The sequence below is a fragment of the Candoia aspera genome, chromosome 1 (assembly GCF_035149785.1).
Source record: "Candoia aspera isolate rCanAsp1 chromosome 1, rCanAsp1.hap2, whole genome shotgun sequence".
NCBI classification, from domain to species: domain Eukaryota; kingdom Metazoa; phylum Chordata; class Lepidosauria; order Squamata; family Boidae; genus Candoia; species Candoia aspera.
Window position 1 is genome coordinate 90,816,457 of NC_086153.1, and position 213,008 is coordinate 91,029,464.

Consider the following 213,008-nt stretch of genomic DNA (forward strand, 5'->3'; position numbering starts at 1 on the left):
AAGTAGCCCAAGAAAGAAGGAAAGCAAAAGGCAACAGTGATAGGGGGAGATATGCCCAATTAAATGCAAAATTCCAGAGGTTAGCCAGAAGAGATAAGGAATTATTTTTAAACAAGCAATGCGCGGAAGTGGAAGAAGACAATAGAATAGGAAGGACAAGAGACCTCTTCCAGAAAATTAGAAACATTGGAGGTAAATTCCAGGCAAAAATGGGTATGATCAAAAACAAAGATGGCAAGGACCTAACAGAAGAAGAAGAGATCAAGAAAAGGTGGCAAGAATATACAGAAAACCTGTATAGGAAGGATAACAATATCGGGGATAGCTTTGACAGTGTGGTCGGTGAGCTAGAGCCAGACATCCTGAAGAGTGAGGTTGAGTGGGCCTTAAGAAGCATTGCTAATAACAAGGCAACAGGAGATGACGGCATCCCAGCTGAACTGTTCAAAATCTTGCAAGATGATGCTGTCAAGGTAATGCATGCTATATGCCAGCAAATTTGGAAAACACAAGAATGGCCATCAGACTGGAAAAAATCAACTTATATCCCCATACCAAAAAAGGGAAACACTAAAGAATGTTCAAACTATCGAACAGTGGCACTCATTTCACATGCCAGTAAGGTAATGCTCAAGATCCTGCAAGGTAGACTTCAGCAGTTCATGGAGCGAGAATTGCCAGACGTACAAGCTGGGTTTAGAAAAGGCAGAGGAACTAGAGACCAAATTGCCAATATCCGCTGGATAATGGAAAAAGCCAGGGAGTTTCAGAAAAACATCTATTTCTGTTTTATTGACTATTCTAAAGCCTTTGACTGTGTGGACCATAACAAATTGTGGCAAGTTCTTAGTGGTATGGGGATACCAAGTCATCTTGTATGCCTCCTGAAGAATCTGTATAACGACCAAGTAGCAACAGTAAGAACAGACCACGGAACAACAGACTGGTTTAAGATTGGGAAAGGAGTACGGCAAGGCTGTATACTCTCACCCTACCTATTCAACTTGTATGCAGAACACATCATGCGACAAGCTGGGCTTGAGGAATCCAAGGCTGGAGTTAAAATCTCTGGAAGAAACATTAACAATCTCAGATATGCAGATGATACCACTTTGATGGCTGAAAGTGAAGAGGAACTGAGGAGCCTTATGATGAAGGTGAAAGAAGAAAGTGCAAAAGCTGGTTTGCAGCTAAACCTCAAAAAAACCAAGATTATGGCAACCAGCTTGATTGATAACTGGCAAATAGAGGGAGAAAATGTAGAAGCAGTGAAAGACTTTGTATTCCTAGGTGCAAAGATTACTGCAGATGCTGACTGCAGTCAGGAAATAAGAAGACGCTTAATCCTTGGAAGAAGAGCAATGACAAATCTCGATAAAATAGTGAAGAGCAGAGACATCACACTGACAACAAAGGCCCGCATAGTTAAAGCAATGGTGTTCCCTGTAGTAACATATGGCTGCGAGAGCTGGACCATAAGGAAGGCTGAGCAAAGGAAGATCGATGCTTTTGAACTGTGGTGTTGGAGGAAAATTCTGAGAGTGCCTTGGACTGCAAGAAGATCCAACCAGTCCATCCTCCAGGAAATAAACCAGACTGCTCACTTGAGGGAATGATATTAAAGGCAAAACTGAAATACTTTGGCCACATAATGAGAAGACAGGACACCCTGGAGAAGATGCTGATGCTAGGGAGAGTGGAAGGCAAAAGGAAGAGGGGCCGACCAAGGGCAAGGTGGATGGATGATATTCTAGAGGTGACGGACTCGTCCCTGGGGGAGCTGGGGGTGTTGACGACCGACAGGAAGCTCTGGCATGGGCTGGTCCATGAAGTCACGAAGAGTCGGAAGCGACTAAACGAATAAACAACAAAATCCTATGCCAAAAGGAAAGTTTTTACATGTTTTCTGAAGCACAGGAGGGATGAAGCAGACTGAAACTTGGGAGGGAGTTCCAGAGAATGGAGGTAGCAATGGAAAAAGCCTCCTCCTGACCCCCCCCCCCGCCCCTGGAAATCCCACAGGGATGAAAGCTGGAGATTATTGATCCTATGAGATCTATTTGGATAAGGAAGTACTGTAAATGGCAGAGGAGGTAGCCCCTGAGATAACCAGGACCAGAGCCAAGTAGGACCTTTAAGGTGACAACCAGCACTTTGAATCACATTCAAGAGGCCCAATGGCAGCCAATGGAGCTTCTAAAGCAGGGGGATCACCCAAATATATCAGGCACACCCAGGCTGATGCATTCTGGCTGTACCTTTTGAATGTTCTTCAAGGGCAGCCCATGTAGAATGCATTAGAGTAATCCAACTGAGAAGTGATTTAAGTATGAGTGACTGTGAACAGGGCTTTCTGTAGTTATAATTGGTGCACCAGATGGAGCTGGGCAGAACTTCTAGCCACAACTGCCACTTGTTCTCATAGCTGTGAGTCTAGGAGGACTCCCAAATTGTGGACCATCTCCAAGTGGGGCAGTACAATCCCATTCAGAGAGAAAGGTGCCATTTTTCTGGAATTGTTAGACCTGCAAATCCAGAGCTGTTCCATCTTAGAGGGATCCATTCTGAGTCTATTCCTCCTGACCCTGACAGCCCCCAGGCACTGTGTCAGCACTTCCATCACATCATAGATAATGTTGAGTGCCATTTGGCGCTTTTATGGGGGCTCAGAATAAGCATTTTTCAGGCCTTCTAAAGTAATTTGTATGACACTGTAACAGTTCAGTGATAATTTGCCAACCACATAGTCGTATGACATATATGGGAAGCAGCAAGCAGCCAATTTTATCCACCTTTTAAAAAATGAGCCTGTGCTCTAGATCAGACGAGGGAGGGAATCTTTTCAGTTGTGCTGTTGCAAAACTTTGGTACCTCAGTGCTGGAAATTGGTGGCAGTTTGATGTTGCTACTCTAAATTTCCAGCAGTGTCAGAGTGAAGTCTGAGGCTGTGAAAGGGTTTTGAGTTGCCTATCCCCACTCTAGTAATTTACCTACGGCCCCCTAGGCCCAAATATAATGCTGGTGTATGCCAGATCATCTAACCCAACTATAATCACCATCTGAGCCATAATCTAGGAAGAACATGTTTATCTGGCATATGTAGTTGAAATTTGGTTGGATAAAATGATAGGTGTAATTTTTTCCCATATGTACTCACTGGATTATTAAGTGCAGCACCAAAAGCTTGACTTGAGGGTGTTGAGAGCTAAATGTCTTTTATAAATGTCTTTTTGTTTGTTTATGTATTTATCTAATTTATCCCTGCCCGTCTCCTCCCGTCGGAGGCCTCTGGGCGGTTTACAACAATGGATTAAAACCATCACAATAATACAAAAAGTAAAATACAGTAAAAATACTATAAATAGAAATAAAAAATAAAAAATCCAAGCGGTGAAGCATCTAAAACAGTCCAAGTGTGGGAGGAGTGGTCTATAACAACTATCCCCATGTAGCTCTATTCCCCTCTCCACCCCAAGCGAGGCGGCAGAACCAGGTCTTCAGACTCCACCAGGAGCGATGGGGCCAATCTCACCTCTGGGGGCAGCATGTTCCACAGGGCAGGAACTACTGTGGAGAAGGCCCGCTTCCTGGACCCTGCCAGATGAAATTCTTTTACAGACGGGCTCTGTAGCATGCCCTCTCTGCACGATTGGGTGGGACTGGTTGATGTAATAGGGAAGAGGTGGTTCCTCAGGTAACCTGGCCCCATGCCATGTAGGGCTTTAAAGGTGATAACCAACACCTTGAATTGGACCCGGAAGCAAACTGGTACCCAATGCAGCTCGCGCAGCAGTGGTATTACATGTGCCCTTCTGGGGGCACCAAAAACAGCTTGTGCAGCTGCATTCTGGACCAGCTGAAGCTTCTGGATACTTTTCAAGGGTAGCCCCATGTAGAGCGCATTGCAATAGTCTGTCTGAGAGATAACAAGGGCATGAATGACTGTTCGAAGGGCCTCCTGGTCCAGAAAGGGGTGTAACTGGTGCACAGCACGTAGCTGCACAAAGGCTCTCCTGGCCATGGCTGCCACCTGCTCTTTGAGCAGGAGCTGTGAGTCCAGGAAGACCCCCAAGTTACACACCGGGTCTGTCTGGGGCAGTGCAACCCCATCCAGAGCCAGAGATGTTAATGTCCTGGATACAGGAGAACCATTAACCCACAGCCACTCAGTCTTACCAGGGTTCAGTTGAAGCCTGTTGTTCCCCATCGAGCCCCCCACAGCCCCCAGACACTCAGAGAGGGTGGTCACGGCATCACTTACTTCACCCGGGATGGAGATATACAATTGAGTATCATCAGCATACTGATGATTCCTCATCCCACGGTGACGGATGATCTCGCCCAGTGGTTTCATGTAGATGTTAAAAAGGAGAGGGGAGAGTACTGATCCCTGCGGCACCCCACAAAGAAGGAGCCGCGGGGCCGATCTCTCCTCCCCTATCAACACCGACTGGGATGAGCCCTGGAGGAAGGAGGTGAACCAGCGTAAGACTACGCCGCCTACCCCCAACTCCCTGAGCCACCCCAAGAGGATACCATGGTCGATGGTATGGTATATGGTATAAATGATTCCCTCTCCATGGTTAGATGCCCTATGAAACAAACACCTGGTTTTGAACATCTAAAGCTGTTCATTCAGTAGCCCAACAGTTTCCCTGCCTGAAGTATGGGAGGTAGACATGCAAAGGCATGTTTGAAGAAATGCCTACAGTACGAATAGAGCTTTTTAGCAATTACAGCTAAAATACACCAGTGCACTTTTCTTTTGTGTGTTTCTTATTGCTTATAATTGAATTTCATGACACTGAGAAACTTATCCAGAGTGACAGAAAATCCTTGTAATTTAATAACTAACATGGAACACAAGAAAAATAGGAATAGAAAATATTATTATGGCTATTTTAGCTTTGTCACTATTAAAATATTGACCCCTTCATGATCTGTTAAGAAATTGGTTTCCTATGTTTTATTCTACAGACTTTGGTGAATGTACCACTGTTAATCACTTAGGAGTTAGGTGGTGAGATAACTTTTGTAAGCAGGAGAAAAATTTATATTTGTGATCAGAATGTAAAGAAGCCTAGATTATACTATGTTTTTTCCTGATTTATCAGCTGCAAAAAGGTTCATTTGGAACTGCACACTTCATGTCAGTTTACATAGTTTAAGAAAGCCTTGATGAATAGCCATAATGCCTCATGCCTCTGTATCAAGTCTACCATGACAGGAAATCCTGCCTGAAAATTATTTAGCATGTCTTTAACTCTTCTCAGTGGGCAAAACTGGTCTTTTACCAATCTTCTACCGGTTGCTGAAATTCTCAATCATTTTTTTAGTTCTCTTCATTCTGTAAAAACTCTTAAGCAAGCATGGTTTATATGAGGAGTGAGCCGACACAATTCTAGGCCACACAAGAGGTTCAAGTATTTTTATCAACAGGCTCTTTACTGCCAGAAGATATGAGCAAACTAACTTTTCAGTAGCCACAGCTTCATTTCTAATGGGTCTCTCCTATGTAGATACTTGTTTTCCTTCTAAATATATCTGCCAGATAGTCTGACAAGATTCAAAGAGGTTTTGCTCAAAATGCCCTTGTTTTCAGCAAGCTGAGCAGCTACAAGAAATATATGATTGGTATGGATCCAACTCCTTAGAGATACCCCAAAAACTTCAAGGATCTATGAAAAAACATTATCAACAAGACTATAAGAAGTTCTGCCTATATAGTTTTCCATATATGGCCATCAGTCCAAATGAGCACTGTGTGGCATGGATGGCAAATATTAGAATGCCCTCTGAATAAGAGATTAAAACAGACATTGATATTGACTGTTCTGGGCACACAATCTACCAGAATTTAGCTCCCAGGGCTCTAGTGCTATGGAAAGAACACTTATCAAATAGTTGCTTTTGACTAGAAATGTAGATAAATGAAAGAGCCAGTGTGGTATAGTGGTTAAGGTGTTGGACCAGGAGGGGGGCACCAGGGTTCTAGTCTACTGTCAACCATGGAAGTTCACTGTGTGGCTTTGGGCCAGTCATTCTCTCTAAACTCAAACTACCTTACAGGGTTGTTGTTGCAGGGAATAACAGGAGGGAATCCTAGGTGCTCTGCCTTCCACTCCTGACTGATAAATGGGGTATAAAAATGGGATTATTGTATGCTGCCCAGAGTCACTTCTTGTGAGATGGGCTGCTATATAACGCTGATTTATATAAATAAATAAATAAATAAATAAATGCTGCAAGGAAAAAAGATCAGGGAAGGCATCTTTAAACTGCCACAGCAACACCAGAGGCCCAGCCCATTTTGCCAAATAGTCCTAGAAAAGATACAGTCCACATTTATACTCTTTTCTCCTACCCCTAGCGTGAGAGCAGCTTCTGTGAAAAAGAAGGGGAATTTGAGATCTAAATACCAAGGCCACGGATTTCCTGGGCCCTTAAAGTAGTTGAAAAGGTGGCAGCTGTAAAGCGATGGCTCCCCTGGGCAGCTCCGACTGACAGAGGAGGCAGTACATTTGCGGGGTGGGGGGGCAACCAGTCCATGAAGATTCCTCGGGAGGGAGAATGAACGGAGCGAAGGGTGAGATTCGCTGACCTCCAGCGGCAGAAAGAGTTAAAGCGAAGGCGGAGAGAGAGGCGCTCCACCTTCGGCTGGCTGGCGGGCAAGGAGTAACTCGGGCGGGCAGGGAGAGCCACAGGTAGGCGGCGGCCTTGATTGTTGTTATTGGGATTGCTTAAAGAAAGCTCTCTCGCCAGGTTTCTGATGAGTCGGATCGTCCTGCGCTCCCCTCCCCTTCTTTTCGTTTTCCGGGTGGGGAAGGGGAGTTGTTTCGGAAAAGCGAAGGGATCCCAGGTGACCGGGCGAGGGGTGCCCTTGGGGTCCGCCGAGCAGAGATCCTTTCTTCCGAGCCTGCTTCCTCGCTGACTTCCAAGATCATCTGCTCTCCCTCTGGTCCTTCCGATCGGAGCAGCCCGGCAGCCGCGCAACCCCTGGATTTCACTCCCCACCAAGCTTCGCTCTTGCAGCGCCTTTTCGGCTAAGCGGCGGGCAGGCGAGCCAACTCTTCCCTCCGCTTGCTTGGGCGCAATGTACCTGTGGCGACTCCCCTGCGGGCCCTCTGCCAACGGGGCTTACGGCCGCAGCTCCCCATACGCGAGCTCTTTGCTCCGTTCTTTTTAATAACAAGAAGAAGAAGAAAGCAAAAAAAAAAAGATTGGTTGCAACGGTCGGCCTTCTTTTGGAAGGGAACCCAACCCGAAGCGTCTACTTGGGTTGGATGCGGGTTGCTTTCCGCTCAGAGAAGCGGAAGCCCAACGATGCCTTTCCCTCTGAGGACCGTGTCTCCCCTCAAGCTGTGCCGCTTGGAAGAGGGCGCTGCCGCCGTTCAGAGGGACAAAGAAGGGCACGCCAGGCGAAGCGGCGCGGGGCCCCTCTTCGGCTCCCTGGAAGATGTCTGCTCCCGCTCGCTGGTATCCCTCCTCTGGCAGCTCTCGGACCTTTCCCGCTGTGCCAGCGACGTCTTCGGCGGGATCCAGAGCGAAGCGGAGAGCCTAGGACGCCGGAGCGCCCGGCTCCAGCGCCGGGTGGACTCCCTTAAGGCTCTCGCCGGTTGCCTGGACCACCGCAAAGTCAAAGTCCGTAAGTCTCTAGCTGCTGCTGCTGCTGCTGCGTTTGGTGGGCGAGCTAGACGGACTGGTCGGCTGGAGGTCCGCTCGCAGCGGGCGGCGGGGGGGGGGGTCGTGCAGCGAGGGAGAGAAGGAAGGGAGATTTGGGCGGCCTAAACTTTGATGTTTTCAAGGGAGCAAAGGTCCCTCGTTATCCGTTGGACCAACGGAAGACCCAACCCCCACTTTCGAGTCAAAACGGCGGCGTGTCCTCTTCCCGTCCAAGCCGAGGCTCGGTCTGGACAAGAGTTTCTTGCCCACTTGATGGTTCTGAGCGGGTTGCAGGGAAGAGTTTAGTGGTTATTGCAATAGGTACAGGCACCACGGGTTGGGTCGCATTGTTGAAATGCTGCTTTGCCTCCCTCAAACAGGGATCCTAGAGTCAGATGTTCAAAATAGAGCCTCAGGTCTCTTCCTTCTCTAGGTAGGGGTTGGCCAAACTGTTGCCCACTTAGAAACCTCCATGACAATGCACGGCACATGCATTGGGCGTGCATATGGTGATGTACTGTGTGTTTAATATCTGTTTATGTTTAAGATATGTGTTCATCAGATGGGATTATTTCCTTCTGGATTGCATGCTTAAGATTCCAGGAGGGTGTGAAGCAGATCTGAGACTAAGTCTCAGGCTCTAAGTTTCCTTAGGATAAGGGAGATCCCTTATCTGTATTTCTTTGTGCATGATTTTATAAATAGGACAGTAAAGGAAAAAAAAAACAAGGGAACACCAACAACTTAGGTTGTAAATTTATTTCTGGTACACGCTGAAGGATTTATTTGCAATGTTATTAGTAACTTCTCTTACAGCAGTGGAAACATGGAATTGTCTGACCAGATTTGTTCAGATGAAAGCAATTTCAGTAATATTAAACTTTGGGAATTGTTTCTTCCATAGACCCCTTGATTAATCAAAGCCTGAATATTACACATTTTTTTGGAAAATAATGCATATATATATATATATATGAATTGTTTCTTCCATAGACCCCTTGATTAATCAAAGCCTGAATACTACACATTTTTTTGGAAAATAATGCATATATATATATATATATATATATATGCATTATTTATATAAAATCTGTTCAGTCATGTCCAATCCTCAGAGACTGCCTGGACAAGTCCCTGCAGTTTTCTTGGCAAGGTTTTTCAGAAGTGATTTTGCCATTGCCTCCTTCCTAGGGCTGAGAGAGAGTGACTGGCCCAGGGTCACCCAGTTGGCTTTGTGCCTAAGGAGGGATTAGAACCCACGGTCTTCCGGTTTCTAGCCTTGTGCCTTAATCACTACACCAAACTGGCTCACATATAAGTTTATAGAAACCCTAATGAAAGGGATTTGTTGTTATTATAAAAATCTATTGATATCCTGCATAAATGTCATTCAAACAGAGAATGGCACTGGATGACACTGATGGACATTTGAATCATCAAAGCCTCATTGGAATCATTGAGGAGGTCAGGGTATTGACTCTTGGTATTTTCAAAAGCAAGTTTAAATTCAGTATTTTTTCTTGTGAAGAACATTGTTCTTATGTCCAGACTGTTCAGTTCAATTTTATTACAGTCACTGACCAATACAAGATACAATTCTATAAAGATATACACATTAGCCTTAGCCTTAAAATATGAGCCATCTGATTTAAAATAATTTTAAATTTGAATTTACAAGTTCCAGTTAAATGTTAAAATATGTTTAGATTACAATGTAAATGAGCCCCTTAATCAAATTTGAAAATGATCTTATTAATTTGCATTATCATGACTAATATTCTATCAAATATGTGTCTATAAAAATATGATATGTAAAATATTAAAAAGTAATAACAATAGTAAAATATCATATATAAAATGTGATATATAGACCACAGAGTTATTACAAGGGGTACATTACTACATTTTTCCAATCATAATCTGACGTATCTTCATAGCAGCTGCGCAGAATCTGGCTACTTGCGCCGTGACAGTTGGATGTTCGTCTATAACTAACATTTGCATATAATCTATATCTTTCCGTCTAGGGTATTTATTGATCAAAGGTAATAAGGTGTGTATCCAGACTGTTTTTATAGATTTGCACAAATGATACCTTCAGGGCGAAGAAGCTTTTACCAACTTCATTTCATTTGGAAAGTAAAGGACAGTCTTGTTATAGATGTTTATTAGAGCCATGTTGATCCATAAGGATATAAATCCAACACCCATGATTTGGTAATAGTTTTTTTTTAATCTGTTCAATCATGTCTAATTTTCAGAGATTGCCTGGACAAGTCCCTCCAGTTTTCTTGGCAAGATTTTTCAGAAGTGGTTTGCCATTGCCTCCTTCCTAGGGCTTAGAGAAAGTGACTGGCCCAGGGTCACTCAGCTGGCTTTGTGCCTAAGGCAGGACTAGAACTCATGGTTTCCCGGTTTCTAGCCTGATGCCTTAACCACTACACCAATGGCACAGAAGTGTCTCCTACAAGAGAAAGCTATAGAATATCCTTTAAATGCAGAGTATATGAAGTCCTAGTTGGATCTAGGGGATGTTTTTACTTAGGAGCATATATTGAGATCTGCAATTGACACTTTGGGGGGAACTCTCTCCTTCACTGATGAGATAGTGGTTGGTAAAGATAGTATCTTCTATGGTGGCAGTGATATCTGCTGCTGGCAAATTAGCTCAGCATCTGCCCTTATCTTTTAGAGAGCAGCTGAAGTGTGGTCTCCTGAGCATCTAACGCTAATTAAAGCAAAATTTGCTCTTACTGATTTCACCAGGACTGGATGTCATTGGTTATTTACATTACATAATAATCTACTGTTTCTGTTGTTTTATTTATTTTATTTATTTATCAAATTTGTCACCGCCCATCTCCTTCCCCCAGAGGGACTTTTATCCTTTTAAAATTGGAATTGTAATCCGCTTTGACAACTGGTCAAAGGGGGATAAGAATATTTTGAAATGAATGAAATACATTTTTCTTTAAAATGTCTTTGCCTGAAAAATGTGAAGATTCTATAACTGTTGCTGAGTTACGTCACAGTATGCCCTTCCTTAATTTTCCCATGCAAAAGATAATTCTAGTCTGGTATCTTTGTCTAACCTTAAAGCTCTGTAAAGTTAGACAAAGTTATCTAATCCTTCAGGGTTATCTTTCAGGGAGACCACTGAATCAACAGTGCACAAAAGTGATTTGACTTCAGCTTTAAAAACATACTTTCACTGCAGTTCTATCCCAATTCCTGGGAGTAAGTTCTAGTGAGTACAGTGTGTTTAATTTCTGGTTATGCTTATGAAAGCATTGCTTTAACACTTCCCATTTTATTATATTTCATCAATCTAGGCATGTAACTGCTTTAATTTTTGTACAATATGTTCCTTTTTATTCACCCCCACTATCCAATTAGATTTTACTTACAATCTGTTCTAATAAAGTAACTTGTTTTTATTTATACCGCTTATCCAGAGATCCCAGGCTAAAAAGACATTTGCTGTCACATGATCTGTTCATTCTGAATTAAAAGGCTTCCATGTACATAGTATACAAATAATACTGGATTTGAACTTTAGGCATTGGGATCCTAAGTTTGACTATTTAAGGTGTGTGGAAGCAAAGCCAGGAGGGGCATGCTTCCTTCCTTCTATCTTTTCCTTATCACAGGCCCTGTCATCCAGGGTTCAGAACCGTGACATGATTTTCCCTCTGTAAACTACATCCTTTTCCCAGAAACTTTGTTAACTCTTGTTAACAAAGTGTTTGGAATTTCCTGCTGGCTCTCTGCAATGAAATGTTCTTCCAACTTCTCTTTTTCAGTTTTGCTGTTTGTCCCACTCTGCACAAAACAAGGCTTACAATGTATGAAGTACAGACAACTCAGCAGAGTAGAGAAGCTTGTTTGTCAGCATTTCTGATGGGTATCAGTTTTCAGCTTTAATTTGGCACATTAGCCTTAGGAGAGTAATTGGGCTTTTTGTTTGCTTACACTAACCTTTTTGTTTCAATTCATACTTTTTTCTTAAAAATGAAACCCCTTTTTAAATTCTGTTTACAGTAGATTGTTCTATTGATTTGATTTTTTTTTATAATAAATCAGTTTACAGTATCTTAAGCTTATTCTTCCAACACTACATACTGTTTAGGATTGGATCGTAAATAATTTTCTTAGAATTCAGTAGAAATTTCCATTGAAGAAGTAGGGAGCTCTGCTGTATTTTTCCCCAGCTTTGTTAAAAATTGCACAGATTTATACAGCAGCTTTTCAGATGGTGCATTAGCCCAAGAGTTTCCAAACTTTTTCGGGCCACGGAACCAGTTAGTTAAAAATATTTCCCTAGAAGCAAAATTTTGGTGGTAGAAGGCTGGCTGGATTCAAATAAACTTTTGGGGGGGGGTTGCCCTTAGTCTCCCATGGAACATCATCAAATTCTCACAGAACCCAAGGGTTTTCCGGAACAGAGTTCAAATAATCCTGCATTAGGTAACGAAAGTCTTTAACAGGGTTGTGCTGATCGTTGCATTTTAAGTTTCTTGATAAAGTACAAGAAATAATAAGCAACCACCTTAGGATATTAAGATGAGCTAATAATTTATGCATATAGTTTAAGATAAGTAAATAGTTTGTGCATATAATTCCAAGACCAAAATAGAATTTTTTACTATGCTGAGTTGTTTAATTTTACTTTATTTGCCCTCTTGATTTCTTAGCAAAAATGTATAAAGCTCTTCTCTATTATATTGTCAATTTGTGCTTGCTAGTTTTTTCTTTCACCGTTGTAGTATAAGTCCTATACTGTAAAGGATATCTAGAGATGTAATATTTCTGGAAATTATGAAGCCACAGAGAATTTTTTCCCAGTTTTTCAGAAGAAATGTTGGGAACAATGGAAATGTATGCAGAGTTTCTTTTAACATTATTCTTAGTGATCTGAGTTCTCTTTGCTGTTTTCAGAACATTCAATGCAATATGCATAACTTTGCTCATACTATTACAGTGTTTGGCATGCTTATTACATGCAAAATGTAATTTAGTCACACAATAATTATGTTTACTAATTGAATTTACTTTAATATCTTTTGGAGACTTTCATTTGGCGTTCCTTGATGCTGCTTCTGGCCTTTGAAGCCAGGTCAAGGCAGCCTCTAAATGAAAAATCAGCAACAGACAGGCCCATATTCAGGTACTGAAGCAACCAACCTGTCTACCTACCTATTTAACTCCCTCCCTCCCTTCCTCCCTCCCTTCCTGAAAAAGGCAGTGCCACCTGGGGCAGAAGTGCATCTTACCTTTGCATTTAAGAGTCATACTGCACCACTTGTCCTCTGCATACAGGAATTGTATTGCTCTGGTACTCTAAATAAAAGTCTTCCTAGTACAAATTAATAGAAAACGGGGCTGTGCAGTGTTGTGAATGTAAAGGCAAAAATATGCTTCAGAGTCTGGGGGTTGCTTACATTGCATTGCTGTGTTCTTAAGCACAAGTGGCTTTTCCCAGGATCACTGCCCTCCACAATTGCACTATGGGTCCAGGAAAAAAACACTTTGCTTTATAGAGTCCCAGAAAGATGTTTTATGCCTACCATTACATACTCCGAAGCATCTTTTTGTTTTTTTAATCTCAGGCCCTGCACAGCCCTAACAAAATATGTTTGGAATATAAAGGATAGCAATATACGAGCACCCTGTTTTACTGCATTCATTATTTCAAACAAAACATCTCACTGGAGTTTTTTCATCTTTCCAAAATTTTTCAATTTTTGAAATTTTCAGACTTAATTTTTTCATTCTTTTCCACAAGCCATCATATCTCCATACATATCTAATTTATAGTTTTGAACTGCTCTGCTGTACAAGGTCATTCTGAATCATAAAGTTAGAACTTAGTTTTACAGATTTTTGCAAAATTTGATTTACAGCATGTACCATCAGTGAAGGAATTGTATGTATCTTATTTAATAAAAGGTCTTGGAAATCCCCTTAGAAATAAAAATGAATACATTCATATAAATTATGATTTGACCTTGGGTATTTTTTTTAACAGTTGAGAGATGGAAGGTGAAATTGTAGACATCACCGAAAGCCAGTTATCACCATATAAAATATAGCAGTTATGGCTAGAACAATTTATGGTTAGAACAGTTATAGATATGCTAGGACTTAGAATCCTATTCAGAGGACTTGTTAGCCATTAAAAGAAAATATTGTTTGTATTTTTTCCTTAAGAATACTGAAGTATGTTTGAGTTCCTTTTCAGAAATTGGAAGTAATTTTGGAATGGAATCTACAAAAGATATCACATGATCTGAGAATTTATAAAGATTTTTTAGATCTATCTCTCTTTCCTGGAAAGCTGTGCAAGCCACTTAGAGGTTGTTTGACTGAAGCAGCATAAAAATTATAGTAATAAACAAAAATAAAATCAAAATGAATTTTTTAGATCTATCTCTCTTTCCTGGAAAGCTGTGCAAGCCACTTAGAGGTTGTTTGACTGAAGCAGCATAAAAATTATAGTAATAAACAAAAATAAAATCAAAATGAATTTTTTAGATCTATCTCTCTTTCCTGGAAAGCTGTGCAAGCCACTTAGAGGTTGTTTGACTGAAGCAGCATAAAAATTATAGTAATAAACAAAAATAAAATCAAAATGAATTTTCTCCTTGTATTTGAAACCTGAAAACTAGCATTTTGCAGGACACTAGGTAGGATAGTATGCTTCTTCTGGACTTGTACAACGACCATATGGCTATGGTAAAAGTTAATGGTTCTACTTTTTGGTTCCCATGAGACATAATTTTGTAAAAACATTGGAGGCAATGTGGAAGAGATTCTTTGTAGGAATTGATAATTCCTTTCCCATTTATTCTGGTGACTCATACAGTTGGATGACTACAGCTCATGTCTCGTCCACAGCCATCCAGTGTTAGGAAGGAAATACTGTGCAATGCAACTTGTGACTGTTTTTGTTTTGTTTGGGGTCAGCTGTTTCCGTGGGGGAACGTCTCATTTGGCTCACTCACCTCCTGCTGCAACAAAGAAAAATACTGTGAAAGGGCTTTCCTGTATATTAAAAAAAGAAACATTTGAATGGAAGAATCTCCTCTTCCATGACCATCCTTCACAGCACTTCCTGTCTTGAAAGAATTTGTTTATAAAACATTTATTCAATATTGTAGTCACTTCTATGGTATCTACAACAGAGCAGGATTGTTCTAGCAGTTTTATTTTTCTTTTGTACCTGTGCTGTTCCTCAAGTGAATATCATAGATGTCTTGCCCAGTTTTCTGAAGAAACATTATCTTTCTTGTTAAGATGATGTCTGAGCCATTGAGCTTTTTAGATGCTATATAAGAAAGGGAAAACAGCCTAATCTGATTCTCAGGACAGTTTCACCTGTTTTATTCTTAAATCTTTACTAAAAACCTAAGATCCTATCTCTCGAAATCTATAGCTTTCTCCCCCTTCACTTTATCACAAAAGTACCTCTAAAACAGTCACATTGCATTCAAATACTTTATTGCAAACTCTAGAAACAAAGGTTCCCTGGAATTAATAAGTTGCAGCTATCATTCTCTGTAATTTAACAGAGAATGATAAATAGCAAGACTCTGTTTTAGAAGTTTAGCCTTTATAGTATTAATGACAGACTTTCTAAGAAGCAAGAATGCAGAAGGATTCATTAAAACAAGAACCCTTTCCAACCAGAAACTGCACAAGTCTTTGGTGTGCTGAAGCAAAATCTATTTAAATAAGTGAAAAAATATTTTTTGTCTGAAATCTGAATTTTTTTGTGTATGATACAGACCAAACTTCAGTTTTAATATTGATCCTGTTATTACCAAAGCTTCTAATATTCTTCAAAAGAGTAGCTACATTGAAAGAACAATTAGCAATGACCAGATATACCTACAAGACATCTGCCTTATTTTTGGCTAACAATCTGTGATTTTTGTGCAAATACATCTGGCATGACTTTAGAAGAACCCTTTGAATTTTTTTTAATAAAGCAAATCATATCAACTGGGAGAGAGGAAAAATAACAGTAATTAACATCCTTCCTCTTCTGCAGTCCTTGAAAAAATACTATTCTAAAGCTTGTCTGTTTTGGTGTGTGGAAGTCCCCTATTGCAGCCATCTATTAAACTGTGTGCCTATTGTAGTAATCACAATAATTTAACCTTCTCGCAAAGCTAGTTGCAGTTTTAGAAACCTGTTTGTTATATACAAAAATACATTTAAAGTCCCTTGCAGTATAGGATTTATTATTTATTTAAAACATTTTGTTTTCTTGTTATTAAAAGCAATCCCTTTTAGAGGTCACACTATTAGGTGTTTGGCATTTTATACCACTGGTGCCCCTCTTTTCCATTCCATTTAGCAGCTGTATCTTGGACACTGTGATGTATTGTAACCTATGTACTTACTCAGTTGCATCAGTTTTTCATTTCCCATAACTAATACTGTATATAAAGTTTAGAGAGGAGAAAATCTAAATATTGTGATATTGAAACCAAAGTTACTATTAAAAATAATTCCTTTATAAAGTGTGTTACATTTTTAGTTGCTGTTGGCAAACCAGATTATTAATTATATCATAAATTAATGGGTGTAGAACTGTGGACTTGCAAGTCAGGCAAAACAGGAATGGCTTTACTTTCTGCCATGTCTTACATGGAGAGGGGATTAATTTCAAATGAAAATGCTGTGTTTCTTAGAAATTAATACTATTATACAATAGTATAGTACTTAAATGTAATCTGATGCATGAAGAAATTGGCTACATTGACAAGTACCATTATTCCATTCTCTTTTACTTTTACACTCAGTTTTCATTTTTGGCCATGGAGAGAAGTTAATATATTTTGCTTTCTGAAATTCCAGAATGGCATGGAATCCCAGTATGTGGTCATCTTACTTACTTACTTACTTACTTACTTATTTACTTACTTACTTACTTACTTACTTACTTACTTACTTACATTTCTATCACTGCCCATCTCCCCCCAAAAGGGGGACTCTTATGCTATATTCCTGGTCTCATTTAAAAGAAGGAAAATGGAAATGATATGGCAATATGAAGTTATAGTGTATTGGAAAAAAAAGTAACTCCTAATTTAATATCCCTTCACCTACCTAAAGTTTAAACAGTAAAAATTTATCTGCCTCTCATTTAAAGGTAAATTACATGGATAAAAAGACCTAGTCCTCAGTGTTCCTCCTGTTTTAAAATATGCTATCACCTTAGATCCTTGGATTACTGACTTGCTATCTACTGTAAGTGTATCAACCAGTAATAAAAGAAAAATTGCATGTAGCTGTGTAAGTATTTTTCTTTGAGTAGTTGAAGAAATGTCACCTGTGTTTAAGTATATCATAAACTGTCCTGAGTTGCTGGGAGTCGGGCAGCCCATAAATTTAATAATAATAATAATAATAATAATAATAATAATAATAATAATAATATCAAAAATGTGTATGAAGTAGATTCAGACCTAATCATATATAGAATGTTCACTGAATGCATTTGACTAAAGTTAATCATGACAAACTTAAGCTTTGTTGAGTTCAATGCTTCTGTTCCATATATAAAAAAAACTGGATCCAACCAATGAATGTAAAAAAGAAATTGTATTCAGTGGGGGAAAAAAAAGATTCCTCTTCATTTGCATTAGTTATAAATAAATATAAATACAACATATTGTTTTATTGAGCTACTATGAGTTACAATTTTGCACCCCTCCCATTTTCAGCATGGATTGACAGTGGCTTTGGTAACAGATAGGTGTTGTTTATTCATTTTTAATTTCTTCAGTTTATATAGCCGCCCATCTCACAATAGTGACTCAGGGCAGCTTACAGTACAACATTTGTTTAGAGAAAGTTCATGAGGATTTGAGAAAATGATTTTTTGCTGGTTTTTTAGTTTACTGATATATAGTGAAGAAAACGCTCAGATCAAGTCTTTTTGTTGTTGTTTATTCGTTCAGTCGCTTCTGACTCTTCGTGACTTCATGGACCAGCCCACGCCAGAGCTTCCTGTCGGTTGTCAACACCCCCAGCTCCCCCAGGGACGAGTCCGTCACCTCTAGAATGTCATCCATCCACCTTGCCCTTGGTCGGCCCCTCTTCCTTTTGCCCTCCACTCTCCGTAGCGTCAGCATCTTCTCCAGGGTGTCCTGTCTTCTCATTATATGCCCAAAGTATTTCAGTTTTGCCTTTAATATCATTCCCTCAAGTGAGCAGTCTGGCTTTATTTCCTGGAGGATGGACTGGTTTGATCTTCTTGCAGACCAAGGCACTCTCAGAATTTTCCTCCAACACCACAGTTCAAAAGCATCGATCTTCCTTCTCTCAGCTTTCCTTATGGTCCAGCTCTCGCAGCCATATGTTACTACTGCTTGTATCCTTTTCATTTATTGAAAAATCATACTACAGTGTGATGAAGGAAACTTTAAAACAGACAGGTGATGATAACTTGAATATAGTGTAGAAAACTCAGTTCTTGTCTTAATTTTTACATAGATACCCATCATTCTGTTCCATTTCAGAGTAAGCAATATTATATAAAGTGCAGAAAGGGTTAAGATAGTAAGCCAAAGAAATTACAGGAATGAAATACAAAGAGAAAAGGAAATTTAGCTAAATCTTTTTTACACCAGCACCATTCACTGTGCTTTTCCATGCATTTCTGTCATTGCAAATGATCCTCTTCCACCATACAGATGTTGCTTCATACATTGCCCTTTGTTGTTTAAAATTCTCACCTTTTTTTTTAATGATCCCAGCAACTCCAGCAATGACTGGTGGTCTTCAGCTTCCTCTTGACCCATTCACTCTTTATTTATTTATTTGTTTGTTTGTTTTTCTCTGTGTGTGATTTGATCCTCAGCCATTCTTTCCAGAAGACCAAGCCAACTCAATATAACTTTTTGTACTGGTCACCACTTTTGTATTCAAATCACATTCATTCACCACTCATGCCACTCCGTTTAGCTTACTTACTGGATATGTTTCTCCTGACAGTCACACCTCTCACTTCCTTGCAACAATGTGGGCAAAATATGTCATTTTATACTGCTACTTTGTCTTTTAACAAACATTCATTAATCTTAATCAAGCGCATGCTATCCATTACTTTTCTGTCTGCATCTGTGCATCTCATTCCCATTAATTCTTTAGTCCCGAGATGGCCCAGTCATTTTCTCTGTACTCCCTTCTGATTCTCACCCATCCATTCACATTACCTAATAGAATAATATTTTCCTCCTGGATTGTATTCATTCAGAATATTATACAGTTTTTCCCCGAAGTTCATCTCAGGTTCTTTTATTATCACCATTCACTTGAGGATAGCATCCAGCTATCACCAGCTTGTGGAATCTTAACTTTTTCATGCGCCCACACAGTGCAGATGACACAACTCATACACTTTGGCCCTTTTGTTCGTAGTTAAGTCTGCACCTTCACTTTACTCAACTCAACTGCAAGGATTAAACCACCTTAATTCAGACTGAATACATCCTTCCCGTTTTTCTTAGTTTCACAGAGGCACAACATAGCTATTTTTCCTTTTCCTTTTTCATTTCATTTCTTAATTTATGCTTTTTAGCATTTAGTCCTTTTACATTCCCAGTTGCAGTCTTCCATATGGCATGATCATGACCAGATGGACCCATGGCCTCTGTCACCCATCATTGTTTTGGTCAGTTGAAGCATTCAGATAGTACTTTTTAGTAATGTATTTGTTTGATGTATATTCCATCTTTATACATCTCAACTTGACATTTATAATGCTCCCTCCTCCCATTTTCCCCATAACAGCTGTGAAATGGGATGGGCTGAGAGTTGGTGACTGGCCCAAAGTCACCCAATTGCTTCCATGCCTAAGAGAGGACTGTGGTCTCCTGCAGGTTAACCTACCTGCCTTAGCTTACTTGTGTCACATTCCCTGCTAGTGGTAAGGATAGTGGTGGTCAGTTTTGGCACATTTTGGCTAATATGCCTAATTTAACTCCAAGCATATTCATACTGTTTTATTTAAGCTAGGATCTCTAGCCTAGAAAACACCTTTCAAATGAGTAAACTTGTATTGTACCAGCTTGGAAGTTCATGCAATGTTCTGACACTCTTTATTCTTCATATTGCTCATATTCTTTATTCTTCATATTCTGCATTTTTTCATACACTTCATTTGATGGCAGTATTTTTTATGAGAATGATTTCCAGACTTGAAAAATTGTTGTATGCAAAATTCACTAAAACTCATACAGAATTAATTTGATCTATGATTGAAAACTTGTACTGTAAACAGTTAACAAACTGCTCTAAAACGTATCCATTAGGCTTGTTCTAGTTAAGTATGGCACATTGCCAGTTTGTGGAGGAGTGGCTCAATTGAGCCTTGGTTTTTTTTTTTTTTGCTCCTCCTGTTAAGATGAGCACACCAGTGAATATGAAGGCAGGTGCAGCTGGGTATGTAGCAAGAATGGAAGAACAATGCAAATATTCCATGTTCTCATTCAGATTTCTCTACATGTGAATGGCTTGTGATTCATATCACAAGAACCACCAAAGGAGAGAGAGGAGAGATGTGCCAGTCTCCTGTTCTTTGCATTACCAGTTTAAACACTCATATTGGGAAGTTGGTGAAGGGCCTTTATTGTTGCCTCATGGGACTCATCTGCACAGAAGCACTACAGTATGGCTAAATTTAGATGGATTAAGATTATTCTATGGTACCGCACTGGAATTAAAATTGCTTTGTTCTTTGGCTTAACACAGGAACAAAATATAGTTCTTATTTTCAAAAGATTTAAAGACCATTGCTCAGCAACACAATTTTAAAGATATTGCACAGTATATTCTTCATATAAATTCTTTTTCCTATAAGCTTGGTTGCTGTTGTTGTATTTAATTTAAGCAGTGGGGAAAAACATATATCAAATTATCATATATGCAGTATACTAATGATGGGCTTGGGAAACATGAAAGATGTGATGGGGAAAAAAGTAGCTAGAGCAACAGCTTTGAGAATATAATAGGACCAGCACCCCACCCACTTTTCCCAGGTCTTCACTTTAGAATAATTAGTGCATGTACTGTACAACACAACCTGTCAGGCAGGCTTTGTTAAAATAATGCTAATCAGGGAAAGTTAGAGTGAAACTTCTATCCTTCCAATTGTGATTTCATCCCTTTGCCATGTTCTTGTGATAAAGGTTACAAATAACACATTTTTTTCTGATTTTTAACTAGGGTTTAAATACATGCTGCATCTTCTTTACTAATTCGATTTCACATTAAATGACTTGTATAAATCATGCAATATATCTTCATAGCCTTTTATAACAGGTTAACATCCAAGTTCATTGACTGGATATTTAAATGCAGTAAGCAAAGTTAGTAGTCTAGTTTATAGTGGGAAGGTTTTTATTTTAAAACATTTATACGCCACCTTTCACCGGTGTTCATAAATCAAATTTAGTTAAGCAGTCAGTTAATAAGGCAAACATTTTGTTTTCATTCAGGTAAAAAGAGTTAGCCACTCTAGGTAGGCTGACCATACGTCCTGTTTTGAATGGGACAGTCCCGGGTTTTTTTTAACATTTCCCGACTGTCCCGTCGTTTTAATATAAATGTCAATTTTGTCCCATTTTTTAAAAACGTTGGAGCCGTTATTGGGAAAAGTGGGAAAAAATTGAAATTGAAAAGGAGGCTGATTTACCCATTGGCAGTAGTTCTCAATCCGGTGGGAAACCTAGAGCGGGAACCGCAGGAACAGCTGATTGGCGGTGAGCAAGAGGGAGACTCACTGCCGCCAATCAGTGCAGTGGAAGACGGTCAGAAAAGCACGCCCAGCAGAAAAGAAGCTAATTGGCTCTCAGGCCAAAACTGTGGGAAGAAAATAAAATAAAAGGGTGCACCAGAGAGCAACAGGTTGTCGGGGATAACTGTTCACTAGACTCCTCCGTTCCTGTCCTCCTGTCCAAGCTCGCCGCCGTCCTCAGCCCTCCGGCATTTCTCCAGCCTCCCGCTGCCTCATTCCTGTCCTCCCATCCCAGCTCGCCGCCAGCCTCAGCCTTCTGCTTCTCCAGCCTCCTGCTGCCTTGTTCCTGTCCTCCTGTCCCAGCTCGCCTCAGCCCTCCTGCAACCTCTCTGCCCAACCCCACCCCTGCACCAGCCTCTCCAGACCCAACCATTGCCAAACTTCCCCCTCCTGCACCTTCCCAGCTTACTGTCAATAATGTTTTTTATTGTGTTTTTCGTGAATACGGAATATTACATAAGGTTAACCCCATCCCGTTTTGCCATCCCAATGTCCCTTTTTTTGTCTCAAGGAAATATGGTCAGCCTAATTCTAGGGAAAACATAGAAATTTTAATGGTTTCTTTGTTCAAAAGAGTATCAGCAGAAAACTAAAAAAAGAAAAAGAAAAACACATTTGAGCTTACCGAACTACTTGGAAAAATTTCTAACATCTGTGCATAGAGAAGCTGGTATGATGTATTCACTTGAGTGATGTTTATTGCTGAAAAGCAACTTAGAAATTTTGTAAATAAAGACTACAGTTAACACTACTGTAACCACCAACCCTAATAGACTGAGTTATTTATTATGATACCAGAAGTTTCAGTGACTCAACTGCCTGAGCATTTACAATCTTGGTAATATGTGACAGGAAAACTTGTCAAGTGAAGGATTTTGCAATCACTTGAGATAGGCTGCAAATTTTAAATAAATTTAATTAGGCCACATTCCAAATTTTGGGGAGGTATCTAAGATGGATTGCCCTTAATACTTGTTCCCCTTTAGTCTCTTCTACCATCTGAGGCTTTCATAGGTTTATATGAGTTGGACTGGATATTAATTATAAGTAGAATATTCCCATCAATATAAGTCAGATGAAAATTAGTTAAATCTTTCTTATATCTTGATTTATACTATACTGTCAGTCAACAAAAGCCACCAAGGAAGAATATAGCAGCTGTAAAACAATACCATGCAAAAAAAAATAAGCTTAAAACATTAAAAACAGGAATTAATTAAAACTATTAAATGAATCCAGTAGATTGTAGTGAATTTGTTACAATATATTTTTTGTATCCAACTCTAGCCAAATGCTTTTGACATTTTAAATCTAGTCTAGATATGATTATTTGTTATTCCAGCATTAATTGAAAGTACAGTTGAGGTGACTGGAAATGTTTGGCCTGGGAAACATTTAAAGGTTTTGTTTTTGTTTTTGTTTTATTCTGACAAAGTTATATCAGTGGCAGATTTTTTATTTTTATTCCTCCCATAGGACTGGTAAATGTTTGTTACTAGGTGTAGATTATTATTTATTTAGTAGATTTCTTATTATTTACACAAATAATAAGAAATCTACTAAATATAAACCCATCTTTAAGATCAAATTTTAAACATAGATGTAGCCCAGTATTATTCCTTTATGTAAAATATTGGGTAGTCTGTGACATTTCATTGCTAGGTATTAATTAATAGTGAAGAAATTTCAGTGAGGAAAGCTGCACCTGGTAATTCTCAGTCACAGGCTCCAAATATTTATCTAGTTTATTATCCTTATCCTAGCTATGGCTAAACTAGCATATTTTTACCACCTAATGTAAAGTGGAGATATTTTTCAATCTATTCTTGACAGAGTTCGCGTGTTCAATGGGTTTTCTTGCAGACATGCTTCAGAATGATATCTTACAAAATGCTGCATGAGAAGGGCCTGGTGTGGAGAGAGATAAGTCGCTTGGGAACGAAGGATTGAACTTTAATACAATCCCATCTGGCAATCAGCAAACAACCAGGCAACATAAAACAAATTGAAAAGTCCAAGGGTTCACTGAGCCTTTTAGAAATGGTTGATCCGTTTAACGTGACTGAGTATAAATCCTGATTTGACAAGTCAACTGTAGGATCTCTTTTGCAAAAATGTTAATATCTAGAAATAAGACTAAGAGTACGCATTTACCAGTTGTAATTTCAAAGGCATTAGCGAATACTTTGGGTACTAAACATGATATTTTACTTAGTCATATAGATGACAGACTAAATAATATTGCTTTCAAGGAAGGAGGCATATATTTGAGTGAAAACATCTACTACATGCATATACTGGTGTATATGATTCGTTCAAGGGAGTTTTATCACTATATGAGAACTTACAAGTACTGTAACAGTAATTTGTACCTTACTGTTAAAGTGCAGAAAAGATAACATAAGGAAAAGTCATAACGATGTTTCTGACTCCAGTTGCATGGTCTGAGCTTGCCAGATCATTCAAAAATTAATATCATATCTAGTTAGAGATGTACAATTGTACACAGTTTTAGGTAATGATTATTTATACATATTAACTATGCTTATTTTTACAGTTCTAATACTATTATTATTATTAATTCAAATTTTTGCCACTGCCCATCTCCCCCCACAAGAGGGACTCTGGGTGGTTTACAATAAAAACAATCAATTGAAACAGCAATCATAAAATATAAATACAATTGTATAAAATATAAATACAGTCATCACATATAAATAAAAAATAAAAATAAAATCCAAGTGGCAGATGATCTAACACAGTCCATGTGTTTGAGGAGCACGCTAAGGCGCCAACCATCCCCAGAAGTAACTACTCTCTCCCTGCCCCAAGCAAGGCGGCAGAATCAAGTCTTCAGGTTCTTCCGGAAGGTCAGGAGTGATGGGGCTAACCTCACCTCCGGGAGCAGAATGTTCTAGAGGGTGGGAGCTACTGCAGAGAAGGCCCATTTCCTGGACCCCCCAAACAAAACTCCCTTACCGATGGGGTCCGCAACATGCTCTCTCTGCATGATCGGGTGGGACGGGCTGATGTAATGGGGATGAGGCGGTCCCTCAGGTAACCTGGCCCCATGCCATGTAGGGCTTTAAAGGTGATAACCAACACCTTGAATTGGACCTGGAAGCAAACTGGGACTCAATGCAGCTCGTGTAGTAGAGGTGTTATATGCGCCCTTCTTGGGGTGCCAAAGATAGCCCGCGTGGCTGCATTCTGGACCAGCTGTAGCTTCCAGATGCTTTTCAAGGGTAGCCCCATGTAGAGCACATTGCAATAGTCTAATAACAAGATAACATACATTACCTATGTATTTGACATAATATGTAATAAGATTGTGCAAAGCATTCATAAAGTACACTTTGTGAAGCACATTGGCATGAGCAAAGCACTCTTCCTTGAAGTCTTGATGTGGCTGCTTCAAAGATTTTCCTCAGTATCTGGATTTATGTGCACAGAAAACTCTTCTGCTGGGACTGCCCACAGGCAGACAGTGAAGGAAAGCCATGGAAGGAGCTGTATCGAATCTTTCATAGGACATGGCTGCTTTAATGCTTTGAGAAGGGGGCTTCGTTTGTACAAATATGACTTAAGAAGTATTCCTTTCAAATACTTGGCACAGCCCTAATGTAATAGAATTCCTGTGTAGTCCCTTTAAAAAATATATAGTTATTATTGTCAGTCTTTAATGTATGATTTTACCTATAGGACATTCAAGTGGCTAGTAGTCAAAAACAGAATAAATTATAGTTATAATCCCCCAAACCAACAGCTGAAATAATTATTGATGCCTTACAGAAAGCCGGCTTGGTGAGAATCAGTATGGTATAATGGTTAAGGTGCTGGATTAGGATCAGGAGGACCCAGGTTCTATTACCCCTTTTGCACAAAGGCTAGCTAGGTGACCCCGAACCAGTCATTCCTTCTCAGCCCTAGTTAGTGTCAAGCTCTGCTAGAAGTAGACTGAAAAAAACAAAACACTGTGATCATGCATTGATAGCTTTGGTACTTGAACTGAAAGGAGCACAGTACAGAACAAGTGGATCCTGCAACTAAGTGGGACAAACTCTAGGAACAGTAACAACAACAGAAGGACAGTTTGAAGAGGGTTGGATGTAGACTTAGTCATGCTTAGATGACTCATGGAAATAATTTAGGTTTATACCATTGCCTTCAGTGGGTCTGATCTAACCATGACTAACTTGGATTCAATTCAAAGCTTTAATTTCTTTAATCTGGGAAAGAACATGTCTTGTGATGTTGTGCGTATGTATGTATGTATGTATTATTCAAATTTTATTACTGCCCATCTCCCCCAAAAGAGGGACTCTGGGCGGCTTACAATAAATGAAAGGGCAGCACTTGCATCATGAAGGCTCAGAACTACCTTAATAATCATTTTGTTTTATTTTAATCCTTCAGATCCTGTGGATAATGCTGACAGGTAGTTAGCTAGATGCCATTAAGTTGGGCCCATCTCCTGGGGACTGAATGGATAAATGCCCTCCATTGTGACCTGTCCCTGCAGTTTTTGTAGGGATACTCAAATGATATCCCTGCTTTACTCAATCCTCCTTATCAGCTGCCTCTCATTTCTGTTTCTGTTAATCTTGCTCAGTATATTATTTTTTTTAATCTATCAACTGCTTGCACCACATGCCAAGATATGCAAGTTTCTGCTTGCTGATCATGACTTCATGGGAACAGTCAGTTTTAGTTTCTTCTGGGATCAGTTGATTGGTTCTTTTTGCAGTCCCTGGGACTCTAAGCAACTACTCCCCAAACCTTTACTTATCTATTTATTTGTTCCTTTATTTATATCTATTTATATGGCCACCCGTCTCACTGATGCAACTCTGGGCGGCAAACAAGAATATAACACAACGTATGTTTAAAAAAAAATTAAAAATACAATTTTTTATATGAAGATGTCTGTCTTCTCTCTTACACTACCTCTTCAAAACAGGGTCCTTCATTCTTTATTCTTAAACCTATACAACAAAGCTCCACTTTATTGTGGTCAACTGTGAATTCAAGTGGAGCTGGAAAATTTCTGCCTGAAACCTTAGAAAGGAATTGCTCTACTGAGCTTGATAGGCCAGTGATCTGATTCAGAGTAAAGCATCTTCCACCCAGAAGCTTTCACCTATATAAACTAAATAGTTGTACAATATTTTAAGATACTTTTAAATATAAGTAGAAAACATTTAAATAAACTTTCTCTGCAGTTTTTCAGAATCTAAATGACAGGGGTTTTTTTAAGGGCATAGAGCCAGATTAGTTCCCTAATTTACCCATATGTTCTTTCATATTTAGCAATCCACAGATCCAGTTGGTATTCCACTAGGGGCCAGTGGTTTTCCTTGTTAGACAATATGATCACCTTTCCTGAATTATAATGGTTTTGTTGTTTGAAGAATAAATACAGAAACCTATTATTTGGCACAGAATTTATAATGTATAACTTTTCAAACTTGGATCCACAAATCCTAGGGTTCTGTGAGAACTTGACGGGGTTCTATGAGAGACTAAGGAATAATAATAATAATATCTTTAATAGATTAATTTGCATAAATAAATCACAACAAACACTTCATTTTATTGTCATTTTTCTACCACTAGAGCTTTGCCTCTCAATCAGGGATTCCAAGAAATTATTATTTTTTGACTAAGAGGTTCTGCATCCTGGAAAAGTTTGAAAACCCCTACTCTAACACTGTGATTGTCAGGATAAATTAGATGAGGCCTGTGTCTCCAAAGCTCTTGTTCTACTTGATTGTTTAGAAAAGGGGTATGACCTTTTAATTTGTGCTGAGTTATGGGGAAAATAGAAATGGCTACAATAATTTCTATGATTTCTTTTACTTTTAATAACAGCACTTTTTTAAAAGAGCAAACTGTTGATAGCAATCCTAACCTGAGCCAAAGGAAGATATAAACTTCTTTGTATCAGTTATTTAAGATCTTTAAAATATGAATTTTTAACTGAAAACCCTCTGCTGCCTGTGCTATGCCAAACTTTCTCCCTTGAGCTGGGTTTCAGAGTAGCTCCCCCAATGACGTCATTATGGATCTATTCAAATTAATTTTAGGTACAGATAGTTGCCCAAAATTAATTTTGTATGTATTGGGAATATTTGGTGATTTAGATAGGAAAAACTCTAACCCTTAGGCATAAAAGCCGGCTGGGTAACCTTGGGCCAGTCACTCTCTCTCAGCCCAACTCACCTCACAGGATTGTTGTTGTGGGGAAAATAGGAGGAGGAAGGAGTATTAGGTATGTTCCCCACCTTGAGTTATTTATAAAAATAATAGAGGCGGGATAAAAATTCTAAAAAAAAAACCCACAACAGTACAATATAGTTAATACAGATATTAATTTTCACTTCCTTTTTTCATATCAGGATATCTCTGGTGTCTGTATTTTAAAAAATTGCACAAGTAGAACTTCCAAAATTGTGTTTAAACATTAAAAACTTCCATTGTCTAGTACCCTATAAAGGGAGAAAAAAATCAGAAAGCAGACAATTAATACACGTTGTGGAACTGGGAGCTCCAGTAAAAAATGAATCCAGTCAACGGAATATTCAGTGAAACCAAAATCGTTTCAAAGTCACTAACAGGAACTGCCAATTGCTATGACTGAAAGGATTTTTTAGCATAGAAAAATAGGACTGCTTAATATAAGATACATATTTAAAAACAGAAATATATTTTTCCTGTGTTTAGAATGCATGCAGTTTAGAAAGCTTCAGTAATAGAACTGACATTTATTAAAATGGCCAGATAAAATGGCAATAATTATCTTACAATCAATGTTCAAACATGAAATAGATACCTACATAATAGACGATTTTTATTTTACTTTACTATGAATTTAATTAATGTTCAAGAACTGATGATGAAAATATTTCTCTAAATCTGTAAACTTACAATCAATTAAAAATTGTAAGATCTCCATTAAAGGTCTTATGCCAGTTAGAAAGCAAACTGTTTTCTTAGCTTTTTAAAAAACCCAGTATATATTAAGTTTTCTTGTCTTAAGTCCTGTTTATGGGCAGATGACTTTGAAGACAGGATGCTGCTCATAATGTTAGGTGCTATTCAAATCATGGAAGAGCTTTTTTATAACATGGCTTTATGATCTTTCTAATGCCATAAATTTAGCATAGGCCAGATTACTGTGTGTACAAAAATATGCATGGGGAAAAATAGGTCTGTGACAGTAAATTACCATCTCCACATTATGCAGGTGCAACACACTCCATACATGTTTTTGTATATGTAAGAGTCTTACTTGGGGATCTTAAACCACTTTTTGGTTCATATGCATGTAGGAATGTCGCATAGTATATATATGTGTGACTTTGAGACTTACATATGCACAGTGTCTGAACTTCTATGTATTAAAATTAAGGGAAAGAGGAAAAAAATTACTGTAGAGGGCATTGAATACTATTGCATTTTAAAACATAAAACAGTGCTGTCAGCGGGGAAAACCTCCCAAAAGAATTCCAATCCACAAGGTTCGATGATTCAGAGAAAAGGATTTATTTACGCGTTTGCAAAGGCGGGTCCCTCCGTGCAAGAAGGAACCCCGAATAATACTTGGCTACTTTCTTTTATACCCTAACTGTCCTCCTCCTCCTTCGAGGGCTTGGCTCACAATCTTCCTCTTATTATTTGACGCATCAGCGTTTTAGCATCAGCAGATGAAAGCCAGTTATGGCCAGCTTCTACCACTTCCCGATTTCCATGAGTTTGAGACACGTGTATACTTTTGAACTTTTTACCTTTCCCTTTTTGAACTTTCTAACTTCCCCTTCTGAAACTTTTCACTGACTCTACTTCTCACAGTGCTGATATTATTATTTTGCATTATCATCATTGTGATATGTCCCCATGTTCAAACTGATTCCTAAAAAAGTCTTCATGACCAATCTCAGTAATCAAAACTGATTTTACTACTCATGAATAATAATAATTTATATGAAAAATATGCATAAAGTTTTAAAAACAACATGCATTACTAGTTTAAATCACATAAACCCCTGATTCACGCATCATGCTAAGCATAATGTAATTGTAACAGGAGAGAGGAGAAACTGAATTCACAACACAACTTTGAGCTCACATGAATGCCTTTGTGTGTACAGCTGTACATACAAAGGTTTCCTCACAGCAGTTATAATTGCTGAATGTGCCATTGAAGATTAGGTTCACTGGTATGACTTCAGAGGAGTAGGTCTTATTGTAGGATGAGTTTCTTCCCTTTTGAGGATGATTGCACAAGGAAATAGTGCACTTTCGTTTTGCCTTAGCATAATACACAAATTTATCCCTAGAAAGAAACTATGGTTTACAAGCACAGTGGTGGCATTTACACATCATACTAAGTCAAAAGCAAACCACACTATGGCTTAGTTTGATGTAAAACAAGACATAGAAGTAAAACTGTGACTAATAATAGTAATCCTTTATGATGCATGTGTATAATAAAAGTTGATTGTGCAGCACTTCTGTTTCTACCCCCTTCCTTTTCTATTTTTTTAGCTATTTCTCCATGACTTTTTCGGTGTGAATGTTTAATTTCCTAGTTCCAGGTGTACTGCCCTCCAGTTAGCTGCAGTTTAGCCTGCCCTGGAGGTATGTGAGTGGAACTTATTCTCCTCAATTCCAGTGAGATTTCTCTTCTTAGTGACATTCTTTCACATGTGATATTATGGTATATAAAAAATAAGCTTGATGGGTTTCATCTTACTAATGAAAATGTAAACTGTTTCTCAAAAAATTGGCTTATTTGAAATCCTACTTTAGCTGATACTTTAAGCTTTTTTGGCTAAATTTTTCTTCTGGGTCATGATTAAGCTTGCATGAGCTTCATTTATATTAAAATATATCCTTGTAGGAAATGATGGAAGAATCCTTTCTGAGTAACTGAATCATGAAAGACCTGTTCCTAGAGTTTCACAAAACTATATTAAAGATTTCATTTCTGCCCAGCTTAAAGAATATTAAGATGTTTAATCTTGAATGTCCACATAAGTTAACATGAAGATCTATTTTTGTGAAGAACTCACTATTAGAAAGAAAGCCTCGGAACTGTACTAAAGCAGAAATTTGCAAGTCATTCCTGTGTTTGGGTTCTAATGAATAAAAGGTGATATTTAATAAAAACTGCTTTGTCTGAAACATGTGTCTCTTGGCCATGATGGCTATGCTCATAGAACTACTGAGCAATGAAACACAATGAGTGTGAAAAGCAGCACAGGAATACACTTCTTTTCATCAGTCTGAAGCAGTGTTCCCTGTGCTGGCTCGGGAATTCTGGGAGTTGACGTCCACGCATTTTCAAGTTGCCAAGGTTGAAAAACGCTGGTCTGAAGATTGAAAGTTTGGTATAGCTGCATAATTGGTATGGGAAAGTGCTGTCTTAGTAGCATTTATTAAAGGGGGAGAAGGAGAGTAACATACGGTAACTTAAAGCTTATTATATACATTTGCATTTCTCATTGTCTTTATTTGTGTATTGTATGAAAATATAGGCAGTGTTGCAAGCATCTATAAATGCATTTAAATGCATTTGGATCCATGAACAAATAACAACATAAGCATAATAGATAAGCATTCTATTACTTCAGAATAATTGAAATGTAGGGATGCATTCCTGCACTAAGTATACTTTAGTATTAAATGAAGTAAATAGATTTGTAATTGACTTTTAAAGTCATGTATCATCATATCATTTCCACTCAGAGATGGAATGTTTGTTTGTTTGTTTACTTATTTATCAACTTATATACCACTGCAATCACCAAAGTAACTAGGCTATGTATTAAGGCTTATTTAAAGAAAAAAAAATCTCATTTTTATAGTTGTCTCTGTGATACTGCAGTGATAACACCTTATTTGTTTCATTCAGAACTGTCTGTTATTTGTTTCTGTATTTTTTGTTAACTTTATAAACTGTATTATCCCAAGCTTTCCCAGCACAAAGAACAATACGTCTGTTACAACTAGTTTCCAAGATGAGATGAATAGGCTAATCCATAAATTCTAGGATCTTAATGAGATACTTTCTTTTAAACTACTAATCAGAGTTAACATTGTAAAGAAGCTAATTATTTAAATGTGGTCGGTCCTGAGAGGTAATAAATTATTTCTTTGTTTTGGTGCTAACTGGCTATTGGTCTTTTATTTCAAGACAGATTTTACCACCTTTTAAAAGAATATATAGTATCAGATCTTTGTGAGTTTCTTAGGATCTGTTTTGTCTGTTGCTACAATGAGCAAAAGTGTCTTAAATTTTTAAAAGTGTGATTTGTAATCTTGAAGTACACATGACTACATAGGAATAAATTCAGCTGAACTCACTGCTTTTGAACATGACTCTTTAAAATTGAGATGTAAGAGCCCTTAGGCAGGCAGGCAACTTTTAGCCATGTTGGTGAAATAATCTTTCCCTTAGTAGTTATTACAGGCAGAAAGGTTTTATATCTCCCCTCCCGCAAGTTATCTTGATCACTGCCAAATGGTAGTTGTTGACTGAGATAAGAAAAGGACGAATTGAGCAGGATTTTCCAAGATTCTGCAGGCGGAAAGCCTGAGTTTTATATAAAAATACAACAAAGAAGATATTGACCTCTGAAAGTTCTTTCTGTAGAATGAAACAGATTCTTCGCAAGCCAACTGCTTTGTGTCTGGAGCAGGGATAGGAAACATGAAGACCTGGATTGTTATGGATTGACATGAGCGTTGCCTGCCAGTCATAATAAATTTCAGTTGTGCTTGAACTGGGATTCAGAATGTTTAGGTGAAATGTATTTAAATAAATCCATAAGGATTTTTAGGTGTTAAATGGCAGTAATAGGTATCCTCAATATAAAGGGGACTGATTATGAGTTCATTTGGGATTTATTAGAATTGATATTGTAGTAAGGATTTTTTTTCCTCTTATGTTCTTAAGATTCCAAGGGGCAGATCATTACTGATACTAAAAATATTAATTAAAAATTGCTGATTTTTAAAAAAAAGATTGATATGCTGCACTTTATAGAAAAGGTTAACAGATAGTTTGATAGGTAAAACCTACAAACATTATCTTTAACAGATGTAGAATATCTTGATTCCTCTTTTTCAGAATCAGAAATATTAAAAATGATAAGTGGCCTGGGTCCAATGGCTTAACAGGGGAATTTTGTGAGGAGTGTAAAGAAATTCTGATCCTGGAATTTTTGTTAATTAGGAATTTCTTGCACCAAGGACATTCTCTCCATCAACTTGGGAAATATTCAAAAGAACTTTAATCCTCAAACCAGGTAAAGATTTACGAAAAGTGTCCTCTTATGACCTATATCTCTACTTAATATAGATTGTAAATTATACACTAAGATTTTAGCTATTAATTTCAAATTAATTTTAGGAAAAAATATCCTGTTCAAACAGGATTTATACCCAAAAAGAATATATCAGGCCCCATTAGGAAATTGTTGAATATCATTAAGCATTGTAAAATTAATACATTTATCATTATGCTAACTAGACATTTTCAAAACTTTTGTTTGTGTTGAAGGGATCTTTTTAAAAAAAGCATTGCAGAAAATTGAATTTGTTGATTATTTCTCCAGCCTGATAGACCAAATTTATAATCATACTTTTGCTCAGATTAATAGCTATAATTCAGAGCAATTTGTACTTTCTAGAGGCACAAAACAGATAAGTTGCCTTTTATCACCACTGTTATTTGATCTTGTTATAGAAGCAAGGTAGCGTTTTGTGATAAGAAAGAAAGGAAGGAAATAACAATAGGAGAAAAAAGGTATTTGCTGAACTTGTTTGCTGATGGCTGGTGACTCTTTCAAATCCTAAGCATTCTGCGAAAGTGTAGAGGGAATGGCCCTGAAGGACAGGAGAAAGGGCTGCTACCAAGGCAACAGTCAGATAAGCAGGGGTGGAGCCCATTCTAAGAAACTAGCTTGAGTAAATGGCTCCTTCTTAGTTCACATAAAGATAAAGTGAGGGAGTGGGGAAGCACATTCAGATTTGCAAGGCTCTGTTACTAGAGCTGTCACAATAAAAGTAGCCCCATGCTGTATGGCATTGGTTTCTTAGTCTGGTCTATGTTATAGGATTGACGGGAATTTGCAGAGGTATCAGGCTTAGTAGTGAATTTTCAGAAGTCTCAGCTAATGTGCAGAAAGAGGTATCTAGTAAATTAAATATACTAGTGGCATATAAACCCTTCAAATATTTAGGGATTAATGTTACTAAAATATTAATACATTATTCAGAAATAACCCTCCTATTTAGAAAAAATGAAAAAAAGAAATGAAAAGATGGCACAAGTAATATTTGAACATACTGGGTCAAATTGCAGCCATTAAAATGATTAGTGCTTTCAAAACTAAATGTCTTATTCCAAGTCTTACCAGCTAAAATTCCCAAAACAAAAGTTATCAGTATGGCAGGGAATTTGTTTTTTGTTTTAATGCTGAAAGCTCAAGGGTTTGTAGGAAAATTCTTTATAGGTTAAAGAGACAGGGAGGTTTGTTTAAAATTATATTATTAAGCAGTTCAGTTGGGACATGTGATTTCATTCACATTGGAAGACAGAGCAAAACAATAGATTCAGATAGATGATGTAGAAGAGTTAGATACATGAGTAAAATATTCTTTTTTCCAAAGGATCTTATAAAGGTAAGCAACATAAAGAACATATGTTTCCGGTTTGGAAGAAGAGAAATCCAGAACTGATAAAGAGCATCTCCCCATTAACCTCCTGATGGTGCATCCTGATTTTTATGATACTTCTGGGACAATTCCATTCAAGCTATTGAGACAATGCAGTTTATATAGAATAAGAGATTTTTATAACAATTTGTTATTCAGTAAGGAAGAGATAGAATCTAAAGTAGGCCATCAGGCATCTTGGTTAACATTGCTTCAACTTAAATCTTTTTTGAATGATAAAGTGGTGAGGACTTTGACCAATTTTGAGAAATTAATAATTAATTATCACTCCCAACTGAAAAGAACAATTTCCAGAATCTACAAGATGCTATTGGAGACAGGCGATCCTCTTACTGGATTGTGGGAGGTGTGGTATATACTGTAGATTGGGGTAAACAAATAAAAGATAAGGACTGGCAAAATCTATAGAAATCAGATGGATACCAATCAGATGGATACCAATCTATCATGCCAGAATTGCAGATGAAGGTAATATGTAGATGACACTTAACCCCAACATGAATAATGCACATATCTAGTAATTAGTCAATAAAATGTTGCAGGGGATGTAGAAAGAATTTTTTCATATATGGTGGACCTGTGAAAAAGTTGCATCATTGTGGCAGAAAATTTTCTAGGCCAGAATGCTTATATATTATATAGCAATAAGGTGTAACAACATTATGGTAATGAAATATTCCAAATGTTGTGAATTCATAATGTTACTTATTTATTTATTCAATTTATTAAAGTAATACTGTATATAAATAAAGCAAATAAAACTTTTTTAAAAAGTTTTCTGAGAGGAAATATTGGCTGAATACAATGTAATCTTTCAGTTTTATGTCAATCACCATAAGTGTCATGTTCCCATTCTAATGTCTGGTTAACATTGTAACGTTTCACATGTCATTCTCTGTTCCGTATCCCTTCACCCGGGATTTTTCCATTCTGTTGCACTCCCTTGTTTTGAGAACTTGGAATGCATGTTTGGGTTTGCGCTCCTGTTCAAGGTTACGTTCCCAGGCGCGTCTAACGGCATTCAGCACCTGGGAGGGGGAGCGCCCTGACGGGCAAAGGGGCGGGACCTGCCCACAAGCAAGGCTTTTAAGTTTGTATTTGGCGCGCTTTTGCTCATTCTCAGCTTTCTCTGTATTTGCATACTATTCCTTTAATAAATCAGTTATCTTTAAGCCCGAGCTTGTGAGACTGAGTATTTGGGTTTAGGCAATCATTACATAAAGCTGAGAATCATTTTTCCATTTTCCGCTGGCCCCATCCAATCCTTGGATAAGAGGGAACGCCAGCGATGACCGAACCTCAACTTCGCGTATGTGAGGGAGGCGAAGAGGAGCGGGAGGTGGCCAAAAGCCGGCCAGCGCTAACCTCGAGAGCGCAAAGAGCAGCACGTCGGGAGTTGCGAGATACCCAATTGGACGAGCTGCTGACATCCATACAGGAGAGTCTCAGGAGTGAACAGAGATCTGTTATGGAAAGAACCACGGGGAGGGGGTCTCCCCAATTGGCCTGGGAGCACGAAGTCCCCTTGTCACCGAAGGTGGTGATAACCAACCAACCCCCGGAGGAGCCGGTCACTCCGGCCCGTATGAGGGCATTGGAAGATAAAATGGATTTAATAGTGACGATCCTCAAGGATCTACCCAGAGAGGATCAGCCCAGAGTGGCAGAGCCCACCCCGGAGGATTGGGAGGAAGAGCCGTCACAGTACCCCAGGCACAGCACCCTGTCGACCCGGGGGAGAAGTAAGACTCGATCAGCCCATCAAAGGGGAGAGCGAGAGGCAAGACCCCCTAGGGATCGACCACTTGTGGGGGCTCGGCGTACGCTGTCATTCGCGGCACCGCCACAGCCAGCTGAGCCGGTAAGAACCTTCCCACCATTTGGAGTGAAGTTTGATGGGGATCCCGCAACGCTCTCCTTCTTTATTACGAATGCCAAGCATTATATAGAAGATTGGGGTCGGAACTTTCAGTCTGAACATGGCAAGGTCAATTTCATTGCCAACAAGCTGAGAGGAAGGGCAGCGGATTGGTATGTGCAACTATGCCAAGCTGAGGCAACTGAGTTAGAGGACTTCGATGAATTCTTGTGGGCACTCAAGGAGCATTTCGAAGACCCCCTAGCCCAAGAAACGGCCAAAAATGACCTGCGCAAACTCTACCAAGGGTCCCTCTCAGTTGCTAAATATGCGTTGGAGTTTAAAGCTTTAGCAGGAAAAGTGGAAGACTGGTCTGAGCCAACAATCATCGAATTGTTCAAGCAGGGGCTAGAACCCGAAATCCTTCGATGGGCGCTAGGCAGAGACGATCCCAAAACGTTATATGGGTGGATTCAGTTGGCGGGAAGCGCAGAAAATGCCCTACGAACCTACGCCCATACCAAAGAGCTTAGACAAACACGTCTTGCTAGAGGAGCGCGCACATCTGGACTTGCCAGCCGCCCCAAACCGAAAACCTGGGAAGAGGAGAGGGAGCAACGGTTCTCCAAGGGTCAGTGCCTCAGATGTGGGAAAGACGGGCATCGAGCCACGTCGTGCCCGAGACGCCGTCCTGAGGAACGACAGACGAAACCCACGGTAAAGATGCCTGCTCCTGCTCCACCGCGAAAACTGAAGGCGGCCCTCGCAGAACTGGACCCCCCCGACCTATCCTTCGGAGAAGAGGAGGAAGAGTTGCAATTCGAGCAGCCGGCGGGAAAAGCCTACCACCTGCCCTGAAGGGCGCCCTAGGGCAGGTGGAAGAAACCGGGCGTAACCATGATTCGGTGAGTGGAAACTTCCCCACACTGACTGTTAAAGTTAAACTGAGCTCAAAAACCAAAACTGTGGAAGTATGGGCTATGCTAGACTCGGGTTGCTCCCGTTCCCTAATGCACCCTGACGTGGTAGCAGCTCTCGAACTGCCCACGTTCCCTTTGGCAAGACCCATGATTTTCACCCAGTTGGATGGAACTATGGCGGGAGGGAAACCAGTCAATCTTTCCACGGGACTGGTCGCTTTGCAGATGGGCTCCCATCAAGAAAAGCTGCCATTTGTGGTAGCTCCAGTGGGGGGCCCTCTGGTAATCCTGGGAATGCCTTGGTTTGTGCAACAAAACCCTTTCATCAACTGGCTCCATAGAACTGTAACGTTTGCAGATGGATTTTACAAAGTACCCGAAAAGGACTTACTGGAAGACATGGAGGGTGGGGGGGTAGCGTATACCACTGTGCAAACGCTTCACCCTCTTGAAGGACTACCCAATCAGTATCAGGATTTTGCTGAAGTATTTGGGGAAAAAGAAGCGGATCGCTTGCCACCCCACCGAAAAACGGACTGTGCCATTGAATTTTTACCAAATGTAAAATTGCCTCACCCAAAAATATACCCCATGTCTCCCAAAGAGCTTACCACGCTAAGGGAGTTCATTGACAAAAACCTGGCTAGGGGTTTCATTGAGCCGGCAAATTCCCCGGTAGGAGCTCCTGTCCTATTTCGGCCAAAAAAGGATGGGTCCTTAAGACTCTGTACCGATTTCCGCGGGCTCAATGCGGTCTCAATATTAAATAAATATCCTTTGCCCCTGATCAAAGATATGTTATCACATCTAGCCAGAGGCAAAATCTTCTCAAAACTGGATTTGAGAGAAGCTTATTTTCGCATCCGCATAAGGAAAGGGGATGAGTGGAAAACAGCATTTAACTGTCCTCTTGGGGCTTTCCAATATAAAGTCTTACCTTTTGGTTTATCTGGGGCACCCGGGGTTTTTATGCAGTTAATCAATGAGGTCTTGCATGACCACCTATTTAAAGGGGTACTGGTATATTTGGATGATGTATTGATTTATACTGAAACCATGTCAGAACATATCCACTTGGTGCGTCAAGTATTGGCTAAATTGGAAAAAGCACAGTTGTACGCAAAACTGTCAAAATGTGCGTTTCATCAATCGCAAATTGATTACCTAGGTTACCGAATTTCAGCTCAGGGCATTGAAATGGACCCTGCAAAAGTAGAAGCTATAGTGGCATGGGAACCTCCTCGTACCAGGAGACAATTACAAAGTTTCCTTGGATTCTCTAATTTCTATCGGGCATTCGCCCAAAATTTTGCAGAAATCGCCCTCCCCCTTACGGAACTGTTAAAAACCAAAGGACAGGGGGATACGCGACGTTCGAAGAACCCAGGCGCGCTCCTTAAATGGACTCCAGCCTGTCAGCAAGCGTTTGAAACGCTCAAACAACTTTTTACCACAGAACCAATTTTACAGCATCCAAACCCCTCTAAACCCTTCGTGGTACAGGTTGATGCTTCTGATTTTTCCATCGGCGCAATCTTGTTACAATCTGACCAATCTGGCGAATTAAAACCCTGTGCCTACCTCTCTCGCAAATTCACCGAAACAGAGAGACGATGGCACGTTTGGGAAAAGGAGGCTTTTGCGGTAAAAACGGCTTTAGAGACATGGCGACACCTATTGGAAGGTACTTCCAACCCTTTTGAGGTCTGGACTGACCATAAAAACCTGGAAGCTCTAAGCACCAGCCGAAAACTCAGTCCAAAACAGCTGCGCTGGGCTGAGTTCTTCAGCCGCTTTGACTTCACTCTTAAATTTATACCAGGCAAGAAAAACTTTTTGGCTGATGCACTCTCACGTAGACCCCAAGATGCTGGCCCAGGGCCAACGGTCCAAGGCACCGTCTGGACCGACAAACAATTAAGTCTGGCAGCGGTGACTCGCAGCCAGACCCGAGCACAATCGACTCCGCCTCCAGCCGCTCCGCCGTCCAGCGGCTCGCCTCCCTTGTCAATTCCCTCCGGTTTGCAACAACAGTTGCTCTCCCACCTTAAAACTGATACTTGGTTACAAACCAACAGACACATGTTAACTTTCACCGATGATCTTGCCTGGCGCAACGATCGTCTCTATGTACCCGAAGCAATGCGAAAAACCATACTCCAGCGCTGCCACGATGACAAACTAGCGGGGCATTTCGGCTACGTAAAAACTTTGCACCTCGTTCGCCGCCAATTCTGGTGGCCCACTTTACTCAAGGACTTAAAGGAATATGTCACTGCGTGCCCTGTATGTGCGGCGATCAAGCGCAAACCGGGCAAGCCCCAGGGTCTCCTTCAACCCGTGGCCACTCCGTCTGTCCCTTGGCAAGATATCTCCATGGATTTTATCGTTGATCTACCCCCTAGTCAACGCAAAACTGTCATTTGGGTCGTCAAAGACTTTTTCTCCAAACAAGCCCACTTTATCCCATGCGCTTCTATCCCCACCGCACAACAGCTGGCACGCCTCTTCCTCATCCACGTGTACCGCCTCCACGGTATCCCCGCCCGTTTGGTGAGTGACAGAGGCACACAATTTACGTCACAATTTTGGCGGGCATTTTTAAAACTTTTGGGTACGAAACAATCACTTTCTACTGCTTGGCATCCGGAAACGGACGGATCTACAGAGGCGGTTAATTCTACATTAGAACAATACCTCAGAGCTTTTGTTAACTACCAACAAGACAACTGGGTCGATCTACTCCCATTTGCTGAGGTCGCTTACAACAATTCCATTCATCAAACCACTGGTCAGGTTCCCTTTAAAACAGTTTTTGGACGTGACTTTGTTCCTATTCCTGAACTTCCTCATCCTCAACCACTCCCAGCCACCCTCGCTGGCTGGGCAGACTCTCTCAAAGACTCATGGTCTAATATTCTACTCGCTCTCCACCATGCCCAAGCTACCTATAAACGCCATGCTGATGCCAAGCGTTCCCCAGAACCATCCTTTGCAGTCGGGGATAAAGTCTACTTATCAACTAAATTTATCAAGTCCCCACAACCCTCTAAAAAATTTGGTCCTAAATTTGTCGGTCCTTTTCCAATTGTTGCTCAGCTCAACCCTGTTACGTTTAAACTTGACTTACCTCACAACCTTAAACGTTTACATCCTGTTTTCCATTGTAGCTTACTCAAACCCTGCCTGTCATCGGACCGTTGGCATCCGCAACCCACTCCTCCACCTCCCCTCATGATAGACAACCAGCAGCACTTCGAGGTGGCATCTATTCTCGATTCCAGACGCCAGCGCTCTACTCTACAATACCTCGTTCGCTGGAAACATTTCCCTCATCCTGAATGGGTTGCTGCTCCGGACGTGCATTCTCCTCGTCTCGTAGCCCAATTTCACTCTGCCTATCCTGACAAGCCAGCTCCCTGATTTCTTTTGGAGGGGCAATATGTCATGTTCCCATTCTAATGTCTGGTTAACATTGTAACGTTTCACATGTCATTCTCTGTTCCGTATCCCTTCACCCGGGATTTTTCCATTCTGTTGCACTCCCTTGTTTTGAGAACTTGGAATGCATGTTTGGGTTTGCGCTCCTGTTCAAGGTTACGTTCCCAGGCGCGTCTAACGGCATTCAGCACCTGGGAGGGGGAGCGCCCTGACGGGCAAAGGGGCGGGACCTGCCCACAAGCAAGGCTTTTAAGTTTGTATTTGGCGCGCTTTTGCTCATTCTCAGCTTTCTCTGTATTTGCATACTATTCCTTTAATAAATCAGTTATCTTTAAGCCCGAGCTTGTGAGACTGAGTATTTGGGTTTAGGCAATCATTACAATAAGTGACATTATGCTGAGGACAGAATGACTAGAGGTCATTCTAGAGGTGTGTTTCTGTTGATCATTCTATGAACATGTTTAAAATTAAAAACTTGACATTTTAAGTCAATGAAAGCATTTCCCAGACAATCAGGGCTGTGAAATAGCTGGATTAAGAGTCATTTCAACAGCTGAATCTCAAAATTGTGTTACTAACCATTTGAGAGATGATTAGAGGTAAGTTGAATAAAACAATAAAACAGAGAGTAGAGAGACCACCAAGGATAGATCAGCAAAAGACATGGTAGAGAAAAAGCATATTAGACAAGTCAAGTCCCAAAGAAAAGAATTTGCAAATTCATTATCAATTTCAGAAGGCCAATAGGATGCAGCTTAATTTGAGAACAAATCACACTGTTTTCCAGTCCTCAGAAAGAGATGCTGACCTGAAAGAGAAGTTCTTTAAGAAACTTCAGTTAGGTATCTTCTGGATCTGGAGACTAATTACACCTATAGCTTCATCTCTTCTTACCCCTTTGTCTCATTCCACTGATTACCTTACTTAAAAATCAGTTCAGGCACTGCCATCTGTATTATACCCTTAGCTATGGAAACTGAAGCAAAGAATTCTTTCAGTTTTCCTTAATTTTGCTTTCCCTTTTTATAACACCTTTAATGCTGACTCAACAGCTTCCCTGGTGGGTTAATTATATTTTCTGTCTTGATGGGATTTACTATATAATATTTGCAGGAGACATTGTTATGAGTAACTTCTTTTCCTCAATTCTAAGTGCTTTTTATTCTCCTTTTTCTAAGCAAGACTTCTGTTTTTTGAAAGAAGCTTTCCTGCTGCAATAGTGGTATTCGCTTGGGCTTCATAGCATTTTTCCTAGCCTGAAGTATATACAATATTCCTAAAGTAATTGTGTTTTTTTCTTTCCCAAATGAAAAACTTTATTACACTTAGTAACCAAACTACATAGCTAGGGATTCAATCTTTATTGATCTGGCAATATGTTCAGATTATTGGTAGGAGAAATTAAGGCAGCACAGCTGAGCTCTGTGGAATCCATAGTTGTTATATTTTCTTCCATTTTTCTTTCCTAGCTGCCATTTGCAATTATGCTAGGAGTCACTAGTCACATTTTAGTGGGTTTACACATTTTATCAAGTCATAGTTTGGTTTAACCAGGCTGTGTTGAGCAAACCGTAGTGGTCTGGATCATGCCTACTGCTAACCCATAAACTAGAATGATCAGGTTCATAGCTCATCTAAGTCTAAACTAAACAAACCACATCAGGGTTTACAATAGTAAGTGAATGCAGCCATTGTGAAACTGTATTCTGTTAAATATTAACAGGGTATTGGTTTGGCATAGCACGGGGAGAAGAATTATGAACGTTTACTTCTTAAATGAAGTTTGTTTCTTTGTTGTATTTTTTTTCCTGCCTGTTAAACTCTGGAAGAGCATGCTATCTAATTGCATAACTGCAAAAGCAGGAAACTGACAGAGAAACAATAACAGTATTTTTGCAAATGCCAGTAGATATCTGCCTCTGTTGAATTCTCCTCTCTTATTCAATTGGTATTTCAAGATTACTGCCTGAAAATTGCTGCGGGTTGACTGGTTCCGAATGTTTTAAGACAAGAACATTAGCCTTTAAATCGGTACAGAAACTGCCTTTTAAAAAGAAATGAATGAGCTTGTGAAATAGCGTATTGGAAGCTTAAAATAGGTTCTTGTCTATTAGAGGCCCATCTAATTCAGAAGGAGCATCAACATAATTGTCACGATTTTCATTTTACAAAGAGCACGAAATCTTGGCAAAAATATAAAAACTTTCTGTGGCTTGCCTGGCTTGTAGCCTAGTACTAAATCTTTGCTTCACAGATTCTCTACTAAAGACAGGAAACTTGAGTAATAAATAAAATGTTATTCAGGTTGACCGTCATGACGATGAGGCACACCTTCAAGTCCACATGATTTAGATGAAGAATGTATGTGGAACAACATATTCTAAAACAGTGGTTGCGTTTTAAATTTAGTATAGACAAGCTAGGTAGTTACTTAAATTTTATTATAATCTAGTATTTTTATTTGTTTGCCACTTTCTTTCATCATGTAACCACTATTACAGTTTATCTGTCAGAATAAGAGTCTACTAAATTATTCAGCAATATAAAAAATATGAACTGGAAGAATTCTAGAAATTTTTTTTATACAAATTAGGCTAATTTACAACAGGTAATTTGTATTAAAATCAGTTTCCGTTGGAACATTTCTGAAAAATTGCATATTTTGCTCATATTTGCTGGGGATAATTGCCTACAAAAATTAATTAAATGTTGAAACTGCCAAACCTGACTAATATTTTATACATTATTTGTCCCATTGAGGTGGAAAGTTCTTTGGAATTTGCATTGGTAAAGAGACAAACTGCAGTTCAGGTTTAAAAGTTCAAAAGTTCAAACTCTGACAATTTAATAAAGCTTTCATCAGAGAAATATATGGAAAACCAGAGGAGTTTGCTTTCTGTAAAGAGAACATAGTTTCAATTGGAATCTAAAATTTAAAAAAGGAATTAAAAGTAGATCCTATGTAGGAAATTCAAGAAATGGAAAAATAATGAGTTTCCAATCAAGGAACAGTTTGCATAAGGAATCAGAAAATAGGCACTTCCTTTCTTACAGGAGTATGAAGGCTGCATGCATGAACCAAGTGGATAAAATTGCGTTAAAAATATGTTGACCAACAATATTGTTAGAATTAAAACCCAATCCAACTGATCAAGCATCTGACTGGGAAAAGATTGATTTAAATCACTTCCAGCAGGCAGGATCCTCTCCTTTGCTAGACAGCACTGAATGGCATTTGCAGTCATAGTAACCTCTTAATGCAGATTTGTTGTTGTTGTACATCTCTGTAAGATTAAATTAATTCCTACTGATCAAGCCCAGCTGTGATTTACAATTAGTTTAATGAGTGCTACAAAATAGAAATCCTTGTGCTTCAACCAGCCAAAGCTTGGACAACTACACCAATTGTCTGGCAGGGCTGAGAGCTAATTTCAGGGATCCTGTCAAGCAAATTATAGCCATCTGAAAAATCTAACACCTATGATAGAGTAAACTTTGGATGCCAGAGTATGCTGCTGAGTTCCAGGTATTAGGTAAGAATGTGGGTTGGAATGAAAGAGGTGTGATTGACCAGTTCAAAGAAGAACTGTCAGATGCAATGGGGGTGAGTTCATTTATCAAGGGATCCTGGACACTGTGACAGCACTAATCCAGATTTGCTTGGATGTCAATCAAAGACTTGACTTGCATCAGAGAATAGGTGGGGAGGGAAGATGCCACTTTCATCCCTGCCACCTCCCTTCCATTCTCAAGACAAAGACTTTGAAAGTTGAATCCATACAGCTGGGAGCCAGCATAGCTCCTCTGTCTCCCCAAGAATGATTGCATCATACCCAAGGTCTATGTCTGCATTATAGAAACCTGGACATTTTGAATGTGGCTGCCCAACTAAATCCCTCCCCCATTTTTTTGAGTACAGTAATGCAAAAGCTTCTGCAAGCTGATGCCTTAAATGCTCTAAATCATAGTTTCTCAGGAATTAAGATGGTTTCAGACCCCATCCTAGGTGCTAGGTGTTGGAACAGTAGGGCAGGGTAGAGCATGTGGGTTGGGAAGGGCTATAAGGAAATACATATTTTGGCATACACAGCAAAATATCATACTGCTTGTTTTCTAAGCTTGGAATGTAAAAGATTTTGAATGTATAGACTGGCCAGTGTGGAACAAAATGGAACACTTACTTATTTTATGTGATTGGAAAATAGATTTCTGTGAATGCAGCCTAAAATTGTATGTTCCTTTTCTGCAGCAATCTTGCAGACTCACATTCAGTTTGAATTAAATAGCATTCCAATATTTTTTTCATACTAACTGTTGACAAGCTTTATTGATGCATTATGTGCAATCAAATCAGGGTTGACTCTTCGTGACTGCATAGACAGATTTCTCAAGTATGATCTGTCCCCAGTCTGGCTCTTAAGGTGTTCATCACCACTGTAATCGTCCATCTACATTCATTCATTCATTCATTCATTCATTCATTCATTCATTCATTCATTCATCTCTTTTCTTCCACTATTCCCAGCACTATGGACTTCCCAAGGGAGCTGGGTCTTCCCATAATGTGTCTAAAATATAATTTAAGCATGGTTATTTGTGTCTTGAGAACTCTGGATTGATTTACTCTATGATCCATGTCATACCAAATGCCCCTCAAATATTCTCAAGTCATGGGATATACAGTAAACAATTACAATTGAATACAGATGAATAGCTAGCTGACAGACTTGTCACTGATTATACATCATGTTTGTAAGGTACCAAAGATTCTCAGCAGCAAAAAATGTTTCACCTAAGGTTGGACAAGAAGTCAACTTGGTCTTTATGGAACTTATTGGAAGTTTTGTGTGTGTGTGTGTGTGTGTGTGTGTGTCAGTTGTTCTGCTTAGGTGCATTTTTGTGTCAGTTGTTCTGCTTAGGTGCATTTGAACACAGTTCCCTTTTAGGGGAGAACACTTAGTTGAGGATCTCTGTCTTGTCTCTGTCACCTGTTAGTATCCTACCAACTTTTCCTAGCAGCAGGCCAGCCCTTTTCTTTCCCTTTTACTACTGTCATATTCCTTTCTATTGCTTTTAATGTCCTTGCAAGGCTAAGTTGGCAATTTAATATCCAAAGTGAAAATGTTTTCTACAAGTATGCAATTTATTACAGTTTAGCAGTTTAACTTTTTAAAAATAATGTTTGATTTTGATTTTGTTTATCTCTTGTTACCTCCCAAGGAATGAGGTGTCCTTCTATGTGAGTGTGTGTAATAGTTTGGTGTTGCATGGCTTAGGTTGATGTACTTGTCCAGAAACCATTTGGCCTTGGGGCAAAATATGTGCCCTGTTAGTATTTTGTAGGAGTAAATGGCAGCCACTAATAGTTCAGATTTACCAGATGTATGCCAAGAGTCTAGGAAATTACAAAGCCCCTTTGGAATCACTAAGAGATACTTTACAGAGAAAAGGAGCTTCTGATTTTTTTTAATGAAGCAATCAAACTCCATTGGACATAGATTTTTCCCATTAGCTATGTGAAAAATACTTGTTAACACTGAATAATTTTTCACAGGGTAAATATGGCACATTAATGCAATAGATAGAATCTAGGCAAGAAAATTCTGAAATATATATTGCAGGTATTTTTAGTTTTTTGCTGTTATTCAGTATAGACTAATTTGGAAAGGCTTATACATTTGGAAAAGCATAATTTTTTAATATGCACGAGAGAACTTCATTTTTAAATTACATTACGTTCTATGACTACAACATCCCTGTTGTATACAATTTCACATGCATTAGTATGTGTACAGATAGATTCTGTAGTTTGAAAAGCTAATGTCTGTTTCTTGGAAAGCTAATAATTGCTACATTCTGTTGTGGTTATTATTTTATGTATTATTATTTTATCTAAGTACATATTCGTCCTAATACTGAATTAAATCCATCCTCTGTGGTGATAATTTTGTAATAAAAATGGGATCAATGCAAAACAAAAGCTATACCAAAAAATCAGAAATGTATCATATTGTTAACATGGTAAAATATACTCCTTAAAAAAGGTGTCTTTCACAATTTATACAGTTATTTATGGACCACCCACTCCCAGGGACTTGAAGAGGTTTACAGGGTAAATAATAATAAATCAATTAACAGTCTAAACTAATCTAATAAACTAGACACCTATCATCAGCACACAAACGTTCATTGGAACAAAAATGTTTTCAAGACCTTGAAAGCAAGGAGATTGTGCACATTCCTTATTTCAGGAGGTGAGGTGTTCCAAACATGGGCAGCCAATGAGAAGGTGCATCATCATCAAGCCCTTACCCTCTTGTGAGGATCCTTTCACTCAAAATCATATGGGTCAGTCCAGGCACAAAAAGTAGTCTTATTGGTATCCAGGTGCCAAGCCATGCAGGGCTTTAAAGATGATAACTAGCACCTTTTAATTAGATCTGGAAGCAGCTGGTAACCAGTACAATGATGGCTGCATAGGAATAGTGCTGCTGAATGATGCTACAATCCCAGTAAGCAAATGAGCCATGGAAGTTTGGACCAACTGAAGTTTCCAAGTCATGTTCAAAGACAACCCGCCTAAATTGTGTTAGTCTGTGTACAAGAGAATGAGAGCATGAGTCACTTTTGCCAGGACATCCTGTTCCCAAAAGCCTCATAACTGGCAACCATCTAGAGCTGGGTGAAGGTTTCCTAGCCATGACTGCAACTTAGTTTACCTGGAGTCTCCCAAATCATGATCCTGCTCCTTAGGTGAGAGTGCCAACTTCTCCAGGCAAAGTTGGAGCCAGGATCAGGCCAGTTGGACCTTTGACAAACAGTGGGACCATCTTGTGTAGGTTTAATCTGAGTTTGTTTTGATCTATCCAGGTCCTTAAAGACACCAGGTATTGGGCCATGTCTTTGACAGCGTCTATTCTCTGGCTTGAGTTGATGATGTACAACTTGGTATCATCAGCATGCTGATGATACTGCATCCCAAACTGGTAGATGTTCTCCTCAGGTGGCTTCATGTAGATATTAAACAGCAGGGGAGAGAGGAAGCCCTGCAGAATTCCACACTGGATCAGCTGTAACTGTTCTTTTCCCACAGACACCAATGGGAACAGCCTGCCTAGGAAGGAGCAAAACCCCTGCAACACAGTGCCTCCAAGCTCCAGCCCTTGCAAGCAGTCCAGAAGGATATCATAATTAATGGTATCAAGAATTCTAAAAGGATCACGAGAGGCACGCTTTGTCCCTGTCAGCCCTTCAAGGCAGTCCAGACAGGAAACCTAAACCATGAGTACTAATACTACCTTTATTGTAAGATCTTGCAGGTCTGAAATTACTTTCCCCCTCCCTGTCTTTACTTTCTGTGATGGAATGTGAGGGTGACCTTGGTAGATGGGAGGGTGGGGGGAAGAGATGCTGCCTAGGAAATGAGCAGATAAAAGACAGGAGCCCGCAACAGAGTAACATCCAGAGAAAGAAACTTAGGAAGGACCCGCCCTAACTGCACAGGCGGTAAATAGGGAGGGCAGGAGGCTTGTACTTTCAGACTTGCTAGATTCTGTTTCTGTGACCTTATAATAAAGTAGAATTAGCTCATCTAGTCATGTTTCCTGTCTGGTTTACCTGGGAGGGCTGATACTTTCCAGAGAACTGGGGAGGGTCCCTTCTGAGATGCTTTCTCCACCCCCACCCCTCCTTTGGACTCAGGTTTTGTTTATCAGATGGTTGCCTAGGCTGTGGCTCTTCCTCCTGTCTCCCAACAAAGCCCATTACGCTCCCCATTACACTCCCCGCCCAATACATTCCCAACAAAGATCATCCACTAGTGTGATTCAGGCTGTCTATTTCCCATGCCCAGGTCTACATTCAGACTGCAAGGAGTCCAGAGAAACCATTTCCTCTAGAATTCTCTACAGCTGAGTCCTCACCACCTTCACTCTGATGTTCCCTAAAAAGGGAAGGCCAGTGGTTGTTTAAAGTGGCAGGATCAAGAGATGGCTTCTTTAGGAGAAGGTGCACTACTGTCTTCTGTGAGATGGCCAGCACCCCCTCCCCAGTTAATAAAGCATATATTACCTTCTGAACCCAGTCATACATGTCCCTCCCGGCTGCACAGATGAACCAATGGGACATGAATCAAGCTCATCAGGCTTACTTTTTTAACTGAAATTGAATGATAAAATGAACATAATCAGAACAGTTAGAGGCACTCATCATTCAATAGCAACACAAGGAGGTTTAGTAGCCTCCTTAAGTCCTTGATGCTTTGGTAAGGAGAGAATTTAGAATTGGGCTGAGGGTCTCACAATAATAGATTTAGCCCAAAGCTAAATGAGTTGCTGGATTCTTATATTTAATTTATTCCAAATGCTTTTAAGTCCGACAATTTTTGCCACAAAAATCCTGTTTTATTTAATGTCTTGGAATTTTATTTGCATCATATTTAAGGGTTGAAAAAAATTACAGGAAAGTTCACAAGCATTTTGCAATTATCTGTTGTAAAAATCTGATACAGAACACTTTATTCAGGATAAATTCAGGATAAACTAGTCTTCATTTTTATAAGTTATAAGATGGGACGTATTTGAGAAAAAGTAAACTCAAGACTTTTAAGAAATCTTGGACACTTTGTTTTTGATAAAGTTCCCCATCTGTCCACCTTGTACTTTTATTGAACTTTTTTGTTAAGTTGTTTGTCTTTCTGGCATGATAACTTTTGCTTGCTGTTGCAAAAAAGATCCTTATTTTTCATGGCGTCTTTTTAAGTGTAGATAGTTGTGCTCTTTATCTTGATAACTGAAAAATATTATCCAAGTAGCTTGGTGGGAATGGAAATTTATTTGGTCTAGTGGTTAAGGTGCTGGGCTAGAAACCAGGAGACTGAGAGTTCTAGTCCCGCCTTAGGCATGAAAGCCGGCTGGGTGACTTTGGGCCAGTCACTCTCTCTCAGCCCAACTCACCTCATAGGGTTGCTGTTGTGGGGAAAATAGGAGGAGGAAGGAGTGTTAGGTATGTTCGCTGCCTTGAGGTATTTATAAAAAATAATAAAGGCGGGATAGAAAATTAAATAAATAAAACAAACTAGAGTTATGCTGTAATATAAATGTCATTCAGGAATCTTATTCACCCATGTAGTTTAATGACAGTAAGTTGTTTAAGGTGCTTTCATAATATGTTGCATATATTGGTATGTTTGTTTATAGCTAATCAGTATTAAGTTTGAGACGTTCAGTTTTTTCAGTATGAATTTGGGCTACTGATTCTGCATCCTGAGGTACATTTTGAGTAACACTTGTGTTATCATATTTATCCTATAGAATAGGAGGGTAAATATGTGACTATGCCTGTTATTCATCTACATTTGTAATTAATATTTCAAGCAGCTGAGCAATTCAGTGTTGAATATGGTGAGTGCATGTTACCTGGGTTACATTAGGAACACACACACACACACACACACACAAACCTTGTTTTTCTAGTTTTGTAGAAAGCCAGTCACCCCAATTACTTTGTATGATCTGAAACTGTCTGTCAAAAATAGATTAATCCTAATACCACAGAAATATTTGAATAGTTCTTAATGGCTTTTTTAAATGAACATTCATACTTGGAGCAGAAATTCCTAGCACATGGAGGTTATATATCTATCTTCTGTGATTCCCATGATTTGGAACAGGACAACTTTGCTAAATTAATGCAGCACATTCCATCGTTTCTGTTTTCATTGTATCAGTTACAAATAGTTTCCTGGCTATACTAAACTTTAGCAAATGTAATACTGTTCTAAGCTTTTAAAAAATGATTTTTCAGCATGAGTGAATAATCCCAACAAGCAGATTTATTTTCCTTAAACCCTTCATTCTCCAAGATGCATTATTCTCCATGAACTTATAATATTCCAGCTCATATTTTTAGACTGCAAACTTTAGCCTATGTGGTGATAACTCAAGAATACCATCATTCAGATTAAACATTGATAATGGGGAAAATGTAGAGAACCAGTTTGGTGTAGTGTTTAAGGCACCAGGCTAGAAACTGGGAGACCGTGAGTTCTAGTCCTGCCTGAGGCATGAAGCCGGCTGGGTGACCATGGGCCAGTCACTCTCTCACAGCCCTAGGAAGGAGGCAATGGCAAACCACTTCAGAAAAACCTTGCTATGAAAACTGCAGGGACTAGTCCAGACAGTTCCCAGGAGTCAAAAACTGACTTGAAGGCACCCAAAATTAAGAAAAAGAAAGCGGGGGGTGGGATGCTCTATGTAAGTTATAGCGCTTGAAAAAGTAGGTAGTTAAAGAAACCTAAGAGATGTGTGTATTCCTTCCCATGGTATCGTCACAGCAATCTTTTGAGGTAGGATAGGAGAAAGAGCCCAAAGTTACCCAATGAAATTGATTGTTGAGTAGAGCTTTGAATATATAAATCTTTCTAATCCGAAACTGATATTCTAATCATGATATTTTACTGCCTCTCATAATTAAAGTGTACACAGAGAATGGCACTGAGAGGTTTAAAAGAGCTTCAGATAAATCCTCCAATATGGCCAAAAACGATTATGCGTAACTAAATAGAATCTCCAGAAAGGATATGCCAAGGATATCCATTCCTGTCTTTGTTGATGGACTTTTCAGAAGCTTCAGACAAGTCTGCTTGTTTGTTTCCTTCAGTCTCATGTGCGTGCTAATCCAGAGCATCTTAATCTGGTTAATAGTGTGTTTAATGAGAGTTTACTGATTGCTAAGGGACTGTCATATTATTGCCACTCTTCTTCTGTAAGTTTATGTTGGCTGAGTTCATATAAAACAATAAGCACAAACGGCTGAGAATTCCTGCTTACTAGGAATGATGAAGATATGATAGGCCATGGCTTACAGTTGTGAGTGAATACAGGTTTTAGAGCCTGGAGATTCCTGCAACATTGCCAACAAGATCTGGAGTTAAAAATTTATAAAGGAAATAGTTTCTAGGAACTGGAAAGGAAATGGTTTCTCCCTGAATTTCAAGAAACCCTCCCAGCAAAGCACAGTATTTTATTGGTTGCCTTACAATTCTTTTTTCCGTATTAGTCTTGGCTTCCTTATGCTCTATAGTGGGAAGGCCTCTAGTTCTGTTTGTTTCTTTGCATTCATTTCTTGCCATGTATTTGGATAAATAAAAGCGGTCAGTGTAGGAGAAAGAATGTTCCCCAGCATAATAGAGCTAACTGCCTCGGAGTTTCTCAAAAAAAAAAAAAAAATCAAGGTTGGCTCTCTATTTTTAAAGAAAATTGTGGAGAGAAACATAGATCAGAATATTATTAGGCATTTAAACATTGTGGTGGTGATGATATGAAACTAGAAATATTAATGCTGTCTTCCTGTATATATATTACTGTTTGGTGAATTAGTTTGTTATTAAACTTTCAAAATACGTTAGCATATGAAAAAGGAAGCTTTTCAATTCATGATTGTAAAATGGGAAACTAGACCTGAATATATAATTTATATTGGCCTATATTTACCTTTTTCAGCCTTTCCTCATTTTTTCCTCATTTTTTAAATTTTATTTCTTTTTTCCTCATTTTAAAAATTTTATTTATTTTCTATCCTGCCTTTATTATTGTTACAAGTAACTCAAGGCGGTGAACATACCTAATATTCCTTCCTCTCCTATTTTCCCCACAACAACAACCCTGTGAGGTGAGCTGGGCTGAGAGAGAGTGACTGGCCCGAGGTCACCCAGCTGGTTTTCATGCCTAAGGCGGGACTAGAACTCAGGGTCTCCTGGTTTCTAGCTGGTTGCCTTAACCACTAGACCATACTGGCTCTCTATTATATAAATTCTGTTCTATATTTATTCTCAAATAAATATAGAATAGAATAAATGAACTTACCTGTAATTGGACAGAGCTATTCTGGTTCTGGTTCTGGTTCTAAGCAATACTCCAACCCTACTTAAGAACTGCTTAAGAAAAGATTGCTTGAGATGGACTGTTTGCACTGCTGCAGAAACACAGGCTAAAGGCAGCTGGTGTCTTCAAGAACAGAGATGTATGGTGTAGTTGATTGGATTCACAAATACATGCCACATGCCTGGCTGCAGCATCAGGAGTTGTGAATATGTGTCAGTGTTATCGTCGCACCTGACTTAGGACATGGTGTTTCTCAGTGGAGTTGATTCAGCCATGTCATTGTAGATCAGATATACCTACTGTAATCAGATGAGGCATGGATGTTTTCATGTGTTTGTGCACGTCTGAACCATAGTTTCGCCATATTGAGTAGATGTGGGGAGGGGGGCTGTATTTTGCTTTCAGGAAAGCATAATAATTGATAAATGGTTTGTTAAAACTTATTTGTGCTTAATATTATGTAACCCCCCGTACATTGTACTTCTATTTTTTAAATTTCTGTTTTGTTCAATTGTTGTAAGAAGTTTTCTAATTCTCTCAGATGTACCTATTTTTTAATTGGATACCCCTAATCCTCCAGACTGAATCAATGTGATGTCTTGATCTCAGACTAATTGGAAAGCTGCAATTTTATAAACTCATGGCTAATTGGGGAGAAAAGGATAAGAAATTCCATGGCTTAGTTTAAAGTATAATATGAGGAGATTATATTGTTTTCTTTACTGTTCTCCAAAGAATGGTTTTATTTATTTATTTATATTTATGTATTTATCCATCCTGGCTTTATTATTGGTAGGACCTCTGGAGTCCGTGAATTGAACAAGAGCTTTTGATTACTAAACTCTCCATTCATGTTTATAAGCAGGCAAAAACATTGAAGGACTTTTAATGTGTAAAGGTCAAATGCTATTTTTATATGATAATGTGTAAAGGTCAGTGCTATTTTACATGAGGATTTAGTCTTTCTATGAAGTAATGTGTCTGATTGTGAAGAAATAATTCTTGGTAGTAAGTGAGAAAAAATAACTGAAAGTGTTAATTTCTTTCTCTAGTCATCTTCCCTCCCCCCTTTGCATTTGTACCTTATTTGAATTAATGGTCATTTATTTATGTCTGTCTCTGCCACCATACCAGTGTCTTCCACCTTGGTATCTATTTTTATTGGTTTTGCTACTTGCTGTCATCACACAACAACATACTAGTACATGTAGTACATCATACTACAAATGAAGACTCAGAATTTTGTGTGAACAAAACCAGGTATTGACTTGTATGATCATATAAAACACTATTGAATTAAGAATCATTTCTTAATTATATCCTTATTGCTAATATACTGAAATATAAAGAAGAGGTAGAGATATGCTGCTTGGCTTTTCCTTCAATACTGCATCTAAATCTAGATGCATTGGGGCAAACTTGTAGAAATCCTGATTGGTGCTAATCCCACACAGCAGCCTTTCCTAGTTTAGTACCTTCGTGATACTGTACAACACTGCCATGTCCTTATGAGTCAAATATATCTGGGGATCAAGTTGGGAAAGCTACCATGGAGAATGCCAATACTTCTACCATGCTTTCACATTCCACCAGTGAACAGAAATCCTAAGAATAGGTGATACAGAGCAGAAGGGCTACTAGCCCTCGCATGGGGCCAAGAGGGAAAAGAGGGAGCATGCTTTCAGTTGGTTGCATCCTAATATTCTTGACTATGTCATGTTCCCTTCCTCTTGCTTCTGCAGTTTCACAGACCTTGTGAGAATCCTTGGAAATCATGTTGGCTGTGTGATATCAGGAACTTATCCACTAACAGGATATTTTGCTGGAGGTATTTAATAGACTCTGGACAATAAACAAAACTTGAATTTTCACCAACATTTATTAGGACCTTCTCAATAACTGGCATAATAATTTGACTTATTCAAAATTATTATACTGTATACCTGAAGTATTTATGATACAAGTGTACCATTCCTACAAATTTAGATAAAGATTTCTTATATTTTTATTTAATTATTTATTTAGAAAACATATGGAAAACTTACAAGATTTGCATATTTTGTACTAAAATTCAGCTAAATAGTTTTTATGAATTTCACCAGTTGGTCTTATTAGACATGCCAAGGATTCCAACACGAAATGAAAAAATTAGGGGTTCCACATTGCATTTTAATTATCAGTGTTATGTGAGGAGGATAAAGATAATAAATCGCAATCCCAGAAATAAAATTTGAAATGCTTGAACCCAAAACTTAATTTGAACCATATCAAAACCCTTTTTATACCTCCAACAAAGCTAATATGTTTGTCAACATACAGTATGCAAATGCTGTATTATGTCTTCTGTCAGACTGAAAATTAGAGGGGGGGAAAAGAGAACATAACATGGATGCAAAAGGAAAATATAGAATCTAAAAGTCATAAGAAAGTTCATGAAAAAAGATGCAAACATCTAGTTATAAAGAAGTTTCTTAAGATGGTGTTGCATTATGTAACTTAAACAGCAGGTTCAAAATATAATACCTAATGTCACATAGAGAATATTTCTGGGGCACTCAGATATGTGTGTTCTCTTTCATTGGTATGTTTCTTTCAATTATTAACTTAATATTGTTATATTTGTAATATTTGTTGCCATTTGTAGCTTTGTTCTTGTGCTGTTACTATGTGCATTTGGGTTTGGTTTGGTTTAGTTTGGTTGTAACTGCTGTTGAACATAAACATGAAAAAGAATTAAAAGTAAATTCAACTACTGAAGAAGCAGTATCATTCGCACGTGAAATGGAAAGACAGCTGACTGAAGGGCAGATGGAAAGCAACTTTTGGGATCTATTGACTGATCAAAGGCCAATCATTTATTTTTATTCATTTATTTAGGCCAGAATGGAGGTATCTAAAGAAGTTGGCAGTTGTGAGTGGAAAACTTTGACACTCTGGATATAGTAACAAAGTTGAAAAAGATGTTAGCTAGGATTGGAGAGGGAAGATCTAAAATCAGCTTGAATAGAATAATCATATAATATAATCATATAATACAGTAATGCTGAACATATGCTTTAACAGGATGTAAAGATTCTTAACAATTAGTATTTATTTATTTATTTATTTATTTTCTATCCTGCCTTTATTCTTTTTATAAATAACTCAAGGCGGCGAACATACCTCATACTCCTTCCTCCTCCTATTTTCCCCACAACGACCACCCTGTGAGGCGAGCTGGGCTGAGAGAGAGTGACTGGCCCAAGGTCACCCATGCCTAAGGTGGACCTAGAACTCTCCTGTTGTTGTTTATTCGTTCAGTCGCTTCTGACTCTTCATCAGGTGGGGGTGTTGACGACCGACAGGAAGCTCTGGCGTGGGCTGGTCCATGAAGTCACGAAGAGTTGGAAGTGACTAAACAAATAAACAACAGACATATCTAGCTGATCTGTGGGTCTTCCCTAATCCCTAATCCCTAGTCTGATCCTAAATTGTGCAATAAGAAGTTCATGATCTGAACTACAGTCAGCTCCAGGTCTTGTTTTTACCGACTGTATAGATGTCCGCCACCTTTGGCTGCAAAGGATGTAGTCGATCTGATTTCGGTGTTGTCCATCTGGTGAAGTCCATGTATAAAGCCGTCTCTTAGGTTGTTGGAAGAGAGTGTTTGTTATGCAGAGTAAGTTGTCTCGGCAAAATTCTATCAGCCTATGTCCTGCTTCATTTTGTTCTCCCAGGCCATGCTTACCTGTAATTCCAGGTGTCAATTGACTGCCCACCTTAGCATTCCAGTCTCCTGTAATGAAAATAACATCTCTTTTAGGCGTGTTGTCCAGTAGGTGCTGCAGATCCTCATAGAACTGCTCTACTTCAGCTTCTTCAGCATCTGTGGTTGGGGCGTATATTTGGATCACTGTGATGTTAGATGGCTTGCCCTGAATTCGAATTGAGATCATTCTGTCGTTTTTTGGATTGTATCCAAGCACTGCTTTAGCCACTTTACTATTAATTATGAAGGCTACTCCATTTCTTCTGTGGTCCTCTTGTCCACAGTAGTAGATCTGGTGGTCATTTGATGTGAAGTGGCCCATTCGAGTCCATTTCAGTTCACTGACACCCAAAATGTCTATCTTTAATCTTGACATCTCACCAATAACCACATCCAATTTGCCCTGGCTCATAGATCTTACATTCCAGGTTCCAATGGCGTGTTGATCCTTAGAACATCGGATTCACCATTCACCACCAGCACCGTCGGCTGCTAGCCGTCCTTTCAGCTTTGAGCTAGCTGTGTCATCATGTCTGGGGCTAGTTGAACCCATCCTCTGTTCCTCCCCAGTAGCATTTTGACCATCTTCCGACCTGGGGGTCTCATCTTCTGATGGTATACCAACATATCTCTGGTTGTACTGATTCATTTAGTTTTCATGGCAAGAATACTGGGGTGGGTTGCCATTACCTTCCCCAGGGATCGCATTTAGTCTGACCTCTCTGTCACGACCTTCCCGTCTTGGGTGGCCCTTCACGGTTTAGCTCATGGGATCACTGAGGTGCCCATGCTTCAGCACCACGACAAGGTAACGATCCTTTGCTGAAGTGAACTCTCCTACTATGCCTGATTGGCTCTTGGGCTGAGAGAGTGTGACTGGCGCAAGGTCACCCAGCCGGCTTTTATGCCTAAGGCGGGACTAGAACTCTCGGTCTCCTGGTTTCTACCCTGTTGCCTTAACCACTTGACCAAACTGGCTCTTCCGTATTAACAAGAAGCTAGGCCTTCTTGACTGAGTAGTATATTTTTAAGTTGCTAATTACTTACATCTTATGAGAAAGCTTATAAAGAAGACAAAGAGAATCTCTGGCTATCACTTTATTCTTTTGAGTATAAATGACACAGAGACTAGCATTAAAGAAAGGCCAAAATAAGACTTGCTTGTTTTTTCCCTGTAATTATATTGTTGGCAAGATCTAGATTAATTTCTCAAAACTGTAATACTCCTTGCAAGAAAACAGGATGCTTTAAGTCAAGGATTCCATTTTTTAAAAAAATTTGATGCTTCCCCCCATCCAAATGTCCATTAAATTTGTCTCCTATTCTGTATATATGTAAAGGGATGTACCAGGCTTCCATCTTTCCTTTCCCTAATGATCTGCCATAGTTGTTCTCATCAGCCCAGCCATGGTCTTCTCATACAAGTGGTCCTCGCTTAATGATTGTATTACTTAATGACCTAAATTTTGGTTCCAATTCTGGTCGTTAAGCGAGGACTACCTGTAGTACATTCATCAATCTTTGCAGTGTTTCCTTTCTTTCTTTCCCATTAGCCCACCCAGTCCCCAATCTTCCCACTGCACATCCGCCAATCTATCAGCCTGCCCACCCCATCAATCACCCAAGTCCCTTGGATGTTAATTTGAAAAATACTATATTTTTAAAGCTAATGTTTTTTCTAAACCTTTCACATTCTTATGCACCCTTTGGAAATTTTTTATACATCCTAGGAGGTAGGTAAAGGTAAAGGTTTCCCTTGACGTAAAGTCCAGTCGTGTCCGACTCTAGGGGGCGGTGCTCATCTCCGTTTCTAAGCCTTAGAGCCGGCGTTGTCATAGACACTTCCGGGTCATGTGGCCAGCATGACTCACGGAACGCCGTTACCTTCCCGCCGAAGCGGTACCAATTAATCTACTCACATTTGCATGTTTTCGAACTGCTTGGTGTGCAGGAGCTGGGACTAGCAACGGGAGCTCACCCCGCCGCGCGGTTTCGAACCGCCGACCTTCCGATCGACAGCTCAGCGGTTTAACCCGCAGCGCCACTGCGTCCCCTTTACATCCTAGGAGGACATGGTCCCAATTTTGGGAACCCTTGGTTTAACCGCTTCTATCTAATAAAATATGTTATCTTTTTAAAGAAACACATTGTCAGCATTGTTGTTGTTGTTTATTCGTTTAGTCGCTTCCGACTCTTCGTGACTTCATGGACCAGCCCACGCCAGAGCTTCCTGTCGGTCGCCAACACCCCCAGCTCCCTCAGGGACGAGTCCGTCACCTCTAGAATATCATCCATCCACCTTGCCCTTGGTCGGCCCCTCTTCCTTTTGCCCTCCACTCTCCCTAGCATCAGCATCTTCTCCAGGGTGTCCTGTCTTCTCATTATGTGGCCAAAGTATTTCAGTTTGGCCTTTAATATCATTCCCTCAAGTGAGCAGTCTGGCTTTATTTCCTGGAGGATGGACTGGTTTGATCTTCGTGCAGTCCAAGGCACTCTCAGAATTTTCCTCCAACACCACAGTTCAAAAGCATCGATCTTCCTTCGCTCAGCCTTCCTTATGGTCCAGCTCTCGCAGCCATATGTTACTACGGGGAACACCATTGCTTTAACTATGCGGGCCTTTGTTGTCAGTGTGATGTCTCTGCTCTTAACTATTTTATCGAGATTTGTCATTGCTCTTCTTCCAAGGATTAAGCGTCTTCTGATTTCCTGACTGCAGTCAGCATCTGCAGTAATCTTCGCACCTAGGAATACAAAGTCTTTCACTGCTTCTACATTGTCAGCATATTTTCATTAAATCCTCAGAAGGCTTCCTTTAAATGTTCCATTCTAGCAGTTAATTCCAGCACAGATTCTTTAAAGCTGAATCTTAAACAGTGAAAAATGAAAAAAAAAAAATCTCCTCCCATTTCAAAATTATTCTATATGTTTTCATTGCATTTTGTATAATATCTAATTAAAATATCTTGTTTCTGTATAGATATGTAATTGTGTCTTGCTTATTCTAAGGTACATGAATATTTGCAACATTCTTTTAAAAAAACACCTTCCCTCTTAAGAAAACAAAATTAAAATTTTGCTAGACACTGTGGCTATATTCGTTGTCCATGTGAGTGCATTAACTTAACATAGTGGGGTTTTCCCTTGTTCTCCTTTCTGTATCTCAAAGTAAACCTTTCAAAACCTTTTCTGAGGACTCCTAGGAGGTGGCTATATAGAAAATGAAATGGTTGGCTAGGTGACATAGTTGGGATTCAATAATTTACCTGTTTTCCTTTTCACACAGAAGATGAAAAATGGCAGATCAACTGAATTAATTTATTTTCTTTGAGAACAAGTTTTTCCATTTTTTAGAAAAGAAATTTCCCCATGCTAAAACTTTCCTCCAAAAGAAGGGAATAGTTATTTGTGGTTAAGACACTGCAGACTAGCTTGCCACGAAAGATTTCTTTTCTATGAAGCCACAACCTCATCCATACCCAAGCTTGAAAAAGACATGGGGACATAATATACTAACTCATCAGAGTTTTCAATGTGGCACTTTCTTTTTGGAATATTGCTGAACAAAATCTATACTGGAATGAAAAAAATCCCCAAGAGAAATCAGATCAAATGTAATTACTAGGCTGGTTTGGTTGAAGTGGTTTGGAATCAACTTCTTGCTGAGGACAAGGTCACTGGGAGGAAATATTTTTTAAACATAATATACAGTACATCTCTATATTACTACTACAAATACATGCTTCCAAATATGCCTCCACTGAATTTACAGAAATAGAGGAAAGATTCTGACTTGCTTGTTGATGCTCTTCTGCAGATGCCTTCTTAATCCCAGTTATTCCACTCAGCCCCACCAGCCGGACTTGCTTCTACATTTACAGCCTAATCAGGTATGGAAGGGGTGGGAGGAGTAAGATTGCCTAGGCTGCCAATATAGGTCTGTCTGCCATAAACTCAACTATTTTATTTAGTAGAGGAAACAAATATTGCAAACACTTCATTAGTAAAGCTTTGGGAAGGGTGTTGTTTATTTGTTTAGTCGCTTCTGACTCTTCGTGACTTCATGGACCAGCCCACGCCAGAGCTTCCTGTCGGTCGTCAACACCCCCAGCTCCCCCAGGGACGGGTCCGTCACCTCTAGAATGTCATCCATCCACCTTGCCTTGGTCGGCCCCTCTTCCTTTTGCCCTCCACTCTCCCTAGCATCAGCATCTTCTCCAGGGTGTCCTGTCTTCTCATTGTGTGGCCAAAGTATTTCAGTTTTGCCTTTAATATTGTTCCCTCAAGCGAGCAGTCTGGCTTTATTTCCTGGAGGATGGACTGGTTTGGTCTTCTGGCAGACCAAGGCACTCTCAGAATTTTCCTCCAACACCACAGTTCAAAAGCATCGATCTTCCTTCTCTCAGCCTTCCTTATGGTCCAGCTCTCGCAGCCATATGTTACTACGGGGAACACCATTGCTTTAACAATGCGGACCTCTGTTGTCAGTGTGATGTCTCTGCTCTTAACTATTTTATCGAGATTTGTCATTGCTCTTCTCCCAAGGATTAAGCGTCTTCTGATTTCCTGACTGCAGTCAGCATCTGCAGTAATCTTTGCACCCAAAAATACAAAGTCTTTCACTGCTTCTACATTTTCTCCCTCTATTTGCCAGTTATCAATCAAGCTGGTTGCCATAATCTTGGTTTTTTTGAGGTTTAGCTGCAAGCCAGCTTTTGCACTTTCTTCTTTCACCTTCATCATAAGGCTCCTCAGTTCCTCTTGGCTTTCAGCCATCAAAGTGGTATCATCTGCATATCTGAGATTGTTAAATGTTTCTTCCAGCGATTTTAACTCCAGCCTTGGATTCCTCAAGCCCAGCATGTTGCATGATGTGTTCTGTGTACAAGTTGAATAGGTAGGGTGAGAGGATACAGCCCTGCCGTACTCCTTTCCCAATCTTAAACCAGTCCGTTGTTCCGTGGTGTGTTCTTACTGTTGCTACTTGGTCGTTATACAGATTCTTCAGGAGGCAGACAAGATGACTTGGTATCCCCATACCACTAAGAACATGCCACAATTTGTCATGGTCCACACAGTCAAAGGCTTTAGAATAGTCAATAAAACAGAAGTAGATGTTTTTCTGAAACTCCCTGGCTTTTTCCATTATCCAGCGGATATTGGCAATTTGGTCCCTAGTTCCTCTGCCTTTTCTAAACCCAGCTTGTACATCTGGCAATTCTCGCTCCATGAATTGCTGAAGTCTACCTTGCAGGATCTTGAGCATTAGCTTACTGGCATGTGAAATGAGTGCCACTGTTCAATAGTTTGAACATTCTTTAATGTTTCCCTTTTTTGGTATGGGGATATAAATTGATATTTTCCAGTCTGATGGCCATTCTTGTGTTTTCCAAATTTGCTGGCATATAGCATGCATTACCTTGACAGCATCATCTTGCAAGATTTTGAACAGTTCAGCTGGAATGCCGTCGTCTCCTGCTGCCTTGTTATTAGCAATGCTTCTTAAGGCCCATTTAATCTCACTCTTCAGGATGTCTGGCTCTAGCTCACTGACCACACCGTCAAAGCTATCCCCGATATTGTTATCCTTCCTATACAGGTTTTCTGTATATTCTTGCCACCTTTTCTTGATCTCTTCTTCTTCTGTTAGGTCCTTGCCATCTTTGTTTTTGATCATACCCATTTTGGCCTGGAATTTACCTCCGATGTTTCTAATTTTCTGGAAGAGGTCTCTTGTCCTTCCTATTCTATTGTCTTCTTCCACTTCCACGCATTGCTTGTTTAAAAATAATTCCTTATCTCTTCTGGCTAACCTCTGGAAGTTTGCATTTAATTGGGCATATCTCCCCCTATCACTGTTGCCTTTCGCTTTCCTTCTTTCTTGGGCTACTTCTAGTGTCTTAGCAGATAGCCATTTTGCCTTCTTGGTTTTCTCTTTCTTTGGGATGTATTTTGTTGCCACCTCCTGAACAATGTTGCAAACTTCTGTCCATAGTTCTTCCGGGACCCTATCTACTAAGTCCAGTCCCTTAAATCGGTTCTTCACCTCCACTGCATATTCCTTAGGAATATTAGTGAGCTCATATCTAGCTGATCTGTGGGTCTTCCCTAATCTCTTTAGTCTGATCCTAAATTGTGCAAGAAGAAGTTCGTGATCGGAACTACAGTCAGCTCCGGGTCTTGTTTTTACCAACTGTATAGATGTCCACCACCTTTGGCTGCAAAGGATGTAGTCAATCTGATTTCGGTGTTGTCCATCTGGTGAAGTCCATGTATAAAGCCGTCTCTTAGGTTGTTGGAAGAGAGTGTTTGTTATGCAGAGTGAGTTGTCTTGGCAAAATTCTATCAGCCTATGTCCTGCTTCGTTTTGTTCTCCCAGGCCATGCTTACCTGTAATTCCAGGTGTCGTTTGACTGCCCACCTTAGCATTCCAGTCTCCTGTGATGAAAATAACATCTCTTTTAGGCATGTTGTCCAGTAGGTGCTGCAGATCCTCATAGAACTGCTCTACTTCAGCTTCTTCAGCATCTGTGGTTGGGGCGTATATTTGCATCACTGTGATGTTAGATGGCTTGCCCTGAATTCGAATTGGGATCATTCTGTCATTTTTTGGATTGTATCCAAGCACTGCTTTAGCCACTTTACTATTCGTTATGAAGGCTACTCCATTTCTTCTGTGGTCCTCTTGTCCACAGTAGTAGATCTGGTGGTCATTTGATGTGAAGTGGCCCATTCGAGTCCATTTCAGTTCACTGACACCCAAAATGTCTATCTTTAATCTTGACATCTCACCAATAACCACATCCAATTTGCCCTGGCTCATAGATCTTACATTCCAGGTTCCAATGGTGTGTTGATCCTTAGAACATCGGATTCGCTGTTCACCACCAGCACCGTCGGCCACTAGCCATCCTTTCGGCTTTGAGCTAGCTGCATCATCCCATCTGGGGCTAGTTGAACTCATCCTCTGTTCCTCCCCAGTAGCATTTTGACCATCTTCCGACCTGGGGGTCTCATCTTCTGATGGTACCGACATATCTCTGGTTGTACTGATCCATTTAGTTTTCACGGCAAGAATACTGGGGTGGGTTGCCATTACCTTCCCCAGGGATCGCATTTAGTCTGACCTCTCTGTCACGACCTTCCCGTCTTGGGTGGCCCTTCACGGTTTAGCTCATGGGATCACTGAGGTGCCCATGCTTCAGCACCACGACAAGGTAACGATCCTTTGCTGAAGTTGGGAAGGGTAAGCATTTATTATTACAACCTTAGTTCCACTTTGCAAATGGTGTATGTTATGGCCACATGTGGGCTACAAAAATTCAAATGACCAGTAGATACAAACTGTGGGTTCACGATTGGTTAGCAGAGTCAAAAGTATCCTACACACAACTGAAGAAGAATTGCCTATGGCTGTGTTTCATGGTTGTGCTATTTGGAGGCAACAGTTATGCTTGTTCAATGATAATTCATATGGCTTATGTCATATTAAAGTTTCCCTGTATTCAAGACAGAATCTGTAAAAAAGCTAACAATGAATGGAGGATTCTTTCTGAGAAAATGTTTAGTAGTACAGAAGTGTGATGCGAGTGATCATGTTCATGCATGACAGATTTTTTTCATTGACACTGATAGGTCAGACCCACAGTTAAGTATTCACATTGTGAAGTGAGCTACAAAGGCAAAAAGAGAGAAATTAAAAAGTTGAACAAATGAAGGGAAATCCTGCAGAGATTCCTTGCCTGCAGTATCATTTGTTCCTGCTGACCTTGTGAACATAAGAACAGAGAAACACACCTTTCTCACAAATTCAGTTTTGCAATTCCCTCTTCATCCTGCAGGATTGTTTCAGTGCTGAGTCCAGTTCTATCTTCCAGAAGGTTTTAGAAAAATGCAGTGCTAGTTTTTAAACAATGGGTATTTGGATAATTGGAATGTTGTGAGTGAAGGCAGAACTTGTTCAGTGCTTAGGAAATGCTCTTTTAAAATGGGCTATTATAGCAAAAGAAACTCCTACCCATGTTAATTAAGTTGTTGATTATGTTCCTGGAGCTAGCATTTAACCTTCTGTGTGTTCCATTGAACCTTGTTCATATAGTAATATAATATAATATAATATAATATAATATAATATAATATAATATAATATAATATAATATAATATGATATAGATATAGATATTTAACGATCTGTACTGGCATTGATCTGGAAAAGATTTGATTAATATATTGGTCTTTCAGAATAAGACATTGGAGAAAGATAGCATTGTCTAGATTAAGGAGACAATCTAAAAGAAAAAGAAAAAAGAATAATGGCCAGTGTTTTGATACTCCGTTTTAACTAAATTATTCCTTTCCAGACCAATGGTGTACAATACAGATTTGGAACATTCTTTTTATATTTTCCACTGTTATTATGCTTATGGTCTTATTTACTGCTCATGTTATTAAAGTTGCTTAGTTTACAACCTTTAGACACTTGGAGTAGTAAGGCAGTATTAATTATTTTACACTGCCATCTTGTGGCTGTATCTAATGTTTGTAATATAGGGCTCTATACATGTCACTTCTCATATTAGTATAGCTTTAAAATATTTATAATGATAGTTTTAATACAAGGATCTGGTTAAGATAACTTTAACAAGCTAGCACTCTGATCTTGATTATATTTGTTTTATGCCATTTGCATTCTCATTTTGTGGATTGACCCAGTGGAAAAAGAAGAGAAGTCTGTCTTCTTTCCTTCCTATTCCTGTATGCAGCTATAGTCTACTAATTGGAGTTTGTAATAAATGACATTGTGAATAATTGTTCATATTCTCAACAATTGCATGGAATAGCTATTATTCCAATTTTACAGAGAATAAATAGAAGTTAAGAAATGGTTGCACATGGCTGTCTAATTACAGAGGTGGACCCACTGGAAGATCAAAATTTTCCCAGGGCTTTGATGTGAACTCTCAAATTTCTAGTTGATCTCTACATTTTTTTCATAAAACAGTGTCTGAAGAAGCATGAGTGTTGGTAATGTTGGTTAAGGATTCAGTATTTACAGATTATTACAGCATTTGAATGACACAGTAAGCCGTAAGAATTGCTTATTAATTTAATGGCTGGGTGATTTAATGGGAAACAGCTATCAGCAGTTTCTTTCCAGCCTACACTACTGATTTTTCTGCAGGATTCCTCCCGATACAACTAACTAGAATATGTCTGCATGGTTTGTTTTAATTTACGTATGTGTATGTTTTCTGATTAGCAGGGGCAAAAGTATCCTACACAACTCAGAATGAATTACATACGGCTGTTCATATTTGTGTTGTTTGAAGCCAACAATTAAGCTTGTTTTAACTTCTGTATGCTGCTTATTCTTTTTAATTATGTATTTTCATGTATTTTGAAGGCCATTTCCATGCAGAAAAATGTTAATAAATAAATACTATTTTTAAAACTCCCTTAGTATATAATAGTTGTGAATGTTTGAAAAGTTCACCAGTTGCTACACTGAGTCATTAAAAATTAAATCATAAGAATTGCAAAGATTAAATTATGATGGAGACAGTTCCAAAGGCACAGAGTAGTCAAGTATATATGGGGTTCTGCCATTTTTGGCTCTCCTTACTTTGTTAAACGCAGAATTAGGGTTCCAGCGTCACTTACTTGGCCAGTTGGCTGAAGGCAATTGCTTCTACCTATGAGGAAAGGAAGTTCTTCCCCCAGCCAAGAAAAAAGTTTCAAAGGGCAATTGACAGAGAAGTTTATAACTGTTCTGCCAAGCAACAGCTTAAAACACTGCTTCCTACCTTTTTCTTTACGCAGATCACTAACATCATCTAGATCTTGTGGGGATCACCAGGACCTGGCAACTAGGTACCTGTAGTCATCATGGCAGATCCCCAAATATGTCTGCAGAATGACAGCATTAAATAATTTTTTAAAAAAAAATAATGATTAAAATTACATCTGAACACCACATTCACAGTATAACATTATTGTGAGAATTTGGACAAAGACATTAAAATTTTGCAAGAATTCATGCTGGAAGATCAACATCTGGCAAGATTTGGTGATCTTTTATGACAGGTCAGGAACCACTGAACTAGAGAATCCTTCCTTCCCCCTTGAATTTCTCAGAATTTGAAGGAAGTAAGAATTGTGGGACTTCAGGCACTGCTTTGAGATGAACTCACTACCTACAGAACTTCTTAACTTTGCTTGCTTCTTTCTTTGTCACTTCCGAGGAAAGAATGGGAAACATGCTTCCAAGCCTCAATTCCCTATCAATATTAGTCTCAAGCAGAAATTAAAAGATGAGATGATCTCTACTGTCTTGGAATCTTCAAAGCTGGAAGCAAAGTATTTTGCTAGTCTCTAGAGAACAAGTCATTATCATCTTGATGAGTGTGCCAAATGCATTTGCTATTCACTGTCACGTTTTACAAGGTTTTGATATAAACAAACCTTCAAAGTATGAGTGTGAGTCCATCTGTCTTGCTGCTGGTCATCCTCGTCTTCTCTTTCCTTCCATCTTTCCCAGGATTATAGACATCTTACGAGAACTAGTTCTTCACATAATGTAATGTTATAATTACCATTATAATTACCATAATTTTTGTTATGTTTAGTTCACTTTACCACTATAATATAGTTTTTTATTGTGTTACCTGTCCTATATTGGATCGAAGAACCATGCTGTGAAGGTTGGTTAAGTCTCTAGAGTTTATTGTTGTACTTGACTAGACAGAAAATCCTGCTAAACCGAAAGACCGAGGGAAAACCCTCACAGATAAAACCCAGAATCTCAGGCGGGCCTGCTCTGAGTTTCTTTGAAGAAAGACTCAAAACTTCTAAACTATGCATGCGTTTTTCCCCCTGGACAGGGGCCCCCTCCTGTTCACCATCAGTACTCATGACATTACCACTATTCAGTGTAGACTATTTTCTCTTGTATTTTAGTATCATACAAAAAAGTTGTATGAATTCTAGTCATGTGCTAAGCCAGTCGAGAGTGGGTTTCTCAGTAATGGGTCAATTCTAGAAGGATGAAGTCAACATGGAAGAAGCTGAAAAAGAATACTTTTGAAAAATATTCTTTTTCAGCTTCTTCCATGTTGACTTCATCCTTCTAGAATGCCTCTTTGCTTAGCTTTGTCTAAAGCTAATCAGAATGTGCTCTATCCTTTGCTTCCTTTATTGTTATTTTATAACTGTAGTCTTTGGAGACCAGCAATTGGTTATTCACCCGCCTTCTCTGTTGGGCAGTGTTACTTTCCTAACCAGGCAATAAAGCTTGATTCATTTCTCTTCCCAGAATTTCTATAGAAAATAGAATTGACTCCCAGAGGAAAGAAGCTCCATATTGCTGCTGTTGTGAACGCCTTGATGACCTCAGCAAGACCAAATTCCTGTAAACCAAAGAGGATTTTCCCTGCTTTTTTCCAGATGGAGCCAAACCTGCCTCTTGTGCCAAAAGACCAAGCCTCTAAGAAGGGCAGGAAAATATAGTTTGGAGCTTTGCCACGTTGTGGTCATTCTGTTTTGAGTTCTTTTCAGGGATGTCCACGAGATACGGTTTCATCTGAATGTTAATTTTTAAAACTCTCTGTATCACCATGTATATTCGTATGCACTATCTTTTCACTTTTTCACAAGTCCACCATGCATGATGAAATGTCCCTTCATGTTTTTCACATTTCCAACAATGCTTAGAAGTACATTTATTTCTATATCTTAGCCAGTGGAGTCCTTGGTGCTCTCTGAGCCTTGTTGTTTTCTTGCAGATGTTTCATTGCCAGAGTAGGCAACCTCTTCAGTGAGAAGAGGGAGTGGGCCTTGCTTTCAGTTTGTATACCATGGTTTGTCCAGCTTGTGTTGGTCGAGGTGTTGTTCTTTCCTTGGGAGTTCCTTGATTGGGCTGTTGTTTGCTGCTTGGTTGATTGACTGAGTTACTAGTTCCTTGATTAGGGTATATTGTGCTGTTTGATTGTTCATCTGGTGTTAATGGGACTCCACAGTTCAACCCTGAGCTACAAATATTTGCTTCAACATCTTAGACAATTTCTCTGGTTCCATATACCAACAATACATCATTTTAAAAAAGTTTTCTTTTAAGTTATAAATTATAAACTATAAATAAATAAATAAATAAATAAATTTTAAATAAATTTTAAATTATAAGGCAGTGTGAATTTCAGACCTTTTAACCACATTCTCTCCCACTGATCCCTTTTAATATTATAACCAAAAGTCTTGGACTATTTTACCATACATTCTTTAACTTGCTCTTCCCGTTTCAAATCTCAACTAAAGTTTATACATTTTAGTAATCACATGTTCATCATTTGTATATAATTGATTTTCAAATTATTTTATCACATTTTATTCCTGGTACTTTTATATCTATATTAAATCTTTCTCTTAATTGTGCATATGAAAACCATTGAAAACTAAATCCCTCTGCAGTCAGCTGTTCTCTTCATTTCATCTTAAGCTCCCCATTTTCCCTTGCTAGCAAGTCTTTATATGTTAACCATTTGTCTTTGCCCACTGTTTCTTTTCCATAAAGTGCTTCTTGAGCTGAGGCCAGCAAAGGTATTTTGGGGCATAGCCTGGGTTTGTATCTATTCCATATTCGTAGTATGGCATTCCTAATATAATGATTTTCAAAATCTACATTTACTTTGGCTTTATCATACCATAAGTAACCATGCCACACAAACCTCAGAGCATGACCTTCTAAATCTAAAATTTTCTTATTTCTTAACAACAGCCATTCCTTCATCCAAGCCAAATAGCAGGCAGCAAAATACAATTTAAAATCAGATAATCCCAGTCCTCCTCTTTCCTTTGCATCTTGGAGGATCTTCTATTTAACCCTTGGTTTTTTTTCCTGTCATATAAATCTGGATATATCTTTTTGCCTCTGTTTAAATGGCGCATCAGTTCTCAAAACAGGTATTGTTTGAATTAGAAATAACATTCTAAGTAACACATTCATTTTAACCACAGAAATTCTTCCCAACAAGCACAATTGTAATTTTCCCCATGTTAATAAATCCTTCTTAATTTCATTCCATACTTTAACTTAATTATTTTGAAATAACATACAATTCGTGTTAGTTAAAATGATACCCAAATATTTCACTTTTTTCTCAATCTGAAAACCAGTTTTCACAGACAATTCTTTTTGGTCTTTCATCTTCATATTCTTTGTCAGTATCTTTGTTTTTTTCCTTATTAATTTTAAATCCAGCCAATGAACTTGCATATTTAGTTTTAATATTTAAAAAGAAAAGTACATAATGGAGCTGACCACTCCTTATATAATGTAATATGTAGTTTGATCTTATTTGAATTCTAGTCTTGTTCTCCTTTGCAAGATAAGGCATAAGACAGTTTAGGAGGCCTAAGGAAAGCTATGCCCAGGTAGATTGTCAACAGCTAGCCGATTTTACAAAGCTAAATAGAATTAGACCTGGTTAGTATTTGGATGGGAGACCATAAGAAAATATCAAGGGTGAGACAAGACTCGGAAATCAAAGAAACCATCTTGGAATAAGGGAGTGGCAAAACACTTCTGTATTGTTGCCAAGAAAACTACCTGAGTTGAGTAAAGTAACTTGAAGGAGACATTACTATAAATAAGGCCATATGGCTTATTGCTCTTACATGTTCCTAGATTTATAAATACTCAGGCCTTGAAAATGAATTGCTCAGGTAGTTCAGGACATAAAAAAAGAAATACAGATCAGCTGCATCAGTTGTGGTTGATAGTAACACCTGTGATTACAGGAACCTCAGACCTTGGGTATAGTAGCAATCTCATAACAACAACAAATAAGATGAATGGAATGTCATGTCAACTTTAGAATGTGATGCCTCAAAAATCACCATTTTGCATTTTATTTCAACATGCATGGTAATCTAGGAGTATAAAAACAGATTTTTGCATCTTCAATTAAAAAATTATATTTAAAAATAAAGACTATATTAATTGAAAATTAAAAATATCTGCTTATTACTACTTCATAAATAATTGGGTTGTGCCCAGGCCTGCTGTTCTACAAATGGAAGTGCTTCTATTTGCTTCCCGAACTGGACCTCTTTTCAGACTGGATACTCCTGCTAATGAAAGGAAAAATAAGACACTTCCCCTTTTTCTGCAGACTCTTAATTCTTTCTGGAATATGCTGGAGGTTCCCCAAAATATCAGAGGGCATACAAAGAGGAGGAATAAGTTAAAATTACTTCTTTTCCAATCACACATATTTAGTTCACAGAAATCTGCTCTGCTCAGTTTAGCACACAGCCCATTACTTATCCTTCTTCCTTTCAGCTATCTACAATACTGGCAAAGAATTTGTGTTGTATATGAAGGACAATATTAGTGTATCACAGTGTCTAAATTAGAATGGAGTGCTTGACTTAGGAGAAGAATTCTAAAGTAAAATGAAGATTGTGCAATTATGAAGTATAACCTCTTTTCCCAAGGGTAACTTTTGTGCATAAAAGAATTAGAAGACTATGAAATATTTTAGAGTGTAGTGCTCTTTCCTTAAAAACTGTTTTACAGCCCTCTGTTAGTTACATTACAAAATGTCTTCCTTAAATTGCCAGTCACAAGCTAATTAAAATTACATACTTCATAGTATTCTCATTAAGAAATATAATTGTGTTTAGTTTTTTCCACTGAAATAAATATGATACTAATGTGTATTAGATTTACAAATGCACAATTCTGGCTGGTTTGGGATGGATTATACACTCAGATTGCAGTAATACCTGTTGGGAGTAGTTGTTACAACACCTCAGTGTTATTCATTTCAGTTCTGTACGTTTTATGTTACTATGTTCACCTTTCCAGAAAATGTAAATTCTCCAAATTTGCAAGCTTTTGCCCCCCTGCTGCTTCTGTTGCATTAGAAATTACTTTGTGAGATATTTTTGAAACTCTGACATACAAACACTCAAATGTAACTATTGCTTCATCTATACGAACAAATATAACAACCCTGCTTGATCAAAATAAATTGGGATGGTTTCATTCTTCTCCATTAAGTATTACAGCAAATTGCACTATGCTCTAAATAGAGCGGTATTATAGTACTATGCTCTAAAATACATGCAACCTCAATACTTGTACAGAGAATTCTCTGTACAATATACTGTTCGCTATACTGTACAATATCCTTTTGGGAAACCAACATTTATATTATTCGAAATTATTTGACTGGAAATCTAGTTTCTGGCCAGAATTCTGAAATTTAACTAGAAAGTTGAAATTCCCATTTTCCCATTTCCTTTATATTCACTTCATCTGCAACCTACTAGATATTATAATTCACACTTCCTGATGCATTATTTACTATGGTCAGTATAGTTATATGAATTGTATGGCTGAAGTTATACTAGTGGTTGCAGTTAAGTATATAATTGTCATACAGTATATTTTCTTTCATGTTGGCCTACGAGAGAGAAAAAGAAACAGTCTGATGTACATGTGCCAGTCTTCAAAGCTAATTCAATATAAATACAACCTACTCAATTATTTACTAAAGACAGTTGGCTAATCCATTGTTCAAGGAGCCAAAAGTCAGCTGATTCATAGGTAATCTGATACAATACCTAGCTGTTTGCTTCCCAGACAGGGTTGAACCTTATCTTTTCATTATGAGTCACACAACCATAACTTTTCAGGGAGAAAGGGCTATTTAAAAAGCTTTGAAAGTCCTGCTTAGCTAGTTTTTCTTTAAGAAAGTATGCTTCTGCATGCTGAAGCAATAATGTGGCTTAGGGTACATCATTTACTCGATAACTGGTGGCATGCTTTGTTCTTTATACTTTGCTAATTTTATCACATCAGAATAGTTGGCAGTTTTGCAATTCTGGAAATAATCCTATGCAAGTGGGTTTCCGAAGATTTCTGCAGAATAGACTCTTATGCTCCCAGAGTATGTAGACCTAGAAATATATCTTACATATTTAACTGTATCTTCAAGAACTGCCCCTTTGTACTACATTTCTATTAGCTGAAGTCCTTAACATGCAGATATTACCACCATGATCTTAAAAGCAGAGAGACTGAAAATGCATTGGACCTTGTTATCCTTGTTTTTGCTTTTGTACATTTGATTGTTTCTGCCTTTTTACTGTTGTTTTCCTCCCACGATATAAGAAACACCCAAGAGTGGACACTGATGTGTGGTTTTCCTGTGTTTAGTTGCCTTATTAGCAAAATCTTAATCTAATGAACCCTGAAATGGATTAAAATATAGTTTAGAGAAGCATATAGCCACGTATAAAGCTAAAAATTCATAAACTGTAAGCCAGAGGATTTCTGTGGTAATACTGATGAGTATTAAAAACTGAGCAGAAAAACAGTTGGGAGTTGAATATTGAAAACTTACTCCTTATTTACAATTCCCACCAATAAAAGTAACACTAAAATAAGCAACCATTTTATATATGTATATATGGCATAAAAAAAAAATTGTCATTCAGTTACTGAGTTTTTATTCCTCCTCGTGTAAGTCATCTGAGATGCTGTTGTTGTTACTTTTGTGTTTCCAGCTCAGAAGTTGAACTGTTGTTAGCTCTGAGCCCTGGAAGGGAGGAGTTTACTGTCTCTATAGCTGCGCCTTTAGGAGCGAAGCCTATCATATTTCACCCTAATCCTAACTGATAGCTACAGCCAAGCGTATTGTTGAAGAGAATCCTTCTGGAGATCCTTCTCTGAGATTTTTCATTAAAGGCAGAAGCTTGATGGCTGATCTGGGGAATCAGAATGCCTTTTCCGCACAGAAGAGAGCGAGCTGCTGTAATTTATATCCTCGCCTGGAAACTTGTTAACAGCGTGTATTTCTTTCTGACCGAAGGAGCCGTTGGTTTTTCTACGTGATAGGAGAGGAGACCGGATTACAAGCATATTGTTGGAGATTGATACTGGAGAGGACATGGACTTTGGATGAGAGCTGGGAAACGCCAAAATCTGTGTATCTCGGGATTGCACTTCTACACCGTCCTAATCTGCGTTCCTGAAGGTGGTTTTCAGGGTGTCAGCCTGTTTTTCTCGTCTCCATTGTGTTGTGCTTGGCAGCTTGGAAAGTACTGTGGGCAAAAGCAGAATTGTAGAGCCACTTGGTTTTATGCTCGATGGAGTTTTAAAAAGAACAAGTGTGTTACTTAGTTTAAAACACATACACATTGCTAGTAAAGAAAAAGGAACGGGAGAAGACTTAAAAGAGAGCTCTTAATTGTTGCATGCTGCAGTTGGCTTTTTGGAGAAAATGAAACAGGAGAGTTGCTCAAAATCCTTGCGGTTTAAATCTAATCCAGGATCCCTTTCACGTGCTGTAAGCTGGATAAACTTCTCAACGCTGTCCAAGCAAACAAAAAGGTTATTTCGCAGTGATGGTGAACTCACGTCCATATGTGGGCAGCAAGTGGAAGAGGATGAGAGCTGGATCTACCGACCACAACACAGAAATGGTGATGATGTTTTTTATACTTAACGCAGATCTCATCATTTTAATTATTGTTTGTGAGATTGTGCTTCATTGATCCCTTTCCCTTTTGTATTTTCTCCACACGCGTCTCTGCTGACCTTCTGGATTCTGGGGCAAGCGTTTCTTCATAGTGCGACCTGCTGTTTTGTTGTATGCTTACAAAATCATTCTTCCTAAGAGGCTAGCCTATGAAAACAGGGTTCCCATCGCTGTGCTGTTTAACATAGCAGTTTGTTATGACAAAGGATTTCTCTGACACTGCATGAGGGGAGGTGTCCTGAAATTTAATGGACCTAAAGATGGACGACAGGGAAGCGTTAATTACAGAAACATGTTCTTCTGATTTTTTTGGAGACATAATGAGTGCATATAATAGAGATACATGTACAACAGAGGTGTATGTAAAGCAAATGGTAAGGGTTTTTTTCTTGCTTCACCTGTGGAAGGGGCTTAACCTTTGCTGGAAGGTGGGGGCCTAAGGAACGTTTATTTATATATTTATTTAGTATTCTAATAAGCACATTATGCCTGTAATATGCTATACGAATGTCTTTATAATCTGATTGGAACTTTTGGCTTAGCATCAAACGTTTGATTCATGGGAGATTCACTGCCCGCTTAAATGTGTGGGATACTTATGTGGCGCTCTGGCATGGGCAGAATTACTGCTTTTAGTTGTGGTTGTTTCCAGGAGGGAGGAATGGTGATTCATCATTCTTTCTGCAAACTACCCAGACATGTCCTTGAAGTCATCAGGAGTTGACCTGAAAGAATCTTTACCTTTACTCTTCTTCCCAGCCCCTTTTTCTTAACAACGGTGGTTTTATTTTTTCCTACAAACCAAACATATTTTCTACTTGTGAGTGATTGCATGCTTCTTTGCTCATCTCTAATAACACATGATCAGGACTTGGTTTTACTGCATGTCAAAGTAATAAATACCCTTTTTTCCAATCTTGAAGGAATCTTTATCATAATAATCCAGTCAGTTAACTATTGTGGCATTAGAATTTATACATAAATACAAAAATTATAGCAAATGATAATCTTTTGGAAACTGTACAACTAGTTAGTTTATATTTTACTGAAAATGGCATAATCCATGTTCGTAGAATGATAAAATAATCATCAGTCACAAAGACATTGTGAAAGAGCACTTGTGTAAAGGAACCATGATAGCTTCAAACTCCTTAGCGTGGGAAAGATGAGGATGGATACGTATCTATTGTTTTATGGCACTTGAGTAGAAAACTTACTTGTGAGTTCTTACTTGGATGCTGAATATGTTTTGTTTCCTGCTATGGCTTCTTGCTATGGTTCTAAAGATCTTAAGTAAATAGCATTATTCAATTTCTGCTATATTCAGTTAGGTCTTTCCATGGTGTATTTTCTCCTTCTGTTTGAAGCTCTGTTTACAAGAAATGAGACTGAAAGGTAGTGGGAAGGGGTGGGGAAGAGAAAGAGACAGACAGACAGACAGACACTAGACTACCATAAGTCAGTCCTGAATTTTAAGGACTTGACTCCTGACATTAGTCAAAGCCTTGGATGTCATTTGTAGAAGTAGTAAAAAGAATTTAGTAAGAAAGCACTTCCTAGACTGCCCTCTTAAATCCAAATGGGTTCAGTCAGCCAAACTTCAAAATCATATACTGGATTGTAAACTGAATTTAAAAATGGAAAATTTAGACTTCTGGCAAACTGGAGAGAAGTTTCGTCAAATCTTTTTTAAAAAAACAACGGATCATTTAGACGGTAAATTTGTAAAAAAAAAAAAAAGTTTGGTGATTGACAGTAAAGCAATTTGGTAATTTATAAAATGGAAACTTCTGAAAGATAAGGTTAATATTAAGTTAATATTAGGTCAATACCCTAACCCTTGTATATTCTGTACAAGGAAGTTCATAATAAGAATACTCATAGCATTAGAATTGTTTATCATTTAGTCCTCTACAAGTAAACATTAATGACTGGCTAATACCATAAATGTAATAAGGTTATATTGGGAAATGGTAATCTTGGCACTATTTCTATGGTTAATTTTTTAAAGTCCATGTTTGTATCCTATATAGACATTTTAAAATTAGCATATATTGAAAAGATCCATGACCTAACCTGGATTTTGCCATGCCCTATGCACTGATTCATCTCCAGAAAACTGATATGGATGAGTAATATTAACATGTTTCCTGTGATGATTACTTTATAAGGTCTGTCCATGAGCTCAGAGTATGAGCTCTAAAGCAACTCTGCCATAGTGTTAGAAACACTCAGAAGACTTCTGTTGTGATTCCAATTGTAATCATTTCCCAGTCAAGCAGAGTAACCTTCAGGCTAGAAATGGGAGATTACAAAATAACCCCAGGTAAGAACGACAGTTCTGAGTAATGTGAATAAAGGAAATAACTAAGAAGTAAAGATTCCTTTCCCTGAATCAGGTCAGAAACAGTGTGGTAGTATAATAGACTTGGATCAGAGAACCCCTAGGCATAAAGCTCAGTTATTCATAAAATTATCCAATGAATTACTTTTCAACCTTAATCTTTGAGATTTCTTCTAAGAAACGTTACCGAGATTAGTATGATTAAGAATTTAAGTAAATTCAATTCTATAACTAGAGAAACCTATGTAAAAACAGATATATGTATGACCTTATTCCCCTTAGAATAAGGGCTGGTATGCCAAATCTTGAAATTAACCCATTAATATTTTCCAATAGTTCATTTTCCCAGTGCTGTTCATTGTAAGATCCTTATTCTTCGAATGCTTAAACTGCAAGTTGAACTTCTTCATTTACTTTATAATGTTAAGGGGCCAATACCATCCTTTGTGAAGCATCCTTTCCTATGTAATATTGCATGTGGCTAAAAAAAGCCAAGTTGTCCTTAGTAATTTGTAACCCATTTTGTTTCCAAGAGTATCTGAAAAACTAAAGTAAATTATATATTTCAGCAATCCTGTGGTTTAAACCTAACATGTAGAATAGATGCTGGAAAGATGCTGGCAAGTCAATGTTCTTTTTTGTTTTTTTCCTAGCTGTTACACTGAGTATTAAGTCATCAGGTTTACCTGAAGTTGGGTTGAAATAAATTTGGACTGTGTGTAAGGCTAAAAGTAAGAATACAAGGAGAGGACATTTAACCAAATGTGCTACAAGCTGCAGTACTACAAGTGTGTTACCCAGATGTTAGTTTATTTCCTTGAATTTTGTTGCTTCAGTATTTGAAAATGTTTAAAGCTTTTTTTGTGGGTGGCTTTTTTTAAATCTGAAAGGGATAACAAGTCTGGCAAAACAAATGAACTTATGTGATATATTATGTATCAGTATGTAATGTATTGTTCATTTAAGATTTATGTTCTCTTTTGTTAATTGCATTTTCATTAGATTTTCTTGCAAGGGCTAGTTTTCCCTTTAATGAGAGTTCACATACTCAGCCAGTGAAGGAACGGAGAAAGATGTGGGAATGAACATACTTCATTGATTTGGGGGTAGGGAGGTAGCATTATTGTATACTTGACTTAGGTAAAATAAAGAAGCCTATTGTACAGAGCACAGTAAGGGGTAGAATGAGAGGACTATCTTCCCCTGTAATTGGACAGCATCTGTAAAAACCTGAATTACTGGTAATGATAGGGATGGCAGTTCATTAATTTTTAAAAAGTTATTATTTTTATTGTGATTAAAGTTTGAGTAATGGGGTATTTGTTTCAAAATACTTGAGGTGGTCCACATGTACCCTTGATTTTAGTTACCGTGTGTTTGAATTACTGTATACAGTGTACTATTGAAGATTGGTTTAAGCACTGATGTTTGGCTTGTGGGTATCATATGTAACAATTTTTATTTTGTATACAATAGTAAACAAAATAGATAATATTCCTGTGCCATGAAGAACATAAAACATAAGAACTGACAACTTTTAATGGCTGATTTGTCTGAATGTCAAGCTTCCAGAAATTCCCTAGCATTTTTGGATTTAGCTTGGTCTAGGATGCTCACAGTATGCTCACAGTGAGCATACTAAATGTACATTGCTACTAATGTACATCTAAATGTACATTATTTTCATTTTGGGGGGACTTTCTCTGTGATTGTGCAATCTTTGAACAGCTTTGGGACTCAGTGATAAATTGAATGTCCAAAGACTTTCCACACAGATTTTGGAGATTTTTGGATGGTCAGGTTGATTTAGTGTCTGTCCATGCTAAAATCCCTCTATATCTGTGTAAATTGTTATCTTTTTCAATAAACATAATTGCTAAACGCTTGAGAAAGAAAGATTATCTTTTCGGTTTTGTTTTTCCTTTACTTAGAATTGGAATCATTTTTAGAAGGTGATTCAATCCAATAGTGTGTTTGTCACTGACCTTAATAGGTCAGCACAAGCTGCTATGAAATTTGGGTTCCTCTGAAATAGTGGGTGGTAATCATGTACGATAAAGCAGGACGTTCTGACAAATGGAAGGGGAAGATGTGGAAATACTGGCTTTGTAAAGGCATAACAATACTGCTAACTTCTTATGGCTTGGTCCTCTGGAACTGTTAGCAAAATTCTCTGTCCCTATGTTTATTCATTATTCCTTTTTATATTGAAGTATATTTTGAAATAAATAAAACTTGCTATGTAGCAGCAATGAAAATTACGTATAAAAGGAAACTAATTAATTGCAGTGTACCAGAGCTGAATTTGTGTGGAAATACAGAACAATCTTACCATATTGGTTAGAGCACCCTTGAATATGTATGTTCAAAACCTGGGTATGGAATGTCCTGCCACTCCTTGAGTTTTGTAGAAGTTAATCCTCCAAAGAGCCAATTTGGTGTAGCAGTTAAGGTTAGAAACCAGGAGACTGCGAGTTCTAGTCCCACCTTAGGCACAAAGCCAGCTGGGTGACCTTATGCCAGTCACTGTCTCTCTGCCCTAGGAAGGAGGCAATGGCAAACCACTTCCAGAATCTTGCCAAGGAGGGACTTCAGGGACTTGTTCAGGCAGTCGCCAGGAGTCAAAAAGTGACTTGAAGGCATCGAAATATATAAATATATAACCCACCAAACTAAAGTGGTTCCCTTATTATATTCCCTGTTGACCTTGGAGTTCCCTTCAGCCAGTTCTCACCACAGTGAGGAAGGACCTATTTGTTATTCCCCAAGCACCTGATGCAACCTGTTGGGCTTCAGAGGGAAATGGGGTTGTTCCTGAGATTTTGGTGCATAGTTAAATTGAGGCCTTGGTCACTGCCTGGAATGGTGGCAGCCATGGATCACATCATTCCTTTGAGGACTTTCTCCATCCCTCAATCCTGGAGAGCCCCTGGTTTTCAAAGGAATCCTATGAAGTGGCAGAAGAGATGCCTAGAATGCCGCTGAAGGAAAATGAAGAGTGAACCTGAGTAAGCAAAGGAAGATTACCTCAAATAGTTAAATGTTATAATTTTTCCACTCTTAGTGCAACTGCAGATAGTCAGCTGGTGGCCCTATTTATGAACCTCTGTAAAAGCACTATGTGAATACTCTTCTAGGCATCTCTCAGATAAAGTTGCTTGGATCCATTCTTAGCTGGACTCCAGTTCGCAAGTCCTTTGGAGTTGACTGAGACAGAGTCTAGCATGGTTATCTGGAAAGAGTTCAAGCCTGTTGGTCCTGAAGTAGTAGACAAAGACTTTGAGGCTTAAGTGCAGCCACCTTGTATTAGATCGATATTCCTCCTGTTGGTTAAGGCCTCCTGGGATAGGATGTATGGTGGTGGTAAATGGATCTTAGGGAAGGAGTGGTTTCTCCAGCTTTTAAAGAGGCAGAGTCCATCCCCTCCCCACCTTCAAGAAACCATTCCAGAATCCGTTGATATTGGATAAATTTTGTCTTGGAAGAAACTGATTATCTGGACCTTTTCAGTCAGGTTTCAGACTTGGAGTATAGTACTGAGACAGCATCGATTATGCTTACAAATGACCTTTAACAGGATTGGGGGTTATTATTTATGAATGAATGAATGAATGAATTTTATTTGACTGTGTAAAGGTATGTGGGAAAGGCCTTGGGAGAGGGGGTGAAGCCATGCTGCCTAGAGAAGGGTCAGATAAGAGCATAGCCCTCAGTTGGCTGGTGGGCCGGGCAAGAGGCTCAGAAGGGACCCTCCCTAGTTTCTCAGGCTGTAAAGGAGACAGCAGGAGAATTGTACTTTCAGACTTGCAAGATTCTGTTAATACAGCTTTACAATAAAGTAGAATTAGCTTATCTAGTCATGTGTCCTGTCTGGTCTGCCTGGTAAGGCTGACAGACTGCCTGAAACCAACCAGACTTTAAGCAGCTTATAGAATTTAAGTATTCAAAGCAAATATAAATCAAGAGAAATTAAAAATTATAAACTTGTAAAAGTGCTATACCTATGTAACAGTTAATCCCCAAGGGCTCTCCAGAAGGGTTATGTTTTCACCTGTTTCAGGAAGGCCATGAAGGTGGGGGCCATATGTGCTTTGGATAGCATGTTACTCCATGAAAGGGAAGCTGCTACAAAGAATGCCCATCATTGGACTCCCTCAGAGGTAGGCAGGAAGTCTCAGAAGGCAGTTGTCTGGGTAGGATGAACAGAAACTATCTCAGGAACCCAGGCCCTGAGCCATATAGGGAGGGGGAGATGTATCTATTCAGGCCTTTTTTGTCGTCTTAGCAGTTTTCTATGCCATTAATCATAGTATCCTCCTGAAATCAAGGGTTAGGAAAGAGAGGCATGGTGTTGAAGTGGTTCTCCTCCTTCCTCTGAGGCCAAATCCAAATAGTAGATCTAGAGCTAGACTCTCTATACTTTCTGTGTTGTTATTTAATATCTATATGAAACCTCTGAGTGAAGCATTCACTGGCATAGTCAGGTATCATCAGCTGGTGATACTTATAATATATCTCTGTCCTGGGTCAAGCAAGTGATGCCATCAAGGTTCTTTTCCAGTGTTTGGAAGCTGCTAGGGGGAGGAGGCAAATGGGAAGAACAGGGTTTATTTTAACCAAAGCAAGACCAAGTGGCTGTAGATTTTTGGGGTCCTCTGATTCTGGGGATCTTTCATCTTCAGTTCTGGATGTGGTTGTACTTTCATACAGAACTGATGTACAGTCTGGAGATTTTCTTGGACTCTTAGCTGGAAGAGCAGGTGGCAACTGTGGCCAAGAGGGTTTTTGTGCAAATCTATCTTCTATGCCAATTACGCCCTTTCCTGGGTCAGGAAGCAATATTCATAGTCACTCATGCCCTGGTCAATTCTCATTTGGACTACTGCAGCTTACTACATGGGCAGTGCTTGAAGGCCATCTAGAAGTTGCAGTTGGTCCACAGTGCAGTGGTGCAGATAGTTATGGGTACACCCTGATACACCCAAGAAACACCACTATTTTGAGATCCACATGAGCTACCCATAGGCTTCTAGGTGCAATTCAGGTTGCTGGTTACTACCTGTAAAGCCCTTCATGGCACAGGACTGGGTTATTTGTGGGACCACCTGTCTCCGATTGTCTTTGCCCATCCCACAAGTTCTAGCAGGGTAAATATGCTCTGAGTCCCTTCTATGAAACCATGTCATCTAACAGGACCCAGGAAGCATGCCTTCTCTGTTGCAGCACCTGCCTTTTGGAACAGCTTATCTCTAGAGATTCAAATGGCTCTGATCCTGTTGGCCTTCCGTAAGTCCTTCAAAATCTGTTTTTTCCTCTGGTATTCGGCCAAAGTGTTGGATGAGCTTGGCTTGTAACAGGTTCAGGTTGGAGTATGTTGTGGTTTGGCTTTGGTTGTGTAGTATTGTGGTGTGTCTTTGTGTTCCTTTGTTACTGGTTCTTTTTTTAAAATCCGTTATTAGCTACCCAGAGTTGCTATTCATGATTTGGGCACCTTATGTATCAAATCATATGAAAGAAAGAAAACGATCAGCAACTCCTGATTTTCTGGTTTAATCAAACATTATGATAGGACTTGTCCTTATCTTTCTTCTCTTAATGTACTACTAGTACAATCTTTAAATCACAGTTTACTTTATGTCTGATCTGTGATTTAAACTTTAACAACACTCCTGGCATATAAACTGAATTAAAATTACATTTTACAATATAAATAAGTTTAAGTCAGTTTCTTAGTTCAGATGTAAGAGAAATTTGTTATTTCAGAAATAACATTACAGTGCACAAGAGAACAGAGGACAGTATTTTATTAAAATACATAATTACATCTTAGTCATATTTCTAACATTAGATAGGGACAGAAATATCCATGGTTCAGCATTTTTGGCCAGGAGAGAGGATGCTGCTTTGTTAAGATGCTCCAAGAATAGGCCCCACTTCTTTGAAGCTGCAGAAATGGGCACAGTTTGTCCTAGAAGTTGTGTGGTGATTGATCTTTGCCACCTTTCTAATTCAGAGTTGGCACAGAGGACCGATGGGTGTTGGCAGCCATGTGGTTTAGGCAGATGGAAATCCTTTTGCTGTAAAATCTGCAATAGTGTAGGAAATGTTTTGCATTCCCCTCCCCCCTGCCCTCCCCTCTCTCTCACACACACACAGACTGTAATGCTAGCAATTGCTTAAAATTCCAAACTAATAACTACTTCTGGTTTGTTATGTGATGCCATAATCGCATGGATAGTTTAGATAATTATGTTGTGTAGACAACGAATGTTAACTTGGACATGCTAAAACTATAGGCTAGATTTATGGTGGTTTGCAAGAGTGTAATTTAATTTGATTTAGACTGGTATAGTGAGTTAAATTTGGAATTTGCCTGGAAAAGATAAGCAAACTGTAGAATCAATATTAGTCCTATTTTTCTATACTTTTTTTGAAATTATTAATTTCAAAATTAATACTTTTAATACTACATTAATACTGCTTTTCTATCTGTAATTTATTTAAGTATTGGATGGAATGAACTTCTAGCAGATTTCAACATCCTGGGAAAGCTACTTTTAACTTGGGTTAGCGGATGCTTTCTTTGTTTTATTCATACAGCCTTAAGAATTGTCACATTCTTGGCCAATTCTGAATCATATCTTTTTAAAGTAATAATCATACAGACATAATTTCTGATCTATACCGTACTGTAGGTATCCTACTTTTCTTTCTGAGTTCCTAGCTTAATATTTTATGAAACTCAGTGCTTGCCTATTTGGAAAAGTAATTCATCATAGAGATGGATGAGGTTTTAGACTGGAGTCAGCAGTTGTGACAAATAGCGGACAGACTTTGGATGCAGAAGTTTCTAATTATTTTTCCTCACTGAGTTCTAAATTGCTTCTAATTACTAGCCTCCCCTGTGAGTTACAAAACCTATTTATCTGGTAGCTGCTGCCTATGGTGGTTACTTCATATTTCTGTTTCTCCTTGTATGATGGCAGGGTCTAAGTAGGCCAGTTTCCCATTGTTTTACTTTTTGTCTGTTTTCCTGTTCTTCCTCCTCCTTCCCCTCTCCATGAATCAGAATCTCTTTGAATTTTCTGAACTCCAGTTTCTAGGGAAGACTGACAATGAAGAGAAAGAAAAATGAAGGGTGGGCCAAATCTTTCTCTTAATTGCTGTGGATGAAGAAGCAAGTAACTTAGAATATGTTTGGTGCAAACTATGATTTTAAAAGAAAGGGTGGCCTTTTAAAAATCTCAGACTAAAAATCCAGATCAAGGAAGAACTCAGATGTTGCAATGTTCAGGTCATTTTTAAGTGAACATTCTGTGTAACTGAAATTGGTATTACAGAGCAATGAATTATGAAACTCAGCATCATTTTTCTCCAAAAGATTGGCTTTTATTAATCCCAATTCAAAAGTGCTTGGGGAAATCATTTTTCCAGCCCAGATGAAATCCAGATGAAATTTAATATAATATGTTGCAATATGTTATCCACTTATCTTTGATGCTTTGGTTTGAAAAATGTGATGGCCATTTTTATTTTAAATTATTCCAACATGTTATGATTGGTAGGAACTCAAAAGTACCCTAGTAGAAAAAATTATTAGATTCCTGAAAGTTCATCCCTTCCCCAGGATGTTTTCCAACACACACACACACAAACACACAAATGCATGCATACATACATACACATGCACGCATGCACACACGTATGTGTGTATGGTATGTAATTGCTGAATCAGGTTTTATTGGGAACAGTTATCCCAATACATTGTTTGGGACAAGAAGGCTACGCAGAAGCTTATGGGTATGATCTGTGTACAAGAAACATGTTATTTATTATGTCAGGACAGGTAGTCCTTAACTTATGACCACAATTGGGGCTGGAATTTCCATCACTAAGCGATGCGGTAGTAAAGCAAGATGTCACATGACCACATCACTTAGCGACTGCAATCCCAGGGCTCCCCATTGCCATCTTTAACTGAGAATCGCTGTTTGTTAAGCAAGTACCCAACCCAACCCATTCCGGGCTTGGTTCTTCCCAGCCCCGAGCCTCAGTAAGGTAAGGGACTGCCTCCAATTCCCCCCACCCATGTACCCCCCATTCTACCCTTTTGGACACCCTGCACATTGCCATGTGGGGCGGGAAGCAGCCCCAGAACCAATTAGGCTCTGGGGCCGCTTGCCATGCCCCTGGAAGCCACAGCCACCTCAGCCCAGTCCCAGGTGCAGTCGCCCTTGCCACCCTGCACTCTGAGGCCCCTGCTGCCCTGTGCTCTGCTGCCCCAGCTGGCCTTCGCCGTCTCCTTGCTCCTGCTGCTGATGAGGCGTGCCCATTGGGCAGCGGGCCAAAAGGACATAGATGGGGGTGTCATGGGGGTTTCAGGCTCAGAGTCAGAGTCAGACAACGGGTGGCCAGCCTCTGACGTAGAGTTGGAGGGCAAGCAGACAGCTCTAGATGAACGGCCGGGTGCCTGAGCAGTCAGAGGAGGCGGAGCTGGTCAGCGAGCAGCAGCACAGGTGCCACTGATGAGTGAGGACGAAGGCTCCGGCTGCCACCCCCTCCCAGTGCTCGAGAAAGGAGAGCGGAAAGCAGGGAGGAACAGCGGAGGTTGGCGAGGCTGCACGTGAGAAAATAGCTCCGCCCTCCTAAATAAGCTCCACCCAGGTCTGCCTCTATAAAAAGGGAGCCGCAAGCCCAGACTGGTCTGGGAGACGACCGTCTGCTTATCGGACTCCACGTGCCTTGATTCCTGATCAGAAACCTCGTGACCTGACTCTTGGACTCGCTTGACTAATCTTGTTTGAACGTGAAAACTCCCTTAAGGCAAGCTCGCCTTAGACTTCTGAGGCTTGTTTCTCTGGAGCGCGTGCGTTTGCGCTCTCACTTCTTTGCCGCCTGTTCGTTACCTCACAACTTTACCCTACCAGTTTCTCAGTAAAGTTTTACAGCTGCTTCCCTGGGGTATTGCATGTAAATGGGCTGGAACAGGACAGGGGTGGAGGGATAGGCAGGTGAGGGGAGTTGCAGCATCCCTGTGGTTATAAATACGGTTGGGCTGCCAAGCGCCCAAATTTTGATCATGTGACCGTGGGGGCGCTGCAACGGCTGTAAGTTTTGGCACAGGTTGTAAGTCCCTTCATTCAGCACCGTTGTAACTTCAAACAGTTGCTGAACGAATGGTTGTAACCTTGGTGCCATTGTTATTTCTCTCCCTAGAAAGTCTTTGTTGCTCATCTACTTCAGTGTACATTCTGCACTTGGCAATTCAGTTCTGCACCTGGTTAGTAACACTATTCAATACATTGGTCTGTTTGGTTAATAAGATTATTTGTGCAAATGTTTGTTTTCAGGAAGAAAAGGATATTGAAAACCTTGCCACTGAGATATGAATTGAATGAATGTTATTGTGCTTGGTTAAAATAACTTTATCTATGGCAGATTTCTGTATTTCCAGCAAATTGCAAATCAGCTTTGGCTGTTTAAGTAAATATATAGTTACTTGTTCATATTCTGAATGAAAGCTTTGTACAGTGTTACTGTAATTTTATTTTATGAAATGTACACTCCATCAATTCACAATTAAAAGAATATGGTGCTTGCATCATTTAAAATATTAAAAAGTAATAAAACATTACTGCAGCAGATAGTAGCAGGCTCTGATATTAAAGCCTAACCAGAGGAATCAGTACCTTGCTGAGTAAAACATTTTAGTAGCAACAGAGGAACGGAAGCAAAGATTAATTCACAGAAGTAATTTTAGTTTGGGTGCAGCCATGGAGAAGCTTTTACACACTTGTTATAATCAGTCTAGCTTCAACTAGATTTGGCATGTAGGAGATTTCACTTTCCCCTGTCAAAGCAGAAGAAAAACTCTCCTTTAGGGCATCTGAACCCATGTTGCCCTAACAGCAATTTCACAGGGAAGGAATGTCGAAAAAAGACTTAGTAAAAATGAACTTCTAAGATTGAACAATACTGAAAGGGTTGTCAAATGCTTTACAAGTATAATGTGCAATGCAACATTTATATAAAGCCAGGTATCCAATCTATTTAAGCACAATTTTGCATGCCAAAATGCTGAGTGAAATAGGAAGTTGTATTTTTTAAACTAAGAATAGAAAAGTTATCAGTTGGAATCATGAACCATACATCCTTTGAATTATAACTGAATAACCAGCATACATAAACATGATGAATATTAAATTGTTTGTATTTTTAAAATGAACATAAACAATTTATGTTTTTTCTTCGCTATCAATTGCCACATATGGTCACTAACTTTGTGAAAACCGTGTGTGTTGGTTTTTCTAATGCACAGTTATGGTTCATTATTAAACACAGTGATGTGTGTCTCTTCACCATGGGTTAAGGAATCATACTTTCAAATTGGCAGGCCTGATCTAATGATTACCAACTTAAATCATGTTCCCCTGCTGGAACACAACTCATTCGAGCGGAGTAATAAACTTTGCCTGATTAGCTGCACCTGCTGACATCCCCAGGGCAAAGCAAATACTTGATTGTCACTGGTATAAATCTCAAATGATAGCTGCTGTCTCTTTTCTTTATTTTTCCTTGTTTGCCTGTCTTGACAGAATGAATCTTCTCCTTTTGGTTTGATGTGGGCCAACAAAGATTTTTTTAAAAAAATCTGCCTCTGAAATACAGAGAGATTAATGCTCCCTGTCTATTTTAAGTCATGCGTTTAGCAATTGCTTGAATTGCTACTTGATTTTTATTCTCAAATTTCTCTACTTTTTCCCTTTAAGAGTCATGAAAGTTTTACTTAAGAAGCTCTGTTATTGCAAAATGAAATGTTTTTTTTCTTATATGCTTTACTTGGAAAACAGCTATGTTTAAATGGCTTCATTTATCTGCAGTTAATACCCTCCCCCTCCCAATATCTTTGTTGATTTTACAAATCTGAGCAGGCAACCATGGTATGACTCAGTTTATTGTCATCTATTGCCACCACAACAAAATAACATTATCTTGAAACTCTGCAATATCAAGTATAAAAGCACTTCTAGGAAAATTGACTTGTATCATGGCCTGATTTGTGTCCGCAAAGATGTCCTCCAATGGGAACCTGTCCAGTCTGAGTAGTCTTATTTGTGAATTCACAAAGGAGGTTGGGAGGCTGACAGCCACTAGAATGCTCTATAGCAGTGTTTCTCAACCTCTGCAACTTTAAGATATGTGGACTTCAAGGGAATTCTGGTTGGCTGGGGAATTCTGGGAGTTGAAGTCGATACATCTTAAAGTTGCAAAGGTTGAGAAACACTGCTCTATAGGTATGGGTGAAGTTAAGCTAAAGTTCAAATGTAGCCATGGGCCATAAATTTCCTACTTCAGACCTGCAACAAAAGACAAGAATCAAGTTTTATATAAATATGATTCAGATATAATCCTTGGGGTAGCCAATGCCTATTTTTTAAGCTAAGTTTTGTTCTTTCTGTAAGAGTATTTTATTTTCTGGTTTAAAATAGTTTGTTAGGATTTTGGCAATATAATTTGAAAGTAAAATGCATTAAATCTTAAGACTTTTCTTTAGAATATAAGCAACTTCTGTCTAGGATATTATTGGACAATTAGAATGTACAGAAGCACATTAAATCAGAAGTAAAACTGCCATCCCAGATTGAGGTGTACAGAACACTTAACAATTTATCTCAGCCAAGTTTTGGGAATACAGATTCATATGTATCCTTAAAAGCTTGCCACTGGCTTCTTATATATCCATGTTTACACAGATGTGTATACTAAGCACTTGGTTTGGTACTGTAATGTAGTATACTTGTTGCTTTCAAGTAGCCGGAAATTCTGTACGGTAATAAATCACATGCTGCACATATGTAACATAAAAGAATAAGTAGAAGTCTATCCTGTATTGTGTATGTAGCTGGTGTGAAAGGAATCAAGTGCTTTGGGAAATTATAAAGATTTAAATAGAACTGTTATAATTTGGCAGATAACCTTCACTTAAAAAAAAGGTAAAGGTTTCCCTTGACGTAAAGTCCAGTCGTGTCCGACTCTAGGGGGCGGTGCTCATCTCCGTTTCTAAGCCTTGGAGCCGGCGTTGTCATAGACACTTCCGGGTCATGTGGCCAGCATGACGACTCGGAACGCCGTTACCTTCCCGCCGTTACCTTCACTTACTTGTAGTTTATTCTTTCTATTTATAAATTAACATACAACATTTTATTCCCTGACCCTGTTGGCCTTCTGTAAGACTGTGAAGACCTGGTTATGTGCCCAGGCCTGGAGCCTTGAGTATGTTAAGGTCCCCATTTCTTGGCTATACTAACATCTATGCATGGTTTACTTGGCGACCATATATATTTATTTTGAACTGTTTAATTGTTTTTACTTATTGTAACTGTGTTATGGTTTTTATGATTGTAAGTTGCCCAGAGTCACTTGTTGAGATGGGTGGCTATAGAATATAGACACACACAGACACACACACACACACAGTCTGTGTGTGGGTGTGGGTGTATTCCTTCCTTCCTTCCTTCCTTCCTTCCTTCCTTCCTTCCTTCCTTCCTTCCTTCCTTGAGTGTGATAATCTACTGCAGCCTCAGGGCATTAGAATAGCATTGAAATAGCCCTGCTGGAACACGCAAAGCCCCATGCTAGACCAGCATTTTGTTTCTCACAGAGACCAACCAGATGCCTCTGGATCATTCTTGCTGTTGTTCCCCTGCTTGGAGGCACACTGGCTCGTAACTGAAGTTAGTAGCCATCATTACATCTTGGGATAGTGAATTCCACAGGTAATTATGCATTGTGTGAAGAACTGCTCCCTTTTCTCTGTTCTAAATCTCCTTCTGGTTGCCTTTATTAGGTGCCATCTGGTCCTACTGATTTGTGAGACCAGGACAAAACTTCTTGTCCATTTTCTCCATGCGATGCATGATTTTATAACGTGTATTGTGTCCCCACTTCTAACACATTTTTTTTCTAAGGTGAAGAGCCACAAATGTTCTAACCTTTCCCCCCCCATTTTGGTTCCCCTATACAGTACTTCATTTTTCCCACCTCTATTATATCTTTTTTCAAATGTACTGTAGCTAAGAGAATGGTACACAGTGCTCCTAGTGCAGAGGTACTGTATATCTGTATAAAGTCATTACAGTGTCGGCAGTTTTATTTTCAGGCCCTTTCCTAATGAAGCCTATAGTGGAATTTGCCTTTTTCATTCCTGCTGCACACTGAGTCAAAATCTTTATTCAGCTGTCCACTGTGACCTTAGCATTTCTTTTTCCTGGCTGGTTGCAGTCAGCTCAGACCCCATGAGTTTGAGCCCTAAGGTGTATCACTTTACACCTACTTAAATTAAACCTCATTGGCCATGTCTTTAACTGTTCACTTGGTTTATTGAGATCCTTCTGGTATTTTTCACAAGCAATTCTCACCACCCTGAAGAGTTGGTAATATTCACAAACTTGGCCAGGTCACTACTAAGTCAAGATAATTTATGAACAAGTAAAGTGGTGAGCATTCAAATCTTCTTACTGTATTTAGTAAGGTGTTAAGTCTTCAGAAGCTGGTCTGTACTGTTTAACCCTTTGCCATAATTAGAGTTAATATGTATATTTCTTTTTTTTTTTTTTACTGCTGCTGTTCTTAATAGTTTTTGTTTGCCCACAATTTTATTATTAAAAAGGCACCTTTTTAATGCAATAACCTATTTCATCTCACATGCTTTTTAAATCCAACTAACTTTGTTTCCTGAAGACTATGCTAGTGGTTAGTAATTAGTTTTAATCTATTTTTCTTCATCTGATGCTTAAATACAGTACATTTCAGGAATGTGCATTAGCATACATTATAGCCATGCACTAAAACTTTCTTGAACTTGGCAGCAACAGAAGTACTTTTTATTTTACTTGTATAATAATATAGTTATTTTTGGTAAATAACAAAAACACAGGGCAAAAACATCCTCTCGCTGCAAAACAGAGCACAGTGAGGGATGGGAAACTATTACAAATTATTTTCATATTAATTCCCTTTCCCTTCCATTCTAAACTCTTTCATAGTTTTGTTTTCTATACATATTAGGATATTTGGGGAAATTCATTTAAAAAGAGCGCTTACAGATTCTTCTCTTGACCTGTCACAAATTTATGAGGTATTGCCCTTTGTTTGCCCTCTAGCTTTTATTTGACTTGCTCTTGAGTCTAACTTGATTCATGGCTGGGATTGGCTTCATGCAGAGTCTTACTGTGGTTTAACTGATTTTTTTTGTTTAAAAGTGATAAGGAGTCCCAGACCCAAAGGTCGCTTTGGAACATTCAGTCTGAGTTGATATTGAATTAAATTGTACTAATCTATCCATGCATATGTAGTTACACCACCTTTTTAACTGATTGCTCCCCATATTTATTCTGCCGTTGCAGAAGTTAGATTAGATCCAACATGTTCAAAACAATTCAGAAGTTCTACATATGGAATGAATTTTTAAAATTTGTAGTATTTATTTTTCATTATGAAATGTCATCTTAAAGTTATACACAGCTTCAAGAAAATATAAATACTTGCTAGGCAGCCAGGGTATGAATAAAACAAAGCACCCATCTCCTGACTGTATTGTTTTTTTCGGCTGCTAAGTATTTTGATTTTTGTATTTAATTTTTGTATCTATGATACAAGTCTTTTTATTGTATTTGTTACTGTTTGCCACCCAGAGTTACTTGTTGTGATGGATGGCTTTACAAATTGATTAAACAAATAAACGAACAGTCATACTAAGAGGATACAAGAGAATGAATATTATGGGGCCGGGGGTTAGTGGGTAGGGTTGATATACATGCAAAATGTATGAAGGAAATAAGGTTCTGTTTCCTTCATACTTGAGTTCAAGCTGACTCCTGCTGTCAGTCTTTTTCCATTTTGTCTCTCCTCACCCACCTTGTCTCTGCTTCCTTTTTTTTTCTTCTTAAGTAACTGTTAGCTGGCAACGACTATCCTCTCCTATGAAGGACAGAAACAAGACCCATTTTCTGTAGAAGTGCTCTTGTAGCCTTTTGAAGCTCTTGGTCACGTTGAAGGCCAAAGTTTTTGTGATCCATATGCATTTAGGAAAAAGCTTTGCCACTTATTAAGTGAAGTATCAGGAGCACTGATTTCTTGGATGCTTTTCTACCTAGCATCTCCACCCACCACACATCTACTTAGAACAGACAAATCGTGTTTGTTTATAATGTGTGTATACAAATGAGTGCTTGCCTATCTTAAGATTATGGTAGTAGAAGCCAGAAGTTGGTGCGATTTCAGAAGACCAGTCTTGGAGGCAGGCATGTAATCTTACTAACTTAAAAATCCCAGCTTAGTTGTCCATTTCTGCTTCCTTGCCTAGATAGGTGAGAAACAAAATAATGCATTGCGCAAATTATTTATTTATTTATTAAATTTATATTACCGCCCATCTCCCCCAGTATGAACAGATTGGTGAAAAGAGATCAGCCTTAACATTTTCTGGAGTTAGCTACCCTGTGGTTTTCTCAACCCATGATTGTCACGCTGATTATTTGTAATGTTTTGTGGGATAGGAGTCTAGGACATACGTTGAATAAAGATCTGAATAATTTAAAAGCAAAACCAGATTCAGAACTTCATTAAAAGTATGCTTAGTACTGGGAAGCATTGAGTGCTGGGAAGCATGACATGACCAAGGAGGGTGGAAAGTTTAGAATGGAAGTTTGCCAGCACTTTGAGGGGCTGCCCAGCTGCTTTCCCATTGGGATGTGTTGGGGGAAATTCTGAGGAATGATTTTCTTGGCAGCCCCTGGCCTGATCTAGCTCGTTTTCAAACTCAAACTTTCTTTTTTCCAGCTTTTCTCCTGTTCTGTTCAGGTTCTGGAGAGTTATGCTGATTAGACAGACAAGACTCTGACCCCTTTTACATAATTTCTTCCAACATCTTATTGGGTTGGAAATAAATCAAAAGTGCAGGACTGGTCAGACAGTCACCAGAAGTCAAGGCTGACTTGAAGGCAATATATACAGGTAGTCCTCAACTTACGAGCACAATTGGGACTGGAATTTCAATTTTAAGTTGTTGTGGTCATAAGTTAACACGTGAACAGACCCAATTTTATGACCATTTTTATGGTGGCCATTAAGCAAATCACAGGTCACTAAGTGAATCACCACAGTCGTTAAACAAATCCAGCTTTGGAAAATGGCAAAAAAGTCACAAAATGCAATTGCATGACTGTGGGATGCTGCAACTGGTTGTAAATGCAAGCCAGTTGCCAAGTGCCCGAAATGTGATCATATGACTGGGGGGGGGGGGGTTGCGACATTTTGCAATGCTTGGAAGTGCTTTACAGGCCATAAAGCATCCATTCTGAGGCTGTTGTAACTTTGGACTGTTGTTAAATGAATAGTCGTAAGTCAAGGACAACCTGTATAGCCATATTAGGGAATTGTTAGAAAAAAAATCATATTTAAAATTTAAATATTTAAAATGAGATAATTTTAAAAATAGGAAAAATCAACATATAGTCTGTAAGTCAAATCAGGTTTTTAATATATGAGGTATTGGTTTAATTAATATAATCTATTAAGACAATATTTTAATAATTACAGTGGTAAAAACATAACATAATATGGTTATTTGTAATAATATTCATCTGAACTATTGTTTGAAACCTAGAAGGCTTGGTTTGCTGTATCTTAATTATTATATTAGATCTGAACTTACTTTCTGACAGCTCCTTAGATAACTCTTTAAAAACCTTTATTTTGTAGATTCATATTATTTTGATAATTTGATTGTCATCCTGTTATGAAAACACAAATCTAAATAAATCCAGTGACAACCAAGGGAAAATATTTTCACATATTTGTAAGTCCCATCAAATTGAACAGCAATTAATTTTTAATAAAATGTTTGTTAGTTTAAATATCTGAATCATGGAACAGTGCTTTAGAAAGAAAAGTTTTAAACAGGAGATCAGTCTGGAAAGAAGCATCTGAATTATCTTCCTTAGGCTCCTTTTAAACTCATTAATGTAAACATGTTTCAGACCATTTTCTTTGTTTCAGATTTCGTGGTTATTCTGATATACGTTTTAGCACATACTTTTATAGATTGTGCCTTCATCCAAAAAAAAAATTTTTTTTTAGGTCAGTACACAAGTTCGTAGTGGATGGGCAAGTCTTCCCTCCACATTCATTGCCTGCCAACTCTCAAGCTAGACACAAAGACCATGGTTCAGACATCCTCAAATAGACTGAAGTTGGGAACATGTAGATGAAAAGTGATTCTCCTCCATTTTCTTCTGTTAGAAAAGTTTTTGGTTCTTCAAATACAAGCCTCGAGAGACAAAAGGAGAACTTTGGGGAAGCACAAAAAAGAGCAGCTGGAATCCTCAGGGATCATCTGAAGCTCAGATCCAGGAATAACTAAGCTAGGGAAATCTGTTCCAGGCAATGATTACGTCAGAAGAAAGGAAGAAGGGAGCTAAAATGTAAGTTTGCAATTTAGAAGAATTAGGGAACATTCAGGAGAAGCAAGCAGAAATTGATTGCTTGAAAGACCCTCCATCTGTGAGGAATAAGGAATATTTTTAATGAAGAACTTGCACCTTTGATTCACTTTAATGTGGGTGCTGATTATAATCTTTGTCTCTGATAAAATTGTCTCTGAAGTTTGTTATATTTGTGCAGGCTCAGTTATTCTGTGTCTGTATATATCTTTGGCTCTTTGAACAGCATATCCCACCCACCTTGGATCTGTCCCAAGTTTACGTTCTGCTTGCTAACTTTTTATGGTAGAATCCTCTAGGATGCTGTTGGTTTATCAGCTCTGTATTACTTATTCCATCCATCCTTCTTTTTGCATTTGACTACCTAAAGTTAAAAAGGAAGTTACATTTTTGTTTTTTCTTATTTTTTTATAAAGTTGATTTGGAACTATATTCTGTGCTGTGGATCCAATTCCCAAAAGGAGAGGAGGCTGCATTCCCTAGCTACATCCCTCAAAAACTTACAAGCATCCGGAAGTGGCCATATAGAATTTATTTCAGCTTTATCATTTTTCCCTTTTTACTCACAAGTAAGGCATAGCATGTGGGAATCCTATCTGTCTTTCATGCTGGAGTTAAGAGCTAGGATACTAGGCAAAGGCCTCTCTCCCAAGAAGAGAGGTGGTGGCAGCACTAACTACCAAGCAGCTACACCAAGGTGTGTAAAACCCAGAAGACTTCTGGGAAGGGAGGGTTGAGACCTCCTATCTTTTATGCTGCTTGAAGAGCAGGTTGCAGCTGTGGTGCGCCAGTTGTGCTCTTTCCTAGTTCGGGGAAACCCTTCAGACAGTCACTCATGCCCCAGTCACCTTATGGCTTGACTACTGCAATTATGCTCTACATGGGGCTACCTTTGAAGACCACCTGGAAGCTTCAACTGGTCCAGAACGCAGCAGTGCGAGCAGTGATGGACATGCCCTAGTAAGCCCATGTAACATCTCTGCTTCGTGAATTCCACTGGTTGCCAGTTTGCTTCTGGGTGCAATTCAAGGTGCTGGTTCTTACCTAGAAGGCCCTGCAGAGCATAAAGCCTGGTTACTTGAAGGACCACCTGTCTCCCATAGTATTGGCCCAGCCTCTCCGATCTTGCAAGGTTGGTGTACTCTGGGTTCCTTCGACTGAACAATGTCATCTATTGGGATCCCAGAAGTGTGACTTCTCTGTAGCAGCACCTGCCCTCTGGAATGAGATTCCCCCGAGATTCAAATGTGCCCCATTCTGCTGTTGTTCAGAAGAGCAGTGAAAGACTCTGGGTGTCTCACAACAATCAAACAAAAAAATTACAAAAGATAGAAGATGAAAGATGGCTAGTGCAACAGACTGGATTGAATGAAATAAGTGGGGCCTTACTCGCCCTCACCAAAGGCCTGGGTGAAGAGCCTTTCTCTTCTGAATTCGTTTCAGTGAATTGTTGTTGACTGATTTTATTTGTTTGCTTTCCTCACTGTAGCAGATGGCTAGATAAAACAAGACTCAGTGGCACTAATTACCCCCTGTTCCAAAAATTCTTTGAATACTAGACCAGCCTAACTTCTAATATTCCCAGTCCCCAGCCTTCTTTTACTGAGGACTGTAACTAGACTGAATACTCCCATTTTATGCATTATATGGTAGAATGTCACCAAAGCAAAAGGTTACAGGTAAAATTACCTCTTGCCATGATATATCTATTGTTCTATCTCAGTTCAAACTGATAGGAAAATTAGATGGAAAAGTTAGCAGTACTGTATTGCATCCATCTGCATCTATATAGCATGAAAAAGTATAAAGCAAGTATAAAAATAATCTTGATGGTATAATTGTAGGTCTTATTGGGCATTATATTATTTTATTTTTATTTATTGCTTTATACCCTACCTTTCTGCTTATTTCAACACTCAAGGCTGTTTAAAACAATAAAAATACAGCATTATTAAGCCAGCTGTTACCTGAACTTTTCAATCCAGCCCAATTTTAGGTTTATTTATTTTAGGTTTTTCTGCTCATCACTTTTATTACGTTATCTTTTTATTCTCATCCTACATATAGAGAGGCAGAAAAAGATTATCTTATATATAGTAATTTAAAGTGTTTCACACTATTAGGCTTCACACATGTTCCCAGTTATTATTTCTAGACACACTTATTAATCTGTTGTTATTTCTCTTCCAGGTAATTAATGAATGTGTTATAAAAAGATAGAACTTAGTATCAGCCCTCTGGTTCTCATTCAAACATTTATTCTAACACTGGTATGTGTGGTAGTACATGTGCAAATTATAATCATTTGAATAACTTCCAAGGGAAGCAAAACAGCAAACAATGTATACCTTTTCTTCTTCTTAGAAAGGCATTGAAACTACGAAGAATTTTATTATTGTGTTTAGATACTATTTCTTGGATAAAGCCTCACAGATACGGTCCATCCTTTCCATTATAAAAAGGGAGAGTGTTTATTTATTTATTTGTCAAATTTTTATCACTGCCCATCTCCCCCACACGGGGGACCCTGGGCGGTTCACAATAAAAACAATTTAAAATTCAATAAAATCATAAATACTACCAAATATAAAACACAATGAAATCCAAGCCACGGCAGATCTAATTCAAACCATAAGGAGATAAAAGCGGTCCCAGCAGAACTAGGGAACCAACCAGCCCCAAGAATGGCTCTTCCCCTCTCCACTCCAGGCAAGGTAGCAAAACCAGGTCTTCAGCTGTTTTCTGAAGTCCAGGAGGGAGGGGGCTAACCTCACTTCCGGGGGAAGGATGTTCCAAAGGGTGGGAGCTGCTGCAGAGAAGGCCCACCTCCTGGACCCCGCCAGATGGAATTGAGTTGAACAACATACATAAATGATGATGTGATTTTTTTTTAAAAGAAGGATGATAAAAGATTGAAGTATATCAGATATAACAGCTATGTTTGTTTGTCCAGTAAGGCAGAATTGTGATTGGCCTATCTTTTGATTAACCATGAGCTATAGTTGCTGTGTTTTCCAAATGTGGCCTAAATAAACCACTTGAAGGAGGTCCCATGGTTTGTTTAGCCGTTCTTATTGGCAAGACACCCCAACTCAAATGTGATTCAGCAGTATGCGCCAACATTATTATGTTATGTGAATGAAATCAAATTTGTTCCTCATTCTTCATATGAAACACATAACACCTGTGTATCTTTTAATCTAATCTCCACTGATATAGTACTAATCCCTACATCAAATTTCCAGTGCAACCTAAATATTTTTCTTTCTTCTGTCTTCATTGCTGCCATGGTCCCAAGGCTCACAAGAATGCAGCTCTGATATTTTTCTATCTCCCTCCCTCCCTCCCTCCCTTTCCAGAGAAAGACCAGGGAACTACATTAATTTCATACTCATGCAATCTTGGAAGGTAAGAAGGGTGTTTGCTTTGGAGTCTGCTGTGAAAAGCTAATGTTTGTGCAGATGGGTTAACAGAAAAAGAGACTGGTGTTAACAGGATTTTATTTACATATCCTGATACATATCTTTGGTTAAATTCCATTTTTAAAACCAGACTTGTGAAACAGACCTGTGAGGTACTTTTACAGTGATTTTTATTTGCTTTTCTTAGTAGTTACATGAACAGTGCTGTCTTGAAAACAGAGGACTGCATGTGTATGTGTAGCTTCATCTTTATTTAGAGACCAGAATAGTTATTCTCCTGATTAAATACGGTAATTGTCATATTCATTTAGAAGCAAGGTTAATTATGAAAATCTGTTCAAGATCCTCTTTGTAGTTATGCATAACTATAAAATATTTGCAGTCCAGTCTGTGTTCATAGCTGTGCATGCTTAACATTTAGTTACAGTTGTGCATATTTCCTGGTTTGTTGTATGTAAATGCCTGTGTGTTTTGAAAAGTTGCAAACTTTCTAGAGTGCTTCAAAATTAACAGATAGCAATCCAGATTGCTTGCCAAGAAGTTAAGGAGAGACAGAAGTTGCAGTTCAGAGACGCAGCTAAGGTCACTGAAAGGTGATTTGTTTTTTACTTAACACTGACCAGTTCATGAGTGTGAGTTGTTTTCAAAGGGAAAAAATGCTGACAAAGGAGAAAACAAATGTATGAGTTGTAGTGTGCTAGGCATGGCTGAAGAGGCACAATTCCCTTTTCCTTTCTCTTGTCTTTTTTTGTAGTAGCAGGGAGGGGAAATAGGGAGGTGTCAGCATGTTGTTGAGGAATCAGTGGGTTGGGCAGCAGCTTCCTAGAGCAGCAGAATTGGCTTGCAGCCAGCTTCTCCGGCTGAGTGCTTGGATGGGGGGAACTGGGGAACAGCTGTACCTAGCACTGGTGTGTTGCACTCTCCGCAAGCAGGACTTTTCCATTTCCTTCCATGGAACAATCCCAGAATGTTTTGTCTGAAAGGTAAGGAATTTTAGCAGTGATCTGGCTTCTTTTTGTATAGCCAGTTGGGCTGTGCTGCTGTTTTGGGGAGGGGGATCTTTCTGACCATAACTGAGCAAATTCTCAGAAGTTTATGAGAAGTTTAATCTCTTGTCTTAGGTCTTGAGTCAGAGAACAGCCCAAACCATCTCACCCTTTGTCCTTTATGACCTGAGGGAAGGCTTATTTCTGCTTGGAATGCATGTGATCTTTTCCTGTACAAAAGAACAAGCTTGTTCTGTAGGCTGTAAATTGCTGACCCTATTGAGTATTTGCAAATTCATTGTTTGGGTCATTGGAATTTTCAGAAGGGTTTATTGAATGAAGCCTGTATGCTGGCTAAGCTGCTAAAAAGAATTCATCAGACAATACCTTTATTTAACTGTTCTTAAAACAGCATGGCCTAATTTCACTGGGGAGTGGGGGTGGGGAGGAGATAAAATTTATTCAAGTTACATAAATGCAAAATGTATCGGGTGTTTTTTCAGGGTGTATCATACACCAAAAAATTGTGCTCATAAGTATGAGTATTTATGTGGGGGTGGGTAGGGGCTTATGCAAAAAAAAAAATCACCACAGTGTTGTATTTCTGTAAACTTTTTTTTTTAATTGAAAATGAACATTTCTTTTCAAAGGTAAGGAAAAGATGAATGAACTGTGTTATCCTGTTAAGCATATGTTTATATTTACTTATATTTACTATTTCTGCTCTTTGACTAATTATTGAAGCAAAGAACTGCTTAATTGTATTGTGTATTCCTTGTTGGAATAAACAGAAGTCAAACTAATACGCATACAGCATACTTAAGAATTCTACACTGATACATCAGAGTTAGAATTCATAAGATAATAAGAGATTGTTCTGTTTTAGGCTGTTCTACCAGGATTGTTTGTGTCATAGACAATGGTGAGAAATACATATTTTCAATAAGAAAATAATGGTTGCAACTTATTATGAGTGAGTTTTCAAATGCCTAATTCACCCCTGAATGTGCTGTAAACTAGAACATTGCTAACATTTCTTAAGTTCAAATCTGATTAGGATGTTAATGCTACCAATCTCCCCCTCTCCAGCTTGGATAAAGTATTTTTAACTGATTATTTTTAAGCACTGTATCGTCTCAATGGGCAGATTATTTATCTGATAACTGAATTTTGATTGTAATTTAATTTTTTAAAAAAATTGAGAGAGAAAAAAACCACCAGTGTTTTTAATTGGTCTGACCTAAAGTTCTCAGTCATATCCAAAGCATTATATGGGATTTCGCATTATAGGTGTTTATTATGGAATGTTCTTGTGAACAACTTTGGGCTTTCCAGGCCACCTCGAATATTTGAAATAAATACATTCATTTTGAGGGATAGGGGTACACAATGATTTCATTTCTGTTGGGCAGCTTAAAGAAATTATAGACAGGCCAAGAAGTTATTTGGGGGCTTCAGAGGTGGGCTGCAAAAAGAATAAGAAACAAATCTTTATATAGTTACAGTATATGAACTACTTGAAAACCAGGATGGTATCATGGTTAATGCATTACACTAGAACTGGGTAATCTTGGGACAGACTGTTTCTCAGCCGAACCTACCACATAGAGTGGCTGTAGTGGAAGAGCTACTGTATATGTCACCTTGAGATGTGGAGTAAAGATGGGATATAAATCTAACAAATATAAAAACAATTATTTTATTTTTACACAGTGACCATGGTTGTAAATATCAAATTCTGGCTTTTTAAAAAAATAAAAGGGCTCTAGTAGGTGGAATACCACTCCTCACTATCCTCCTCCTCCTCACTGTTATCTAGAAAAATGCTCTAATATATATATACGAAATTACAACGAGGTGACTTTTTCATATAGGATTGGTCTTGTGGACACTTTCATATAGCAAAAATTATGTGGAAAATAACTGATGGACAAAGTTTTGTGGGAGGATACATTTTGAAACTCTTTCAAAAATTAGTACTCAACACAGGTAAATGAAAAAGATTTATTGAATATTTTGTAAAAATAAAATGAAAAGTAAATGGAAAGGTCAACAAAAACTAATGGCAGTCTAGTTTACCTGCTGTATAAACATGTTTGCTGTTGTTGTTTTGCCTACTAGTGCAAGTGAAGAGTTAGCCAAATGGGTTCCAAAGCCCAAGAACAGCTACTAATAAAGCCCTCCACTTGGGGTGGGGCCAAGATATTTATATTGGATTTAGCTTGCTCAGAACATATTCAGAATTCTTTGCATGCACAGATGATAGAGAAAGGCGGAACCTTGTGATTTCACTTTTACTGAGTAAATTAGGCCTAATTTCGTGTTAGCATGGAATCTTTCCTGTTTCACAAGGTAAAACTTTTATATAAAGATTATTATTATTAGTAGTAGTAGTAGTAGTAGTATTATATACACAACAACATGACATCACAGCTGCTAATTCTTTAGCTGGTGTTGGCCTTCATTTGCATCGAGTTCTTCCCAAGAACCTAGGATGTCGTAAGGTATCGGCATAGTATATGTGCGGATCCAAGCAGTGTGGCCTTTTGTAAGTGACAGATGGAAATTTTGTCAAAGCACAAATTTTCTAAGTGCCGTCCAAGGTTTTTGGGTATGGCACCCAGTGTGCCGATTACCACTGGGACCACCACTGCCGGTTTATGCCATAATCTTTCAAGTTCAGTTTTCAGGTCTTGATACTTTGTGATCTTCTCCAATTCTTTGGCTTCTATTCTACTATCCCCTAGTATTGCCACATCAATTATCCACACATTCTTCTTTTCAACCACAGTTAAATCTGGTGTGTTATCTGCCAAGACTTTATCAGTTTGTATTCAGAAATCCCACCATATTTCAACCTGTTCATTTTTGACTACTTTTTCAACTATGTGTTCCCACCAATTTTTCATTAATGGCACATGATAGTTTTCACAGAGGTTCCAGTGAATCATTTTGGCAACTGTGTTATGTAATTCAATAATAATAATAATAATTTATTGTTCTATCCCTTTTTATATATATATGTATATTTGTAACTCAAAGCAGCGAACATACCTAATACTCTTGCCTCCTGTTTTTCCAACAATAACAGCCTTGTGAGGTGAGCTGTGCTGAGAGAGAGTGACTGGCCCAAGGTCACCCAGCCAGTTTTCATGCCTAAGGAGGTCACAGTAAGCCAGCACCTTAACCACTACACCAAACTGACTCTTTAGAAACAATACAGTATTTGTATTATGTTCAATAACAGCAACAGATTCTATTCTGCTTGCATGACTTTTGTTCTCTTAACTGTTGTTGGCCTCCTTTCAATGGCTTCTAGCTATTTGATTTAACGTAATTGACTTATTTATGCAGAGCGTAAGGTATAACAAGATCAGAAGGAAATGCTGGGAGGCATGAATGGGAGATGGGTTGTTTTTAGTTTCTTCAATTTCACAATATATTCTTTGGGAAATATGCTGATTCTAACCTCTCCCCCCAAGGGCTTGATTAAGTAAGTATGTATGTATGTATTTATTTTCCTATAAATACAGCATTGTGGTTTTCTGTGAGCAAAAATATGTTTCTTGAGCCTATGTTTATGATTAGTATCTAGTGCAGAAAAGTCAATTGTTACTTCTAATTTTGTTTAAATTACGATGGAAGAGGGGCTAAAAGTGTGTTTCTTAACCTTGGGAACTTTAAGATGTGTGGACTTCAACTCCCAGAATTCTCCAGCCAACCTTGCAGATCATAGACTCTTCCTCCATACTACATAGATGATTGCACTGGAGCTTTCCTTCTGTTTCCCAGTTGATCACTTTCCTACCAGATCTCCTTGATCTAGCTTCAGCTGATCTTGACAGTGGGTTGACACTTAGATGAAACCTCTGCTGTGAAGTGATGTTCTCTGTAAAAAGGAAGTGGGCTGTCTAGGAGCTGGAACAAGGAGGCTGTGAAGATGAGCCCATGGTAAATTGGCAGCATTTCTACATCAGAGAAGCTTTGAAATGAGTGTTGTGCATTCAGGTTTTAACTACTTGCATTCTATGCTCAAAGCTAAACCCAAGTAGTAGGTTATTTATTTATTTAGCATCTCCAGTGTATGGGACTGGAATGACACAAGCAGAAAGCCTCACTGCTTTAACAGCTTGAAGAAAGAAAATTGTAATAGGACAAATACAGACAAAAGAAATTCCATGCAGCAAGGCTGCTTTTCTATTTCAAGAAAAACCAAGATACATTTTTTGGGTGGGGGAGATAATGAGAGAAGAAAGGGGTAGTACTATAAGATATTCTAGAAGCTTTTCCATCCTACTGGATAGCGAGAAATTGATGGGCTAGAATATAAATAGAATAGAAATTAATAGAATATAACTAGAATATAACTAGAATAGAAATTGATTGGCAAGAATATAAAACTGCACCAGTGCACATGAGAGTTGTTCATTTGCCTTGAAGATATGAGGTCTTGGAACTGCGTAGGATGGAAACATTCTGCACATCCTTCTCCTTGTTCTTCTTGATTTCTTTGTACTAAGTGAGAAGATCTGATTTCCATCTGGTCTGTGAGTTTGCTTTCCTATGCTGTGGAGAACTATTTTTATGTTCAAATACACACGAATACACTCACATTTGGATGTTTTAAAAGCATTGAGAACAGTAAAGACTAGGTTGGGCAGGATGTGTAGACAAAGGGGTCAGAGCCAATATGTGTAGCTCTATCTTGCTTCAGGTTTTGAGAAAAACTCTTTAGAGTTCATTTTATTATGCAGTATGCACTGTGCACAGTTCCATTTTTTGATATAGCCTTATTTTCTTAAAGATGAGTCTTGATTTACATTTGGCACAGAACTTAGCAGAGAAAATTAACGGCTTTTGTCTTGTGATGGGTGGTCAAATTATTGTTTTGAGGGAAGGTTTCACCAAAACAAGATGACACATGTTTGCATAAAATATATGCATGCTAATTAATGTAAGGGTTCAAAATTAAAACTAATTAGTGTGATACAAGTACCATATACCTCTCTATAATGGAGATTCTGTGACCAGGACATTGGTATGCCTGCCTGCTTAGTCTACTTTTTAGATATTACTACTGATGGACAGTTTCAGGGTCACTTGGAGGATGTCCTTCAGGTTGTTTGATGCTCATAACATCTACACTGCAGATAAGCAGTTGAGAAACATAGTGATTGCTTTATTGTTAGCACCCTAACTGTCTCAACATTTGCTCTGATTAGCAATGTTTGATCACTCTTTGGCTATTATAGCGGTACAGTAGTTTCAAATTGCTGATGAACTGAATATATATATTTTTATCACCCAAGCACAATAATTTTTAAATACAGTTTTCAAATAAATAATACTATACATTGACTATATTATAATAAAGTGTTCCAACCTGGTGCCTTCCACTTACATTAGTTTTGCAACTCCCAGAATTCCCAGCCAGAATGGTTTTAGTGTGTTATTGTTTGAATTAAAATGCAGGGAATTTCAAGATATTGGGATTTAGGAGTGAGTTGCATTGTTGTTTTGATTAAATAAGGGTAAGAGATAGGGTTTTTTTTTTTAAGGTAAAAATATTACTGGTTTCCAAAATTACTTTCAAGCAAGATCAGATTGGCTAATATTTGGCTGAATCATTGCATTGTATCATCATATAAGGATAATGAGAACAAGAGTAAATTAGATATGTAACACTGTGGGTGAACTCTGAAAATATTTTGCATAGTCTTATTTATTGTACAGCTGTGAATTTGGTGAAGGGGGGTAGGTGAAATATTTTCTGCTAATAATAGAATCTTAAAGACCATCTCTGAAAAATCCTGGGCATGTGCTTATTGCACTCCAGAGGAAAGGTCTGTGCTAGAACTGCCAATTTATCTTCTCTCTCTTTTTTTAAAAAAAGACATCAGTGGTTTGTTCACCAGTTGTCTCTTATGTAGTGTACATATAAGGACATTCCTTGAATTCTTTTCTTGGCAATGTTCTTAGCAAATATGTAAAGTTTGGAATCAGAAACAGATTTTTGGGAAGGTGTCTAAGTGAGCTAGACACTTTGAACTGAAGGATGCATTAATCTGTTTCTCTTAGAAAATAAAATAGAAATAAATAAAATAGTTACTTTTATAATGTGCATCTACAAACATAATTTGAATTTGAGGCCACACTTTGATTAGGTTAATCTTAGTCTAGTTTTGCTTCTGTTAAACACTGACCTTGGATTTAATTGAGGAAGATCAATTTATGTCAGTAATAACAGATAATATCTTTTCGATAACTTATGGGGAAAAGTATTTGGTGTTGGCCATATATAGGGCAAAGATGTACCACCTTCTGGTGGTCAAAGACTCTTGTTGACAATTTTTGGCTGGAGAACAGTGTTTACAAACAGGATGGAGGTTGGGTTTGAGTTTGCTTTCAGGATTTTCTTTGTATTTTAACTGTGATATATCTACTTCATGGCTTGAAATAGGAAGAAATTGTAAGGTCAGTTTTCAACATTAAGATGTGTGCTTGAGGTTTTCTCTTAAATGTGATGTTATAGAAGATAGTTCTGTGAACAGTAGCAACCCTTATTCTAGACAACCAACCCAGTCTTTCAAAATAAAGGTGATGCCTACAGCACACATGAATAACCCTTAGTCTTCAGAGGTTTTATGTATGTCCCGTCATGTGTGTGCCTGATCTAGGGCATATATTTTAAGGCTGTTTGAAAGCGTCAAGAAATGCTTTGCAAAGAGTATTGTACATGTTAATCACCTGTTTCAAAGCAGCCACTTCCTTTGCAGGGCTGCTTCAAAAGCTGTCCCCATGTTTTTGGCATGAATGTACAGTAGATAACCAGAATTACCAGTGAATGTGAATGCACAGCGTTAAGAGACACCTAGGAGTAGCTTTTGAAACAGCAAGCCCTGCAAAGGATGTGGCTGCTTTAAAAGTGCTTCATTTACTCATTTCAGATACTGAATAATACTTCATTTGCACTGATACCGTTTGTCAGAAGTGCTTTGCACAGTCATAATACATTTTATATATTATCAAATGTGTCTGTATACACACACACAAACACACATTTGATAAAAACAGCTTTATAAAGTATTTATAGATTATATTTTTTTGGCAAAGAGTTGATCAGCATTATTACTAATTTTTATTGTTTTATATGTTATATGTTACCTAGAGTCATTTGGAAGATTAAGGCAGCTTATAAATTGAACAAATAACTGAATTTAAAAAAATAAATATACTGGGAGATTTATAATGTTATTTTTTATCATTATGTTTTAATTTGGGGCATTTTTGCATTTATTTTTTATTCTGATAAACAATACATGTTTAATCAAACACAATTCATAGTTTCTGTAATCTGTCCAGCCATAGACAATAAAGTTAGACAAGCCATTGGTATAACCCACTGCTGCAGCAGCTCATATTTTCAACATGGATTTCAAGTGAAAACCAAGGCCAGATGGCTGCAGTCTGCATTTTGCTGACTACATTGACTTGCCATCGTCATCAAAATGTGCAACCAGAGATCTTTCCATTATGGTGCCACTGGACTGGGGAAAGCTAATATAATACGATGTGGACTAAGCTATATAATGAATGCTATCAAAATACAAAAGGTTTCTTATAGCAACATATGATTCCTTATGGCAAACCTGTAAACATCAGTGGGGATCTCTTCTGCATAGTCATGTATAGGATTGCACTTTTAGTTACCATATGTTCCCATCAGAGGAAACGCCAGAGAGGTATGTACAACTGTTCTCAATGTAAGTATGGAAAGAATTTTTCATGCAAAATGCTATGTGAAATTGCATACACGTTACTTAATATGAAGGTCTATTATGTATGTATGTATGTATGTATGTATGTATGTATGTATTAGATATCAATAGTCTGCTTATATATTCATTGTATTAATAAATACAATGGAAAATAAAGCATTTTAAATCCACTTACATAGATAATATGTTGTATCCTGTTAGTAACCCTAATGTTATTGGTGTTTAATTCTAAAGAATACTACAATTAATAAACTGAGTTTATTGTCCCAATTGTATCTGAATTCCTAGTTCCTAATCTTGTCCCAATTGTATCTGAATTTCAAGTTACAGTATAGTGAACTGTAAAATTGGTGCTTTTCATGGATGTAAAGAATGCTTTGCTCTCCTAGTGCTAGGATGTACCAGCTATAGCAGTTTTGTCATTCTATTGTTTCTTTAGATTAGAGACATTTCTTTTTATTTATTTCTGGCAGCAACCTTTAGTCCCCTGTTTTTCAGATGCAGCAACAGCTGCATGGAAAAAGCTAAAATCCTCCAGTATTGTGCAAGATGAATGGCTTTTGTGTCAATATCAGCAGCAACCTGTTTTGAAGAATGAAAGTACTTGTTTCTTGTCAAACTTGTATTCTAAAATTTCAAGACATACAATCCCAGGTTTAACAAGTGGAGCAAGATGTAACCTTGAAAGGTGAAACTTGAATAAAACCAGTCTCCATGCCAGGCAAACCTTTATTCCATCTAATTCAAAAAGTGATATATTCCATTGTTAATAAAATTATTTGACTTTCTGTAAAAATCCTAGGGTAGAATAAAAAGCCGAAACTTTTAAAAACATGAAACAAGTTTACTTGTGTGGTAGGTTTGGTGCTTTGATCTTCGTCTATAAGTCATTGTTTTCACTATCAGTGTGTTGAATTTAATCCCAGTATCAGTTCTTGCTTGTTAAACAGAAATCTGTCTTCTTCCTCAGAAACATTGGTAAATAAGTACAGAACGTTGAGGTCTTAGGACTGTGTGTGATCCATTGAAGCCTTAAGAGATTTCCAAAAGTGATTATAAAATTGACATTTGTAATATGACAGAAGCAAAAATTATTAACTGAATGACTGGATATTAATATATTAACTATACACCCCCTCCTCATTTAGCAACTGAAATCCATTTCATTGACTTTGTTGTTAAGTGGAATGGTTGCTAAGTGAACACGTGACTGAGAGAGAGACACTGCGAAGATTGTTGGTTGCTGCTGTCTCATTTAGATAAAGTTCTCTTGTGCAGTTATGCCAATGTTACTCTTACTCGGGCATGTCAGGTGCAGAAATTTGCACTTAAGTGCATGCATTGGTCGGAAAATGATTTTTTTTACTACTATTTACTACTGTTTATTACTGTCATATTTGTGAACTGTCGCTAACCAAGATAGTAGCTAAATGAGGAGTGGTTGTATCAACTTTTACTTAGATTTTAATGAAATAAAAACAAATTTTTGTGTCCTATTACTCTTTGACCTAAAAAAAAAAAGTGCATTCCAGGTTTAGAAAAACTGATTTAAATAAGCTTTTAAGACGTGGCCATCTGTGTGTACAATTATACATTCAGAGGGTGATAAATAATCTGGGATGAAGCTTAAGTCGTGTAGCATCAGAGTTCAGCTGGAACCTAAGGTATCTTGAAATGGGCCTCTGTTGTATCTTGCAGGACTGTTGCTGGTGTTCCTTGGGCTCCAGTTTAAGACTGGTTATAGGATTACACTGGAAACAGTACTCAGTAAAAATCAGTTCAAAGGGAACCTAAAAATTTTATTGGTTATATTATGAGATATATGCACATAAAAGTGGGCTGATTGTAGCAAAACAGGAAGGCAAGAATTGTAATATTTCCTCATTTTATCTGAAAAGTATGTGGGGAGATCATCACCACATTTACCAGAGATTACTACAATATTTGCCTATAGGCACTGCCTGACTGCAGATCCAGAAGCTGGTAGCTTGGTAGAAACAAATGTCAGGCAAATTAAAATGAAGATGGACTTGTTCTACTGTAGTTCAACAGAATGGACATCAGACATATAATTATCCAAGAGAACTTGGAAATAAATGGCTTTGTAAAGTTGCAGATTACCTTGCAGCCAAGTAAAAACAGATTGTGTCCTGTACTAAAGCTGTTTTATACAAGCGAATTTAGAAGTAGATCAGTGATATTTTGGGGAAAGTATCATACAATAAACAAGTGATTTTAATATAAAAATGTGCTATAAATAATAGTGCTTCCAGTAGTATTGTGATTAGATGTCATGACCTCATAATTGTTGTAAGTTCCAATATGGATATTTATTCTTTTATAGCAAATTTTGAATGAGTGAAATAGATCCTCCTATTTGAGGATCATAATTAGATACTTTAAAAAGAAGGAATAATTAAGTTTTGTGTATCTTTATGGCTGATTCTTTTAACATCATTGTTTAAGTCATTAAACATGGGCATCCAGTTTCTCAGAGGAGTTTGTGAGGAATACCCCCCCGGCCCCGGCCCCCACAAGATCTCTAAGGCAAAGAAAGTTTTTGTTGCAAAATTCTCTGAGTTTATGCTATTGGTTTTGAATTTTACAATGAGTGAGTAGATTGTTCAGGTGGCATATTTGTTTTATATTCTTTTTTCCAATTATACTGATTTCCTGTAGTTGTCTGGGATTGTCAAGTATTTAAAATGTTCCTATAATGTAAATTCTAATGAATTAAATTATCCTTCAGCCACCTGATGACCTTTAGAAGTATTGGACTTCAGCTCCCATTATCCAGCCTTTATGGATACCAAGAAGACCTCAGATGGCAGAAGGCTGATTTTATGAGTATACCTTAGTGGTCATTTTTTCTTGTCACTGATACATTGGTCTTTTTAAAACAAACATTATTTTTTCCAAGGCTGTTTTTGAGAGGTGAGTAGATTGTACAACCCTTGATTTTATAGATCTAATGAGATACATAAAATTAAATGACAAAGGCAGAATTCTTAGGAAAAGCTGTCTAGGCCAAAGAAAAGAAAGGTAAAGATGTCCTCAGTTAATGTTCAATACCTGGTGATTATCTTGAATTCATCCATTCAGTTTTCTTGGCAATCTACAATAAATACATAAGTACGTTGAGGTACTTTGGGGGGGGGGTTGCTACAAGCATTTCAAACCCAAATTTGAATTTGGCTGTGGGTGTGGGAGGTTGAATTAAATGAGTGAAAAGATACTTAGCTTTTCCCCAGTGCCCCAAAGCAAAAATAAAAACAAAGATACTGATAAAGTGTTCGTACTTGATTTCTGATCCTGGTGGCAGGTGCAGAACTGACAGCAAATGGACACAATAGATCAATATGGAATTATGGCATGCTTTAATGCTGTGTTAATTGTTGTACTATCTGTACATCTTGACCTCAGGGCTACTGTTGGTCTGTGCGCATCTGCTTCCAGCCTTGCATAAGCTGAAGTCACATCACCATGCATATACAATTGTAATTTTTATTGGCATGGCTGAATGTTGTTTGCTTGTTTACATTGTGAAGACAGTATAGCAGTAGAAAGAAACTTGGAAACCAAATTATTCTAAAAATTGGGAGAGATTCAGTTAAGCCCACAGTGGAGTAGGCCAGTGGTCAGTCAGCTTGCTAGAAAAGCTTCCTGAGCTTGGTTGCTTATAAGGGTGTCTAGTGAGCAAACAGGCTTTAAGAGGAGGAATTTGTATGTTAACTGAAAACCTGTTTGCCGTGTATGTTGATCACTTCCTATTATATGCACTAGTATATAGCAGCATTATATTTGATTGAAATGTGGAATATTTATATCCTTGTCATATCATAAATAAAAGCTGTTCTTGGAAATAAAACAAAGTAGGGTTAGGCTTCCTGTAGCTCGTTTCCTTGTGGCTGTTACACGGTACTCTGAAAACTAAATATATAACCACACTTTTATCAGTGTAAACAACGATCTGGGTGGTTGTTGCAAATCAATATGTAAAAGGCTTCATTACTACTGTTTTGCGTTTCTATAGAGTTGTTGTATCTAAACCCTTTTGCTTCTCTATTTCATAGAATCCTTATTAACTCTTAGTTCAGCTGCTAACCCACTACCCCTGCTCTATTTTCAGCACATTTCTCTTCTATCTGCCAGGTTTAGTTTTCCATCCCATTATCAGGTTTTTTTACACTATTTTCAGGCTCTCTTTATTTATAATATTTCTTACCTTTGTTTCTTCCTATTAACAACGCACAGCTTCTCTTTCCCTTATTCTGATCTTTAATTTTATCTCACTGAGCATACTATATCTGCATTCTCTCCACATGATGAGAATGTTTCTGATGTTTCTATAACTGAATAGCTATTACATCAACTTAGAGAAATACATGCAGGTCAGTGTTTAACTTGTGTATGAATCTTATCTGAGCTAAAAAAAAAAAAAATTTTCAAGAAGCCCAGTTCCAGCATACATAAATTGTTTTGTCTTTCTGTCTTGATTACAGAATTATTGCTTGTAAATGGAAGTTTTTGATAATTGTCTGGCTCGCTGGAGAACTTTGGGAGTTGAAATCCATGCATCTGAAAGTGGCCAAGGTTGAGAAACAATGGTCTAGGCTCTAACAGGATAGAATTGTAGCCATAGTCTAGCAAAGTGTTCCTTAATATCTTTTTTGCCAGAATTTGCTTGTCCACAGTGCTATACAGACTTAACTAACTAGATTGATTGCTGGCAGATGGCTGGTTTTGGTTCATAGTCAACAGTATCTCAGTTCCTAGTTATAGATATTTATTCAGTATAGAATTGACTTGCTAGGGCCAAAGACTTTGTAATAAAATATCTATTATCAATTTGAGATTTTTTCTGATTTGGTAATAGAGTGTCAGTTGCCTTAACTAAAATAATGTAACCACTTTATGTTTGAAAGACAGAGAACTACAGTAATTAAGCAATTTAAATGTTATAAATTAAAAGCATTTATTCTTTAATTGTGACAGTTACAAATGGATACTATATGTTTGTTGTTTGGTCCTGGTCCCTCTTTTGTGGCTTTACTCATGTCTGTCTGTTTAACATCTCTGTAATGCCACCTTAATGCTTCCTTGTAGCAATTGCTGAATTATTGACTTCTGTAACATAATAGGTAGAAAAGACAGAATGAATGGCTGCTATTTGTTTCTTTAAACCATTTGTTTATGAATGCCTAGGGAAATACTTGGTGGTAGCAGTGGGAACCAATGTGTATGTAAGATGGATCCTGACACAGTTCATGCACCAGAAGAATCAGCAAGAGTTATAGAGCGTTCCTGTCCACTTTTTCTGGAGAAAGAACTGGGCTGGAAGCATTCCATTCCATTCCTTTGTGTGTTTGTGTGTATGTCTCTCTATCTGTGTCCTATTGCAGTGGCCTTTGGCTTGCCTCTTGAGAAGAACTTGCCATTGGCACATCCTAGCCTTCACTGAGTGAGTGGAAGCCCTTCTGGTGGAAGTGACATATTCTTCATTCTCTCTCTCGCTCTCTTTTTCTTGTCTCCATAGTAAATAATGGCCCATTGTAGTTCTTACGTTACCTTATTACTTTCTAGAACCATGATAGACTATCTGGACCAGTCAGTCATTTATATGAGTAATTACCTTCTGCAGTACATTTTGTGTTTGTCTTTTGTTTCCAAGAAATCTGCTACCTTATTTTATCTAATCTATTGACATAACCTATTAGAAGATTTAAGAGGATTGGATACAGTAAGCTATTAGTTCATCAAAGGACAAAAGTGGCTCATCTTAATTTGTCTAATTAGCATCTTATATGTGGACCAGCTGCCTTCTTGAACAAAACCAGATGATCAGACCATTTTATTAATTGCATATTAATTCTTGCATGCGTCTTAACCATATGGGGGGCCTCTCCGGATACACTGTAGCAAATCCATTATGAGAACAGGGTAAACTCAAGACCAATTGTATCTGCAGAGAGCAGAACATAGGAGCCATGAAAGATGCTTGTGTCATCCTAAATACAGCCCATCTGTGTTCCTTCTGCTCTTTGTTATTCATATTAACACATTTAAGAACAAAGCTAAACAATTTTAGTGTGTGCTCAATAACTGTGCTTCTGGGACTAGGGACCCCTCTCTTTAAAAACAAAGCTCATCTCTTCCATTTACCACACATTTCCTAAATTCATAAATTGGTTATATTAATTAATATGATGCTCAGAATTATGTGTTTTTCAAGTTTGTGATGCAATGAAAATAATTCTGCCTTTGCAATAGTATGATACAAACTTTATCTATGTATACATACAGGATATACCAAAAGTCAGACTCCATAGAAAGTTTATTATATAAATTATATGAAGTGTTCAAATTGGTGGCCATTTTCTTCTAAACACTTCCTTACTTGTTTGGCTCATGACCTTTGAACATTCCTAAGTACAGCAACATTTTTTCTGAAAAAAATATATTTATTAATACAATTATTAAAATATATTGTGATTGGCCCATGGGGATTGACTTTTGGTTCACCCTGTGTTTGTGTGTAGATGCACATGTGATTATTGACTCACAATGGTCTTTGGCAGACACATACAAAAAATACGATGTGGTTGAAATAGAATGTTATATTCCAGAATACTGAATAGCAAAAATAATTGATTTTTACATTTAAAAAAAGCTAAAATAGTCTGCAAAATCATAGCTTTACTAAAAAAGAATTCAGTAGTTATATAAACTGGTATCATAGAAGTCTAAAACAAACTAAGCAATTTCTCAGATTAAAATGATGGGTTAAATAAAAATGTTTTAATCTGACACTGAAAAAAAGTTTTCTTGCTTGTTTGTTTATTTATCAAACTTATACCCCATCTCAATTACAGGACTCTTGGCAGAATAAGAATATACAATAAAATATAAAAACAGAGATAAGAGAAATAAAACCCGAACATCGTGCATGTCCCCAGGCCCCCAGAGCCCTCTGGAAAAGCTCTGTCTTGAACTTTTTCTGGAAAGCAGACCGTGTTGGAGACAGACACATCTGTGACTGGAGGTCATTCAGGAGGGCCATCCCCTTCACTGAAAGATGCTTCTGGGCTCTGGCCTGTGTGACCAAAAGGGAGGACAATCACCTGCTTCTCCCGACATGATCAAAGTGGTTCTCTGGTGGGAAGATGTGGTGTGCAGGTAAGCAGGTTCAAAGCCACAACAAGCTTTATAGGTTAAAATCAGCACTTTAAATTGCACATAGAAGAAGATAGGAATCCAGTGTACACAAAACAGGTGTAATGTATGCCCACCCGTGAACACCTGGCCACTGCCTTTTGTACCAGCTGAAGCTTCTGGTTGATCTTTAAAGTTAGCCCCATGTAAAATGTGTTGCAGTAGTCTAGTCAAGTGGTGATGAGGTCATGAGCCACTGCAGTCAGGTCCTTCGTCTCATGTAAGGCTGAAACTGGCACGCCAGCCAAAGCTGGACAAAAAGGCCTGTGGGAATAGCCTCCCCTTGCTGATCTAGCAGGAGCTGTGAGCCCAGGAGGACCCCCAAATCATGGATCTGCTTTTTCAGGGGCAGCGCAACACCATCCAGAGACAACCTCTCTTGATTTAATAATAGTACAATAAGGAAAGACCAGTAAATGCTTTATACTGTATCTCTCTTCATTACTGAAAAAATAGGGCAGATGCTGTTGCCTGAACTACCTTTTTAGGAGGGAAATACAGTAAGTAGAGCAATCCTCCCATGAATTAATCATGAATGAAAAGGAAAAAAGAAGGTAAAAATAAATGGGAGTTTTCTTAATGGTGTCATCTGTAAAGTTTCCCTCAAAATAGGTGTTGGGACCAGTGCTGTCTGATGATTATAAATGACTTGGAGCTAAAGGTGGTGATGGCCAGACTTTGGTGATAGCATTGTTTGTGAAAGGTGGTACGATAAAAAGGTGATTATGTGAAGAATTTTAAAAGGATCTCTTCTAACTTGATAAAAAGACTAAAAATAGCAAATGTAGTGCATTGCTAGCATTGCAAAGTGATGCACATTCAATAATAATAATAATAATAATCAGTTTACAATCATAATAAGTAGCTCTGAGTAGTCAGGGGCTTATGGGAAGGAATCAATGTGGATAGCTTAATGAAAATACTGGTCCCTCCAAATTTGGATTTATCTGTCCATAGAATCTGTATTTCAATTTTATGAGATACCTAAATCAGAATAGAATTTTAGTAATATGGACTGAATTCATTACAGTGCACAATTCCATTCAGTGATTTATATTGTGTTGACCATGTTTTTTTATACTTAAAAATTTAATAGTGATTCTTAATTACTTAATGTGATATAATACATGTAATATTCATAACAATTACATACGTAATAGTCATAGCTATTCATAATTAACGATACTTTAGAAAGCTACGTATAACTGATGATGTGGTATTTTTAAATCTCTGGCTTATTTATCTGTTACTTTATTTTTTCATGTTCTTGTTTATATGTTTTCTTCAAACTATTCAATTTTTTTGAAAGAGAAAGAAAGAAAGAAAGAAAGAAAGAAAACACTAGTCCAGTGTACTGTTTTGACTGATCTAAAAAAAGCTAAGCAGGACTGATCTAATTAGTACTTGAATTGGAGACCAGAAATCAGTACGGACATTTTCATGTGATCAGGAGTCTCTGATGGTGTCCCATCCACATACTAATTTACCTTTCTTAAATAAAGCCTAGCTCTACCTGGAATAGTGTGTATCGGTCTAACCATTACACCTTAAAAAAGAATATTATGCATCAGAAAGCTTATATGGATGGACAGTTGTTTCCCTCTCACATGTCAGGTTGTGAGATAGACTTTAAATAGCTATGGGATTTGAAAAGAGAACAGTAAATATTGGCTTCCTACAGATGGCAGCATTTTACCTTTTTCCAGATTTTTCAAATCTCTTGTACTGTTGTAGGAAGTAGCTAATTATGCTTCCGCCATCACTACCATCTGTTCTTATTTTTTTCATTACAGAAAAATGACTATAACAGGTTACCCATATGTTAGCTTCTTTTCAGTGTCTTTAAAATCATTCTTCTTGAGCAGAACGTCTTTACGTCACATAAATGCTGCAAAGTTCTATGGCTGTCTTATCAAAAGAAGCAATATTACATTGATCACATAGCTTCAATTCTCATATGATGATATTCATGGAACATTTAATCTCATTTTATGTGGTTAATAAAACTTTAAAAACTGCCCATCAGGGACATTGCCTGCTTCCTAGAGAGAGAGTGTCTGGCCCAAGGTTACCCAGCTGGCTGTGTCCCTCAGGCAGGACTAGAACTCACAGTCTCCTGGTTTCTAGCCTTGTACCTTAACCACTACAGGTAGTCCTTGCTTAACTACCACAATTAGGACCGGAATTTTGGTTGATAAGTGAAGCGGTCATTAAGTGAATCCAACACGATTTTAACACCTTTTTACAGCGGTGGTTAAGCGAATCACCACAGTCATTAAACAAACCACGTGGTTGTTAGGCGAATCACATGGTTCCCCATTGATTTTGCTTACCAGAAGCCGGCTGGGGAGTTCAAAAATGGCAATCATGTGACCACAGGACACTGCGATGGTTATAAATGTGAACTGGGTGCCAAGCACCAAAATCATGATCATGTGACTTGGGGGGGGATGCTGGTCGTAAGTGTGAGGACTGTTTGCAAGTCAGTTTTTTTCAGCACCATCATAAGTCCGAACCATCACTAAATGAATGGTTGTTAAGCAAGGACTACCTGTACACCAAACTGGCTCTCTTCTGATTTAATTTACTGGAACAGAATGAAGGTGATGATACTCTTTTCTAGAAATACCCTATGACAGGATTCATCCTGAGTGCAATTAAGACTGATATATTAGGAATGGGGAAGGTCATTTTGTTAAATTTTAAAATGGTCAGTTTTCAGATAGCCAGTGTTTTCAAGGAAAAGACAAATCAGTTGGCCAAAAGCTGCATCTGACCTAATATACTTGTTCTCTCTGTTTTTGAAAAAATAGTTTTGATTGTCAAGGCACTTAGAATTTTTAAAATGACCAGGCTCTTTAAGAAATTTATTGAGTGCTTTAACTGAATGTTCTTGGCATTGCAGGTGGTTTGCATGCAGTCTCTTCAGTTCCAGAACCAGCTTGCTCAGGGCCATAGAAAACAGTCAATTTTCATTTTTAGTTGCCAACTCTAGGTTAATGATTGAGATAATAGTTCTGCTGCAGAAGTTGGTACCTTTTGGTCTGTGTTTTCAACTATGATAACTGTGCTTGGAAGCTTGCAAGCAGAGCACTGAGTAAATAAGAGCACTGAGCAGGTGGTAACCCATAGTGTTGTATTTAAATAATTAAGCAAATTCAGAAGTGGAATTGAGCTGTCAACGGGTAACTAGAAGCAGAACTGACTTGTTGCTGTTCAAACTCGGAGGAATCATTTATTGCATTGAAAAATAAAGGCTTTTATGCAATACTTTTTCTATCTCTTCAGAGATACAATATTTATTAACATTTTTAGTTCACAGAGTACATTCCCTGTGTCTGTGTGTTTGTAGAAGGAGCTGTGTAAGAACATTTAGTATTTTTTCAGAAATCTTGAAATTAACGTGTATTAAGATGTATATGTATGTCATATCTGTTTTGTCCTACATTTATTTTTTTTTTCAAAATAATTTTGAGTCCTACTTAAAATTCTGACATTTGTGTTTCTGTTTTATATTTTTTGCAAAAGCCATATGAATAGATTAATATTCCCTTTTATAGATACGTATTTGTGATACAGAATGAAGTTCCTGGATAGACTTTAAGTAATCGAGGACTTTGGTTCTTTATGGTTCAGATGCTCTGAATGTGGATAGAGGAGCATCAAGCTTTTTTTCATACTGATGCATGATAAGCTTACAGTCTGCGGCTTCTATTGGTTGAGCTTTCCTAAGGGGGTTGGTAATTTATTTGTATTGATTGTAACATTGACTGTTTACACTTTAATCTCATTTTTTTCTTTTAAGGTCATTTCTTCCTTGACCTTACAGTAGATTACAGTAAAAATATATGTAGCTGTTCTGCATGCTGCTGACCTGCGTATTAATTTATTGGCTATATTATGAAGTATTTCATTAATATATTTTTCTGTATATTTTATACTTCTTTTTAAATACTGCTGATTTGTGAAATTATTTGTTGTAGTGGCTACAGAACACATTGGAACCAATTTTTAGATTTAAATACACAATTGAAACTTGGAAACAGGCCATAGTGCAATGTTTTTGGAAGATAACATTTATGGCAATTCCATACTTTATTCTTTGAAGTCAAGATTAATTGATGAATGCCTACAAAATACTGTATGTTGAGTCATAGTAGAAGTACTGTATGTAACCAGACTTTGGGATTATATGTCCTAGAATTCCTGAACATGGCATGCAGGTTTGATTTATGGGAGCATAAGTTTGCATAATCAGCATCACAGAACCAAAAATAACTGTATGGAACTGTGAGTATTTTACTAAAATTTTAAATCAGATGAGATTTGGTAAGCAATACATTTAATTTTGGTATTCTCTGTGTGTCATTTAGGTTAGGATGTCTATGAGACAAACTTTGACATATCACTCCTAGGGGAGTGTGCTGTACTGCGCAGAGTTACATGGTGAATGTTGGACTAAAGAAGTTCTGGTCAAAGAAATTTCTATTTTTATTCTTCAGCGTTTTCCCCCCATACTTTCCTTTGTTTCAGCAATGCGAATTGGCCACACAGAATGAGATCCTCACAGATATTAATATCTTTTTCTCTTGTAAGGATAATATGAGAACAATGTCTTGGTCTGATGTGCTTGTGCTTGTAGTCTGTGATGGCAGAGAAAATGAATCAGAAGATACTAAATTAAAACCTCTGTTCAGTAAGTTTTATTATTTATGGTAAAATAAGATAATTATAAGACACTCTCCATTTACTTTCTTTGTCTCTCATCGTGTCCATCCTATTGTCAATCTAGCAATCTCCTTCTCAGGGTTTCTAATATCCTGAGGAAGCTGCCATAAATTTATTTTAAGCAGTAACCTGCTTTATAATCTTCTTTGCAATGATGCTTTATGTGTAGCTTTTGCTTTGGGTTATATAGTGCACAGGTTGTTGGTTTTTTGTTTCTGTTTTTAACAGCTGTTGTAAGGAAAATGTGACTTACTTTCTGATTCTTCTCTAGGTCCCCAGTTTAATTAATTATCACTTCTTAGGAGCCAAGGGAGTATTAAGATGCATGAAGTCTGAGACTGCCTAGCTGAAAGAGACTATTGTGAGTTGAGTTCAGTTCAAGATGGGAGGGCAGCTGAATTCATTGCTTCTCAGGAGTTTTTTTGTGACAGGAACTCACTTTTGTTCTCAAAGATAATGCTAGGGGATGGCTAAGTCTGGATGGCTTGAAAAGAAAAAAGAATGCCTCATAATTTATAAATTATTTATCATTAGTTCTTGTAGAAGTATTTGATAGCAACACTGCAGTAAAATGGTTGATTAGATTAATAGCCTGAATATCAGTGGGAGCGGATTTAATGACTTTTTATGTTTTGTGTGTTTCCTTCTTAGATATTTATTATGGGTTCCAGTTGGGATAGATAAGTATTGTTTCTTGACATTTCTCTTTGAGTAGGCAGTACAGTATGCTACATCAGAGAGAGGCTTCAGTGCTTTAAAATTAAGCCCTAAAATGATTTACTTTTTACTTCATCTGTTTGAATTGGAAAGCAACAAATATGTGGCAACCGTAATATATCTTTTTTGTGGCAGCTCATTTGGCAATATTTGTAGCTTATTTGTCATGATATATGGTACGTATGTTTACTTTGCCAAAACACTGGTTTAACACCTTTGTACACATAGCAAAAAGCTCTATGGTAGCACTTCATGCATCTGATGAAGTGAGCTGTAGCTCATCAAAGCTTACGCCTTTTAATAAAATGTGTTAGTTTGAAAAACTACCACCAGACCTCTTCTGATTGCAGGAGTACTGAGAAAGAGTTATCCTTTAAAGCCCTTAACATTTATGCATTACATTTTAATATGCCCAGTACATTGTTCAAGACTTCGTATAAATCTTCATTAGATTGCATTAGTTTTTATTAATTAAATTTATATTATACCCATCCTCCAAAGAATTTCAGTCATCAACATAAATTCTCTTTCCTCTTGTGAAGTAGGTTGGACTGAGAAATAGTGACTTGTCCAAGGTCATCTAGTAGACTTCCTGGTTGAGTGAAGATTGAACCTTCCCAGTCCTTCATCACACAGAATATTTCATATGTTAATAACATACATTAACCTACACACCTCATTTTGCGCTGTCCTGAATTCCAATCAAAAATATGTCTGTTTCAGCATTTTTTATAATACAGAATATTTAAACAAAGCAAGAATATACTTGAGGAACTGAGGAGCCTTATGATGAAGGTGAAAGAAGAAAGTGCAAAAGCTGGCTTGCAGCTAAACCTCAAAAAAACCAAGATTATGGTAACCGGCTTGATTGATAATTGGCAAATAGAGGGAGAAAATGTAGAAGCAGTGAAAGACTTTGTATTTCTGGGTGCGAAGATTACTGCAGATGCTGACTGCAGTCAGGAAATCAGAAGACGCTTAATCCTTGGGAGAAGAGCAATGACAAATCTCAATCAAATAGTTAAGAGCAGAGACATCACACTGACAACAAAGGTCCGCATAGTTAAAGCAATGGTGTTCTCCGTAGTAACATATGGCTGCGAGAGCTGGACCATAAGGAAGGCTGAGAGAAGGAAGATCGATGCTTTTGAACTGTGGTGTTGGAGGAAAATTCTGAGAGTGCCTTGGACTGCAAGAAGATCAAACCAGTCCATACTCCAGGAAATAAAGCCAGACTGCTCACTTGAGGGAATAGTATTAAAGGCAAAACTGAAATACTTTGGCCACATAATGAGAAGACAGGACAGCCTGGAGAAGATGCTGATGCCAGGGAGAGTAGAAGGCAAAAGGAAGAGGGGCTGACCAAGGGCAAGGTGGATGGATGATATTCTAGAGGTGACGGACTCGTCCCTGGGGGAGCTGGGGGTGTTGACGACCGACAGGAAGCTCTGGCGTGGGCTGGTCCATGAAGTCACGAAGAGTCGGAAGCGACTAAATGAATAAACAACAACAAAGAATATACTTAAAGATTATTGCTAATAATGTGGGAAAGTAGATGTTTCTAGTTCTACAGAAGATTGAAAAAAGTCACTTTAGAAATGTATGTTCAAACCGCAAAATAATGAAATGGAGCATGTAGAGATTACATCTTCAGCAAAAGATCGTTACCTTGTCATGGTGCTGGAGCTTGAGCACCTCAATGATGCCATGAGCTAAACCGTGAAGGGCCACTCAAGACGGGAAGGTCATGACAGAGAGGTCAGACTAAATGCGATCCCTGCGGAAGGTAATGGCAACCCACCCCAGTATTCTTGCCATGAAAACTAAATGAATCAGTACAACCAGAGATATGTCGGTATACCATCGGAAGATGAGACCCCCAGGTCGGAAGATGGTCAAAATGCTACTGGGGAGGAACAGAGGATGAGCTCAACTAGCCCCAGACGTGATGACGCAGCTAGCTCAAAGCCGAAAGGACGGCTAGCGGCCGACAGTGCTGGTGGTGAATGGCAAATCCAATGTTCTAAGGATCAACACACCATTGGAACCTGGAATGTAAGATCTATGAGCCAGGGCAAATTGGATGTGGTGATTGGTGAGATGTCAAGATTAAAGATAGACATTCTGGGCATCAGTGAACTGAAATGGACTGGAATGGGCCACTTCACATCAAATGACCACCAGATCTACTACTGTGGACAAGAGGACCACAGAAGAAATGGAGCAGCCTTCATAATTAATAGTAAAGTGGCTAAAGCAGTGCTTGGATACAATCCAAAAAACAATAGAATGATCTCAATTCAAATTCAGGGCAAGCCATCTAACATCACAGTGATCCAAATAGACGCCCCAACCACAGATGCTGAAGAAGCGGAAGTAGAGCAGTTCTATGAGGATCTGCAGCACCTACTGGACAACACGCCTAAAAGAGATGTTATTTTCATCACGGGAGACTGGAATACTAAGGTGGGCAGTCAAATGACACCTGAAATTACAGGTAAGCATGGCCTGGGAGAACAAAATGAAGCAGGACATAGGCTGATAGAATTTTGCCAAGACAACTCACTCTGCATAACAAACACTCTCTTCCAACAACCTAAGAGATGGCTTTATACATGGACTTCACCAGATGGACAACACCGAAATCAGATTGACTACATCCTTTGCAGCCAAAGGTGGTGGTCATCTATACAGTCGGTAAAAACAAGACCTGGAGCTGACTGTAGTTCAGATCACGAACTTCTTCTTGCACAATTTAGGATCAGACTAAAGAGATTAGGGAAGACCCACAGATCAGCTAGATATGAGCTCACTAATATTCCTAAAGAATATGCAGTGGAGGTAAAGAATCGATTTAAGGGACTGGACTTAGTAGATAGGGTCCCGGAAGAACTCTGGACAGAAGTTCGCAACATTGTTCAGGAGGCGGCAACAAAATACATCCCAAAGAAAGAGAAAACCAAGAAGGCAAAGTGGCTGTCTGCTGAGACACTAGAAGTAGCCCAAGAAAGAAGGAAAGCAAAAGGCAACAGTGATAGGGGGAGATATGCCCAATTAAATGCAAACTTCCAGAGGTTAGCCAGAAGAGATCAGGAATTATTTTTAAACAAGCAATGCGCGGAAGTGGAAGAAGACAATAGAATAGGAAGGACAAGAGACCTCTTCCAGAAAATTAGAAACATTGGAGGTAAATTCCAGGCCAAAATGGGTATGATCAAAAACAAAGATGGCAAGGACCTAACAGAAGAAGAAGAGATCAAGAAAAGGTGGCAAGTATATATGGAAGATCTGTATAGGAAGGATAACAATATCGGGGATAGCTTTGACGGTGTGGTCAGTGAGCTAGAGCCAGACATCCTGAAGAGTGAGGTTGAATGGGCCTTAAGAATCATTGCTAATAACAAGGCAGCAGGAGACGACGGCATCCCTGCTGAACTGTTCAAAATCTTGCGAGATGATGCTGTCAAGGTAATGCATGCTATATGCCAGCAAATTTGGAAAACACAGGAATGGCCATCAGATTGGAAAAAATCAACTTATATCCCCATACCAAAAAAGGGAAACACTAAAGAATGTTCAAACTATCGAACAGTGGCACTCATTTCACATGCCAGTAAGCTAATGCTCAAGGTCCTGCAAGGTAGACTTCAGCAATTCATGGAGCGAGAATTGCCAGATGTACAAGCTGGGTTTAGAAAAGGCAGAGGAACTAGGGACCAAATTGCCAATATCTGCTGGATAATGGAAAAAGCCAGGGAGTTTCAGAAAAACATCTATTTCTGTTTTATTGACTATTCTAAAGCCTTTGACTGTGTGGACCATAACAAATTGTGGCAAGTTCTTAGCGGTATGGGGATACCAAATCATCTTGTCTGCCTCCTGAAGAATCTGTAGAACGACCAAGTAGCAACAGTAAGAACAGACCACGGAACAACGGACTGGTTTAAGATTGGGAAAGGAGTACGGCAGGGCTGTATCCTCTCACCCTACCTATTCAACTTGTACGCAGAACACATCATGCGACATGCTGGGCTTGAGGAATCCAAGGCTGGAGTTAAAATCGCTGGAAGAAACATTAACAATCTCAGATATGCAGATGATACCACTTTGATGGCTGAAAGCGAAGAGGAACTGAGGAGCCTTATGATGAAGGTGAAAGAAAGTGCAAAAGCTGGCTTGCAACTAAACCTCAAAAAAACCAAGATTATGGCAACCAGCTTGATTGATAACTGGCAAATATAGGGAGAAAATGTAGAAGCAGTGAAAGACTTCATATTCCTAGGTGCAAAGATTACTGCAGATGCTGACTGCAGTCAGGAAATCAGAAGACGCTTAATCCTTGGGAGAAGAGCAATGACAAATCTCGATCAAATAGTTAAGAGCAGAGACATCACACTGACAACAAAGGTCCGCATAGTTAAAGCAATGGTGTTCCCCGTAGTAACATATGGCTGCGAGAGCTGGACCATAAGGAAGGCTGAGAGAAGGAAGATCAATGCTTTTGAACTGTGGTGTTGGAGGAAAATTCTGAGAGTGCCTTGGACTGCAAGAAGATCAAACCAGTCCATACTCCAGGAAATAAAGCCAGACTGCTCACTTGAGGGAATGATATTAAAGGCAAAACTGAAATACTTTGGCCACACAATGAGAAGACAGGACACCCTGGAGAAGATGCTGATGCTAGGAAGAGTGGAGGGCAAAAGGAAGAGGGGCTGACCAAGGGCAAGATGGATGGATGATATTCTAGAGGTGACGGACTCGTCCCTGGGGGAGCTGGGGGTGTTGACGACCGACAGGAAGCTCTGGCGTGGGCTGGTCCATGAAGTCACGAAGAGTCGGAAGCGACTAAATGAATAAACAACAACAAAAGAGATTACATGCTCCATTCCTAGTACATTTGAATTATCACTTCTGCTATTCTTGATATTCGTAATCTGTGAAAAACTTAAATATAGCAATATTGCCTCTTAAAATAATCATACTGTGTTTATTAAAATAGAGAACAGTTCAGTTTTTATTTTGGTTCAGCTCATTAGCAATTCAATAACATTGCACATTTGATTAAATGTTGATTTAACAGCCAAAGTAAGATTTGGTGGTGACAATATATATCCATCAATAATAAAATTCTTGATTGACTGCATCATTTTTGGTGAAAGAGAATAATTGGGTAATCATCTGTTCAAATTTTAGTGGTCATCTTTAATTTTTCCTAGCTTCTTGGAGTTCTTGATTTATCCTAAAATATTCAGGGTTTTAAATTGTGCAGAGTATGTGCCAAAGAAGAGAAAACTCTATTTGAGAACTTTCCGTTCCAAAACGGAAAGCTGCAGGGCTAATAACAGGATTGTGAAGGAGGCACACATGGACCTATCTTCATTTTCCTTGTAACACCATTTTAAATGTTGAGGAAGGATTTCTCAGTCCTGTATGGCTAAGAAATAACTATGTCTCTAGTGACTCTTTTGGAAAACATTTTGCTATCTTTCTTAAAAAAAATAATTTCCCCTAATATGCAGGAAAGCTAACTGTTCTGACAGTTAACCACTGAAGATTGGACATTGAGATATATGCATCGTTCTTGCACACCAGAGGAGCTGAAGTCATCAGTTTGACATTGTTTTCAACTCTTACCTGTGATTTTGTAAATATTCAAGCATCATTTAGTGCAAATATTAATTTAGTTGTTTCATGATAGCAATTTATAATAACTGTGGAAAGAAAGCTAATCACCAAGAATTCCTTCACCATGGAAAATTCAATGCAAAAAAAGTAAGCATGAAGTGTTAAGCAAATATATTTTTCTTAATTGATAAGCATTGAATATTAAAAGTCCCTTATTCATTATTCAATAATATTTTCATTGTTCTGTCAGTTTTGTACTACTTATCTCCATGTTAAGATGGCAATGTATTTAAGTCTTTGCACTGCCTACTATTTTTATTCTGGTACATGCTGAAGTGGGCAGTCAAATGACACCTGGAATTACAGGTAAGCATGGCCTGGGAGAACAAAACGAAGCAGGACATAGGCTGATAGAATTTTGCCAAGACAACTCACTCTGCATAACAAACACTCTCTTCCAACAACCTAAGAGACGGCTTTATACATGGACTTCACCAGATGGACAACACCGAAATCAGATTGATTACATCCTTTGCAGCCAAAGGTGGCGGACATCTGTACAGTCAGTAAAAACAAGGCCTGGAGCTGACTGTAGTTCAGATCACGAACTTCTTTTTGCACAATTTAGGATCAGACTAAAGAGATTAGGGAAGACCCACAGATCAGCTAGATATGAGCTCACTAATATTCCTAAGGAATATGCAGTGGAGGTGAAGAATCGATTTAAGGGACTGGACTTAGTAGATAGGGTCCCGGAAGAACTCTGGACAGAAGTTGGCAGCGTTGTTCAGGAGGCGGCAACAAAATACATCCCAAAGAAAGAGAAAACCAAGAAGGCAAAGTGGCTGTCTGCTGAGACACTAGAAATAGCCCAGGAAAGAAGGAAAGCAAAAGGCAACAGTGATAGGGGGAGATATGCCCAATTAAATGCAAACTTCCAGAGGTTAGCCAGAAGAGATCAGGAATTATTTTTAAACAAGCAATGCATGGAAGTGGAAGAAGACAATAGAATAGGAAGGACAAGAGACCTCTTCCAGAAAATTAGAAACATTGGAGGTAAATTCCAGGCCAAAATGGGTATGATCAAAAACAAAGATGGCAAGGACCTAACAGAAGAAGAAGAGATCAAGAAAGGGTGGCAAGAATATACAGAAGCCCTGTATAGGAAGGATAACAATATCGGGGATAGCTTTGACGGTGTGGTCAGTGAGCTAGAGCCAGACATCCTAAGAGTGAGGTTGAATGGGCTTTAAGAAGCATTGCTAATAACAAGGCAGCAGGAGATGACGGCATTCCGGCTGAACTGTTCAAAATCTTGTGAGATGATGCTGTCAAGGTAATGCATGCTATATGCCAGCAAATTTGGAAAACACAGGAATGGCCATCAGATTGGAAAAAATCAATTTATATCCCCATACCAAAAAAGGGAAACACTAAAGAATGTTCAAACTATCGAACAGTGGCACTCATTTCACATGCCAGTAAGCTAATGCTCAAGATCCTGCAAGGTAGACTTCAGCAATTCATGGAGTGAGAATTGCCAGATGTACAAGCTGGGTTTAGAAAAGGCAGAGGAACTAAGGGACCAAATTGCCAATATCCGCTGGATAATGGAAAAAGCCAGGGAGTTTCAGAAAAACATCTACTTCTGTTTTATTGACTATTCTAAAGCCTTTGACTGTGTGGACCATGACAAATTGTGGCAAGTTCTTAGCGGTATGGGGATACCAAGTCATCTTGTCTGCCTCCTGAAGAATCTGTATAACGACCAAGTAGCAACAGTAAGAACACACCACGGAACAACGGACTGGTTTAAGATTGGGAAAGGAGTACGGCAGGGCTGTATCCTCTCACCCTACCTATTCAACTTGTACGCAGAACACATCATGCGACATGCTGGGCTTGAGGAATCCAAGGCTGGAGTTAAAATCGCTGGAAGAAACATTAACAATCTCAGATATGCAGATGATACCACTTTGATGGCTGAAAGCGAAGAGGAACTGAGGAGCCTTATGATGAAGGTGAAAGAAGAAAGTGCAAAAGCTGGCTTGCAGCTAAACCTCAAAAAAACCAAGATTATGGCAACCAGCTTGATTGGTAACTGGCAAATAGAGGGAGAAAATGTAGAAGCAGTGAAAGACTTTGTATTCCTAGGTGCGAAGATTACTGCAGATGCTGACTGCAGTCAGGAAATCAGAAGACGCTTAATCCTTGGGAGAAGAGCAATGACAAATCTCGATAAAATAGTTAAGAGCAGGGACATCACACTGACAACAAAGGTCCGCATAGTTAAAGCAATGGTGTTCCCCGTAGTAACATATGGCTGCGAGAGCTGGAACGTAAGGAAGGCTGAGAGAAGGAATATCGATGCTTTTGAACTGTGGTGTTGGAGGAAAATTCTGAGAGTGCCTTGGACTGCAAGAAGATCAAACCAGTCCATACTCCAGGAAATAAAGCCAGACTGCTCACTTGAGGGAATGATATTAAAGGCAAAACTGAAATACTTTGGCCACATAATGAGAAGACAGGACACCCTGGAGAAGATGCTGATGCTAGGAAGAGTGGAGGGCAAAAGGAAGAGGGGCTGACCAAGGCAAGGTGGATGGATGATATTCTAGAGGTGACGGACTCGTCCCTGGGGGAACTGGGGGTCTTGACGACTGACAGGAAGCTCTGGCGTGGGCTGGTCCATGAAGTCATGAAGAGTCGGAAGCGACTAAACGAATAAACAACAACACATGCTGAAGGAACTTTTAAGAGAAGTTCTTTCCTGAAGGTAATTGGTCAGAGAACATGCACTGTCTACCCACTTAAATTGCTATCGTGAGACAAAGTTGGTTGAACCATTAAAGGGGAACATTATCTTCAACAATTAGTAAATGTTTGTATCCTTTGGAATATGTAACACATAAATGCCAAATAATACTACTAAAATTTCTTCCAGTTCCCTCCTAGAATAATTGCACGTAGGAGCCTTTACTTGCACATATGCTACCCCAAAGCTTTGTGTGTATGTGGTCTCACTTGGAAAGACTGAGATGGCCCCTGCTGTTGGTGTTTCTTTGGGGAAAATGAGAATTCCTTTCAGTGTCAAGCCAAGGCATTGCTTAGTCTTTCTTTGAAAGGGCAGTCTGACTTCTTGAGTCTCAGCATTGTGCTACAGGCATGCCCTGCTGAGCACATTAACAGCATGCTTAGCATTGTTCTCTGCAAAAATTGTGCATCGCTGCAAAGAGAGGAAAGAGATTATGCTTTCAATTCAGAAATCCTTCACTTATCACAGGGATATTATTTAAAATAGTTTAGATACAGATTAGGCCATATATGGGAACTGTAATTTTAAGTTGGTTTTAACAAATCCTGTGAGTGTGAATGAATGGAAAGATGGAGTGTACAGTGGTATTTACTTGTTGTCAGACTTGTACGTGATACAAATTGGCAGGTAAATGTAAGATTGGATGGCAGAATGATTTAAAGGAAATCCTCTGCATTTTAGAAACAGTCCAAAAGAGCAAAATACAAGGATGGAGGGAAAGGGACCTGATGATTTACACAAAAAACCAAGTCTACAGAGATTTTATTGCAGAACTGGAATCATGCCAATTATAAAGATTTGTCCTTGATAGGAAAAGGAGAAGAGTTTAGAAAACAACTGTCCCAGGCAATAAAAAATCATATTCACAACAGGCGAAGATGAGAAAAATCTTGCCCATTAAAGCATCTACCTCATATTCTGTTCTGTAAAGGAATTTGAAGATCCCATGAAGGTAATGCCAAGGGAAATGAAGTACAATTACTGTACTCATCCTTGTGAAGTACAGTCTGCAGAAGAAGGAAAAACTGTTGCTTTTGTAAAAAAAAAAAAAAAAAAAGTGGGGCGGGGGAGGAGAGGAAAGGAGAATCTATGAATGAGCATTGAAGCAGAAATCTCCATCTTGCTTCCATGCAAACATGAACAAAGATTGGCTCCTCCCACCCTCTCCTCATTGGAACTGGCTGTTGCAAGCACAGCATGGAGGCTTTCAGGTTCAAGGACTGTTAATGGTTTATAATTGGTAGGACCTTCACTGCATCGTGGATCTTGCTTTTAAAAGGAGAAACAAAGGAATGGGGGGGTGGCAGGAGGATGAACAAAGTTAGTAAGAACTGTTGAGGAAGCTCTGGAATTTAGTTTCTGCATGATACCTCTTGCTCTTTATGGAATCCTGGAATGAGCAAGGCATTTCCTACTGAAATGGGGGTGCTTATCAATACAAAGCTCAAAGCCTTAATACAATTTTTCAGGAAAAAGAGTAAGTAGGCATGGTTTTTAAAAATCTGTTTAGATTTTTTGCAAAAGCATTACAAAAATGTTAAGTAGCCTGTTCTTATTTCTCCACTGTACATAGTATTGCTTAGTTTACTGTGCTTTGATATCATGTAGAAGCAGCTTATTAAACAGTGCCCTGAGCACCTGCCATAGCTTTTGTTGTGCCTGCAAAGTTTTGAATTGCCACTTGCTCATTTTCTGTTGTGTGCCTGAATTACCACGGAAAAAGGAGAAATGCTTTTTGATGCAATCCAGCAATAGTAGTACTGAATGAAACTTGATACAGGCAAGAGTTTATTGTATAGAAGTGTTTAACCAGCTAAAGTCTTGTATAGTCCTTAGCTTCATGCTCAGAACCACTGCAGAATCCCTTTGTTTTGTTTTGTTCTGTTGCTCTACCCAAACTTGTAATAGATATTTCAAGGGTTTCAGTCTAACGTGATGCTCAAGCAGCCTTTATTTAAGACAACAAATTGTTTTGAGTTTAACTCGCTTGTAGTATGCATACATATATTTTTGACAAAGCCATTCTGCGTTTAACTCAAAAGGAAACTTGGTGGCAAGAGTAATGCTCTCAGCATTTGTGTGGCAAGCCTAATTTAATTCTGTATTCAGCGACTGTGACTTTTTCTCCGAGTTGTTTTCTCCCTCACAGTTATTTCATGCAGTCTTCATTATAGGTTAAGAATGAAAGTGATTGAAGTGTGAGGTAGATGGGTCACCTTTCTGTTCATTATTTTGGGGGGCTGTGTTTTCTTTAAAAAGGCTAGAGAAGGCAGTCATGCATTGTGTCAGCATGATCTACCTTGCTGCATGTGATGCTCCTTATAATATATAGTGCAATAAATGAAGATGACCTTAGAATTCTTCAAGCAGATCTTGCTGACTCCCATCAGTAGGATGTGCGTGAAGAACTCTAAGGGCAAACCGGTCATATTCGTATGCTTGCAAAAATACTGGAGCCATGCTGAAAGGGAGGATCTCTTCTGTGTCAATTATTACAGCTGGTTAATTTTTTGTGGAAAACACAGGACAGGTTTCCCACTAATGGTGTTATTATTCACCTGTATAACTTCTCAGCATACATTCCATTATAGTTACATCTAGTAGTTTGTGCTTTGTTCATAAAGTGCAATAAAAGACAGCTGCTCAGTTTTAAATGTGCCTCTTAAGAGGAATACCATCCAACAGTTGGTCAAGTGAATTAACCCCCTTTCTGATTTTGAAGGAATTGATAATTTTCAACAGTCAGGATTTTGAAAAATTGTATTCATTTGTTTGAGTGCATGTATACACACATGCATGCACACATACATACATAAACATACATTATGTTTAGCCACGTATTTAATAACTTCTTCACATTAAAAATTACAGTTTGATTCAACTTTTGGATCTTTGAGAGGGGCACACCTAAATTATTTTAGTACCATGTGCAGGCCTGGAGTCTCAGATTGTGCTCTTCTACTTTAGCACACCATGAAGCTAAAGAAAGCACTTCTGCAAGAAACTGTAGTGTCATCCAAGGAAACACAATTCCAGAACTCGTCTTACGTGAAGACCATATGGAGGCAGCACTGTCTACTCATTACTGTATTTAGATAAGGAAACGTAGTATTTCTAAGTCATTATACAAGCAGCATCCTTTTAGTGTCTTATTTGATCTTTATCATACTATTGCCTTCCATAAGCTCTTTATATTATCCATCTCCATTGGATAGTTAAGAAACAGAAAAGAGAATGGAAAGCTCATTTGAGCTTTGTTTTCCTGGCTCTAGCTGGTAGTCATATTGGCTAGGTTCTAGTAACTATGGGCTGTCCGGAACCTCTTTTGCGGAGAGGGGGGTTAGTGTGGAGATAAATGACCTACATCCTTTTAAAATGCTGAGATATAGAAAAGAATGGAGCTGCTTAGCCTCCCAAACCATTCCCCTGAACATTCTGTCCCCATCTCACCTACCTGTTCTAACTAGAAATTTTTTTTTTTTTTCAAATTCCACATTGGGAAAATGAATCATTGGAGTATTTCTGCCTCAGGTCCAGAGGAAGAAGACATTGGTAAGGGTCCAGCAATCTTTCACAGCACAGAAGCCCTTAGACTTATAACTGTCCCACTAGCATCTTCTAGAGGAAAGTGCAAATGTTCCTAGAACACTTGAGCAATCTGGGAACAGGTTATCTGGAGAATTTAATTATCTGTTTAATTCTCTCTCTGCTTGCTGTGTTCAATATTGGAAGTGCTGCTATGCGTCTCACACTTTTAGGTGGTGTTTGAGATGAGGCAGCCAAACTTCTGATCAAGGGCATCTTTAGCTTGGGAAACCCTCATGGAAGTTTCCCTTCATTTAGGCTTCAGACAAGCTGTTCTTTACAGACCTTTTAAGGTGGGCTAAAGTTTTTTTCTACCTGTTTTAAAGTTACATTCCTCTGCCCTTGTAATATGTTACTCCTTTGAATCATTTTGTAATTATTTATTATGTTTATAAACACTGAATCCTTAAGGACTCTGGCAGTTTACAAAATAAAATAACACAAGAAACGTCGTATAATAAAAGTATACAAAAAAAAAAGATCCATCAATAAACCAATAAAAACATAGAATAAAATGAAATTAACAAAGCCAGATTATAACCAAACCAAGATAGAATCAGCCCAAATGTCCTCTGGAAATTTTGAGCAGCTTCCAAAAGTCAGACGGAGTAGGGGGGAGCCAATAGGAGGGTGTCCTAAGTTATATACACTGTTTTGAAGTTCTTTGGTAACTGCGCAAGCATCCTCAATGCTTTTTTATAAAGAAAGGTGGAACTGAAATTTCTAATAAATAAATGGTGTTTCTTTTATACTACCCATGACTGGTTTTTAATCATAGATTTTATCTAAATGGCTTGGGTCCCAAGATATTCCTTCTGCTTTTTTGTTTCTGCGTTCTGAGGTTGACTTGTCTACTCCTTTCAGGAATTTATGTAAATGAGACTTTTTTGTAAATGAGGGTCTGGGTCAGAGCCTTCTTTCTGTCTGCAGAATTCCTTGCTCAGGCAGAACAATCTGAATATTTGCCTCTAATATTTTAGCAAGCTATTCCAGAAGTTTTTGACATCTGTCCTGGGTTATATCTTCCTTGTCCAGATACATGCACAGACAACCTGGGAAAGACCACAAAGCAGCTGTGCTAAGACTTCCAGAGGAGCTGGCCACCTCAATACTTTACTTGCACTAATACATTCTGCAACATATCCTTTAAACCACAACCCTACTCCATTAGGGTTCTACAACACTATTGTACATCCCCTGAAATCAGAATGGGCCTTACTGTACTGTTTTTGGAAGGCTGTTAAGACCTGGAAAATGATTTGAGTCTTTGTTTCATTTGAGGTGTTGTTATTGCCTGCTGCTGATTGTGCTGATGTCATGTTTTGTTGTTTATTCATTGTTGTTGTTGTTTTACTATATCTAGAAGTTGTAAAACACTCGGTCACCTTCAGTTGGAGTTGCATATTAGCTGCCACAAATAAACACACAAGCAAATAAAAAGTTAAATACTTTTTAAAACATCACATGAATGTTTTACACTGTTTTTCAGACTGTTGAACTATGTTGTAGCAAACCATATAAAAGACTTTCTACAGGGAGAATAGAGTGAGCGATTAAAATGGTTGCTATTGCTCCCTTCATTTCAACAAGTTTATCAAGTGATTTTATTCTTTTATTAACTTTTAATGTTTAACCCAATATTAAATTATCTTTGTCTTTCTGCTCTTTTATAGCTGTCTCCAATGTAGATGAAGAGAGTAGATGGACAGTTCATTACACTGCACCCTGGCATCATCAAGAGAATGTCTTTTTACCATCCACAAGGCCACCCTGTGTGGAGGAACTGCATCGTCAAGCCAAGTTGAATCTGAAGTCTGTATTGAGAGGTAGGAACTTTAGAAATATATATCCAGTCAGTAAGATCACATATATGCCAACTTGTGTATCCTTAAGGGCTGACTTATCTTTTCAAAGTCCCTAGCTTCTCCAGATTCACCACCAAAATTCATCAACAGACTCGTTTATTTTCACTAATGTGTTTGGGGGACAAAATAGGTTTGTTACACCTTTTTGAAGCCTAATGCACAAATGTTGTCTTCAGTCCCTCTCCAAAACCCAGGAAATGAGAATGCCCTGTCTTAGAACATCCAATAGAGAAAGAATTTAGAATATAGAAAAGGCAGTTTGTTCAGGAACTGTTATGAGAAATGATTAGTTCAGGCTAGTTCACTTCTAGCCTGATATTTATTAAACTGAATATATTTATGACACAGCATTAAGAAGAATGGTAGCCACTAAGGTATCCTGAGAGTGAGAAGGTGGTCTGAAATATTCATAAAAAATAATATGTATTACTTCATTACCCAGAACATAAGCTGACAGCAATTCTTTCAAGTAGCTGAAAGTGGGTGGTCCTAGAGTTTGTTAACCATAGTCAATATGGATGCAAATATAACAGTGAACCGTAGTAAAGGATAGAATTTAATTAATACATTATAATTATGCAGTATTTTAAGCATATACCTCAACTATTACAGATACATTGTGGTAGGTCTTGGTAACAAAGACAAAAATCAGACTTTCTAATTCATGACACACTCCCATCCCTTGTCGTTTTTGTTTTTTTTAATGAAAGGCAGTGAGAATCTCAAGTATTTACAAAATGATGAGGAATATTACACTATGCCATATTTTTTTTTCTGTAGTAAAAGTCCGCCTGGAGAAGTGGCTATTTAAATGGAACCACCAAACTGTCACTGCTCACTAAGTGATTTAAATGGTAAAATACAGAAAAAGTGTACATTGAATAGTGATTATACAGTGAAGGAAAAAAAAACTTAAATATGTTGTAATAGTTAAATAAACATAACAAAAAGAATAAACAGAGAAAATGGCCATATGTTACGTATAAATATCTATATGAAATTAATTCAGTTGTTAAGTTTATCATTAAATCTGGACCATAAAGTGCTGCTTGAGTTCTGTTGCATAGAAGTACTCAAAGTTTCTCTGAGTAGTAGCATTCAAATTCTCTGTGTAGCTTTTCTTATCTGAAAGAGGAATGGCTGACAGAGGAGAGGGCTTTTTCAGCTTGATTCCTTATGGCTGGTCACTTGTTACATTCCTCAATGCACTATTTTCATTTTTGCATGTTTGGATTGTATTGTGACATTCTTTTTTTTTATATCTCATTACTACTTTGAAGATCCATTTAAAAAAAAAACTCAGCTAGTATCTTGGGCAGAATTTGTTTCATACATGAATATTAAAAGCATGAAGTTAGAATATTAGGCACTACTGTTTGAAAGATTCATTGTAGGCAAAGTTGTTTGAATAGTTTAATTAATTGTTTAGTGTAAGGGGAGAAATTAGTAACCTGATATAAAATATTTAATATAAATATATTAACTGTAATGCTGACTTGCTTCCAGAAGTATTCATTGATATGTTTTTTACTTGTTCCATTGCTCAATATTAAATGACAGAAGGTCTTACAGATTTTGGCTGGAAAAACTGCTGCCCTAATCCCAGTATGGAAATGTGTTCCTAAGTGAAAATCTCTGTGCTCTGTAATTTCTCACCTCACATGATAAGAGTTGCTCTCAAAAGTGCTCGACAAGAATAGAAATGCTCAAACGTTTGTTGCTTGGAGTGAAGTGTAGCAGAATGTGAAAATAATATTTGTTCTTCAGCTGTGGTCAGAAAAATGGAATGTTTCCATATAGAGTTTTTAACACTACAGTCAAAAGGTATTGTGTAGCGGTTCCACCTTTCATCCTCCGTGGATTTTGTCTAGAAAGAAGAAGAATAAAACATTATTGGTAGGGAAGTAGGAGAGTTAAAAATGGAGGGCACAACCAGTATCTGCACCTTCATAACATGTTGTGAATGTGGCAGGACAATTATACAATAAAAGCTTTACCTGAACTAGATTGATGAGCTATTCTAAGAAATGATGTATTTTCCAGTAATGTATGTAATCTTGAAGGTAAGTGACAAGATTACATTGCCCTCTTTTGAAAGGGAAGAACAGGTGTTTATATTGTTTAAGTCTCTTCACTGCTACTTACCGAAGTTAGAGAAAATTATTACAGCTCCACATCAGTCAAAGGTGCTCTTTTAAAAGTTACAACCTTGTTATATGCTATTCCTTACTTTGTATTTGATTGTGAATTCAGTATATATAGAGGTTAGAAGGTTGTAGAGCGCATCCATATTATTTATTTTATTAATCAAATTTATCACCGCCCATCTCCAAACAGACTTCGAATCCCATATGAATACTTCCTCTTGCTCCTCTTCTGCACCTATGCCTGTGTCCCAAAGACTCCTCTGAGGGGTCCCCAGCTCTCCAGAAGTAATTGGGGGTTGCAGGTGGAAATGATAAGAAGGTTCTGTTTTGCTGCTGGATGGTATTCCATGAACAGGAAGACACTCTAAAGGTAGAGTCTGCAAACTGAGCTGAACATCTGGTGACTTCATGGACATGAATGTCAAGTTTTCTTGGCAATTATACTTTTTTAAAGTTTGTAGGTAGTTTACTACCAACAATTCTGGAATTACCTGGTGGACTTCCATCCTAGTATGATCCAGGGATCAGCCAAGATCAGCTAGAAGCTTCTGTTAATTTTTATAACTAACTCTGGAGTATGTGTGCTTATACAAGAAGTGCCAAATTACTTTTGTGTATAACAGTGTATTGCCATTTTCTATTCCTAATTCAAGAACAGCTGCAATGTGGTTTTTTAAATTTCTTTATTCAGCATTGAAGACAAGCTACTCTAATGCTGTAGACAGCAGTAGTATAGAAGAAAAAGAATGCTCTGTGCTGATAATCCAAATTGAAAGCACAATGCATGTCCACAATTAAATATTTCCTTTCTCTCGTTCTCTCTCAACCAGAGAATTTCAAGGAAGTGACTGTGAAAAAAAAACAGTTGGCATGAGTGGAAAACCCAAGAGGCATAATGGGGGCACAAAACTGAACAGCCTTTGCAAATGATATTTGTTAATAGGCTGTCACTAGGGAGTGCTCAAGGTGATCCTCTCCATTTGTCTTTAGCTAATTTAGATATCTACACCACTGTAGCCTCTGTGCATTTATGGCTAATAAGGAGTGATTGCTTCAGTCATGCCTACTTACCTCTACATTGTGAAAATAAATGTATTTAATTGCTGTTTGCATATATGCAATGTGCAACGTATGCTTCCCAACATTTGTTGCTCAGGACATAACATGAATCATCCTATACCCAGTCCTCTCTGGGTGACGTATGACAAGTCAGTACATATTAAGGAACTTAAACTATGATTAACCTTGAAACAAACTATTTTGTTCCAGCAACGTGCCCCCCATTGTAATCTAGATATTATGCCTACTAAAGAAACATACCTTGTTCCTGTACCTTCCTCTTTGGCTATCTCTACAAATCCCCACCCATCCATTGCTCTGTTTCCTTCTCTGACTTGGTGACAGAATTTATGGTGATAGTTGCATTCAGTGTCCTTTTCTTTGCCTACCCTTGTCTTAGGCCAGGAGTTGAAGAATTCAGCAGATGGCTTAGTGCTTTCTTGGAATGCTGCAAATGCAAGCACTGTCTCTACTTTATGTTAATTAGCTTGATTTATTTATTTTATTTAATTGATTTATATGGCTGTTCATCTCAAATGCATTACTCTGGGTGGCTAACGATCTTAAAAAGTAAATAAAAACAAATACATATACAAAAAATGAAACCACACAGAAGCCAGGAAAATCACAAAACAGCCATTAATGTTTAAAACAGCTGTAGCATTTATTCTTTCATCATAATTGGGTTACATCCAACATTGCAATAATAGACTTCTATTCATGCAGTGGAATGTCATATGTTTTAGTGAGGTTTCCAGATTTGCTCTACAGTATGCCCCAGTTCTCTGGAATAGATGTGAGGGGGTTGCAGATACAAAGACTATTGGTTCTGCAACACTGTATGTTCTTCTTATGATGATTATAATTGAATACAGCTCATTGTCCCAAAAATGGGAATCTTCTCAGGAATATACTTGGTCCTATGAACCGAGAAGGTGGCCAGTGGATGAATAAGATACCTTTCATGTCTAAAAGTACATATTAATTTGGGATCTATATAAAAACTTTGCTGCAGTGAATGTATATAGTGAATTCTGTATTTTGGGGGGGATTGCATCTTGTCGTGCTGATCCAAAAACTAATGATAAAACAGGTCTTGAAGGGTTCAGAGCAGGATATCTGAATGTTATGTGGGGCCTTTATTATTTATCTACTTGGAAAAAGTAGTAATGTTTGCATGCTTGGTTAGCATGTGCTGAGGTAGTGTCTTTGTAACAAGCTGTTGAGAATTAAGAACTTATAACTATTATATGTCATTGTCAAAAATGTAAAATTCAACTACCCTTTTGTTTTGGCAGTCTGCTTTGCTGGAATTTCTGACTCGGTTAAAAAAGAAAGAGGTTTTATTTTTTCAAAACTGCAGTGAAGTATACTGTGGATAAAGTTCATGAACCTGCTTTATATTCCAGGCTGGTGTTTTTTTTTTTTCAGCAACAGCCCAGTTGCTGCAGGTAGCATCTTTTTAAAACTAAGCTTGATATGAAACAGTCCTTGTGGCATCTCATTTCTGCTGCTGATAGGCTTTTTTTTAAGCCTACAGAAATGGGTCCTGTTTCACTTGATGCAAACTTCATTGGCTGAGGTTTGCCATATTTAGACTGTTAGACAGAAATAGACCCTTATCAGAATCAAAAGAGTTTGCTTTTAAAAGTCCTCTTGTGATCCAGATAGCTGTTGCAGTTATATCAGTCATCAGCTGCTTTGTGCTACTGTATCCACTGTTAATGGATTTTAAAACCATTTGTATTAATTTCCAGCCATTCATATACAACAAAAGTGTAAGCTGTGATTTGAGAGGCTTTCAGATATGCTGTTTGTATGCAGCAATGCCTTTAGCAGAGTAGTCGGATTTGTTTTCTTGTCACATAAATCTGTATTAATGTATTAATTAGAAAACATTGAAGAGATTAATGCTGACTTGGAGAACATGTGATACCGTGTCTCATCCAAAGCTGAAGACTGGAGGAAAGGTTTATGCATGGTCTAAAAATTATCTGCATATGGGGACCCAATGGTTTTCGACAACTACTGACCAGTCGCCAACCTTCCCTTTTTGGGGAAGGTTGTTGAGAAAGTGGTCAGTCTGCAGCTGATGAGAACCATGGAAGAAACAGATGATCTAGACTCCTTTCAGTCAGGTTTCAGGCTGGGATTTAGTACTGAGACAGCCTTGGTCGTGTTTGTTGATGACCTGTGGCAGAGCCGGGATGGTGGCTGTGCATCCATCCTTGTGCTCCTGGATCTCTCAGTGTCCTGTTCAGACTATGAGATGGCCAGGCAGGTTTATTATCAAAACCACTCATTACTAAATAACTATTTACAATAAATAAGTCCTTATGGTTAAAAGGTAGGCTGGTTCCGATCAAGACCAACTGGGTAGCAATGGGGAAACCAGCAAGGTTGCAGGAGGAGACTGTGGTAAAACAGTGGAGCAGGATTCACTGGCGGGAGCTAGAAAACTGAAAGAAGGTAGGGCACATGGCACCACTGGAACTGGAGACGATCGTCCACAGTCTGAAACACCACTCTAGGCTGGCACCAGAGAACAGGGGGATACCGAACTGGAACCACTGGGCAAAGCTTGGTTCTAAAGGCAGGACTGGACCAAACTAGGCAACTCAGGCTGGACTGAGTACACTGGGCTGGAGTCTTGGAACAAGGCTGATAACTCGAAGCAAGGCTGGACTTGGTTGGAGATTCTGGGCTGGGCTGGAAGCTTGGCGCACGACTAGGCTGGACTGGAGGTTCTTGACTAGGCAAAGGGCTTGAAACACAGCTGGACTGGACCACAAGTTCTAGACTAGATTGAAAACCCGATTCGCAACAAGATAGATCTGAAGTTCCTGAACAACGTTGGGCAACTGGGATGCGGCTAGGCTGGACTGGAGATATAAGGCAAGGCTGAAGGTTGAAAGCACAACGAAGCTGTACTGGAGACTCTGGGCAAGGCTGGGAGCTGGAAGCGCGGTAAGGCTGAACTGGAGATCCTGGGCAAGGCTGAGGGCTTGAAGCATGATGAAGCTGGACTGGAGACTCTGGACATGGCTGGAAACTTGAATCAAGGCTGGAAGCGTGTCTGGAACGTGCACAATGACAACAAAGAGGTCCAAAGCTGGACGCGAGGCTGAGGTTGCTGGGTTCAGCAGGGAGAAGATCCTCTGTGGTAGCGGTTGCAGGATCCAGGTCCTCTCCGATAGGAAACACTGGCACTGATTCCTCTCCAGCTACAGACGAGGTTTCCAACGCAGATAAGGACCCTTCTGCTGGAACTGTGAGCTCGAATCGGTTGTCTCCAGCAGCTTGCTCTTCGCATGTCTGCCTTTTATGCCGATACTTTGTGCGCCTATTCCCTTCTGCAGCCAATCGGGCTGCCTTCTCCCTCGTGCACCTTTTTGCCCGTTGTTCGCACGCACTGATTGGAGGATTCAAATCCTCCTCCAAACACTGGCCAATCAGCATCTGTGACTTTTCCCGTGCTGCTGAGTCATTTTTGGGATTGCTTTCCTGGTTTCTGCCTGATAAGTTTCTGTTTCCCCTTCTGATTCAGAAAGAGTTTTGTTTTCTGAGTCAGAGGTTCGCGGAAACCTCACACTCAGTGGCTTTTGATACCATCGACCATGGTATCCTTCTGAGCTGGCTCCATCGGTTGGGGATTGGGGGAACCATTTTACGGTGGTTCTCTTCCTTTCTCTGGGGCCAGTTCCAGCCAGTGTTTTTGGGAGGGAAAAATCACTCTCTAGGCCCCTATTATGTGGGGTGCCTCAGGGCTCAGGGCTCTTCTCCTTTTCAACATCTACATGAAACCGCTGAGTGAGGTCATCCACTGGTTTAGGGTTTGGTATCAGTATGCCAATTATATCTTTCAGTATTATATCTTTATATTATTATATTATATCGATATTTGTAAGGGAATGTGAGAATGATCTTGGAAGACAGGGGAAGAATTGCTGCTTAGGGAACAATTTGATAAAAGAGGGATCTGTCCGCAACTGAGTAATGGGCAGAGAAAGTAATTTAGGACCCTCCGTAACTGGTTAGGCAGTAAATAGGGACGGTGGGAGATTTGTACTTTCAGACTTTCATGAGTTCAGTTGTATTGTAATGATTAAAAAGGCATATTTGTATATAAGCAGAAATGGGAAATTTCTGTCATTAGCTACTTTTCCTTGGGGAATATCTGTAAAGTGGATTGGATGGGCCCCCAAATTATGAGGCATACCACAAGGCCATTTCTTTTCCTATTTACTCATTTTTCTGGTACTTTCCTCCCTTTTCTGCTTTGCTCAGTGGGAAAGGAAGGTTAGAGAACAGGAAACTGCTTTTAACAGAGGGCTGAACTGTTGACTTGAGGAAATGGCAGGTGGCAGCACATAAGGGACCATGGCAGATCTTGAAAAACCTAAGCAAGGTTGGACTGACTTGGGGCATAGATGGGAGATCACCAAGAACTGAAATCCCAGCACTATGAAGTCTGGAAATTTGAAAAAAATATCCTGGAAAAAGGGCATGGCAAACCACTGCCTTGTTACTATCAAGAAAACAACATGGATTTGTCCTTGTCACCAGGAGTTACTGATCTACTTGAAGAAATATTTACAAAGAACTCAAATAGTCTCTTCTACTATAAAGATTTATCTTGGTTTAATCATTCTGCATTTAAAAGGTTTATTTTTATTCTACTGTAAAAAAATAAATAAAAATGATCACACATACTTCAGCACTCATTGTTAACTTAATTGCCTGTGTTCAGAGTACTAAAAAGATGCTCTCTATAGATTTGATGGAGAATTCCTAAGAATGATGGCCATTAAAATCAATAAATAAATAATCACAGAAGGCGGGAGTAGTAATCTAGCATTGTTCCCCTGGACTATATGTGTACAGAGGAAATAATGAAATCTCTCATGCACTTTATGGTTTATGCTGTACCTGCTCTTCAGAAACATTCCATGTGTGAGAAGTGAAATAATTTCTTCCTCAAAAACATGATATTTGAATTAATATAAGTTTTTACTGACTAGTAGTTCTGCTGTTAAAATGGCAAGGAAAATAGACACCATAGTAAAAAGAAAATATTATCAGAATCCTAGTCAGTGAAAAACAGGGTAAAAATACTAGAAAGAGTCTGGGGATTGAGTTTGTGATTTGTACTGTGATTTGTGCTATTATAGCAAAACTTCTCAGTGTGGTATAAATGTAGTACCACATATACCATTTTTTTTTTCCAGTTCAGTCGTGTCTGATTCTTGGAGACTGCCTGGACTAGTCCCTCCAGTTTTCTTGGCAATATTTCAGAAGTGGTTTGCCATTGCCTGCTTCCTAGGGCGGAGAGTGAGTGGCTGGCCCAAGGTCAACCAGCTGGCTTTGTGCCTAAGGTGGGACTAGACCTCACAGTTTCCCGCGTTCTAGTCCAGTGCCTTAACCACTACACCAGACTGGCTCACATAGCTATATGTGAACACATTTTCAGGACTTGATCACATAGCCTTTTCCCATCTAGATAAAAGGAAAATAACTTTTCCACATTATTATTTATTCATTTTTATTTTTATATGGCCACCTTCTCAACATCTTGACTCTGGGTGGCTAACAGCAGTTAAAAAGCACAATGTCACAAGAGCAGCACAGTAGCACAATAAATTCTGTAGCCCATATGGACAGATACTAAACATTCCACATAGTTCCAGATACATGAGAACGGGGGAAAGCGAATACTTTGGCTAATGTGCTGCTCGTATTGTGTCATCCTAGTATGTATGCAAAACAACAGTTCATCATTTTGCCGAGTAAACAAACTTTCTTTGAAATAGGCTGAATTGGGACAAACAACAATCACACTGAAAAAAAATACAGGCAGGGTGTTTTTAAAAGCAGCTTTTACAGTTCTGTAGGTGGCTTCCAGAACTGCATAATCTTCATAATCTATGTAATAAAAGCTTCTGCCAATGTATCCTTTGCTGCTTGCAATATGCTCTTTGTTAACAAAGGCAGGCTTTGAAGGGCTTGCTAGAAGTTTTGAGTTTCCTGTATTATTTAAGTGAGATAAGTAACTATGTAACATGATGAATTCAGGAGATGATAGATACTGATGAGAAAACAATCAAGCTTGTTATTTGGCATAATCCTGCACCTTTAATTTAATTGCAAAGCTTGGCATTGTACCCTGTTCAGAACATTGCAATTAACATCTTTGTCAGATGGAATTCACCTGCTGGTCTTAGTCAAAACAGCTTTGTTTCAGTGATGTTTCAATGACTTTCAGCATATTTGAATTTGCTTTTCTTTAAATCACACTTGCTTGCCTGTTTTTGTGAAAGAATACAGAAACCAGGCGGTGGCGTTCATGAATAAACTGAGATTAGAAAAGTCCCAAATTTGATTTGGTTGAAATTTTATAGGAAATTTCTCTCTGTGTTGAAAGAGAAAAAAAGAAATTATTTTCTTGTTTTTACCATCATTGATAGGTATTACCGTGTGGGAACTAGGAACTTTTTTTGAGGGGGGGGACATATAGGCCAGAATGCACAAGTGTTCACAAGTTCTGGACATCACGCCAAAAGTTCGTCCCCCTTAGTAAGGTGTTGCAGTGTTACAATGCATGTACAAAAAGTGCAAAGCCTGCATTGTGACAAACCTTGCAGATGCTTCTGCCAGCATATTTGTTTCAATTCTGTATCGGCAAAGTAATTCTGATAATTGTAGTTATAATTGGAGAAGTTTCTACTTCATTTGAATGATCTCATTTATCTTTAAAGAACACAGTGGTTCTTCATGTTCATAGTCAAATTATATCTAAAGTCAGGCACTGTGTTTTTTGTAATAAAAATTGAAACTAGGATAAAACCATGGTTTCATATCTTGGCTTGTTAATTAACCAAACCTAGAACAAACCACAACTAGAATATCCCTGATATTCAGATATTATAAGGTTTGGCTTACTGTATTGGAAGCTTGTGGCCGTGCGATTGCCTCTGAAGGCCATCCGCTGGTAGGCCAGTAGGCTTCCTTGTGCAGTTGGCTGGCGCCTGTGATCGGATGGCCCAAAGGTCTGATCCAGCTGGGCACTACTTATGTTCTTATGATTCTTTAACAGTAAACAACAGCAATAATCATTTTCTGATATAACATTAAGTTACTGTATATATAAAAAAAGAAGGAAAATGATCTGTTCAGTACATACTAATCCAGCAAGCTCTGACCACAAATCTGTAGACTTTTTGTTTTGTCATAATTATAATAAATTATAATTTGTTACAATATATGGGGGGGGGTTGGTTAATTTTATTTTACATCAAATATAACAGACATATATTGTTTTACATACCTTGAGGTATGTTGACAGGTGAAAGGTCCCCTGTGCAAACACCAAGTCATGTCTTACCCTCTGGGGGGACACCGCTTTTGCAACGTTTTCTTGGCAGACTATAGTGGGGTGGTTTGCCATTGCCTTCCCCAGTCGTCACCTTCCCCGGCCAGCCAGGTACTCATTTTACTGACCTCGGAAGGCTGAGTTGACCTGAGCCGGCTACCCGAGAATCCAGCTTCTGCTGGGATCAAACTCGGGTCATGGGGAGAGTTTCGGTTGCAATACTGCCACCTACCACTCTGCACCACACGAGGCTTTCACCTCATTCACAACATCCTAAATGATCACTGATTGCTCTTCCTAGTAGACCTAATCTGACTTTGGGTTGAATGTAGAATCTGTTCAACATGTCCTAAATGTCAAGAGTTCTTTAAGCCTGCCACTGCTAATCCCAAGAAAAATGTGTCCCAAAGATTTATCATCATGGTGGATGCAGTGCCATTAAATAGCAAAACCACTATGCTCTATTAATTATTCTGCCTGGCTTATTCTGCAGACAAGGTGTGGTGCTTGTATATGGCAGTTCAGCAGACACTTTTTGAAGATTGACTGTTAATGTTCCAGATAATCTGCAATTCACAATTTATCACACTTTTGTATTTATGGGACTGTTAACAGTGCTAGGTATTTAATGCTTTAAAAACTGTATTCAGACTTCTCATTCTCTTACAAAGTATTAACTTTCCTGACCCTGACAACTTTTTTGCAGATGTTATTTTTAAACAGCGGGATGGGGGGTTTCAATGAAAACATTATTTTCTTCATTATGTTGTGATTGTAATACTGCAGTACACGTATTTTATTTTATTTGGGGTGGGGCCCAACATTGGATTTATAAAATATTTTTTCTTCAACAGAGGATTTAACTGTTGAATCTATATATGAACATATCAGAATACATAATGCTTCTATACAGCTTTTTTGAAAGCTGTTATAATCACTTTATGGACCATATTGTCCTGATAAAATTAGTTTTTCAGACTTTGAAAAGTAACGTTTCTCCTCAGCTGCCCCTTTCCAAAACCTGGAAAGGTAAAAGAAACAGTTGGATTAGGTAGATTAGCACGTTCATCCAGATCTTGACTGTTTTATTTTCCCTTATGTTCCAGCGTCTGTTATTCTTTCGCATTGTTTCAATCAATTAAGAAAGGAGGCAGAGTAATTACAGAAATGAGTTTTTAGCCAGTTTAAATTTAAACAAGTTGTTGATTGGAATGTATGTGGAAAGATAATCCAGTTTTACTCAGTTTCTTTATCTCAGCAGTTCTTGTGTATTCTGAAAAATACTGGATTAAATATTTGTTACAATGTATTATTATTATTATTATTATTATTATTATTATTATTATTATTGCTGCTGCTGCTTTGTTCTCTTGCATTACCACTGAGGGGAAAATGTTACAGTAGCTTTCCTTTCCCACACGTGGAGAAGTTAGTTGAATAGTCTATGCCAAAGCTGATTAGCAGGTGGTGCTTTACTAGTGAGTAGTATCCTACTCAGATTTTAAACGTATTATGAAGATCTACTAGACTTGAGAATGAAGATCCTTCCTTCTTGTACTAATAACCTTTATCTAAACCACCTGTCCATCTAGACTAAACTTTAAATTTTTGTTGATCTATTTAACCAATTCTGTTTCAGGCGTGTATGCAGGAGCCAGTTTGGTCTAGTGGTTAAGGTGCTGGGCTAGAAACCAGGAGACTGAGAGTTCTAGTCCCATGTTAGGCATGAAAGCCGGCTGGGTGACCTTGGGCCAGTCCCTCTCTCTCAGCCCAGCTCACCACACATGGTTGTTGTTGTGGGGAAAATAGGAGGAGGAAGGAGTATTAGGTATGTTCCCAGCCTTGAGTCATTTATAAAAAATATTAAAGGTGGGATAAAAAAATAAAATAAAATAAATAAATAATACTTGAAATAATTTTATCTTTTCATTATTTTTGTTTTAAACATATTTTAGTAGAAATTTGCCTATGGCCGGTAGATATTATCTAAACATCTTCATAGATTGCTACATAAATCCTGACAGTATTTCATACAGTTGGAAAAATGAGCCTGAAAATATATGCCTTGTACCCAGTCTCAGGCAGTAGGTAGAACAGGAGTGGGGAAAGTGGCCTTGCCCATCTTCAGGATTAGCAAATCTAGAACATTTAATTAGCAAAACATATGCAAATGTGCTTGACATATGGAACATATCCTTCATTCTTTGCAATAGATTTAAGTCTCCTTTATGCAAATCTTACTATTTTTAATTTGCAGGGCAGAGAAAGAATTTGCAGTAGCTGTGGATAGGGTTTTTTTAGTCTCATACCTCTGGCCTGTTATGTTGAAGTTACTAACATAGCACACATGAGCACCACAGTATTACCTGCGTAACTGACTGACTTTACAAAATTATACATCTGTATCTATAGATACAGGGAGCCAGTTTGGTGTAGTGGTTAAGGTATCAGGCTAGAAACCAGCAGACTGTGAATTCTAGTCCTGCCTTCAACATGAAGCCAGCTGGGTGACCTTGGGCCAGTCACTCTCTCTCAGCCCTAGGAAGGAGGCAATGGCAAACCACTTCTGAAAAACCTTGCCAAGAAAACTGCAAGGACTTGTCCAGGCAGTTCCCAGGAATAAAAACTGACCTGAAGGCCCACACACATGTATAGATACATAGATAGGAAAATAATGCCATTAGGCTCCTGTTCTCTGATGACCTGCTTTTTCACATGGATATTTTCCATGAAAGAGAATAAAATTAGTTACAGATGAGTCAGTCGTCCCTGGGATTATTTTCACCTCTTGTTTGGCATCTGTATAAAGCAACAGTAGTTATGGTATCTGTTTTCTCATATTTCCTCCATCACTTACAGAATGTGACAAACTTCGGAGAGATGGCTACAGAAGTTCTCAGTACTATTCTCAGGGTCCAACATTTTCATCTTCGACCAACACAGTCTATGGAAGTTACCAAGATGACTATGAAGAAATTGAACAAAAGGTGAGACAGCAGACACTTGAAAAGATAATGAAGAGTATTGCAGAGATTTTTACAAGTTAAATAAATGCACAAGATACCGATGTATTCTGTTCCATATTTGGAAATGATAACCTAACTTTTAAAATGTGCTGGTCCTAAAAACACCTTGTTTGAGTTCTGTAGAATAGTTTAATTTGCAGAAGAAAATTACAGTGCAAACACCAGGTATTGTTTCAAACAAAAGTTCTGATTAAACTGGTTAGGTTAGGTTTTTCTGCTTTTAAGAACAAGTAGAAATTTGAATCATTGTCCCCTTGTAAATACCCTGGCTTTGTAATGTTCACATAGTCCCATAGAAGATATCATAAATAAATTACAAGTCCACTCCTTTATTGGCTTTCCCTTCTTTGCACTCTGATATGCACAGTGTGGATATAATGTGATTCTCTTCTTTGTTCTATTACTTGTGTCACAATGAATTGATAACACCATCTCCTTGTAACAGCTACCCCTTGTGCAGCATTTAGTTAGTTCATTTATATGTTGTGTACTCCCAAACAACTGGATAGCCTGTGGCAGTTAATAAAAGAACAATAAGCATCAAGGCCAAAATAAATTCATCCAAGGTAATCTACAGCCATCATAAAATTATCAAAACCATAAAAAAATTACATCAAACTAATAAATAAAAAAATAGTAAACTGACAATTTAAAATACATGCAAATAGGCATGGCTTTGCTAAAGGAAAAGCTAATGAATAAAAATACATTTTTATACATAAAATGTATTTTAAATACATTTTATGTATTTCAACATCTTCAAAAAATAATAAAGAAAAGGCTGACCAAATAGACAGCGGGAAGGAATTCCAGAGTATTGGCACCATTGTGCAATATTGTATATTACTGTACATATATAAGACAATAATATCTAAACAAAATCAGAAGAATTAAAGAATATTAAAAAGACAATTTTTTTAAAAAAGATACCTTGACCACTTTTTCAAAGGTTGAACAATTTGGAATTACAAGGATGTACTCCCCATAGCTGATGAGCAGGCATCTCCTCTGAATCTGTCTTTCACATAAGGTATCCAGCCCTGTAGATACTGTATATTGATGCCAAATAAGGTTCTGAAGGGTAACATCAACACCTTGTACTGACCCTGTTAAACAATGATCAGTGCAGATCCTTCGAGATCAGAGTAATATAGTCCAATGTGATACATCAGTTAGTAGTATGGCTGCTACGTTTTGCAGCTGAGGCATGAATAGCTGTTCCCAAATCAGACTGACTTGGGAAAGCCTATAGCTTGTGCAGTAAATGTAATTGTGCCAATCCTGTACTTAAAAGTACTATCACCTGAATTTCCAGAGACAGCAATGGCTCATGAAGGAGTCCCAAGCTACAGCCAGCTTTTTCAGGTAGAATGCATTATTTTCCAGAACATGCTAAAAGCCAAACTAGTCTTCATCCTGATTGATAATACAGGTAGTCCTTGTTTGGTGACCACAGTTGGGACTAGCAACTTGGTCATTAAACGAGCAGTCGCTAAGTGAAACCACGACTGTGCTTATGATCTTACTTCAGCTTTCCTTTGCTTTAGAAACCTGTGAAGGTCATAAATGTGAGGATTGGTTGTAAAGTTACTTTTTCATCACCATTGTAACTGCAAATGGTCACTAAATGAGGCAGTTGCTAAACAAGAACTACCTGTACACCCATCTTAATTTACTCTCACATGTTTACCCTCATTCATTCCAATTAGGAACTTGGCAAAAGATGTGTTTTTGCCATTTTCCTAAATGGTGGGAAGTGGGAATCAAGGAGAATGAAAGACCCATAGGAGAAAGCCCTTTTCTACATACTAGATGGCAGTGAGTGCATCTTCAAAAGGGCCTCTCCTTCTTATCTAAGTGTCCAGTCAGGTTTGTAGTAGAAAAGTTAGTCCCTTAGATAATCAGACCTACCTTTAAAGGTAGTTTTAAACTGTGCCTGATAGACAACTGGCAGCCAGTGCAGATCTTTCAGTGCAGTCATCATAATTGCTGTACCTTGCACTGCTTAGCACTAGCAGCAATTTCTGACAGTTTTCAAAGGTAGCCTTACCTAGAGCACATTGCAGTAGTCAAGTAGGATTGTAACCAAGTGCAAATAAGAGTTGCCAAGTACAATAGGCTCAAGAAGGACCAAAGTTGGTGCATTAGCCATAATTGTGCAAATAAACCCTATGCAATAGCCACCACCTGCATATCCAGTGAAAGCTAAGGGGATCAAGGAACACTCCAAATAGGTTTCACCTCAATCACAAGTTGAGTTTTCTCCTTACCAACAGTACTTTTGTCCTATCTGAATTTCGTTTCAGTCTTTTATCAAGTCCATTATCAAAATTAGAGAACAATCAAGAGTATTGATTACTTCTGTGGAGTTAGAGAATAAGAAGTAATAGAGTTGGTGTCATCAATAAAGTGATGGCATCTCACTCCAAAGATCTGAGTGATCTTCCCCAGCAATTTCATAGAGATACCAAAGGCCAGGATCCAATCAAATCGAACATTAATTATGGTCATAGACCAGCACGAGGAGGATAGGGTACACTCATTAAAAAAAAAAGCACAGAGGACACATCAGAGTAAAAATAGAAATCTAAAATAATGAAAAGCTAGAAGATATTCTCCATTGGCTGCCTGACAACTCATAGCATCAAGTCACAATTAATAAAATCAGCAAATGAAGAAGAAATGCCTCTGCCCTTAAAGCCCCAGCTCCTTTCCAGTTTTCATACATAAAGATGAACAGATTGGCCCACCCAAGGGACTTCAGAGGATGGTTATGTGTTCTCAACCATTGATATTTGTCAAGCATTATGGCAGGGCTGTTTGATCCTGAACAGATGTTGCCTTTGGCTGAGATGTGTTGTCTTTGTTGTTGCTATGATAAGCCACTTCTCTGTAGAAGATAAGGTTACTAGTCACCCATATGTGAGAAGCACTTAGAGACCTCAGTGAAGAAAAACAGGTTGATTATCTGTAACTGTGGCTCTTCAAGAGATCATCTGTGCATTCACACAACTCTCCCACCTTCCCCTTGTGACTATTTTGGATAAATGCTGGTGGCTCTTGTAACTGCTGTATTGTCTCAGGGAACAGGGAAGTAGAAGAGAAACCTCAAGCATGAACAGTGGAAACAAGGCTGGCTGGGGAATTCTGGGAGTTGAAGTCCACACTTCTTAAAGTTGCCAAGGTTGAGAAACACTGATAGAGACTATTCCTTTGACCTGATACAAGCATATTTGTATATTCCTATGACTTTGTTCGGCATTACCAGTGCAGATATGTAATCCTTGGCATAGGTTGAGGTGTTTCATGAGGAGCCCTGATTCAAGGAAAGACCTTGTTGTTGATTGCAAATTTAAGCACAGTTCCCACTTTTGAACGCACTGAATTGGCTGGCTGAAGTTCTTTTCTTTTTTCTCTGTTCCTCTCTTGCATTTATTGTATGTTCTGTGGAAAAGGTGTGTTTGCACATAACAACTTCTCTCTATTTTTAAAATCATGTGTACAGCTGTGATGTGTATACTGTGTCTATTATGTCTTTTTTATATGTGTGTGTGTGTTCATTATTTTCTCTTTGCCACTCATTCACTTTCTTTTTCTCTCTCACTCAACAGTCTAGTCTGTTAGACTGCCTCCTTCAGTCTTGCTTAAGTGCCTGCTGTTATTTGATGCCATGGACGATCAAGGTATCAAGCCCCCTCCAGAATCATACAGCTGTATTATCTGCAGCTTGATGTTGTTGTCACGTTAGAGTATCTTCTTCTTAACGCTGCTTTTATTTTAAAATTTCTCCTGCTGCTTTATTTCATGTCATGGGGAAAAACACTTTGCAGTAACACTAAATTCTTTTTTCTTTTATATATTATCTCATTTCTTAGCAAATGCGAACCTTTTTTTTTTTTTGCTGTCCTGTTTTTTTTTCCTGTTTTCTGAATGGGCATTGTAGAGAGTTACTAACTTTCAGAAGGTGTTGTACATTTTGTCATAAAACTGAATAGCCAAACTAACTTAAATACAAAACTTTCTTAAAGTTTTTGATGTAGGAATGAACAGTGACAAACTCTTAGGGGCTTGCTAACTCTTACAGAAGGAATATGTGCAGCTCCCAGGTCTCCTTTTTGGCAGTCCCTGACTCCTCTTCTGAATGCAATTGCCAGAAATCAATGTATTTGCATCTCATTTTGAGACTCGAATGACCCACATTGTAATGTAAACTATAAAAAGGCTAAAATATATATTTTTAAAAAATCTGAAGTCCTTAGCAATCCAAAACTGTTCAGCATGGCCTCTGACCACCAAAAGGTTGTCTATCTGTACCTTATGAATTCCAGCACAAAAAGCTGTCTTCTTGCAGTGGAGGTGTCACAGGCAAAAAAGTATTTTGTGGTTGTTTTATACAATTGTACTCTGGGTGTAGATTTCACAGAAGAAAAGGTAGTGAGGAAGCTGTTGCTCAAACCTTTTCTAAATTGGTAATTTCTTTAAAAAAAAATGGCATCTGTGATAGGAACATAAGAATAGCCCTGCTGGATAAAGTCAGTGCTCATCCTGATACATCATTATGCTTCTCACAATGGTCAACTGTAGGGTGCTCATACCAGAAGATGGAGACATATCTCTCTTCTATCATTGTTGCCCTGCAGCTAGTATTTGGAAGCATGCTGCTACCTTTCAGTGGGAAACATACTGGCCTCTTTGAATCTTAAGACTAATAGTCTTTGATAGACACATCCTCCATGAATTTATTCAGTCTCCCTTAAAGACAATCATTCAATTCTGTGGCAATGAATGAAGAAGCAGCAGAAGACCAAGCAGCTGGATTCATGACTGATTAACATACAGGTTCCTCTCAAATCCTTTAAAATAGCCACACTTGTGCTGTTGTTTCAAATAGATTTTTTTTAAAAATTGAGCAGCTTTAAACTCGGAAAAAGAAGAATACAGTGGCACTTAAAAGTTTGTGAACTCTTTTGTATTTTCAGTATTTCTGCATAAATATGACCTTTTTATCTAGTTTTAGGACTTGTGTAGAGAACAGATCATGTTTTAGGTTATATTTATGCAGGAATATTGAAAATTCAAAAGGGTTCACAAAGTTTTAAGCACCTTTGTACAAATATAAATAGAACTTTGATATATGTGGTGTATAAGTGTTAGATTTATTGATACGGTTGCATTATGAATTTGGCATCAGAGAAGTTTTGATTTATAATGATCCCCAATTAGAATATAGTTCTATATGCTACAATGACATACTTTCTTTGATTAGAGTATGTAAGACAGAAGCACTTAGAAATCCCTATCAAGAAAAGAAACTACTAATATATGCAATCCTAAAGCCATCAGATTAAGAACACAATTCCATCTATCTGTAAGGGAAAGCTTCTGAGTCTAGTTTTATTCCTAGTGACTTGACAGTCCAAATAACTTTCTTGAATATGGAATTGGTTTGTTATTCCTTTCTGGGAAATTTTTCAGCTTCCCAGTCTAGCACAAAGTCCTGGGAATTCCTGGTGGTTTTCCATCCAAATATTAAGCATGTCTGACGCTGTTTACCATTTTTAGATCAGCCAAGGTTGACTAGGTACTTAAGTTAAAATGCATGTTGTTCAGTTGGGCATATTCCAATTAAATGTGCATAGTATTGCTGGGTAAGAGAATTAAATTATTAACTATGCAGTGTGAAATTAAATAAATGCAAAATACACAATTTCTTCAACGGAATGGTTCCACTTTTGCATTTTCTTTAGTTTCTGTTTTTCTATGCATTAATGTGTAGAATTTCTGTGTAATGGTTATGGGTATCTTCCTATTAAATTAGCTTAGCTGAAATATTCCCTCATTTAGTGAGCACTGGATCGATTGATTGATTACATGTCCCTGGAGATAGAAGCTAAATCTAGACTTCTTTTATGCTGTAACAATGAGGAATGAGTGGAGTGCATTGATCCTACAGAAGGATTACTGATACTGAGAAGTCCTTTGTCTAGTTTCACTTGTTCCAATAATCTCACATTGAATTTAAATTTCACTCTTCCAAAATATTAAGAATTCTAGAATTGAAGTTTTAGGATATTTAATAATAGATAACGCCAGTGCACTACTTCAGCTGCTACAAGCCATCTACGTTTACGTTTCATTCTCAGTTGAGATAGTACTGAAACTTTGTTTCTCAGCAACATTTGAATTGGAATGACCTGCAAAAAATCTTTCCTATTAGCTAATCCTAGGACCTCAGGTGGTATTTGATGCACTAAAAAAAGTGACTGTTTTGACTGAGTCAAAATACTTTACTGCACTAAAATATTGAAAAAACTTTGAGACAATTTTATTAGAAGAGATCAATTCCTGTTTAACTGATCAGTGACAAATAATCAAATGAGAAATTGATTGTTTTTTCTGCATGTCAATGTCTTGGTGTTTTGTTCTGAGGATCCATCATAGATTTCCCTCTAATTATGTCATAAATCTTACCATATTAAATATTGTAAGTGCTCTTAAACAATGTTTATAGTTGTGCAATCCCAACCCCCTCCCTCTACCCTGGCAAAAGGAACGTTCGATATTTTTTATAAGCAAATTTTGTTTCTTGTTATGTCTGAAAAAAATAGCGTGACTCTCTGAAGGCAGCTGTGTTCTTGAATACAATTCATGGTCATCATCTCATGACAGCTACTAATTTTGACATTGTTAATCAACCACATAAAAAATAGGTTATCGTGGCTTATCACACAGCAGCGCCATACCTGGAAGCATCACTCCCTTCTCAGTGAGCCTAGGAGAGAAGAAACATCCCCTTGGGTTATTATTGCAAAATAAATAAAAATCCATTCTACTATTGGATAACATTTTAGTTTATTTTTTATCTTGCACTAAAAAATGAAGGGTTTCTTATTCTTATAATTGTATCATTTATTCTTTTCTGCCAAATATACATCTTCAAAACTAGCTCTGGCCCCAGAAAATAAAAAATCAGTTTATCATAGTTCTACCCAGAAAGTAGACAGTAATTCATGATTTATTGTTAAGACCTTTGATGACTAAGATGCTCTTTTCTTTAGTGCAGCTTCATAATGTGTATCTTTTATGCCTTTAAAGCTTCCGTCATATTACAGGAAAACACATTTCTAAGAGATTAAAGAAATGGATATAGCATTTAATGTACAGGTATTCCTCACTTAATTACCATAATTGGGACTGGAATTTCTGTTGCTAAGGGATACAGTGATAAACTACAATGTCATGTGACTGCATCGCTTAGTGACAGCAATCCTGGCAGTCCCAGTTGCCATTGTTAAGTGAGGAGTGCCTGGGTCATTAAGTGAAGGCCTCAGGTGATTGCAACTTCCAACTTGCTGCTGGCTTCTCCGTTGACTTTGCTTGTGGGAAGCCAGCAGGGAAAGTCATGGATCATGTGACCACGGGACACTGTGATGGTCAGAAATCTTAACTTACTTACTGGAAGCTCATGAAAATTGCCATACATACATCAGTTTAATATTCTGTTTGAGCATCACAGTTGTGATGATTATGAGGTAATGTTCATAAATAGGCAAGACTCTAAGAGGGTATTAGTATTTACTTGCTCATTGCAGGCATTCTCAACTTTTGACAGAGTTTTAACCCAAACTGACACAAATAATAAGCTGCATTCCTTGATTCGCAGTTTGTCTATTGGCTTGTATTATAAAAATTCCCTGAAATTGTATCCACGTTAACATATTTTTGAGACAGATTTTGAATCTATTCTCACATTTCTTATATAGTAAATACTTTGATTTAGTCAAATGAATGTTACAGTGTGCATTTATGAGCTCTTAAGAATGTATCGACTGTTGGGAGTAATAAAGCTTGCACAGTACTTTCACCTTCATAGAGGAATATTTTTTGAAGTGTTCATAATTTGTGACATTCTGCAATTTCCTTTCTATCTCCCAAGATACTTTGCTGTTGTGAGAAAAATTGAGTATTTGATACCATTATAAAATCCCAAACAGTGGCTTTTCTAAAAGAATTCATATATCACTGCTGAAGTTAAAGCAAATCAAATTAAAAAAATAAGCCCCAAATTAATTTGCTTTAAAATGCCTTCCAGAAAGTGAAAATATTGCAGAAAAATTAACTCTTAACCTATTGCTTATAGATTAGTAGACTGGCAGTTGTCTGTGTCTTTAAGTGGGAATGTAGAATATGCTAATGTACTAGTGGAATGAATGCTTACATACTTGATTACTTCCTTACTAAATGGTTTTAGTAAGGAACAGAACCATGCATTGCTTAAGTTCTTGCTTTTGTTAGTAAAGATCTTCTTTTACAGAACTGTCATAAAACAATTAAGTCAGGCTTCAAAAACATTTTTGAAAAATTCTGTCACAGTGTCTTGTCCACATGAGAACTAAGTATTTTATTTAAAATAGGCTCTTATGTAGCTGGAAAAATGTCTGACCAATTTATCTTTTCCTTATTTTTTTAAAACAAATTTAGTAAGATCCCTGCAATTAATGATATACTGCTTTTTATAGTGTTCAACCCCTTCTCCTGAAGAGGAGAAGCTTATTCCTATCAAAAGACCCAAAACACCAACTCCTGATGAATTCTCTGATATCAACACTAAGACGAATTGGACCAAGTCACTTCCATTGCCAACACCAGAGGAGAAGATGCGACAACAGGCTCAGGCAGTCCCAACTGATGTTATACCTATTAATGTAACAGGTAGGCTTTTAATTTTGTTGATTTATGGTATGAAATTGTAATTTGGAACCTGTCTCTTTATGCTATTTGGAGCAAAATCATACCTCTATTGAAAGTACTGATTATATTCAATAATGATAACAGATGATAAGCATTGGCAAGAGAATACTTTCAGCATCATGCCCTTTAAACGTAACAACAGAAATCTCCCCCTCCACAGCTTGTGCTGAATGATGAAATATATACTGAGATTTTGTACTACCAAGCTTGCTGTTGAGTAATCTTTTTTCTCCAATGACTTTTTTCATAATAACGTTTTCTTAAGATGTTAGCTTTTTAAGATGTTTTATTTTTTAAGTATGTACTTAATTTCATACATTACCAAATACGTTTCGTAATATCATGGAGTAATATTTTTGGTACATAAAAGGATGAGTAAGGCTTACTGGCTTGAGATAAAATTGACTGAGGCTGCTGGCCCATAATAAAAGAATTTAAATCCAGAGTAAGATTGTTCTATAAGGAAGACAAAGCAAAATAATTAGCAAGCTTTCATTTTCTCCAGAATTATTAAGTAAAAGGGAAAGCAGGGAGAAGGAAGAAGCTGTAAAGCCCCAAAGCCTGTTCATCAAGAGTCTGAAAATAACTATAGGAGATTGCAGGCATAGCTGAATTGGGCTTTTTTTTTCTGAATATAACGATAGGTTAGGTTGTACTTCAGGAATTTGGTACAAAAAAACACCCAATCACTATTTCCCTGTTTCCAAATTTTTTAAAAAAGACCTGTAGCTATTTAGGGCTGTTTCTGATCCTTAGAAAATATGCAGGTTCCTTCTCAGAAGAAAAGAGGAATATGATTGAAAGAGAAAAGTAAATTGAATTCTTGTTCCTTTAGCAAGGGAGATTCATCAATCTTATTCCACCTGGATTTTGTTCTTTCCTGCTTAAAAAGGAGTGTCAACTCATTTGAATTGCAAACACATGCTAATCTACAATATCAGTTAAGCCAACTGACTTTTTTCATTAATAATCAATTAACAGGTGCTTCCTTTTTCCAATGTGGTGACTAATATCTACTTAACTTCATTATCAGTCTTACTTTAATAGAGATTTTTAATACAATTCAGCAATCAGAGTTCGGTAAGAAACATGTGAAAGAAAGAAAGAAAACAATGCCATGGCCTGTGAAAAAACAGGAAAGTGTTTGTGCAGATTAAACTGTTATGCAAACTAAGAAATGGGGTTTGTTTCTTTGATAGTTTCCACCTTCTTGAGAATGTATGGTTGTATTCAATGGGAGCTTCTTTGCTGATGGAGCTACATCCTCTACTGAATGGGTTTCCCCTCAGCCATGCAGTCTGTGCATGCCTTCCAAATCTGCTCTGGAAATTTCAAGATCCTTCCAGATTTGAGGAGCACATGATATCAAGAGGAAAAAAGAATTTGGGGCAATCCTGCTGTGTTAGCAGAAGTATACTCCTACCGTGATGGGTACAGGCAAGGCAAAAATAAAATACATATATTATGCTAGTCAAACATTTAGTAGGGAAGATGCCTGCTGTTTAATCCCATTTAACCCACAGAAGTACATAAAGTTGGACACGGATAGAAAAAATTGGATCAGAGATTAATGTAATAGGCTAAAACAGAAAGACTTCAGCTCTGCTGAAGTGTACAGACATGCCTCACTCTATTGCGCTTCACAGATAATTGCGTTTTTAAACAAATTGAAGGTTTGTGCCAACCCTGCGTCAAGCAAGTCTATTGGTGTCATTTTTCCAGCAGCAAAAGGTTCAGATGATAATTAGCATTTTTTAGCAATAAAACGTTTTTAATTAAGGTATGTACATTGTTTTTTTGACATGCTATTGTACACTTAATAGACTACAGTATAATGTAAACAAAGCTTTTATATGCACTGGGAAACCAAAAGAAAATTGTGTGATTCACTTTATTGTGATCTTTGCTTTATTGCGGTGGTCTGGAACCAAACCCGCAATATCTCTGAGGTATGCCTGTACGTTTTTCATGCTTTAGGGATATTTATGTCTGAGTAAGTACATATAAGATTGCACTATAAACTTGTCCTCCCTAATATTTAGTTTCTTGATAAAACAAAAGGATATAATATATGTTTCAGATCTGGGCCTTTTTTTAGATTCAGTGAGATACGAGGACTAGGTCCTAAGAGTCTATTAATTCTTCTTGCGTAGAAATACTATATTTATGTCAGTCTAGGCCAGCCACAATGTATTTTGTTACAATAAAATATTAATATTTCTGAACTAGTATGAACTTCAGATGTCCAATTTAGAAATTAAAAGCCTGTAAAATAAAATTAATTAATAATGAACATGATATTTCACTTGGCTGTGGAACATAATGCCTGCCCACCTTGGGTTTCAGCTGTCAGTGCTCTTCTAGTAAGACAAATTTTAGTACTAAAAACCTGATATGAACCCTGAAAGCACTGACATCTTGTGTTAACAGGACGAGCTGCTGACTTGTTCTCAGGTTTGGGAGTGGATTTAGTTTCTTGAATAAGCAGGAGCTCAACTTGCTTTAGACAGGATGCACTGTACTCTTCCAGAGACCAGCAGCCTATGCTTTCCTTAATACTGTGTTGTGTGTTGCTGGATGTGGTCCTACCCAAATACTTGGAAAGGTAGCAGGAGCTGGTGATGGTTGTCACAAGTAAAAGATAAAGCGCGTCATTCTGTAAACGTGCTTACGTGTCACTAGCTTCATTGGGTTGCTCCTCGATCAGCAGGTGAAATTTAAACAGCTGTGTAAATGTAAATTGCAGCAAGAAGGTGGCTCAAAAGTTCGTATTAAGAAATCATGGAATGCAAATGGATGGTGACTGTCCTAACAGCCAGGAACCACGCTGAGACAAGGAATAGGTCTCTAGTGTTTTATTACTGCTACATAACAGAGAATCCTAACAAACTGAAGAAGCGTGGGAAAAACCCAGACATATAAACCCCAAAGGCTAAGGCGGGCCTGATCTGTGTCTCTTTGAATGGCCACCTAATTCCTCAGTACTACGCATGCGCTTTACAGCCTGGATGGGAGCCCCCTGCTCACCATCCTCACTCATGACAGTAACAAACCATTTTCACCCACAATTTTCCTAAGAAGTTTAATGTGGAGCTCAAGTAGCAGCTTACCAAACAGTCTGCATGAACATTTGATAAAAGAGCTACTTACAACATCCTTCTAATTGGTGATGGGAAATTGGAGACTGAATGAGAACTCTGGTGAAAGAGGAACAGTAAAACGAGCCTTACAACTGTGGTTGTACACAGCTATTATCTAATCCTCTGAATATTCTCTCTGGGTGGCAAAGTCTGCCACTGATACAAATTGGGATGAGGCTGTAGTACTACTTTTATGAGAATAGGGAGGCTTTTGACACTTCTTCCAAGAGCTAATGCTTCAGCCTGAATTTAGTGGCTAACAACTTTGGAACATCTGAGGAATTTCTGTAGTTTTTGTAGTGTGAGATGGGGTACTGCAGTTCAAAGAGGCTCCCTGGTATGCTAAACAGAGCATGGCTGATGGTCTGAAACCCTTAAACTGCCAATGCTCTGTTACTTCTAATATTAGAGAGGTTCCACTTAACAAGAACAGAATGTCTTTGGGCTCAGATATCAGCTTCTCAAAGCCCCAAATTTTTGTCGATGCAACTGAAGATAAAACAGTTACCTTTTAGTCTGCTGCTATATTCCAGAAAATATTTATGTGCATTGTTACTGTAAATATCTTTTAAGTCAGTTGTATATCCCATGTTTTCCTTAAATCTGATCTGATGAATTGACTTTGTCTAGGGGAGATTAATAAACAGCACATTCTAGCATATGCTAAAGATACTTTTCAATGAGAAATAACTTGACTACTCAGAAATGCAAAGCATGGAACAATTCGAATACCTGTATTGTCTCCCTTGCGACATGAAGGCAAGATGGTAGAACTTTCTCTAGTTTTCTGGAACTTTTAAATCAAAACTTTTGAGGATGCAAACAAAAACCAAAAATGTGAAGTATATTTGAATGGGGGGAAAACAGTGATTTTGACTCTAAAATGTGTACTATTGAGTGGTTTGTAATCTATCTGAAAGAATAAAAACATGAGCAAATATAAATACAACAAATAACAAGCAGTCAAGTTATTAACTCACTGAAAAAAATTGAAATGTTTATAGCTATCCAGCCTGGAGCACTGCTGTTGGGTCCAGTTATGATATAGCACATAGTCAACTATAAGGCTTACTTCTGTTACATGCAACATAAATAGTCTTAAATTTCTCATTTTGATTCAAGGGGTTCAGCAAATGTAGAATCCACTGGTGGTGGATTAAACATAGTTGAGATTTCAAGTGGAGGAGTAGTTCATTAAAATCATAGTTCATTTATCCATACACAGTAAAGCTACTAACAATTGCTAAGGTTATTTATGAATGATCAGAATGAGAGAGAGTATATAATCTTTTTGATCAAAGATAGCTGTTTCGATAAAAACATTCCTAATTCCATGAATAGGCATACCCAACTAGTTATTTTTTCAAATGTAGTAGAATCATACAGATATAAATAAGTCATTTTTGGCAACATATAATTATATACGTTTTAGAGTTATATGCCTCTCTAAATGTTTTCCAAAACATCCAAAAAGTGTTTTGTGAACCCAGCAGGTTTTAACATATTCTACAAAACATGGCTAGGTGCAAGGGTCAGCAGCTTTTTTGAGTGCCAACACATGATGGCCCAGGCATCCTTCTTGCCAACCCCAGATCATTCAAAATCTCATGAGGTCAAATCTCTCAAGATTTTGGTTATCTCACCAAGATTTCATGAATATATGAATTTCATTTTCTACATTTTAAGCCTTAAAGTTACAGAATGCTGTATCTGTTCCTGCTTTGTATGACAGTGCTAACATCATATATTAATGCCTTTTCTTCATTTCTACTATAAGCAAGTGGAAGAAAGTGCATGATGTCAGCGTGCTTGAAAGTAACGGTGCTTTGCTTGTTCTACTGTACATCAGGGGAGAATTTTGACCGCCAAGCCAGCATACGGAGGTCTCTAATTTACACAGACATTGTGGTAAGGCGGCCGAAGAAAGTGAAAAGGAGAAAGACTATTACAGGAGTCCCTGACAGCATCCAAAGAGAGCTAGGTATGGCTCATCAGAACTGTATTCCATTTCAATTAATTGTTGCTTATCGTAACTAAACTCGTAACATTTACTTGCGCTCATGAAACCAATACAGTCTGATAGCCTATTAAACGTTCCAAATGAATGTATGACTGGTCACTAAGAAAGAATAGCTAATGCATCCTTCGTATTATTATTTTTCTCCTACCAAGAAATTGTAATTCCCTTTTCATGCAGGAAATGCTTATGGCTGGAATTTGCTGCAAGGAAATGCAATAAAACAGATTTAGATTTACTGTCGCTAGTAGACTAGAAATATTCAGTAATAACCCTTCTGCTAATTTTCAAGGTCACTTCACACATGGTAGTTTTCATCCAGAAAATTTCCCATTTCAAATTGTGTGATGAATGAATACATACATGTTTGTTTTATATGGTACATGGACAGGCCATCCGGGTAAGAAAACTTTAATGTGAAAATTAGAGTTATTACTGAATAGGTACTAAGTACATTAATATAATTTGCCAGTTTTACTGCTACCTAAACATTTCTCCACATTCTACCATCTCATAAGGACCATTTTGTCATAGTTATTCTACTAACTATATCTCCTTTTTAAAAGTAAAGCCATAGAAGAAACAGTGTTGACATCATAGCTATAATGTTTATTTAAGGGTAGTGTTTAAAAGCAGAACTTGACGTGACATTTGGTAAAGGAGGGCTGGCAAAAAGGTGGAGCGCTTTCTTTTTTGTTTCCTTTTTCCCAGCATCCTCTTTTTTTTTTAAACTTGGGAGTTACCCAGTTGCTTTCCTGCAAAAATCAGGCAGAAACAACATCTTTAACCACAATTTCCACAACATAAGTTCTCTTCTACTTTTTCCTTTTCTGCAATTACTTTGTTTAACTATCAGGGGAAACTTTTCAAATATATAGGCTGCTTATAGTTGAAAGAAGGAGTGTTTCACAATGCCATTGTATAAGCAGATTTCCCTTTGTATAATTTGAATAAAATCCAGCATGTGTATTACAATAAGCTAATACTGTTGAGAAATTGAAAGAAACAATTAAAAATAGCTGACCTTAGAAGAAATATTACTTAAAGTAGAATATTAGGAAATAATATATATTGGATCTACATCACATAGGCTGTAAAATAATAATGCTTTAAAAAGGGGATGAAGATCCAAGTGTAGTGAAGGCAAATAATTTGATTTCTTCTTTCTTTATTTCTTTCTTTAATTACTTTTTATTTCTTTATTTGTCTAATTTATATAGCCACCCATCTCTCAAAGCAAGTGACTCTGGATGGCATACAACAAAGCTAAAACAATTCATACATAAAAACCATATCATAATTAGCTATTGAAATTTAAAAATATAAAAACCAAGCTATATAGCCACCCATCTCAACAAGTGGCTAATACTTTTATAAGATCTGGATGACTCACTTGAGCACACTTGAAAGTAAGTTTTAAAAAGTCTGATTGGATGGAAGATGGCTTGGCTGCTTTTGAAATCTTGTTGGAAGTTATAAAGGTTATACATACTGTAAACAAGATAAGAATATGATTCAGAATTGGGATTTATGAAAATTGTAGTATGATTGCCTTCAGGAAAATAACATCATTTGAGTGATGCTAACAGTGAAGTTGGATATAACCAGAGTGCTCACACTGAAATTTAAATTAAAATCTTTGTAGACGATAAAGCATTACGTGATTTGGGCTCTCAGACTGACCTTTGCAGTGGCTTTACACTTCATGCAAAGTACAACTGCACATGTATCAGAACTGGAATTCCTAGCAATTTAAAAAGAGAGAGAGAGAAGATAGTTATGATTGTGTTTTCAGCAGAAATAGGGGCTAAATGAAGGTCAGTGAGGTGAATATGAGCAAACAACTAAAACAGGGCAATTTGAAGAGCATATGTAGCTACGTATGTCCAAATTATGCACGATAGGAATTTTACCTCTTGTCTGTCAGTCTCTTGAGCTATAGGACCTTGTGCTATATCACATTTCAGTTTTAATGTGCTACTAATTTCAACAGATAGGAGGAACTGAAGTTCAGGAAATCCAATCCTCCTTTCACGCACAGTTAGCTACAGTGATTTTATAAATGAGAGCCTGTGATCATTATGCAGAGTTCTGAATGTGAAACACTACCTTTTTATTATTCTTTTCCTCTTCCATTTAGTTTCTCTGTGCTAGCAACTGTTCAATTTCCTGATGAATACTTATTCTAACCCATCCAGAATATGCACTGCATATTGCATTGGGAAAAAGATAGCTTGTAATTGCCCTTTTCCAAAATACAGAGCCAGTGATCCATCCTGAACTTTCAAGACCTACCACAATGAAAGCAGAGTGGCCCAATCCATTTTTCTTCCTGCATAGCAAGGCTTTTTAAAGCAAATTTTTAAATTGCACAGGGTTATACAATTCTATTTTCCATGTGTGTACACATGTCTGCATCTTATTTGTAGTGCCTGTGGAGAATGATATGATCCTTAGAATTAGGAACTGAGACATGAGGATGTTATTTTCAAATTTCAAGAATTAATGTAATGAACTCTAATTAAATAGAATTTATTTGGATAAATGAATGTTAAAATTAAAGAAAAAGAAAATAAATGCACAAACAGTACAAGTATGTTGTGTTTAATCATCTGGAATCAGTACTTGTATGATATGCAAGGAAAGAACTCTTTATGTGCATATTGCCTAGAGTGGTGAACAGCAAATTACAGTGAATGCAATTTCATGTTCAGTCAAGATGACAACATACGAATGTAGAAACTGAGAGTGTGATTCAATCTTCAGATGTTGCCAGAAAAAAAAATCTAAATTTAAATTTATATAAATTTATTAGTGTATAAATTTATACACTAATCAGAAAACCAGTTAAATATAGCTAAAGCATAGTTGTAATTATTAACTTCAGAAGAGTCCTGCTGGATTAGGTCAAAGCCAATCTTAATCCAGGATTCTGTTCTTCACACTGGCCAATCAAATGCCTCTGAGATGCTCACCTTTCCCATACAAATTTATCCAACCCTCTTCTAAAGACATCTTAGTGTGGTAGCCATTACCAAGCTTTTTGGCTATGAATTCAACATGTTAATTATATGATATTCAGCAGAGGTAAACAACCTGATGTCCTCCAGATACTTTGGGGCCTAGGTTCCAACCTGTACCCGTTATTTGGACGATAGCATATTATCTCCTAAGTTATAGCAATGGTGAGTTACTATTATTTTTGCTGACCATTGTATGTTATGCAAGGTTTTCATACTGCATTCCTATGACCAGACAGCGTTTTCTATGGTGAAATTTTCACACAGTTCCTATTTGGAATTTGTATATGAAAACAGTTTCAGGAATGAGCAGAATTAGTTTACCCCTGGACATTCTGGATAGCCTCTGGGAGTTATTTGACTATGGCAAATAATCTCTCTTTGGTGTTCCCACAATGCACTAATTCCCTGCCCCCTGGCCTAGTTGTCTTGTTAAGTCTATTGCTGGAACAAGTTTATAGTATTTTATATCTCTTTTCTAATTCTGTATCACAACAGATACAGTAAATGGCACACCACTATTGTGCTCAAATGCATTTAGAACCAGGATATCACTACAGTACATACTGAATCTTAATGACATTGCTTTATTCAACTACATAGAAGATTTTAATTAATATTTTAAGTTTGTTTTATTCATTTAAATATATTATAACCTAAATATATTTTAGTTCATTTTAATTTTGATAAAATCAGTATTAGGATTTGAGCGTTCATCTGTCATGAAGCACAGAATTCCTAAATAAGTAGTGCACAATTTAAGTAGAATAATAATGAAGTAAAATGGTTTTTAGTAGTTTGAATGAATTTCATAGGATCCATTCTTGTTTGCGAGTGGGAAACAATAACAGTGAGGCTATGGTAAGAGTTTAGGAAGTACGGTGGTTGGAAAACAGTTCATTTCTGATACTTTCCTGAGCATATCATAACACAAAATGGTCCATTTCAGTTCTGCTAAATTCAACAATAGTGCCAGCTGGTATGATTGAAAATATATTCGAACTGAACCACACAAGGAACCTACTAGACTGCATTAAAGACCACCAGTGCAGTCTAGTAGGTTCCTTGTTTGCTTCAGTGCTAGTTGATAACAGCTATTTGATAACAGCTATTTTCATCTTTTTTTAAAAAATCCTAATATATCAATCAATCATGTTTATTACAGCCCTAAGGCCAGACACAATCAAAATATATACTGTATAATAGTAACCATATATATATATATATTATACTAATTGTTTATATATACTGTATGTAAGTATATATACAGTATGTATGTATATTGTATATATATACACACACACACACAATTAGTATAATACGATCTAAAATTAAGAATAAAAATACTAAAATAAATCAAAATAAAATACTACGTAAAGAAATTCTAAACCTAAGTAATGGTGTAGCATATTATGCAGATGGTAGCACAAAACTGGGCAACTTGGAGGATATTTTTGGGTCCTTGTCCAAAAGAAGTAGCATTAAGTAGAAATCACACTCCCTGCCTGGAAGTATCTTCAATATTGGATATATAAGGATATGTCTAGAGTCCTTATATAGGGAACAGTATATGTTCCCTATATAAGGAACAGTACCATATGGCTTAGGATTTCTCTTGAGCCGTCTCCACATGGACATAGCTGAAGGTGCATAGAAGTACCCTTAAAACATCCAAAAAGGACTGCTGAGGGCAGAGCGTCCAGCCTGGCTAAGGTGAAATCTTTACAAAATTTCAAAATCGTAATGGATGATAAATAAGCTGGAACAGACCCTTCTGGAAGAAAAGGACAGATATTGGGGTGTGACACCTTAGTTAAATTTGTTTGGAGATCTACATCCCAGATTTGTTGTTTAAGGGCGGTTCTAGCATTATCAAATCCTAATGAGCACAGACCTTCCATAGAGAAGCCCAGCAACTGAATTTTATCTAAGGCTTTTTTTAGCCATGATGATTTAAAACGATTTCTAAATACTAATGGGGCTAAACCTATAGGAAACAGACTTAACTTTAGCGAGAAGGTAAGAAGAAGGAACCATGCTCTGGCATCCAATGAAACTATACCTATTTCTACCCTTAGGATGGCATTTCTAATACTTTTTGGTACCATCAATATGGCTCTAATGAACTTATTCTGAATGGTTTCAATAATATTAAGCTTTGCAAGGGAGCAGATTTGGGAGCCATAGAGAAGCTGAGGGACTACCTTAGCTTGAAAGACCTTGCAAGCTGCAGGAATATAATGGGCTTCTTTTGAATGGCTAATATAATACATATATAATATATAGTGCAAATATAAACAGACTAAGATTCTTTTATTAGGAACAACTGAACATATTGGAACCTGTATGGTAAAAACTACATATGACTTTTGTACGTACTTTTCATTAATGAACTAATTTTAAATGTGATTATAGCAATGCTATAAATTCATTTTTCTAACAGTTTTGTTTTAATTTCAACAGTTGGCAATGGCAAATGTGACATCCGTGGCCATTCATTATGTGTCCCTGATCATTATTCTACACTAGGAAGACTTGAAAACTATCAGTCTTCCATGCAGCAGTGTGACACCAAAGACTCCAGCTGTCAGACAGAAGAAGTCAAAGTGGTGCCACCTTCAGTTAGGCGAATACGTGCACAGAAGGGTCATGGAATTGCAGCCCAGATGTCACAGCTGTCTAGTTCTTCTGGAAATATGTCTGTGATGAGTGACTCCGCTGGGGTAATGTTTGCTTCTCACCTAAATAATGACCTGGGCTTTCACAGTCTACCTCGGTCTGGAGCAAGAGTGTCCCTACATTTACTTGAACGTAGGCATAGCCTCTCCAAGTCAACAGAAGGTGGACCTTTGTCACATCAGATAGGTGTGTTGCAAGGGAATGAAAGGATACATGATATGAGGAACGGCTGTAGGATAGGTGTGCTACAGAGGCCAAAGTCTCAAGAAGTAAACTGTGAGAATGGAAAAGCGGAAAGCACGGCATGTACGATCTCTCCACATGTTGCATATTCCACCAGCATCATACCAAATGCTTCCCTGTCATCCTCTTCAGATGTAATTGTTATTCACACAGCACAGAGTTCCAAGATGACAGATAGTAAAATGTATCCAAAGCCTAGAGACAACCTTGTTGCCAGCAATACAATAAATACGAAAGAGCAGCGTCATTCTTCTACTGGCACCTGGAGTGACACCAGCTCAATGCATCATTCACAGTCCTCAGATACCACTATCTCATCCAGTGGTGTGATGATGCTTGGTTTTGGAGATGCAGGCATGTCTCTTTGTGATACAGGAACTATGGAAAGTAACCCCCATAACTGTAGAAACAATCACAGTTTTCCAAGCCATTCTCAGGACACTAATGGTGGAAGTGAATCAAGTTACACTGTGGACAAAGTACAGGACAAAGTTAAACAAAATGCAAAGCACTGTGGATTCAAGCATTGTGGAAATGACACCGCCTTACACATGTCAAACTGTGCCATTCCAGGTTGCTCCAGCCCTGGCAGCCTTGAAAGAGTCTTAGCCAAAGAAGACTCGCACTCTTTATACTCTTTGGACAGTGATGTCTGTTACGCTTCTATGCATATGGATTCAGATCTCCAGTCTGATCAAAGCTGCAGTGAAAATGGCTTTGGAAACCCCAGGCATAGTGTCATTAATGTGTTTGCTGGAAGCGAAAAGAAATCTCTGGGAGATTTTGCAAGTTCCAGTGACAAGTCACTCTCACGTAGCATTTCCTTAAAAAAGGCAAAAAAACCACCTCTCCCACCATCAAGAACAGATTCTCTTAGAAGAATCCCCAAGAATAAACCTCAGTCCAGTGGACAAGTATTGGATGATAAACTGATAGCTAGCCTTCAACATTCCTTGCAACTGAACCTCCAATGCAAAAACGGCAGCTCACCATCACAAAGTCCCTGCAGTGATTATGATGATCCTTGGGTGCTGCGGTCTCGTAGCCAGAGCTCTGTTAGCGCCAGTAGCAGCATGATGTCTGCCGCAGGATTGAACATGTATTCCATCTGTGCTGTCACACCATCCCAGAGTGACACAAGTAGCATCAAATCAGAATACACTGACCAGTGGTGTTACTACAGTGACTGTTCCGGGATTCCAGATGACCATTCAAAATCCACAGTAAATCATTCCTCTAATACTGCACCAAAGCTCATTGATTATGTTAGTCACCTTAGTGATGGGCCAAGGGCTTCTGTACCACATGTGCCCCCTGGAGTTGCCAAAGCAAAAGTCACTTCTCCAGAAAAATCACAGAGAGTTACGTCACCATCTAGTGGATATTCTAGCCAATCCAACACGCCCACAGCACTTACACCAGTGCCTGTCATTCTAAAATCTATGTCAACAGGAAATGCAAAGTCCAAGATGAAGCCTAAAGTGCCTGAAAGAAAATCATCTCTACTATCTTCAGTTTCAATGTCTTCCTCTTCCACATCTCTATCATCCAATACATCTGCTGAAGGGACTGTGAGTCTGAAGAAACCTGACCCTACCCTGAGCTTCCCTCTGGTTACATCATCTTCACTAATGTTTTCAGACTCCAATGACCCTCTTCTTCCTCCCCCACCGCCTCCCCTAACAGATGTTACTGATCTTCCTTGTCCACCTGGATCGCCAAGTTTTCCACCTCCTCCCCCAGATGCTGTCACAAATGCTTCATCTCCTCAGAATATTGCATGTTTTAATAATCAAGATACTTCAAGTCATTTTTCTCATTCATTACTTCCTGCTTCATCTCATCTCCTCCCACCCACTTTCCCTTCTTCAGTTGCTCCACCAGCACCACCCTTGGATCCCAAACTCATGAAAGATGTCCATAAACCAGTACCATATTCTTTCAAGAAATACAATTTGGAGGCTTCTTGCAACAATGCAATAAAACAGCCCTTAAATAAGGATGATCTCCCTAGGCCTCCAATGCCACTAATAACTACTGAAGCTCTCCAAATGGTACAACTGAGGTCTGTGAAGAAAGCTACGATGTCAGACGTTGCACAATCAGCTGAGTCTGCTTCCAAAGCAAATCCTCAGGAAAAAAAACAAGATTCTTTTTCTGCTGAGTTGCCCTTCAAATCACATTTGTCAGGAGGATACAATGACAGGCTGGATGAAGGTGAAGTTAAAGCCCAGAGAGCTTCTGTTTACAGCCCAAATAGCAGAAGGTCTGAACCTACCAATGCTAAAATGCCCAGAAGTGCAGTCAGCCTAGTTAACTCCTTTGCCAGAGATTCACAACCAGACAATGCTGAAGAAGCTTTGGTACAGAACCAAGATTCTCATTGTAATCTTGCATGTTCATCCCTTCAGGAACAATCTGGATTTCTCAGCAAGCCTCGGGATATATTGCCAAACAAGAAGCCACCACCTGTTTCAAAGAAACCCAAACTGTTCCTGATTGTGCCACCCCCACAGCCTGATGTTACAACAGAGAAAATAGCTATGGTGGGTGAAACAGTGAAAAGCATTCCAAGCACAACTACGAAGGATGCTGAAATTGCACAGTGCAGCCAGGTTAACGATTATCCTACAGATGGATTCTGTTCCTATGAAATGGACTCTAGCAATCCTGTCCCAGAAGGAGGACCTGCAAGTCCTATATCCTGTGAAGCCAGGGTCTCTATTCTGCAGCCCCGGCAGGAGGAGACAGCTTGCTTATATGAACAAAGCAGTCCAGACAGAAATGTAGACAGAATCTCTGGAGCAAAGAAGCACTTTTCTCAAGGGAATGGAAGTTGTAAGTCTTTTCCATTGTGTTCTCTCTTTTCACCTAGTCTATTAGTGACCAATCACTCCTGGAATTACGTGGTACACGGAGAGTTAAATCATAAGAATGGTAGAGAACCATCTATGTGATTTCATTCCAATCTTAAGGAAAATGAGAAACCTTGGATTACTATATGTAATGAAATTGTTACCAAATTCTTTTTTAAAAAACGCTGTTAAATAGGATTTTATGAGCTTTATCCCTGTTCAAAAAAATTCCTGAGGTAAATGTGTTTTAAGTTAAGGTAATTATGGTTGTCTTTATTGGGGGAAGGGGATCCCCAAGAACTTCAGCAGGGTCTCATTTTCCTTATAAACCAGTAAAAGCCTTTCATAGGCACGAATTACTGAGAACATTATTAAAAGATAGGTTTGATGGTTGTACAGTTTGTGGGAAAATTTACAGACTATATTTGTTCATTTGTCATTCTGTCAGCTATTGAATTGGATTACATTTTTGCTTGGATGTTTCGAAGCTCTTTTCACATTTGTATTTTAGCTGAAGCGATTGAAGCAGATGCAGCAAACAGCTTTTTGCTGCAGAGCCCCCCTAGCTATGGGGAAGGCAGTGAGATGATGCCCAGTCGACCAAGGACAACTGAGGATCTTTTTGCAGCCATTCACAGGTACTCCTTAAACTGTCTTTTTTTAAGTTACTCCATTTTGTGTCCTTTGTGGTTCCTTTAATATAGTTCTTCCATCATAATGTTTGTACTTGCTATTTTAATTAATTAATACATTCATGTCCCACACCCCTTATATGTATGGGTAATACCTTTCATTGCTTTACAATAATGTTTCATTCATTTTAAAATTTAACTTTCCTGGCAATGAAATCATGTTTTATTACATGATCAGCCATGGTCTCTTCTTGGTGGCAGGTGACTCCTTGTTTAATTGTGCTCTTGTCTCAGTCTACATGATTTAACATACACTATTGCCTTTTCTGTGTATCTTTTTGTTTTCATCCCCTCTGCCCTCCATCTATTTTTATTCCTGGTGCAGTTTGGGACAGAGGCTCAACTCTAATGCTTCATGGCAAGCTTGGCTTAAACTGGCAAGTAAACACGATATAACCATCATATGGGAAAACATACAGTATGACAATAGCCAGAGTAGAGATTGCCATAATGTAGCTGAAGATGACATGCTGCTTTATCAACTGAAATGTGCAATACCGACAAACCCTACTCTAGCCCAATTCTCCCTTGATTTAAAAAGGGAGATTGATCATAGTTATACATTTTAGTGAGCTACTTTAGCTTCCCCCAAATTATTTGAATTATGAAAATCTTGGCTTGGTTTTGAGGGTTTCTGTCTAAAACATCTGCAGGGCTTCAGGTTGAGCAAGGCTGGGTGAACTCAATGTAAACGTTCTTTTTGCAAGAAGGTTCTTCCGTGACAATTCTTTAGAATCCAACACTCTTTAAAAAAAAAAAAAGCTTCAGGAGAACTTCAGTAGAGAAAGTATTACTGATTTGTAGTATCTAACATGAAGCACTGGTTCCATCTGGTGGTCATGTGTTGCCATTTATTGAATAGATTTCAAAGTATAATTGTAAGTGGCTGCCCAACACACGCTTCCCAGAGTTGGGAAGCTGAGTTTGTTTATATGCACAGGAACTACGACACTGCAGTGATTCAAGGCACAAAGATTTTTTCACCATGTCCTAGTCTGGTGGAATGTTCTATTGACTCTCACAGAATAGTAAACAAAACCATTGTAGTGATAACTTCAAATCAAGTCCAACTTATATTTTGCAATCAACAGCGTCTACAGGGGGAAGGGCGAGTGGTGGTCAATTTGACGAAAGGAGTGTCATTTTGCAAGCCCCACTCTTTCATACACGCATCATGTCATCTCATGCAGAGCCCAAAGGGGTGAAGCTTGCAGCACAATACTGCAACACAGCTTTCATCAACCCAGTGACAGCAGCAAGATCCTGCAGACGCTGCTGTTTGCAATGTTAAAGCTGTACAGCAAGAACAATTTTGCTTCTGGGACTATATGATTTCATGATAAATAGTTATTTAGGTTAAATAATAATTGACAAAATCATCAGTTCTCTTTTTAATCATGTAACTGAGTGACTGGTGTAGAAAGAAAATTTAGGATACCTTGCAAAAAAAGAAAAGAAAACAGACTGTAATGTGATGAAGGAGTAAAAAGCAAGTAAAAAATTCTTGTTGACATTCTAAGTTTTTAGGTTATATACATTCAGGTGTGTATAACCAGAATAGCATTCAACTTCATACAGTATGATAAAAACAAAAACTACGTATGTGGGGGGATACCATATAAAAGTGAGCAGGTGTACTCTTCTATCACCATTGTATAGTATCTTCCAAGATGTTATTGTACAGGCTCCTTCCTATTACATATTATACATTCCATAGGTTGAATGGGGTGATACCATAGTATCAGTTACAAACAGTTATATTATATAGTTTCTCATTCTGTTAGTCACAGACTTTATACATGCTCCTCAGAGGAGGCTTCTGATCAGCAAGAGCGAAAGAACAATACGTAATAGAGGCATAAGGAAAAAGAACTACATTTTCATAAGTGCATTTAAATTACATTGTTTTGTATTCTTAAGCTGTTTAATTTCCTGGATGCTGCTCTCTATGGGGTCTGTATTGCACAGTTATATAAAACAGTATGTGCTTTTTAGTTAATTTGAGTAACACAGAAATAGAGAACACCCTTTTGCATTAATGTGGATTTTCATATTATAACCTAGTACTATATATTTTTTATCTGTGAATGTATCACTGCTCAATTTTTTTAACCTGCATTTCCAGTCTTTTCTGATTCTACATTAACAAATTGTTTTCCTTATCAAATTGAATATGGAAAAAGAACATCTTTTTCTGTTTCTCTTAACATTTCTTGCTGATGTGTACTTCTGCAAGTGCTTAAAAATATACAACTTAGTTTTTTTCAGGGGCAGAATATATAATCAGAAATATGCTGGTTAGAACCTGTAATTACAGTATCATGTTCCCAGAAACCACAGTAGGATTTTTGCCTTCTCCACTCTGCTACAGCTCTCCCCCTGCCACCCTCTTTTTTTTTTTTCCTGGAGGCTAAGTCACTTTGAATCTGGATTGGGAGGGAATCACGACCCTACTCTTTGGTCAGTGGGTCCTGCTTCCAGTGATGGAATCATACTGGTGGGTTCCACACACCGTGTTTAATTAAATGCAAACAGTAATCCAAGTCTAGTGCAGCAGAGACCAGAAACTATGCCATACTTATTCCAATAAATATTTCTGAGTTATTTAAAGATGTTGGTGTACTTGGATGGCATTAACACATGCTTGGTATGAGAGTTCGTATTGGAATACAACTCAGATGATCACATATTTGTTCCCTGTTTTAAACTATCAGTTCTAGGGTTTTTTCCTTCTACGCATATCCTTTTTGTTGTTTTAATGAATATCCTTTTCACTATTTGTCCATAAATGTATGAGTGGTGTGGCTAAATACTTAAATACTGTGTCCAATTTGCTAATTGCTGTTTGATAGGCAAGCGTAGTGCTTGTTGGATTGATAGTTTCCCACAGAGCATATAAATTTTATTTAGATTCCATTAATTCCCTTCCCTTTGGCAATTTCATTGGGAAATACACATTAGCGCGTGTTTTCTACGCTGTACTCAATTTGGAAGACATTACTAGATTGGAAATACGTTTCATTAAAAATAATGTTTAGCAAGATTGAAATATTTGTTTTACGAAATAACAACAACAAAAGAAACATTCTAATTGCGTGAACATTGGTTTAGTTTAGTCTTGTGCCAGAGAATTAAAAAATATTTTGTCTGAAATACAGTGTCTAATTCCTTTTTTTCCAAAAATATCTTTCCACTAAGTACTGTAGCAGCAGTTACCCATCTGTTTGCTTGTTAACAAGTACAGGCAGTCCTCATTTAGCAAGCACAATTGGGCCCAGCAACTTGGTCATTAAGCCAGGCAGTCACTAAGTGAAACTGTGACTGTGCTTATGATCTTACCTCAGCTCACCTTTGCTTTATAGACCTCTGAAGGTTGTAAATGTGAGGATTGGTGGTAAAGTTACTTTTTCATCACCGTTGTAACTTCAAATGGTCACTGTCCGAGGCAGTCGCTAAACAAGGACTATCTGTATCACCTTTTTCATATTAGGATGTAAAATAGGAAGTTCTTGTATGACGAGCTACTAACTTTTTCCTGCCTTTTTCATCTCACAGGTCCAAAAGGAAAGTCCTTGGCCGCAAAGATTCTGAAGATGATCGCACTCGAAATCATTCTCCATCACCCCCAGTTACACCTACTGGTTCTTCCCCAAACCTGCCTTCCCTTAGGCAGGCAGGATCAATTCAGAGAAATATTCGCAAGAGCAGCACCAGCAATGACAACTTCAAAGCACTGCTTCTTAAAAAAGGGAGCCGTTCAGATACCAGCTCTCGTATGTCAGCAGCAGAGATGCTGAAGAATACAGACCCAAGGTTTCAAAGAGCTAAAGTAGATTCTGCCGGGGAACTGGGTGAGACTACAATGGGTTCTCCTACCAGGAGCAGAAGGCCCCAGGAAGAATGGGCCAAGAGTGAAGGCCTGATGCCAAGGAGTCTGACCTTTTCCAACACCAGATATAGCAGATCTCGAACGCCCCCCTCTGCTGCAAGTAGCAAGTATAGTGTTCGAAACCGGATCCAGAGTAGCCCTATGACTGTTATCAGTGAGGGAGATGTGGAAGCTGCTGAATCTGCAGAAAACCGAACTCACAGGTCTTTAGAAGAGGGACTTGATGTGTTTGAGAGTGATGATATGGATATTAATGAAGATAGAGGCTCTACTGAGGATGCCAACATGCACAAGGACTTGATATCTTAATGGGTGACACAGAATGCCCTTCACTTTTTTTGTATTAGCATTTAAACTGAAAAGTTTAAATGAGGTTTAAGAGGCTAGACTTTCAGAAGGCATATGTAACAAGTAAGGCACTGAGCCTAAGTACAATTTAGGGTGTGTTTGTGTACTGAATAGATGCTGCAGCATTGATATTCTGCTCAGCTTAATTGGACTGACTTTTTTGTTTGAAAGATACTAGTAACCAGACCTCTCCATTAAAGCCTTAATAACAATAATAATAGTAATGACAATTCTTGGGTTCTAGATTGAGCATGTTTTTTTTCTTTTTTGAGGGTATAAAAAACTAAGTAAGCCTGCAAAAAAAATGGGAAGCTTCTGTGGTACAGGTGGCAGTAACTTGTTAAGTATTATATTTATGAACCCTAGTAAACTTTCAGCAGGGACCATTAGCGAGATATATGCAGCCTATTAGTTAGCAGGACTGGCATTGCTCCACTGCTGCTTCTGATGTGATCTGGTCTCCTCTTGTGATCTAACCCATGTCATAATAATATAACAAGAGTCTGGATTAAATTTTGAAAACTCCAACTGGAAAAAAACACTGTTGTGATACTGAAGTGACTGCTGTGCAGCCATATTACAACCCATCTGCTTGGTTTTCAGAGGCCATTTATTCTATGTGGTTTCTCTGAATAAAGTTTGAGGTATCCTTTTGGAGACCTAAAATAAATAGTTGCAGGTTTATAATGAGGATGTAGATAGATTCAGGTGAAACCTAATAAGCAAACAGCCATCATTGTTTCAATTTTAAAGTAAATGCAACATGTGAGAACTTAACATCATGGAACTGTGAAGAGTACTTTTTCTTTTTCAGTTAAACTGGGTATTGCATTGTTGTCAGCTGTTGTTTGTCAAAAAGGAGAAGAGCTTTGAGTAACATATCACTTGAAAGATCCAACAGTAACTAATTTTTTTGTTACCAAAGAGTGCACTACAATTACTTTTACTTTTTAGGAATAGCCAGCATTTCCTTGTTCTGAGGAAATAACATTACCCATTTAGAAGACTTTATTAAGTTTATTAAGAATTTATCATTGATTTAAAAATTAACTTTTTCTTCCTTGTAAAGAAAACTACAGATAAAATAACTGCAGTTTTGCTCACAGTTTTGTAAAGAGGCTTTTAATTTTTGAAAAAGAATTTTGCGTAAGTTGATAGTCTGTAAGGTTTTTATAATATTTGTACATAATGGAAGTTCTTAAGGTAATTTTTGTTTTCTCAGAGTTTGGAATTTCTACATTTTTAGATGTTAAGAAAAATCCTGTATGTAGATAATTTATTTTGATGAAAAACACTTGACTCCTTTTTTGCCTTCCATCTCTATATTGTTAATACTGTAAATTTCAGGGGTCTTCACTCAACTGAAGAAGGAGATGGAGTCAATGCTGTGATTCTGGTTTAATAAACAAGGCTGCCATTTGTCATCTTGTGTCTTGAGTTAATGACCATTCTGTTTCCATACAACCTCTCTTTAAATGAACATTGGCAAAGGATCATAATGGGAAATCCAGACACTATCGTTATAATGTAGTTATCGGATGGTGTTTATCTCTTGTACGTGTGTTGATTTTTCTCTTGAGAGAGATAATCCACATAATCAGAAAGATCCAAAAAAAAAAGAAGAACATTGCATGTGTTTCACTTTTGCGTTTTTGTGGGGAGAGTAGCTTTTAACATTTGCAGTACTGTAATGCTCATTTCTGTAAGCACAGCAGTTGCTATGAGGGTTCATCAGCATGGTATGTTTTTTTAAACTGCATTTTAGTTCCAGAATTTCAAAATAGATCAAATTAACCATGTTAATTTTGTAGAAATTATCTATGCACCTTGCTCTGCCTGTCTGACCGTAAACTCTATTTATTTAGAGAATAGCTTCTTGTTGTGTTCAAACTCAGCAATGTGTACTCAACTCTTAGAATGTTTAGAATTGTTTCAAACATTTGTACACATGGGCTTATGAAACACCTACCTACAGTACATGTTCTCAGTAACCAGGGAGTTTGAAGCAAGCAGTGAAGAAGAAGGGGGCAGAAGTTGAAGAAAGCAGAAAGGCATAGAAGCTTACTCCCATCACACTTCACCAACTGGTATCAAAGGGATAAGGTGCATTTGCAATAAAACACGTTAAAAGGAACCAGTTGTGTGGCTTCTTTGTCACACTATCCAAAATAGGAAAACTACAACATAATCTAAAATAAGGCTCACAGCCTCAGAAACTGCTTTACTGAAATCCAGCCTGTAGCACTGGCAGCGCTCTCTAGTAAACACAAAAGAAATAGGAGGGGATTTGGCTGTTGTAGCAGATGCAGCAGGCTGTGTGCGCATTCGTGTATGTAGGTGTGTATGTATATGTGTGTGTATATAAATGTATACACATATATATGAATAAAGTGGATGGGCTGAGGTCTTTGGTCACAATCAGAAGAGTAAGCAGTGATAATAGAAACAAGCGGTTTTTAATTCTAAATATAAATATGTATTGAAGAGACTCGGTTGTACTTGAATGTAAGTATGTGCAAAATATGTTATTCCAGGAAACTCCATTATGCTCTCCTCTCCTCCAAACCATAATGTCCCTAAGTTTGTCTGGCAGTTTTCTACAAATTAAGTTTCCAGAACTTTACAAACCATTTAACATGCTGGTAGATTTACTTCAGGAATACTGCTGGATTCCCTCCAAATATCTGGATCAGCCTGGTCTGGGGAAAAACTAACCTGGAATTCTACAGAATGTTCTGAACATTTTTTAAATGTATTTACTTGCATGTCCATGTCAGCCATACACAGGACCACAGATCTGTGTATTGCTACATTACAGGCTTGCAACACTAAGCTCTTCAAATTACCCACTAAGTTTATACATTATCTTGTCAGTCCCTAATGTCTGTTTTCATTATATTCTTTTCCTTGTGCTTCAACCAGTGCATGTGCACGAAATCTATTAAACCAAGATGTTTTTACAATATAGCATACTTGCCAAATAAGCATTTGTTTCCAACAGCATATATAGTTAATTTGAAAACATAACATATGTTCTTAGTAGTTATAAATGTTTGGTTTTAAAAGGCAGACTTGAATATGTATTTATTAGTGAACCATTTAATTGCTTACAAACAATGTCTAATTTCAGACTGGCCTCTTCTGTTTAGTACAAAAACCACCTTAAGCATTTGGTATAGTCAAGCCAGCTGTATGAGGGCATGACATTTTAAAAGCAAGACTTTTATGGTTTGCCAGTTTAGAGATTAACGTATGCAAAGGAATATTTCCTCTTTCTATTAATCCTGACACAAAATTAATATTTCATACGTTTTTCTTTCAGTTTGCTATTCCCTGTAATATACAGAAGTATACAATAGCATTCATTTAAAAGTAACAATAAGTGTTCCATATTAATTATACTGAATAAAATACAGGATAACTGGGAAATAGGTGTTAGCTTTTTAGCTGAAGTACAAGGATTGAATTCTACATTAATTTTTTTTAAAATGTACAGCACCTTATAAACTTACATAGTTTAAAATGCAATATAAGTGGTAGAAATCATACATTAATGATGCATTAATCTATGAGTCAGGAACCCCACATCATCACCTGACCAAATTGTGCTACTTTTCATTATAGTAACATGGATCAGCCATATTGCAGGTTTCCATGATAGAAAAACTCATTGTATGCTATATGGAAGACAACAGCGTTGAACTACAGTGAGCTGGAGTGCAAAATTCCCTCCACTATGGCTCTTAAGAGTTCATAAACATTTTACCAAAAAGCAAAACACAAACCAATGTCAGTTGAATCTAAGCATAAATTACTGCTTCAGGATTGAATATTTATAGTACGCAAATGATTTACATACATTGTGGTATCTAATTGGAACGATCAGCTGGAAGCTGGTTTTCCAATTAAGCATATCCCCTTCCTAGTTCTGAAATACAGGTAGTCCTCATTCAGCGACTGCCTCAGACAGCAACCATTCACAGTTATGACAGTGATGAAAAAGTAACATTGCGACCAATGCCCGCATTTATGACCTTCGCAGCATCTCTCTGTCATGCGTTCACCGTAACAGTAAGTACGGTATCTGTTGTCCTTTGTCTGACTAGTTGTTTTTCCTTTTTTTGGCCCCTTGCAGGGGGGAGAGATTGCTTAAGCTATCTTTCCTCAGCTACTTTTCTCCAGGTGCAGCACTTCCCCAAAACCTGCTAACTGCTCTGTGACCTTAATTAGTTGATTAGAACCCTCTGGCAGGCTAGCCCTGCTATCTGAAACTGACAAGACCCTAATCAATTTCACACTGAAGGCTTTTGTTTGCCTCCTAAGCTGCTGGCAGCAGCAAGCGCACTAAGCAAACAGTGGGCACTCATTCCTTTCAATGTGTATTCCCCATTGTGTGCCTGCTTATTCTCGTCATCCCTTCCTCTCCAATGAATGTAAATACAAACATTAATTCTCCTCTTGCTAATTATCCCAGTGCCGGGGTATTACAAAGGGTGGGGGAGTGGAGAAAAAGTTGAAGTAAACTCATAAGCACAGTTGGGGGTCATGTGATTTTTCACTTAGCGACCGCTTCACTTAACGACAGTCATCGGAACCAACTGCAATCGCTAAAGAGGACTACCTGTATATTCAATAATTATTTAGAACAAGCATGAGCAATGTTCAAAGAACTAAGCGCCACAACTCAGTAGTGAAGGAGGTGAAAGGGAATGGGGGGCCTCTTTGAAGCAAGCTGCTCTCATTCTCACCCTAAAAGCTGCACTCCAAACAAGCCAAAAGTGCCCCCCAAATTCAGCAACCACTGATTTAGAGGACACATCAGCAATGTTTAAAAATCTTCAGCCCAGAGCTTGACTTAGAAGGCAGCTGGAGGTTGACGCTAGCTCTCTAAGGTAACATTTTCAAAAGGGTCCAAAGGAGCTGTCCTTGGGCTAAAGAGGGAAGCAGGTAGGCCCTCCTTGATTACCTGAGGACAGGGACAGGTGACCTCTTTTTTTGGCAGTTCAAGAGTTGTGCCTTTTAACATTTTTTCCCAATGGCCAAGGACCAAAGGGGTATGTTGGGATTTGATGGTGCAGCAGGGACATAATTTTCTGCCCCTTTCCCTTCTCTTTGGAAGGAGGGAATAATGGGGTGGCTTTTTATTTAATTGGTGCATCAAGCCTACCAAAGTTCAATTTTATGTTTGATTTTGCAGCAAAGATCAGCAGCAAAATAATGCTATTTAGCAGTTTGCCTCCTAATGAAGGAATGCAATCTAGGGGACTCCAGAAAGAGCTATGGGATTCATGGAGATTCAAGGTTGCCCTACCTGCCTTTCAAACTTCCTCTCTCTCCAAACTAAGCCTCCAGTTTAGTGGAAAAGGTTTGCATAAATACTGTTTTTGTAGAAAGTTCAGTAAAGTTCATAGAAAAGATAATTCATCACACTTTCAAGGTATATGTTGGCTTCTTATTCTGTGGTTCCTATTATTAGTATTACCCTCCTATTATTAGCCCTACAGTAGCAACAAAATATCCATTTTACATTGGCATAGAAATTTAGTCAATGGTAGATGCAAAGAAATATGTTAGAAAATACACAAAAACATAGCTTTCATACATAAGAAAAACTACATTAAGTAGGCATTTAAAAGTTAATACTATAATCTGTACTGCTGTACTAAAATTTTAGCTTTTTTTGATAAGCCAAATTTCATTATGTCTGTTCAGCAGTTTAAATGGACTATCATAACCAGCACTATAATAGACTCTTTCTTGAAATGCTCTTCCATCCCGCTTCAAACTTTCAGCAAGTGCTTGTATTTCTTCTTGATTTCTTTTAGCTTTAGCAAATCCTCCAAATGATCTGTTAAGAACAGAAATATACATGTTTTGAAAAAGCAGTACCTAGGCCAACCATACAAAGTCAACACTGAGACTTAGTGTTAATGGAATACTTTTCCCAGAATAGTCAATTTAAGTATTGCTTTGTTGTTACAAAGTGTTATTCCTAGTTACCTATCATCTGTCCTTCGTTTAATTTATGTTGTTCCACCAAGGGAGTCTATCTATATGTTACAAAAGCAACAAACCAATATACCCTCATGATGCTTTCATATGAGCATGGAGCGCTGAGCAAATATAAATCAGCTCTGAACACAACCAACAATGAGATTCATGGGCCAGAGCAGTAACAGGTGGGTCAGTTCCAAAGACTGTTTTAAGAGAAAGAAGAAATGAGAAGGTGCAAATGTAGATTCCTGTAATGGCATGTAAAATACCTTTCCTAGGATACAGATTTCATCCACAGAATGCTTTTCTATGGTTTCTTTTTAGGGTTATTAGTTGTAGAACCGTTAGATCTTAAGCAAAGTTCCTCAGAAATTGAGAAACTGTGTATATTTATAATTATTAAACTATCTGAGGACATTTTCAAAGTTTTGATTTTAGCAGGGTTTTCTTTAAAAAATCTCAGAATATTTTAAAATATAGACAACATATTTTGTTCTCCACAAGGTGGCAGACAACAATTATTAACAGACAGTGTTAAATTGCTTTCATATAGTCCATCATGACCAATTAGCTGTTGCATACAAGAGTTACCTTTCACCCCAACTGATTAAACATCAGCATATTGAGATTACTAAGTAGACCGGGGGGGGGGGGGGAATCTTCTTTCTCTCACACATCCCAACTGGCCAGTTAATAACGTGCAGCAGAAAGGGAATATGTAGGCATTTGAACAGGGACTGTGTTAGATGTATAGACTTAAAAATATATATATTAAACTTCTAAAACATTGCTATCAACATTTCCTTTAAATATGAGTGATGTTCAGAGACCCAGTCTATTCCAGACAAGAAGCACCAACCATGCGCTCTAACCAGGGCCGCAACTGGGGGGCGGGAACTGCTGGTGGGGTGCCAAAATGGGCACGGAATCCATGTTTGCCCTGGGTGACAAAGACCTTAGTTGCGGGCCTGGTACTAACACTACTTTTATTGTAAGGTTACAGTAACAGAATCTTTCATCTTTACATGAACGTACATCTCTCCCTCTTCGCCTTCACAGTCCAAGAAACTTTGGAGGGTCCCTTCTGAGAGGCCATTTACCTGACAAACACCGTAATCCCTGGCTTGGTTTCGATGAAGACATCTGCTTCTGAAGGCTTGGGAGGGTTTGCCTGGTACTGAGATGGCAAATAAAAGGCAACTGTTGTGATGGACTCAGAGAATGGTCCAGCCCCTGGCTGGACATAGCATGTCACTGGAGCCGTCATAGCTATCTTTGCTCCTGCAAAAGGCAGGAATAAGAGTGTTACTGGCCCCACCAAGAAGCACACTAAACACACTGCTGAACATTAAGGGATAAGTCCTTATATTAGGATGTTAAGTTCCTGACATTTCTCTTAACTCATACATTAAATAATACCATCATTAGCCAAAAATGATGATTAAAATAGTTTCATTCTGGGCAAATGTATAGCTCAATATTAACTGCACAGGAAATAAATACAGCCAAATGACTAGCTTTAAGCTAATTCAATCAAAACAGCAAACACATCTACTATGCTTTCTGGGCAGAAATCCAATTAACCTACAAATGCGGTAACTTTATTTGGAAATATTTAAAAATGCACCTGACAACCACTGTAGAAAAGTGGTTCCAATGCAATTATTAAACATTTTTGCAATTTGTAAAAATTTAGAGGATTGAGGCAATTTGACCATACCATAGTTTGCAAAATGAATGTCCTCAGATTATTTTTCTAGCAACTGTATTTTATTTTTATACTGTATACATATACATATTTCTTTTAATGCACAGTGTACAAGTACTCATCTGGAAAAAAAATATCCAAATTCAAAGGTACATTATATTACAGAATTGTGTACCCGGCTTAATATAAACCGGTTCATTCAATTCATCAACTTACAGGGCTAGAAACTTGTTTTGCTTTAGTGAAAGCTATGATTAAGATTCTAAAGAGCTTAATAATATAAAAGTGCCCATAACAGCTGCATATAAGAACTTATTTATTCTTTATCCATGTTTTAAAATGTCTAATCAAAAATATTTGCATGTGCTTTTAGTCCAAAAAAAAAAGAAGAGAGAACAACTTCCAATAAAAGATTTAGAATATGCAGTTCTAAAGAAGTCAATACATTTTGGAAAATGATGAAATGTGTGTGCCTGGCATTTATTTTTTTCCTGTCAAAGAAAGGAACAACTGCAACAAATTACGATGCATAAATTGGCCCCAATACCCCCTGTATGTTACCTTTTTCATTCTTGCCCTTAATATAGTTAAAGAGCTTCATGAAGCCAGTATTGATGGCTACATCCCAGTCTATGGTTTTAAGAGATGTGCATACCCATTTGGCAGGTTCATACTGTCGAATTTCATAATCAGATGCCTTAAAAAAAACAAGTGACAAATCATGATATTGTTACCGAATAATACGCATACTATAAACTCTGAAGGAATTCATTAAAGTGCAGTTAGAACACAAATTAAGCTGTGGTCTGTTAGGTGGTACAATGGTTACTGTGTTGGTTTAGGATGGGGGAGACCCACGTTTAACCATAAAGCTCATTCAGTAACTCTGAGTTAGCCATACCACCTGAGTGACAGTGTTGTGAGAATAAACATATTGGAAGAAAAATGGAATGTAAATGTAGTAAACAAACAGTAAATGAATAAAGGATAGAACTCCTTCAGACAGGGGGCATTGTACTGCTAGAAGGACTATTTAAAACTCATTTTTCCAACTTTATTTTGAAGTTGTTTACTACTGCTACCCTGCAGTCTAATCTCATACTACAGCCTTGCTCAGAATATAGCCCAATTAGATATTATGGCTGTGTAGACATCAAAAATTATTTGAAAGAAGTACTTTGCATATGCTGTGAGCGTATGCACAGCACTTCTCTGCCAGTCATTAAAGCAGCCCAACATTTTCCAGGCTCCTGCCCAAGGCTGAAGAAAGCTACTTTAAGGAATTCTTAAAGCATCATGACTCTTAAGGCATCAGCTCTATTGGGAAAGAGCTCCTTTCATGAGTCAGAGGTGTTGTGCTCATGCCAAGTCTTGAAGCACTTCTTCAAACTTTTTTCAAAAGTGTGCATGGCCCTACTGGACATTACTCACAGATGCATTTAATGTTGTGATATTTAAAAATTAGAAGTAGCTATGAAAGGTTGTGATTCAAGCAAAGAAATGAATCCATTAGTCATTTCCTCAGTCAAAATCCCACCTATCTGCTTTTCCTGCTTCAAGGGGAAAACACACTCTTCTTTATGGTAGAAAGGCTTAGAAAAAATCATCTTGCATGGGGAAGAATTACTACAGGGAAAAGTATTAAAGATAGAAAGAAAGAAGAGATCTAACCTTCTCCATCCCAGTGTCAGCTGTCTGGTTTTTATTTCAGAGAGGAAGAAAAATGGGAGAATATTGCATAGATTTGCTCTTTACTTTGGCAGTAATCCCAAGTAATGCTCACAGGTTGAAGCACCTACCAAACACATAGAGGCCAGAGTCCCCAGAACTGCAGCCAGCAAGGCTACCCTGGCTGCAATTCTGGGTTTTGTCCTCCACATACTTGACAGGTGCCAGGTTAGGGCAGGCTGATCTCTCGACAGATATCAAAAAAGAGTACATAGCTGAAGCCTGAATTATTATTTCAGTTAATACCTGAAATCTAGTCTTCCTCTAATAATAACTGAATCCAGGTATGAAGACTGCTTGGCTTCCTAATTCACTATTTTTTAATCTTTCACTGTTAATTTGATTCAAGATGAATAGGCAAAATTAACTTGACTCTCATAATCACAGGGTGATGCAACTAGCAGTTGAACTTGACTTCAATACTGAGTTGAAGCATCACCCTCCATGTTCTCCAAGAACACCAGGCTGGCTTTCAGCGCCAAGAATAGGGCAGAACAAGCACACAATTCTCACCCAGCACCTGGCTCCACCTGCTCTTCATGATATGAATAGATCAACATAGATGTACTTTTATTGCCAGCTGAACCACAGACCTGGGCTGGCTATCTCTGTTTGTCAACTCAGTCACCAGGAGTCAAAATATAACAAAATAAACAACAGCAAAAAGAAAAAAAAATCCAAAAAACTATTAGGTCTCCAATTCCCCATTTTTATGCCTCTACCAGTTTGTAGTGTTTATATGCATTTAGAGAGAGAGCCAGTTTGGTCCAGAGGTTAAGGCAACGGGCTAGAAACCAGGAGGCTGTGAGTTCTAGTCCCACCTTAGGCATGAAAGCCGGCTGGGTGACCTTGGGCCAGTCCCTCTCCCTCAGCCCAACTCACCTCACAGGGTTGTGGGAAAATAGGAGGAAGGAGTATTAGGTATGTTCCCTGCCTTGAGTTATTTATAAAAAATAATAAAGGTGGGATAGAAAATAAATATAAATAAATAAATATGCCCTCTTAGAAGCATGCTAGGAAACGCTTGCCATGTAATGTTCCAAGGCACACATTATGGATTTAGCCCCTACAATCTCTTGGAAGGGTAATTTAGAAGCATCTGGATCCTTTACGTGGCCTGCAAATCTCTCAAGATGACTTTGAGAATCGTTCCCGCTACTTCTTGAATGAGGCAGGTTTCTCTGAATGGAGGCTGGATATGGAAACATCGGTCACCTGATTTGGTAATGCAGTCCACTTAGGCATCTCCAAGCCGGTGGAGAAAAGGGCTTGTTTTATAGTCTTCAACATCCTATATAAACAAAAGGAACAAAGTTATAGGAGTTCTTTCTCGGTTAAACCTGGAGGTTAATAAAGCTTTTGGCAGAGGATCTGCAAAGGATTCTAGCTCCTAAGTTTTAATAACTGCAACATAAACAAAGTATTTTATTCTCCATCTCTTCAACTTATTAAGGAATTAGGAAGGAAAGGAATTTTGAGTAACAAGACTCTAAGCTCATATGTTTGCTAAATTGGCTAAATTGACTTAAGGATAGAACTACAGTTACTTTTATAAGACTGGAAACGCGTTATGGCCTTTTTGTTAAAAATGGATAAAAATGAACTGGTGATTTTGGGATTTATTGATTAAAAAGGTTTGTTTATGGGAAGAAGTGAACCATGATATGTAATATGGATGGGTGGAGATGGTAATTACTGTGTTTGTAACTGCTGCAAAGATCAGAAGCTTCTTTAGATACTTTTATTTTTCTTTTCCTTTTGTTATCTTTCACTTTTCCTTTTATTCCTTTATATTTTCTTTCTTTTTCTTTTATGTTTCTGTAGTTTTTAAGCCTATGTAACATCTTCTTATAATAAAAATTACTTAAAAAAAAAAAAGACTGTAAGCACAGATGTGGCCTAAAAACAAATTCCTGGGTAGAAGTTTGCTCCGAGACACCCTGTTCTTTTAACTGTACTTGTGTACTGCCCACCCCAGCCCCCTTTTGATTAATTTGCACCCACCTCCCTTGGCAGAACCCTCAAGGCTGAAGTCCCACTCCTAAGTAAGTATTTACCATTCCTTAAGTTGGCAACTTTTGCATTCATCACAGGAGGTCTTGTGCTTTGCGTGGCTTCAGAATGGGCCCCAATTCAACCGGTGTAGCATTTATTCTGCATGCCACCGAAAAGCAGGGCAAAAACTGCCCCTTTCGATTCGTCGTGCCTCTATTCAAGTCCCAGTCAAGGAACGCTCAGCTCACAACCGCAGCGCATCCTGCCTAGCTCGCTTTACTCATTCAGCAGATGGGTAACCTCACCCCTTTCAGATTTTGGGGAGTTCAGTTGGGACAGCATGACCGAGGGGAAAGGCCAATGGGAGGTGTAGTTCAAAACATGGGGGGGAAGACCAGACTGCCTACCCCTGCCTTTCGCCCAAACTCACCTTTCGGCTAGCCTCTTCTCTGGTCCCCAACCAGGAACTTGCAGACGGCGACTGCGTCTGGGGGCACAATATTTCTAGCCGCGAGAGCCGTGGGGCGGGGCTGCCCGGGTCAGGATGAAGAGAAGAACAATTGCTCCCGCCCCGAAAAAACAGTAGAAAGACTCGGCTGGTCACGGGGGGGGGGGGGGCGGATACGGAGAATTTGGCTTTCTGATTGGTTGCGAATGGGCGGCAGCCACGCACGCGGGGGGCTTAAAGGACCATGGGCTGGCTGTTTGGCTGGATGGAGAAAGGGGTGGGTAAGGATTTTTTCCCCTTTCGGTGACGCTTGGTGTAGGATGTCGCTTGTTGTGGTGGCACGGTCTCTCGGGGAGAGAAAGAGTGAGCTCATGGCCTCCTGTCATATGCCCCAAGGGGGAGGGGAGGGGGAGATGAAAGGGACTCTTTGAAGCAGAAGGCACTACTGTTTCTCTCGCCCGCTCACTCCCACAGCGCTGCATTTCTTTTCGCTGAGGAAATACTGGATTTCGACGGGGCGCTGGGCTGCTCTGACGGCGGGGGTGGCCTTCGCCTCGTCCAAGGGCGGTTCTGGCGTTCGGAGATGCGGAGGAAACGTTGGTACCCGAAGCTGCGCCCTCCCCGCGTTAAAGTACAAACTAAAGTTCATTTCATCCCCTCGTTTTGGTTTGCGGAAATGCGCTTGACTCTTTGCAAGGCAAAACCAAGGAGCAAGCAAGGGTTTCTCTTAGGGTTTGATAGGGTCCCCTAATGAAATCTTACCAAGCCTTACCAGACTTCATTGTTTTTGTAAGAATGCCAAATTCTTCTTGTGCAATTTTGGGTAAGAATACAAGCAATTCACAAAAATTCAGGGTAAGAACACTGAACTACTGTAAGGTTTCAGAATAAGAACGCTGAAATCTGAGACAGTTCGGTGTGCGTGAATTCTTTTCCCCACCTGAATTATCCTGCAAAATAACGCACCTGGCATCTGAAAAGGTTGCTCATTGATGGTATACATTTTTCCACAAGTTTTGCTTGTACAAAAGCTCATTGTTAGAACAACCAGTAATTATTATAATATAATATATAATTATGCTGCAATTTTAGATTGCCTCTGCATAAATCTATATAGAAATAAGCTTCTTAGCTGTGCAACTCCATCCTCCCAAATGTTGCAAGCAGTGTGGCTAAACCCTCAGGTGGGATTAGTAGTACCATGGTATGGGTACCATTTCTTATATCAGTGACCTAGCCTGATGATGATGATGATGATGATGATGATGATGCTGTTGATGGCGGCAGCAGCTGAGTCCACCTGGTCAGCTCCACATGGACAACCAATTGTATGGAAGAGCTTACGTTCTCAATGTATTTGAGAATGACAGATAAAAACTGGCCTTTTAGATATCCTAGCAAAGTGCTATTTAGGAAGTACTGTTGACTGCATTAGAATATAAGGATTAGTGTATCACTAGTTCTCAGGCTTACCGGTGTCTCAAATACCATATTCTTATTGTGCACATCAATATATCCATATGTATTGACTTTAACATTCAGAGCCTTCTCTATAATTGCCTATGTTGTTTGGAATGTACCACTCCTGAGCTTGGAAATACTCACCTTTGAACAAGTTTTTAAATATTACTTTTAATTTATTTTTGAAGTATTTAGTTTAAACTTGGTTTTATGGGTTTATCTTTTTATTGTGAACTGCCAAATGATTTTGATAGTCACTGATATGTAAAGAAGGGATGGGATAGCAAGTAAACTTTAATTAGGCTAAGAAAGTAGAGACAGTCTGAAAACTATTGGTTTGCAATATTTATTATGTTGATGCACAGTCTATCCAACTAGAAAGGCAATGTCAGTCAGGTGACTTGAATTTAAAGAAGATTGGCCTATTAAATTCCTACTTGCTTTTTAACAATGTCTACTAAAAATAAATAAGCAACATAGCTATAGTAACAGTATTAGAGAGGTTATACTGATGCAATTATTTAATTAAAAACTTATAATGCTAATTCAGCATGATGATGTTAATTCATTACTTAGTGTAGTTTGCATTGATCTGTCCTGAAATGTTTATCTGGATGACAATTGATTTTTGAACTAAATATGAATAAAGCATCCACATCAACTACAGTAACAATTTATCAAGAAATTATTTGTCTCTGTTTCTACTAACATGTCTATGTAAAATGATAGTTATCAAATAAGCACTAAGCTTGTCCCTATTGATGGATATTACTTTAAATCATTGCTGTGTCTGTTGACTTATGAAAACTGTGCCACTAAACATTCATATAGATATGCTGTTGATTAATATAGCTTTGTTAATTGTTCTTAACTTTATTTCTTCCTTAGGTTCATATCTAAAACTATGATTTTAAAAGACAGCTAAGAAGTTAAATAAATATAGCTTCCCCCATAAGCAATTGAAACCATCAGATAAGTTATCACATGTATCTTCACAATTACTTAGGTTCTTATATATATATACATTTCCTAGTGACAGAAACGCAAAGTGGTCTACCTGAAAAGCAAAAAATGAAAATAAAAAAGGTTTTTAAAATACTTTATTGTTTTTAACTTAGCCATATTTATCTTATGTCCAGAATTAAAAGGTTACAGGATTTTATTTAAAAGTAGAAAAAACACAAAATCATTCTGTACACAGTGCAGAACACCACCCAATGGTGTGTAAGTATCTTATTGTGCCTTCCAATAATTAAATCGCTATGTGTTCCATCTTCCTGAACACTAGAAAGACTGCACATTTAATGTGTAGACATTCAGAGACCTAACTTTCCAGATGCATTTCAACAATCATATATAGTCTGTAGTATTTTCAGTATGTAAAATTGTTGATTATTTCTTGAATTCATAAAATGTCTAAGTTTTAATGCATTACAAATGTTAAAGCCCTTGCATGTGTATATGTGTAATTCCAGTCTAGTTGCTTTTCAACACAGCTGTTGCAATCCACCTTCTAAAACAACTGCATGTCATTTACTCCAGAAATGTACTCGTGGAGTACAGTGTTAATTTTATACTTTCCTTCATCTGGTGCAGTTGTCTGGTGAGCTGTTTCAATATCTGTTCCATTTAAAATTTATGCTGTTACAATTAATCACTTGAAGCTCTGTTGTGCTTGTAATGATTGCCTCGCTCTGAGTTCTTCTTGCTTTGTTTTCTAAAAACACAATAGAGGGAAAAAACCCTGACCAGAGGAATTTCTGTGTGCTTATTGTTGTTTGGTCTCTTCATAAGGGGGCACTGGCTCCTGAAAGAGCTGAACATGGTCCTCTTCCACGGATGCCTTCATGGTGGCCTCCTCATAGGACGGAGGCAAGCATACAGCAAGAAGGGCAGTTTCAGGCAGGAGAGTGGAATATTGGAAGCTCTGCTCATTGTTCCAGGGTAGCACAGAGAGAAAATCTGTCACATCATGCTCTGGAAGGGACTCTGGGAGGTCAATGCTGAAGATCTGAGCCTGAGGATTGCGGCGTTGGCAACGTCTGTAGAGGAAAAGCAACAGGAATGCCAGGAAGAGCATCACGGTAGCTGGTAATATGATGCATAGGAATGGCTCTATATCTTCTTTGGTCGAACTTACTTTATGCTGACTCTAGTAGAAACCAAGACAAGAACATGTATCAGACCTTTGCTAATTTAATTTTATGTGCATCCTGCCCGTCATAAAAACATCTCAAGGCAGATAACAGCAGTATCAGTAAAGCAAAGCAATAATAAAATCTGCTGTTTTGCAGTGTGCACAACAGAGCAATTATGCTGCCACAATGAGTCCTCCAAACAGGACCTTGCACTTGAAGCCATTAGTGGACAGCTAGGACCACTGAATGTAGCAGAGCTTAACACAGCGGAGAAGCTGCACACAGAAAAAGAATATTAAATAGCTTTAATAAGCATGTTAGAGAAACATAGGTTACTGATCTTACACACTCAGCCCTCCCAAGCATAAAGAATTACACACTTAGACAAAGTAGGTTTAAAATAAGTGGTCCTTGTGGTCCTTCCAGTGACAAGGTTTTTCCATCATTGGTCTTGGATGGGGTTGCACTGCCCCAGACGGACCCGGTGTGCAATCTGGGGGTCCTTGTAGACTCACGGCTCCTGCTTGAAGAGCAGATGGCAGCCGTGGCTAGGAGGGCCTTTGAACACCTTCGGGTTGTGCTCCAGTTGCACTCATTCCTGGACTGGGAGGCTCTACTCACTGTCACTCATGCCCACCTGTCTGGACTACTGCAACGTGCTCTACATGGGGCTGCCTTTGAAGAGCATTTGGAAGCTTCAGCTGGTGCAGAATGCAGCTGCACAGGTAGTAAGTGGAGTCGGATATTTGACACACGTAATGCCTCTGCTACAGGAGCTGCATTGGTTGCTGGTGTGCTTCCAGGTGCAATTCAAGGTGCTGGTTGTCACCTTTAAAGCCCTTCATGGCTTGGAACTGGGCTACCTAAGGGACTGCCTTCTCCCAGTTGTTTCTACCTGTCCAATTCGATCTGGTAGATTGGGCATGCTACAGATCTGTCAGCCAAAGAATGTCAGTCGGTGGGGACTAGAAGGCATGCCTTTTCAGCCATAGCGCCTGCCCTCTGGAATATTCTCCCCTCAGAGATCAGGATGTCCCTGACTCTGTTGGCCTTCCGTAAGGCCATGAAGGCCTGGTTATGTGTCTGGGTCTGGGGCCCCGAGTGTGGTAGTGGTCCCATTTCTTGGTTGTATTAACATCTTACATTGTTTACTTGGCAGCCATGTATATTTATTTTTATTGTAATTGTTTTAATTGTAATTGTTTTATTGTTTTATGGTTTTTATTGTTGTAAGCTGCCCAGAGTCACTGGTTGAGATGGGAGGCTATAGAAATTGAATAAAATAAATAAATAAATAAATAAAGTAAAAAGAGGCTTACTGACTTTATTCTCGGTTCAGTTACATCCATCTTCAGTGGAAAAATGAAGTTCCTTGTTTCTTCTGTTCTTTCCCTAAACATAATGAACTCTTAGCCTTTTGGCTGCTAAGAGCTGCATACAGATAGGGGCAAGCACATGGCTTTACGCCCAAGATGGAGAGAGAAGCAAAGATGGTGAAGAAGGAGGATGGTGAAGAAGGAGGAAGGATGGTGTAGAAGGAGGAGAGAGGAAGTAGGAGTGGGAACAAACAGCTTCCTCTCACATAGAGTCTGCATCCTAGAGCAACTCATAAATATGCTAACATGAGGCATGCTGATTTGTTAACATCTCCAACAGCACTTACAGAAAATGCCTCTACCTAAGGGTGGTCCGTCCCTCCTTCCCTCCTCTTCAAGTCTCTGAGACATAGGTTGGCATTTAGGACTGTCCGCTATCACTCAGGAAAAGCTTGTTATGGAAGTTCAGAGGCTGTTTGAAAATAGCAAGTGGAAAGACACTGTAGCTTCCCTTTCTATTGCCAATAATTCTCGCCATCAAAACCGAAAACAATGGATTGTATCTAATGTTTGCTCCTGCCAGCAGGAACAATCCTTGACTGGAGTTCTTTTAAAATAACATCTCAGACAGTAGGAAGTAAAAGGAGGAGTATCCCACAGCACCACCTCTTATCCCATTTTACAGCATCCTTGAGCATCTGTAGCAACATTTGCTACAGATGCCCCACTTTGCCCTTGTGCCATTGGAAAAGCTTCATTGAATCAGAAAGCTTCCCTGGAAGGGAAGGAAGGAAATGAGGCTCCAAACCAGTATGTTTACCTATCTTATATTGCCTCTACTGCTATTTGTCTCTATGGCTATCGGTGGGATGGTTTAATATCTCACTGCCTGGGATTTTTTTTAAGCCTGATGTCTTTGTATGTCCCCTTTCCAAAAGCAAGTACAGCATGTTTCTGGCAAGCTGCTAAAGTCTTGTGCACCCTCTTCCTCCGTACAATTTCAGTAGTAGCTGTGCAGTGGGCATTTGTGGGGAGGCCAATGCAGGATGCTCTGAGATGGGCACATGGATGCAGCTGGTGCATCGCACATCCTTGTATTAATTAAATTTGGTGAAGAGGGTTAAATTGGTCACATCCCAACATTAAATCCCAGTCCCTCCTGCCATCCTCCTAGCTGATTTTGGCCTTAGAGTTAGCAATGGTGTAAAATATGAAGAAGAACACAACTGATACTTCGCAAATCTATTTACAATTCTTACTGAGTCATATAAATGTATTATCTTATAACTTAATTTATCCTCTTCCCTGCTCTGAATAAACCATGCTAGGAATAACTACAAGAAGGTATTTTAGAAATTACAAGAAGTAATTTAGAATCATCGTTCTAAATTACTTCTTCCCTCATTTAAGTGCCCTCTAATACTTTCAAAGGCTAAAGGCACTTAAAAAACTAAAAACAGGACAGCTGGTGAATGCTGGTAAAAGCAGCTACTAGTTTTGCTCCTAAGTAAATCACAGTTTTAGTTATTTATCCACTGTGATTTTAGTAGGGTGTCTAAATTACTTTAAGAGACATCCTTTAGTATTCATTTCTTTTAACCTTATCTTCCTGTCCCACTTTAAGAAATTTATGCTAATAGCCAGAGGGATTTTTTTTTGTTAAATGATCATTTAAGCATGATAAAGGTGTCTCTGTTTGTGAAAGGTATACATGGAGATGGGAACCCTTCTGGAGAGAATTGCGGAACTTAATTGAATGGAATAGGACACCACGCTTCTGAGAATGTAAGCTGCCACATACTTTATAAATATATTATTGCATTTTGTACTGTCAAAACAATCTAAACAATTTAACAAGCAATAGTTAATTGCCTTAATAGATTTGACAAGGCCATGGATATTTTTATTTTTCATCTTGTTTTTGTTAAGTTTTTATAGTTTTGCATAGAATGCATACAGTATTTACATTTAACCTTATTTCAGACAATTGCAGAGAATAAGGCCCATGTTTGCTTTTTGAATGCTTCACTTCCTTGTATTAAAACATATAGGAATTATTATATATAATGTATATAAGCATATCAGTTTCATGACAAAGCCATGCTAGACAGCAAATAATGATTTCTAGTCATAGATATTGGGGGCAAATGACAACACAAACTCAGCCCCTTTTATGCTTGCATTACAACATTGGGCATACAGAAGGACGTACAGTACATAGACGTCATTTTGACAACTGTTAATTTGTTGATGTGATATGAATGTATTTATTTGTATGCTATGGTATATATTAATGGTGTATGTTCCCTATACTAATTGATTTTTTCTGTGGAGTGAATTCTCTATAGTTTTTCTGTGTTAAGTTTTGCACCAGAGCTTTGCAATAAATCACAGCTGTTCGAACGCTTAACCCTTTATTTAGCATTTGGCTTGACTTGGCAGAAGACTCTCAGACAGATTAGATTCTTTATTACTGATAAGAATAAAGTCATACGTGCAACAGTAGATTTGCCCACTGCCATGCAAGGATATCAGAGCCTCTTTATATATTTATGTTCCAGAGTTTAAATTCCAGACATTTTCCTTTCACTCTTCCAAGTTAATGGATACTTGGCCAATCTTTTGATGTCCTTCAAAAACATCTGAAATATGTATACATATCGCTTCTCTTTAGCCTGGGAATAAATAATTCTCATCTTACCATTTTCACCTTTTATACAAGAAGCGTATCATGTAAACAAGAACCCAGCTTATTGTGGTGTTAAGCTGGGACATTGTTTAAATGGAGAAGGTGTCACTAGGAAGGTAAGGGGAAATAAAAAATTGACATTGCTTTTTTAATGGTATACTCAATACATATTTAATGGTACATACATTGCAGATATGGTTATAGTGAATATCAAATATTGCAATTTTTTAAAAAGAGTCCTGCTTGTACTGCCATTAAATAAATGCTTTGTAACAGAAAAAGTAAACTGCAAACATTTTATATTTGATTCTATTTTAGTATCATTTGAAGCCTAATGGTATAATGTAAATAGGATGTATTCCAAATTATACTTAAGTGTATCTTGTATACTCTGGTTTTTATATCTCATTAGGGAAAGGATAAATTAATCAATATTTCCAAATGCAAGAGCAATGAAAACATTTGTTGCAGATTTTCAGTATGAATCATCAGTTATCTTTAAATATGCTGTGCTTTGTAGAAGAAGAAATGTATATTGTAGATTGCTTGTCTATTTAAAATGTTGATTTTGCATTGGAGTTTTTATCTGGAGAGTTGAAGGCAGTTTGAAAAAATGATCATACTGTAGAGTACAAACATTCTGCTTGAATCCTTTGGTAAACCAATTTTCCAAAATATCTGTCTCTTCTTCTGGTTTCATTAATCTGCAAAAAAGCATCTCTTTCAAATAAATTCTATTAAAAGATTTTGCCTGATTTGCCCTGGATTTCCTTGTATGGAACAAGCATCACCATTTTAGAGTGCTCTTTATTTACACCTGCCCCTGCTGCCTGTCTTATGTATTCTGGCTGATAAAAAATAGAAAAAGAAATCAGATAAGACTGATGTTTTCTCAGAAAGAGATAGAATTCCCTGATTCAGTAATAAGTAGGCACAGCATTATAGACCTTTGTACTGTATAATACTAAGAAAAACCTTTTGATTCGTATGATGTTCTACCATTTGCCTAACCAGTATTCCAGAGTTAATGAATGGGAATGATACATGTTCATAGCCAAATTTACAAATTCACCACAGCAGTGTCTTGAATGTTCTCCTGTGCACATTTATGAACATATGAGTGTTCCTTTGAACTTTAAACAAAAGCAGAGAAAAAAGAAAAAACAAGAGAATGGAGTTTAGCTCATTATGGTAATGATACTGAAGTCGGAAGCTATTTCAGTCGCAAACAGAAACAATTTGTGTATATGGTATATTTAAATATACTGTATGTAGATATGAATCACCATATGCAGGTTCAAAACATGTTGACTCTAGCATCAAGTAATGTTATAAAAATATAAATGAGTAATCACAGATTTTCCATCACAGACCAAACTCGCTCAGCATCAGCTCCAACACTACTTTTTTTTTTTTTAGTATAGTGACAGTTTAGACATTCAGATGAATGCAATCAGATATGGGCATAATCAAACAATGAAAAAATATATGCACATGTGAATGACCATGAAATAATGCAAATGTGAAGAACCATGCTTATGCTGAGTTGACATCAACACAATAAAACATTACAATCATTTACTGTCATGTTACTGCCATTACTCTTCTGGTCTTATAACAACAATTTATTCTGTCTAACTAGCAGTCTTAGAAACATTTAGAAGGAACAAGTTCCATTCAATATTCCAGTGAACTCAGTGGGACTTACTTCAGAGTAGACATGCAGAGAATTACAATGCCAGACTGCTATTGGTTTTATTTTTGACACAGTACAACTAGGCTCTTATTTAAAGAACCAGACTAAATTACTTTGCAGATTAAACAATATTAAGAAAAATAATTCATTCCATGTAACCCTCAAAATATCTTTTAGACTGTCTTCTTGTGTTCAGAGGAGTCTTTATTTCCCTCCCCTTCCCCCTTTGCCACTTCACAACACTACGAGAATAATATGCATGATTTAGGAAACAGACTTGCTGAATAACACTTACTCTAACATCAGTGAAAGGGTCTGCAGAGACCAGGTGAAAGAAAAATTGAGAATGAGATAAGAAATAAAATGACAGATTCAAAAGCAGCCAAAATTTGCAGTTAAGGTCAGTTTTGAAGTAAATATTTATATCACTTTCTGCAAACATTTTTCTCTGCTGGCGAAACAGAGGAACAATGGCATGGAGGACAGTACAATTTACGTAAAATAAGGCATTTCCCCCATGTCTATTCCACAAACCCTTTTTCATCCTGAAATGAGAAATCTTGAAAGAACAGAATTGCAAGGAATATGAAGAGGAGAGGTGATACAAACCTGTAGCTCTGTTTCCACCAATGGCATGCCTGGTTCACTGGTCAACCAGTCATAGTTTCCCCTATCAGCATGTCCAAATTTCTTCCAGCTACCACTGCTCAGAAGCCACCGCATGCTTTCATGGACGTGTGGATCTGTTCCTTGTTCTTCCTCTTCAGCTGTGGTCTTCTTTTGGGTTATTTTTAATAGTGTCCCCCCTCCTTTTTTTCCGATACTAGGCCTAGCTAGGAATGCCTAAGCTGAAAACCATGCTGATATTCTTTCCTGTTATTGGCAGCAAAGGAGGAAAGGGCAGAGCAGCGACCAAATGAATCTCGGACGCTATTTTGTCTTCTAACTCAATCTCTCTGGATTTGCTTCAGTGGCCTACATTACCAGGGAAGCTGGCATCAGGTATCAGGGAAGAGATAGCATTCCGATTGGATGGTTGCCTGCATTAGGATTGTTAAAGGGGAATTTCCGTGACAATCTGAGTGCACATGGTCCTAACTCTGTGGATAAATAATTGTCTACATTTATAGCTTTAAATATATTATATATATATATATAAATATAAATAAATAAATAATTCGGGTGTGGTGAGGAACAGAGCACCAATGTTAAAGACAAATAACAAAATGCTTACTTCTCCCTAAGGGTTAAGGAAATATTTCCACTCGGATGCAATGTAAATAGCAAAAGCAGGTGCTTTTAGGCAGGCCAGGGCATAGCTGAAAGCTGTTCTGAATTATTTAGAGGTATTAGAATGTAGAGGTTAATGATAAATCCGAAAAGAAGCTGCTGCTAGAAAAGGCTTTGGCCACTGAGAAGATATGATTGCTTTCAGCGACACATCTAATGCGCTTAATTCTGCCCTTTAATCTTCCATAGCTTTTTGTTAACAGATAAGTATCATTAGATTTCAATAATTTAATTATTCAAAGCAAAAAAACACAACAACCCTCCAAACTGGTTTTCATACTCTAAGACTGTGTTGAGAGAGTAGTAAGATGTTAGCATGATCACCTGATGGTTCTTATCTTTCTTCTAGTTCTCCCTTGGCTATGTTCTGTAGTTAATGTTGTTCAGGAAGGAATTGATAAAATTGTAATGACACAAAATTATGTTCTAGATCTTATTAGCAAACAGAAAGCAAAGAAAATCATCGTCCAGTTGGTATCCAGGCAAGGAATTCAAATGTGAAATTGCTAAGGTGTTAAAGATATGTGACATAGTATATATGGTATCTACTGTATAACTAAGATTAATGTCTGAACCATGAGGACCAGAAATGGCCAACATAATACATTTAAAAAGGGGCAAAAAAATAATAATTCCTTATTTTATATACCGTATGCTAGAAGTATACTACCTGAAGTATCAAAGCAGTGCCAAAGTTTTAGATACAGCCTTCATAGCTGCCATTAAACTGTAATTTTGGGATGGAAGGAAAAAATAGTAAACATACAAATAATATTTCAGCTGAAATGAATTAAATTTAGGTTTTGGCATGGCTCAAACCATTTCTTCGTTCTTCCTGTGCCTATATATAGAGTGTAGCCTTTAAATCCAAAAAATATGATGTATCTCTGCTATATATGCTGACGGGGGTCTCAGCCAGTAGTTGAGTGACCATGAAATGTCAAGTGACCTTGAGTTATTTATAAAAATAATAAAGCTGGGATTAAAAAAATAAAAAAAAATCAAGTGATTTGTACAGCTTATATACAAATTAGATGGTGAAAGCAAAAGAACATTCAAAATGTTCTTTTGAATGTCTCTGCATTTTCATTTAAAGAGGACTGTTTGAATGTTACACCAAGGAACAGGGAGACAGCTTATATTACCAAATGAATACAATTCCGCTATTTTAATATTGGATTAAACAATGTATTAGCCACCCCATCTTTCTTTTCTTTTTTTATAAAGCTTTATTAATTTTCAAGATATAAATAAAACACAAAATACAGAATATAGAACAGATAGAATACAAGTCTAAAAAAGAAACAAGGGAAACTAAAACAGCACAAGAATAGACAGAAAAACATAAAAGACAGGTGACTTCCGACCTTCTCCAACACAGGTATAAAAGCACATAAAAGTTAATCTCTTGCTATTAATTAAACATTTAGTAACATTATTTCTCTAAAATCAAACCATTTAATCATCAAAACCCAAAATCAGAACTTCATTTTTTTTTCCATTATGAGCAAATAGTCCAAAAGCAGCTTCCAAAGAGAAACAAATCCAGTTACAGTATTTTCTCTTATCAATGCTGTCAGTTTAGCCATTTGCGCCAGTTCCATTAACTTAATCATCCAATCCTCCATTGAGGGAATTTGTGCATCCTTCCATCTTTGAGCATATAAGAGTCTTGGCTGCTGTTAGCATATATAAGAACAGAGTTCCATGTTGCTTCTCAAGCTGTTGGTCCATCAAACCCAAGAGAAACAGCTCTGGTTTCAATTGTAAGTCTACTTTGAGAATCTTTTGAATAATAATATATATTTGATTCCAGAATTTCTTAGCTTTTCCACAAGTCTACCATAAACGTTAGAAAGTTGCTTCACCCTGTAAACATGTCCAACAAACATTTGATACCCATTATACATTTTGGGACAACTTATCAGGAGTTAAATACCAATAGTACCTCATTTTATAAAAATTCTCTTTCAAATTATAATTCAAAGTAAATTTCATACCTTTGTTTCACATATTCTCCCATTGTTCAAGCATAATATCATATCCAAAACTCTTAGCCCATTTAATCAACCACCCCATCTTTCTGTCCTGGTGTATGTGCATTATTTTCTTTTGTATAGTCTCCCTAAATCTACATTAGTAGCAGCAAACCTGTTTTTCCTTCACTCCATCATTTACTTGAAGTTGCTTCACAATTTACAAAGGCATGCTAATCACGCTGTTCATGCTGGGAAAACTGTCAGCATGTTACATTTATCTTCCCATTAAACCATACACTGGACCTATTAGCCCATTCTGTTTTCTTAGTCATGAGAGAGATATTACTTTCTTTAGTGCCTGGGGGAGGTCACTGTAATTCACCCATCAACCGCAAAGGTAGGTGCTCCTCTGCTTTTTCCCAGTGAATTTCAAAACATAATTTACAATTTAATATAAAGGCCATAAGCAAGTATATCATAATAAATAATTAATCAGCTGCTGAGTTGGGCATTCTGCACTCCCCAGCAGTAGAGGAAGATGCCAAAGCACCTTGTTTTCCCCCATTGCTGGGACTTCGTTATCTCTTATGCTTGCTACCATCCAACCATCTAACTAGGTGCTTGTCATGGTACCATTCTCCTGTACACTTGCAGAAGGAGCTCTCAACGGGGATGGAAATAGGCTACCTGCAGGTATCAGAAGGGCAGCAGGTTGGGGAACAGGTTAGCAGGTGATCAGAAGGGTAGCAGGTTGGGGAATAACAATGGGAGAAAGTTCTTGTCCTTTTGATATAGCCTTCTGAAAAGTCTTTGATTTGATCCATTATAGTCCTAGTATCTGGCCACCTCTATGGCGATAGAGACAGTAAAGCCCAATAACTGTTTGTCCTGGATAGAGATTCAGTGCAATTGATGATATGGAAAGTCTTTATTCCTACCTATTATTTTTTATTCTGAGAATCCTACCTCACTTGAAGCTAAGTGTGGCACAAACATACCCTCACCTCTTCTTCTTTTTTCTCATGATGACACCTTCATTTGATCCCCAGTCCATATCTGGGCAACCTTAAATTGTCCTTAGCTGCACCAATGATAAAGTATTTCCTCCTTATTCTGACACAGATCTACCATGGATACCATCTTACACACTTCACCAACCAATCTGTTGTCGACACAATCAGATGACTCTTAGGAGTAGGAAAGAACACTTCAGGGTGTTGTGCAATATCCCTTCCCTTCTGGTCTCTGAGCACTGTCTTCCAAGGCCATTCAGTCTGGGGAAGTGGAAGAGTTGATCTCTAAAATCAGGCTTTCCAGCTATACTTGCCTGCTCTATCAGCCAGTCCAGGTGGGAAACCTGCATCATCCTGAACAGCAGAAGTCCAACAATGGCAACAGGGGTGCTGTACAATGAAATAGGGGAGAAAAAGCTAACTCCCACTCTTTCTCTGCTGCCTCATGGCACAACTATCCCTGTGCCTATCAGCTGTTGTTTAGGCTCCCTTTGAATATACCAATGCAAACAACTTGTGCAAAACCAGAGTGATTTTTGACAGATGACTAAACCCCCATCTGTCCACACTTACAGCTCCCATTTATTAAGGAGAGTAAGTTTTGGTGGGGATTTTCCTGCCTACTAGTTATGCTTGGTGGGAGGAGAAGGCGACAAGGTCAGGGGAATCTATAAATCCCCCCATAAATCCCCCCATACACCTTGACATGCCCTGTACATAAATGACACCATTTGCTGTGGTCATGCCTGTGGAAGAATAGGGCTCACCAGTGGGTGTAGGTTTTGGCTGCTCAGAGACTGATGGATAACAGCGCCGAGGAAAAGTCCTGAGAACTTATTGTCAAGCATCTCTATTTCTTGTCTTTGCCAGAGAAGCAGTGAGGTACTGACCCGGGCAATATTTTCATTTCACATGGGATGAGATTACTGAGGCTGGAAACTAAATTCATATATCCTCTGATGCTTTTTGTCTAGACAGCGCCTGCCCCTTGACAGATCGTTCACAGGCCACCCACACTAGATACAGGAAGAGAGTATATGGGTACTAGCTACTGTATATAGGTACTTGCAACTGAAAATTATAAACAGACTAAGGGTCCAGATAAAATTGGAATATTGAAAGTTTTGCAATAAGATTTTAGAATTAATTATAAAGAACTAACAGCTTCTCATGGGAAATAAATTCTGTTTTGGTTTTTACAAGACATAAATAAAGTTTTAGGTAGAGGAAAGATTTACAAGCCTGTAAAATGTTGCAAAACATTATAACAATAAAAATACTGAAATAACTTTTGAAGGATGGAATCAGAAAATAGTAGCCACAATATCAATGTCAGTAATGATGTCTCTTCTATGGATAGATTATGTCTAAAAGACATTATTGGAAAAAATGACAGATGTATAACAAATTTTATCTGACAATATTTGAATGAACTAAACATTAAGACTGTTAGAAGTAAAAGGAAGTTGGTTTATTTGATCAAGGTAAAACAAGATATGTTGTTACTTCTGGCAACCCTTTATGGGCTTTCTGCTGACACCAGGACTGAAAAGATGATGTTTTATGGATTTGTTTATGGATAAGAGATGGATATGGGATGAAGAGATAAATGTTTGTAACCTTAGAGGGGGTGAAGACACTTCTCTATATATTTATTTTCTCTTTTCTTACTTGTCTCTTTCTTCTTTCTTCTCTCTTTTTTCTTTTTTCTTGCACTTTTTACTCCTTTCTATTCTCTTTTCTTTCCTTAAGTTTAGTTTGTATTAGATTTTAGTATTATAATCAAAATTCTTACTTACATTAAGTAAGAATTTTGAATATTAAATTCATACATATACATGCATGCATACATACAAATTATAGATAGATTTTTCCAGTATGCTCTTATCCAACACGTCTATCAATAATCTAAAACCTTTACGTAGCTGACAGAATAAGCAACTACTGTTATCCATAATATTCTTAAAAATCCTCTGCAACACCAAAGTTCAAATATGCCAATACTTTTTTTTATCCTACTTCTTCCAAGTCCAGCTTTCACACCATAGAGTGTTGCAGGAAAAACCACTGCCCGGAACAATTCTAATCTCTGTTGGTATAGATACATAGCATTTGAATATCCGTTCCAAGGCCTTCGTTACAGCCATACGAAGTGCTAGTTTGCAGCATATTTCTTGACTGCTGGATCAGTTCTTCATACTGAAACCAGATTTGGACCAGGAGAGCCTTTGACTTAGGATTTTTACATGGAGGACTATCTTTTTAGATAGAAGAGCTACTGCTTGTAAATCAAACATATTGTCCATTAACAAAATCGGGACTGACCCTGCTGTGTAGCAGATTGAACAACATGATGCAGCGGGTAACAGGAAGGTAGACACTGGTGTATGAATGAGGCAGCAGCATCTTCAGCCAGGAAATAGTTTAAGTTAGCAAAGAAGACTTTTTAACAAAATCTGGATTAGCCATTGCAGTAGAGCAATGTTTCTCAACCTGAGCAACTTCACCTCCCAGCATTCCCACAACTCCAGGTAGAAGCTTGTCTCAGTTGTGAATAGCCTGCCAACATTCACAATACTGCAGCCTCCCTTCCAGTCGAAGACCATGCCAATACAATTGCATTGTTGCTCCCTAACTGTCCTGGAGCCATTAGGAAATTCTGCCACCTTAACTCTTTTTTAATACTTTCTATTGAAGTGTTTAATAATACTAAAAAATAATACAAACTGAGATCACAAAGAAAAAAGAAAATGGAAATACAAAGTGCAAGAAGAAAAAGGAAAAGGAAGAGAAGAGTATTTAAAGAAGTGACTCCCGATCTTTCTTGCAACAAGTTTAATATTTCCCCACCCCCATAAGATTACATAGTTAATTCACTTCTTCCCATAACCCGCCCCCCCATCCATTCGTAAAATCCAAAAATCGTTGTTGGTTCTGTCCAACTATCAGCAAAAAGTCCTTAAAGGGTTTTTAGAATTTTATACAAATATTTCTTATTTTAACCCTGATCAAATGAGTCAACATTATATTCCTTTCTTTTGCTTCTGGCAATCTTGATCTTTAATTCATCAAGTTATTGTTGTAGGATTGATTCTCCATTCAAACTTTCTTTCTCCCATTTCAGAGATTTCTTCAAGGTCTTAGAAACCCTCTTTTATAAATCCAGTGATAAATCCTTGCCCAGATCATTTTTAATCTCTTGGCTTATCAGTTGTATTTCCACTCTGTCATCTCTGTTTTATAATCCACAATTTCTTTATTTTCCAATATTTCTACATCAGATGGAATTCATTTAATCTCTTTGTCATCGATCTATAACTTCTTCCATGTTATGCTCTTTTGAATATAGCCAAATTGTTTGTTTCTTCTTTAGTCTTCTTCAAAAAATGCATTAGTAGGTGCAGAAATTATTGCTGTCAATTTAACTATAAGTTTCTTTCCCAATTCTTCAAAAACCCTTTGAAATGTCTCAAGTACCTTTATCTTCATTTTATAAATTTCACTGCTCCTCTTTTGGTTCAAGAATAAAATACAGGTTTTTCTCTATCTTTTTTTCTTTTTCCTGCCTGGAATTTCTTTGGTTTTTTTTAATTTTTAAATTTCAACCAATTATCTCTTTCCTAATAGACTAAACAATTTATGTTCCCACAGATTATTGTTTTATTTATTTAGTTATTTCAAAAGTCTAGCGAAAGTCCTAATATTCCAAATTCATCTGGTCCCTTAATTCCTTTAAAAGTTTCTTGAATTAAATTCTTATTTAGTTTTTTGCCATTTATTTTATATTCTTTATATTCTTTAAGCTGTTAGTTAGTTTTTCCTCTATTTGGGGATGAAGTTTTACTCACCAGGTAGTTTTTCAGACTTGTTGCTTGGGAGACCTCTTTTAACTTTAAAATAATTATAAATCCAAAAGTGTTTAGAAAGTGAGGTTAGACAAGCCCAGTGTCCTGGAAGGCTCCACCACAGTTGGGAGCTTGATGGCTTCCCTCATTTCCGGTGCTCAAACCCACAGGTCAACCACTGTTCTGTGGTCTCCTCATGAGGAGCAGCCATCTGGCACACAAGTGGGCGATTGTAATGTTTGCCTATCCTGATATACTCAGACTCACAAGCAGGTACTTAATGATATCTGATTTATTAAAAGAATAGTATGCAAATACAGAGAAAGCTGAGAATGACTAAAAGCGCGCCAAATACAAACTAAAAACCCTCGGCTCCAAACGTAATCCCTCCCCTCACTCGGCCATAGCAACCACCCCCTCCCAGGTGCTGTTAACCGTTGTTCACACATCCTGGGAAAGCAACCTTGAACACATGAGATAACCCAAACACATTCCAACCCAGCAGCCAACAGATAACAACACTCTGAAGAGGAATCGATCAGGAGTCAGGATGCTCGATCAGGAGTCCCTCTGAACGGTGACTCATACCTGGTCATCTCCCGTATAGACTACTGCAACATGCTCTACATTGGGCTACCCTTGAAGAGTATCCGGAAGCTACAGCTGGCCCAGAATGCGGCCGCATGGGCAATTTTAGGTGCCCCAAGGTTGGCACACATAATACCTCTGCTGACAGAGCTGCATTGTGTGCCAGTTTGCTTCCAGGTCCAATTCAAGGTGTTGGTTAACACCTTTAAAGCCCTACATGGCATTGGTCCAGGTCACCTGTGGAACCGCCTCACCACCGCTACATTGACCTGTCCCACCTGGTCAGGCAGAGAGAGCATGTTACGGACCCTATCCATGAGGGATTGCCAACTGGCAGGATCCAGGAGGAGGGCCTTCTCTGCTGTGGCACCCACCCTCTGGAACAAGCTACCCCCTGGGGTAAGACAGGCCCCCACTCTCCCGGCCTTTCGAAAGGGAGTAAAAACATGATTATGCCACCTGGCCTGGGATGGGAGGGGCAACAGTTATTCATGGGAGTGGTTGGCCCCATGAGGGTGCCAGGATAAGATCTTATTTCCCATTTTGAATTTTATATTTTATATTCAATATTTATATTTGTATTTATATGCTTTTATATTTATTTTTATTCTCTGTAAGCTGCCCAGTATTGTTGTGTACGAGATGGGCAGCAGAGAAATTTAATAAATAAAGAAATGAGGTCTAGCACGTATGCTCAGGAGATTCCCACAACCCCTCTCCTCCTAGAGTTTTGTTCTTTTACAAAACAAAGGCAGAAATCTCAGGACACAAAGTAAGAGGTTTCTGTCCCAGTGCTGGGAAAACAAGTTGAATGTACTATCTCCTCAACAGCTCTGATAAACAGCTGAAATAATCCTAAGAAGCCAATAGATGCCCAGGGACAAAATAGGGGAGGAGGTTATCTCTAAGGATATGGTAACCGTTGTACTTAAACATTGTGCTAAATTTCTTTCGTGTGGGTATGTTAGAACCTTTATTATCTCATTCCTATAACTCTGTACTCTTGCAAGATGATGCTGTCAAGGTAATGCATGCTATATGCCAGCAAATTTGGAAAACACAAGAATGGCCATCAGACTGGAAAAAATCAACTTATATCCCCATACCAAAAAAGGGAAACACTAAAGAATGTTCAAACTATCGAACAGTGGCACTCATTTCACATGCCAGTAAGGTAATGCTCAAGATCCTGCAAGGTAGACTTCAGCAGTTCATGGAGCGAGAATTGCCAGATGTACAAGCTGGGTTTAGAAAAGGCAGAGGAACTAGAGACCAAATTGCCAATATCCGCTGGATAATGGAAAAAGCCAGGGAGTTTCAGAAAAACATCTATTTCTGTTTTATTGACTATTCTAAAGCCTTTGACTGTGTGGACCATAACAAATTGTGGCAAGTTCTTAGTGGTATGGGGATACCAAGTCATCTTGTCTGCCTCCTGAAGAATCTGTATAACGACCAAGTAGCAACAGTAAGAACAGACCACGGAACAACAGACTGGTTTAAGATTGGGAAAGGAGTACGGCAGGGCTGTATCCTCTCACCCTACCTATTCAACTTGTACGCAGAACACATCATGCGACAAGCTGGCCTTGAGGAATCCAAGGCTGGAGTTAAAATCTCTGGAAGAAACATTAACAATCTCAGATATGCAGATGATACCACTTTGATGGCTGAAAGCGAAGAGGAACTGAGGAGTCTTATGATGAAGGTGAAAGAAGAAAGTGCAAAAGCTGGTTTGCAGCTAAACCTCAAAAAAACCAAGATTATGGCAACCAGCTTGATTGATAACTGGCAAATAGAGGGAGAAAATGTAGAAGCAGTGAAAGACTTTGTATTCCTAGGTGCGAAGATTACTGCAGATGCTGACTGCAGTCAGGAAATCAGAAGACGCTTAATCCTTGGAAGAAGAGCAATGACAAATCTCGATAAAATAGTTAAGAGCAGAGACATCACACTGACAACAAAGGTCCGCATAGTTAAAGCAATGGTGTTCCCCGTAGTAACATATGGCTGCGAGAGCTGGACCATAAGGAAGGCTGAGCGAAGGAAGATAGATGCTTTTGAACTGTGGTGTTGGAGGAAAATTCTGAGAGTGCCTTGGACTGCAAGAAGATCAAACCAGTCCATCCTCCAGGAAATAAAGCCAGACTGCTCACTTGAGGGAATGATATTAAAGGCCAAACTGAAATACTTTGGCCACATAATGAGAAGACAGGACACCCTGGAGAAGATGCTGATGCTAGGGAGAGTGGAAGGCAAAAGGAAGAGGGGCCGACCAAGGGCAAGGTGGATGGATGATATTCTAGAGGTGACGGAATCATCCCTGAGGGAGCTGGGGGTGTTGACGACCGACAGGAAGCTCTGGCGTGGGCTGGTCCATGAAGTCACGAAGAGTCGGAAGCGACTAAACGAATAAACAACAACAAAATAACTCTGTACAAGTAGGACACTCCATGTAATTTCAGACTGAGTTCAGGATTTACTTTTCTCTTATTCAGTTTCTTGGAAGAAAGCCATCACTGATGATTATGGACCACCATCGTCTCATGGTCGACAAAAGACATGGTATGTATTTTTATAAACCAGGCTTATACATTGGTTTTTTGAAGCTATTTTTTTCAAAATAAAATTTGATTTTTGTTTATCTCCTATGAGATTAATTTCTTTACCAGAGGGGAAGGGGAAAGTTGAAACCACTGGTCACAAACCTATATGCTACAAAGCCAGGAGGTTGCATTGTAGACATTATTTTTATATTTTGTTTGCCAAAAAAGCAGTGCCGATTGTGGTAATCTAATCTCTTTTAAAGAGGGGGGTTAGGAAAAGGTTGCCAAGTGAGATGCTCCCTGGAAGATAAGTGGTGGCAGCAGTAACTACAGAGTAGCCACAGCAGGGCAGAAGGCAGTTCCAGGGTAAGTCCACCCAGTGGGCTTCTGGAAGAGGGCCCAACCATGCTGGTCCCATGCCTATATGGGAAAAAAAACTATGGCTGTATTACACAACATAGACCAAGATTTTATGGGATATGGATATATTTAAGACATAGAGCTAAACATCTCCAATAATTCTTCCAGGTAAATTCTACACCAGGTTGATGCATAACAAGTACTTCAGAAATGTCCATTATCAATAGTCACAAGGAGCTAACAACAGAAGATCCTTTTGTCAGCATAAATAAGTGCTGATTTCCAAGCACTTTGTCCAATTGCCTAGATGTTTCCTGTATTATTTTTTTCCTAAATGTACTAGCTTGGTTTTTTTTTTCCAGGTTGAATGCACTTTGTTAATTCCTGCCATTTGTCTAATCCCTTTAGGTCTGTTTCTAATTATTTTTCTACGCTTCACTATGTGTACAAGTCTCCCTCTGGGTTTCTATTATATACGGATTAAGTTAGTATGCTTTTAAGTATTTTTAGTGGCAACAGTTCACAAAACAGGATGCAACCTGATCCTTATATGACCTCAATATGAATCCCCAAAACTATGATTTCTGTTTTATATAGACACACTATCCTTTCTACTGTGAAATAGAATAGTAAAGGCTATTCTCAATCACCTGATTTTTCCTCACAACAGGATTTTTATTTGATTTATCAAGCATTTTAATCAAGTCCAAATGTAATTATCATTTCTTAAAAAAACATCAATTTCTTTTATATAGTAATTTTGCAATCCGTATCTCTAGATTCATCAATAGGACTTTATCAAGTTGGCTCTGGTGTATCATTAAAAAGAGCAACAAAAACAGGAATAAAATAAATCAATAAGAAAATGAAAGTATAAAATGTAGACATAGGGAAAAAACCCTGCAATAATAACTGAAAGAGCAGATTAAGTCACATACCTCCCATCTCAACATTCACTCAAATAAAAATGCTTTTTCTTTCCCTCCCTATTTTTTTAAGGATTACAAGTCATGAAGAAGTTGGCCTCTCTTGCTTCTAAAGAAAGTTATGGTGGAACCATGCCATTATTAGAACCTTGTAGCTCAGCTGCTCTGGCCTGCCTATTTACAGGTGTTAAAAAAGGGGAGGAAAGTTGCTTAGTTCCCTTGATAGGTGCAAAACATGCTGAAGGCACCTTCCAGAGTTAGTTTGGTAGAGAACATTGCTGTTGACAAGCTTTGCTGTTTCTTTTGCACAAGCTGGACATGCTGAATGAAGCCACTGGTTACTGAGCTAAGTTATTTGTCAGATTCATGCAGGATCTCGAGCCATAAACCAGCCAGACCAGCTGGGATACCATAAAACAATAAGCTACACAAAAAAGTGAAAATTAACCTAGCTTAGACTGCTGTATGAATGCAGCAGCTGGGTCTTTTAAATTATTTGACTGAGTATATTGTGTGAACGTGATTTTCATGTTTTTCTCTTTGCAAATATGCACTCCGGTACAATCCTGTCAAGAGTCTTCACAACTACGTTGGAACAGCCACGGGGCTGCAAGAAGATCTTTGGGTAGTTGTTTGAAGGCCATAGAGCAGTTTTATTTTTAACAACGATTTCCTTTTCCCTCTTAAAAACATTATCTGAGGTGTCCCCACCCCCCCGCAAAAAAAAAGACTGCAGTATTAACCTGTTGCACCCCTCCTCTCCAATCCACCAGATAGGCAGCCAGCAGTTGTGGTATTGCCAGATAACTTGTGTATTTTTAAACAGGATTGGACAGGTTCATGGGCGATCAGGCTTAAGGCTTTCAGAACTGGTCTGCAGAGGTTTGGGTAGTCTTTGCTGCCATCTAGTGGTTGTCTGGATTTTTGCAGCTCAAAACTAGTAGATCTAATTAGGCTATCAATGGATATTAACCCCCTGAATACCTTAAATACCAATTGCTGGGCAGAAGCAGGTGATTGCTTTCCATTCTAGGCTGGTGAGCTTCCCACATGCATCCAGTTGGCCCTTAGCACTAAGTAGGCCTAACCATACTCAGCTTCTAAACCTAAACAGGTGGGCCTGGTGTTGCCACCTGCTGGAGCATTTTGCAAATGACCACTGCTAACAAGGCCATTCTTAGTATTTCTTTGTTCCCTTTCTCTTTCATGTTTACCACTCCCTTTGCCCACCCCAGAGAGAAGGCTTCCACACAGTCATTTGACAACATCACCCAACCCTCCCTGTGGCAATAAATTTTAACTGCACACAGGCTTTATATTACCATAGTGACAGCTGACTGATGTTATAAATCATTGGCCTGGAGCTGCTTCATAAGCTTATGTATACCTATCTCAAAATAATATTCTATGACTCTGAACTTGACTGCATTTTGAAAGCCCTCTCAAACTTTTAAAGGATGCTCAATGATATATCTGGCTGGGTATATGACGGCTAAATGGATTTGGAGAGGACCCAGTGCTGCTGCTAATTTATGCAACAACTTTTTTAAGCCACTGCACTGAAGCTTGGCCCTTTAAACAGCTTTGATTAAAAATAAAAAAACACATTGCAGATGAAAGGGAAATGGAGGCGGGCCTGCAACTAGGGTCTGTGTCACCTGGGGCAAACATGGATTCCGCACCCATTTTGGCACCACCACCCCAGCACTCATTTTGGTGCCCCCCCCCCAGCGCGGCACCCGGGGCACATGCCCCACTTGCCACCCCAGTTGTGGCCCTAAATGGAGGAAAGAAACAAGTATACTTCCTGACAGATGTCTCCTGCCAGTTAAAAGACATTGCCTAACGGTGTTTGTATAGCATCCAGGCTAATTATTAACTGAGCCAGGCTTACCACACACTGAATAAAGTAACAATATTTGCTGGGGTTGCAGAACAGTAAGCCACAAGCTAGCAAATCACATTTTAAGCTACTGTGTTGTGCAAAGCTAGCTATATCCAGCTACTCTGTTATCTTCTTAATGGGCTTCATTAGGCATACCATATCCAGCCTGCTCAAACCCAGATGACAGCTAGATGGCAGGAGAAAGCTGATTTTTCTGGTTCTCACTGCTGCTACCTACTGCCCATCCAGATTTCTACAGCTGAGACACAGCAGGGGTATTTTAGGTGGAAGAAAAACAGGTAGAAGAGGTGGGAAAACAAAAGTTACAAGTGGAACACAACGTCTGAACCCTAGTACAGACTTGTGACCAAAGCAAAAGGGATTGTAGAATAACCCTGTCAACAAGTTTGTCACAAATCTGAGAAAGGACAAAGGTGGAAACTTATGAATATGATGCCCAGTGGCTCAAGACTGAAGGCCCTTATGCTCAGACTACTGGAACATCATTTTCCTTTCTAAGATCAACCAGGGACAATAAGCATGTGTGGTCTCTACATCCAAAGGAAAGATTTTTGAATTGAGGTCTGCATTATTAAAGAGAGCATTTGTTGCCAGGCTCCTGGGAATTCTAGCTGCTGATTTAATTTAGCAAAATCATAGGTGGAAAAATTGGCATGATGCAGAAAACAAAGGGATGGGCATTATCACTTTGGGGGACAGTTCACAACAGCACATTTTGTCAAGAAAGGTGTCATGGCACTTTCTCTATTCAACTATCATGGGATATACATTTACCTAGAAGTAAATAGTTCTGAATTCAGTAGGGCTAATTCCCAATTAGGATTGCAATTAAGCCTGCCATGGGGCTTGACCCATGCAACTAGGACAGCCTGATGTGAAGATGTAACCTGTTTTTACAAAGCCCAACAATGTCTTTGATTTAGAAACAAAAAGGTTTTTTTTTTACTGTCTCATATAAAAGAATAAAAAAGGACTTCTTTACCTCTGATTATTACGATTTCTGGCAACCATATTGAACTTGGCAAAGTAACTAATGATTTAGATCAGAAATCCTCAACCAGGGGCTATATGGCCCCCCTGGGGGCCTGAGGATATTTCAAGGGGCCATAGGTGGAAAACATGTAATAAGGGGCCACAGAAAAGCAAAATGTATTATACTACAAATACTGTCTCGTTGATGCTAGAAAATGCACCAGTTGTTGTCCCATGTCTGTATCTGGTTATGGGACCTGGACAAGGGGGCCACAGGAGAAAAATAAGGTTGGAAAGGGGCCACGGGCAAAAAAAGATTGAGAATTACGGTTTAGACCACTTGTATTTCTGGCTCTAGTATGGCAATGGCAAAAGGTTAGTTTGCAAGCTAGCTACAGAACTTTATTATCTTTTTAGAATTATTATTACATGATCTCCAGATTAGTTCTCTCTTGTTTTTATTTTGGTTTTGGTTCTGGTTTTGCTAATCTCCTCAGAAGCTTGCCTCTTATTAGTCTCACAGCGAACAGTGTGCAATGATTTTGTCCCTGGAGGTAACCAATGAAATGTCTCACTAAGCTTGTGACAGCAGTTTGGCAGGCTCAGTTTATAATCCCTTTCTGAATTTCATGGTTTATTGTGACTTCTGAGTAACAACCATCATAGGAGATTTAAGCAGAGCTTTGAAAATAAAAAGTTCCTCAGCCTTGTCCTTGTATGGCCTGTTCCATCACATCCAGAGTACGAGTGTGGAAATTTAAGATAATTTTGCCAGTTAAGATCCCTTAACTTTGAGCTTGGCTTACAGAATGTTTGTTCCACCAGCACTCTAACCAAGGCCAACCTGAAATACTTGCCTATTCTGAATGTAGCCAGCTGGCCTCCCCGAACTCTATTTCTGAGGTAGTCTTATCACTGAATACCACCAGTGATATCTCCTTGTCATTAGCAGACAGAGACAATGCAGCCATTGTCACCTCATGTGTCATTTTCCTATCATGGAGAACAGAGATGTACATGTTTCTCTTGCATCCTCTAAACCAGTGTTTCTCAAACTTGACAACTTTAAGATGTGTGGACTTCAACTCCAGAATTCCCCAGCCAGCATGCTTGCTGGGGAATTCTGGGACTTGAAGTCCACACATCTTACAATTGTCAAGTTTGAGAAACTCTGCTCTAAAGCATCCTCCTATCTTATCCCATTGCTAGTGTGACAGTAAGAAAGTTCAGCTGGTTTGAGTATATGGAATCAAGGGAGTTGCCACCTTGTCCTTTTTGTCTGGTAGCCAAAGGTCTTGAATTAGAGTCTCCCTTCCAAACTTTACCCTCAGGACTCTTTGAACCTCTCTGCTTAATGCTGCTTCATTTATTTTTTTAAATATTTTTTTAATATTTGAACTCCAACTTGTCTATTGCCTTTGGATCCAATTTGCCTGTTTGATCTTATTCATAACTTCACTTCTGACTATCTATGCTGTGGCTGGTAGATGAAGAATAAGAATCATTCTTTCCTGAGTCATCTAAACCCTCATCTAAAAACAAGCTATGAAGTTATTTTAGATGGAACACATTAATATACTGCGGCAAAGAATCCCCCCCCCAACAGCTGAATTGTAGATGAGAGGAACATTTGCGTTACACTATTCACATACGTACACCAACTTTCCTTGGTTTGGGTACTGTTCAATATGTGGACTTCAACTCCCAGATTCTCCAGACAGCATGACCATCACTGAGAAGTCAAGAAGACTTCATAAGACAGGATAGGGATCAAAGCTCAGTGATAGAACATATGTATGGAAGTTTATTTTTATTTAGTTATTAATCAAATTTGTAAGGTCACCCATCGGTCTGATGAAACTCTGGGCGGCGATCATATCATATAAAATACCAACAATAATAAAACGAACAAAGAAACAAAAGTTGGGTCAAGGCCTTCTCATTAAAAACACAAAACACTTTCCCTTCCTGCTTCGCAGGGAAGCCACTATCCTGCATACATGCATGGGAGATTTGGAGGGCAAGAATATGACTTCAGCAACTCATGTAACCTGCCAACATATACTCATGTAACCTGCCATGCAGCTCTCCCCCATGGAGCAGGCTGGCAGCCATGCCTGCCAGGTGCATAATGTGATGGTTATGGCTGAAGCAGGAGAAGTGTCTCACTTTAGCCAGTGCCACCACCATGTGTGATGAGCCAACATCATTGCTGAAATTCTTTTGTGGTGGAGACCAGAGGGGATCAAGATTGCCTGCAATGGCCAAAAGTTGTGAATGTTTTGCTGGACAGAGATCACCCTCCATTGTGTCATCTGCTGACTCCCTGCCAAAGAGTAACATACTGTATCATGCAAATAGAAGACTTGTGTCAGAAGAAGATGGAAAACACCACTTCAATTTACTTAGAATAACCTGGTTAGCTGGCCTTAGATGCAGACTGAAGATACAAGAGAAGCCAGCTAACCCTTCAGGAGCAATTAGCCAGGCATTCTTAAGCCAAAATTGGAGGGGTGTGTAGATGTAGCTGTAGCAGGCTAGACAACTATGTAGACAAGTCTTTCTGCATGTACTCCCACAATGTTGGAGGACTTGTATGAGGGTTAGGAAGCTGTCAGTCAGTACCAGCCTTTCCTGCTAAGAAGAAATATTATGAAATAGCTGCAGTAATGTGGGATGGAGCCATTTCCCATTGGTGGACTCCTGAGCTTCCCTCCCCTGCCAAGTGGTAGGGCCCCATAGTGCCTTGCTACTATGCCCACCCCAGCCAGGAGGTATTCAGGGGGGATGGGAGGAGTGGGTAGCACGGCCCTTCCATGCTTAGTTCATAGTCACAACTTGGATTGTTTCTTCCTTGCAGTGAACGGAAAACAAGGAAACCATCAGGGCAGCGGGACTGTTTTTCCACAATAGGTGCTAAGGTTTAGTGGCTTCATTGTGATAATCATTATAAATGTGTCATTAAAAGAAAAGGTACAAAGTAAGCCTTA

The 213,008-nt window shown here is 38.3% G+C and overlaps 3 protein-coding genes across 5 annotated transcripts; 1 reads left to right on the forward strand and 2 right to left on the reverse strand.

Moving 5' to 3' along the window:
- Nucleotides 1-7,126: 7,126 nt before the first annotated feature.
- On the forward strand, nt 7,127-174,844 carry NHSL1 (NHS like 1). Of its 2 annotated transcripts, none has more exons than XM_063309353.1 (8): nt 7,127-7,645; nt 131,994-132,146; nt 145,620-145,747; nt 154,306-154,498; nt 159,527-159,658; nt 165,178-168,474; nt 169,003-169,129; nt 172,739-174,844. In XM_063309353.1, exons 1-8 carry the CDS (start codon nt 7,324-7,326, stop codon nt 173,379-173,381), a joined length of 4,995 nt encoding a protein of 1,664 aa, XP_063165423.1. In that variant the 5' UTR covers nt 7,127-7,323; the 3' UTR covers nt 173,382-174,844. The 2 variants fall into 2 exon arrangements, with proteins under 2 accessions (XP_063165423.1, XP_063165431.1); XM_063309361.1 differs by lacking the exon at nt 7,127-7,645 and adding an exon at nt 73,297-73,551.
- HEBP2 (heme binding protein 2) lies at nt 172,629-185,334 on the reverse strand. Of its 2 annotated transcripts, XR_010068362.1 has the most exons (6): nt 185,276-185,334; nt 184,066-184,141; nt 181,684-181,819; nt 180,515-180,695; nt 178,042-179,268; nt 172,629-172,650 (listed from the first exon to the last, which is right to left on the reverse strand). XR_010068362.1 is itself a non-coding variant. In XM_063309439.1 (5 exons), exons 2-5 carry the CDS (start codon nt 184,138-184,140, stop codon nt 179,091-179,093), a joined length of 570 nt encoding a protein of 189 aa, XP_063165509.1. In that variant the 5' UTR covers nt 184,141; nt 185,276-185,334; the 3' UTR covers nt 177,578-179,090. The 2 variants fall into 2 exon arrangements, 1 of the variants encoding a protein (XP_063165509.1); XM_063309439.1 differs by lacking the exon at nt 172,629-172,650 and having other exon boundaries at nt 177,578-179,268.
- A 3,074-nt stretch (nt 185,335-188,408) lies between these two features.
- Nucleotides 188,409-195,642, reverse strand: SMIM28 (small integral membrane protein 28). The gene is made up of 2 exons (XM_063309454.1): nt 195,203-195,642; nt 188,409-188,906 (listed from the first exon to the last, which is right to left on the reverse strand). Exons 1-2 carry the CDS (start codon nt 195,314-195,316, stop codon nt 188,523-188,525), a joined length of 498 nt encoding a protein of 165 aa, XP_063165524.1. The 5' UTR covers nt 195,317-195,642; the 3' UTR covers nt 188,409-188,522.
- Nucleotides 195,643-213,008: the final 17,366 nt, after the last annotated feature.

What these genes read in the sequence shown, in the direction of transcription:
- NHSL1 (XM_063309353.1), top strand. Translation starts at nt 7,324, where the DNA reads ATGCCTTTCCCTCTGAGGACCGTGTCTCCCCTCAAGCTGTGCCGCTTG. An exon ending in CCACCGCAAAGTCAAAGTCC is followed by an intron (nt 7,646 to 131,993) that starts GTAAGTCTCTAG and finishes GCTCTTTTATAG; the next exon opens with CTGTCTCCAATGTAGATGAA. An exon ending in CTTTTTGCAGCCATTCACAG is followed by an intron (nt 169,130 to 172,738) that starts GTACTCCTTAAA and finishes TTCATCTCACAG; the next exon opens with GTCCAAAAGGAAAGTCCTTG.
- HEBP2 (XM_063309439.1), bottom strand. Translation starts at nt 184,140, where the DNA reads ATGTTGAAGACTATAAAACAAGCCCTTTTCTCCACCGGCTTGGAGATG. An exon ending in GGACTGCATTACCAAATCAG is followed by an intron (nt 181,820 to 184,065) that starts GTGACCGATGTT and finishes GTTTTTTTTAAG; the next exon opens with GCATCTGATTATGAAATTCG. An exon ending in GGGATTACGGTGTTTGTCAG is followed by an intron (nt 179,269 to 180,514) that starts GTAAATGGCCTC and finishes TGTTCTTAACAG; the next exon opens with ATCATTTGGAGGATTTGCTA.
- SMIM28 (XM_063309454.1), bottom strand. Translation starts at nt 195,316, where the DNA reads ATGCGGTGGCTTCTGAGCAGTGGTAGCTGGAAGAAATTTGGACATGCT. An exon ending in TGGTGGAAACAGAGCTACAG is followed by an intron (nt 188,907 to 195,202) that starts GTTTGTATCACC and finishes GGTTTCTACTAG; the next exon opens with AGTCAGCATAAAGTAAGTTC.